At 44.2% G+C, this 207,680-nt stretch overlaps 5 protein-coding genes across 11 annotated transcripts; 2 read left to right on the top strand and 3 right to left on the bottom strand.

The window, feature by feature from the left end:
• The first annotated feature begins 13,579 nt into the window (after positions 1-13,579).
• LOC118787158 (proline-rich membrane anchor 1-like) lies at positions 13,580-52,118 on the top strand. Its single transcript, XM_036542619.1, has 4 exons — positions 13,580-13,743; positions 15,539-15,689; positions 31,717-31,843; positions 49,154-52,118. Exons 1-4 carry the CDS (start codon positions 13,651-13,653, stop codon positions 49,251-49,253), a joined length of 471 nt encoding a protein of 156 aa, XP_036398512.1. The 5' UTR covers positions 13,580-13,650; the 3' UTR covers positions 49,254-52,118.
• An 8,438-nt stretch (positions 52,119-60,556) lies between these two features.
• Positions 60,557-112,526, bottom strand: LOC118786643 (protein unc-79 homolog). Of its 7 annotated transcripts, none has more exons than XM_036541828.1 (51): positions 112,259-112,526; positions 109,864-109,984; positions 103,704-104,011; positions 102,875-103,045; positions 101,429-101,524; positions 101,199-101,254; positions 100,866-100,995; positions 100,442-100,506; positions 99,570-99,658; positions 98,475-98,515; positions 97,827-97,855; positions 94,389-94,618; positions 92,548-92,719; positions 91,677-91,907; positions 88,573-88,763; positions 87,427-87,550; positions 86,548-86,688; positions 85,921-86,136; positions 85,484-85,711; positions 84,877-85,024; positions 84,468-84,547; positions 84,215-84,363; positions 83,631-83,788; positions 81,731-81,912; positions 81,447-81,648; positions 81,003-81,182; positions 80,400-80,468; positions 79,440-79,774; positions 79,082-79,264; positions 78,451-78,613; positions 77,967-78,116; positions 75,874-77,082; positions 74,073-74,174; positions 72,123-72,239; positions 71,310-71,412; positions 70,698-70,838; positions 70,318-70,356; positions 70,095-70,207; positions 69,919-70,004; positions 68,956-69,129; positions 68,726-68,794; positions 67,663-67,773; positions 66,098-66,202; positions 65,827-65,904; positions 65,500-65,589; positions 65,004-65,179; positions 64,467-64,650; positions 63,162-63,365; positions 62,027-62,104; positions 61,742-61,783; positions 60,557-61,509 (listed from the first exon to the last, which is right to left on the bottom strand). In XM_036541828.1, exons 1-51 carry the CDS (start codon positions 112,278-112,280, stop codon positions 61,309-61,311), a joined length of 8,082 nt encoding a protein of 2,693 aa, XP_036397721.1. In that variant the 5' UTR covers positions 112,281-112,526; the 3' UTR covers positions 60,557-61,308. The 7 variants fall into 7 exon arrangements, with proteins under 7 accessions (XP_036397721.1, XP_036397722.1, XP_036397725.1 ...); XM_036541829.1 differs by having other exon boundaries at positions 79,440-79,726; XM_036541832.1 differs by having other exon boundaries at positions 84,835-85,024; positions 103,704-103,852.
• Positions 112,527-115,632: 3,106 nt separating this feature from the next.
• LOC118787500 (cytochrome c oxidase subunit 8B, mitochondrial-like) lies at positions 115,633-118,293 on the bottom strand. Its single transcript, XM_036543080.1, has 2 exons — positions 118,108-118,293; positions 115,633-116,162 (listed from the first exon to the last, which is right to left on the bottom strand). Exons 1-2 carry the CDS (start codon positions 118,225-118,227, stop codon positions 116,028-116,030), a joined length of 255 nt encoding a protein of 84 aa, XP_036398973.1. The 5' UTR covers positions 118,228-118,293; the 3' UTR covers positions 115,633-116,027.
• Positions 118,294-121,550: 3,257 nt separating this feature from the next.
• btbd7 (BTB (POZ) domain containing 7) lies at positions 121,551-190,058 on the top strand. The gene is made up of 11 exons (XM_036542521.1): positions 121,551-121,913; positions 157,136-157,357; positions 161,111-162,268; positions 177,899-178,107; positions 181,335-181,410; positions 182,154-182,314; positions 184,294-184,437; positions 184,844-185,033; positions 187,092-187,270; positions 188,152-188,556; positions 189,315-190,058. Exons 2-11 carry the CDS (start codon positions 157,276-157,278, stop codon positions 190,056-190,058), a joined length of 3,348 nt encoding a protein of 1,115 aa, XP_036398414.1. The 5' UTR covers positions 121,551-121,913; positions 157,136-157,275.
• Positions 190,059-196,357: 6,299 nt separating this feature from the next.
• On the bottom strand, positions 196,358-205,072 carry LOC118787211 (putative E3 ubiquitin-protein ligase UBR7). The gene is made up of 11 exons (XM_036542690.1): positions 204,937-205,072; positions 204,202-204,335; positions 201,071-201,131; positions 200,877-200,972; positions 200,403-200,456; positions 199,802-199,907; positions 199,433-199,587; positions 198,716-198,886; positions 198,234-198,390; positions 198,040-198,101; positions 196,358-197,393 (listed from the first exon to the last, which is right to left on the bottom strand). The coding sequence occupies exons 1-11, from the start codon at positions 205,063-205,065 to the stop codon at positions 197,301-197,303; spliced, it is 1,218 nt and encodes a 405-aa protein (XP_036398583.1). The 5' UTR covers positions 205,066-205,072; the 3' UTR covers positions 196,358-197,300.
• Between the last annotated feature and the right edge of the window lie 2,608 nt (positions 205,073-207,680).

Raw genomic sequence — 207,680 nt, 5'->3', positions numbered from 1 at the left:
ACCCACTGACAACTGCCAGAAATGCCTTTGCACCACCTGCTGGAGGTCAGAGGCCTGATAAAGAATATTTGGCTTCCCTGAGTGGCAGAACAGTGCTCAGCTTAAACGCGTGTGTGTTTTGGGGAGGAGGGGGGGGCTGGAGCAGGAGCAAAGCTGCATGTTGTTTGCCTGCCAAATAGACTTTTGATCTTGCCCGTGCAGAATGAGGAATAAGAACAGAGCAGCAGAGAAGAGTAAGTCTTCAGGCACTGGATTTGTAACCAGGGCCTTGTAGGATTCAAATGCCTGGTAGGCCATGATTGTCGTCCCCTTTGGGTAAATTTGCTACATGTCAGTTTATAAACAGGGCTCAGTCTCCCTGTGCTCATATATGTAATTCAAGTTAAGAAAATAATTACATGACTTATAAATGACAAGTTACGGTAACCACTTCATATTCTCAGCATCTGTGTCAGCCCACTGCACGTTAATTCAGACCTCAGCTCTGATAACAATCATATGACCAGCTCTACTCAGAAATGAGACAGAGCGATTCATACCTGTTTCTAACTGAAGCTTAAGTCTGAAGGCACAAAGTCAGATGTCCCATCAAGCGTCCGCACCATGCAAAACAGAACCACCCTTGTGTTAATTCTTGTGTGGACAAAGACATAAAATATAAATGACACTGACCTTTGGATGTGTGTGGGAAATATATGAAATATATTTCATAAATCTAATACGGTGAGACAGACCCATGTAGTTACAACTGAATTCAGCTGCCAGTGCTTGCTTTGCCATATTCTTTCCAGCATGTTCCAAAAGGAAGAAAACACCAAAATGCCAACTGTTTGCAGTTATTTGCTATGCCAATGCTAAGAAATGTATTTCTGACATTCTCTGCATTAATTTCCTGGATGGTTAAGAAGGTCCAGCTGCTAGTGAATCATTCAGCAGCTAAAGATGTCTGATTATAGACCATTTGGCAGTAGGGGCTGGCTTTTCATTATATAGAGTTCCATTACTTGGCCCTACAGTGAACCTTTTGTTATCTGGCTATCCTGAGTAGACAAAGCACTATATAAAATTTGGCTGATGAAGGGAGCTACTCATAAAATCTGCTTCTTGAATGTGGACCAGATTTTAAAACTTGATTTCATTTATTTTTCAGTTTTCCATGTGGTCAGAAATGGTACAGTCCTCAGACTGGGTAAGAAATTGAGAAAACATACCACCTAAAACACCATCAACACTTCCTTTTGCATTTAACTTATGTAATACAGTAAGCATCACCATCATCATTATCATCTTTATTGAATGTACGACAGAACTGTGCTTGTTTGAAGTTCAAATTGATCAAAAGTGGTTGAAACACACTAAATCCATGAGAAGGAGTTTATTGATGGCTGAGTCAGAATCTGCAGCCATAAGCAAATGTATCACTTGTTTACGTAATTGGCTATGGTGCTACCATGAATTAACCTAAATACTTTTGAAATAATTTCCACACATTTTTAATTTGGTATGTAGCTGGGAAGACATTTAATTTTAAAACAAACTTTCACTGGGGCTGAATCAGAATGGAGAAGAAGGTATGGCAAAACACAGCAAGGCAATGGAGACATTCAGCAGGATAAAGATGCATTCACCTCTGTGCAAAATGTGTTTGTTTGGGCATGCTGCTTGTAAGGATTATGATATAGAGCTTGTGTGGTCAGTTTCCTTTCACACAAAAGGAAAAGACAGCTAAGAGGATACAATCTGCTGTAGTATATTAAATAGACACTAGATGGTACTAGAGCTCTACTGGAACAATTCTGTTAGGCTCTCAAAAGGCAATGCAACAATCAAGTTAAACCAGGTTTACCATTTATTTCTGCTCATGACATTTGTACCTTGCTTAAATGAATGAATCAGATATAAAATGAACTGTTGGTCATGAAGAATATATCACAATTTGACTTAAATGTAATTACCCACAAAAAACACAAAGTGTTATCAGAACATTTAACTGTAAAACAAAAATGTTTTACAGTTAAATGGTATGAACTCCATTCATTCCATTTAAATTTGGGTTTTTTATTGTTGTTTGTTTTCAAAAATATAGTTTTTGAGCACAGATTTGAGGACCACTGGCATCCATTTTTGCTCTAGTCTGCACTCGATGCTACACGCAGCACCGAGCGTAATTTGTGATGGGGCTACATGCAAACAGTGTGATGACATGCTCTGTTAAAACTGAAATGACGCCCTGCTGGCACAAATATTGCACAGGCTTGTGGGTGTAGCTCTGCCAGTGCTGGGCCTCTGCAAATGATACAGGAGGACATCGGGGACATGTGGCTCGCCTCTCTCTCCGGCTTTGATTGATGCAGGAGGCTGAGATTCGGGGAGAAACGACAGGCCACCCTCCCGAGAGGCGATAAGGTCGCTGTCAGAGCCTGCCAAGTGCCCACACCCTGGCAGATGTCCCAGGAAATTTGGGCATTTAAAGGCAGTGTGAGCCGGGGGGATATTTGATAGCAATGGGCTTCTCTAAACCCCGGGCTACCCAGCAGAATGCTGACCAACCTCTCTGTTGGACTTTAAAACCTCAAGTGTTTACATGGAGACTGTGCAAAGCAGGGCACTGATATTGTTTTCATAGGGAGCTATACAAGCAGCAGAATTCTCTAAAGTACTGTGAAAAGTGATTTAAGATTCATGCATAGACACACACACAGACACAAACACACACACTTGTGTATAGACACACTGTGATGCAGGTAAGTTTCTCGACAGTATTGTGAAGCCATTGCAATGTGACACTGTTATTAAAACATTGCAAGAATGTACTGAGGACATTGTGTTTTGATATAGATGTATAATCCCCGATTGCCAGGGTGGGAATGAGAAGTAAAAGGTGCTGTTGCTAATTTTCTGAGAAGCCATTCAAAGAACTTTGAGTCCTTCTAATTATGTCCAGCTCAGAGGAAAGGTCCTCTTTCCCAGCATTCATTTTACCAGGACGGAAAAGGTTATAGTTGTCTGCTTTTATGTATTATTTTAAAATCACCCTCAGAAGGCTCTCTGAGGTGCACCATGTCAGTAGGGGCAGGAGGTGACACCGATCAAGCTTGAATTTCAAGGGGAAGCGTGGTAGAGGTTAGAGGAGTGGATCACAAAACTGCAGGTTTGAATCCTGACTTGAACACAGCTGCTGTACTCTTCAATAACGTGATGAATCCAAAAGGCTTTTGTAGATAACCAGTTGTGCCATGCTAATGGAGATGAGAGGTGTGTAATTTGCTTTTGATAAGGGCATCTGGAAAGCAAACATACAAGTATAAATTCCGCTGGTAGGGAGGTGACACTTTCCACAACTGACTTCTTTTAAAGAGTGGTGTTGACATCCGGCCTTGTTTACAGCGAACCAAATTCACAAGTTTCAAAAAGCAGCAAAACCAAGCCAAAAGCTTGGATGGAGAGGATAGTGTTGCAGCAGGGTGCCTTAAACACAGTGAGGGTGGAGGCACAGAGGTGCGGTCCCCGCGCATCCCACGCCGGGGCGGAGTGTCCCTCCCTGACCTCGGTCTGTGGCAGCGGTGCCACAGAGGGAGCAGAGACGCCCCGGTCGGGTGCTCCCTGTCCCCGCTGACCCTCTCCTCTCAGAAGGATGTTGTTTTTCTCTGTCTGGGTTTCCCGTGAAGCTAATGAGGCAGACAAGAGGCTGCATTTGGCGCTCTCCGCCACAAGCAACCTGGACTTGATTGTGCTATTTATCACTGAAAGGGGGAAAAGTCCCACTCTGGACACACTATAATGTCAGCTTCTGTTCGGGGAGTTCCACTTTTCCCGCTGCTCCAAATTCAGCAATTGTTAGACTTGATGAATAGTTTTTAAAACGCCAGAGGAGCACATCCATTCTATTTTGCAGGGTGTTTTTTAGTGCAGTTTATTGCTGTTTGTTTTAGAAACCTCCTGCGTTGGCACATAGAAAGTGCTGCTCAGGGGAATCATTCTACATGCCTCTCCATCATTTCTGAACTAGTTAGGGGGCCCCACAGAGCAATGTGAGGTTTCTGCTGAAACTTAAGACTGAGATTCCAGACTGACAGGGCCAGATGTCTGTTTAGTAAAGGTGTGATTCTTAGCAGCCAGGTGTGTCTTACCCACACAGTCCAAAAAATCAATATCCTTCTATATTAGACTTTATGTTAAAATAATCTCCATTCTAGCTAGCACTGGGTACATCAATAGCTGAAACTTTGGATAGTCATCACTGTCAGTGGACTGTTTGAAATGATGTTAAAATGCTGCAAAGCAGCAAAATGAAAGAGTGATCAAATGGTTTTTCAAGTCAGCTCTGACACAGGATTGGGTTTTGTTTTGTTGTTATTCTTCTATGGTCAAATACAAATGTTGTTGTGTTCCCTCATAATTTGTTTAAACTGCATACAATTTCAGACTTTCATGTGCATGTATCCAGGCAGACATCTTCAGAAGGCATAATGACTTGGCACCAGTCCTTTATTATCCATTAACAGGAGGTTTTCACGGGCAGAGGAAGACCAGTCATTAGACTCTTAATGGACATCCTCCTTTTCAGTCTACCAACAAACTAGCTGAAGGTCCCTTGGCCTGGAAGTGGGGTGAGTATGCATCACTTCGTTATAAAGGAACCAGGAGCTGTTGAGGAGTAGCTTGCAATGACTGTAAATGTCAGCTGCATGAATAAATAGATGCCCAAAGAAACAATGAAACAAAAAGAGGGGGAAAAGACAAGTCTTGCAGTACTGAGGTCTACAGACAATGAACAATCAAGGAATGAAAAAATATATCTGAAAATAGAATTGATCTTGCTTTGTTACCAAAGAGAATAAATCCAGGCTCCCCCAGTAGAGTGAATTTCTACATTACATCATTCCCTCTCAGGTCATCTTCACAGCAACTGCACAGCAAAATCGGAGTAACTGGAAAAATAGAAAGCTGTTTTTGGTTAAAGTATATTGGTTAAAGGTTGGGGAGGCTCTGTTGTCACAAGGAGGTTCAGCTTTCGAGAATTCATTAGAAACCCCCCACCACCACCCCTGTCCTAACACATGTCCTTACAACACTCTGTCCCCCCATTCTGTAAACACTTCCCAGGTCACTGGGACTATTTACTCACTTGGATCTGCAGAGTAACAGCTGGAGTAGTTAAGTGTGCTTTTGTTAAGGACATCTGACTTGTAATAACAGAGGACTGGGGCCTGGCCAAACAGTCCAGGAACATCTCGCTGGAAGGACTGAAGTGGATAGGTGATTTGCAGTTGTAATAAACTGTCTAGGGAGCTCACACATAACATCAGAATTTCATTTCATTTATGTCACGCTGATGTGGGTTAGGTATTTAGTCTAGTAGTGGTTAGCATTTAGCAATAAACAGCAACCCACAAACTTACAGATGTGATGTGATTTTAATTTAAGCAAACCTGTAACCACAAAATCTCTGGTTGAATCCCAGCCAAGGCAGTGCTGTTACAGCACCTGGCCAGGGTCTCAACCTGGTTTGCTTCAAAAAATATACAACTCTTACAAAGTTTGCATTTTACTTACTATAGAGTTAAAAAGTTGGAGACTATCTAAAATGTGAACTTTCTAATGGAAAGTGGAGGAGGGTTCAGTAGAAATAAACAATTCCAAGATGTCTAGCAGGTACAACATAAACATGTCAGTGCTGGGTCCCTCCCTCTGAAGTAGCCTCTTTAAAAAGGATATGCATAAGACATTTCTGAGGAACCCACTGCTGCTGCTAAACATTGATAACAAGTTTCCAAGTGACCCACAAAGATTGAGGTACACCCATTCCAGGAACTCTCTGTTTTTTTTTTCTTATCATGACAGACCAATGATGGTTTAATGGAACCTGGATTGACCAGGGACACTGATAGAGAGGTGCTGCTGACAGACTGTTCCTGTTCCTGGGTAAGAGGAAAAGCCCAGCTTGTTTCCATTTGTTAAGAGGGGGGCCAACCCCTCTTACACACAACTACATGAAATAAGAAAAAGAAAATGGAAAGTCTGAGTATGCGTGACCACAGCAGCCATCTGCTCCTGAGAGGGCAGGTCAGTTTGCTTGGCCTTCCTCTGCCAGCTTTATACAACTGAAGTGCACTAACTCAAGGTACAGCCAATCAGAGATGCTCTTTCCCCCACCTCTCAGCTTCAGGCTGGCTTGCTTTATTTCCTTTGCTGACTTCTATTTTAAATCTTGGAGGCAATTTGATGTAACACATCTTTGGATCTATTTTTTTTAACTGCACAGAGGAGAAAGGAAGGATAGATGTGACTGAAAATAGCTCACATCAGTGAATTTATCAACAAGAGTATTCCAGCATTGGCTAATTGAGTCTGGGTTTAGGATAAAGGAGGACTTAAATATTTATTCCACTCTGGCTGTTTCCTCTTGGGACAAGGCAACTTTTGTCAGCAAGGTTCAAGCACATCCATACTATACTGTTGATGTATGACAAGACCACAGAACTATCAATATACTTCTTTGCCTTCTGTCTGTGCACCCGCAGTATGGAGCAACTGCTGTACTGTATGTTCAAAAAAGACAGAATCCCAAAATAAAAATAGTTTTTATTTGCATATTTTTGATTGAGTACACTAACTACATGTCGAGATGTCAACTCAGAGAGATTTGTCAGTTCTCCTCTGATTGGCAGACAGCAAGGGTTTGATATTTGTAGGGAGAGGTCATGAACCCAGCCATGCGCACGTTGTTTTGGAGCTGTGGGAGGACATTTGCTGCCCCAGTGTTTATTCATTTATTTATTTATTTTGTGGTGTGCGAGTGGAGCATGTGATGGATTGTGTTGTGACAGGCGCTGTTTTCTGGTTCTGAATTTGAGCACAGTCAGCAGAACTGGCACTCTGATTTAGGAGCTCTGTCTCGTCAGTAAATCGATTCCGAGAGGGGGCTGAAGAGGAGGGCTGAGGAGGCAGGCCACCGAATGGCTCCCGCAGGACAACTTTCAGCTCCCAGAGAATATATCAGCGATATATCCCCCCCCCACAGGGTTTTATCACATGTTAAAGTGTTTATCAAACTGTTTGTGGCTCCTGTGCGATGATACTCTTGGCGCAAAGTGGACACTTGGTTTCATGTTGCAGGTTCTATGATGCAGTGAGAAAATCTGAAACTGCAACTCAAAAGGTCACATGTTCTTATAACATATGCCTTCAGAAGAGCAAGCTGTCAAAGCTAGATTCTTAATGGGAGGGTCAGGTATACACACTAATCTCTGTGATCTTACTTAACAATGCACGCTGCTTATTTTCACAGACTCCTCAAATTTAAATGCTGTTGCTGTAAATAAGAAAGGATTGCATTTTGCCAGCATAATACTTTTTGGTTGACTTTTAGCAGACTTCCTTGGCAGACAGAAAAACATGTATGCTTTTAGACCAGACTTGATCATTATAACATGGTTTAGAAATTAGAAAAGGTTAACAAAATAAAAGCATTCTTAAATGTCAGGTCTTGTGAAGCAATTTATCTCTCATGTCAAAAAAAAAATGCTGTTAGCACTGTTATTTTTTTATCATACAGCTCAGTAGAACCTAAAATGGCACTGTTCCCCTCTGGCTATCTATTAGCACAGAAGAGAAAATATCTTAAGTTTTCCATTTAAGGCCTGATCTGTCTACAGTCAGATTCAGTACACAACCTAACGTGAGGGAATTGTGCAGTCTCAGCTGAGGTGGATGTAAGGTAATGGTATTAATCAAGCACTAGATACACTGACACAGTACTTCCTTCCTAGTTATCTTCAGACAGCTTTGTTTTCTGCCCAGACATAACCACAGAAGACATGTCTTGCAAGCCACACATGCAAAGCGTGGGTCAGTAGATTGATGTGCATGGCATAGCAGTAACCTTAGAGTGACCCCAAAATATAAAGCTGGATAGTGCTGTGTGTGAAATGAATGGCAAGAAGGATCAATGGCCAGTGTACTGGCATACCTGGATTCAACATCAGTTTCATGAGATCTGCTGAAGACAGCTGTGCCTTCCTTTAACTCAGGTGATCAAAGCATCCTATGCAAATCAGTTTGTATAGAGCAGGTGCAGAGCATCGTCCAGCTCCAGCAGAAGGGAGGTCTCCATCTGGGTTCTTAGTGTACAACTGCTATGAATCAATACGCTGTTACTAACGGGCAACTAATGTTGAATACAAACTTACAATCCTTATACATACAGGTTATACCCCAGTCTCTGTGATGGACAGAACACAACCAACGATATGCACATCCAGGACACATGAAAGGGAGCATTCTTACATTTCAAACTAAGGCTGGGTGGTATCCTCCAACATTTCATTTTAAAAATTTAAATTTTAAAAACCCTCTTAATGTACACAGAACCACTGTTGAGACTGGTCCTCTGACCAGTTCATGAACTCATGTTATTGACAGGGCAGTTATAACAAGTCTTCACTGTGGGGGCAGGAAGCTCTTTAAATAATACGGCCAAACAGTTTATGGAGGGGAAATTGATGTTGACTCCTTTGATAGCTGTCCTTTGGGACAGTATCAGTTGGGGCAGTGATTGTTGAGTTCCAGCTATTCTCACCCTGGCTGCAATTGAGTATTTGTAAAATGGTGGAGGCTACCTTAGAGTGCATAGCCCAGGCTATGTAGAGAGCGAGAGAGAGAGACAGAGGCAGAGAGAGATGTGGAAAGAAGAAGGGAGAGGCTCATCTTGATTGAACAGCAGCCTAATGGCCCAGGCTCAATTGGATGAGCTATCAGTCAAATCTACCTTAATGTAGACTAGCCCATACATCATTATTTAATCAGATTACATCAGTCCTAAAGCTCAATCAGGGCTGGCTGCAGCAGGCAGAGAAATCGTCTGAGCAGCAGATCAAGCCTGCCTCAGCTACTCTCCTCCCTCACCTCCATGTTTTTAATCTCCCCTATAGTGCTTCACATCCCCTGTTTTCCTATAATTAAAAGGCATTGACTTAACCACATGGCTGCGTTTCTAATGGTATCTCTCCATTTGCTTTTGCTGTAAGAGGGTCACTGGGCTGACCTTAAAGTCACAAGGTCATATAGCCATATGACCATGTGCTATACCACCCTGGATGTTACTGCAGGATGTTATTAATGTGAACTTGGCTTCGATGAGTTTATGATTCACTTTTCTCACTTTGATCGACACAGTCATGTAGGGAGGCCATCTGTTTGTATGCAATTTGTCAGGGAATTGGATACTTCCAACAAATCTATAGTAAAGATTTGAATCCAACTGCTCTCATTGACTGACAGTTTGAACAGTGCTTTGTGCTTAGTTTGGAAATCGTGATAAATGTTTTGGCTTAAGCTCTAGTTTAATCTGGCCTGCAGTCAATTTCTCAGATGTGGAACTTGACCATGGGAAGTGCTCCCTCTTTTTCTGTGGAAAAATGATTTGGAAATTACCATCCATGATGAAAAAGCTCCATCTAAGACCCACATAATGAATCATCCAGGACCACAATCTTATTTCACCAACTGATTCAATTTAAGCATTTACACTACCACACCTCGGAGTGAATACATAAAACCCCATAAACTAAGATTCGGTTTTGACTCGGGACAATTTATAGACCAACCTCATCCATGTTAATCAGCTCACAGCAGACCCTGTCCAATTTAATTAAGAGGTGACCATTTTCAGTGCAGCATTGTTAAACATTTGTTGTCTATGTCTGATTTTACTTCTCAGGACAGAAGGGAGGAAGGTCTGGCCTAGTTGGAGAATCTCCCCAGCACAAGCCATAAATTTTACATCTGAGAGAGGGTTTGCACTTTATTCGTTTTGTGTGTTCTGTCAGTGGTGTTTATTAACATGTTTGTTGATTCATTCATCCAGTCAATATTAATAAGCAGCACTGTACCTCTGGATAAAGCTCTTGCAGTGTTCTCCTAGCCAGCCTTGAGGGGCAGCTAGGAGAGGAAGTGTGGAGGAGTTGTGGACTGGGTGTTTGCTGACAGTGTGGAGTGTTAATGAGGTCTGGGTGTGCGGAGCTCCGTGCTGCCTTTGCCCAGGCTGATTAGCTGCAGTGGGGGAAGTTGACATCTGGTGGGGAGCAGCAGAGCCGTGTGTCATGAAAAGCCACATGGCCCTGGGGACAGCCCTGGCATCGTGCGCTGGCAGCCACTGAATCGGGTGGTCTGAGTGTACACTGCAGCACACAGCCCTCTGCCGCCTGATCCCTCTTCAAATACCACTTCTCCTGGTTACACCCATCTTTCTCCTGCTCTTACCCCATCTTCCACTACGGTCACAACACTCCACCTTTACTGGTATCCTTCACCTTTTTGTTGCTGTTCTTAGTGTTCACATTTTGTAAATATTACAACAACAAATACACACAAGCTCTATCACGGCCTTATAACTCCATGTCAGGCAATGCGGTTTGAAGTGGAATTGTACAGTTTTACTGTTGTTATACTGACTAGTAGAATATTACAATGTAAAGAACCAACTCAATAATTCACAACCGGTTTACTGACCTTGCACAAACCTTCAAACCTCCCAAGGAAGATGTAATTATATCCCTACACAAGAGGCACAGTCCAGTTGATCTCTGTAATAATTACTCCAACACTGATTGAGGGGTTTCTCTTGGGGTAATAAGATGTAGACATTTCACCCCTCTTCTAGGCAGAGTACCAGCTGCCATGTGTGAGTAATCAAGAGATGCACTTCTTCGTGGTATTAAATGAGAATTATTCACTGTTGCCCTCAGGGGTTGTATGAGGGGAAAGAAAGCAACACCATGAAAAATGGAGATTTGAAATGCTCTCAGAATTTTCATAGGTTTACTCATCCCCATTTTTGTTTTTTTTGTTTGTTTATTTTTATTTTTTTTTTTGGGGGGGGGGGGGGGGGGAATCTTAATCTATGCTCTGCAACCTGAATGAGAAGAGCAGGGGGCCACTTCCATGCTTATTTTTGACACACTTGAAATGTGATTTTGTAGTGAGTGTTTGGGCAACATTTCATTATTCAAGAGCTCAGTGAGGGAAAATCCATGCCTTTCTGGTTTCATGAAGAAGTGGTAAAATACAGTTCATGCAAAGTACACTCTGATGAAAAGGTCTTTTATAGCTTAAAGGTGATAGACCCTTGACTGGTACACCTTGCACATGACCTATCATCTCAATAAAGACTGATATGAACAGGTCTGTTGTAGTCACTCATCTGCTAGACATACATCCTAATGAGGGTTCATTTGGGGAAACAGCTGAAAAATTAACCCAATGTTAACTCTAAAACTATATAATATAGTTGTATAGAATCACATTTCAAGTGTGTCAAAAATAAGCATGGAAGTGGCCCCCTGCTCTTCTCATTCAGGTTGCAGAGCATAGATTAAGATCATCATAAGCAATTTTCATTTCCAGTTTGATGCTGTCAATATATGCTTTCTGTGATACACACATGCATGTGTGTGTGTGTGTGTGCGCACATGCATGTGTGTATCACAGAAAGCATATATTGACAGCATCAAACTGGAAATGAAAATTGCTTATGATGATTCTATAGTTTTCCAGGCTTATAACTTATAATTACCCTTTGAATTAAATATGAGTTCATAACAGTTGGTATATGTGCTGCATGTATGCTGTAGTAGCAGACTTTATACTGTTGTATTTTAGTTGTTAAAATCCAGCATGTTTGTTAAATAGGGTTGTTGTGTCAAGACCATCCTAACTTCCTAAGCGTAGTGTGCCCTGAGATTGAATTCAATGTCTCCCAACTGAATCTGTGTTTTCACTCTTGCAGGGTGTGTCCAACGTGTATTCAATCTAAGACCACAACCATGCTGAAAAAGAGAGGAAAGGCTCCATGTCTGTGCAGGTTCCACAAGTAGAAACGCCCATATAATGTTATGGCACATAAAAAGTCAAGAATATACATAAATTGAGGTGGGGTGTAGTGGGATACGAGTGATTTGAGATGAACTGCTTGCTTCTCAAGCAGATCGAATCACAATTTCGTACGTTTGGGCCAGCACATTGGCACAGATTTCCTACATTTTCATTTGGAGAGAAGATCCATGAACAGATAATACAATTTTATCAATCAGCCGCCTCCTGTCAGCTATGGACCTGTGCTGAGATTCTTATGCAACTTGTCAGCGTCCCATTCTCCAATAACTATCCCAGGAGAATTCAGTACATATCACTACATATCAGCTAAAATATACTCGGCGCGCATTAACACAGGAAAACAACATGTATTTTGAAATCCGCATAAGGCATCGTGAAGATAACACATTAAAAAGGCACTGAATTGTAAAGTACGTTCTGCTATGGAAATTAATCAAGTAACGCACTAAACTGAATTAAGAACTCACTGTCTTGTTCGACAACGTGGCAATTAAATAGTTAACGGAATGTTTAACTAGAAGAAACAATGTTTGCATCCCAATCTCATTACGAGCCTAAAACCTAATGATCTGTGGTGCTGATGGACAGTGTAAAACTGGCAAATGCACGGAATTCATGCTTTACAGCCGCGTTTAGAGATGACATCGGAGAGAAAACAATTTGGTGAAATGTTACAATACTGACAATAGCTAACAAAAACAGGTCATAATCATTTTGCTCTCCTCATCGATATTCTCATTTCTGTCCGTTCATCTCCTGACTTTTTTCCTCGTACAACATGGTCTAGCTTCCCCACTTGACTCACGTCTCGCTCACTCGCCCTGTGTAGCCTACTCGCTGACGGACTGACGGCGTGACCTACCCAAACGATTCTTGCAGAAGCCCATCTTTGCAAGCACCGTGGAAACTGATACTTCGCTGCTTCGTTATTCGCCTCTCATCAATTCTTCAAAACGCACGGACCATTAGCACTTTCCCAACATCCATAATTATGTAATTCGCCTATCTTATCTTAAATTTACACTGAACGATGTGCTGAAAGGATTGCATCTTCTTTTTCCGGGGCTGCAAGTGCGAGACGCACTAATGTTGGACGCCGGGTGGACGAAGCTTTTCCTCTTGTGCTTTTAAGCAATTGGAGGGAAAGGGATGCATCTCTGTAGTTAAGCCATTATTCTTCCCGCTGGGGTTACGCATATGTGGTTATACTGTCCTCCAATTTGAATAAGCCGGGGACCGGACTGCTGCTTATCTGGGGAGAGATGTATTGGTAATATGTATTTAAGTAATACTTAATGCCAACTTTCGTGGCATTACTCTGGCATAAACACACGCTAATGAAAGAAGAGGGAAATCTAATTTAAGACAGTCGTTCGTCCCTGTATATTACTGTACATCTCATTCACTCTTATAACGAAGAACTTTGGTTTTCAACACAGTGTTTGTTAACTCTCAGAACGCCTCTTGCCATTTAACGGTTGTGATATATTTTTTAGGTCGTTCAGCCGTCCAACTTTTGAGTAATGAAATTGACAGCATCTGCCCGATCAGGGCTTATGTTTTTTCAAGCTCTCACATGCCACCAATAACAAGGATTCAAGGACAATCATGTGGCAGCAACTATTTCTGGAAACGTCTGTTACAGATTTCGTCGCCGAACTGGGAAGAGTGGATTAAGTTTTTGAAAACAGTCCAGTTCTATGCTTTGCATACTTGTTTACTTACCACGCTGGTTGTGAGAAGAGCGAAGGAGGAATGCTGGTCCGAGACATTTTGCCGCTCAGTTTAAGTTTTTGGCCTTTTCTGTTTGGTCATTGCTTTCTCACATCATTTTTACTTTTGTTTCAGGTAGGTTTGGCTTGGCTGCTTGTCTGTTTTATTCTCCCGATGAATCGTCATTCGAAGTTCTTAAAATACACTATGTATTCTGATAAACGTAACAGGATACCCGTAGGATGCCGCAACACAAGTACAGTTAACAGCTGTATGTAGCAAGAATAACAACAACGTAAAGTCTTAAGTATTGTAATAATGAAATGTTTTGCAAATGCTTACGGAAGTAATCTAAAACAGTGCACGTGTGTTAAACGCGTGCGTGTACAGACTATTTTGCTATCTGGAGTGCCTCGGGGAATATAACGAATCGAGAAGTTTGGACAGTTAAAGTGCGTGGTCATCAATCTCTTACACGGGATTATCGATAGATAATATGGAATTATATTTATTTCTAGGCTGCGGGGAATGATTCTTGATGCGTGACTGTAAGTGATCGTATGAAAGACGTGTTTACACTATGTGTACATACGGTGGCCTGTGTATAGTACATACTATCTATGTACGGGCAATTGCAGTTAGTCTAAAACTTGATGGAAACTGGAGCGTTAAGGAAGTATCTTTCTATTTGCCTTGGTTTGGGTTGGTTATCTTGTCAGTGTTTAAATGGTTTAATTCTAAACGCATGCTCTGGATCCCAGTACCCAGGAGCTTGTCATTCTTAATTAGTATTTCTAGACATATGCTTTGTCTAATTTAATTTTTCCACAATCAGAGTGAACTTAAATCATTGACGATGATAAAGAAATTCGTTAATGATCACAAATGGCCACTTACAGCACTGTATAGTAACAGTTGCCAGTTAACAAGTGCTGAAGAGAACCTCCTTGAGAGTTGGTGTTTATTAGAGGTAATGTATTTCTGTGGGATAAGCCCCCTATCACTGCTAGTCCTCAATAACCTCACTAATTTATTCATCTGAAGGGCTGTGGTTGTGTATTCATAGCTTTACCACAGCCTCACGCATGTCATTGGTTGCAGTCATTTGCAGTTTAATGGCTGATAAAAATACAGGTTAACGTTGAGGCTGTCTTATGGAAATATCTTGCCCAAGCAGAGAGCATTGAGGCAACCACGGAGTGTTGTGGTTCCCCGGCAGCAATTTTGAACCCACAATCCATCACAAGTCTAGAGCTCTGACCGCTACTCCACACTGCTGCCCACAGACGGTGTCAGCTTGCCCTCTCCGCTGTAGCTCCTGACTCAGCTACGCTGTGCTGGTGCCAGGGTTCACCTGTAATGTGATCTCCCTGTGTTCTGCCGTCCTCCCCCCTCTGACTCCTGGGAGACCTAGACTCCCACTCAGACGGTGGGCGGCCTTTCAGAGGAGCAGCTTCTGTAGTTTTCTTTTTTTTTTTTCTAAGTAGGACGAAATTCCTATTTTGCTAAAGCATCAAGGCTTCAAGGTCTTGGTTCACTTACAAGGGGTGCTGCCAGTGTCTCTTTATTTATTATTCACTCTTCACTGCGTAAAAACAGTGTTTCTGTCTCTGTGTACTGACAGGAAGTGAGAAAGAAGTGCTGAGAGACTCTGCTGTTCTCTCACTCTCCCCGCTCCCGTGCCCTGCTTGCACATTTCACATGCTAACAGAGTGTTTTTAAGGTCAATTTTGACAAACAATCTGACAACACAAACAAGCCCCTCCCCCAAATATGCACTGTTTTTGCTGAAGTTTAAGCACTGGCCGTTATCAGTTAACACAAGAAAATTGTGCTTGGAATATCCCGTTTCCCTTTGTGTGTGTTATGCTTATGGATTTCTATAGGATATGGCTGGTATTAACGCTCTCTCCCACACTCACCCGCTCAGTTTACTCAGGGGGAGCTCCAGAAGTCATGCTCGCGGACTGTAGCGGAGAAGGTGAGCGAAAGCTGCCAGCTGGTGTGCCAATGTAGACCCTACCCTCCTCTACCTCCCCCGCCTCCACCACCACCGCCCCCGAGGCTACTGGTCTCCACAGGTGAGTGTTCACACCTGCCTCATTGCAAGCCAGATCCAGGCAGATCTGTGAAAGTGGGATATGGAGATCCTCAGAGGAATGAGTGTTGAATTTTACAAACACTTTTGTTTTAAATTTTTTTTTTTTTTTAATTGCGTTTCCTGCATTTGAGTCTGACCAAGTGTGTTAGTCTAATTACACAAGGTGGGTTTTGAAGTTGGATTTTTTTTTAACTTATTTGAAGTTAGATTTTTGCAATTTTCAAGCCACAACTGAAAAACTCCATTATGACATTCCCATGGACACCAGCTTCTGTGGAGCAGTGGAGTAGTGTGGGCATTATTACATAATGGAGGAACACAGAGCTGAGGCCTCTGTGGTCATGAAATGGGAAATAACAGATGAGCCTGGTCTGCCAGTCTGAGCCATGTGTGGTTTCAGAAGTATGCTTTTCCTCTGTACTATTGAGCAAAGGGGGATAATTTATGGAGTATTTGACCTTGGGGAGTACCCAGTTGCTGGGAAAACCTGTGAAATTTTGCCTGCTGCGGTGCTAGGCTCAGTGGTCGGGTTCCCCCTTGAGGACTGCTTGATTAAAAAGCAGATGAGTTAATTAAATTAGGGTTTGAAACAGATAGGGGGCTAATGAACTGGGCCAGCACTCCCGTCTGAGTTTTGAAGTTGAGCATTCTGAAAGCTGGAAGGGTGGGGGTTTGTGTTGTGTTGCCACACAGTTTCGCCCCTATTTACTTCTGCTTAGGGGGACCTGGATTCCAACTGTCTCCCCAGGATTTCCTCAGGGCCTCACACACTTCAGTGCTCAACTGATGTGCAGTTATGCAAATTTTTTATATGGCAGTAATATTTCTTTATTTAAATCCATTTACATCTGTGGATTATTAATGCTGTGTGTATAGAAGAACCTCAGGCTGTTCAGTCCAGAGATCTGTGATGTATTCAAAACACTGTCACAAACAAGTTGCATCTAATACAGGCTTTTTAACAGTTAATGTCAGACTGGAAGTACATTTATAACACAGGCAAAAGAGGTTTCTCATTTAGAAAATACAAATAATAGCAGCACTACAGCACAAAGTCAGCACTAAGTCTCAGTTTCATTCCCTTTTTTTGTAGGAAGTTGTGAAAGACACATAAATACCATCCATATGAATCACTGCGTGCCATAGACAATATGTGTTTGGGGAAAGAGAGGTATCCGTTACCTTTGTATTTTTAAATGGGTTCTGTTGTCATTAACTTGTGGCTGTTGTGACTGGCATTGCGTTCAATCATGTTTATCACTGAGGCTTTTCACAATCCATCATTCGGGCTTTCACATATTTTCTGAGCAGGCACTTGCACAGACAACTACTTAATAAATCTTAACCAGGCAGCAGTGAAGGTGCTAGGAGCAATCTCCTTTAATGTTTTGATTATTTTAGATGGATGTTTTATTGGTATTTCGTAAGTCAGCTTGCCAACTCCTGCATTCTCTCCGCCCCGCTATCGCCTAAGTGGATCTGAATGCAGACTGGCATTTTTCTTTATAGATTGGTGTATTTCTGCAGATGACTTTTTGCCCTCAGATGCCCAAGACAGCTCGACATAGATCTCAGTTGCTGAATCATCTGTGGGCAAGCCCAGAATTCTGTTTTACTGTTTTCAGGGTTATAGCAAATAAGACATAGGGTCTGGCTGAATTTGACTACCTTGACATTTTTATTTTTGGTCAGAAATAGTATTTGTTCACACTAAAATAAAGATGATGTTTCTCTTTATAACTGAGTTTCTGGAGACCCGCAAGATCGTGTTTTGGTAATGTGCATTAAGTACTGCATGTCTTCTTGAATAATGTTAAAAACACAGAGGTGTAGTAATTCTGAGTGGGTCTTGGTGGGGATGGGACCTCTTAGTGGAAGAAACAACATTCAGATGGGTTGAAGTTCTTCTGCACAGACACAGACTAAAAGTGTCTTAATAAGGAGTCGCTCAAAGTCTTTTTAGTAGACTGTGCTTTGCCATTGGGACTGAATTGAGTGCCGAGTCTCATTCTAGTCTTAAAAGCAAGTTATGAATATGCATGGCAAACAGGGACAATGGGAGTCCATACCTATGTAGTTCAGAAGAAGGATAAAGTTTGCAGTCTGCACTCTAAAGTCAAGCTCAAGAGCCCATACAAGGAAGAGCTTTTTCCACAAGGAAAGGGATCCTTGTTCAGGCCCTATTACAGCCGTCTCACTGTTGACAAAATTGCGGATTAAAACCGAAGCTCAGAGGCAGCATATCTAGCATTCAGAGTGACTTTACTGTATGACTCGGTGGATTGGGGGGGAATGTGCCGTGTCATTTGCGTGGCCTGGCTCTGCAGAACGCGATTTATCCCCCAGAATTAGAGCGGGGACCTCGCTGGTGTCTGACTCCGCGATGATAAAGGAAACGGCGTGTCTCCGAGTGAACAGCCGCCAGGCGCGGGGCCTCGTTTTCATCCCCTCAGTGTCCTGTTAATCTGGAACTGGAACCGTGAGGCACGCGCATCGGTGGACCGCTGTGCCAGAGAGCGGCCAGAAAAAGCAGAATCATGCCAGAATGCACCCGGCCTTATTCACACATTCCCAAGGAGCAGGCCTATATTTTCTGTGGTTTTGTTGTCAGCGAAAAGGAGGAGGGATGAGTGAGGGGGGAGGGGTGGGGGGGGGGTGGCTCTTGTGTTGTCGGAGCGAAATGCTCTCCGAGGCCTAAAAAAGGGCAGGCGCGGCGGGCCGTGCGCACATGGCTGACTCCCGGGACGTGCTTACCGCCGCACGACGCCCCCAGCCCTCCTCCAGAAGCGTAACAATGGCAGCCTGGCAGTGAGGCAGCGCGGCACTGAGCGCCATTGTCCGGAGTCACACGGCCACGGGCCATAACCACACTCCTCGCCCCGGCTCCTCGAAAGGACGGGACGGAGGGAGGGAGAGCGGAGACGTGTGCACTGCCGCTGCGCAAAGCGATGGGCACAGTGAGGCTTCCTCAAGCACTTAACCATTGTTTCATTAATGATCAATTGATACGGGACAGCGGAGGCTCCTCTCCGAGGCAAACAAACCATGAAGAACTGGATTAAGGCAGGAACACTGCAAGGTTTTCGGGATACTGGGAAGTATGTATTGACCATGCTGCTCAAAGTTGCATGACATTACAGTAGTAGGGAGGTACTGAGGCAACTCTGGGCACACTAGTGCATCCACCTACCAATTATACTCATCCACTTTGACTTGGACACTCTTTTGGAGCCCCTCATTAAATAACACCTGATCTTGTGTACCTGAAATTCCCATGCATCTCCATTAGGGCCACTGTGGAAACTGTCCCTCATGTTACCCTGTTACGTGGATTTAGGGATGATAAGAACTCTTAAAAGTTATAAAATCAGGAATTTATAGCTTTCAGTAGTATTCACTTACAGATGCCACAGTATTTTTAGATCAGTATTTTTAGCTAATGCATACTTATTTCCATAATTTGTTTTTGAATAATTTATCTTACAGATTTTTTTCATCTTTTCTTTCAGGCACTTTCTTCTCAAGATGTTTCTGTGTTATCCCTTTTAAATCCACAATGTGATTCTATAAATATTGTCTGATTTATCTTCAAAGGCCATGCTAAAAGTGTGGAGTCATCCTTCATCCCATATTTATTTTTAATCTTATTCATCTCAGACTTGCCGCACAGCTCAAACCGCTGGTAGTATGAGAGAGGAAAAGTGCGTTTCTAAATAAAAGTATGACACAGAGCGCTTTGATACGACAGGTTCTGTTCTTTTGTTGTCAGCTGCTTCCCTGGGGGCCTGCCAGTTTGACTCCCCCACCTGTCACTCATGAGGTGTAGAAACATGGGGGAAGGCCAGTTTGTGTGTCAGTGTGCGCTTACACATGCCTCCATGCAAATTGCATTGTGTTGCAATACTAGACATAATCAGGCTTTTAGGCCATTTTTAAAACTGATGTCAGAAGTCAGTTCTTTCCATGAACTAAGCACCACATTCAACAGCTGAGGGAGCGAAAAAAAGTGTGTAGAATTGCTTCACTATGTCGCTAGCTGTGGGACAGGAGGACAGATTGCACCCTTAACAGCCAGCTGTTCTATCATAACAGAGTGAGGCAGCATGTAAGGTATAATTGTCGGGGTGGTGGTCATGACCCCAATTACCTAAGACTGGGTACATATTGAATAAGTGGATGAGAGAGAGCAGATGATATAGTATCAAAAAAAGACTGGCCATTTGGCAATTTTTCAGGTGCAAACCTAATGAAGGAGGAGAGTCAATTCAAGGCAATGGTGTTGCCTATCAACTTAGCAGGAAGTGAGTCTCATCAGACGGTGGGAGTGCAACAAATCTTCATTCCTGTTTATGAGTTCACTACCCTGGCCAGCGCGAATGGGGTCGGGTGGCAGCAGCCTCCTCAACATAGCAAATGAGCAGGCCAAATTGGTGCCTCTCAGATTTGTATATTATTTACAAACAAAACGTTGAAAAATAACTTTTTGAGATTCCTTGTTTCTGTTAGCTATAACAGTGACTGTATTTCACCACATGCCTCGGACCAAACCATTACCGATTTATCAGAAGCCACAGTGTACATCATGTATTGTGTCATTTATCATGAATCTGGCTTTCAGAATTCACTGCAGAGAAGATATTGCATTACAACAGACCAGAATATCTCTTATGCACTTGTCTTGAATATTTACACCTGAGTGGTCCAGACCAAGATAAAGCAAGTGCAGAGCAATCAACCAGCACTGGAGGTAATACTGGAATGGAAGGGTGCACTCTCTTGCACATGTGCAGATACATGTGCTTCCCCTCTCTCTGATAGGAGCTTAATGAGCTCTCTGGCTCTTTGCCACTGCGTTATCAGGCAGTTGATTGCTATTGTGATGGACATCTATCAGACTGGGGCCAGGGCTGTGGTCTGGGGGAGTCCAGAAGATGGGTTAAATGGATCATTATTAGCAGAGTCACAGTAATCGTGTAAGTGCTATACTATTGAATTGGGAAGTCACGACTGGGAAGTCGAGATAGGAGACACCACATCACTCTGGAGCAGCCCAGGGAAGGATGGTGTGGTTTACATGTTGATGGTTAATTTAGCTAAACTGGATGCAGATGCAGGTGACTCCGTAAATCTGGCCCCCAGATTCTTAAAATATCCAAATGCCATGCAGTGATGGCAGTAAGGTCGTGCTGTAACCATGCACTGATTAGGTGGCGATTTTTTGATGGTCTCAGTTTGTGTGCTGTGTATTTCCTGTACCACAGCCTGGTTTTCAGCATTTGTTCTGAAGTGCTTTAAAATGTTTGATTCCTATGAAGAATTAAGAAATGATCTGTAATGTTCACTTTCTGCTTTACTGTGTTGCATCACGGAATACATCATAGGATGAGCATTAAGGGCAACATGTTCAAATTTCTTTGTCAATGAATAAGTAACGTCAAAACCCTTAGGAGTATGAGTGAACTCACATTCTAACTCTCATGACCATCATTCTCCACTCCATTCTGCTCCTCACTCTTATAAAAGCTGTTCCCTCATTCTACTCAAAACTGCTTCCTCACTTACTCCAAACTGTTTCCTTTCTCTACCCCAGTGTGTTTCCTCTCTGTTGTTCCAGCATTTTCCTCATTCTACTCTAAGCTCTTTCCTCATTACAGTATGAGCTGCTTCCTCTCTGCTCCAAGCTGTTCCCTCATTCTCCTCAAAGCTGCTTCCTCAGCCTGAGGTGAAAAAAGTCCTTACATTTTTCATAATTAGTGTTCTGAATACTCAGATTTTTTTAACAAAACCTCATATATATTAGGCTAATATCCAGATATTTTGTTTGGAAGAGAATTGGACTGAAAGAAAAAAAAATTGTGATAGAATATAAAGAAACAAACACTATAACGCACCATAGGCCTAACTACAATTAGTTGTAATTTAAACAGGATATTCTTGAATGCTTGTGTAAACCATGAATACTATGCAGCTGGTAATTATTGCTGCTAACTATAGTGTGCTGTCATGGCTTGCAATTCTGATGGTTTACTCCAGTTTTATGGACACCTAAAAAATCTGAAACATAACTGGAGAGCAACTGTTGATTATAAAGTGTGTTACGTATTTAGCCGAATATGTATCAAAATTAAATGAGTAGACTCAAATAATGCAAGACACCCATTATAATGCAAGGGTTTAAACTTTGCATTTTTATTTTAGGATTCATTTGCATCATGACCGTTAGGTTAAAGAAGGCAAAAGTCTTTATACAATTATTTGCCCATTTGTGCACTTTAAATCAGATTCCTTCAAAGGTCATCCTCATTTAATTTGCTCATTTTCATTCTGGTTCCAGCTTTCTCATTTCATCATTGTGAGTACCCTTTATCAGATCTGAAATGAGAGTGCGGGGCTGTGTTTAGCTCAGGAGTTTCCAGACCCCGAATCAGACCATCTCAGTATTGCCCTTATTTGGTCCTAGCCAAGACCACAGACAAAATACCGCCCTGAATTTCCCTCCCATGCCTATGTTTTGAAACTACTCAGCCTTGATGTACTATCAGGAAAACTGCTGACCCTGGCTGTTTAAAACTATAATTCCTCACTGATTTATTGAAAATTCTAGATTTAGATATCTTTCCTTTTTCTCTATTCTTTGGTTGATGTGAATGTCCCCCCAACACACACACACACGCGCGCGCACACACACACTTAAAGCAATTGATCCCAGTTTTTTTGACTCTTCAAGACAAGGGCATGATCATGCGCTGTAGTTTAGGGGAGATGTGAGGTGCAGTGAGGCTTGAGTGGTGTCTGAGGGAGGAAGCTCATCTCAGTTTTCCACTGCTTACATTCTTACAGAGGGAGTGCCAGCATTGTGCGGTGCGCTTGCTGAGAAACTGTTGGGTCACCCGTTTCCTTCCTCTCGGTGTCTCCTTCCAATTCCCCTCAAAGGACCAACGACTCCATGTCTGCTGAGCCTCCATCCTCTTCATCTGTCTTCAGTCTCTGTCAACAGAAAGAGCACTATTATAAGCCCCACGGCTGCATCTGATAAATCATGTCCCTTATTCTGACAGAAAGTCCCCCAAAGTCTCAAGTAACCTGTGTGTAGACGAGTTACACCCTCCGTGGGGGCCATGGTCACATGACATTATGGCCTGGGCCTGAGTGGACATCTTTTTGAAGGTGGCATTTGTACAGTGCCCTAGGTAGGCCACAAGATGAAGGAGGCAGAAGCACCATGATTGTGCAATGCTGCAGAGTCATATGTACTCTCTGTGCCAGGACCTGCTGCAATAATGAAGTGCACCAGGGCTCTCTTTAACTTTAATTAAAGAGGGATTTAAGAGCTGTGGCAGGGCTTATGTTGTGTAATCTGAGCGTATCTCTCCTCCTACTGGGTCCAGTTGCATTACCTGAGACTTTTTTGGATTTTTATTTTTGACATCACTTTTTTAACCCTGTATCGGAGCAGTCGCTTTATGGTAATCGTAAAGTAACTGGCACGAAAAATCCTGAGCGTAATTCTTCAGCATGACTAACCATGTGAGGGCTGGGGGTGGCTAACAGTGCCGGAGGAATCAGGGTGATATCTGCTTTGCTGCACATTGACATACATAAGTATTGAGATTAAGCACCAACAGGATCCCACGGCATAATGGAGGCGCACCCCTCGAATGCCCTGCCGACGGAGGCCGAGCAGGGGGGTGGCGTCTCTGTGGGGGGGCTGCGAGAGCGGGGCGCGGTGATGCCCTCCCAGCCTGTGACTCTACCACTCGGCTGCAGGCCTGTCAGGCCCATGATCAGCCGCTGCAGTCAGGGCGTGGGCAGGGCAGCCGGGCATGCTGCTGGGGAAGGGAGGGGGAGCACCGAGGCACCGCCAGCGTGCCCCACAGTGGGGCCCGCGTCTGCCGCCAGAGGGGAAAGCCCCTCGGACTGCCGCCCGTGCTGCCATGGCAACCGTGCCGCCCGCTGGCCACGCCACGCCCACCCCCGATGTGGCCATGGCAACCTGGCCGCTCCCCTTGCCAAGCACTGCCGTGCTAATCCCGTTGTGTCTTGGGCTTCTCAGTCAGCGACTTAATCAAGCTTGATTTGCTTTTCCGCTCTTTGCAAAAACCCAATACTGAGCAAAGTTTTGTAACAAACTCTCGCTCAAGCATGCTGTCGGAGGGCTCAGGCCTAATGCCACACTTCCCCTCTTACTCTTGTTAATCACTAAGATTACCTTTACAATTTAGCCTAAGCAAAAAACAGCAAATGAAAAAAGGTATGGATATTCCTTCTTTAATAATTTTACACAAAGGACATGGTATTTCTGTTGCATTAGATCTTGTCCATTATTCATTGCATATGTATACATTTGTGTGTGTGTGTGTGTGTGTGTGTGTGTGTATTGTTGCTTTAGCCTGCTGTGATGACTGTTTTTATGTCCTGTGTGCTATCTGTCCTTCGTGTTTGCTATCAGTTTGGCAGAGCAATACAGGGACTAATAATTGCATTAACCTCCAGTGCAGGTATAAAAATAGCCTAATCTAATTGCCTTGTCTGATTCGGAGAAGTCATTGTTCAGGGCTAATGCAGCTTGGTGTTCTGACTTCACAGAAATTAGGCTTTTTGGCACTCATCACTCTGTCCTGGCGTGTATTTTTCCATGCAGTTTAAGCATACACACAAACCCTAGGGGATCGCCGAGCCCATAGACCCTGGCACTCAGCCTAGTCCACCTGTGGAGGCCTTTAGCTTGGACCTTTGAATGCTCTGATTTTGAGAGTATCTTGTCATTGTAAACTAATAATTTTACTCATTCCTTTTGTATAGGTATTGTACCTCTCATGCAGGTCAGTCATAATTACCTTTGTAATCAAGTAAGTGCCCTTTTCTCACAAATGAGCTTGCACTTTCAATAGAAAGGTACAGATGACTTTCAGTAATAGGCAGCTGGTACTGACTTTGCCGTAATATGATATATAATATCATAGTGCATTTTGGTCTAACTGCATATTGTAGCAAGTTGAGGTAGTTACACATATTTGGTAAAAGTGGATCAAGCCTTTTGCAACAACCTAAAGAACATTAAATTCACTTGTGAAGAGGCTTTCTTTGACCTTAAAAGGAATTAGCAGGGCCAGTAATCTCCATGAGCACTAATTAATATCAGCATATTTTCATTTGGTCACAGGATGTAGTGAAGAGGTCCTATAAACATGTCTGTTGCAGGGCCAGCAGGGGTCAAAGGTTTCTCTCCTGCTTGATTCAGTAAAGGGTTATTGGGCCATCTCTCACATTCCTTTACTCAAATAATGTTGCAACGTGTGGTTTAGCATGGCCACTTTGCCTGTGTTGTTTTTGGACTAGTATTCTTTTATTTCCATTTCATGTGTATAACTAACAAATTTAAAATCAACTGAAAATAAATATAAAAATGAGCTGTTTGAAATATGTCTGTCCATGTTCATTTGTTGCCCTGACAGTCCTCACTCTGACACATGATAGTTACATACGTATACAGTAGTATTTATTTCCCCAATGGTTTGTGTTCTTGCTCAGACAGGAAATGACATGGGGTTGTCATGACATTGGTGTTGCTGCATTTTTGAGTGCCTCAGACAGGGCATATCTTATTTGGCTTATAATTCTGTCCTCTAGCTTCACTATGCACCAATGATCGGGTTCAGTCGGGCCAGCTGCCATTCGTCCCAGAAGTGTTGTTTTACAATTGGTCATATTTTTCGGTGGCAACAGAGCATATGTGTGTGTGTGTGTGTGTGTGTGTGTATGTGTGTGTGTGTGTGTGTGTGTGTGTGTGTGTGTGTGTGGGTGGGGGGGGTGGCTGAGGGCAAGCCATTCTCCAAGGACACAGAGGGAACTTCCCATATGTTTAGGCCAGAGGGGTGTCTGCCGTTATTATTTAAGATTACTCACTTCGTTGCACACTCTTGAGGTTACATCCATGGGTAACGTATGCACAAGCCTCACTAAATAAACACGCAGTTTCTTTATATTTCTGAGTCGGGCAGACAGCTCTTTGAAACAGAAAATATCATTGGATGCAGTCCAGGGTGAAATGAGCAGAGACAGCTCCGCTTGGATGCCATGGCGACTGATCTCAGCTGGCCCATAGCCTCCTCTCTGTGCGTTTCATACATGAGAGGAAGCGCAGAACATCGATTCAGTTTGGCTCAATAACGCCGGACTGTGGAAATTTACCCACAAATGTACATGCATAGGCATATGCACTCACTCAGACACACACACATACATGTTCACACACAGTCGGGGATACAACACGACACTGACATGCACACGCACACACTCGTAAACCATGAAATAAAATTAGTGTTAGGAGTGAACAATACGTCAGAGACTGTACATTAGATTTTATGACAGAAAATGAGAAAGAAGAAACCCATGGCAAAGACATATTGAAAGGTTGATATTAAAAGGGAGGGGAATCCTGGTGCCTGTGTGTGTGTGTGTGTGTGTGTGTATGGATGCAGTACCACAGTGAAGAGAGAGTGGGGGATTTAGATGTGAAGAGAGTGACCAAAGATCAATAGCCAGACTAGGACACTGACTTTGTTAGTCTTGTTCTAGGCCTCTCTGTGATCTCAGCCATCTCCCACAGGTTTCACCTGATACATGGAATTTGAGGAGAAGAGGAATTTATTTCTAGTTCTGCAAGTGAGTGGTTTGTACTTAATGATTGTGACCAATGTCATTGTTCATGGTTGTTTTAAGAAATTTTTCTTGTTATGTAGATAAATACCTTGGTACATTTTGCCAGTTATGAGAAGTCATCGCTCATCATGGATTACATAAACCATCATTTTGTTAATTAAGAGGTTATGAAAGTTATATATTATTGAGATGATTAATAATGCTCTTTTCATTACTTAAATTCAGATGGGAAGTCCTCAAACTATATTTTACTAAAGAAAAATAAAGAATCCTATACATTGTTAGCAGCCAGAATGTTATCAGAGAGCAGTTATCAGACAATTATCAGAAATTTGCTAACTGTACCTGCTCAGATCAGAACTACAGTATTGTTGCTAAACTATTGTTCATTCTTTAAAATGGTAGTTTCAGCAACTTAACAGATCTTTACTGCACTGCTGTTTTTGAGTTTGGTACTTCGCATAGATCTACTGTAATGATTTTACTGGCAAATTCATGTTCTATAAATGGGTTTCAGAATGTTTTCCTCCATTTGGATGAAGGCACCAGTCAAATTAATGAATATTCAGCCCTGTCTGCAGTTTTCCAATTCATAGGGGCTATTTTGCCTACACTTCACAAACAGATCTGCAGTGTTTCTCTCCTAATCACTTTGCCTCGGGGTACAGTACACATTTCCTTCATGGAAATTAGCTTCACTTTCAAAGGAATATTTTCTTTGATTATGAGCAAAGTTTAGTTTGTGTTATTCAATAAAATCCAATTGCAGAAAGCAAAGCTGCCTTCCACATCAATGAATGGTATAAGAAACAAGCCACTGAGTCATTACCTGACCAAAGCTATTATCATGGCATTCAATGCTGCAGTGTTGCAGTGCCCCATAATCTTTTTTTCTAGTAGTCAGCCAAACAAAACTTAAGAATAATGTCAGTACTCCACTAGCTTTTCTAAATGTACACCACCGCCCCTAAGCGATCTCTTATAGAACTCTCATCAGCAAGCTTTTACTGGATCTGTAATATCGAACTCACAGAGTTTGACATTAGCATTCCACCATCCCTTCATGTCGATATCAGACCAACTGGGGCTTGCCAGCATTGGCCCTCCAAAACCAACCAGTCAGCAAAACAGCATCAGCAGGCCAATTGTATTGGCTTGCTTACACTGGGCCGCTGCCAGCTACTGGATGCAAAGCCTCTGACCGGAAGCTTATTTGGATTAGTTGGTGGATGCCAAATGTTTCAGCATGCCAATGGTAGCCTAGCCATACACTATTGACATTGGTCCTTTAAAGTCAACCAGTCAGCGGAACAGTATTGGCAAGCTGACAGCATTAGATTGCCCATATATGGACACTGCCAGCAAGTGGAAAGAGAGCCCCTAACAGCAAGCCAACACAGGCCAGCTGTTGGCATGCCTACCTGAAAGAAAAAAGCCAACCTTGGTTTACCATGATAAATCATGATTTAGTGCAACAAACCTTGGCTTAATGTTATGAACCTTAACAGCTACTTGTTTATAAAAAGGAGTGAGCTCAGGTTATGGCTAATAATAAATTGACCTACTGGAATAGAATCAGCCATTATAAATCACCTCTCATCATACTCTGAAAGTAATAGCATGAATTGTTAGCTTTTGTTTAGCATGATTTACCATGACAGATTACCGTATTTCATGTTAAGCTATTGGTAAACATGGCCAACAGCATAATTCATTGAATAGTGTGCATCAATGGAGTTGTTTTGATTCATGTCATATTATCTTTTACACATTTGTTTTACTTACTAATAGTAAACAAAATTGTAAAGTTTTCAAGTTTAAATATAAGGAAAGGACACTGCCAGCAGCAAAATACATTGTAATAACCTGGATGAACTGAAAACATTTGAAATTAATAGTAAGCCAGCAATTAATGTTAAAATTGATAACTTTGTTGTTTTATTGCTTTGTCACTTTGTCATATTGGGCTATGAGGAAGAATTCAAATTTGTTTTATCAGTCATTGTAACTGAAGAAGTATGCTCAAATTATTTGATTCTGAGACTTGTTGAATGAGGTCATATGAATGAATTAATTTAAGTGCATATCAAACCTGGCCTTTTTTGACATTTAAAGCTTTGTCTTTTCTTCTGTTTATAGCATATGAAGACATACCTCATAACAATAACCTGGAAGCCTGTTTTTGTGTAGCATGTAGTGTATACTTAGTTTTACAAAGGAAGTTTAATTTTTTTACAAAGACACCTTTTCAGCAGAATTTTCTTTTCTCAGGCAACAGCTCCTTACCAACCAGTTTTCTTTGGTAACTGGATAATGAATATCACTTGCAATATTTCCTTCTACTAGTTACTGTGTTCCTCATGTGTAGTGTGTGAAAAGTGAGAAGGCCCCTGTGGAAAAGACAAAAATACTATCATGCTCTAAAATATTCTAGGTTTTTTAGCCATGGGATTTTTCTTTTCTAAGAATTTTTGGAGAAAACTTGCCATCTTGAGCTGAGAACTTTTGTCTGTCTGATTTCCATCTCTGATAACCCTCATTTGTCTGTTGCTGAATCATTAAGTCATCAAATGAGTCATTTCCACTTTGTAGTTTGTCATGTGCTTGTACTATTTACCATATTAAAACACACAGATTATTGTTCCCTTGAAAAAGGTACATCAACCAAGGCCTCCTTCTCAGTGTCTGTATTCAGGCACAGGCAGACCGTGACAGCTTGGGGCCACTCAGAATGATTGTTTGACCTCAGGTCAGCTCACCCTCTCTCTACCATCACTCCATCTCTTCTAGTGGTGGTTTTGCCTGTGTTGATTTCTGCAGACGTACTTTTGGATTCTAGTTCAACTTAGTTTCCTTGGCAGCAATGAATTCACACATTATTGGCATTTGAGTACGGTTCAGTAATACATTAGTCTGAAATTTGTTTAAATTTGCACATTTGAACTCCCAAATGGCTCAGTCAACTAAGGCATTTGGTCCAAGAGCAGGCTGCACCATACAGCCCGAGTTTGATTCCAGACATGTTGACAGTGACCATGAGCCCATAGTGACGGAACAAACTAGCTTCATTCTGCCACAGTAAGGGTGTGTTTTTCGTCAGGGATTCCTCATCTCACCACCCTCAGGTACCTATGAGCTGCACAGATGGCATCACTGGAGATGTGAATATCCAGCCATTTGCCGCCCTGTGGTGCACCATGGCGGTTGTAGTGTGAAAAATAGTCACTGTAGGCACAATTGTCATTGTGAGGCAAGCCTAATACGCAACTGGTGATTCCAAACAAAAGGTGCTAAGTGGAAAAAGCATACATAAAAGTAAAAAAATAATAAAAGGAAATTGAGAATTGAATGTTAGGTAATAAGCTTACTTATAGTTTTTAACTTTAACAGTATGGTGTGCATTTATAAGAGAGGTCACTGGTGAAATTGTTGAGAAATACCAACCTGCACACTATAGTTTTTTCCATAATATTTGCTATGAATTGAGTTCATGTAAGAAGAGTGACTGATGGACGCTATGACCTCTGCTGCCACCAAATATCTCCCCACCCCATATCAAGTGTGCTTCCTGCTTCTGAAGGGTTGTGAAAGGCTCTAGACATGTACTTTGAATTGCAGATCTTGAGTCCTGTTGGATAAAAAGCCTGTCAGTCATTATGATGGCTGAAGTGTCTCTAAGCAGGGGACATTTTCTGAAATGCAGTTGTTTCCAGTTGAGTGTGAGGTTAAACGAAAAGAGGGGTAGCGTACTGAACCATGGATACAATTTGGAGTGTTTTGCCTAATTACTTTGGAAATTAAGATACAGTGGTTGCATTCTAACTATTTGGTTGCACTTTAGGAAAACAGCAGTTGGCTAGGATTGAGAGTGTGTGTATCAGTGTTGTGGATTGGTTAGTAAATAGTTGGGCAGGTTCCAGTTTAGATTTTTGTTCATTTGTAGCAATTATACTGGAGTTAATGAATCATATTTCTGTTCACTGGGTGAGAATTCACACTACGATTGCACTGTATTCAACCACACCACTTATCACTTGCTAGGTTCTGTTTACAGATCCCACAGCAACACAGCTGTAGAAAAGCTGCTTAAATCCACCTCCACCTATTCAAATTCACCCAGTTAAGGACTGCTTTACATGCTCACACAGTCAAGGTAAGGTGAATAGTTGCAGTACAAATTTAGAATGATAGAAAAAGGAGTTGTACAATCTTTCCCCTCAATTGGTAATGTTTCTTGCAGTAAAACAAAAGGCAATGGCCTTTGTCTGTGGCCCTGTTCATTTATGGGAGGTATGTGAATGGAAACAGTCTCATTCCTCATTCTGCAGTGTCAAAGTAAAGACATGCATATGTCCGATCTTGTCCTCACATGCTTTCTTCTCACTCACTTTTGAGTGCACCTGACTGTGTCAGTTGGGAAACAGCAGGCCAGTGGATTGAGTTTTTAATGGATGTACATAACCTCAGATACGCTCCAGCAGTGTCCACAGGTTAAGTGTACCTTGATCCACCATTTGTCCACCTCTGTTGTTAAAACAAGGTAACAGGAAAATACTTATGAATGTTATTAGACAATACCAAGGTCCTATACCTGGAGATAGGGTAATCACAACAGAAACACTAGCCACGTTTCAGTGCAGCCGGATCCAAGCTAGTGTAGCCAATTTTTACAGCTCCACTTTGCATTTGTATGGAAGAAGTTCAGAGAGATCCTAAAGTGAGAATAAGTATGGACCTGCAGTGCTTGTGTAATGTTCCATAATAAACAGCTCTTGGAATTTAAATGATTCAATGATTTCACTCATATCTCTCAGGGTAAATCTGTGCCCTCATTTCTGCACAACTGTAGGAAGTGAGTATCTGTGCGCTTGAAGTCGCATGTATCGTGCCACTATCATTCTCAGTGATTAGTGCTGAGAGCTGAAACAGTAATATAGTTTGATAGATTACATCAGCTCACAGCTGTGTTTTGTACCAATGCAACATTGCCTGTTCATTTCATATTTTTTTAGTATCTTGTGACCAGGTGTAGATCATGGTTTTCAATGCTTCATTACTGGTATTGACCATTAAGATTTTTGAAAATTGGATGATCCCTCACATAGTAAATTTTCAATATTTGTCATGTTATGTAAGACAATGACCAAATTACTGTTTATGTGCAGATGTATGTTTTCTCTGTTTTCTGCTTACTGTACAATCCATTTTTGGATCTTTCCATCCTGATGAAAAGACCATGGATGAACATATGTGTGTAACAAATGTATGCTTATGTATATGATTGAATGTATAAAAAAGGACACTAATTACTCCTTTCTCTTTCTGTGTGTCTCTCTCTTTCTCAGCGGCAGAAACCAATGTGCCCCAGATTAAGCCCTGGTGGAAGGAGATAGTAGTCATAGGGATTGTGGGATGTGCATCAATGGCCTTCCTCCTCCTAACTGTCATTATCTGCTACAAGGCCATAAAGAGGTAGGCCTCAACCTGTGCATGTCACTCCTGGCTGTATTATTTTGAGGTGTTTCACTCAAAGATCACAACTTAATGCAACAGAACGTAACAGCGTGAGGATGAAGTTATTTGCAGGAACCCAATAAAGATGGAGAGGTCAAGTCAATTCACCACATGACACAAGCTGGGGGTCCAGACAAAAATAGATGTCACTTTGCTGTAATCTGTGATCTGTGATTGATACTTTACACCATAATCATAAACACTACTTAGGACAAAGTGACACAGCCCTCTTTGGAGACTCCTCTGGTCTGTGTTTTCTCTGGAGGCTGGTGTCACAATCGCTCCGTATTTTGATTAGCTCTGGGAGGAGGGGAATGGCGATGTTAACACTGGCACACAAACACACGCCAGTGTTCTAATGGAGCCACCACAGGGCCATGACCCCAACATGCTCTCATCTTTTCATGCATTTTAATGAGGGCAGGAGCATCCTGATTGAGGAGCAGTGGGATGTCAGTTTCCTGTAGTGGGCTGGGGGTCATGGTGAAGGCACCACTTCATCTGAGAGCATCAGGGCTATCCCCCAAGCTACTGATTAATGCCCATCCAGCCAGTGGTGAAATTATTAGAAGCAATACTACCGGAAGCTTCATCAGAGCTTTCGTAAATAGCAATGTGACTGTTGAAATTATGGATCATGTACTGCAATGTTTTTTTTTTCTTTTAATATGGCTTATTCATTCACTCTGGCTGTACATTGTAATGACTCCCACTACTGGATTCAACACTGATGATTTAGTATGGTCTTTGCTCTTAGTCTAACTATTTTCAGGCACATTAATACACCCATCTCTCATATGACATAATGTAAATATAAATGCATTACCTCAGATATTTGACCAACGTATAAGCTGAAAGAAAAGGTTAAGGGTGTACAGAATTCCCTGATTACCCTGTCACTAACAGAGCTTTTCACTGTATCTCCCTCCTCTTCACAGCAACACAGTCAAGAGTCTTATAGAAACACATGGTGCTCACGATTTTACTGCATTACAGCTGATCCTCTATCTCCCTTTAAATATTCAGCCTGCTCTGTATATATTTTTTGCTGTACTGTGTGAAACATGCACATACACACAGCTGTGAATACACATTACACATTTGCAAGACACAGGCATGAGATGGCATAGAAGCATGTGAATGGTGGTACATATGTTGCACACTGAAAAACATTTTCCTTTTCTCAATAAAGAACGGGGCGAATGCAGGCAGCGGAAGTAATGGGTGGCTGTGTTGGGAATTCATTATGGCAATTCTCCAGTATCCTATAGCCGGAGGGGCACCTTTTTAATGCAGCGCTGGCAAGAATGTGTTGCAGTACGGGCCCATTGTAGCTCCAAACCCAAGTCATTATTTATGAATTAATTTGCGCAGTCATTCAGTAGCAGCATCTTTTATACATGCAAGCAGGTCATGTCCTGAAGCTGTGACTGCAGCGCGCCTAGTGACTGCAGACTCCGAGCTACGCCAGGTTCCAGCCCTCCTGGAGCTGCAGCGCAGATGCATCCTATCCGGCTGCTGACATCATGAACTCAGAGCACCGTGTTCCAGATGTACGGTGGCTTGACATGTTTCACGACATATAAACACAAGTCCCATATTCGGAAGCAGAAGGGAGAAACACACGTAGCGTTTAAAAAATAATGGCTGGATTTACTTATTTGAAATTCTTTTTTTATTGAAAAATTGTTTATTTTGCAGTAGTAATTTGATTGCAGGATGCATTTCAGTTTTTCGCAATATGCCATCCTCAGAGCCATCTGTGATTTAGATGGACAGAGCATTTTCATTAATGTTGCGTGAGTTAAAACAACAATGCATAACACTTACAGTACCATCATGCCTCAATAAATATGCCTGTCCCTCCTGGCCAGTGCATACAGCAGACATAAACAGACGTAAATGTCATTAGTGAAATGCTTTATCAAACTCCAGCATTATTAAAGCTCAAATGCTTTACTTTAGATAATATAGTATGCTGTGCTTAGGATCTTTAAAATGCAGTTCAGGATATCAACAGTGAAGAGGGAAGAATGGTGGAAAATATTACATCTGAGCAAAGCGATGTCATCTTTGCATATGCATGCGTTTTTCCTATTCTCTGCAAAAGGACAGAAACCATTTGCATCCTTCTGACATGGGTTAAAGTGAGATGATGACGAGGCAGGCTGCATCTTGCCATCTTGCACAGAGGAGCTCACACTTGACTGTTAGGTAACACTGGCATACTGTCGGGAGAACAGCTGAAAGGCTGCCAGAGAACTGTCCAAAGGGGAAATTGCTGGAGACGGCCAGCTAAATTCACTCATTTAAGCAGTTGCTAAAATGGAAGGACTCTCTGGGGACTGGTGAGGCTCAATGCACCAGGGGGGTAGATTATCGCTGTGTGCTGCACGGAGCATGGCCAGGGCATTCTGTTGATCAATTAATTAATTTTGGAGCCAGACGTCTTTCTCAGAAGCCCCGGCCCCAGAGAGCACAATGCTTTCTGGCTGATTTGTGTGCAGACAGTTTTTCCAGGAACCCATAGTCGCCTGTGGAGGAGCAGTAAATGCTCTTTTTCATTACAGTTTGGTCAGCTAAACTCAATCATCCTACACACTACACTCACAGCTCTTGAGGCAAGCATCTTTCTATCTCCCTTTTTCTCACTTTCACTTCCCTGCCCGCTACATCTCTCAGCTGTTTGAACTGAAATGGCAATTCTGCAGCTATGTTAAATTCACATTTTAGATGAGTTTTCATACTGATTTGTGGCCGTGGAGATAAGGTAATATCGACTTGGCTGCCATTGACGATGTAGACTTCTCTTGTATCTTTTCTATAGAGTGGCAGTGTTGAGAGTATGGATACTGCAGTATTTTTTACTTGCCCAAAAGTCCTAAAGGAAGTCATTTCCACCAAAGATCAAACAGCAAGCTGCCTTACTCACTCTACTCAGATCTGAATTGTTTATGGAAGCTTCATTATTCTTTCACAGCAGCAACAATGACGTTGCTCTTCAGCACTATGAACATGTATTGGATGCTTATATTCTTTATATTTAGGCTGTATTTTCCTTTCTAGTATTATGAAGTTGGATATTATCACCTGTAATAAGGTTGTAAATGATGCAGCTTGGCCTCACAGGGAGTGTATTTGATCTAAATGGAAGAGTTTACTTGTGCATTCAGTTATTTTTTTTACAATATGGGTGATTATGTTATTATTTTGAGTGAGGAGAAAACTCAAGTGGAGGTTTTAGGGAAGGACGATGTCAAGCATATTACACATATATCTGTTTTTTCACCACAGGTCCATTACAGACCATTGCCTTCTGTCTCTTCCCAAATACATGACTAGAACACTAGCTGGCTATGTTATAATTTAAAGTGACAAATGTATACAAAAGTGTGTAAAAAATAGTGTTTAACTCCCAGCCTCATACAACAGTGCTACCCTGGTTGTCATAGCACACTTGTCTGTGAAATGTATGAAGCTGTTTTAGGTAATGATGACGTTAAGTATTCCAATGTTTTGGCACGTTGACACCAAACACTCAACACTGAAGGAAAATCAGTGAATCAAGTGTGTGTAAGAATGTCTGCAACTGAGTGAGCTTTCAAAACTTTTAAAAGGACCACAAAGAGACAGAGCAGAGCCAAAAGTACAAAAAGTACAAAAGTAGCAGTCACATGGAATTGGAGAGACAGCCACAGAACAAGGTAAACAGAACCAGGAATACGGACCCACACATCCGAGGACACATAAGCAGAGAATTAGAGAGACAGGAACACAGACCTAGGGAATAAGATGTTCAGAACCGAAGGCAGAACTGAGGCTAGAGAAACACAGTGCCGGTTTTAGCTAATGAAAAAACAATAAAGAGTGTTGACGTGCTTTAAAAACTCACCAATCACGAAGTCCATCTTCCTCACTGCAATCCATCCATGAGAGCCAGGTTATCAATTTTAGCCTTTATGATGCATTTAAATGCCAGTGCATTCAGCATATTGAAAGATAACTGTCTATTCTGTCGACTGTCAGCAAAATACTGTATGCGGCTGCTGTGTTTGGAAAGACGTTCACTTGTTCCAGATGGGATTGCACCTTTTATCCCAAGCCCAAAGAAAAATTCACACTATTTTGAGGTTGAGATTCTCTGTCAGACAATTCCAAATAGCTAAACAACCTAGCATGTTATGGGACAGTACTGGTGTCAGTTATGTTTGTGTAGACTGGTTTCACTTTGGTATGATTATCTTTAATAGCATACAGTCAGGAGGTAGACAAAATAATGGAAACATCCAATGAAATAAAACTCACATGTTGAAGTAACTAAATCTTTGTTCAAAAGGAGTCTACATGAAGTAACTAAATCTTTGTTCAAAAGGAGTCTACAGGGCTGGGTCCCAACTGTTAAACATGGTGGTAGATCTGTTATGGTATGGGCGACCATCTCATGGGAGTCATTGGGTCTGATTATTACTCTACATGGTAGAATTACAGCCAAGGAATACAATGCCATTTTAATCAGCCAGGTGGACCCTATGGTAGGGCATAACCATCTCCCTGGGGCCCTGCAACTGGTAGTTTGCCTGACCAGGGAGACAGAAGAGAGGGCACTACCTAGAACTTATACATGGGGATTGAATTAAGTGGGGTTTGGATTTTGATTAAGAGCAGACCTGAAGAAGTTGAAGGTGCTGGTTTCACAGAGGGCAGGAGGGACTGGCACTAAGCAAGTATTTACTGCAGTAATTGTTGTAGGGCTTAGAATAATTAATCTATTCTGCAAAAGTATTCAGTGTATTTACTTTTTCAAGGCAAAAATACACAAAAACAAGTCAAGGAGTACCTTTTATCTTTTTATTAACATAAACACACCTCCAGCTAACCCTTTGTCTTCAAGGACAAAAAGCAGACAACTCTCCAGAGAGGTGAAATCTAGATCAGTTTTCATTTAACAGCTCGATCAAGCCTAATTAATTAATCGCTCAGTTGGAACAAAAACCAGCATAGATTTGCTTCAGGACCAGGGCTGAGAAGCACAAATTTAATTTGTATTCGCAATTGAATGAAAAATCACGAAAATTCAATTTTATGCTGGAGTGTGCTTTGAAAGAGTTTATCACAGTCATAATCTTGGTTTTGTTTTGGCAGTCTTGGTTTGTTTGTAAAGACTGTAGCTTGAATATACAGATAGCTGTAGTTAGTGAGTGCAGAATACCCACTGCCTATGAGCTCGTCTGGCACAGTTACAGTCAGATATTTGAAATAACTTTGCTGGTGAACTGTGGCTACATTTGAAATGCAGATTTAATTCTGTCAATCCGCATTTCGCTTTGAGTGGTTCGGTGTCAAAACAGATGAAGAAAAATATGAAACAATGTCTACATGCCAGTACTTAGACATACTGTTTATATACACAAATACAGGCACACATACAATAATATAAAACATACTAAAATATTTATTGGTTGGCAATTTTTAATTATGTGGTTAGCATGAGGATTTTAGCAGATGTTTTGTCAAATTGTGCTACAATTTGACAAAACATACAGTGGATACAGTGGAATACTGTGTGCTTTGAGTAATACCAAATAATTTAAGTAATAATTTAAATAATTCGATTTCTGAAGTCAGATGCAGTACAAAAGCCAATTTCTAACTGGCTGTTTGGAAAATGACCCTTGTAAAGTGTCTTTCTGTGCTTTGTGGGGAAAGCTGCATGCCTGTCCTTATCCGGCTTGTAGCACAATGCTGGCTTCATCAGTGTGTTGACTGGGTGTCATTCAGGATGCTGGGAATCTCATGTAGAAAGAAAAGGGTGATTATTCTGACCAAATTTGTCTTTCAGTGGTTGTCACACTTATAAAAACTCTTCATAAGGCCATGTTTTTGCTGTCTGAAACAAAATGGATGGATTTAAAGTGCAAATGCAGGCAGGTGCTTTCTCACTGAAGTCTCACTACGCAGCAGTCAGCAATCAAGAACTTCCCATGACCATTCTTCAAGGAGGTTTAGTCATCAGTCACCAAACTGCGGATGCATATTTGATGCATCTGTCTACCACATTAAAAAAATGTCTCTTGTGGCACTCCAGTCAGGTGTCTTAAACACTTTACATTTTCATAAAGCAAAGCATACATGCATCAGTACTAACAGTAGTAACAACTGTTCCAAAATAATTTCCTTTGCTGTAACTTTGAAAACCCTGATGTGGTAAGCCTTGTAGTCTGAGTATCTCTCACAGACTAAGGGATAAAGAGAGAGAGAGAGACAGAGAGTGTGTGTGAGAGAGAGAGAGTGAGAGAGAAGCCAACAAGGGAGAGTTAAGTCTCTGTCAGAGCTGGCAAGCTGTAATTGGGCATCCACGTGGATTTGCTAAGTCAATAACAATGCGCGAAAGGTTTGTCAGTGGAAAAAGCCGGAGATATATATAGCTGAGCAGCACCTCAGCGATGGGCTTTCCCAGTGAAAATAAGAAGGCCGATTGCCAGGGAGCCAGCGGGAGAGACGCCGGAGGGCCTGGCGTCCTGATAACTGTGTCTGCAGCAATTTGCCTTTTGTTTTGTCTTGTCTTTTCCGCCAGTCATTTGTCAGAGACAAGAGGCACAAAAAAAGCCCTCACTCGGTTCTTGGCAGCACATAGAAATAATACAAACACAAACTTTACATTTTAGAGGCAGCCATTGCTGAGCAGTCCAAAGCAAGGATGTTCTTGCTGTTGTGCCTGGTATAAGCCAAGTGAGGATCTTCTCCTAAAAAACAAAAGGATTTGTGTTTGTCTTATGTGATTGTCTCTCCTGTATATTTGTTTAGCATCGATTGAGGTAGCAGCGATCCAAACCCGCCTCCACTGACCACATATGCTTTTGTTCAGGCTGTAATGTCCCATAAAGGCTTAGAGGCACTCATGACATGGCCAGAAAGATAAGCATAGCTTTTAAAATCTGTTTTCTGTTTTTATAAAGATAAGCAGTTAATATTATAACACAAAAGTGCCTGAAGTTGTCAAGCTTAGTTAACCAAGTTAACTAAGATAACTCCTGATAAACATTACACATTACAACCATAATATTCCGTAGCAAGCGTCAAACAGATGTGCGCTACACAGCTTTGGCATGAAATATTAATTTGACCCACCAAGTCATTTGGTCACCTGCCAAGTGTACACTGCACTTGATCTATTATTGAAGGCCCAGGCAGAGGTGGAGATGAGGCTTACATGGTCCACTCCATATACTCACAGACAGAACCGTCCTTATGTTAGGTACCTGTCTTCAGTGTAATCACCCTTCTGGACAGCATGGAAAGATGGGTCCTACAGGGGCCCCTGGGTCTCCTCTGGCACTGTGAATGTTAATGTCTTCCCTGACCGTGTTGTTGAGCCTTTGTCAAAAACAAGCGCTTGCTTAAAACACAGTCACGATTCACAGCAGCAAAAAACATCAAAGTATAAAGGCAATTAGTCACTAAAAATGGAAACAGTGGGTTCCGCTTTAGCAGAGCCCATCTCTGTTTTTGTTATTGCAAACCAGGCTGTCCCACACGGAGCCCGCAGCATCTGCTCAGGAAGGCTGTCATCTGTGGCAGTCCACTCCCGCTCAGCCCTCGCCGGGCCACCGAGGACCCCCTGCAGGGTTGGGCTGCCTCCAGCTCACAGCTGGGACCGACACCACCGACCGGCCAACCAACCACAAGTGGGCAGAGGACAAAAAGCTGTCGTCTGCGGGGCCAGGCTTCACAAAATAATAAGAACGTGTTGACATTTGCCTTCTCGCGTAGACTTCGATGAAAATTTATGTTTTGCTAATATTCGGCTGTTGGTCAGTCAGTCAACATGTCCCCGTTGACCAGGAAAAATGGGTTATCAGAATGTAGGTTTGTTGAAATGCAATTGCTGTGTTCCAGAACTGCTGAGAGTTACTGATATTGTACCTTTACACTTCTAATTGTCTAATTTTTTCCATTTTGCATAATTAACAGATGTTTCAATTCAAATAAGGACCACACACAAGCAGATTATTATTTTGTACTTGATTGCAAGAGTACTTCGTTAACACACTAGAGTACACTGTCTTTCCCATGTTGACAGGGGGGATTGCATTCCATTTCAGAAAGGTCATCTTGGTTGGACTTGCCAGACACTCCACACATTTTCATTCTCAGCTTTCACAAACAGTCACAATGGCTGATCCAAGTAAGTTAGATAAGGAATTTGTGTTTGTGAAAAATTTATTTTATTCTATGCTATCGCTGTGTTTGCTTTTGGACTGTTTAACAGCGTGTCAGGAGTTTTTCAGTGCTCCTTTTTTCACTTGTATACTGGCAGAGTTTTGAGAAAGTAGATTGGCTGGTTCTGTTCGTTCATCATGCTTGTGGAACAGATAAATCACCCTGTTTGTGCAGCTGCTCCACCTGTGCTTGTCACATGAATGTAAACCAAAGCCAGGCCATGTAATGGAGCACTCCCACAGTCTAATGCAATGGATTCTTAACCGTTGTGCACACCACATGAATATTTAAATTCAAAGATTGATATACATCTAATACCCATCTCCAATCTCTTTCTTAAAATCAGTAATTATTTCAGTAGTCCAATCTTTGTCCTATAATTAAAATCACATGAAGCACACAAAGGTAATACCACCCAGTTAGATTCAAACAAGTTAAAAAATTAACCTGTAAAACATTAAAATCCGCCTATCTCCAAAAATTGTTCTGACTTTAAAAATGTATGTCAGTAGCAGGTTTCACATATTGACTTATTTTATTGATTGTATGAGGAATATTTATGTAACTGAATGTTTTAAGGATCCTCTATCATAAAGTCCACATTACCAGATTTACCAGTGGTTACATGTACATTATATGGGCAAAAGTATTCGGGTGCCTGACCATGACACCAACAGGGTTTGTAACGACATTGTATTCAAATACATATACTTTAATATGGAGTTGGTCCTCCTTTTGCAGCTATAACAGCTTCCACTCTTCTTGGAAGACTTTCCACAAGATTTTGGAGTGTTTCTGTGGGAATTTGTGCCCATTCATTCTGTAGAGCATTTATGAGGTCAGGCACTGATGTTGGACGAGAAGGCCTGGCTCGCAATCTCCGTTCCAGTTCATCCCAAAGGTGCTTGATGGGGTTGAGGTCAGGGCTCTGTGCGGGCCAGTCAAGTTCTTCCACACTGAACTCATCAAACCATGTCTTTATAGTCCTTGCTTTGTGCACTGGGGCACAGTCATGTTAGAATAGAAAAGGGCCTTCCCCAAATTGTTGCCACAAATTTGGAAGCATAGCATTGTCCAAAATGTCTTGGTATGCTGAAGCATTAAGATTGCCCTTCACTGGAGATTAGGGGCCTAGCCCAAACCCTGAAAAGCAGGTGTGGCCAAATACTTTTGTCCATATAGTGTATGTGATCATCATCTCAAACAGGGTGATTGTAATTTTAATTGTGTGTCTGAATGTGTGAAGGAAGCTGTGAAGGAAGCTGTTAGCTAATGAGCCTCACCTGCCTAATTAACATTAGCAACAAGTTTTTGTTTGCTCTGCCAGGGGGCTGAGTGCTTGGTTTTGTGGGTGGGACTGCTAATGCGCATTCCTCTTTAAAGGTTTATTTTTTTATGAAAATTGCTCCTTCTGTATTTATATGTGAGGTCTATTGGCCAGCACTGTAGGTGGGTGAGTGGATTTGTTAATCATGGAAATCAATAAAAAAGAAAAAACAGGCTGAGAACAGAAGTTTTAAGGTACATGGCTTAAAGGTAGTCTCCCCATTTCAATCTTGTGGGTCTCAGCATGTAGTAGAATGCTTCATTTGCATAAAGGAAGCTCCTGCTGTGTCTTGTTTAAAATTGCTGTTGTTCTGAAGGCTCCAGAGCATGGAGATCAGAGAGGGACCTGAGGCCAGAGGATGTTCATGGTGTGGACCATTCATAAGCACTGTTTGATTTTGCTCCCCTCTATGTCTGTTACTATTCCCAGTACTCGTCACTCCTTCTGGTATATTGCTCACTGCACCCCAGAGACTACTACATTCTGGGTGTCTAAAAATATCTTGAATGTTAAAAATGGCTGCAAAAAAATGAAGCCAGATATGAATTTAGTTTTTGTGTCGCTTGCTAACTCCTCATCGGTGTGAATCATTTAAGCTGACACAAGACACACGAAATTCTATAATTCAATAAGAAATGTAAATGAAAGCATTCTTTCACAAAGTAAATACTTAGAACAGATAAAATAGTCTTTAAAATAGTTATTAGGCTAATGCTCACCTTCAGTATTTCACAAGATGTTTGAATGGTTCCAGAGAGTAACAGGCATAGAACGAGCTGGTCTGTGTGACGCCCAGGGAAACACTGGAGTATCATACAGTGCCCACGCTCGGCTCAAGCGCTCCACTCGCTCCACTCCACGCTTGTGTGAAATTGGTAATGCTACTCTCCCACTCCACTCACATGCCCTGTCTGCAGCTTCAGTTGTGCTTCATCTTCTGCCCCGATTTGCTGCTCATGATGTCCTCATTTACTCACCAAAACGTTGCTGAATGCTCACCTCACTGCCCCAATGCACTAAATCACCTTTGCAGGCTCAGTGCAGCCAAAATTTCTCTCTAAATTTTCCGTTTTATTGATACCCATATCTTCTTCAGGAATGGTTTAATTGGATTGCTCGCATGGTGCTGGAAAACACAGGGCTGGAAGCAGAGCCCCGTAGCTGAAATAAAAATTTCATGGCTCGTGTGGAAAGAGAGGAAGCCAAACAAAACTGAAGAAAAAAGCCTCTACCCTCTTGATGAATATAAAACAGTTCAGTTGCTGTTTATTCAGCATTCCTCTCGGGCATAATGCTCTTACGGTGGAGCAACAGTCTGCAGAAAAATCAGTATAAAATTTTTTTGCCTCCTAAATAAATCAGTACCCAGTACAGTAGGTACAGCAGAGATATGTTCAGCATTGAGTGTTTTGTAAGAGCTGTCATCTTGATGTATCTTTGTATTAACTGCAAAGTTTGGCATTTAATGTGTTTAAACTGACCATCAAGTTCTGTTTCCATGTCACTGGTCTTAAGACAGCCTTTCCTTTTGCCATGAAAACCTGTGACATTCCGAATATCCTGTTGAGCTGTCCTTAGATTTTCTTCTTTTTTGTTAATGTTTTGAATTGTGTGGGTTTAGCCAGCAAGTAAATGCTAATGGTGGTACAGAGTGTGACCCGTAAGAAACCAGTGCTGCCAATAGCTGCTGTGGTATAGGTATGTCCTCAGGTTTTGAACAGCATCCACAGCATAGCAGGAGATACTTCGCAAGATCAGCAAGCTAAAGGCCAATGCCCAATCCAGGGAGCTACCCATACTTTTATTCTAGATTTGGGAGCCAGGGGCCTGGAGTGGCTGTTACTTTCTGAAATGGATGTTCACATACTCAGTTTTGCTTTTTACACTACACCTTGCTCCTCTGCAGTAGCTAGCAATATAGTGGCTATCAGGGTGAGGGGTGGAATTCAGTCCTCACAGTCTGTGAGCTAAGTCCATAAATATCAAATGATGTGTAGCTAGAAGAATTAGAATGGAATGAGGCTAATATTTATTAATGATATAAGTATAAATTTAGTTTTAATGAAGCAAGCAGTGTATACAAAGCAAGAAGAATGACTTGCTGACTACTGTGTTTACAGTGATGCTATGACAGATTCCACTAAGGCAGGTATAGCAGCTTGTGAGTCACCAAGATCAGCCAGAAGAAAATATAAACACACCATAGCAACCACATACTCCCATTAAATGGTACATTTATGTAGCTTTAAATCAGAAAGAACATGAGGTCATCTTAAATTAGGTACAGAAGTGTTAGTAAATCTAGAAAAGCTTCTCCTGGCCAGTCCAACAAAAGTTGTGCCGATCAGATTCCCAATGAAAAGCAGGAGAAGTACTTGTTTGGCCTATTACCTTCAGCACTGGTTGGTTGTGAGAAGCTTATTTTATAGAATCTGGTTGTCTGGCTAGTTGTAAGCAAATAGAATAACTGAAGAAATTTATGGATGGATTGGGATGAAACTTGGTGACAGGATTGCCTTTTGGGCAAGGAGGAAATGATTTGATTTTATAGGACTGCTACGGCAGCTGATAAGGGTTGGAGAAATATGCACTTCATGAAGTTCCACTCCAGTTCATCCTGAAACTGCCTCACAAAATAGTAATTTCCACAACATTAACCACTGCAGATTACAGCAGTGCAGAAGAATGAAAATCCAGACAAAGCACTTTCAAGCGTGTTTATTTGCTAGAGTGAGAAACATTGTACAGAAAGAATTATATTCTTTGGCTCTGATGGCATGAACTTTTGTTTTCTGGAATAAAGTCATCCTTTGTCATCATTAAAGTACAACAGTAGAAAGTATAAATTATAATTTAAAAATGAGTAGAAAATATCCAGCAAATACATCTTGTACATGTTTTATACATTATGTTTTTATTCCTGTTTCATCAGGGGCATGAGTAATTATGCATGGTGTTTGTGTATTTTGCTGTACATTGCTTGTCGTGGTATTGGTATGATCAGATGTAGTAGTATGTGTACTGTTTGTTTGAACTGGCAGCCTTACATAGAAAATGCTCTATAAATAGCATGACTAATGGAGTTTCCTTTAAATGACACTACAGCCTTGCTTGTTTTGTTTTTGTGGGTACTGTATGTTCTCTGTTAGCTTAATTAGTTTGGCACAAAAGTAAACTCTAGAAAACTAGTAAACTATAGAATCTATTTATGAAGAAATAGAAGTTGTGTAGTTATATGGAAGATGTACACTGCTGCTACTGTACCATACCCTGTGTTCTGCTGACAGGACCCCACAGCTTATTATGCAAGAATAGGAACAATGTAGGTATATGAACCAAGTTATAAAAACGATCATGAATTCCAAGTGTTGGCTCAATTGCATGTCATTGACTGAATCTACCTGGACATTGCTTGAATAGACATCCTGATGGTGATCAATGACACTAGTCATGTATGCAGTAGACATACTGACAGCAGAACTGAGGCCCAAATTCTGTTATTTATTGCAGTTAGTTTTAATATATGATTAATGAACACTATGGGCTGAATTAATGATCACCTTTCTTAGACAATATAGAAGGACATGCTGAATTTTAAATGTTTTCAACTCTTACATAAAGCCACTACACTTTACAAACAATTGGAGACATATACTCATAATGTTTTTGTAGAAACACATTTTTATCCCTGGTAGAAAGAAGACAATTTGTTCAGCCACTGTGGGCTCCCGATTATAGTCTGACAGCCAGGGCTGTAGAACCTTACACATCTTGCACTCCAGGTATGTGCTATAACAACTTAGCTACTCGGGAGCCCTTATTTCATTCAATTTAAATGGTGCATCGAAGGCCTTCTCCTGAATGACTGAAAAGATAAGATTAAAAGTAAATTCAAAGAAAACTCAATGTTTCCAGAATTCTGAAAGCCAAAGAAAGCCAGAGAAATCTGTTTTCCAAAGAGACCTGTTTTCCAAACATTGACATTGACAGACCATTTACAAGGTGAAGTGATTCCCCTTGTAAATCGTCTGTTTGGCTGTGAGAAACATTGTACCCCTGTCGCTCACACTGCTGTGGCAAAACCCCCCCAAAGGGCTGGCCCATGGCTTGCCATGACTAATGTTGCTGTCAGTTAGGAGCTGGAAGAGAATGGGGGAATTCTGGGCCAGCTGGAACAGGAGCAGCACAGCGACTCTGCTGAAACCTGCAGTCAGTCAGAGTCTCGCTTCAGCTCTTTTTTGGGTCCAGTAGCTCCTGATTATTTCTCTCGGCAGGACACCTGTTTGCCTCGATTGTAACTGTTCTGTGGCACGGCTGAGATGAGAGATGTTCCCTCACTCACCAGCAAAGAAGCAAAGCCCAAAGTTAGTTCAGAGATGCAGGGTTGGTATTTTAAGCGTAATGAAGTTGTCAGGTGCGATTAAGTGATATTTGGCAGAATAGCACTGAGTGCTTCCCATAACCATTAATGCAGACTGGATGAGTAGCAGCCACCACGGTGTAAATAAAGGATGGCATTTAAAATTTACAAGGGTGGCAGGGAGGGTAGAGAGAGAAAGGGATAAAAAAGGATTAGTTGGGAATCCGTGGCTGTCTGTTTGGAAGAATTGGGACTGGGGTTTTTTTATTGAAGGCTGCCATGCAGAGTTCTGAGACTGTATGGTCTAAGACATGAACACAATTAGATGTGATGAACAAAGGTGATGATGTAGTGATTTTTCTATGTGATGGTTTGCTCGCTGTCCATGTCCATGCAAGAAGATGAAGGCGTCTTTGCTCAGTGTGCAGATCCACTCCAGCTTAACCTGAAGCTTGATATCCTGGTAGTGTAAGTACAGTGAAGACTATACTGCCTCCCTCTCTCTCTCTCTCTCTCTCTCTCTGTACCTCTCTTCCCTGGGGAAATCAGGGGATGCAGGATGCTGCCGGAGTGTAAATCACGCCTGGGGACAGTTTTATTAGAGGGCCCTCCAGCCCCAGGCTGTTCCGACTGTTCCAACAGATGGCACCTCTGGAACAGAGCATTGTGTAACCCACCTCTTTGTATCACGACTTGCGAGCACAGGCATCTTTAATCATTTCCAAGAAGTCACGTGAGGATGCTGAGTGAATTTTGCTCTAGAATGGATTTTGAAATTGTTTTGATTTCCTTTGTGCCATTCTAGAGAAAGAATAATACTATATATTATCCATAACTCTTCACAATATGCCAAACCATTATATATAAACCATTTAATAAAAGGTTTTACAAAGGTGATATGTAAGCTGGAACATGAATTGGACTGCAGTACCCTCATAAGTGGATGCATCATATATACATCTACAACATAGTATACACACCATATCACTGGTTATTGGTCATCATAAAACTCTATTATTTTTATGAATGCTTTATGGTGTTGCTCTGTCGATTCCATGAATGAGCTATGTGTGTTTTATGAGGGTGCACTTAATGTTAGCTGTCATCCTCTGATCCATGGAGAGCACCACAGAATTAAATTATTTGGAATTTTATTGATTATTGTCATAATTTATTGCCTGGCGGCCGGGAGCGCTTGTCAACACAGTGCGGTTGTGTAAGGAAACCCTCCCCCCTGATTGCGATGGATGGCTTGGGTAATTGAAGCATCCCTCAACCTTCATAGACAGCACGCTTATTTTCCCCTTCCTCCCACCGAAAAAAGAACTGACTGACCTTTTCATTTTACCATCCCGAGCCCAATGCATCATTAAGCTGGCACCAGAAAGGGGCTTATCTGCACACAACAGGTTGCACGGTGGACAGTCCACACTGTTAATTGGCCACATGCTAATGGTGAAATTAGATCCTGTCCCTTGTAAGGGGCCCTGTATCAGGATGTTAGAATGACATTGTTTGGTCTTTGATTTCTTCTGTTCTCCATAGGGGTGCAGATGTAGGAAGAGGGATTTGAAAAAAAAAAACTGCTAGGTTTCAGAAAAATATGATCATATACTAGCAAATCATATAGCAGAAAACAAAGTTGTAGATTGAACAGAATAAGGTTAATCCATTTTAATGTTAAACTAATGATCTGTCTGATACCAAAGAAAGCAAATTATCTGTAGTGTTTGATAATCCTGTGGCAGCTGCCCCTTTCTCAGCCTTCTGTACCAGACTGCAGTCTGCCTCATACCTGCTTCTGTACCTGATGTTTTACTACATCATATACCACTGAACCCTTCCCACAAGAACACACACCTTCTGCAGAATCAGGACAGTTAAATTAACAATTATGTAATTAAACTCTCTACAATAACTGACATTAAAATGTCCATATATTATATTTATAGAAATCGTTGATACATACAAAACATACTTAACCACACACTCCTAAATTTCCCTTGATTCATATTTCTTGAATACATTGTAGAAAATTGTTATGTCTGGTGGTTTTATTGTACCATTGGGGCTTCATGGAAGCATGTCAAAATTTTCCCCTTAGAATGGCCCCTGAGGAACACCTGATAACCAGTGTTTAGAAAGATGAGATAGCCCTTCTTGCTCTTCCCAGAAATCATTAGTTGTGTGCAAGGTGAGCAAAATGCCATCATTGTCAAGTAGTTCTGTTGAATGTGTACTTCTGAATTGTTTGCCGTAGGTCCAAACTATGGTACATGCTATCCTTTTTGACATAAAAACTCATCCCTTTGTCTTACCAAGTTTTGAAACTTTCTTGTCTCGTGGAAAACAGGTGAATGGAAATATGTACTGAAGCAGAAACACAGCTAAACCGTTGTGGCAGTGGCTGCTTTCTCTTGGTCTGATGTTCCATATTCCAAACAGATATTTGTGTCTGTTCTGCCTTTTTGCCCAGCAGTCAGTGTCGGTCCATATACCTGACCTTGGTGGTTAATATTTCATGCTGAGGGTGCGAGAACTGGATATCACAGAGCATGAAGCTGTGTGACTAGCTGTCTGCACCGGGGAGTTAGCTCTCTCACTCTGCACATTAGACTCCAGCTGTCAGGCCCGATGAAGCCTTCGCATCTCTCAGCGCGTGCCTCAAACGCTCCTGCCATTGTCAGTCCTCTCCTCTCTGCTCTAGCCTATTGTTCAGGGCACCCATGTCGTACCAGGGTTAGTTTTATGAGGTGTGCATTTGTGGGTATCTGGGGTTACCTGTAACTGTCCTGATCTAGTTTATAAGGAGAGACCCTTTGACGTGCTGTTGTTTATCGCACTTTGTGCCTCTCCTCCATTCTCTAGATTCATTCACAGCTGAGTGGAGAGTGTCCTACTGAAGGAACAGAAGGTTATGTAAAGATGTGAGACTGGCTTTTATTTCCTCTTGAAAATTAATGGCCTGCATCTCTTCTACGCTATTAAAGTTAAAGTTAAAATGGGAGAGAGATACAGCCCATCCATACTGTAGTTCCCATGTCTCTTCCACTGTCAGAGGAGAATGAGGAGCATCATGAAATTCATCCTTGTTAGTCATTCTTGACCTCACTGTTGAAAGGTTTCTCCTCCGACATTTGTGCCAATTGGCTGTCATTTGTCCCTGTCAACTGGTTTAAGTTCAGATGACTAGATCAGCTTCAGTGTGTTGTACACAAGGTCTGAGCTAATGCATTTAACTTCACAAGGGATTGGTGTGAGTAGCCTTTGCTTTATGTTGCATGCAGAGTCAGTTCCCAAATCCTCAGATCCAAAGGTTTTAAAATCCCTGATCTGACCCCTGAAATGATGTGTGTTCCAGGAAACCACTGCGAAAAGAAGAGAACGGGACCAGCCGGGGGGAGTATGCCATGAGCTCCCGCAACAAGAAGACGGTGGACACCAACAACGCCGTGGTGTAGGATGCGCACAGACGGGAAGAGGAAGAAGCACCACGACGACTCCCACTCCCCCTCACCCTCCCTCCAGCGATCCCCTCCCTTTCAACACAACAAGGGCGGGAACCGAACTCTCATGCACCTTGCCAACCGTGCTCTTGCACATCGACTTTGCTAGGGATATAGAAATTAGAGCCAGCTGAAGCAGAGGGGGGAAAGAGACGTGCACAGCGCACGGGGTGAGACAGACTGAGCTCTGAGGCTCAGAACCTCCATTACATGCACAGCTGGACAGTGGAATGGTGAACATGATGTCTGCAGGGGAATGGCTGGCGGTTTGGAGGATGATGAACTCGTCAGTCAGCCGGACTCCAGTGAACACATCTCTGAGACGCCCCCAGTGGCAGGAGCAGTGAATTACAATAACAAGTTAAAAAAAAAAAAAAAACGCATGCAGTTTCCATGGAATGCAAAAACTTTTTAGATTCCTCTCTGTCTTAATTAGTTTGCATTTTGATTTCACCTCACTGTTTCTTTTTGTTGTACTTTTTTGTTGTTACTCAGTACTAGTGGCACAGGGGCCATGCACCAGGCTGGAAAGGGGAGCGAGGTCACCCTCCTGCCTTGAAAAATATCAAAATCACTGCTAGATCCTTAAGCCGTGTTCATATCAGTCATAAAAACCACCATGTAAAACTGAAAGTCTTGTTTTCCACTGAAAAGACACTGACAGATTGACAACACAGTGGAAGTTATAACAGCGGGAAGGCACTTATCAAATTTGAATTTATTTAAACGTTTGCCATTAGACAGTGTGGCGTTGATTATATGACAGCAGGACAGCAGTTCATTTCAAAACAAACAAAGGTTTAGTTGCTTAGCACCCAGGGAAAGCCCTTCTAAAGCCTCCTGCAGTCTTGCAAACTTGGCACTTTCATCACTAAATCAAGTGAATTTTCAGGCTCTATTAGCTTATTTTTTGATGAAAAGGCCTAACCTTTTAAACTGAATTAATTTCAAGGATACCTTTTGCAACCAGACAGCATCTGTTCCATTGATTGTTTGCACAACCAGGTGTCTTCACATGTGTGCAGCTTTGCTTGTTGCCTTTTAGTTTTATTGGATAGAAGGCAGACAGGTGTAAAAACATTGGGGTTTTTATGTTATTGCATCACAGTGTTTAACATTATTATGTACATGTATTGCGCCATGTATTATGACCCTCCCTAATGTCTCTCTGTTGGCTGCCCCTTTAGTGACACTGGGTAAAAAAAAGTTAGCAACAGATGTTGTCCAGCAATAGCATTCCACTGAGCTGCTTACAGCATAAGGGTAGCGCTAATGTGTTTTATCACTGATGTGAACATGGCTTCAGTCCATAAGCTAAAAATGAGCATCAAAACGGTGAATGCCCGCATAAGAAGGGGGGGGGGGGTTGCTTTTGTCCTCTGACTATGCAAATTGAAAAGGCTATAAGAGGCTAATCAATGGTGCCGTTCATGAAATGCTGATCGCAGTTCCAAGTGAAGAGGTCAAAAAGGTTCAATTTTTGCTGCATTTCACAGCATATTCTGCCCCTAGCACCACGACACAAATGACACACTAATGACTGACGACTGTTAATTATTACCCTGGGCCACTATTGCAACTAGCTGAAAAATGCATACAAATGTATGTTATTCAATGAATTTATTTATGTAATTGTACAAGTGTGGTTTTCCCCTGTCCTGCTCATCTGAGTGTTCTTACCGTTGTGTTGAGGTCATGGCCTCGTCTGTGTGTTTGTAAATAACTCTGATAGAGCGTCCTGATACGACACACCCAGTATACTACAGACACTTGCACATAGGACGCCGGTCTGCTTGCTTGGCTCTGCGAGAAGCCAATTCTTGATCTACAGCTTTCTGGTATGCCTTCAACCGGACCATGTTGCACCATCAGTGTAGGGATTTCTGAGTGCATCAGAGAGAGAGACAGGGTGCGTTTGTGTGTGTGTGTGTGTGTGTGTGTGTGTGTGTGTATTTGTCAAGAAGTGTATTCTGGGATTGCTCTCTGTAATCTACTTCCTTTGCTTCATCATGTTAGGTGTTGTGGTTGAAGAAGGACCCCATGATAAATGAATCAGTTTTGCCAAATGTCAGGATCCCGGAGGGTCAGAGGGATTCACAGCAGGAAGTGCTTTATCAGCTTCTTAAAATGATTATTAGTAACTGAGAGCCAAGGGCCCAGATTCTGACTGGTGGAGCTGGAGCCAGAAAAGGCTAAGGAGACAAAGACAGGGCTTCAGAGAGATCTGCAAATTTGGAGGCTGGGAAACATGGGTCATTTGCTCTATTTATTCACATTTTATTAAACTTAGTTAGGTCTTAGCATCCCCACAAATACATGAGCAGGCAGTGAAGCCATCTTTGGAGCATTGGAAAGAGCTGTGATGTGATTAACCATTCACTTTCAGAAGCAGTTTAAATATTAAGTTCTAATAGTGTGGCAGTTTCAATGAGGTAACATTACATTCTGCCTCTTGTTTAGCAATGTACATATTAACATTGACATCAAACTAAAATGACAAGCTTACTCCCTTCAATTAAGATATGATACACAGTCTAATAGCAGCATATGTTTTGTTTTCTTCTTTCCCACAGATTGCTAGTACAAGTAGTTCACCCTCAAGTAGCTGAGTTTACTCTACAATGAGTTTTGGAAGCAGTGAAAGCAGCCATATAGACAGGAACATCCCCAACTCCACTAACTCAATAAGTAAGCAGCTCCCCCAGCATGAGTGACAGTACCTTCATGTTCCCACTAGATGGCACTAATGAGAGGATCCAAGAAGCTGTAGGCCCTGAGTAGTGCCTCCTGCTCTTGTGTTAGTATCATATTTGAATGCAACCTGCAACAAATGGCTTCATATGTTTTTTTTTTTATTTCTGAATTAAGGATAACATTTAAATAATGCCCATTTTCTGCCAGTCTGAAAGTAGGCTTGAGAAGCATCATACCGCTTTCCAGCTGCTGACCTATGTAGACATTAGCATGGTACATGTGACACAGTGTTTGAGGTGTGCAGATGTCTGATTCCTGTTTTACAAGATTCAAACAAACCATTTCTTTTTATATATTCAGCATTGAACAAAATGAATTAAATGAAACATTTTAACAAGTTATAAACTTATTAAATAGAACAAGAGGTTACATTTATCTTCCACTCTGCTGTCACTAATGTGGAAAATGTTTTTAAAGATTATTGGTACACTCTTGGGTGAAACATATACACTGTAAAACACATAGCATAGCAAAGCATATAAATCCCTATATAACGTAATATTCTGTGACAACCAAGATGGGTCTCCAGTCCAAGTTATCAGTGATGGTGTCTCTAACTTAAACGCTATAAATTAGTGTGAGTGTGTGAATGTGTGTGTATATATGCGCCTGTGTTATGCATATGTGCGTGTGTTTCCCTGTTGTAAAGTGCTCTGAGTTTGCAAGCACAGACCTTGAATTGTGACATATAACTGCATATCTACAGTGTACCCAGCATCTGAACATACATCTGTATTATATTATGTACAATAGTATAATCTGAAAAATAATGCATGAATGTAAATATTAATATAAAAAACTGCCTTCTTGACTGTCTATCACATGTACAGCATAAAAGAAAACATGTTTATAGGGAAATATATAACAACAGAAGTTGTTGATATGCTACAAATCAGAATTAAATGTTGTCATGTTTCTGGAATAAGCCATTAATGTATATTTTGGTAATTAAAGGTTGTTGCACAATGTATGCATTGCATACCAAAATGTTAAACATACAGTATATATATTGTGCATTGAACTAATTTAATTGCAACATGCTGACTTTTTTTAGTTTTAAATAAAATTGTACTATTAAAAAAGATCCATTCTGAGTGTTTTTGCAAAGTTTATTTGAAGGGGGGCTGACTATGACTGATAATGAATTGGAAATACAGACAAAAGACATATAGTATATTCTTGGACTCTCTGCTATTGATTACGTTTGGGTAGAAAACGTGATTATAAGCAGACATTACACTTGTTACATTTTTCTCTGTTATAATTTTTACCACTGTCAGCCCCCGAGAGGGAGATGGGCATCTCCTGGGCTTCCTACAGTGAAGGAAATGTTCATAGTCTGTCTTGAAGTATTAATTATTAATGAGCAGCTATTATGAAATGCATTCGGTGCTCCGGTGTCCAGGAGCAAATGGGACAGCAAGTGAAACAGCATCTTTTGATGTCAGCTCTTTGTTGCAGATGTGTCCCTCTCAGCTTCGCTTTGCCTATCCTTAATTGCCTGGCTAAGACAAATTCCTAAATTCTAATGAGCCACTGTGGTGGATTGCTGACTAAACAAATTCGGTTACTAAGCAGGGGCAGATGCATGAATATTCTCCTGCTCATTATTGGATGCAGAGTTCAGTCGGGCTGGAAAACATCAGCCCAGATGGATTGCTGGGCAAACACGGGGCTCCCTTGCTCACACATTAGCATTGTAAAGGAGACTGGGTGACTTGTCACTCATCGCCTGTCCGGGGAGGTGGACTCTTTTTTAACTCACTCCTGCAGACGGTCAATTAAGAAGACGGCTGAGTGCATTTTAGTGGAGTGAGCTGAAAAAGACTGCTGGTACAGAACACTGTCTTTCCTTTCTCCCTGGTTTGGATCGAATCAGAAATTTACTGTGTAAAAACCTCACATGAGTTAGAATGTAATCAACCAAGTCAACCAAGTCTTAAACGTTAAATTGATGGCAGTTTTGTTACATCGGATCTGGGCCTGAAATATACCAGATGATAACAACTGTAATGTTTAGTGGATGGGTTGATGTTTATATTCAGTCTCAATTAGGACTTTCAAATCCAGTTCCAGTTGCGAGAAGATTCCCATACAAGTTCAGACAAGTAAACTGCTCTATTAAATTTAGCAGAAGTTTGCCAATCACAGTCAGACCAGAGGACGAACAAAGAACCTCAATAGCAGTGATACTCTTTAAAAAATCCATGTCAATCCGTGATGAGCCCCGGAGAGGGAGATGGCGCGGGAGACGGGGTGTAGCGGAATGTGAATGAATTTGAATGTGAATGATCGGGCCTGTGCGCCGTGATGCGCCCCCTCTCCTCAGATGTGCTGTTTGAGAATAATGCAATTAGACACTCGGAGCAATTTAAACATTCATGCATTGTCCAGCCGGAGAGCCCCGAACTGGGCTGCGATAAAGACGATGTGACAGGCTGAACGGGGCTGGCTGGATCCCCAGCGTTGCCGAGATGGAGGCTCCAACATTGTCACAACAAGCTGGCACTGCAGGCAGAAAGTGCTGGAGTAGCCGCGCGCGCTCCCTGGGCCGGGGAGAAAAACAAACCTGCCCAAACGCAGACCTTCGCATTTCGATCACTGAGTTACATTGGTCTCGTGATGGCCATCTCTAATGCACTGGCAGGTTTACCAGAGGCCAGGAAAGAGAGGTGCCGTCCTTCATTGTGGTGTTAGGAGAAGCAGGAGCCTTTCTCCTGCAATACTCTTGTCAGGGAGGCTTGTGTTCTTTTAGTCGGGGATGAAGGATCTCAGCTTGAATCAGAGAGTAATGATCCCTGCCTCGGGTTCATATGCTGCGGGAGGAGTAAAGATGAGAGGAGTGCCACCAGGCCCATCTGGAGTAATTAAAAGGGACTGAGACAATCAAAGTCATTTTTTAAAACAAAGCCATGTCTGAGCGCACCACCCCAGTCTAACGGGCTGCAGATGGAAGAAATGGGCTGTAAAAATGCCTGTGTGCATTTCTATTCATCACACAAAGCAAATGCAACCTGCATTAGTCCAATACCTCCCGCATTCTGTAAGACCCTATTTAACTGCTGTTTATGGAAGATCAGTACTTTCAGAAATTAATCATGTTGTGTTTGCTGTTCTTGTGTTCCAGCTGCTTGACCGAATCTGCAAAAGGTGCACGCGGCACAGTTGTACACGTCTTTGTCATCCCCGTGCAAAGAACTTCTGTTGACAGGAAGCAGAGAGACGTTTGCTATGATAACGGTGGGGTGCATAAGCGACCATGCAGATGTTTCACAGCTGAGTGTATGAATCATAGTCTGCATTGCCAGATGGCAAAGTTACGGTAAGTATATCAACAACATCAAAGCAGCCATTCTATTTAGCCCATGTGTTATCAGTGAAGGATTTACAGTTTGAATGGTTCGATTTTAAATTTCCTTAGAATGTCTACTCTTCCCCAGTTATCAAGAATTGTCAAAGCCAGTGTTGTCCTGCTAGGTGGATTTTAAAGATACCACCCTATCCCTTTGTTTTCTGGTCTTTGGGCATGTATGACCCACTAATGGTTTGAGAGTATCTAGTAAGTCGTGCATTTATCACTCTTATCTCTGCTATACAATCTGCAAGTAATTAAATAGAGTGGATATTGCATTTGATTCCAAGGAACAGCCGATAAACTTGCCTGAAATCAATTCCAACACTGTATTTAATTTCTGATACTTCAGTTAACTTCATGAAACCAAACTGGGGTGGAAGAATTATTTGTATGTACTAAATAGAAGGCTCAAAATCAAAAGGCTCAAAATCCCATTTTAAGATTCATTGAATTATGCAAAATATGAAATCTGCCATATTTCAATCAGAGCATTGATAAACCATGAGCATGAGGAGTAATTCTGCTTTGGTGTCAGTTTCCCCCTTCCAAAATGAAATGCATGAAAATATAAATACAGATGAAAGTTCTTTTTCAGTAGATTGCACACCCTAAGTCCTTGTAGCCAACAATTTTCAGACCACAAATATGATCCATCTTATTGAAAATATGCACTTTGAAAGTTTTTAAGATGCAGCTTAAGAGGTGTTTGTTAGTCTTCTGTATTTACTGCCTTATTTATCTCCCACTTGACGGGCAGTTCAGATACAGTCAGCCTGGGTCAGAAAAGGTGGCAGCTGTCCATTGGTCCGGACTCAGGAATCTGACAGTCCGCATAACAATCAAAGCTGACAGGAGCCCCACTGCTCGACCGTACACCACAGATCTTGACAGCCAGAGGTCATTAATCTATATTTATAGTCCAGTAGAAGATAAGTAGAGTGCTGGGGGCTTTTCCTTTTTTTCCCCAACACCCCGGCTCAATGAAAGTGCAGGTGCAGCGATGCTCCTTGCCGTTAACAAGTTGTCATCACATCAGTTCATTTCCACTCCGGGAGACAGACCCCATCTCCTCACTGATCCTTCTACCCAACCTATTAACTACTGAGTGGAAGCAGTGGGTGTGTGTGTGCGTGTGAGTGTGTGTGCGTGCATGTGTGTGTGTGTGTGGGAAGAAAGGTAAATGCAGGCAAAGCTGTTTAGATGACAGGTGAAAATGGCAGGATGAATTGCGTGATTGATTGGCCTTATCTCGGCTGCATAATGCATCTATTGAAGAGGATTGCAGGGTGCTGGTGAGCTTGACTCCTGAATGCTGTGCAGAGTTGTGATTCATCCGTCAGCCCGTGAAGGCTGCCCCAGTGGCTTCCAGGAGCCCTCTGTCATTACAGTAACCTTCACAATCTAGAGGTGGCCTCACGTGCAGCCCCCGGAACCCCGGGGAGGTTTGTTTTTATGTTTTTTTTTTTTGAAGAGCCCTTGGCCAGCACTAACAATCCCTGCCTCTCGAGTCTCTCCTCTCCATCGTCGAGTCAATCCGCACAGAGGAGGCAGGGCTGGAGTGCTGGGCACCTGTGGGACGTTGATTACATAAGCTCCCGTTAATGAGCAAACGGAGACTTTAAAGGGCTGCCAGTTCAAACAGGCCTGGCAGACGTCTGGCAGATGCAGGCTCAGCGCTGGGACTCCATTACACATGGCATGCCCTTTGATGAAGCCTGATGGGGTCGATGGGAAGGGGCGCGGCATTCGCTGATTGGCTGGAGGGTCGCCGCAGGAAGTGGAGAGGTGACAGGAGGCGTGCTCCTGTCAGGTCTTGCAGTGCACAGCAACAGGAGCATGCTCAGAAGCTGAAGTTACATTGCATTACATTATTGGCATTTTTGGCAGGCACTCTCATCCAGAATGACAATGTTTTACAATGTTATCCATTTATAAAGGTGGGTATATACTGAGGCAATTGTGGGTTAAGTACCTTGCTCAAGGGTACAGCAGCAGTGCCCCCGTGGGGAATCAAACCAGCAACCTTTCAGTTAAGAGTCCTGCTCCTTAACCACTATGCTACACTGCCGTTAAGGGGAATTGTCAAAACCTGATGATTACAACAGTGACCGGTGCAGTCTATTGGTTAAAAAGAAACTGATGTTGATATTTGCTAATGAAATCTGCTAAAGCCCTCCCATTTTGAATGCAGGTGTTTTGTAGGTTCTTATTTTTCTCTATTTTATGAATATAAAGCCGTTTATGAGAGTGGTCTTGTGAACGAAAATATGGACTTTCATGTCAAGGCTCTGCTTGTATGTCTCAAATGTCTTATAATTCAACATCTTGGCCCCCTGTATTGACTCGGCTTGGCCCCACTCACTCACTTACCATGCACTGATTTCCCCTTCATCCTGTCAGGAGTGCACCTGACCAGTGGGATGAGCCTCAAAAACATCCACATCAGCCCTCATCGTCCCTGACAAGCCTTTCTGTGGAAGCTATCTTCAGACGAACCGGGGGGCCCCGTGGCGATGGCTTTGGGCCTTGTGACTTTAAACTTAACCCGCCGAGTCAGCTGGGCCCCTCTCCGGGGCAGATGTGGAGTGACAGAGGGGCCGTGTGAGTGACAGCCGCGTTCGGCCCGTTCGCGGACTGACTCAGACATCACGCGAACGGCGGGAGCGCACGCAGTGACTCACCCCGCCAGGTCTCACACAGGCAGAGAGGCTACAAACTGGGATCAGGCGATTCACGCAGAACACGGATTCACGGAGCACTGCTCGTATTCTGGAACCCTCGTGAGAACATTCCGGAGTAAGGCCATTCAGGACACACGCCGCACCAGAGTGTAAGCAATTATACTCCAGAATATAATGCTAATACTCCATGATATTTCTGCATTCTAGATATAAGATGCCATGTTCAATAAAAGATCCACACTTATCACTTTCTAAAACCCTGATAGTTACAGTATATTCAATATTTACAATTATTTCATACTTTTATGGTCTATAAACAAGCTCACTACCTACACAATCCAGATAAATGCATTCCAGACTCCAGTGCAATCATGTTCTAGGATCCAAGTAATTGCCCTCCAGACCCAGAATAGATACATCCCAGACTCGAGGTAATTACATTCGAGTAACAACGTGAAGGTTTATTGGACAATGCATTGAGCTTAAATGCTGCTTTGCATTTGCCCATCTGATTTCAGCCAGATATAAACTTGTTCCAGCAAAGAATAAATTTGATTGAGAACCCCGACATGACTGTGTGAGATTTCATAGTGCTCCCAAGAAATCATATAACGTTTAAATACATTTCCATTGTTGTGTTTTACATTCATAAAGTGCAGATGTGAAAACACAAATCGTACATTCTGGTTGCAAAAACTTATATGAGGAAGTTGAAGTACCACAAAGTCAAGAGAACAGAGCTGTAGACAGTAAAGAAGGAGATAAAGCATGCATCCAACTGGACAGACCATCTAGTATGTTTTCTGCTATTCCGGGACAAGTGCCTTTTGTAATCTAAATTAAATCTTACAAGCACACTTTATCACAGAAAATAAAATTAAGTCCGATGTAATTGTATTTTGCTCATTCTGTGCTGGCCTAATTGTAGCACCATGGCTAAGGGGAGGCTTGGCAGGAGCTGATGAGATGACTTCTCATCTTGTTTACCCATTGTCTGTCCCGCTTATTACGTTACCCTCCCTCAGCTTGGTTTACGCCTGATTGATCTGAGCTCTGATGGGGAGAAGCAGCACGCCCGAATTTGCAGAGAGGGAGCTAGAAGAGGGAGAGAGAGAGAGAGTATTGTATTGGTCCAACAGTGCAATTTGATTTGCTGAAAACACATGCCATTAGTTCAGGCTCCAAAGTTTTGTAATAGACAAGTCAGAGAGAATGAAGTATGTCTTCTGCCGTAGGGGTGTGTCACACAGCGAATGGCCACTGGGCAATAGTGTGTCACACAGTGAATGGCCACTGAGCAGTAGTGTGTCACGCAGCGAATGGCCACTGGGCAGTAGTGTGTCACGCAGTGAATGGCCACTGGACAGTAGTGTGTCACGCAGTGAATGGCCACTGGACAGTAGTGTGTCACAAACCCAATGGCCACTGGGCCAAGGTGTTCTGCTTTCTTCTGTCTAACATACAGCTCTGAGAAAGTGCCAGAGCCAAAGAGGGTAAAAAAAGAACACACCCAATACTACTTCACTGTCAGGAAATTCTAATGCATTAAATAATCAAACTTCAGATACACACATTTACATCTATTTTATGTAAGACAGTATATACATTACAGTGAATTCAGAAAGGCTATACATTTATTTACCAGAATTTATGTTTTAAGCTATGGAATTTTAAAATACTTGTGCATTGACAATTTTGAGAAAGTGAATTCAGAGTGTATTGTTAATGAATATGAGTTTGCTATTGCTTTGTTGTTAGATAGTGAACAGATGTGAATTTCATAGTGTGTCTTTCCATGACATGGCATTTTCCCCCTCTTGCTGTTTACTCTGTTCATTTCTGCTTTGACAGAACAGTCCTGGCAACAAGCTATATCCCTCTCATCACTTAACTGTCCCACTTCTATGCTCTCTCTCGCTGACAAGAGACCACTTGTTAACAATCTCTCTTTAGAGATGGACAAGGTCAAAATTCAGGCTTATTTTTCCTCTCAGTGTGATGTAAAGGATTGTTAAAACAGAGAAAAACCAGGGAGATGTCTTCCAAAAAGCACAACCCAACCAGTTTTATTCTGTCATTCTGTACTAACAAGCTATATGGGTGCCTATTTTAAGGGGACGGACCCTTCATCCTTATCGTTCAGGATGGATTGTCACACTTTCCAGTAAGACGTACAGTGTTGCCAAGGAGCACAGAGTAAATGCTCTCCTTCCAAAATACAGTTGGTGTTTGGTTCATTTCTGAGTGCCTGCCCTCTAGCAAGGCTAATGAGGCAATTGTAGCCATCCTGGTTTTACCAAGGAACATTATTCAAAAGAGACAGACTTGTGGATCTTCATCTGCGCTGCATTGCAAGCTGTGCACTGTGTGAGGTGCGTGTACGACACAAACAAAAGACAACTTTTTTAGTTTCTTTTTAGTTTTTTTTTTACAAAAATCCATGTTTATTTTATTTCATTATTCTGGCTTTGAACCAACCACAACAGCAACGACAAAAGGCAAAAAATACATCAGTATCCAGGATGCATATGAATACAGAGCACTTCTCAAAGCAAACACGGCCGGGTGCATAATGTCCCTTCCTACCATTACACAGGGACTGAACTGTCCTCGTGTGCTGCGGGTGTCACTGCTGCTAGTGGTTCTGCAGATTATGGATATTTACATGTTAGAGCACTGTGGTACTGTCCAGGGCTCCTATCCAAGCCTGTTACCTTTCTGCTGATGAGATACAGTCCAGAGCGTATTATACCTTCTAAACACACAGGCAATCACTTCGGCTCTGCTTTCAAACTCAATCTCCCTGACTCCGCTAAGGGCTTATCTGAAGGGGGAGGACACCTTTAAGCTGCCACCATTTTTAACCGCAACACCAGATAAAGCAGGATTTTCTGCTGCCCGCGCCTGACCCGCACTCTGATAAGCAAGTGTTGGAGTGTGATGTCTGAGTGCTTCGATCCCTATGGCTTTGGCGTTGTCACACCATTCTATTGCTTTGACCTCGAGGCTGCCGACAGCATGCGCTGGGTGCCTCCGACACACAAGCGGATGTCTAGTTTGATTTGGGGGGGGCGGGAGGGGGCTTGTACACCGAGACACCGAAAGTCAAACGCTAGGCCGAGCGACGGCCGGAGCGGCCGGGGCGAGGGGATGTCTGGTGTTTATGCGATGGCGCAGACGGGCGTGGCTTGGCCCGCGGGCAGGGCGGGGCAGGGGCGGGTCACATGGGGTAGAACTGCGAGGCCGCCTCGGAAGACTGGATCTCCACCTGTGCCATCTTGAACTGCGTGCACTGCAGCCACTTGCGCAGGGCGGAGGGCAGGGCGCCCGGCTGGCCGCAGCCCTGCAGGCCCTGCAGGCACTGGTGGTTGACGCGGTTCTGGATGGCCTGCAGCCGCAGCTGGAGCCCCGCCGACAAATGCTGCGGGGACCAAGAAGGTTGGCATTAGCGTTAGCGTTAGCATCATGAGTCCCCAAAACACCAGTCTGTTTATGAATACAGGACATGCTAATGTCATACTCAAACGTATGAACCAATCATTGATTAAGGAAAATCTAAGTCTGGCATGTCCTTTAATATACTTGTTTTCCAGTCAAATTAGAATACTAGTTTTATTCCACAAAGTAGGGCTATGAAAGCGAGGAAAGTTTACCTTTAAGTTAGACTGAATCATGGGCAGCCACATAGGAATGAGCTGAAAGAAAAGACAATGGAAAGGATGTGGGTAGGCTTCACTTCATTTACACATGTAACAAACCATGAACAACATCTGCATATGTCCAAGTATAACAAATGCCTTGGTATGGAGCCAAAAATGGGGGGCGGGGGAGGGGGACACAGCAATAAGCCTGTTTCTTCAAAGAGCGACCTTAGGCTGCACATGACAAATGTGTCACTCCTGCTGTACAAACCCGCTGAAAAGCTTAAGCTCACCGACCTTGACAAAGATGGTTGAGTTGCATTCCTGAAGGGCCTCCATGAGGCTGATCACATGCAGACAGACCATCTCCACCATCTGGAAAAGAGAGGGAGGAGAGATCAGGAGGCTTCCTTGCAGAGATTTCCACAATATGCCAAACTCTTCATCTGAGTGATCATAGACTGGAGCCTGTGTTAAACCCAGCAGAGAAGGACTGTATGGTGCCCTAATTCCAGACTGTGACTAATATAGACTACGACAAACAAAGCTCCACTTGTTTTATATCTTATTACTGCATGTTAGACAACATTATAAAGGAATTATACATCAGACTGCAGTCAGAGGCCCAGTAATTTAGTTCCATTCCTTTCCCATGCGGACCACAGTGCTTAAATCGCTTGTGATGACTTGTATTTTTAGTATTTGTATTATTTGTAGGGCTGTTTATTTGCATGTACAGTTTCCCAGGCCAGCTGAATCAGGCTTGTGTAATGTCCTCCACCTTTTCCTTGGGGAGACAGCCTTGCTCCCTGGGTCAAAGCGCGTTCAGTGTTTGAGCAGGAGCTGGTGAGTAGAAAGGTTAACCTGCTCGGAGGGGGGTTGATCTCAGCACAAGACCAATGTGCTGAAATGTCAGGCCTGGACTGCAGCAAGTGACCTGACCATGAATAACTACACCCTGGAGAACCACTGCTCTGAGCCAACACACACACATACACACACACACTCATGCATATGCACACATGGACACATGCACAAGCAAGTGGCTGGCGCACAGCACTGTAAACTGCTCCAATGAGGGTGTGGCTGGGTTTGTTCTCTCTTCCTGATTGGGGCTCTATCACCCATTCATGCAGACACAGACATCTGCTCTGCTGCCTGCACACATCAGTGCCATCACCACAAGCTAAAACGCAAATGCAGCTTATGTTCCAGATTTTGCCCCTTGTCCAATCATCAATTTAACTTCTCAAATGATTAATGGATTCATTTAAGAAACCAATGCAAGCACATGTGTTTTAAGGCATAGCTAAGCAATGGGCCCTTGTCCTGTTCATATAAAGTGCTCAGTGTGATGAAGCACTGCTTGAACAGACCGATGTCCCTGCATGCTCTCAGACTCCGCGTTCAGCCCGGGGCGGGGGATCCTCACCACTTTGTTGTGCGCCATGAGCTGCAGGATGCTGGGCGTGACCCGGCTCCAGAACTCCAGGCCCGTGAGGATGGCGCTGGAGGAGAACTCGTTCTGGTTCTGGTTCTGCAGCGTCGGGGCGGCGGCCGCCTGCTCACAGTAGATGGTCCAGAGCTGGGCGAACATGAAGGCGTGGAACAGGGAGCACATGTGCAGCACCGACGTCTGCGGAGAGGGCAGAGAGGAACACAACACAGGCAGGAGATGAAATCGGGACAGGCAAGACCTGACAGCCCCGGTGAAGCATGGCTATCATCACGCCGCGGCTCCTGATGATATATGATGTACTGTGCGCCTCGGAAAGGAGTCCTGGGTCCAGCCCTGATGACTCACTGCTTCGAGTTCAGTCACTGAACATTAACGCTGAACACCGCTGTCTTTGAAGCGCCCATCGATTTCAATGCCTCGGAATACCGAGCCTTCACCTGAGGCTTTTGTGTCTTTCAACGCAAATTCGAAATGAAAGCGAGCATAATTAAACATTAAAACCTTCGATTCTCAGACGTTTTGATCTTCTGTGCATGAAGGGGGGGGGAAAAAAAAGCGTAAATGTCCTTCCACCGATGAGATTGATGGTAACAATGAAAAATGTGATCAAGGTCAGAATCAAAGCCGGCTATTAGTGTGTGAGAACGCAGCTTGGAAAGTTGTATTCATGAAGCCTGGTTACCTAACCACAGGTCACTGCTTTGAAATCATATGCTGCAAAAAAAAGAAAAAATGAAAGTGAATCTCTGTTCTGCTCACTGCTGTGAAGGCAGGAGACATCAAACAGTCTCTGTTTAGACAGCGTGATTATTTATATTTCTTTCCACACCTAAGATACTAGTAATCAAGGCCTGTGCGTTTGTCTGACTGTGTGTGCTACCAGTTTAATAATTCATTAATCCTGTGAATCCCTGGGCTTTGTTGTTTTGTTCACATTAATGGGAGCCATTAAACTCCTTTCTTTGGTGACAGCTGTTCTCCCTCCAGGTACAACGCTAATTCTTCCTCACAAAGCACTGTGGTCCTTTGTACCATCCGTTGCACAGCTGATCCGTGACACTCTGCATTTGCTTCTTTTAGGTGACACTGAGGCACAGGTAGCGGAAGGGAAATGAGGACTTGAGACACACCAAAATGATTATTAGCTCAACACTACCCACATGCATGAACATGAAAGTTCACTGAGCAGCTCATATTGAATATCAGCTACACAGTGTAAAGTAATTTGACTCGTCTTGATGTTGTGAGGCACTTTTGGGACAAGTTGTAATCCCACACCTTGGATTGCTCCGGAAAGCCGATCAGAATGACGATGAGGTGATCTGCGATGTGGGACCCAGCGTCCAGAGGGATGGGCATACAGGAAGTGGAGCCCTGGTGCAAAGCACAGTGGGTAAGGGAGCCCAGCAGCAGCCAGGATAGCTGGCGAATGTGTGACACGCACTCAATGAACTCCTTCGGCCTGCAGGGAAAAAATACGGTCATCTCAGAAACCCACACCGCTGCTTTTCAATACAGCAATTACTATTTCCACTCTTTCTGTTTCTGCCAAGAGAACTGCTGCATACCTCATATACAATTATGAATTTTATGTGTTACTACCAGTCATGTAGTACTGCGACTCCCATTGCTACTGTTAATCAGTATCGTTATGACGGATCAGTTTTGTCAACTTCTCTATTATTGTTTGTAACTGTTATTACCACTATTTATACTACTTCTACTGCTACTACTGTACAATCTTTACCATTCTCAGTGTTGCAACAGTAACATTAGTAACAGTGGTGTAATAATATTGGTATTAATGTTTCTCACCCTTGCTGCATGGTAGATGGAGGATGGTAGAGCCAAGGCAAGTAGCGGATCACTGCCTTGTTGTCACGGTGATTGCCCTTGCTGATCTCCATGGCAGCCACCTGTGCCAGGCCCACCTTTAGGTTCCCACCAAAGGTGTCCTCATGAAGCGGCTGACAGCAGGCCTTCATGTGGCTCTGAAGATGAGGTCACAAGACAGGTCACATGACTCTGTGTTGTACGCAGGCAGCAAGCCGAAGGGCACTGCGATTGCCGTAGCATTGAGTAGAGTATAGGAGAGCTATCGTTTTCTGCACATCCACTGAGCTAAACACACAGATGCATCAGTTTATGAAATATTTACATTGCTTAGAGGATAGCGAGTTCACACTCACTCAATACTGTTTCATGAATAATCAAACTGCAAGCATGAGATATTATCCATCATTTATACAGTGCGTACCATGTCACATCACAGTTTAGCTTTCACTTATGACAACAGTTGAGTCATACTTACTTTTAATTTGGTCAGTGTATGCATATCTGCAATGAAGTCCAGCAGCTCACTGATGTACTGCCTCATGCACTCCATTGCAGCGGTTGTGCACTGAGAGAGAGACACACACAGTATATGAACTCAGAGCAAAACAATGGTGCCTGAAGCACTGGATTGCTCTGCTGAGGCAGTGTCTTGCATCATTTCATAAGCTCATCTGGAACATGAAAAAGTGCTGCTAAAACACACTGACCAGCAGTGATCGTATAGTTAGAGTCTGCCTTATCGTGCAGCAACATATGCTCATTAGGAAAAGGACAAACCTGTGTGGGCGCACGGCTTACTCACCCCAGGAAGTGAAGAAATCATGTGTTTTTGGAGAATGGTGGATTCAGCCAGTCTTGTGCCAGCATCTGCACAAACAAACTGATACCAGCCATGTAATTTCAGTAATTATCAATGCTAAACCTAAAGTCACACTAATTTCAACATACATAGAGAACAAACTCTCCAAAGTTGTCAGAAATAACTGGGATATTGGTAAGATCATCAAGCAATCACAAATGTTCAACGGTATCCATAACAGCTGTTGGGTAAACCTCTTGACTGTGTGTCTTACCTGGACCAATAGTAGCAGGTTGATGTCAGGTAAAGGAGACTTGAACTTCAGAGCCTGCAAGAGCTCCAGCACAACAATCCTGGACATGTAGAACTTATCCCTCTCCTGGTTGGTGAACAAACAAACAAATCGTTCAACAGATTGATGATGATAAAGAAAACGATGGCAATCTCATAGATCGGTCAGTAATAAATCTGACCAACATTTCAGTTTCTTCCCCTGCAAAGCTATGGCATCTTTCCAATAGTGTGATGGAGCGCTGTGCAAGAATATAGTGTTTACTGTCCCTGGTGTCATTTATCTGCGGGGAGGCTTCAGTGGCACAGCAGCAGGCTGGTCTCTTAACACCCCGTATCTTTCTTCATTAAGGCTCTGCAGAATCACTACCACACAAGGCTACGAGGCTACTTTCTGCTGATACTTTTTCTGTTGTTGCCTGTTGTCGTAGGTGATGAATAATGAACCTCCCCTCATTTCTCTCGATATTCTCTGGGCTTTGGGCTCTGAGTGCTCGAATCCTCTAAGCCACTTTTTTTTTGGGAGAGAGGGATACGAGGGTGCTCGATGAACTGACAAGGGCTCCTCAGAGGCGATTAATTTTTTTAAAAAACACAAATCTGTTGCTGAGGAAAAAACTTGTGCACAAAGCGCAGTCATGTTATTTTCAAAACACCATCTGCAAATGAGTCAATGTTTTTTCACATAATGTCAGATAATCTCCCCTTGAACAAACATGGCTTGGTAAAACATTACTGAACCTGCTACAGCAACTGGAATAACATGCTTATGTCCAATGATAGCAAAGATATTAGTCATAAAGTGGCAGCAAAATAGTTAACTTCAGTATAAATACTCATTTTTTTCCTTTTCTGGATCATTAGGCCACAATTTTCCACCTCAATCATTATAGAACCTTATTTCAGCCCAACATGTGGCTTGGCGTTTATGCAACAATCAGTTCAATGCATTACATTATTGTCATTTAACAGACACGCTTATCCAGAGCAACTTACAATTTAATGCATATTTAATGCAATATAGCTGCTGGATCTTTACTGGGGCAATTGTGGGTTAATTGCATTCCTCAAAGGTACAAGAGCAGTGCCCCAAGAGGGAACTGAACATTTGAGTTAGGACCCCGGTTCCTTGCCACAATGCCACCCTTGTACGTAAAGTAAGGATTCGCCACTGTAAACTCTCCCGGCACATGACGTCTGATAGGTTATGATAAACATTTTCAAGCTTAATCTAATGCAGAGATGTGTGGGACAGAGCCATAAAGCTGGGGGGAATGAAGCACTCTGCAGTGACAGGAGTGGTAATGTAATGTAGAGAGCCATCCAGCTGGCTCCTCGCAGTGGGGCCACGGGCAGCCCCACTGCGCACCTCCATTACGGGTGGAGAGGCACTCTTATGTGCGGCCGTGCATCTTCCACAGCCACTCCAAAATATGCAAATCAATATGAGCTGATTGGGTACTTCATCAAGGAGACACTGCAGCCCGTTGGCAGGGTCCTGTGCAGCCGCGTTGCGCACTGAGGGATGCAACGGGGTGGGAATATTACCTTGTTGAAGGCCCTGTAGCACAAACCGCAGAGCTCCACCAGGTAGGAGAGGCTGAAGACTCCGTACTGAATCACAAAGCTCAGTAATTTGGAGAAGGGTTCCAGGAGGCTCTGTGAGTAGGAGGGGAGAGGTCAGTAATCAAGGCCCGAAGCCCCTTCAAATCAGCGCACGGCAGCCGCAGGTCACGTTTCAGCACGGCTCTGGTTGTTATGGAGCTGTACGTGGGTTGCAGCACGATTACTACACAAAACTCACAGCGTAATTCTCTCCTTCCAAAGCTTTTCATTCAAGGGCACCTACTGAGGTTATCTTCAGAACAGTTCAACCCAGGGACACCCTAAAAAAACTTCTAAAAACTTACTTTATCATTATTCCTTATTTTACCTATTTCAATAGTATTAATGTTGAAAAGGAAGTCTCACAGCACTACATCTTGCAATAAATGCCAAAACAAATTTAGTCAGCCATTAATGTTTCAGTTGACTGACCTTCACTGGACAGAGGTCAGCAGCTAGATTTAATGTGAGTTACAGTGTTGCAAGAATTCATGATAATTATATTTTTCCTCATTACACTGAAATGAAAACTACTTGTGCATGTTTTCAATGAAAACACTATTACTCTTGAAATAATAATTCATATGATTCATTTTATTTAGCACTAAGCAGTATTATTCTTATTTCTTATTATTAACAAAAAATCTTACATTAGTCCAATTTGCTGTTATTTTCAGAATAAAATATTTTCACACAAATAAAACAATTGAGAAAAATGTGTCACGCATGTCAAGATGTTTTTTCTTCAATTGAGAGCACACTTCAAAAAGTGTGTATCCTCACATTATTAAATATTAAACGTTTTTTGTTTTGTTGGACACTTCAGATCAGATCCCTTATCAATTTTTCTTGTGGACTATACACTCCATAACCTGAGAAAACCTCAAAAAAGGTTCCAGGAGTGTAGAACAAAAGAATCCCAAATAGAATCTGACAATACATCAGAAACACTTTGAAAGACTTACACACATGCACGTTTTTGAAAGAATGGGTGTTGGATGCTTACCCTTGTGGCACTTGTAGCAGGAATCTTTAATAGGCAAATAATGATTCTCAGGCTGGAGTCTAGTGGACACTGTGGTGGAGAAAAGTCATCAAAGGCTTATTGAAGTCCACTTAAGCCACAAAAATTACATTCATGTGGTTTAAAATAGTCTGTGGGCATAACAATCAAAGTCTACAGGACTATTTTCCCTCGCCATTGGAAGGGAGCACAGTAAAGGCTGAAGGAAATACCTTCAGGGGTAACACAGAGGGCAGTTTGGTCAGGAAGGTCTGGAACTGGTTGCAGATAGTGGTCCACAGATTGCTTGGAGAGTCCATTGGTAGGGCCTCCATGAAGGTTGCAATGTTGTCTAGGCAGTGCAGCATGGTGCTTCCTGCTGGAAGGCTCTTCTTGTTGTTAAGACCCTGTGAATATTATACCAGCTCTGAGGTCTGGGCTTTGTGGAGATGAGTAAGGGTGAAGCTAGGCTGAGATTAAATGGCCATGGTTGGTTCAATGTGGAATAACAATGTGTCACCGTGGACGTTGCTGGGCTTGACCTTGTAAGAAAGCTGGCATTAGAGGTGGAAAAACCTCATGACAGTTATTACATCTGATGGTCAGGAATGTATAAAATCTGTAAGGATAACTTTGGAAAAATAGGTTCTTCGACATTGGACATGCCACCACAACGGACGGGGTTCACCTACAATTTGGGGATTCAAGGAGGATTCAAATCAATTTATGTTTTTAAAGTTGGAAGGGTGATAATGCTTATTCATCTGCTCATGGAACAGAGACCAGTTTAAGCTCCCTTTGTAAATCATTGAAAGGCAAATCTTCTTGTCATTTTCACAAACAGAGATGTTTATAACTAAAGCTGCACAATGATCACAAACACGGTAAACACAGTTATGTGACAACATTTTGGAATCCTTCTTATTTTGCTTTTAAAGCAAAGCAAAAAAGTGCTGCATAAAAACAGCAGGAAACCAGAGATTTTCTTCTTTAACAATGTCTCCACCTGGTGGAAAAATATAAAAAAGCATCTTTGCATAGGAAGGCACATACTGGCAACTCAAATCTTCTAAATATACTGTACTTTTGCCAGCTCATCTGCCAACAGTTTTCTACTCAGCTCATCTGCCAACAGTTTTCTATGCACCACCCATTGAAGAGTTCCTGAAATGTGTTTTTTGCAGACAAGAGCTTACCTCTAACAGCTGGTTCAGCGCAGCCACGGAGCTCAGTTCATTAAAGTCAATGAGGGATAAAGCCAGAGTCCTCAGGAAACTTCCATCTAAGAGTGAGACACCAGTAAAAAGGGAAATCAGGTCCGTTTGTTTCAGGGCCCTCTCATCTCCCGTCTGTGCAGTGAAGGTGTGCTCACCTTTGATGTTGCTCTGGAAGAGCTGGGGCAGGATGCCGTTGGGGGCCAGCTGGTGGAAGACGCAGCGCAGGAACTGCTTGGCCACGCCGGCCGCGTTCCCCGGGATTAACATGCTGCAGAGACACAAACAGGGTGCACGTCGGACCTGCGCCTGATCCAGTCATGCATGCAGGTGTACTGTACATGAGGGGAAGGTACACAGGAACAGTGTGAAAGACCATACCTCTCAGCTTGGCCAGAGAAATTCACTGTTGAAGCCAACCTGCAGAAAATTGAAATGCCGTCTAATTAGTGGTTGCACTTCCTCTCACATTACACTGGCAAAATTTTCAGCGCAGGTACAAACAGAAACGGAAAATAGGTCAGGAACCCAGTTCATCAACAGGTACATGCATACATCACTCAAGGCAATTACTGTTGTTTCGTTTAGAGAAACAGACATTAAATCTTCTTAGCAGTGCCTAAATAACTGCATCATCACCTATGCAACGAACAGCCGTCAATGCAAATGTATAATGTACCATACACACATCTAGTGCACTCTGTAACGTAAACTTCACGCGGTGTGAGTGGAAGTGATGTCACGGAGGTTTGCATCTGTACCGGCCCACGGATTGCATGATGTCCAGGAGCAGCGGTGCAGCCAGGTCTGGGCTCAGGTGGATGAACATGGACAGCACCACCACAGCCAGCCCCAGGGTCTCCTCATCGTACTCCTCCAGCACTGCGCCGCAGTCACGGCACCTGCCAATGGCACGCCTGTCAGGTCAGCCCCACCCCGACACCACTCACCTCTCAACCTATCCCAGCGTTCCCCTCCAAACAAATAATAACTACAATAATAATGAGTAGGAGGCAGAACTATCACTCTAGGAAGCAGAACTATCAAAAATCATACTAGACATACTAGAGTGTATGGGTAAATGTTAACATGCTTCTATTAGTCCAGTGGAAGTGAAGGATTATTTAACTGTTCACAGTCAAGTATAGTGAGGAACTGGTGAGAGAACATGAAGCAGATGTGATACTTTTTCCACTATACCATTTCATAAAACTACAGCTTAACAGTCTATATGTATATATGGCTCCATATATGGAGTTTAACAGGCAAGGTCCCCAGCAAAGTCTTTGCTCTCGGAGATGACTAATAGCTGGGCTGATGCAATTGCGCTGCTTCTTTGGCCTCCGTGACGGGTCCACGAACAATCAGCTGACCTGTCAGTCATGGTGGAGGGCTGCTCGTCAGTGAACTCCTCAGGTGCGGGCACAAACATGCTGACTGTACTGGGAGCAGACAGCAGGCTGGTCTTGGTAGCACCTGCAATCCAAAACACAAATATGCACTGTCATACCTGTTATATTTCCCTCCAGGTACATTAATCATCACTGTCAAAAAAAACTGTTTAAACAGCAGGCGCACATCGGAGCATTTTGCGCATTAATTGTCCTCTTTCTCCATCCCACGCTCTGCCCGTCCGTTGAAGGCGTGCTGATTAATAAACAGGAGGTAAACCTTGACCGTGGGGAAAAATTAAGGTATTAAACATTCATGATGTTTCCGCGCCTTGAAAATGTCACAAAATAAATTGAAATGTCAGTTAAAGCAGCGCTAAGGGGGAGAAGCCAAACCTTTTAGCCGACCTGTAATCAAATGAAAAAGTTGCCGGGATGTTTCAATTAACATTTCTCTTTCACGGACGGAGGCAGGTGCCGGGCTGGCGCATTAATCTAACACCACGACGAGACGCAGGAGGCCTCCAGAACCCGTTCCCCCCGGGCCTGCATTTCGTTGTGCGGTTTCTGTGAGGACACCTCCGCTTCCACGCTGAGAGCCTCAGGATGCATGTGGCCCAGCCTACACAAAGCTGGGACCTCATGACAGAGGTGGTGATATTTGTACATGGACCTGAGAGTCTATTTGACCTTCGAGGTGATTGGGCAGACGGTGTGCAGTGTGTGAGCGTATGAGTGTATGGTGAAGTGAGTTCCGTCTTTCTGAAGAGCCAGGCCTCGGCGCTGGGCGCTCACCTGTCTCCCAGGTGCTGATGTTGTGCGGGGCGCTGGACTGGTGCTCCAGCTGCCTCTTCATCAGCTGGCTCATGGTCAGGGCCCCCAGGGAGCCGCGCTTCACCTGCCGGTACTGAGCTGGGGGCGACACACACACACCGCCCTGCTTTTGAGCTGCGGGATTCACTCACTCTCACACCACAGCCCCCAGAGCCGCCGCCAGGAAGGGGCAGCGGCTGAGGGGTGGGACAGTGGGAGGGGGCAGGGGATGGGGTGTTGGGCCACCATTGGTTTAAACAAGCCACACTCATAATGCGATTAAAGACCATTTTGGTTTTTGATCTGGTGTATCTGGTTTTTGGTGCCATTTTGAGATAAACCATTCTAGCAAATCCAGCACAGCAAATCTCAGATAACTGATCACCACATTGCTGTTTATGCCATTTAAAAGGGAAGATTTTGTTCCTTGATTATTTTTCTGTAACCTTACATTATCTGAAGCTTCCAGGGTTTAGTCCTTCATAATAATGGCTTTCCAACTTCTCTCTTAGCTGCTCTCCTCTCTGTTTTGTCTCTCTTATCTACTCTCAACAGAAAAGTGTATTTACTGTTATTTTTAAATAAATCATGTCTGTCCTCAGCTTTGGTGCTCAGATTGTTATTATGAGGACCTGATCATTGGCAGGCATCCTCACAGGTGGTGTTGGCAGTTTGCTCTGTTTAGTGTGTCCCCACCAGGGAGTCAGGTTTGACTAAGTGACCTGAGTAGAAATGTTCAGGAATGGCACACCAGCTGGTACCCATGGCTCTTCCGCAATGATGAGGCCATAATGAAGCTGTTAGGAGTCTTCAGAGAGTGATAAACCAGGACTCCAATCTGTACTCTCTCCTTCTATGCCAACAGATAGGCCACTTAGTGTAGCTGAGGGAAGCAGTTTAGCTAGGCTTTACTACCCTGGCAGACAAGCAAATATTCAAACTGCCACTTTTCAAGCATTGCCTACACAGTTACCATTAAGAAAGCAATTGTCAGTAATGGGCTACATTTTATTACCTTTAGAAAACAGTTTTAGTTCTGACCCAACTTAGCATTCAAAATGAATTCAATATAAATAAATACATTACACTGAATGGAAATAAATATGAAGGGATGAAGTAAAAGGATGTTTTGTGTTATGCCTACCTGTTATGTTATGTCTATCTGTTCTGTTATGTCTGTCATATTATGTTATGTTATGTTATGTTATGCTATGTTGTTATGTTACATTATGTTAAATTATGCTACATTATGTTATGTTAAGTTAAAACAAAGTAAAAAAAAAATACTTTGCTTTTCATTTTGTTTACCTTTGGAAATTGAATTCCCTTATCTGTGCTAAATTTGATTGCATTTCTCATTTAATTGGTATTTTATTTCATTTGCTTTAACTAATGGTATTTTTGCCAAACAAGAACATGTTGAGCTTATACTGCCTCCCTCTGACAGGCCAAAAGATATTTTGTGGGAAGGTTGTGTTTCACTAGGAACTGTTGTGGTGGTACAGGGGTTATTCAACCTCTCTGATCACCATCACATGTTTTTCTCATTGATCTCACTGATTCACATTACAGTACTAATGAAAATTAAAAGGTTTCTGTGTTCCTACAGTATCATCAGTGACCAATGGGATTTTGACAGAGCTGTGCTATCAGTAAGTCTACTTTAAAAGGCGTATATATATATATATATATTATAGTCTATCTGTGGTTGATCAGTACTTTCTCTGAATGTATGAATTGCACTGTAAAAATTAAAGGCCAAGTGCTGGGAAAACCAGTGACGGCGCAACAGCGTTGTGACTCTGGAATGGTCTGGAGAGACACAGAGGAGGGTGAGGATGAGGGAAGCCCAGGCTGTCAGTCAAAGGTCAGCACAACACCCTAGTGGTTGCTTTGTTTAGGAAATAGAAGAAAGAAGCATTCAGATCCTACTTGATATCGAAGAGCGGCTGCTCGTTTCTGGGATTGCAGCTTCGAGAGTGGGAGCCGAGGCAGATTCCCGCGGCTTTTCCAGAGCGGACAGAGCTTTGTGATCTGGAAGGCAATGTGGGTGAGTGACGCACAGCAGCAGCAGCTCCTGACCTCACTGTGGGGTTCGAGTCCTCTCATTTAGGCTAGCGTTTGCCCAGTCCTGGCCCTGGATGCCTGGAGCCCAATGAGTCTCCAGCTCTCTCAGCTGTTCCTTCTACATTCTCAGTAGGAATTAATGCCAGGACAAGGAATTAAAGTACATGCCTATTTATGCCCTTATTTATGCCATTTTACAACTAGCTGGTATTTTATTCAAATTTTATTTCTCTTGTTTTAAAATGTACCCATTTGTAACAGATTTTTTCTTTCCAGATATCTCAAGTTCTTCTTTTTAAGAAGCTGTTTAAAAAGCTAATACAGTACATAGACTCTTAAATCACGACATTTTAAATTACTTCAGAGATATTCACAAGTGTTTCAAGTGCTAGACTTCGAAGTGTTAGACTCCAAAGTTTGAAGTGTAAATGCTTTATCAAAAAGAAAAAAATATATCTCAGCTTGCTTTATTGGTAGGCATACTTGAAGAAAGCTAGTTCATTTATCGGGTACTGAGGTTACTTTGTTTTTCAAAATTTTCTTAATGTTAGTGCCTGCATTTAGCACTGGCTGGAATGGATGAGGGAAGTACATATACTGAGTAAGCACAATACATCAGACAGGTACACTAATATGTCCTCTCCCAGGATAAGCTCAGAAGAATATGCAGAACCAGAAGACAACACTTCCTCATCAGCTTATCTGAAGAGCACCACACAGAAAGTAAACGGTACAATGTGAATAAATGCAACAACACACAGCCATAAAACGGATCATTTGTATCAGACAGAATGCAGTCTATGAAGTCTGCTGTGTATGGTTCCTTTGCCATAGTGCTGAAAGATCTGTGATCAAATGGCGTGTGAAACACACACACATACATACATACATTCATACATTATATACATACATACACACATACATACATATATGTGTGCATATATACCTACATATGTACATACATACATACATGCATATACGCTACTACACACACATACACACACATGCTTCACTGAATAGATAGTAATGGAATGGATTAATGACCAGTAAGATGTTTTGAAACATAAGATTTGTGTATGAGTTATTTGGTTAGATATGTATCTGTTTAAAAGAAAACATTCTGGATAAGACATTCACCCAAGGTCCTGACTCTCTGTGGTCAGTACAGATCACATGGCTCTCCTTACAGTACTGGCCCCATTAACATCTGCCTCTGTCAATCTAATCATATAATCATCCCCCAGTTACACTGGCTACACGAATCCTTCTCTGTTCATCTCATCTGATGTGTGGTGACCATTCTGAGTGATAATGCCATGCATGACTCTGATGCATGCTACATATTAGAGGTAGCTGCATTTTGGTGAGCATCTCTCTCTGGTGTGTAGTTATATGTTAATATAATGAAAGTTGCTACTCAATTCTTGATTGTTACTCATTTCCATGGATATGACTGCTACTCATTTTCATGAATATGAGTTGCTACTCATACTCATGATTCATTTTCATCATGAAAGATCTGTCACATTGTGTCTTACCATAACAGAGCCAGGTACAACTTTTCCACGTCTAGAATTAATCATGGTGTCAGTTTCAGGAGACCTTTTTCAGACTCACTTGGCCTTCTCTTCCATCTCTGACACAGAGCGCCCCCTAGTGTGCATACCTGAGTCTGCGGGCTGGTCTGGCAGCTTGTCCAGGGTGTTAAAGGAGATGTCCAGGTACTCCCTCTGGATGGCGCTGACGGCGATCTTCCTCTGCTTCCTCTGGCGAGGCACGATCTGGATCTTGAACTCGGCCTCGTCGTTTTCGTCCTCGGGCTTGGGGTCGCTGTCCTCCTCGTCACCGAGGTCGTCATTGTTGTCCTCTTCCAGCTGGTCCAGGGCGTCCCCTACGCCCGCCTCCTCTGGGACATTCAGGTAGACAGACTTCCCTGTGGGGCTCGCACCGGGCCCTCCGCCGGCCTTGATGTCCTCGGGGTGCACGCAGGCGTCATCCAGGGACATTTCGGGGACGGCGGGGGTCTTCTTCAGGAGGTCCCTCTTCTGCTTGAGGGTCATGGGGCTTTCCTGGGACGAGTCTCTGCAGTCCTCCGGCTGCATGAGGTCCTTGTTGGTGTCGGGCAGCTCCAGGGAGGCGGTGGGCGTCACGGAGGCCCTACCCCCCACAGGCTGCAGGGGGCTGCCCATGGGGTCAGGGGCGTGGCCGTCTTTGGAGTACTCCTCCATGCTCACCTGCACCACGGGCCCCAGGCGGAGGCTGTTGCTGGTGGCTGGGGAGACAGGCAGCTTCCCGTCGGGCTTGACGCCGGCGGGGTTCTGCATCTCGAACTCCTCGTCACTCTCTACGATGCGCAGGGGTGGCAGGGGCTCGAACACCAGCGAGTCGCTGTCCGACATGGACAGGATGGAGTGCTTCTCCGGGATGGAGGTGCAGTCGGAGGAGAGGTCGATGAGGTCGGGGTCCTCCTTGGCCGGCGAGGCCCCGCCGGGGGAGTCCTGCTTGTCCTCCACCGTCTCCATGCAGCTGAGCCGCACCTCGGGGATGACCGGCCTCTTGCCGTCGGGGTGGCCGTCCCGGGAGCCGCGGCGCTCCTGTGTGTCGCTGCCGTCCGACGAGCCCTTGGCGTGCTGCTCGGCGCGCCGGGCGCTGTAGGTGGAGGAGGGCGGGCCGTGCAGGTCGCAGCGGTCGATGCAGGACTTCCTGCGGTGCTCGTCCAGGTTGTACAGGATGGAGTCGGTGTTGCCGATGTCCAGGGACTTCTGCTTGTGCATGGCCTGCAGCCGCTTCTTCTTGGTGCTCTCCTCCCTTACACAGCGCAGGATGCTGTCCTGCAGGGCGCTGGCCTCCCGGTACTCAGACAGCTCGATGTCACCTGACAGGAAGGAGCAGAAGAGGTTCCAGGTCAGGCATGGCTACAGTCACCTATTTCCAGTAAAGCATACACTGACAAGCTTATCACAGCAAAGAACTACAAAGACAAAGTACATGACCAGGGCTATTCTGCAAAGAAGGGAGGGTTATGCATTAATAGTGCTTTTGTAAAATATCTCATAGTATTGTCTTACTGTCAGGAAAAAAGCTTCTATTGGCATGAACAGAAACGGGCTACAAGGCTCTACAGGATTTGTGATTACCCTGCTATAAACATGTGGCTAAAAGTGAAATTCACACTGCCCTCCCAAAAAGGTAGCAGCTAAAGATGAGTGGAGATTTCATACAGTACATACCAAACTGAATAAAGAGTAGCCCGTAACATTGTAGACATGCTGGTGTGTAGTGTCGGAACTTGAGATTACATTTTAGAAAATGAACTAATTAGAAAGTCCACATACAGTAATGATTCATTTTTGAAGGTCACCCCATCTAAGCACAGTGTATATTAATTTTGATATGGTCCACACGTATGCTGCCCAAGGCAACCAGGAACACTTTAAAGGGGACTTCAGAGGAATTTGTAGGCTGCTTTTGCTGAGGTTTATCCAATTAGTTCAGTCTTTCATACCGCAAATCTCAAACCTTCAATTTGTGCAGCAGCAACCTTTTTATTAGATGCACAGAGCGCTGCGCAACGCCCTCGTGAAAACAGGCTGTCCTGATTCTGCCAGAAAAGCCTAACAGAACCTTTCTGACGGGGCCCACCGGGCCTGTTGTTGATGGAAAAGGGGTGTTCGAGTGTGACTGCGCCGCGCCTCGGCTCTGTGATAATGAGGAACTGGGTCCAAAATGAGGGAGCCCTCTGAGAGCTGCCGCGCCTACTTTTCTGAGCATTCAGCTCCACTGGCTGGTACTTCACAGACTTGCTGCCGCCAATCCTCTTGAGCCGGGCGAAGAAGGTCTGGGACTCTTTGTTGCACGCCCCGGTTGGGGTGTCGTGGATATCGGATTCGTCAAAGACGCTGTCCTCCTCTGTAAACAAACAAAAAAATCACCAAACCGCGATGAACTCACCCATTTTGCCTTTGTGATACAACTATTTCTCACAAACATTCTTTTACTGGAATATATTTATTATTCATAGAAATTGGGTTGTCTCAATATGTTCTTCCCTTTTGGTATAAAGGAGGTGTCCCAGTGGTATTTAATTTTCCTGCTCCCATTTTTATAACAATCACCTCTTCATTTGAACATATATCGTTTGATCAGATGAGAGACTCTGGGACCTAAATCTTAAGCCATGAGCTGTTCAGATTCCTCTCCCCCCACGCCTCCCTGGAGACGTTTGAGCCAGAGGGAACAGTACCTTTCTCCTTCTCGCTGTAGCGGCTGATGTTGGAATTGTCGCTGTACAGTGGCCCTGCGGTGGCGTGGGGCCTGCAGCTGTGGTACTGCGCGTTCAGGGTGTTGACAGTGATGTGGATCAGGTGCAGCACCACCTTGCTCACGTCCATGTCCCTGTAGGGGTACTGCGCCACAGGAGAGAAGCTCAGTCAGGAAAGATGGGGGACGGAATGCCCTGTCAATCACTATGAATTAACTAAAGAATAAATCATGTGATTTAATTACCACAGATGAAATATGTTCTTCCAGTTAGTAGTCTTAGACCTACTAAATTAACCTTAAGGGTGATGCTATAGTAAGGGGCGGCAGCATAACATGAGGGGCAGCAGTGTAGCATAATGGTAAGGAGCAGGACCCATAACCGAAAGGTTGCAGGTTCGATTCCCCACTGCTTTACCCTTGGGCAAGGTACTTAACCTAGAATTGCCTCAGTAAATATCCAGCTGTATAAATGGGTAACATGTAAAAAATGTAACCTACGTAAGTCATTCTGTGTCTAAATGTAATGCTATTTGCTATATGGGAAAAGATGCACCAATGATGACGTGTGACATTAACAGTAAGGTTCCACGGCTGTGCTCCTGTGGTGTTACCTTGTAGAGGATGACCAGCAGGGCCTTGAGCCACATCTGACGGATGTGAGGGCGGAGCGCCCACAGAGAGCAGCGGGGCGGCTGCTGGAAGTAGTGCCGCAGCTGGGGGCAGGTGCAGTACTTCAACACCTGCACCACCAGGGGGAGCAGCTGCTTCCCCAGTCCGATGTTGTAGTCCATCACCTTCAACGCACAAGTTGAGACGGCACTCTTTAATTGCCAGCAAACGCACACAGAGCCCTCCCAGTCCCCTGCCTGCAGTCTCATTTTTGGTTGCAGCCGCTGTCCTGTGTTTTTAGGCTGCTACCTGCCTGTTTGATTAGAATCGACAATGCCTTTCTTTGTTCTTTTCCCTTACCTGAGCGATGCCCGCGATGAAGGCGTTGAAGCAGGTGGAGGTGCGCATCTTCTGCGGGGCGATCATGAAGCAGCCCTCCTGCTGGTCGTAGCCTAGCAGCACATACAGGTGTCTCTTGACAGTGTTGAAGGCCTTGGCGCTGCCGATGTCCGCCTCGGCGCTGCTCTGATCCTTGGCCATGAACTTCATCAGCACCATGATCAGGTGGTGGACCGTCTGGTGGTCTATCCCTGCATCCTCCGGGAGCAGGTCCTTGATGACCGAGTCGTCCTCGGGTGCGTTCTGGCCTAGAAGAGGGGCTGAACCATCAGGGTTACAGGGCAGGAGAAACCGTGCTGCAGAGAAGGGGAGGGGGGAGTGGCACAGAGAATTCTGGGTCACCGTGTCTGGTCCTCACAATCACTCTACTACGCATTTTGAATCGAACAGCTGAGAACTGTGTATTTAACATTGTTGATGAACAACTGTAACTGTAAGCAAGTCAAAGTCAAAGATATACAACTTTAATACAAGTGAATGGGACACAAACATCGTCTAATGGAAAACGAAACGCTGTGGAGTTTATTATCACATTCCTGAGTGATGTAGAGCAGCACTACTCAACACCAGCTTTGGAGGGCCCCAGTGTCTGATTCAACTAATGTGTCTCCATTGAACCAATTTAACTGTCCTCCCCAGTTTTTAGGAGGGTTATGAAGAGTACTGGAAAACCTTCTGGTTTATGGCCCTCCATGTCAAGTGTTGAATGCCCCAGACAGAAAGTCAATTAAGCACAATTAATGAAAATACAGTACCCCCTCTCTCCCATTTTAAGGGGCATAGCTGGAAAATGAGCACAGCAACCACAGAGGGTACATTTCAGACCTCTTCCACAGGAATAAAATATGCTCTCACCGAGAGCTACAATGAAGGACATTTTGTTTCTGTTGATGGAATGAGTCGGACTTGTCTGTTATTTACCTGGCAGGACTTTCTCTATCATATCTCCCAGAGTGGGGGCAGACTGCTCTTGCCTCGTAAGCCTTAGAGCTAAAAACCACACATGGAGAACACGATTTAGGAAATGTTCCGGGGATGCCACAGGGTGTGTGTCTGAGCTTCAGAGCAACTAGGGCATTCACACTCCTCAAACCTATGCCACAGGGGTGAAAACACAGCCTCTATCAGGGCCTTCTCACTGTGCTGCTGTGTTAATTGGATGTGTTCCCCAATTCTGAGGGAACTTTCACACTCATGAATAAGAAAAACAAAGCAGCAGCAAGTGTGAGATTTGGTGATGCCTTTTTCAAATTGCATCAGGCAAAAATCAATCAAACGTGACTCTGAATGACTTGCCTGAAACTCAGACTGCACTCCGCGCCAAAAAAAAAGTAAAAGGGGGGAGGAGGTCCCCCCTCCTGCTGACAAAGGGTGCGAAATGGAGGGCAAAGTAAAGAGGAAAAAAGTGACAGACTTCTGAAACCATCTGAGAGACAAGTGAGTGGAGAGAGAGACAGTAGGAGAATGAGGCAGACGGGATCAGGGACAGACACTCACAGAGGCGGGAGGGGGACGGACACTCACGCAGTCTGTTGCTCAGCGTCTCGGGGAGGGAGAAGGCCCGTTTGGACTCGGACGGGCCCTTCACGCTGTCCCGGAGTGAGCGCACGCTCTTTTGCCGGTTCCGTGCAAAGCGGGCCCGGCGGATCTTCCACATGGCGGCATCGCTCAGGTTGGCCACGTTGGTCCGTACCGCTGTTATAGCTGTCAGAAAGGGGGACCGGCGATGGCTGTCAAAATGCGCTCTGGTGCCAGACTGAGAGTCTCGAAATCGATGCTGTGAGTATGCAGGTAGAATGCTAAACACCAAACCCGACTGTGGAAATACTGCCATCATTTTATTCAGTTCACAGACACAGACACAGACACGGCCGCACCCACAGGCGTGTACACACGCGTGCACCCACACACGCACCCACACACGCACCCACACACACACACACACACACACACACACACACAGCGTACTGGTGGGGAAGGGGAACTCCTTGTTGCAGTCCAGGTGCAGCTGAGCCTCCAAGGACAGCGTCTCGAAGCGATTGACGAAGAACTCCCAGCTGAGTGCCGGGATGTCCTGCTTGAGGAAGTGCAGCAGCAGCAGCTTGCTCAGGATGATGGGCCGGTCCCTCACCACCGTGTCGAACTGGAAGTCCAGGCACAGGCACAGGCCCTGAGGAGGGACAGAAACTCATCACAGCCACATCCAGGAGGAGGGTCAGGGCCCGGGCAGGAGAGCTCCTGCTCACACTCACCTGCAAGGCGGGCCTCTTGATGGTGTCCAGCAGCAGGCGGGCTCGGGTGGCCACGGCTGGGTTCACGTCCTCCACGGCGGCCAGGAAGCAGCAGAAGGCGTGGGCCAGAGAGTACTTCAGCATGTGGTTCTTAGACACGGAAGTGATGTCCAGGAACCGGCAGAGCACAGCCACTCTCTCCACTGGCAGTGACAGCAAGATAGGCATCGCCAAACTCAACAGCTGTTTCCATGGAGCCAGAGGCGAATATCACTGGAGATGATACAATCTACCCTCCTGGCTGGTCTGTTCAGATCTTCCATTTGATACATGGTTAAACTAAGGAGCTGTAGTGATTCAGCATCCAGGAAATTTTTAAAGTATATTGAGTCTCGTCTTGTTAGTTTTAGTGATAGAGAATCTTTGTTACTACTACATGTGACAATCCCAATGGCTGTTATGCTTGGGTTTAATTGTACAGGGTTACTGTAGATCAACTTCTAATGAGTAAACACAAGTACAAATGCATGGGTGCTGTATGCCGCCTTCTCTCTGGGTGAAGAAATCATCAGATGCTTTTAAGGTGCAATACCAGTTCTACACATTAGGTGGCATTTATAGACAATAAATTCTCATTGACTTTTCCCCACTGACTCGTTCTACACCTCGTTTTCTACAGAATCAAACTTCACTGAATACTGTGGTCAGTGGCGCAAATTATGAGGCAATACAAACATTCAAATATGGTCAGGGCAAAGAAAAATATGTACTTAAAGGCTGGGACATGGGAATACTGAACAAACAACTAAAATAGTACTGTATATGTATAGTTTTGTTCATTTTGTTATTGCTCAAGTTAAAAAATGCTAACCTAGTATAGGCAAATATACCATTAGCTAAATTCCATCATTAAAGCTGTGCATTGACAGGCTCAAGATGGCTTCCCCTTACAGTGTCACACCACTAGATGGAAGCATGGTCACAAATTGTGATCAGGGCAAGAGCTGTCTCGCCAGATTGCTTGCAGGAGTCAGTGATACACAGACGCCCAGCTGGGCTCCTTCTGGGTGATGTACAGAGATGTGTAAATGACCATCTGCTTCAGGCCAGCTAAAGTCTCTAATTTGAGGGTGTAATTAGTTAATTACAAAAAAAGACTTATTGAATGGTTAAGGTGTGTGCAAAACAATCAACGTGGGACAAGCCATCCCCTGCACTCCTCAAGATTTCTATCTTGAATAGCTGAGCGCTCAAGAGATCAAAAAAGACAAATATTTTTTCACTCTTTTTAAATTAATGATCCATGTGCATTAATCTGCTGATTGAGGGTCACATCTTGCCTTGAGTAACTCTCATATGTGTGGGCGATTCAGTGCATGACTCTGGAAACTGCGGATCTCTCTCGACTCTCCGCTGACTTTGCCACACAGACCCCGTCCTCAAGGTCGTCCTTTGCCTCAGACCAATCCCAATCACTGCCCCCTGATTAATCCCACAATCTTTCAGTACCAGGGCTGCCTCGGTAACCATGGGAACCCCTGACAAGTGCAGGGTAACGGGAGATTACTGAGGCTGGCTGAGGGGGAGTCTGCCTCCTACACACTATGGCACTTACACACTCGTACAGGCATGTGCAACTACGCAGAACTAAATGCAACAGGGACGATGCTGAACAAAGCACTTTAGCGTCCCAATATTAATAAACAGCTACAAACGAGCATTGTTGATAGATGCTTAATCTTGCGTGGTAATAACATCGAGCCATATCTTTGATCATTAGCACCCCTTGCTGTTGATGTTTGGGCTGCACCAATCAGCCGTGTGATGTAATTTTTCCAAACAAATCACAGGGTCTCCCTGCACATTTTCTCTGCCCCACTTTACCATGCAGCTCACGCCCAGCCCTGATCCCAGCCCTTACCTGCTTCAAAGCGCATCTTCCAGTCCTTGCTGTTGAAGTTGCTGTCCACGATGCCCCAGAAGATGTCGGCTCCGTGGGGCAGGGAGAGGGCGTGCAGGAGCTGGGGCACCGCCAGGGAGGCCAGCTGGCAGAACTCGGACTTCAGCATGCGCCACAGACTGGGGGGGAGGGGGACCCCATACACAAAAATAATGCCTTCAGAACACATCTTAGAAAATCATTTTTTTCAGCTCAATCACTATATTTAAAATGTAAATTATTGCCATTTTAGTATATAGCAACATATGTCTGCTTTGCATTAATATGTTTTAAATACGTCATCTGCTATATTCTTGGGCTAAACAACATATTTCACAGTTTATTACAATATATTTCATTTCCACATGGGCCAGCATCTGAAATACCTGGGCCTGCTAACTTATCCTTGGACCTGACATCTGGTTTTACACCATATCCTAATGTTATTGCAATGCCATGCAGGGACTCCATTCATCGGTTAACAAAGGGTAGATTTACAGAAGGCCAGGAATTTCTCACAGAGCCGACGGTGAGAGGAAGCACTGCGGCACTGGATTGGTGCTCACCTGGGTATCAGCATCTTCTCCTGGATGTAGGCCAGGAACTGCGGGTGGTCTTTTCGGGCGAGGTACAGGCACTCTCCATGAAGACAAAGGATTTTCAGGCAGTTCAGCATGTTAAAGAGAATGTCTGGCTCCTCAAATTTAGACATTTCCTAGAGGATGTGGATGAAAGTACAGCATTTTTTATGTGCAAATGAAAAAAAAAAATGACAGAACTGAGAAATATGACTGTTAAACGGGGACAGCTGCCACCAACCTGCAGTATGGTGTAAATAAGCTTGAGGGACACTGGCAGCTGCTGGTAGGAGAATTTCTTATCAGCATTGTTCTTCATGGCTGTGTGATGAAATAGACATGGGGGGATGAAAGAAAATCTTGAGCTGCTCACGGCTATTAGAAAGAACAGCATAGCATTCAAGTCAATATATTTGTGGCTTTGCATCAATTTCTTTTCATTTTTGTAATTTCTTGCCTTTATTGATTTAGTTTTATATTAGTGATGCCTTTAACGGACTGAAGTATTCGCATATTGCCTGTAAATTGTATGTGAAGAGTGTGACTTCTGTCCAAAATGAAACCCAAAGCAGTACTATTCGTGTTACAGCTCACAGCCAAATGCCTACGTCTGGGTGTGGCAGGTGGCTCGTGTCGCCATGGAGACGCACAGGGGTTCTCGGGGGAGTGGCTCTGGTTGCTGGGGTTGTCCGTCTGCTTGCCGGCGGGGCTGTCCCCCTCCTCGGTGCCCTGCTCCGTGCCGATGGAGAACTCTGGGCGGGGGAAGATCAGGCTGTCCTCCAGGCTCTCTGTGGGCTCCTGCGGAGGGACCAGCACAACACAGCAGCCGCGGCAGCTCATTAAACACTGTCTTACACCATGATACAGCAGGTATCAAAAGGTGCTCGAGCACTATTTCGTAAAAGCTGTAGATGGGTGTTTAACACCCAAAAGTGTTTTCCATTCAACAAATGTGCCATTGTGCCAGGATTTTGGGTCAGAAATTTATAAAGCATGTAGAGAATTCAGTCATGTTAACTCAAAAGGGAACCTTCTGGAAATAAAAGGCAAAACCTAAGCACTGATGATGTTCCCATGGTGATAGAGCCAGGATCATAATAAAGGAACAATCAGCTCCAAGTGTGTAATATTGTAAAGTAATGAGTCGGCGGGCCTATAGTGTGACATAAGCAATGGGGCAGAGATGAGAATGTACAGGGGGTGGGGTTTGTGAAAATGGGGCGGCGCTGTAAGGGTGTGCGTGCTTCAGAGCCTCACCACCAGGCGGATCTCCTCCTTGGGCGCCAGCCTCTCCAGCAGCTCGCAGCCCAGCTGGTAGCACAGGATGCTGGACTGGCACAGGCTGCACTCCAGGGCCTTCTCGTCCTTCTGGCAGGTGTGCGAGCCGCCCCACGGCGCCTGGAAGACGTTGTTGACGATGCCCATGATGTCCTTGGCCAGGCTGTTGTCCAGGCCCATGGTCACGCCGTCGTCCTGCAGCTCCATCTGTCCCGGCGGGAACGTGTCAGGTTTCATTATCAGGGTTTCATCAGCGATCGCAGCGAGTTGCAGGGCCTCTGCGCTGCGACCAGCATCGGAATTAGGCCCGTCCTTAGAGCCGGGTCCAGTTTGCGCGCTCTCAGTCAGCACTCTCCAGTGTCCTAGTCTGATGGACATACGCCCCCATGGGAGGCACCCACACTCCCAGGGCTCACCTGTTTGAGGATGAGGTCGAACATGAGGATGAAGCAGCCCAGGTTCATGTCGTCGTCCTCGCAGTCCAGGTCGAGGGCACAGTGGGCGGCGGCGTGGCCCAGGTTCTTGAAGGGGCTGCAGCGGAGGGGGCTGCGGAAGGGGCTCCGGAAAGGGCTGGGGAACGGGCTGAGGGCGCTGTGCTGCCCCCTCCGGCCCGGGTCCGAAACCACGCTCACCTGCAAGCACAAAACATGGCCGACACATGGCAGTCGAGCTCAGGTTGAGCAAAGGTCAACAAGCGAACTCTTTATCAGCTCATCTTGCAACAACAGGTCTTGGTAAGCTTTTTACGTAATGAAGTTTGTTGACAGGACATTATTTGGTCTGCAGCGGCTGCCATGGCAACACAAATCCCTCGGGAGCCAACAACAGAGCATGTATCTGTCCTCTCAGTGTGTTATCTGGCCCATTATTGCTTTGCTGGAAGAGCAGGAACATGCAGGGAAGTGGCTTCTTTAAGTAGCATAAGTCTCTGGAAGGGTCTGTGGAAAAAGCATTAGCGTGTGACTCATTGTAGGCAGGACGTGTTGGCCTGAGTGCTCCCTTTCTCCTGCCTGACTCCCTGTCACAGGCGGCTACGCTCTCACCCTCCGCGCCCCGGCGTTTCCCGACAGCTCCGCTGCTCGCGCCTTCCTCTGATTGGCCAGCTCCTTCACGGAGTTCACCCCATCAGAGAACATACTAATCAGCAGCTGCAGGGGCACCACGATATCCAGCTCCGACAACACCTGCATACACACATGCACACACACACATACACAATCACACACACACAGGTACACATGCACAAACGTACATACACACACATACACACACACGCACACACACAACCAGCACATAATGTTAGTGCAACTCTATTGGAAAATTCCACTTACATGAAAATATAACACTGCTGACCCCAGTAAACCCCGGTCTACTAGTACTGACCCCAATTAAAACATGACTCTAGAATGATAAACAGGGGGAAAGGATGACATGCATTTGGCACTACAGGTTGTGTTTGTACAGGGAACAGTGGATCAAAGGCACAATCCGTCTCACAGAGCAACATCGTTCTGAGACCGACTCATGCCAGCGGCATGACCTAGATCCATATTCAGCACAATCCAAACAGCCACGAACCACATCGGCGGTGAATCTCCACACCACGCTCTGGCCTGAATCCCCACATGACAGGGCTGAAGTGACAGCCCAACCCTTTGATAGATCTTTGAAACGCTCTCCGAATCGATACAATATGCGTGGCTAACTTGGGCTGTGGGTTAGGCTCCCAGCTGCGCTGCTTTACAACGTGGAGACAGCTCCACTTAATATAAATGCCAGGTTCCAGAGAGCGTGAACTTGGGATACAGGCATCAGCCAAATAGAAGGAGACTCCAGTCCTCCGCTCTGCCGTCCGTGCTGAAGAGGCGGTGTGAGTCAGTGAAATGACCCGCCTGTGACCACTGGGCGGGATGGGTACTCACGTGGAGCCAGAGCAGGGCCTGCTCCTGCACGGACGCTGGGTACCCCGAGAACCGGCAGCTGATGAAGCCGAACATCTCCTCCATGGAGAAGGGCAGCGGGCAGAGCTCAATGTCGAACATCTTACTGCCGAGAGAACAGGGTAACCATTGCAGTCCGGCCTACTGCCACAGGCCTTGGGTTCAGTAACAGCCACAGATTATTAAGAGACAACAAATGCTTATTAAGGAAAGGAACGCCTTACATTTATCAGTTATTAAGGAAACTAATGCTTTGCAATTATCAGTTTTCTCTTGTGTGGGGACCGAATATTACTAATGGTGGCATCAGAAGGCATACAGTGGAGATCTACCTGGAATCCCTGATACGAATGATGTTTTCTGAAGGAGATGTTGCAAAATAGGGCTCTTTTCATGCACCCTTACTCATTCACACAGGCTGAAACTTTTTTTTCCCTCTTGACGTAAATGTGCAACGGGGGGGCAGATGTGATGCTAGTGGGAACAAAGGAGTGACGAAACCTTGGAACGGCTCAGATTTGAAATGTGTCTGGTGAACAGTGGTGGCTACTGATGGGGGCTTTTTTGTATTGTGTGCCATTTGATTACAATTTATTTTAGGATGACATTGGTTGTGCATCTGGCATGTTCACGCTGGTACAGATTTTGAGGCTTTTCTGACCCCATTCTTCTTTTGTGTTTTGATATGTTTTTTTTGTCCTTTTGGTCTTATTTTTCCATTATTCACGACTTCACATGAAAATGTATTTAAACTAACTGAAGTGTGATTGGAATGCTGAGGTCATTTCTAAAAGGGTGCCACACCCCAACCCAGGCACTGGGAGAGAGCTGGCCTGGTCAGTTGAGCCAAAGTTACTCCTTCCCTTGGGTGAGTCCTCCCATTTTTCGTTCCTTTAGCACATGCCTTGTTTTGGTTTCTTTTCCCATTTATTACACTGACACACGCCTACACACTGGCTCTAATTCACGCCTTTTAAAGTTAGTCATGCATCTGCTGTTGCTTTGGGATTAGGCTGAAAATCTAACAGTAGGAGTGAGCGTGATAATAGCTTTAGCAATTAGCTATAGCTTTAGCTTCCCTGAGGGTGACAGGATTGATAGATCCTCAGAGAGGGGGCGGGGGCATACCTGAGCACCTCGCGGAACTCCTTGAGCTGGTGGTCGGGCACCTCTGTGCGAATGGCCTCCAGCCACTCAGGCATGAAGCACTCCCACAGCGGCTGGCTGATGACGTTGTACGGTATCAGGCACAGGATCCGGTTCAGACCCTCCTTCAGCTGCGTCACCGTGCTGCACGACTTGTCCCAGTACCCTCCCACCTGGGGACATGAAAAATCACTCAGGGCGCTAGACAGAATGCCCAGAGTGCCTGGAAGCATACCGACAGCGCTCAAAATTACAGACCAAAAGAATGAAAGTGGAACACCAAGAAACGCACTGAAGGTAGCAGAATGCTGGAAACTACCGGGGACAGGCGGCATTGTGGAGGTCACTGTTAAAAGATTGAAACCTAGAGATGGATGGAGCAGACAGACTGGTGAAGAGACATACAGTAGAACTCTAAAGACAGAATCCATTAAACAGAAGGGACATTAAAAAATCCTAAACTGGAGACAGCTAGAGCACTAAAGACCCTTGTTGGGGAAGCTACTTCGAAAGCATAGCTTTGCAAGCTACCAATCACTTCACACTGGAACTACATCCTACAAGCTACCCTAGGGAGAAATCTAGTTTGCTACTTAGAAAAAGTAGTTCAAACTACTTTGTTAAAAAATGATCAAATTGACAATGTACATGTGATGTAAATTTATAACAAAATATAATACAAAAAAGTCACATGCCAGCAAAAAATGCCACTCAATTGAGTTTACTGCAAAAAGTGCCTACCTGTTCACAGGTCATACATAAACCAATAAAATAAAATACCCCACTATTCATGGGAAAGTGCAAGGAATGTCAGCTTTGATTGTGTATACAATGTCCATCAGTCAGACACCTGCCTTCCAGAAACTAGAGTCCAGGTGGGGGTATTGCACCAAGCAGGATTACGCAGTTAGTCAAGTAACTTCTAAAATAGCATGCAACAACTTCTCTGAATACTTGTTAATAAATAGCAATAATCAATACTTATGACTAATTGACACCTAATATATTCAAGTTCAGTTTTATAGATTCATTCAAAACATTAAAAACTACAGCCAAATAATTTTCACAGGTGAGCTGACAATCCAGCTTCCTGGAATACCCTTGAGACCTAAACCTGTCCTTAACAAAACAATCCCATCTGGACTTTTCACAAGGACAAAATTGCAAGGAATGATATATTTTTGTTGTAAACAAATCTGGATTTGTATTATCTGACTACAACTAAAACAGTAAAAACAAAAAATTTAACTTGCACATTTTCAGAGTGTTTGACTGACTTGAGTACTGGTCTAAAAAAAAGGGCCTGTAAATTACTTGTAGTTTCAGTAGTTAACTACACAAAAAATGGCAAAAAAGTAATTTAACTACAGTACTTGAATCATTATGCAAATATGAATGTAGTTGAAGTACCAGCAAGCTACTGCTACTAAGCGTAAACTACTAGTTTAATTACATGTAGTTCACTACTCCCCAACACTGCTAAAGACATACGTAACACAGGGACAGATGAATATGAAGGAGACAGAAAGCTAACAGACACAACCACTGAATTAGGAACATATTTATTGCTTCTTTGTTATTGTTTTTTGCCTTAGTTGGTTTTACAAGTACATCTAACTGCTAGCTAGTTGGTAGTTAGGGCTTATCCCTCTCAACTAGCTGCATAAAACTACCGAACAAGGGCAATCACTTCAGGATGAATGCAGTTTGTATAGAGTGTTGCTGTTATTGCATTAAACTGTATTGTATTTTAACATTGTGTTGCTTAGCAGAAATGTAAATGTACTCACAGCTTGTACGTTCCACTGGATAAGAACGCCTGATGGATGTCAAAAAATGTAAATGCACTTACATCTTGTACGTCACTCTGGATAAGAATGTCTGCTGGATGTCAAAAAATGTAAATGTGTATGTATTCAAATCTTGTAAGTCTCCGGATAAGACAGTCTGCTAAATGTAAATGTAAATATTTAGCAAGACAGAGGGAAATTAGTGGGACTGAAAGATCATTAACGTGAAAACACATTATCATAATATAACTGCGCTCTGAGCTAAATGCCATTTTATCTCTTATGTCCTTAAACCTCAGCATTTACAAAGCGTGTTAAATGGTATGACATCACCAGGTAATCACTCAATGGTCTTTGAGACAAAGGTGCAAAGGAATCAGCAATGTGTTGTACTGTTAAGGAGCAGGGCTCATAACCAAAAGGTGGCTGGTTTGATTCCCTGCTAGGGTGCTGCTGTTGTACCCTTGGGCAAAGTATTTAACTCACAATTGCCTAAATATCCAGCTGTTTAAATGGATAAAGTTGTCACATACTGTATATAAGTTACTTTGGATAAGAGCATCTGCTAAATGACAATGATGTTATGTTTAAGTAATGTAGTTTTGGCAATGGTAATTAAGTAGTTGAGTCATAATTCATATGATTGCAGTGTATTCATAAATGTCACCAGAAATCAGCCTAATAAATGTGCAGTAAATGTGTGGTCAGCAACTGTTCACTAGGAAACGCATTGACATTAGCTAGCTGCAAGAGTAACCGTGCGGTCTGAAATGCTGTTCTCAATACTATTGTTCATCATAGCATTATTGATTTATACAGCAAATTGAAATGGATTTTAGACACACGGTTGTGGCGTTCTCTGTGGGAAGTCGATCTGAAATGAGAGGTCTGTGGCTCGTCATTCCAGACATCATTTCTCTACCTCAAAGATATAATGAGGTGTGGTTTTGAGCCGTCTCACCTCCTTGCCCGTATGAAAATTAAATATATTGTAATATACTGAGAAATATATTTTTTAGCCCAGGCATGTATTATAAATATTTCATATACAGAGAGATATAGAAATACAGTTCCATATACCAGAACAGCAATAATTTACCTATTTTTTACACATACATATCTTCAATGCACTGAAATGTTCTTCACATTATATTATCAATATATTATTTTTTGTATGTGTGACTATGGACCAGAGCATATCAAGTGTAACTCACAAAATTACAGCATTAGAGATACTGTATCTGTGGGGGTTCACCCAGAAGACATATATTTACCCTCCCTCACGCTCGTACTCACCCGGGCAAACTCCACCGGCTTGGGCAGGAGGCACATGACCATGACGTCGAAGCGGATGTCACACACCGTCTTCAGCCACTTGGTGACAAACTGCGGCTTGAGCTTCTCCACCAGGCTGCCCACCTCGTCATCCATCATGTAGGCGGTGGAGTGGAACCACTGGAACACCATGCTGACCAGGCGCGCCAGGCTCTCCGTGGGCGTGTTCTCACTCGGCGTGCACAGGCTCACCTGCGCGGCACACGGAGGCCCCGTTACACAGTGCACGGACCGCCCGCCGGGGCTAAACAGAGCGTAAAATTGGCCATTACAGCGCAATGCACGCCACAGAATCGTTTGATGTGGTGATGCGGTGTGGCAGGGCTTCAGGTGTACGTGACTCCATTGCCAATAGCAATGCTGTACTCCAGAATCAAATAAGAACTCAGCTAATCTCTTTATGTGGCACCTTGGAGCAGAGAACAGCACAGGATATTACACTACGCTATAGCACACAATTAGAACACAAAGCACGTTATCTTCTTCTTCACAAGTGGTGCATTTATGAAGAGTTTACAGAAACATTAGGGACAAACCAGCCTTGCTGATGTAATGCACAAATGGGCCAGGATGCAGCTGCCCATTATAGTGTGACTCTGAAAGTGACCTAGTTGCCAGCCTTGAGACAAAAATATAGATGCTGAGGATTCTTTGTCTCATGCAGGGACGCTGAAAGACAGTGTGAGGAATACAGCGGAAAACTCAGCCCGCTGAGGTGGCGTGTGACATCACAGCGCGACCGTGGCTACTGACAGCCAAGCGAAACCGATAGCGAGTGAGTGAGAAACGAGGAGCAGCACCGAGGCCAGGCGTTCGGGCACGTCAGCCTCACCAGGAACCAGATGCCGAACTGGCTGAGGAGCCTCTGGTCGTGCTGGTCGTCCTCCTTGTTGTCGAAGTCGATGTTGTCCAGCGAGTGGTGCGAGGCGGACAGGCCCATCTGCCGCCGCTTGTTCATCTCGAACTCCCGCAGCTCGGCGTGGATCTCCGCCTCCTTCAGCAGGCTGGGGCGAGACGGAGCCACGGGCACACAAGGGCACAGAGGGGGGACACAGCTCTCAACACTCCATTACTTTCCAAGCCCATTTTACCAGCTTGTGCTTAAGGGCTTCATCCTACATGTCCTTCAGACCTGGACCTGGGGATCAGCTGGTTTTCACTACACCTGAGATTACATTACATTACATCTCATTTAATTAGGTTTGATTGACTTTTTCACTTAATACTGACATGGATTTGACATCACTTAAGACGTATTGGCTGTTTACTCTTTGTTTTATATCTGGGTTGCCAGAAATGCATTTTTGTCCAACAAAAGGATGCACGTAAAGGTGTTTCTACCATATCTATTTGTTTATTTCTTGTCATAATATAGACAGGTGGCTATTCGTCTTCATTGATTAAAAATAATGTGTTGATCAATGCAGCCAAGAACAACAATATAAACAAATTATATTGATTAAGTCATTTTACATTGCAGTGGCACAAACACACCTCCTAGGGCATATTTGTTCCACAAAGAATGTGTAGCAAATACAGCAAAATCAGAGCTATCAGACAAAAATCAGTATTCAGTCAACAGCTCAATCAATCCTAATTAATTTAGCACTCAGCTGGAGCTAAACGAAGCAAAAATAGTGGGTCCAGAGGAACAGGTTTGAGAAACACTGCCCTAACAGGCTCTCAACAATGAATCGTTAAATTCATTTTGTTTGACTTCTCAATTGTTACTGTACCTTTGACCCAAACAACCGCCTACTTTTGTGTCATCTCTCCTCTTGCACTTCCAGCATTTATTGGATTCTAATAAATACTGGATGAAAATCTCATGCCTGACTCAAGCGATGCTGTGAATCATTTCCAGCACACTAAGGGACACCTAAGAGCCAGTCACCTTTGACTCCGCCATTTTGATTGTGAAGGGATGACCGAATAAAACAGAATAAAACTCCTACACCTATGCACCCACGCTGCACAGAAGGCCCAGGATCATGGAGGTTTGAAGCCTGAGAGCACAAAGCAAAAGGACTAAAAGGTCTTATGAACATATACATAAATGAAAATTCCCTGGCTCATTCACCAGTCTCCCCTAGGAATCTACAGCTTCTTACAGTAAGGTTCAGAACTGTATGAATTTTAACGGGATTATACCCTGGGTAACATGTATGATAAGTTTGGATGTAGAGAATGACATACTACTACCATAGATAATATATCTCTGATGTCCTAATAATAGTATGCATTACTATGAATGCCTCTTGCATTATACATCTATCTATGCACATATCTTTTCTAGTCACCCTTTAAGTACACTTAAAAACACTCAGTCTCAGTCTTGCCAGGCAGTCTATGTTTTCATCTTTTTTAGCAAGTAGAAGCTCATTCTGTACCCTTGGGTTATTGCTAATGTATGAGATGGTATTGATGTCATTAAAACCAACTCTAGCATTCACAAGGTCATGAACACAGCAATGAAAAGGGATTAAGAACTATGCCACAAAATTTGCAGGAGAAATGAGCAAAGTAGCCCCATAAATGGCTTCTTTGACTTATATTGAGATCTACCACAGTAAATGTGCCACTTCGGATGGTGTTCCTGATGCTGACAGACAGAGGGGTGGGAGGGTTCTGTTGCTTGTGCACTGGTCAGGTGACAGGGGTCTGTGTTATTACCTGACAACAGCCTCCACGGTGCACACCAGCTCCTCAGCTCCACATTCGCGCGTGTTGATGGGAGGGGGGGAGGTCTGGTAGAGGTGGGTCTCCGCAGAGGCCCCCACCTCGCTGCTGTGGTGGTTGACATGGCAACGCTTGCAGTAGCGGACTGGGCGGTTGCCATGGCGCCCACAGCAGCCGGCAGAGAAGCAGGTGACGACTGCCCTCCTGACGTGGGAGCTGCAGTTCTGTTGGAGGGGGGAGGGGAGGTGCAGGGTGGACGGAAGAAGGGAACGGTTGCAAGGAACACTTGTAATCATCTGTATTCTCAGAGCCCATCAACCAATCAATCCTTAACATTACCATTCTGATCAAGCACAATGGGCGATCATGGAATGGAATTTACATAGGACGGGCTCTTGAAAATAGATATACCCTATGATCTCTTTTCGAGGAAAGTGAAGAGAACTTTCTAAGACTGAGTGAAGGGTTAATTTAATATGCATGCTCATTTGAGGGATATGACCAACGGTCCTCGCATTATGTTGCCTTCTAGGTGTAATTAGTTTCTTTGATTTCACATGAATTATTCACGTGGAAATGCAATGTCCTAAAATGTGATCATTAACAAAGGGCAGTCCTTTCCAGTGCACATTAAACGAGGTTGCCAATAGCCAGATGGATTAGCTTTCTTTTCATCAGAAAAAGCAGAAATAAAGGAATGCCTTGACTGTATCAGAACATCAGCAGAGCAGATTTTCAGACACACGAAAAGTTCTGGTGTTCAACAGGACTTGCTGCTAGCTGGAGGTAAAGGGATAAGAAAGTGGAGCATGGTTAATAATTCCCAACGAGAGCAGTTATATGGAGAAAGACTGCTGGAAGACGGCTTTGTTGCACGAGCTGAGGTGCCGAGGGAGCCGGAGCGTTTTTCTCGAAGTGGGGAACAAACACACGTCCCCGCAGTGTCTCACTTTTCTAAAAATAAAATGGCTGGCAATAGGGACACGCTTAATCTGTTCTGTCACTAAAAGCCTGGCCTATTTCAGAGATGCATTACTGCCCATCACATTATCTGATCTTTTCCCCCCCTCTCTCTCTTGTTCGCATAGGCAACATATCGGCCTGCAGCTGAGGAGAATTATTTTCGCCCTTCCTGTATGAGAGTCCCCGCAGAGTCACTTGGGAAGTGGTGTAAGTCTCCTCGTGTGTCGGGACTAAAACGCAATTTCAGCCTTCGCTCTTCTTGATACGGATGCTTTTTGATAAGTGAATGCAGTTGGCATTCAATGAAGGGCAGAAACAGAAGACAAAGGCGATAAAAGGCAAAATGTCACATTTGTCAAAACCTGCAACTAACATATGTAACATGCCCTTGTCAGGGACAGCTATCCATGGTCCAGTCACTGCTTTGACGGTCGCCCCTGGAATCAATCAATGTGTGCCTTTACCTTTGAGTCACAAATGAGTGCGTTATTTTTTCAAACACAATTTCCTAAATTAATTTTAGTCATTGATGTATGCGACATACTGTGATGTGGAGAGTCATAAACAAGGACAAAGACTGATCCATAGGTCAGTTCCCTCATAAAAATATGGCTTTACCACACCATCCACTTTATCAAAAACAGCTAAACTGCTTTAAACAAAGCCTATTTCAAAGAGGGATGGTGGATTATAACTGCTGGATGAACTGAGATGGAGGACAGCTGTTCTGTGTGCCAAATTCGGTGGCTGCTCAGCTGATACCTGAGATTACCACCTACTGAGCTTTGTCACCGTGGAAACCTGGGGGACTGTCAGGCCTCTGGCTACTGTTCCGGAACAAACATCATGCTCCACCAGTTCCATTAAGGAGAAAGCATCCATCAAAAAAAAAAAAAACAAATACAGAGAATGCTTTTAAAAAGAGTGGGCCGATTAGGATTTTAAATAGCTGCAACCCTAACGTGAAGACAAATTTTGTATTTTTTTAGTAATATTAAAATATGTATGTGAGTGTAAAAAATGTCATGAAATCTCTAGTGTCATATTTTGTGAAATCCTTGTTTTTGTGAGGATTGACATGGGAGCTGCAAGATAACATCTTCTGTTATATTTGTAGCTGCAGTTTTGTCTACAGTGGCTGCTATGCTCTGCTCATTAAAAACAGAAATGAGCAGGTGTTCCTTGAGTGCTCACATGTTCTGCTCATTGAGAGGCTGGAATGAGGTATTAAAGAGACCACACCAACCGTGAAAAGTATATGTAATCCCTATACAGTCTAATATCTTCCTTCATTGTGTCATTTCCCCATTTCATCTCAATGCCAAATCATAGAAACCTTTTTTTCTTTTTCTCAGATTTGTGTGTAGGGGGGTTTACACCTGACACCAGGATTATTCCTGAGCTCACACATGGTCACATGGATGCTTTTTCTGGTACCTCCCGGATTTACGGCGGACCGACGCCACCTGAATATTTTATCCCCTTAATTCTAATACCAGTGAGACGGAATGTGCCACATGGTCTCCCGTTTTGCACTGACGCATTTTAACTTCTCCGTGTGAATTATTTACAGTGAGAGTTAACCACAGAGCAGATTACAAAATTAGTTGTCTGTATATTAGATGTAACCATTCATCTCTTAAATGTGATACATGCTGTCTATGAAACTCAAATACAGTTAATACTGAAACCTATATCAAACTTGATTGCGTGAATCTGTAAAACTGGCATACGTGATGAATGGCCATGGGTACTGCAGGTGATACAAGTGAGACGGCTACTGGATACTATAAAACTATACAGAATAATATACGGAGACTGTGGGTAAATATATGGCAAAATGTTTTATTACACCATGACAAAAGGGATACTATAGTGGGTAGAGATGATCTAAAACAACCACATGTACAGCACAGAGGCCCACCATCCACAGCACCACAGAAGCCAGGTGTGAGGCAGCAGGGGTGGGGTCACCGGGGGGGTGGAGCAGGAGAGACTCGCTGTAGACCATGAGCTGAGGTGATCAAACCTAACAGCTCCTCTCGTTAAAAGTCTATTTGCTGCAAAATATTGCCCACAGCCAAGAGAGAGACCAATTGCTTCTCAGTAGCACTGTAGCCAGAGGGCATTGCATTTAAGTAGGCTACACTTTTAAGATAAATGTTAACATAACAACATGTTTATCCCATATACTCCCATTGAATTTTAATACGACACATATGGTTAAAATTATTTTTCTGTTAAAAATGAAAGATATCCCATAGCGGGTGAAAGAGACCACAAATGGTGTTGACCAGTAGTTACCAGTAGTCCCCACAGCATCAACTCTATAAGCCTATCAGTCTACACTGCCCCAGTGACGTAAGACCCTACAGTGAAAATGAGCTGGTATGAAAAAACACCAATGCAAAAACACAAACACACTCACTTACAAATACATACACAAACACAACACTGCTCAGGTCTTACCTTCTTTTGACAAATAGCAGATATCTCCGCTGTAAGGGTGAAGGCACAGAGTTTTTCAGTATGACAGACATAATATAATAATCTGGGTTCACTCAGCCAAGGTGAGTATTCTCCAGACAGGAAGTGTGACTGCTCGGCACTTTGATGAGGACATAAATGGCACCATTTCATACCAGTTTTTTTTTCACTTTTAAAACTCCTCTCCATAAACTGAACTCTGAATCCAAACATTTAGGAGGAATATGAAAACCCCACTAATGAAAGCCTGGAGGTAAACACAACCCCATTTTACCTTAGCCTTAGAGAATGGTGACGTACGTTGTAAAAATGGATTCCATGTCATCATCTCTCCTGACTACCAGCTATATTTTATTCATGTGCTGTCTGGCCAGTAACATTGCATGTGTGAAAGAACTTGACGTCTGAGTCAGTGTGTGTGTGTGTGTGTGTGTGTGTGTGTGTGTGTGTGTGTGTGTGTGTGTGTGTGTGTGTGTGAGCGTGTGTGTGTGTGTGTGTGTGTGTGTGTGTGTGTGTATGTGTGTGTGCGTGCGGTAGGGAACTGTGCTGTATGTCTGAGTGTGTCTGAGTGTTCTGTTGTGCTACAGGAAAAGACTTAGGAAAATGCCCTGTGGCCCAGGTAACGCTCACCTTGAGGCAGAAGCACATCAAGCAGCCACTCCGCATGGTCCCTAGAGGGGAGGACACATAAATGCTTTAAACACATCACTGTCACATGCCGGTCTGGGCGGGAGGGTCACTCAGGCCACCGAAGGAGATCACATTTCAGTGATGAGTGGAGACAGGGTGGATGTGTCTGACAGGAAAACCACCTCTACACTGACATTTCAGAAAATCCTCAGCCTTTGGTGCTGTATGCAGTCAGAATTGTTCATAATACACAACAATGCTTGTGGAGCTTTAAACATTATTTTTTCATGTTTTCCACCATTTACTAATGCTTTTTGCTTCTCTGCTGTCATTGCAGTTTCACACACATGCCAACTTCATTTTCTGATCTGAGGAAGTTCCTGTTCTCCAAAGTAACCTAACAACAGAAAAGATGACATTTTTAGGACTGAAGTCCAGCACCCCTCTGGTCTCAGGCTGTTCTGCAGTGCCAGAGTAAGGTTATGATTGTGGCTGGCACACCAAAGCCTGTCATCTTCACATGACAGACACCAGCTGGGGCCTGGGCGCGTACACACAGACACATACACACACACACACACACACACAAATGCACACTCATACACGTACATACACACACACACACACACACACACACGCGCGCACACACACACACACAAACACACACGCATGCTCCAGGGCTCCCTCTGACAAACACAGACTGGCAGTTCCGCGTCAGACGCCTGCATCTCAGGAACCGCAGCTGAAACCGATCTCAGCATCAGTCCTCACACACACCAGACTGACTGCCTTTCTCAGTCTGTGCCAGACATTGCCTCCCTGATAACCTGTAGGTTTATTCGTAAGATCAAAAGAATCACTTCTAGGACTCATGCACTACCCAGGTCTGAGTAAAAGTAAGCAGGTGTTTGTTTCTGGGTGATGATATCATCATGACCCCTTGAGGAATTATGTTGCTATAGTGATGGTGTTCCATTGTGAGTGGAATAATCTTTTGGCTGTGGGCACATTAGAACTGTCTCCACATGAATAACAAAGCCAAATAAACGCTCATCCTCCAGACGAATGAAGGTGCGATGGTGCCTCACGACCTACCCTGCGATCCTCTGGCTGCATTCCTCACATATGTACAGAGGAGGGGGTTTGTCTCCCAGGGCAACAGAGAGGGTGGGGTCGATGCACATCTGGGAGGAGAGAGAGACAGTAACCGCTACAGACTCAGCCTCAGAAGCCCGCCCTTTACCTGCTCCCGGATCCCCCCCCCACCCCCCCACCTCCCCGGGCGTACACATATGCCGCGTGGGGTATTTATATTCCAGACATGGCTTTGTATCAGATGACAGTGTCTGGCCTGGATCTTCAGATGGTGTAATTGACAGTGCTGGCTGGCTGGCGCCCAACCTCAGGCAGTACAGGGTCATCGCTTCCAATTAAGCAGCCACGCAGTAATTGAAATCCAACCCTGGTCCTCTCTAATTGCCGGCTCCGCCGCAGCTCGGGCAGGGCTGGGGACGCGCCGAGCCCCGTGGCCATCGCCATCATTACAATGCTTATTTATTTATTCATCATGTCAGCTGCTGTTTTTGTGGAGCAGTACAAGGACAACATGCATCCTCCAATACAGGAATCAAGAGTCCTGTACAATATATATAATGCCACAAATTCCCTTTACTGTAAACTCCTCCCACTACGCACGGCACCTATCTGGATCAAGGAAATAAGCTGATATAAATCTGAACACTGCATCACATTATTATCTAGCAGACACTGTTAGGCAGGGCAACTTACACAGCTCATAATTTTATCCATTTATCCAGCTGGGCATTTATTAAGGCAATGGTGGATTAAGTACCAGCAGTGTGCCAGCAGGGAATCAAACCAGCAACCTTTTGATTACGAGTCCAGCTCTGTACCACTACACCACAGTGCTGCCCATCTCTGGTGATGTGCAGAGAAATGGTGCGTACCTTGACAGCAGGCTTGTTGATGGCATTGTGGCACTCAATGTGCTGGCAGTGAATAGGGTTCCAGGCTGTGAACAGGGGAAAAGAGGGGAGACAAAGGTGAGACCCCAATGACCCCCAGTGCACGGACACACAGACTGCTTCAGCACTTCACACCTGTACATTCAGTGATGCAAGGTGCAAGATTCTGCAGTTACCACTCACTCATCCACATGGACATCACGTGTCATTCTTAAAAGTAAGCATGAATAAAGGCAATGTGTTCATAGGAAGAAATGGCTCATAAAGTGCTGCTTCTAGAGCTTGCAGTCATCAGTCCAGTATTTGTCTATGTGTTAATCATTTACTTTGTGACCAGCTGAGTTCTAGTTTTTCCATTTGTCTCACCGCCACACAGCACCTCACAGTTTCCACTGCGGCCACTCACCTGTGTACTGCAGTCCTCTGTACTCACTGATAGCACCAGGGGGCTTCAGGTTAGGCCAATAATGGAAAAGCATCTGTACAGCTGGGGGCTTGACTTGGGATGGTCCATACGATATGACATATAACAAGTCCTACAAAACACACCAATGGAAACTGTTCTTAAAATGCTTTATTAGTTACAGCAGACATTGCAAAGACATGACTCACTCTCAGCCAACAGTACCCATAACAGGCAAAGGTTTCACTGAAATATGTTACTGACAATAAACACTGTTGCCCCATCTGTTGCTTCTATATAATTCTTATGAACAGTGTTCAGCCACAAAGCCCTTACCTTCCATACTTCCTGTTTGTGCTTCATGAGACATTCCAGCAGCTGACAGTGGTAGACTGGAAATCAGACAATGGGACTCAGACTCAAAGGTAAAAACTCCAAGATACAAAAACAGACTGCTGACAAACATATGCAATGCAAAAGTAATTGTTCCTTCACCTTGTGAACTTCCATTTTTAGGTATTAGTGTTGTGTTGATATTGTGTTGTTTTGTGCTGTTTGGAGCTTACCAGGGTTGGATGTGTACTGCATAGCAATCATCAGCATAGAGGAGGCAGACAGATTGACATAGGCTGGGACGCCCCCCTCTCTTCGGGTAGAGCCCACTAAGGAGGCGCAAAGAGAACAAAAAACTGAGGTCAAGCCAGCAGCTAAAAAAATCCTCTCATTTTTACCATCTTTCCCATGAATATAAGTCATTAAAAAAAAAACAAGAGCCACAGCAGCTCCAAAGCTTAAATCTTTTCAAATGGATTCTTATTCAGCTGTGGGAACTGAGGAGTGCTCCCTCTGGGACAGAGGCTGTTGGCTTCCCTCCTGTATTACGCTGAGAGTGCATCCTTTTAGACACCAAGGCCACCCACTCCCCCCCCCCCCCCCCCAGCCCCCACTCCCTCGCTTCCATTGTTCAGTCCCCACACTTGCAGCTCACAGAAATTATGACTATGCAACAGGGAGATATCCAGGCTAATGACCAGTCACGTACAGCCATTTATGAGTACATGGGAGAACAAGGTTCCCACATACATTTTTCACTGATGTCCCTCTGCTGCTGCCTGATTTGATGCGACATGGAATCACAGCCGGTATGGGAGACTACAAATAGGATGTACTCTCCTCAGCCCATGCCATTATGCTTAATTATGCTCTGCAGTTATGGTCTGCATCCATCATATTACCAGAGCAAACCTCATAATCAAATATTAATCTGCGCTACAAGACCAAACTATCAAACAACGCATTGTAACATGTAAGTGAAATGAATTATGAAGACTAAAACCTTTTGTACAGTATTACAAAAACAATGGTAGTCAAACATCATTTGTCAGTGAGTTGTTATGGGAAGCCTTGACAGATCATCATTACAACACAGAATCAATCAACAAATTGCTTTTAATGTTTTATGAACAACATTTCAGTTTTCAGGAACTCCTTTCATCATTTTCTGCGATATATAAACTTAATGAAACCTGTTTGAGATATGGAAATATATGTGAAAATTTCCCAGTGGAACTCAGCAGACATTCCAACAATTTTGTACATCGTAAGATCAAAGTTCCCGCATACCAAAGAAGAAATATTTCCCTTTAATTTGGCCCCTCAACATATCTACATACAGTATCTACTGCCTCCAGTTGACCAACAAGCATTAAACCTTCCCAAGATTCCCTGTGGCACCCAACCCCAACATCATATATTATCATGCCAAAGGGTGATATGCCAATAAATACCACAGATGAAAGGTAAGGATATATTAAATATTTTCTACATCTAGATATGGATTGATACTAAGATGTATTCCAAAGCATGTTCTACATGATCTACACTTGATTTATTCTTTTTGAGTGTGGCTTCATAAATTTTCTCAAGATGCACTTTGGAAAGTGCACTTCCGCACATTGTAATATATGTACATTTTCTGCATATTGTAAATTGTGTAAAAAGGGTGCACTCACATATGGCCATTGGAAGGAAGGAGGTGCTCAGGTATTCAATGATATCCTTGTGCAAAAAGGGAGGGAAAGTGGCTAGAGTGGAGATCATAGTGTAGGGCAAAGTGCTGAGAATATCATCACTGAGAAAGGGGAGGAGGCAAGTCGTAGTGTAAAATATGGACTGTCCCAGATCTGTAAAAAGGAAGGGAAAGAAGAATGAAAAAATCACTCCACTTTAATCACACGTATTTCACACCATCCTGTTCATCCCTCCAAAAATTCAGTCAACACAATACAGCCATGGAATATTGGTAGAAGCATGGAATGCACTGCATAGGGGTTGCTCACTTAAAAAGAGACCTCTTTTCTTGCTCTATCAGTAAAAATCTGTGCTGTGAGTTTGCCCTCAGAATAAAAGCAGTTGGTAGAGCATCCATCAACGGAAGCAGAGCTTTTTAAAAACATGAAATATTTATGAAGAAGCAGGACTATCCTCAGAGGACTACACCAAAACTGAGGAAAGTTCAGGATATTTATTCAGTTTTACCATGAATCAGTGTACCATGGGAACCACACGACTCATTGCACAGGAAGTACAATGCGCTGTTTATATTATCTGATTTCTGATTTCTGTTTAAACATCAAGTACATTTAGACAGCGCAGACATAACGTTCCTTGTGAACACCACAGTATACCAAAAATTGGCATGCTCCACCAAGCGGTCAGCCAATCAGCCGACGCAGCCCACAAGACTAAGCGTTACCCCAGCCCAGCTTTTCAGCCACGCAAGCCCTTCGGCAGCAAGCCGCTCCGAGGACGCAGAGACCTGTGTGCCCTGGTGTCACTCACCATGCTGACCGTGCTGTAGCAGGGGCACCAGGTCGAGCAAGGTCACCAGCGTCACATAGAGCCCCTGATAGTCCAGAGAGGGGTACTCTGAGAGCTGTGCGTCCCGACTTTGCTGCCCCCCGCGGTCAGACGGGGCATCGCGCAGAACGCTGTAAAGGAGGGAGCGAGTAACTGTAGGGTTGATGGAACTGACTTGTGGTCTTAGAGATGGGGTGAGTGGGAATGGCACAGGAAAAAGACACATGGTCATGGGCACGGCCAAATTGGAAGCTTCCTGGTTCTCCTTCCTGCCTGTACGGGATAGAATGCTGCTCCGGGGGACAAGGAAAAAAAGAGACAACAAAGACACAAAGAAACAGCACATTACATTGAAATGGCACTACAGACAGCGTAAATAGAAAAAAAACCAGATAAACCCCACATAGGATGCAGTGTCGTTACTTTTATTTTGGAAGGCATGGGTTTGCATAATCTCTGCATTCCAGCATGAAAATAGCCTTTTTTTTATTCCTTTTTCTGTTTTGTTTTAATTTTTTTCTCTTGGAGAACAAAAACAGAGATGGACGGGCAACGTCTGCAAAATTGCAATGATCACTGCATCTCATGCGTATCTGGTGACAAGGAGCAAAAATATAAAAAAATTGCATGTTTTCAGTGACAACCCCATACTTCTCCAGAGGGACACATCACCCTCTCATCCTCTTCCTTACAGAAAAGCCTGTCTTCTCCCATCACATCAAAGCAGAGACTCTTGGTCAGTGTGATTTGTTAAAAAACACAAATTGGATATACTTTGCTCAAGACACGAGGATTTGTTAGCCACTTTTTGGGGGAAGGGGTGGGAGATCTCCAATTGGACTGAGAAATATAGGGGTGACACTTTTGAAACATGCCTCAGCCAGTAATAAACATGTATGACAGGTTAGGTAAGGCCCCTGGTCACAACACATGTTTATTGTACCAAAACATAATGTCTGTATGCATACATTATGATACTGTCTCAGTATCATCTGGGGGATAATGAAATCCAACAGGCATATGGATTCAAGTTCTAAAATAAATGTAACTAATCTACGGTAGGGAGAAACTATAATGAAAAAAGGATAGGTTGCTTCAAAGGGATGACCGGTAGGATTATGTTTGTGGGCTAATGGGGATGGACATTTGCATTTTCTGTCCCCTGAGGGCTGATGTGGTTCTGTATCTTTTGGAAAACACCATCACTATTTCAATGGGTCAAACTTGGGGTAACAGAATGCCTAACTCTGTGGCTGAACATGTACAGTTGTATGCTATGACATCAGCAACATTACTATTTAATATGGCTCAGGTTATACATTTTTAAGCATTCTAGCAGCATAACGTGATCACATTTGTGAGTTTGCAGTTTTTGTGAAGGGCAATGAGTTTTAGAGGACCAACTGCTGTAGTGCCACAGTCTCCCAATATTGAAAAGCAAAACCAGGGAGAGAGCACTACATTAGAATAATCCCTTAAACTCATTGGCCTGATGCAAACATCTTTCTATATCCTTTCAGTTCTAACATGTGCTAATCGTTAGCAGTACAACATTGTGTACAATGCAGTCATTTCCACACACACTCACACACACGCACACACACACACACACACACACGCACACACGCTACATATGCTGTAAAATCTTTTACAGTCATTAAGAACATGGATGAATGTCATTTAAATTGATGTGCCAGCGACCTTATAATGCTCATGTTTCTACTTTACAAGCATCAGTGAGCCTTTGGAGTCACATTTTCTAATTACACTGACCCATACAAAGTGGGGATCAGTTCCAATCTTTCACCCATGCGCCACGACATCACCATGTTTTGTCATCAGTCATCAGACTGTATGTGCTTGATCTCCTATAGTGAAGAACCATGCATGCAAACATATACATGCATTTACACAAAAGGAGTGCCTCCAAACCCTGCTTTGAAAACCCATTGTGTATGCAGATTTTTGTTCCAACAGAGATCATTGTAAATTAGGCTTAATTGAGCTACAGTGTACATTACTGTGTTGGTCTGGATTCATCATTGCTGGCAGGTATAAATGGTATAAAAGTCCCTCGTATAAGAGTTGTATCTCTGCCAATGAAAAGGATAAATAAAGGTTATCCATTCTTACCCATGGAATATGTTAGTATTCAGCCTAATTCATATTAGTATTCAACCTAATTTATTGTACAGTTGCAACAAAAATCAACATAGCCAGTGGGTATCATTGGATAGATATAACATTTACATATTTGCAATGTGATTTCTGCATATTACAAATATATTTCAAAATATTAAGTTCCATATATTTGAATATGACACAAATACACATTCCATACAGATAATTCTAAAGGATTTAATAACACATATATTCTGAATATATGGTTCTTCCATATAAGAAATTAATACAGCCTCACGCTCATTTTCTTCTTTTCTGAAAAAGGCAAATGTAGGTTGAATCTCTGTACCAAGCAGTCAGTGTAAACAGTCGTAAAGATCAACCAAGGGTGAGAGCAAGTGTACTTCAGGGCTCACTGATGTCGGGGGCAGGATGGCTGGTGTTTTGGTGTGACATACCGGGGCACAAGTGAGGCTGACAGCAACAAAGCAGGTCATGGGTTCCTGGTAGAATCACACCAAAACAGAGCCCACCACATCTGAACACCGTTAACCTCAGACCACATTCAGGCAGGCTGAAATCTCCTCCACTGTTTTTGTTATCAAATATTAATGCCACAGCTCCATCCCCCATCTGTGATTTGGGGACCTTCCAGGAAAGCAACATGCCTTTTCCCGGTTTCTCTCAAGTGTCACTAAGCTTTTTATACCCTTTGAAACTATAAAGCAGGTGCCAATAGAAATCAAAACGATATTCAGCTCTTGTGTTCTTCTTCTGATGAGTATCCGAAGCAATCTTCAGAAAAATGAGCATATAGCTGTAATTCAATTGCAATTGATTTATTTATTAGCATGAATTCTTATAATTACCAGTTGTGCATTAGACTTGTCTTGTCACAACAACCTCTGCACTCACGTAGGTACACATGGCATACCAAATGCCATCCTTCAAAACACTGGCAGACAGCTGCAGCTATTTTTCACACTACATGTCCCACAATGTACTAGGACGCAGATGCCACATGGTGGATCTGCATATCTCCATGATGTGATCTAACTCACAGGAACCTGCACAAATCTCATGGTTCCAAGAGCTGTGTGATGAAGGAATCCCAGCTGACAAACGCACCCCTCTCCTAGCGGCATGGAGTCAAATTGTTCAGCTGTTGTGGGCTCCTGGTCCCGGTGTTGGCAGATAACACAGCCAGGTTCAAACCCAAGCTACAGCTACTCAGAAGTGCCATAACAATCTGAGCCATTTGGGGGCCACCTGTTATTCTTGACAATGATCATTTTGTAGGAGTTCAAAGACAGTGGCATTGCACTTTTTTTAGCCAGAAAGCAAACATATACTAGGCATGATTGCTCACTTGATAATTCACTCATTTGCTTTTTTAAAAATATATCACATTTTACCCTCTATTTTTGGTTTGACAAATGTTGTTTATGAAATGCTGCTATTACTTGCTATTTATTGTGTACTCATGCAAAGCCAGAGAAAATCTGGATAAGATGCAACTCAACAGATGTCTCTGCAGCCTTTATTTGGACACACAGCTACCTGCTTATTTTCTTTGGTAAGCTAAAGAAGGTTCATATTTTGATTGCATGTTAATATTTGTCTTTCCATTCTGATATTATTGTTACATTCAACATGATTAGATTTTGTAGGCATATACTTGTTGTATATTAATAACTATATACACTACATACTATGCATTACCTGTAATGTTGCATTTTTATCGCTAAAATTATTTAGAAAATATGAATTTTGCATTATTTCTGTTCAACAATCAACAACATATCAGGTATCGTATCTCTTGAACAATTTAAATAAGCTTTTTTATCTACGTTGGAGTGATATAAAAGTGTTTGCTTGAATAGTATTTGATACTGTGGAAATTAATGAGGAAAGGATCATGAAATATCTATAAATTTATCAAAATTTCAAAATGGTAAAACTTGTGAGCATCCCTTTTCCTTCCTAGAAAATGTTAACCAATATTTGCACTATCACTATGAACCAATTATGTAAACTGCACTACTCATTGAATCCTCAAATACTCCACAAACTCTGGCTATTAGCAATTAACCCCACAAATTATACCAGTTATTTGGCCATAGCAGTGTGACAATACCATCTATGTCATGGTAATAAAATATTTCCAGTTGAATTATAGAAGTTCTGGTTCTCTTAATCATATCTCCTGAATAAATACAGCTAAGTAACTGTGTTATGTCAATGACATTCACATTAAGGATCAACTCACTGCCCTTTCAATGAGCTTAGTCAGGCTGAACTACTCCAAGCACAGTGACGTGTTTCTGTTTTTCTGATACATGCAAACAGAGTCTGTCGTGTCTCGTTGAAGGCTGTCTCATGACCTGTGCTGGGACGTGCTGTTCTCTCCTCTGGTTTTCACAGCACCCTAGGGACCCTCGTCCTGACAGGGGACAGAATCTGACACTAGCAGACCCCCTTGCGAGGGGGAAGGAACGAGGGGGGCCCAGGGACTTGTGTGGCCAGCAGGGAGATGTTCTCCCAGCTCTGGGGTCAGGCAGGCCTGCTTCTCCAGCTGAGCTGCACGATACTGCTTAATCAAGGCCTCTTAGGAGACAGGGGAGGACTGCTGGAGAACCGATAGGCTACAGCGCATCTGAGGTGAGTTCACCTTCGCGTCCAAGCAAAAGGAGAGGATGCCTTTTCATTTCCTGTAACAGAAACCCACACCACAGAGTAGTGTGGTCAGGGAGAAATGGGCTGTGGTCTCACATGGGACGGCAAATAACTGTGAAAGTAGGTTTCAAACAGCGTTAATAGCTGTAGCTGACACAAGACCAGGGTTGATGCTGTCATCACCAAAGTACACAAGAATTCCATTTATACAGGTCCAAAGTTTGTATCGCCATATGCACTTCACAGCAAGAGGATGGAGCAGTGCTTCTTATGGCTTTGTGAATGTGGGACATTCAGTTACATGGTTTTCAGAGGAAACATTACACTTTCTGTAGGCCTTTTTTATCTCCCTGTTCTACACTGTTTCCCTAATTGAAAACACTGACAAATGTAACATTGAGATGGATGAAAAGTAATAAGTCATCAATCAAACATGACCTCATTTTGAAAAAAAAATGCCCATAGTTCATTATAGGCACTGACTTGCTTGGGTATCTTAGGGAAGCATTACAGAGTTTCAGAGCTGTTCAACACAATTCTAACACAATCCTCTTACCCAGGGAGGCGTAAAGAAAGATAACCTCATTTTGAGGAGGATTGTGTCAATATCATGTGATGCTCCTGCTGAAAAAAAAGGTGTCGGCCCCATTCCAGCCAAACATTGTTCTATAATTTTATTTTTCCCAAAACGTGCTCATGTTGGTTTGAATGACCTCTAGACCTTACCTAAACATCTGCTTAAATGACATCTTTCTTCTAGCAAAACATAACACTGCTTCGTCATTACATTTTTGTCCAATATACCTGTAAATAGACTGTGCTATTGAACTAACTGAATTCAAATTTCATGCAGAATATACTGTATAGTCCATGCCATGCATGCAGATTCTACAGAATGCAATTTTAATATTTCATTAATAGTTGTAATGCACTTTGATGGATGAAGGCAAATATGCAGGGGTGCAAAGCAGCTCTGATAATTAATTGAAACATTTTTGCTTGAAGAAAGACATGCAAATCTTGCCTAACAAAATGACCAACATATTTGTAACCAGAGAGATCTCATAAAATACCCTTCACAAAACCTCCACTTTTTACAACAATCACCACTGCACAATGCAGTGACACTAAAAATAAAATCTAAACCATGTGCTCAGACAGCACATCTCAGTGTAAATATTTAAAATGATCCTAAATCTCCACACTAAATCAGTCATTGTCAACACATCATTGTATTTGGCATTAAGCCACAAGAATCTTACAATTGTAACTGTAAGTAGATAATTAATCACATAAAGATCTTAGTGGGCTACTTCACCTGTGGGTTCCAGCGCGGGGTACTTACCTGAGCAGGGTTTGGGAAAAGTATTTCAGTGTGTTTGCAATGTCTGTTCCAGATGGCACAGGGTAAATATTGTGAAGCACACGGTTGTGATACTCTTGCAAGTACCGTATCTTAGAGGCAACTAAACAAATAAAGAGCAGAGTGACAAGAGCGTCAACGGGTGACAAACATCTCCAACCCAAGAAAGGTCAAATGGCAAAAGAGCGCTGGGGAGACAAAGTTTAGGAGGTGAGGTTTTATCTAAATGGGCTTCCATACAGCTTTTATATTAGGCAGCTTAAATTACATATGGTAGTCTGGGTTTACAGCATGCTTTGTGAGGTTCTCCCACTGATTTCATCTGTTAGTAGAATTTCCATGCATACTTTGGTCTTATATGGGTTTCTGCATGTGGTTTCAACATGTATCGATGTGCATGTTTATTTGGGGAGTTAAAATGCCATTTAGGGTTAAGCACAGTTGTCAGTACCTGCGCTGGTATTATGCAATATATGCACATGACACATAGATGCTCAACAGTGAATGCTGCACTATCTGGAGGAAATGCCTGCTCTTACCTTTATTTTTTATTTAACTCTACTCCAACAATGAAGTAATAGCTGTTTTAAGTAACTTAAAATATATTATTTTCAGTCTCACAGATTTATAAAGGATTTAGTCATAATCACTAAAACATATTTTGTTGTTCCAGAAGGGAATAGTCTTTTTCAGAGTACCTGGACCCAGCTAGACCACACTCTCAGCTACAGCCAATCACAGCAGCTTCCACACAGACCCAAGCAACCCAATGGCGGGATGCACGTGCCATGCTCTGTGTGTTCTGAGTCTGGCCTCAGCTCCACCATTGGGCCCACAGGGCTCAGTCACAGAAGGGTTAAACCTTAATAGCCCGGTCCTCTCATGAGCTCTGAGGACCTGTGACCTTTAGTGTCTGGGCATCTGGGTCGCATCCCACCCTGGAGTGTGGTACTTTCTGTGACTCAGAGCGTTGGAAGTGTTTAACTCCCCCTGACATGTTAATAACAAGCCCCAGGAACTTGCTCTGGGATTTGAAATCATTAGGCAGATAAACAGCACTGACAAAAAAAAAACTCTGTCCACTGGATTGCCTGCACTGATACACACTGCAAAACAATCTTGACACAAATATGCAAACATGCCAGTGTGCACAATCTGTGTCTTGGATTTTCTGTCACGTCGAGTGAGCAGCCACCAACTTAAACCTAGAAAAAAAACAGTCGCAACCTTTAACTGTCCTGACCTATTAAAACATCATGCCCCTCACCCATTCTTTTAATGTTTTATTTGGGTTGTGCATTCCATTGGTCTAATATTTCCCCTTGTGGCATCAAATCTAACAAAGACACAACTATTGTGGGTAAATTTAGACTCTGATACACAAATTGCATTAAGCAATGTTTAAAGACCAAGTGCATTCAGCTGTACATATGACGTGTACTGAACACATGGTGTAGACTCAGGTGTGATGTGCACATACTAAAAGCTAAAGCCAGCAGCATAGTACTGGAGTGCCATGACAGTCTTCAGCCTACTGCAGAAAAGTGAACACTGAAACAACAATGTCACAGGAGATGGAAATACATTCTGCTTCTGGACATATCCCTTATTTTAAACAGCTACTTCCCTCTGAAAAAATACCCTAGTACTATATATACATATATATATATACATATATATATCCAAAGTAACTACACACTTAAGTTGTGCTCCAACAACATACAACTGGCCTGCACATACTGTCTCCTCCTGAAGCAGAGTTATAACATACTATGGTATTAGACATGTAATTTAACCAATTAGTAGGAAGACTTATTCACTCTCTTGTATGGGTCATATATGCATTTTTTATATTCATTGACCTTTCCATATTTTATTGACTTATCAGCTAGATTCGATCATTCAGACTAATTTGCTGGATTAAAATTTGGTTTCCATGGATACCGAGCCCGAATGTCCATTGAAAGATGACAAAAAACGTCTCCAGACATAAGGGATGCATAAGGTGGAAGCTACCACTTTATTGACCACTTGCCTCCATATTGCGTGATTCACTCCTGAAGTGAGAATTTGTCTAATCGACCTTGAGATTCGCATATCTAGCTCCTTTCACCAACCGCATTTTTATACGTCAATTGCAAATTATTTGCGAATCGTAAGTGTTTGTTCCACTCCCTTCCGTTTTTTACCCTTTACACAAAACAGCAAATATCACTCACACACATCGCAAGCCACCCTCTGCATAGCGGGAACGTGTTGCAACCTGCCTTAGCAACCATGGTTTCATCACCAAGGACAGCTACCGTGATTTGATTTTCAATGCATTCTTACAATCACCGTTTCGCAAGCAAGGGAAAACGTATAAAACACGACTTACATTGCTCTGCCTTCGTTGACATCTTGAAAAGTCCTTACGATTGAAAGAAATACACACCAACGTTATTCACCCCTGCGGTATCTTTCCCCCAGTCCAGAAAAAGTGAATAAACCCTCTCGCGCGCCTGCTAGATTTGGTTATACCACTAAAGCCCTGGCATCGGGAAGTCGCATTGTATCTTGTGCGCGGCGTCAAGGGACGTGCTTTTAACGTGCAGCATCTTGGTCCCTTCAGATTTAATCCGTGTCATTCCTCGTCCATTCTTGGGTGAAACTGCTCTTGCGGAAAAAAACGGCAAAAAACGGCGCACACCTTTGCAACAAATGGACTGATCCAGCTCTGACAAATTGCCATTCATGAAAATGATTTTTAGCTCGCCTTTTTTTTAGTTCGTTTCTTTTTTTTTCTGGTGGTCGTTTCAAATGTACCTCTTCTAAATATAGGTGGTCAAATAAGACTAATGAAATAAATGCATTGGGACAATGTATGTATTCAGTATATATTGTTCTTATAAATGGAGAACAGTTCACGTTATAATACCACACTGAGCAACAGATGGTTTTCAAAATGATGTCAAACACAGCATATGTCTTTTTAGCATTAGTCGTTTAGCATAATCGCAGACAATTTTAGAATTTACAGTGTTCCAAAACGTTATACTTTATGGGTTCCTCTGCATACGTGTTGCTGTTAGATCATAGAACCTCACTCAGTAAGGAGTTCATTTGAAAAGCTCAGTTTTAGATCACCACACCACTTTGACGACCCTGTATTATTGAAAATGTTTTTGAAGAAATTGTAGTGTGTCCACTGTCTCCCATAATGGTCCATGACATCACACTCAGCATCACAACAGCTATAATTACTATTTCATGTCCACAAATAAAATCTAAAAGTAGTAACATTTTTAGATTTGCGTTTTTGCTATTTTAAATTTTTCAAATAACCTCAAATCTTGTTTTATTTTTTTATTTTTCTAAACATAAATAGTCTGTTTACTATGTGATTTTTGCTTCTGTGATTGAACTTATCAGTTATCTCGACTGCATTTTCTGAGAAATCTGTGGCACTAAAGCTACCATTTAAATTCATCACAAAGGAGAGATCACAGACAGGCCTCATATGATCTGATTAGAGAGAGAAAGAGGAGGAGGGGAAAACACTGTATCCGTTTCTGTTTTTCCAGCAGCCTTTTATTTCTTACTGGGAGTTTTCTAGAAAATGTTTATTTTATTGAGGGGAGAGGGTCTGGTTTCCAGGAAGTAATTGTCATTCTCAAATTCCCCAGCTGAAAAATAAACAAGCGTTTTAGTTCTGACGCAGACAACTGATGCCATGACCTTAATTGCTTGACACATGCCAAGATCTACTATTCTCATCTCCAGCTGATAGTGAAACAAGGTCTTCCAGTACTGGTCCCATGGGTATGGTGCTGACCCGACCCAACTAGTCCCTAAAATTGGCAATGTTCAAACAGTCTTCATGCAGTTTCTTTGGTTCCTCTGATGGACCTAAATGCAATTTAAAAGTTCATTATGTAAGCTTTCTGTCTTCTTGACTTGTATCAGATATGAAGATATGAAGATAAAATTAAAAGTGTAGATTTCACTGTATCCCAATCCACAAAAATGAGTTGAATAGCAGCAATACATTGTCTGAGACCGGTCTCCTTGTTTATGATGAAATTTTCAGAGCTTCAGCCAAGCATTGCGGATGTGATGATAAATCTCCATCCCAGTTTAACATTACTTCCAAGCTCCGATAAACATTGCATGCAGCAGTGCCATGAATAAATATTTATGTTTCAAATATCTGCTACAATGTTATATCGAAAAGCTTAAGTTGGACAATTTCTCATAAATTTCCCTATATTATTTAACACAGTACCTGAACCTAATATTACATTATGTTACAGCTGATAGTGTGTTTTTAAATAGCTATTGTATATCGTGGATTTTAGTTAGTGAGGCTTGTTAGGTACAGTATCAGTCAAAAGTTTGGACACGCCTACTTAGAGAAGGGGTTTTTTATTTTTAGTATTTTTGACATTTTAGAATAATAGTATAGACATCAAAACTATGAAGTGACACAAATTGATTTATGCAGCAACCAAGAAAAGTGTTAAACAAATCAAAAATATCTTCAGACTAGCCAAAAAATATTTTAAAAAAACATTTTTTGAAAGCATTAATACATAGGCATCAACTTCACTATTGTTATTTGTCTAAGAAACAAATTTAAACGTAAGTCTTTAGATCAAAATGTCTTTGAGTGCATGTTTCCCATTATCTCAATCAACTGCATCCAAACTTTTGACTGCTACTGTACAAGGCAAAGTTTGGAGTCTGCCACCCCATAGCCAAGTCATTACTCGTGGTATATCATGGCTTCATCCACCTTATCACTTTCATGAAATTGCTTTTATTATATATTCAAATATGTAATGTTTAAAAATGAAAGCCTTTTAAACATCCCAAGTTATGGTTCCTCTCAACTCTGCATTTAGCTATGGTTCAAGACCATAGTACTATTCTGGCTTTTTAATCAACCCATGCTCAGGTTCTCCCAGTCATTTTTTTCTTATGAATGACTGATGGACAGGTAGCTTTTAGGATAGTTCACTTATTTGACCTGCTATTTAGCTTATTAACATTTGTCACCTTATAAAATACAAAATGAAGAAAGAAAAAAACAAAATTTGAAATCATGTTGGCCTACTAACCAATATTAGTTAGCTAGAATCAGATGGCTAACTATGGGTGCCATGCTCTCCTCCAGAGCTTCCTGATACTTTGAAATAGTTGTTGTGACCACTGAAACAGAGCTAGTTACTTTCTTTCACCTCCAGTGGTGCATCTGTCCATTGCTTCAAAAGCACAGCAAGGCTATGATCAGCATAAATACAGTAGCTTGCTGGATAGATATTGGGTGAATGGGCTGCTTTATGAGTGCTTTATGAGTACTGTCCTGAGAACCAGTCTCAGGTTTGGTAGAAGGCAGACAGATTTAGTGGAAAAGGGGAGAGAGAGAGAGAGAGAGAGAGAGAGAAGCAGCTAGCCTCTTCTTATCAATTCACAGTAACCAAAAATATAGTTGTTTAAAGATAAAACCACGCTGGCTTTTCCAACATGTCAGTGTAGTGGCACTTTTATATACCAATGCACTGCATGACTTGCCTCTGCCATTTTGTCATGTATCTAATTGGTTTATTAATTTCACATAGACATTGGCCACACAGATTAAAAGTGAAACTCCTGTTGTAACCAATACTGTATGGTAGATTGTTCATAATAAGTAAGGTCTTAAAGTAAACACACTGTTGTCAAAGCTTACATCAATACCTGCAATAAAGTGCTGCAAACAAAAACTGTGCTAAATGTCTTTATTGATCTGGATGGGTTAGCATTCTGCAGACATATCAATGTGAATGGAATCTCTGATAACATGAATCCATGTATTCAAAATGCACCGCCTGCTGAGCCACAATATCACTGCCATTATCAATATCATTACTGATAATACCATTATCAATATCATTATTGCGCTTCTATTGTTGCGGAGGTTCTATTGTGCATCTGAGGAGAAAGAAGACTGATGAAATGTCAAAATATATATTGCAAGAATATCTCTCAGTTTTTGGGTCATATTGATCATTTGAACATTGCTCTGCTAGCTTGCTTAATATTTTTTGTCATATGAGATACATCATTACTTGGCAGAAGATTCTTCAACAGCAGTGTCTGATAAGAGGAGGGATGACAATATGAAGTCACATGATACTGTTTCTTGGGGCACCATCTGAGGGTGGGCATGGTCTCTTGCGGTATTCTGGGATGTGATGCATGATCCAGCCTGCTGGGACCAGTAGACTGATCGCAAACATCGCCATTGCAAACAGAGTTTGCTGTGGAGAAAAAGGATAAAGAAACAAGATACAAAATTGGAATCTGACAGACCTTGTACCTTGGCAGGACTTCTGATTCACTACTAGTCTGGGGAATTTCAGATATTGATAAGCACACAGATGCACAGGCAGGCTAATATCTACACAGATACATAGAGAGACATGGAATGGATTGTACTGTGCTTGTTTTGCAAGGAGGAAACTGAACAGAAGACATGCTGTGCTTATGCTGAGTCATTCTGTAATTCATCCTGTAATTCATCATTTATCTTTTTAAATTACTCAACGTTTTAAAATAGCTACTGGAGGACCTGTTAAGGAAAACACAATCAAAGGCTCCAAGTCATACCAAGCCAAGGGGTTTATCTTCTTTTATCTGTGCTTTTGCAACTGTTTAATGTTGCCCCCAGCTGTGAGGCTAGATTATTTATTTTCATGTGGATAATTTTCAAATTGAAGGTCTCTGTGGTTTCTACTTCGATGTGCTTTTTTGGTTCTGGTCATGTGCCCTAAACCAGAGACTTAGCTCCCACTGGGATGTAAACAGCTGGGAGTGCTTCCTGATTCTTCAGTGCCTTCCCTGACAGCAGTGTTCTACCATACACAAGACATGCAGGAACCTACTGAAAGGCACACAGATTTTATTACCATTGAAATGCTACCTAAATGCTATGCTGTTTGGTTCGCAAATAGCAAAGATCGACAGCGATCGGGAAAAATTTGGTTGCAGAGATGTGTAGTGGTAGTCTGCAGATTTTTTTGTTTAAAATGTTACAGTCCCAAGACAACACACTCGTAACCTCTGTAAATTAACCATACTGTCAGTTTTTCGAGAGAGCATCCAAAATTGACTGTATCTCATATATCCATGCATGACTGAATTTGCATTTTCAGGACAAATTGTTCCTGTATTCCTCCTATAGTCTTCCCCTTTCCCTTTTGATTGAGTGCTGCGAAAACCTAGTTCAGATTTCTTGGTTTACCAGACAGCCCATGTCATCAAACAGGTTAGAACAGATGCCTTCAATTCCACCGATACGGGTATCTCCAAGTCTTCCTGTGTGCTGTCAGTTCAATCTAAATATTCAGGAAGACCGCCCTGTCCTCAGATGGCCCTGCTCTCTGCCTCTCATTTCATTGCAGTATATCAGAGTTGTAGCTGCAGCCCGTGGTCCTACAGGTTTCATTACATACATCAATTTTACATAGAAACCCCTCTCAATGCCCTGAGGATATTGCAGTCTCAGAGCGCAGAACCGCACTTCTGTCATGAAGCATCGCTGCTCCCATTTCAGTGTGAAAACTTGGTAGCACTGACTTATAAATCACAAATAAATAACACATCTCTGCAGAAATTAATCTCATTTTAACTCACCACATTACAGGACATGAACCCATTTGTCATAGATGCCTTGTGTTTAAAGCTCTGGTGATACATATACACTGTATATGTAGAAATATACAGTATATTGTAGAAAAGCATATTAAGTTAGAGTGACTACCTTTATGAGCTGTTATATCTGCTAGTATGTTTTCCAAACATTGTAGAGATGTTTGCTAATTGTTTAGCAACATTGTGAGAATTTGGCTTTTTCATAAAATCTAACATAAGCTTCTTTAATTTTGCATTGCCTGCCAGGGAATGAAAGCCAACTGCCATTGAGCTATCAGCCCTCAGAACTGCAGACTTTCTATCAAGGGAACCTAACAAATACAACACCTGTTCAGACTTCACCTCTGCTTCCAGTGTTTGGACAAATCATATACCAAGCAGCCAGTATCTGATCACTCAAGCCTATATATGGAAGGTCATAGAGTCGCTCTTACTAACTGTTAGTCAATATGAGTATGGGAGTATGATTTACATTGCAATCAAATTTACTGTAGCTATGCTGATAAAGGGATTGTAAAACCCCCTGTCTCAGTGCAGTGTTGTTATACTCACCCCGGGTCCGATCTTGTCTTTGGCCGGCTTGCTGCTGATATTGGATCTATGTTCCTGCAGAACTACCTTGGCCCGGACCAGTGACACAGTTTGCATGAGCCCCCTCAGAAGTGCGCACATCCTTCTCGCACTTCCACTGAGTGGATACAAGCAGCCTAAGCTCCAGTCTCAAGAATACTTGAGGACTTCCCCTGATATCCTGTGAGATAGAGACCAGAGACCAGACGTAACCTCCCTGTTACGGGACATCACAAGGAGGAGTCCTGACACACCCTGACACTCTCTTTTCGAATACCACCCCACACAGCCCAGATATGATAATAAAGTCTGGAGGGATACAACGAATATCTCTTTAGACCCAGCTCTGAAAATGTCAAAGGTAAAGACTATTATGCTCAAATGGTTCTGTTTATCATAAAAGAATGAAACAAAGTGTACACTATTGAAGTAAAAAAGTGTGCATTTATTTTGATCAAAAATGATACTCTCCCAAGACTTACATTTATAGCTCTCTGAAACACTGTATTGTGGATTTCATCTGTTTTTAAGACATTAATAAATAGTTTTAAGACCCAAATCTGGCTGAACTGTAGTGCATTTTGTCCTTACCTTGATTGCAATGTGAATTAAATAAATACAAAATATTCAGGAATATTTGGTGACCTGTGAGGCACACATAAAAATACACATCCTAAGGGCAGTAAAGCCAAGTGCACATGACAATGGAAGCTTGTTGCTCCTTACAAAAACAGCACCTGCTGCTACTGACTGTGTCTTCTCACGGGAAGCTGAATGCTCTTCATTTACTGCACAATGGTATCTTTATCGTAAGTGATCTGTTTTTATGATTAAATTAAAAAAAGAACAACAACAACAGAAAATGAAGCCAGCTGTGCTGCTTCAGCTACCACAGACCAGCAGGAGGTCATTGGTATCACTGGAGCAGATGTTCCACAAACAAGAGCCTCTGGAAGAGCACACACACAGCCTGGATTCTGTAAACGCACTTATCTTAGGTGGATCAGGGGGGTTCAGTTTCCTCGATACCACCTGAGAGACCATACGCTTCATAATGACCTGCAAAATAAACATATGCCAGGGATATAGAATAGGTAAACGCAAAGGGAAATCACCATGCTACCTCCATATCAGATACATATTTAGATGTGTAGTTCACTTTATTTTAGATGGATTTTGACCCAGTTATAAGTCTCAGATTTGCTACTGGTGGCTTTGAGTAAGCTCTTGCCACAGAGTTGACGTGTGAGAGAAGGACGTGCAGTATTAGAGACTTTATGTAGAATAAATCCAAAGAGTGCAATGTGTGTACGAGATGATTACAGATGTATAATGGATAGCACCTTCACTATATCCATCAGAGACAGCCTACATTATTTTCACTCTTTTTCCCTTTTTGGCATGTTCCAGTTTTTACAGAATAATATAAACCCATTATTGAGACTGTGCAAATAGGATCACAAATAGAGCTTGATCACGGACTTTTGTTTGATTCTGGGCCACAAAAAATATGAACTCTGAGGGAGTCGAGGTGGCCTTCTGAGAGCTGTAAATATCCAAATGTGGAGTGCAGGTCAGACGACTTTCAACAGCGAGGAGAAATGGCTGTGCTCAGTCCTCCTCATCCTAATCATGCTCAGACATACTGTTAACCTGCTGGCCATTCAGTGATATCACGTCTCCACAGAGAAACTCACAGATCAGCACGCAACCCTACTTTCTCCCAGAATACGTCTGTGAATAACACATTTTCAGACCTTCATTTAAGAGATGATGAAAATAGGTAGACAGAAACTGGTCTTGGGAAAATATTTCTTTGTGAAATATGCAAAAAATACGCAGTGTGCATTTTTCGTATGCAGTGTGTAAATTATTTCTGTTTATCATTTATTCCTGGATGTCCTTGGTTGAACACAAGTGCATTACTCAAAATAGGTGTCACAACTGGTCTGTGATATAAATTCATGGTGGAAAAGTTTTTCATGAATATATTCTGTCTCTGAACCATGAGCAAAATGATCTGATATCTACAGAATATTTGGAACAATGTTTCAAGCTATCAGGTGAATACAAAATACAACCACGTTCTGTGTAAAGTTTATACGCAAAACATGTGCCATGTCGCCCTCCTTGGTGAGATTGCGGTACTACAAAACTTTCGGATGCAGGCAATCAAATAATGAAAGATTGGAGTTTTAACTCCGTTCCATGTTTGTTTTCCCCCCGAAGAATGAGATGACAACATATTTAAGAACTAGGATGTCAGCTTTGACGTGAGTGGTGAAGGTCAGCTCTGACAACCCAAATACAGGTCATTACCTCCACAACACGGAGAAAAGGGTCGACGGTAAGACTAACGATATTCTAAAAGGCCAGACTGTCACAAGCAGATGACTGCTGACCGAAAAACTGCTGTACACTGTGCAGCCATTCCACGGCCGGGCGGTCTGCAGGGACATTTAAGGACACAGCAACACCGTCCCTCATGTCTCCATGGAGCAGAGCCCAGATTAAGGTGCTGCACTCTGTGTGTGCCCTTCTCTGAGTGCAGTGTGTATTTGCCTTTCAAAAGTATTCTTTAAGACCTATACAGGGTGCTAGCTTGGCAAGGAATGAATGATATCATTTGCTGAGTGTCTAGCAAAAGGTCAGTAAATGCCACTTTATGAACACTTTTTTAATTTAAAAGTATGATTCAGCTGGGGACTTAAACCTGCAACCTTATAAGATGACAATAGACACTGAATATGATAAGAAGCATTATACTGTCCGCTGGCCCAAGTATTGTTCATCTGTGCTAACAGACTACTAAAATTGCAACGTGTAAAGCTGACGTTTTATTGTAGCCTATATTACTGTAGAGTATTATTTTACTATTTATTGCAGCATTTCTTTCAGTATGACACTAGTTTTTCGGGGCACTATGCAACGGATTGTCACATTTTCAGATACGATCTGTTGCTTTGCTTGTTCCGTCGTTCATGCGAGCTTATGAGTGATTGTGTGCGATGCTTTGTAAAATCTGTCTGCATAAGGCCGTCTGGCAAATGAATGCAAATCTAATTTAATGTTGATAGTAAGTGTAGACTTTTATCACTACAGTGTGCTTGCATTATTCAATAGACAATAATGATAAGATAAGGGAAACCAAATGTTCAGCATACAAAACCTTTAGTTAGATGTGAGGTAGACCTGGCCACTATTAAATGAACAGTTCAGACGGGACAAAATCCCGGCCTCTCATGATTAGTCGGGCCAGCCGATGCCTGCGTGTTTCTGCATGCGTCCCACCTATTTTGCAGTAAAGATTTTTGTCAGAAGTTTAATTCTTGCGATGCCAGCCGCTTGCAGCTAGTGGGAGCCCGCGGTTGAAATGCTTAACAAAGCAGACAGTGTCGAGTTTCGCTACTCTGTAGCGTCTTCTTGAACCAGGCAGCAAGCAGCTTCAGGATAGGCCGCACATCAGAAAGCTATGGGCTGCAGGAAAATAAAGCAGAGGAGAAAACCCCACGTCTTGAGTTTCTCTTTTCAAGAAACAGGGACTAAAATCCTCGGAAAAGTCGAGGCGAAGTGGAACTGATCCGGTGTGGGGTTTTTGAGAGTTCACCGCAGAAACGCATGCAAGGGTTTGACGCGTGTTTTACTGGCTTTATGCCGTTTTTATGTGGAAATCAAAAACTTGTCTGGCAACAGAGAGAACCAGTGAGAAAGACACAGCTTCTGTTCTGCAGGATCTGAGACTCAAAAAGCAAGGAAGAAGGCAAGGCATCGTGGAGCCATCAGACTAGGTAAGACTTAACCACGTCGAAGTATCCCATGTGATTTACAGTTTAATTAAATTTATTTTTCATACAAAAATTTACACTGGGTAGCTACCACTGTAGCTATCTACACAGCCTACTTGTTCTCGTGCTAGCTACCCAGTCGAATTAAACTGTTTGTCTCAAAGGAAAAACTGATCTAAAAGGCACACAGACGAAGATGAATAGCTGACGTTATCTGAATTAACTAACCAGCTAGCTAAATTTACTGTGAAGATATCTAGCTGACGCCAGCGAGCTAATTAATTAGCCAACCAACCACCTAGCCAGTCAGCTAGCATTTTCCTCTCGTAGTAAACTATGACTCATAAAGCTAACACGCTAGCTAGCTATCGTTAGGTCTGAGTGATGTTTAAAGCAGACTAGCCAACGGTTTCTGCACTTCGCTTTCGTGTGCCAGGGGACTTGACTTAAATGCACAGCATGCAAGTCGCTTCCTACCAACAGTCAGTTAGAAATAACAGCAAGATCAGCAAGCTTTTTTTTATTAATTGGGGTAGCTGCCTATACCCACATTTGGTTGACGGTGGATGGTTGACGTTAGCTAGCTCGTTTGCTAAATTACACCCACTTGTCCCAACACCGTTATGGACGTTGGCTAATGAGGAATGACTGGATAACCAGCGCAGAGGCAGCTAGCTAGTCAGCTAACCTAATCTGGGTAGAACTAGCTAGCTAGAAATAATAGCTCGAGATGGCTCTCTAACTGTTATATTCACCATGCATTTAGCAGTACAGCAGTTGGTTTCCGTTTGACAGATGTCACAGATCCAGAGTGATCGAGGAGAAACTAATGCAATCAAAACCGATTATATTAACAGTTAAGTTGGCTCGCTTGCTGCCTAGCTACGTTGCTAACAACAGCGGTTAATGCTACAAGTCGGACACATCTGGATCACTAGCTGTGATAGATTCCCGGACCAGCTGGGTTAATAACTGGTTAGCTTCCTTGCTGTCTGCCGTGTCAGATTCCTTTCCGGATACAGATAACTACCTGAGTGAGCAGGGTGCTGCATCTACTTTTTGAAGCTTTCGAAAAAAAAATTAAAATAAAAAATCGAGATAATTTGATTTGTAGTAGCATATAGCTAATCAAATGAGGGATTTGTCAGTAACATTGTATTGTTTGATTACCGTGGGCCGCCTGTTACCTCTTAATGAGACGCGCTCTGTTCATTATTGATGAGTTACTCAGGCGAGGTGTCGATATATATAATTTTGCTTTTCTGAAGGCATCCGTGCAAGATGTATTAAAATCTTACATAATGACATACAGTTGCTATAGTTTTCATAACTGTTACTTCAGTGTAATAAGAATCACTGTTATCTGTTCAGTGATGTGTAATCACTGTTTTGTACATTTTAATATTTCATATTTTTGTTTGTAACTAGCAATGCTCCATACACTGAGAAAGAAAATATCTTCAAGATTTTGAATGGTGATGAAGTTTATTCCCTAGTTGTACACTTTATCTGGAACAATTTCTTTTGTTTGAACAGTGACACATTTGGTGCTCGAATAGCACGGGTCTAATAATAGGAAATGGTACCCCATCTGAATGTAGAATGGATACTTAGCAGCCCTGGTAAATTTCCTAATGTGCATTTAATTCATGGAATGAATGTGCAATGAGTCCATGACACCCAAGTGTTCATTAGACAGTGTAATTTATGGAACTCCGGTGGAGTGTAAATGGGTTGAGATAGAGACCGCTGCGAGGTGGATTCATCCTCATTCTCACACTGAGGCCTAGGGTGTATCCCTCTCTTTATTAATACGCCACATCTCCTTAGCGGGCGCAACCTGTTGACTCTCCAATTCTCACTCTCACCGAGCTTATTCCTGACAGTACATGAGCAGGAATTTGGTTGAGAGGACTCTGTAATGTATGGTAATACCGCAATAATAAAAATAATGATTAATATGGGTGATAGTCCTGTCTTTGCAACATATCATCTCTAAGGGATTAGGCAAATTTGAAGTATTGGGCTTGGGCTGTCGTCGCTATAGAGTGGTGCGTCGGGGCGCTGCGCTTGACAGATAAGGCGGCGTGCATGAGCCAGATGCATGGGGTTTTCCAGCATAGCAAGTGCCGTCTGTCCTCCCTCGCCGGTCTTAAATTACAAGCTGACGCTGGTGTTAATTTCAGTGGCTGCTCCAGGCGAGGGACTTCATGTTATGACTGAGTCAATAAGACAAAGTGCATGTGTATGTTTGACTGCTACAAAGATGAAGGACATGCAGGCGGCACTTAGGGATTCATGGCCTCTGGAAAGTTTTGAGCGCCAGTCCACCGCAGCACGGGCTTTGGCTGCGTTTTACAGGGCCGCTGTTTTCTCCTCTGTACTGCTAATCCATTTAGATGCAACGCCGACGAGGTGAGGGGGGGGGGAGTTTTCCTCGATAACTCTGCTGGCAGGGCCAGGGCGCGCTGGGGCGGCGGAGCAAGCTGTGAAAAGTTGCTTTGAGTTCAGCAGGTCGGGAGCTCTGACACAGCAGCACAAAGCAGCGGTCAAGGCTGGACTTCTCTCCCGGCAAATGTGGCTTTATGCTGCAGGCTGGGTACTGTTGATGTATCCTTAGTCAGGGGTGCTTTGCTCAGTTTTTTTTCACCCAAAGTTCAGTTGTACAGATTTAAGGTCAGAACCTTTAGTTAATTCTGGGCTAAATGAATATAAATGAGTAGATTTTTTTAATGACCAAGAGGATTGGGGGTGGTTATTTTCCCTCATTGGATCCATAATTTGCCTTTTTTTTTTAAATCAAGCTTATTAGACATGGTATGTCATCCAGGGAAACACATTCACATTTCACCCCTGGGAAATATTGTGGAATTAAACCCTGCTGGTTTTATTGGTGAAATGTTTTTGACTTGTCTTCCTCCTCACTGTATTTGGGTCCTGGTGATTTACATGCACAAAATTACAAGTATTGGCTTGCATTAGAGTGCTTCGCTTAGACACCTGATTGCAGTGGTTCTAGAACACGGTCGTCCTACATTTTTAAAATATGCACCCCTTTTTAGTGGACCAAGGGATAAAAATAAACAGTAAGTGTCCTTCTCAATATTAAAGATGATGTTCTCATTTTTGGGAGCTTTAAAAATCACATACGCTTTGGAAGATGTGAAACCCATTTTAATTATTGCACCCTCAATATAATTCAGCAAAGATGTTAGACTAGAAGCCCATTAATTATCTCCTTTATGGCTGCTTGTCCTTGGAGAGCATATTGGCTTTTAGGTAGAGGTTGTTTTAAGGTCCGTAAACATATACCACAAAACAGTGGTGTCTGTTTAATAGAAAAAACTGTCACTTTAATCTTGTTTGTACAAGTATGTATTTTTGCTAAATTTAAGCAAGATGGATAGGACAACAAATAGCTGAGTTTTCATGTCCTAGGTAAAATCATTCTGTTTTCCCTTATAATAATCAGATATCGTAATAACCTTTTTAGGAGTGTACATGTATCAGCCTCTACCTCCCACTTACTAATGGGCAACAGTTCTGGAAGGAATGCTTAGAAATGAAACATTTATAACAACAATGAAAAATAATGAAAAATATGACAATAAATATTAAAATTCAGACCCACAGTCTTCCTGTCCTTTCCAGCAAATGTCCCATCAATCACGTGGGGGAAAAAATTAAGTAATAAAAGCGTGCTATCTGAAATTGAACTGTCAGGAATGTTTGAGTAGAATCGTTGTGCCGCTGATGAGGTCCTACCTATGGTTCTGTGATCTGCCCCTACCTCTCCATTTCCTGCCGAATATGGGCAGGTTTCTTAACTGCTCCTGACAGATTAATTTGTTTTCTTCTCAGCTTTCCTCATGTTTCTTGACTAGCGATGGAAAACCAGTCTGTTAACGTCAGTCAGCTCGGGTCACTGCGTGACCATGAACAAGCTGCCAGAACAAGCGGCTTGTCCAGGACACGCGTTGGTGGCTTCAGAGCTTCATTGAAGACCAGAATCGGGGGCGAGGTCACGGCAGGCCCTTACCATCACTCTTAATTTGATTATGGCCTTCACCAGACCAGGACTTTGACCAGCCCGATGATTACACATCACAGTCAAGCTCTAGACGTGAGGTTGTCATTTCATGAGTAGAAGAAAGAGCCCACTGGCAAGCGGGGAAGCTGTAATTGGGTAGAGGGTGGTAATTTCTCTTTGGTGGCCTTGTCAGTTTCCATTTGGTTAAGGCTTAACAACAGAAATCCATAATCATGTTTTTAAGGAGCCTCAGAAGTGACAGTTGGGTAGGTTTTTCATGGGTCTTCATGTTTTCACTCAAGTCTTTCATGTTATGGCTGCTGTTTTGCACCCAAAATTCGGCCTGCTGTGTTGAGTACAATACAGAACAGGGAAGTGAGGCAGGGACACATAACAGTTTTTTTTTTTTTTTTTGACCTAACAGGGGAAGCCGAAGTAATATCTTGGTCCATTCAAAGGTGTAGGCACACCCTTGGGTACGACTAGTTAGTTCATACTTCAGTGATGTCTTAGGCTTGAAATGATCAGCACTACCTCCCTGCTACTAACAGAATATCGCCTAGTTGTCTTGCATTGTACAAAAGCCGTCCATAACTGAATGGTGTTGAGATCATGTTGTACCCCCTTTTGTTCTGAGGGTCTGTGGCCCCCTCAATAGTTGCCTGGTCTTTTCCAGTAGCTGTCACAATAGAAGCAGAATCGTAGGATGACAGAATATATAGAAAATTGGTTTGCAGAGCACTCTAGAAATGCCTCTTGTAACATTGTAGTTTTTTTCCTCTCTAGATGTTTACTACTTTGTCTGAGGAAAATATATAGCTTACTGTTTGTTTATTGAAGAGTGTTTGGTGTAGAAACCTTTAGGCCTGTTGAGTCAGCAGACCTCTCTGCTAAACAAGGGGAAAAAAAAACAATCGCTGACAGAAAATAAAAAAAAAATAAAAATCTGGAGGAAGGTTGAAAGTGGTGTTTTAAGTACTGCTGTCATTATGAGAGTGTACTCTAATTGGCTCCTCGAAACTGTAGTGACGGTCTGAGGGGGGCTGGCTTTTGGGTGAGATGGAAGCAGGGAGTGTGCCCCAGCCTTTTCCTCCGTCACACTGGTGATTCATACCCTGCCCCATAAACAAGCTGTTTGTTTACTTCATTACAGACTTGCCCTTGACATGGCGGTGCCAGCTGCCGTGGTCACCATGTTAAGTGAGGTCTCTCACCGTAGCATACGAGTTAAAGGGGCTGTATCGGCTCTCTACTGCCCCCTTTGGCTGATTCCACATGGTTATGGACTTTGCAGCATGGTTTTCATGCTGGCATCCCATAATTTGGGGATCAGAGGGTGCTTATTTTATATATTAAAGTTTTAAGTATGTATACTTTCCCTGGTGTTGTATTAATAAAAATGCAATGTATTTGTTTGATTACATGTCTTGCTTTCTGATTGTAGCAGAGAATGATATCTAGTTAGTTACATAGATATTGATTTTGTTATCTCCAGCTTGTTAACTCCAGTAGCATTAATGACTTGTACCTTTCCAAGCCAAATGACTATTTAGCTAGGATATAGAGGGAGCTACATTGCTAAATAGCCACATTGCTTAGCTAGGTAAATTTCTAAGTGAGTTTCTTTTTCCTCTCTTTGCATTTAGCAAGCTAGGTACACAATATAAGGCCTCTAAAGCTGACTGTGGCCACATCTGTCTCTCTTAAGTAGCCATGGGCTCGTCTTTGGGGATCTTCCCAATTGGACAAGGCACGATAGCAAGATAACCACGCCTGTGTGACCACCCAGCTACTAATTTTAGTATGTCTAGGTGTGCTGCTGGTCATTATCTGATAATGCTGGAGTGTGTCCCAGATTTATGCTTTTATCTCTTCCTCTCACTTGCCTTCACTTGCCAGGCAAGAGGGTACTTCTGTGACAGTAGCAAAATGATGCTCAAAGCGCTCACTTGGCAGAGTGTAGAGGAGGCATTTGATTAGTATGCAGTCACAGTTTGTGTGGGGCAGTTAAAAGAGCATGCTGGGAAAACAGTAAATGGAGTACATAGTCTTTGATCAAAATCACATAATAAGTAAAGATGCCTCATATTTCTGAATTATTACACACTGCTGTTCTTTGGATGAGATGGTGCTGGACCTTCGTTGTTCCTTTCTGTCTGTCTCTCTGTCTGTTTTATTACAGTCTTATGTGCTCAGTGTGGCCACCATTTTTCATGTATGTCAGTAACCCATAACAGCACTCGCTTATTCCTTTCACATTTAGCACATTTGTCAGGCGTGCACTGTAGAGACGTGCAAACTGCTTCTCACAGCTCTGCAGCCACATTGGGCAACACCCAGCGGTCAGAGAACACCAGAATTTTGTATAACTTTTCATAGCACCGCCTGACCCAATTTGGCACATTTATTGCTCATACGGTCTAGCTGTGCTACAAATGTGTTTCTCACACAAGAGCATAACTTCTCACAGAATTCATGAGTTCTTGGCATTTGTTGCTTTTATCAGGGATTACTGGCCTTCTTTGCTCTTGGTCCCTGGCCTAGAGACAGTCACCAGCCATTTGGTTTGAAATCCTTGTTGTTTGCCAAGCAGTTATTATGTTGATTTTATTCTGTGTTATTTAGTGTAATTTGTTTCAGTATAATTCATTTCCTCCACCCCCACCCACATTGTTTTAAAGGTTAAATCCTCTTGTGAAGAGTCTTCCGGTTGTTGTTGTTTCTGTCAGAGTGAAAGAAAGGGTGAGGAGTGGGGGCTGGAATGGGAGCGGGGGCCCGTCCGTGGATTCGGTGTGTGTGGCACAGCGGTGGCGAGCGAGCCGTCTCTGTCACCGTGCCGGCTGTGATGAGCGGGTGCGGGGCCAGCTGTTAGCGTGCACGCTTCACCGTTCCCGTGTCCACTTCGGGGATTTCACCGTCTGCCTGGCGGGCTGGCAGGGCCTTGTGGGATCGCTGCCGAGACAGACGCAGGCTGACTGCGCAGGACAGGGAGACCTTTTCCCCATCCGGAAGCTTCCGTCCCTCCACTCCTGCAAAACAGTGCTGCACGCTCTGGCTAGTCTGATTCCTGTATAATATGCCATAGTGAAAATGGGGCCTCGCAGTGTATGACTGCGGCTCATTCAATTGGCTGATGTTTTTATTTAATTACTTTTATTTTCCTCCTCCATCTCTTACTGGGCTGAGTTTTGGCTGAAACCCTCATGTCTGGTTTGCAAGGGAGAAGTAGAAAGTGGTGTAATTCCCCAGTTCTCAGAGCACAGTGTAGCCCCAGGTCTGTGTCCTGCTACAGATGTTTCTCCTCCCAGAATAGACAGTACCACCTGAAAATCCCTGCATGAGAACTAATCTGAAAGGGCTCCTGCTGTACCTTTGCAGGCTACCTGCCCGGCGGACAGCATTTCACCCGCTGATGCGATTGCACCTCCCAGATATGCATCAGCTGCTGAAAGGAATTGTTTTCCTGTTTCCCTCACTGAGGGTTTTGCGTGGGCGCTGTGGCGCAGAGGCGGGTGTGTTGCAGGGGGACGGGCGGGCGGGCGGGCGGGCCACGGCTCGCAGGGCGGCAGGCTGGCCCTGGGTGCGCCTCATTAATCAGCGCAGTTGTAAAGCACAGGGCCAATGCGGCGGCGACGCAGGGGGATCCTACTTGTTATTCCCTGCGCTTCTCCTCCCTCTTCCCCTCTGAGAACACAGAGCAGTTGTTTTAAACCGCTGCTCGGAACGCGGCTCGTCTGCCTGCTCTCCTGCAGATTCCTGCGTAAGAGCAGTGTCTGCGATGGACATCACAGCGCACGGGCTCTGCTCTTCAATGCTCAGCGCTGGCCTGTGCGGTCACAGCAGCAAGAGAGCAATTCTAACAGAGCCAGAAATTGATTGTGGAATGATCGCACAAGAAATGGTTAAAAATGTGTGCGTACACACACACACTTAACTTGTATAACCTTGTCTAGCCTAACATTTCCAAAAAAAGCATTTACTTGCCTTTGAGATACAGGTGCAATGATTACAACGTTTGATTTGATTGAACCGGTCGGGTAGTAAAATTAAACAAATCCTTTGGCTTTGTTGCTGTACCTGCGATAAAAGAACAAATAGCCGAATAAAGCATCGATTCCCAGTAAAGATTTGATGGGCTGCTTAGATCAATGGACTAATATGTGCAGTAAAGTCAGGAGCAACCTCACCAGACAGACAACTCCTCACATGTTTTCTCCCGCATCCGCAGTCTCACACACACACACACACACACACACACACACACACACACACACACACACACACACACACACACACTCTTCCTGATGTCAGCATTTGGAGGAAAAGAAAGAAAGAAAAGATCTCGAGCATAAAGCCTAATGAAAGACAAATGAAATTAGTCACCATCTTGTGGTGATAGCAAGGGTATGCCGCTTATGGCCCTATTAGGTAGTGATTACCCTAACGAGCGATTAAATGCTCTTAATGAACTTGTTAGCTGAACTGTGGCATGAAGATCCAGGGGAAGGAACTCTTCAGTGCTCCCCTCCCCCCCATTTCACTCCCCACAGTACAATACTGTCTAACATGGTGTGGTAGAAACCCTATTAAATGCAGCGGCGTCTTCATCCTACCATCCTATACATATTTCCTGCTAGAAACATTAGAGTTGTCCCCCACTGCTCCTCTAATTAAGAGAAATGATATCATAGATTTGTCAAGAATGTCCCCTCAGAGAAGAATGCAGGGAGACAATGTGGCTAATCTCTTTGTTTCCAAGCGTTAGGCTAACTGCATGGGGTCTGCAGCTCCGTCAGGCTACGGTAGATTAGCGCCGTATGCATGCGAAGCCTACAGAGGCGGGGGCGGGGAGAAGAAATGTTTAGTTTGCATGCATCTTTTGGGGCTCGGTGAAAACTCAACCCCCTTCCGTCGAATCAAAGAACACCACAGCAGTAAACGCAGGCGGAGGAAAGTCGTATGAAGTCCTGATTCGCAGTACGCGCGGTTTGAATGAACTAATGTGAAAATATAAGTGCCCTGTGTTGTGTTTTTACTGGAGCCTAAAAACATGTATAAATAAAACACAGATTCGCTTTGAAGAGTGTGAGAACAGCTCAGTGAGAGTCTCAGATCAATGGCTAATGTGTGCAGTAAATATTTGAAAGCTGGAGGAACTCCGGGCTCGATTACCCTCTTGCAGCAGCAGAATCATGGGGAGGAAAAGCACATGTAAAGAATGAAGCCTGCAGTAAGGGATGGTGGTAAGGTTTGATGTCAGTGCTGGGGGGGTGGGGGTGGGGTGTCAGGTTGGTGTCGCAGAATTTTCGCCTGAGCTTGGAGGAACATGTCAATTACGCTGACTAAAAAAGAGCTTGTCCTAGTTACCACGTCAGCGCTGTGGCCTTCACCCTGAAACGCCGGGATGGGGTGCGATGGATCCTAATGCATGACTACGGAGCAGCATGACACTGAAGCTTGAGAAATACTTAATCCCACAGATTCCTTGCTTGACCTACCAGCAGAGTAATTGGAATGTGCATTTTGCTGTAGTGGTTTTATATTGGTCTTCAGCAGTTTCACGCCTATCTGTTCCAACTACATTTTAATCAGAACTTGCCAGCAGGAGAACCCTTTATACCCTGCTCTAGAGCTTAGCAGCATGGCTCCACCGGGGATTTTAGCTTCCCAGTTAGTTTTATCTTCCCCTTTCCGTTGTAGTCCAAAGTGTAAACCTATGAATGAAAGTGTTTCCATGACTTTGATGGCGTTGCCATGTCCAGGATGCTCAGTTGCCTTTGTGTGCCCCTTCTTTGACCAGAATGCTTTATCAGATTATGCCTGGATTTGCAGCCGGCATGATAGGTTGTTATTCTGTGCTTAATGAGACAAGCAAGGCAATATTAATATTCAACATGGTGCTAGCTGTGCAGTGTTATATTTATAAGCTGGGCTCTACATTTATGTACTGCATTTGTGTTCATGTAGTATATGAAAAGTTGTGAAAGGTAATTCATAATGTAATTTGTGATTTTTTGTGGCCTTGAGGTAGTTGGTATATTGTTTGAATTTTTAGTTTAATGGTATATTGTTTGAATTTTTAGTTTAAGTGCGTTAAGATGGCTGTCCGTCTGATATTCAAATGCTAATTTGTGTAATTGCAATGGAAACCCAAAAAATAAGAGTCTATCCTTCAACTGTAGCGTCATGCTTCTTGTGGCGATAGTAGTTTATTCAGGACCATACAGTGCTCTCACCCACTAATTTTTCCGTATTGAAGACGATTAAGTCATATACGTTGCTATATTCTACTTTACATTTGAGTAGAAAAGGTTAATCATCCTCAATTTAACAGGAGCGTGTGCGGTTGTCAAAAACAGTGGGCTTTGCCATGCTTTTTGTGTGGGTATTTGAAAACCAATTAAGAATCCCTAAATTAATATTCAGCCCTTTCATAGACGGACACCTGAAAAGGAAGCTCAAAAGGAAGTTATAATAAAGTTAAAGAAGAGAGGAAACGCATTAAATTTAAATTTGATACTTCCTAGTCGGCCTGTTCTTTCTCAGCTGTCTGACGAGCGTCATCATTAATGCTGTGCGTAATAGGTGCTCGGGGCCTGAAGCACTCCTGTCTTGTCCTTATCTAGACCGGGTATCAAAAGCAGCAGCGTGAGGCCGTTCCTGAGAGTGCATATTGGATGGCGCTGCACTAAGAATCAGAAAAGGCAGCCTTTTGCAGGTGCTCTCATGCTGGAGTAATCACCGTTAGGAGGCTGCAGAAAGACCCGCTGTAGTGCTGCCCTGTCTGGGAGGTCATCCTTCTCTGCCTCTCGGAGGGAGAATGTGAGGTGATGGAGAAGAGTGTGGTAATGCCCCAGAGCAGTGTTGCCGAGCGCTGGGAAGGTGGCGTTTTCCCCTCAGTCTCTTCCTGGACCGCATTCAAACCACTATTAATTCATCAGGGCTGTAAAAGGAAACATTACGCTTCAGTGTGATTTTTCCTGTGCACATTCATGCATTTATTCGGTGGGTACCTTCTTCTGAGGTGGCTAGTAGAGCTTGGAAGACATAAGTACAAAACAGGAATAATTTGTAAGGAAGTACAGCCTCTTGCATAATTCAGTTACAAGATACTGCTTAAATATTAGGGGTGAGATCACTTGTGTGGGCAGCTGAGTTCTTGAAATAGAACAATGAACAATTGCTTTAATGTATTAAATGAAGTAATGAGATAGATCAGCAAATAAAGCTTGGTTTTCTTTGAAGTATCGATTTAAATAAAAAATTCACTTTTAAAAACGGGTGTTGTACCAAGATAGACAGCATGAGGCTTGAGAGGGAGGGAGCCGCTTTGAACCTCTCACATTTTTTAATTTATTTTTTTAAATACAAGCCATCCACAGCAATGGGAAGTGGGTGGGTTTGAGGTTTTGAAAGGTCTGGGGTGTGAAACCATAGCAACGTGTTCATTCTCTGAACCGATACAGAATCGTGTCCACTGCACCATCGAGAACAAGCACCATATGGAAATGTTTTGATAAAACAGCTGAAACGGTAGTTGTGAGCAGCATTTGCAATGCAAAGCAACCGTAAAAAACCCACTCAATGCAGCACCACATGCAGTTAAAGTCTGCATACAATCCAGCTGCGGTTGTATGCAGAGCTGCATATTCAGAGAAAAACGCATATCTCTTCAGCAGAATCGTTATTATAGGCCATACTGCCACTGAGTTCCTTTGAATGTCAGGAATTTTGCAAAGTTGTGTAATTTGCCCTTACATATTTCAAATGGGTCTAATATTTGCAGGGTTAGTGTCCAGCGAGCTTCTGGCTAGATAAGTGTTCTGATCGTATCTCCTCTCATTACTTTCTCTTCTATCTGTAAAGAAGATGTCTGACACTTCTCACAAAAAAAATTACAGCAGGAGCAAAACTTCAAAAAACAATTTATTTTAAAAACCAACCAAAAAAGGAACATGTCTTGAATATAGAGCAGACTAAAGGAAAAGAGTTCTTGTTTGTAGCCACACACCTGCGTTTAATGCCTGCTGATTAGGGCAGGTGTGGACCATTAGCCAATAGCTGGTTCACATACATACACAGGCAGTGATAATTACACATTCCACACTTAACCTGTTTGCAGTGATGTTGATGAAACAAGATCTGGCTGTCATTAGGTTTGAATTGGACTGAAGACAAAGGTGGTTCTTTACTTTTAACATTGCAACAATTATTACATCAAAACAAACACAAGTAGTTTTGGGGGGGGTAAGTGAGGGCATTTCATTCATTCAGTCTATGAAACAAATGTTGCCATTCTGTATCAATATTTATATAGTAAGGCTTTGCTGTTTTATATTCTGCTAGAAAGCCAATGCCTTGCCTTATTTTAAGTTTATGATTAAGTTTGCTCTATTTAATTTCATTAATCAGTTGCTAGGAATAAGCAGGTTTTCCCCTCCTGAAAAATTTCTTCCATCACCTTGATGGAAAGGGTCAAAATGTAGCTGCAACGATCGAAATTGTTTTGGCTACAGCTAGTGGAAACAGCTGGACATGTGACTGTCCCTCACTAACTCGCTGAATGACTTGCTCTCTCTCACTAGTGTGGAAGAAGGGGAAAAGGAGAGCGAATCAGTTTCAGCTATTGTATGCTTATTTGGAAGCCTGTTTACCTGGCAGTGTAACTAGCTAAATAGTTGCTTTCTGTATCTATGTTGTCCATATATTAAGTAATTTATATGAACTTGGAGATTATTTTTGTTTCTGCTTTGTGTTGGTTTACACAAAAACAAATAAGTGAAATAATAAATATGTGAAATGCTTTTACATATATCAAAATACAGTGAAACACATACTACCATGGGCTAAAACTGTTTATGAAGTAACTGTATCTGTAAGTAAAGATGGTTTAAATATTGTCGTTTGGAATAAAAATAGTAATTCTTGGATTGTTTAGGTTTGCCACTCTCACATAGACGGCTGTGAAATGGAGGAATGAGGTCCAGTTATTGGGGAATATACATTATCTCAGCAGATAGGCAGAAACATCTGGAACTGGCATCAGACCAGGATATCGCTAAAAACAGCCTGGCAGGTGAAAGAATAAAATGCAGTTTTCACCATGACTTGGAGATGCACTCAGATGTGCATAAGTTCATGGCGAGATGTGTTGCGTTTAAACAGCAGTAGTTAAATGATGTAAATGAACAGTCCATTAAGTTTGGAACAAGCATGAGCAGTGGCGTGGGTGCACACAGACCTCTGTCAATTCCAGCCAATTTCCTCATACCGACACGCACAGCGCTGTTTACCCGCCAGCTGTGGAGATGCCGTAAATCAACTAAGCCAGAATGCCTGTATAATCGTGTGCATCAATATGGCCTCTAGTAACAAATGCAGATAGATAGCAAATGGTTTTAATTGGACCCACGCAAACAAAGACTGCTGTGCTGAACTGAGAAGAAAGTGAAGAACTTTAACTTTTGTAATTTATTATTTTTTGTGTTTATCGTTATATAATTTTTTTTTTTTGTGTTTTCAACCCCTTAACTTTTCATTGCTTTTTGAGTGTTTGCTGTTGTCATGCCAGGGGGTAGTAAGGAAATGGGTTTGCGTTTTGTCAGAGTTATCTGAGAAACCATCGGCTTGCAAGGCTCAGTGACCAGGTCTCCACCAGCCCTGACTGAACGTGCCCTTGGTAGACCCAGCTGTCTCCGAACGGAAGCCAGCAAACACAGACGAGCAAGCCGTGCCAACCTGATTTCGGCATGCGCCCCGGCTTGTAGGGACAAATCGTGCAACCATCTGAAAGGGCTGTTGCATTCAGGGTGTCGGAGAGGGTCTCTGATCGCCCCTTCAGTTCCCTCTCCACTGTCCTCTCTCACCGGGCATTTCATCCATCTCCGACTTTGGATGGGAGGGTCTTCACTACTGGGTTTGCATCCATGTTTTGCTTTTCGAAAATGGCCCCTCTGAAACCATGGCATGTCCATGGGATGCCTTGCACTGAAAGTCATCATCAGCTCTCAGCTCGTAGCAGAGGGTTATATTTAGGATTTGAGACTGTTTTTCCCCTTTGTTTCAGGCAGAGGGATTTGGGGAGTTGTTAGATTGCTCCCCTTTGCCTTGATGTTCTACAGTCTGAGCTGTGGCGTCTTCTTGTATTCTCTAATTGTATGCATGCAAAGGTTCTGGGCCTTTGTTCATTGTTGTAACTCATGAGAATGGGTTTTAAGCCTTGAAATTCATTGTCACCTAAAAGTTGCACCTCGGAGTGAGAACATAAAGGTGCTGTAAGAAACTGCAAAGATTTGGGACAAACTGTCAGACAAATAAATGGTGTTCCTGATGTTGCTGCTGTGAAAGCCGCGTGATGTTCATAAACACACATGCGGCCGTTGATTTCCAAATATGGACATAGTTCCCTTTCACTCTCACTCCTCAGCAATTAAAGTTGTGCCCGCTGGGCTGTGGGGAATAGCATACTGAAAATATCCCCCATCCTCCGTTAGTGGTGCCCAAGTCATGAGCCACATCCTAAGTTTGGATATTAACATTGTACAAATTGGGTTGTTATTATAATTCATTTCTCACATCTTGATAAGGAGATATTAAACCTGTCGTTGCTTACATGTGTGTTGAATGTCTGCAGAGGTCAAAATCAACGTAGCTGTCAGTAATTTTAGAGATAACAGCTTCAAAATATCTAGTAGACATCACTAGCGAGGTAGAAGAACATGGGTAGCTTGTTGTCCCTATGTTTCAAAAAGCAGAAAAGTATCCCTCCAACTGAGAAGGCTGACACCAGAAGGCACCGGTACATGCTGCTTGTAGCCGTCAGCCGTAATGGCTCATAGCTTAACCTCCAACTGGCGAAAAGTACCAGCCTTGCTAATTAAGCTCAACAGGTATTCAGCACATGCTGCCCTTTGGGAAAATGCATGTCTGTTTAAGGGAAGTTATGGTAGAACAGTTATCACATGACATGGGTCTGCATCTCAAAGAATCAGAGGAATAGAAAGTTCCCATTAAACAGTCAGATATTGGAAAGGAACATGTTAAAATCTTTACGTTTGTTCAAAAGGATGAGAAGGTGCATAATGATGAAATTGTCAGAACTTTGAGGTTTGGTTGCAGTGGCCCTCTCGCACAGCAGATCCCTGCAGGACCTAATTAACTCATCACTGCTGTGTGCATCGAAGACATTCAGTCTTGGACAGAAATTGAGAGCCTGTTGCATTGTCACTTATGACCTGTAGCAGAAAATGATGTTTTTTTCACTCCAGGCATTTTGACAAACACCAGCCCTTATTTCTTCCAGGATAGGTTGTCTGGAATAGAGCGTCTCTCGTATCATTCTCAGCTTTTCTTAAGAACACAGCTTTTCCCAGGGCCGGCACACAGCACCAGACTGTGCATGAGGTGCAGAATTTATTTTGACACAATACTTACCTAAACGCAGAACCCTGCAGACCTGCGATGCACCACACGTGTGCGAGGATAGGAGCGCACACACACAAACGTGCACGCACACGCCTACACACACGCATTGACATGCTGTACACCCACCTGGCGTTCGCACACTGATAATACATTTCAAGCCATTTCACAAATAGTAGGAGCTAGATGGAACTGACCGAGGGGAGATGTGAGTGGGGCATATATCCCTGGCGGTGTGTGCCTGGGAGGAGCCAAAGGATTAAAGCTGTCCCCTAAACCAGCACACAGAGGATGCTATGTAATAAATAAGCACACATCCAGTATTCCTGTTCAGTATCTCCCCTCCCCCACCTTCAAAAAACAATACCAAATTAAAAAAAAACAAAAAAAACTAAGAAAAGCTGACTTTCCAAAACCTGTAGGGAAGGCATGCACTTGCCCTTTGTAGCACGCTGACAGTTTTTGGAAGCTCTCCGCCAGGCTTTTGAAATTTTTAATTTGAGTCAGTAACACGTCAGGATGAGTTGAGACTTCAAACAGCTCAGAGATAGTACAGAAACTCCCCCTCGTGCCAGAAGTGTTTAGAGTGAGACAAGCCCCCAGAGACTGATGCGCTCGCTCTCTCATGTAATGAATTTTAAACCCCCCTAACACTTCCACTTGCATTTCCAAAAGTGCTGCGCAATGTTTCACTGCCGAAATCCTGGCGATCCTGCAGTGCTTGAAGATCTTCTGGCTTTTTGGCCCTCTTCTGTTCATCTTTATTTTATTGCATTACAATTAGACAAGTTAAACATTGATTGTATTTATGGAAATAACATTGTACAAGCCAAAATCTCAGCAAAAATTTTCATTTTAAATATGTGGTGGTTTTGCTGCTTGTGGAGTCTGTATGAGATCTCTGCCAGGACCTTTCCACATCTTCCATTAATGCAGAGACGTAGTTAACTTGACTTTATGTAAATCACAGTTGACCCCTGCTGATTGTGTTGCAAGTTTACCCACCTTTTGTGAAGAGGGCCTCTCTGTAAAATAGATCTGTAGTGAAGTGATACAGTGGGAAGGCTGAAATCATGGTGTTTAAAGGCTGAAGTGCTAGTAAATGGTCTTGAATGATATTTATGCAATTTATGCACTTGTGGCTCTGGTGTCTTTTCCTGTCAAAGGTAACTTGTGACATGGGTTTAATTTCGTGCACCATGAAAGCAGTTGTTTTTTTCTTTTTATTTTCGTCCCCTCCTTACTGTATTAAGCCTTGTGTAAATCAGCTGCCTTCAATGGGTGTTTCTAAAAGAAACCTTTGTGACCTCAGCTCTAATAATGCTGTCGCAGGAAGAGCAATCCATTAGCTACTTCTGTGATCACAATGGGTGGAAAGGGACACTCTCCGACTAATGAAAACAAACTCTACAGCTGTTTTTGTTAATGACACTGGCATGCAAGTTGATTGCTTTTACATAACAATGAAGACCTATATTTTTTTGGGCTTGTGGCGCCATTGAAAGATACAGTAATATGCAAATATTTTTGCATACATTTCACACATCTCTTTAGTTGTTCACCAAGGACACTCCTGTTACCCTTGTAGTTTGCCTTGGGGTGCATACCTTACCACTTTTTTTGAAGGGCTTGAACTTGAATGTACATTAAAAGAGCACGGATAATTGCTTTTAAGAGCAAGGATAATGGCTGAACTTTGCAAATTACACACCTAAGTGATTGATTCAATAAGGAAGTCTTTGCTGGAGGTAGAATTGACCTGTCCAAGATCAAACTTTACGAACACTGATACCTCCCTGCCAACATCGAAGTGTACTTTCCTGTGTCTGATCCAAGCTGTTAAAACGGTCTTTTGCATTTTTGTTGAATGTCTACAGATATCCTGCTGAGTTTCTGCTAATAGAAATTTTTATCTGTTCAAATGGCCATAAGGATTTAAAATTGTCCATTTACTGAATTGTATCCATCACTGTCATGCAAGACTACTGTAGGATGGCAATTTGGCTTAGATGATTAGCTTAATGTAGGCTATTTACTATACTGTGCATGACATTTAAAATGACCTCCTTGAAGATTCATGTTTAAACATGGTTGAATATTTGTGAAATTTCTGGATGTAGATGATCCCCAAATTACATAAGGGTTGTATCCTTGTATCCTTTGGAAATATTCTTAAATCAGATTACCTTGGTAAATAATAAATGAGTAACATGTAAAAATTATAAACTACCTCAGTCGCTCTGGGTAAGAGCTTCTGCTAAGCAAATATAATGTAATCCTCACTGTGACCCTGAAGTCAACCCTGTCCCTACCAGCAAGGCCTCTGTGCCTGAACACCCTAGTTATCTTGCGAGTGATGGTTGATTTAAACGTCATATTTGCTAAGCCTTGTACCTCTCAAAGAAGGCTGCAGAGTGCTTTGGCAATATTCTTTGGTTTAATGGTGTTTACATGGGTCTTAGGACAGTTTCTGTTAACAGGCCACACAGCAATATATATTTTTTTTTTTACAGCGCAGTCCGCCTTTTTCTGGAGATACTGCATCTGTCGGCCAGTGTGTTGCATAACTGCTGACATCCAGATGTAGGCCAGTTGATCCATTTATTCCTGGGATTTATTTCCTGCTGGTCTAATTCAGCTTTTAAAAAGTGAATGGGATACAAGATTCCACAGAGAACAATAGCTCTCTCCCTCTTCCTGTTATTCCACCTGGTTTAAAGCGTTTAGTCATATCCCAGCACTGCTTCTGTGGCTAGCTTTATATATCACAGAAATTCAAAGACAGATGTGCAGGCCAGTTGTATCATTGTGCGATTCGTGATGTTTTGAATGCCTCAGTCCCACGGGAGGGTGAATTGGTATGCCAGCACTTAGTGGTTGTGTTTTGTGTGGGTGCTGAGCTTGGCAATGCGGAGCTGAACCGGAAGCTAAAACTGCAGTGTCAATTTGCTGCTCTGTGGTTTGTGCTGAGATTGCACAAGTGGATACCAGCGCTAGAAAAACACGATCAGATCTGCATCTGCATAATTGACGACATACTTGTGCCTTTTTGACATTTGTGAAAATGTTGGTCATTTTTTTAAAATGTCACCACATTCAATATGGTATCGAAAGATTGAGTGAAATTGTGTGGTTCAGGGAGTGTTATCCTCGTACAACTTCCTGTCTGTGCCGCCTCTGTGTGACCCTCGCTATAACAGACAAAACCATGTAAACAGTGCCCCATCAGCTGCTCCTTACCGTGCGAGCACTTACCGATGTAAAGAATGGAATGTGAACTCTTGTCCTTGCGCACTCTTTATGCTGCAAGTTGCAGAAACAGTCATGCAGTGTTAAAAGCCTACTCCGTTCTGCACAGCGACAGCTCCAGACTGTTCCCCCCTCCCTCAGATACCTGGGCTCTGTGTATAAAACAGCAAGAGCCAGAAGTGTTTACCGCTGCATTCAGTCTTGGGTGCAGCTGTCTGTTCTCAGGGCTTGCACAGTCTCCAGTCTTGTGTAATCTCATTGAAGAGCTGGAGCGTCTTCTAATGTTATGAGGGTTGAGGTCTGATAAATCAAACATTCGTAATTACAGAGTGCAACAAGAAATGGAAGCTAATTGTAATTCAGCTAGTCAGTTTTCTTTGCTCCTCTCTAGATTTGGAATTTAATTTGTTCAGTTAAGACAAAAAAGTGGGCATGTTGCTAGCTTTTAAGGTCAGTATTGCACTTGTAATTTTGGTTGTACAGAAAAATGGTGCTACCTGAAGGCTATTACATCGCTCAGGATGTTTTATGGATGGGGTGGGACTAGTAGAAGTTTGTTATTCTTCATTAATTCTGCATTAAATACATGGCAACAAAGAAAAAAGACATATAAAATGTACTTGTAGCTGGTATAAAATGAATGTGTAAACAGCTGTCCTCGTACTTGTCCATAGAACGCAGCCAGCCATGCTTCTCCCTCCTACAGATGAGAATGGTAGTTGTGTGTTGACCAGACAATGTCAAAAGTTAAAGGATGTTTGGTGCTAACTGCAGTGGAGGAAAAACCTTACCTGCTCTGTAGGCTAGATAAACACTTTGGACACACAGGTCAAACCCTCAGTGTTCCGACAGCAAATGTAATACTGTAATCATAATCCCTGTCTACAAAAACATGTATTTTTTATTTTTTTTTAACACTTACGCGCTTAGAAATGATAATAGGGCTGGGTGATATGGCCAAAAATGTTATCTCGATAAAAATTTTCATATCAGTCGATATTGATAATTATCATGATAAAAGTCAAATCATCATTTCTTTCAAGTTTAAAGGCTGATTTTTTGCTCCTGAGTGAAAGTTGAAGAAACCAGACAGTTAATTGTGGTTTTAAACTATTCTTTATGGTCAGAACATGACAAACACTTGCCAAACAGCGGAACATTTCACAAATCTGAGGTAGAACATTCAAAACAATTATAATTATATTATAAAATCTTAATCTTCTTTTCGACATCAAAATATGCATGAGTAAAATTAAGTAAATTCATTTTTCAGTCGTTTTTCCTCAACAAAATAAATATCTTAATAGAAAAATTAAGTGCTACAGTGTGATACAGCACACATGTAAGACAGCTCAGACTGCAAAGTTTAAAAGTGTTTTAAAGGATAATTTCAATAAATAAAATGATAAATAACAACAAAAAAATCCTAATTCTGTTCAGCATTCAAAACCCTTTGTACAGTCAAGGACTCTGATAAGCTTCTTGAATCCCTCATTTTCGACAGTGCTAATGGGAAGCATGTCTTTTGCATGTCACTGGGTACTGGCCTGGTGCTTGTCGAGGGTCCACTAACAACACTCGTTTGGGACTGTAATTTCTTACTTTCTGCGTGTTCTAATGGGTGATATTGTTTCAAATGATGAAATAGGTTTGTGGTGTTGCCTGTCTTTGATGGACCGTTTCTTCGGCACAGTTTGCGGTGCACACTGCTTTTTTTTTTTTTTTTTTTTTACTTTTTTTTTGTTGGATTGTAAATAGCCAAAATATCTCCAAACTACTGAAGTTGAATGACCTTTCTTGTCGATGATGTCTTCGTTCTTCGAACTGGTCATGCTTTTTCTTCGGTGTCATTCATTTCACTTATTTTGCTTATTCCGCTCCAACTACAAGCCTGTCAGCCACTGTGTCTGTAAACAATATGACGTGCTGTCCTGAATTTATACCTCTCACCGTGCAACCTAACTTGCACAATGCATACCTCTATTCCTGCGACATGATTGGCAGTTCGTGATTCATTTCTGTGCATGCTATCTAAGCATGGAAATGAATTATATTGAACATTTATCAAACATTTGTTATATTTCTATCGAGGAAAATTATATCGCGATAATTATTGTTATCGTTTTATCGACCAGCCCTAAATGATAATATAAAAACGATTAAAAAAAATTTGGTGGTGTCACGGAAATCTCAACGCCTCCATTGAGCCTGCTTCACAGACCCATGCCTACTGCAACAGTTCTGCTTGTCTGTTAAGTTTTTATTGTGACTCAGTCCATTGTGGATTTGGTTATCCACCAACTTTTCTTTCAGTGTTTTGGGTTTAGAAGCCAATTTCAGTGGCTTCATACCATCATTACTTAAAACTGTTTGAAATTGTTATGCAGCAAAACCACTTTTTTTTTTTCCTAAACTATGCTTATTCATAAAACAGCATTCATAAATCACCCTAACCCAGAGGGCTAACTAAAAGCTGCTACTTGCCTTAAGCAAGTGGGCAGCTGGAACTCCCGTCCTTGTTTTGTGGCTTTTGCATGTCATTCAGAAATGCGTTTTTATTGTTTTGCAGCAACATCAGAGTAATAAACAAATATTTTAAAGATTACATTGGCCTCTGGTCTATATATAAATGCATGTAATGTAATGTATATATCTACTCCTATTAGTCAGATAAAATACTGCCATATCTGGCCTCTGCTGGTTAGTTTTTACTTGTCAGAGACCTGCAAGAAATGCGCATGCACAGTGTCAGTCATTCCGCGATGATTTCTCTGCTTTACATGTCTTTGTGTGGCAGTCTCGAGCGGCGATTTTAACAAGGCAGTTGTGTTTAATTACACATTTTATTAAACTAGGAACATTTCTGTGTCAGCTAGTGATTTATAAATGACACCTCAGGTTGGCGGGGTGCTGATGATGGTTGATTACCGTAATTAAATAAAGCGTTAACCATGCATTGTGTCCTGTATTCTGTATTTTAGTGTCCTTTTTAAACCTCATGTCTTTTCACCTAAACAGATTCAAGGGTTCAAACACATAGAGCTAGCAGAGTTTTCCATTAGACCAAACAGTATAGAGCCTGTAGTAGAAATGTGTGTTTGCTGGCAAGCAAGCAGCTGGCTTCTATATGTTTAACAAATTCATTAACACCAAGTTGGATGATGTTGATTCCTAGGAAAAAAAGGAAAAAAGGTGAGAGTTCTTTAGAGCTGGTAAACACCCTGCTACTAATTTGCACAATGTGGCAGAAAATTGTTCACTTGCTCTAAACGCAGCCTGTCAAATAATATGAAGAGCTGTAAGTGGTATCGTTCCATTTGTTTTAGTATTGGTTTTAAAAAATAATGAACAGGCTCTGAATAAACTAGGGAAAACGGAAAAAGTAAACATTGAAGTAAAGTCAAAATAAACATCGATGGCTAGGGAAAACTCATAGCTAATGTTACGTTTCAGTCTTGCTAAAATATTGTGCTTACAATTCATTATCCTGCATCTGTGGAAAGATAACAGCAGCACCGTTGTAAAATGTAGGCAGTAGTTTTTGAAAGCCAGTTCTGTGTTTTGTCAGTCCTACAGCTACGCTAACAGCTGATAACAAACGTTATGATGTTTTATAATTTAAGTTAAAGTACTGCTACTTTCCAAATTTTTCAGCTGCCTTCAGCTAATTCCACCTATCTCTGGTCAAACCTGTCAGACTGTTCTATAGCTGAGTCACTGTCTGATATCATTAGAGAGAACCAAAGCTGCACATGGTGCTGGGGGCAGCACCATTTATGCATGAAGCAGTAGTATTATTTTCCCACTACAGGCCAATGCAGATAACGTGAGAAGGTCATATTGTCACCTTATATACTGGTTGACCAGCTGACTTCTTTGACCTTTCCTTTGCTTGTTCTGCCATAACCTCTGTGAGCTGCACACCATGGACACACCCTGATATAGACTGCAGTTTGAAAACACGTTTGATTGCTTTCTTCTATTCCAAATCATTTGATGATCAAATATTCTTTGGCTTCTAAGATCGAACACTGAATTATGAAACCCTGCTTTTTCCTTAAGCACGGCATGGAAATCCATTTCTTACTGAAAATATAATGACACGACGCAGAGATCAACATTCACTGGTGTTTTCAAAATTCATATCAGTCAATTTATACAGGTTTGTGAAGATCGCCTTTATTACTAGTGACTTTTTTGCCAATAAACAAGCATTAAGGCAGTTGGTCATATGTTCGAATGTACAAATTATGCATTCTGTCTCATCCCTGTGTCTGACAGTGTAAACCACACATTTCTGTGGTGATTTCATTATGTAGCGATAACCCGTGATTCGGAAATGGATGATTAGTAAACAGAATACAGATGAGATTATTGAAGCTTCATTGGTAGCAATTTATTCCCCTCTTCGAAATGCTAAGTTTTAATTAAGCAGCCTTCCGGTAGTGCGGCCCCTTACAGCTTCTCAGATGCAGACAATCTCTCCAAATCTCTTAGCATCTGTGGGGTTGGTGTGCGGGGCTCTGTGCCCCTTAATCAGCGATCCTGATGGAAGAACGCTCGCTCATCACGGGGCGAGGTGCTGAATTAACCGCTCCCTCCTCACGCGTCGCGCCGCTCCACCGACGAAAGGCCATTTGAAGATATTCTCCTGTCGAGCGAGGTCTCCGCTGACGAAGCTGAAGAAGGTGAATATTCAGAACGGTCATGGCTCGGTTCGTAGGAGCGTTCCTCTCCAGGCTGCTGAACCACCTAGCAGAAACTAACGGCTCTTCTCTGGTCCAGATACAGTGTAGTCTTTCCAACTGGGCCACATGAAAATGAAGTCAGGGTCAGAAATAGCTGAAGAGACCCCCCCCCCTCCTCAAGCCAGCACCCCCATCCATTCTGCACCCCAAATCCCCCCACCCCAAATTCCATGTGGGGGCTGGAGACTCTGTAGGTTTTCATATGACAACAACAAAAAAGAGGTTTTGATAGATTGTAACCTGGTTTAATGGGCTGTGGTGACAGGCACTTTATTTTTAAAACCGTGGGGACTAAGGAGTGTGTGTGTGTGTGTGTGTGTGTGTGTGTGTGTGTGTGTGTGTGTGTGTGTGCACGCTGGGGGGGGACTTGGTGTAAACCAAATGGCAGACGATGGTATTGATCCCCAGCCCTTGCGGGCTCAGGCGTTTTTTTAAGGCGGAATGAATACGCTATCTCGTCCCTGCACCTTTTTTATGGGCCTGTTTCTCCAGCCTGCAACCGCAAGATCCCAGCCTCAGATTGGAGTCGTTCATCATTCCTAAAGGGAGAGGGGGGAAAATTGTGCTGTTCAAATCCCCAGTTATTCATAAAAAAAGCAATATGGGAAATAGAATGGCTTGCGAAATAAGTGCACTGTCTCCCTCGTGTGCAAGTTAAGATTTACAGATGCCAGAATCAACGACTTAGCAATCAATCGAAGCGTGCATGATTACGAGTCTGTATTAATATCTTTCAATAACTCTTATCATTAGATAGCTACGTTTCTTGCTACATTAGATAGCTTGCATGAATTGTGCTGATTTCAGTGATATTGTGCTGTGTAGCTGGGCGGCAGGTCTCATGTTTTAATACATTACGCTCTGGACTATGAACTGATAAGAAAAACTGAAGAAAAATTTCAGATTTGTATCCGCTGTGACGTGTTATTACACGCTAGTATTGCTGTGTCTCTGTACCCGTGCAACTCCCGCTATATTGTTTGATTCTCCACCTGTCCGGGTGAACGCCTGCCCCAAACACAGTGACGGCAGAGCCGTGTCCCACGCAGCCCGGGTGACAGACAGCGAGGGTCCCTGTCATGGGACACGGCAGATAAATCCGTGACAGTGACGAGCAAGCGGCCGCTTTGCTCTCTCTCTGCTCTCTCTCTGCAGAGACGGAGCGGCGTCGCCACATCGGAGCCGCGCGCGGAATACAAAGCACACGGTGGAGATGTTAAAATGTTCGAGGGGGTAATCTGCCAAGGCTTTCAGTGTCCTAACATTTAGTGGCCAGTCCTGTCATTGAGAAGTCTGATGTTTGACTGCTGATAAGAAGCTGTAATTTGCCACTGTTAGCCTTCTGCTTAAGGTGTTTGCTTTTAACTTAGAAAGACGGGAAATTATTAATGTGGAAAACGTTACATTTTCGCTTAATCTGGACAGTATATTGGAGGTGAAAGGGTTGTAGCAGCCTCTGCTGCCTGAATGTGGGGCTTTTAAAATGTGTTGAATTGCACTCTGAGGCTTCGTAGACCTCTTTATCTGATGTGCTAGACGTAATGCATTTAGAATTGGGAGAAATAAATTGTTCTTTAAAATCTCAAACAAGCTTGAGGGAATTTTCAAATAGACATGAAATTTCTCTGCACTTTGAGGCAAGAAAAGCAATTAAACAGACTTCATTTCGCGTATAAGAATGACTTTCATTGTAACTCCTTTCCCGAGCTGCGAACACTGGTAGACTATCTACACTGTGTTGCAGGCATAGTGCCATTCTGTATCTGTTTGGTCTGCATTGTGCTTCTTAAACAACCTTTCACAACTGCCATCCCAGCTGTTGCAGGATTTTAACAGGGCAAACCCAAAGGTCTGTGCGCACGTGCACGTGCACACCTGCGAGCGTGCACGTCTGCCCACAAGCCAGGCAGAGAATGCGAGCGGTATGAGATTACTTTTCCCTCGCCCTGTAGTTATCACAGGACACTAAATGGGCTAATATGACAAGGCAGAGCAGGGGCCGCGGGTCGCGATGGTATCGGCGAGCACTGAGCGCAAAGCCCTCCCCGCTCCCCCGACTCCCACCCGGCCGCTATCTCCCACCCCCCCCGGCAGATCAGCGGTGATATCGCAGAGGTCCTGTCCACACCTTATCGCCAAGCCAGAGATGAGCTCCCCTGGTCTGCGGCACTCGTTAGCGCTGGAGAATCGGCACGTCGTTAACCTCCTGCAGTCAGACGGACCCCGTCCATATCTGGGGTTGAACCCCACTCTAGTCCAAGTGTATATATTTCAGTGCCCATCAGTGTAAGGGCTGCTGTCCCAGCTCTTTGGCAAGAGCTGTGTGTAGAAAGAAAAAATAAAACGGCAGCTGGCCTGTGTGATTGGAGGTGCTGATTCGTTTAAGCGCCGCTTAAGAGGATGGCTTTGATTGCTGTTTTAATTATGTTTGCATTATGTATCATTTGTTGTGCACTCGTTGTCCCGGGGGATGATTGCTAGTTTTGCTAGCTGGAAAGGCTAGTTTTCATTTGACATTTAAGGCTCTGTAAACAGTGCTGCTATTATATTCGCAGAGTCCACCATAACCTGGCAAAGGGTATTTACAGTCCGCACACATTTTCACGAAAGTAGCTTTTGGGGAATACAGTGTAGTGTAGTTTCTGGTTTCATAGGGTAAAATCAGACCGAAAAGGCCCACACAGCCAATTATAACGATTTAGATGCTTCTGAATATGACTGAATGTCGGGGCCCCTTACAGTTCCAGCCCCCCCCAGAATTGAAACTTTGGTGGCAGAGTTTTCAGGGCCTGTGAATGTGAGTGACTGTTGACCTTTAGCAGCCCAGAGAGGACTGTAATCTCTGCTCTGTGCAGCTGTATTCTCTCCTGTTAAACTTTAATTACGGGTGCTTTGTTTGGCCCTGGCTGGCTCCGAGAGCCTTACAGTCAGTGACCACAAAGCATAGCAAAGAAACACTGCTGGGTTTCACGCCCGCAACAGTGGAGGAGTGATATCAATGTGCTCCTTTCCCCCCCCATCCCTCCCGACTTGGTGAAATGGTGTTTTTAAGCATGGCAAGGAGAGCGCCCTCGGTGTCCTTCCACTTCTCTTCCTTTTCTGGCTCTCATTAATCGTCCCACTCATCACCTCACCTCAGAGTTTTCTGAAATCCTGCCAGCTCGCTGATGGCATACGTTTTTTCTTTCTTATTCTCTTCCCCCATAAAAGTCTGAATGATTCATCATTTATTGGTCTGCTTGGAGACCGTCGATGGCTTCATTAAAATGGGTAAAGTGTTCTGGGGAGGGTGTCAGACCAGCCCTAAAGTGACCAGTGGCTTTTGCCGTCTGTATTTGACTTGGAAAAAAAATGTTCCCTTTGCTTAAATGTTTGCTCTCGATCAAATCAGAGGAGCTTCTCTGTACTCCTCTGTTATCCTCTGCTGTCATGAGGGGCCTTACCACTGTTGGAGCCAGAGGCAAGGGAATCTAGAGCCACAAACTCAGAAATATCCACCAGAGAGCTGGTATCATTCCAGTTTGTGGTTCCGTTTCATTTCTTTTCACAGAGCCATTCTCACCCACCATGCACAGCCAGTCGGGAGAGGTTAAGAAGTCAGGTTTACTTAGATAGACATTTGTCTATGCAACTTGTTAGCTAGCTGTAAAATTACTGTATTATAACGTAATACCTATGTTGTAATACCTAACTAGCTAAGTCTCTGTGTGCAAACAGAATTGTCTCCATGAATAATGTACATTTCAAGATCGCATATTATACGAAAAATTAAGATTGACACTTGTACAAAAGTGATTTGTAGGTTTGTGTTGGCCAATACTACAGAAGTGAGCAGTGTCTTTAAAAAAAGAAAACAACCATCTTACTCTCACCTGATTGGCTTTGCCTGGCCCCCAGCACAATGGCTCCTCCCATGGTTCCTCTTAGTTTGCCGCATCTTTGTGGGGCTGGGGTAGCAGATTTCCATGTTCTCTTCAAGGACCCAAAGAGAAGACATTAGAAAAGTAGGCACCATATGGGATTTAACCACACAGTTTCATCCGTAGAATATGATGTATTGCAATTAATAATGTCTGCTCCTTCGAGCATGACATCAGCACCATCTTGTCATTCATAGAAAATGAGATACTGCGGATGAATAACACACCAGTGTCTGTTGCCCTCATTAAACAGTTAGCTAGCAATTTATTATGTAATGTTCCAATAAAATATCAACATTTTATTTTAGGCTTCGTAAGAACTGGATTCTTCAAGCTAGCTATCTAATGTTACATTCTGTAGCCAGTCTTGTTAGTCAGTGAGCTGCCTTACATGATGTCCAGATGAATTTTGGATTGAAGTGATCCACACATGCACATTTCTTTTCCTCTTTCTAATACCTGTGAACTACACATATGTTATTGGTTTTGTTTATATCCAAATTAATTGCAGTTGGGTCAATTGGGATGCTAAGATCTTTTAAATATTAAACCTTATTATGCCTGTGTCATTTGTGCTCAACAGCTATTTGTTTGACAGCACAGAAAGGAAGCCTGTTGCACTGCGATGATCAAGGTCTACAGCGCATCTTCCCCCATTCACATATGCTAATGTTTCTGTTGTTGTGTAATTTTCATTTTTAGGTGAGGTAATCCACTGAGACCACATTTTGGTTCAAAAACCCCCCTGGCAGCAGGCGGAGCCACATTTCCACTGTTCTATTCCTCGGTTCCTGGTTCTAGCTCTGACAATGGAGAAGCACCACAAAAGTGTTTTTGTGGTATATTATTGTGCTGAATGTGCAGCAGGGAAAAGGAGCCATAAAAATCTGAATTGTGAAACATTCCCCATGGTGTGTGTATGAGGTGACTGCACTGCCAGCTGATGGGAAGCCGGACTGCCTCGGTGTTTGCAGGAAGGGGGACAGTGGAAATTCTCCCCTCTAGGCATGCAGAAGCCTGAAGCCTGGCAGAAAATTAATCTTGGAATGGAGGTGGGAGGCTGAGTAATAAGAACCCAACAGTAAGCAGGCATGAAGAAGTGGCCATTTGGGACAGGAAATCAAGGGGCACCTACATTAAAGCAGGTTAGGCCAGTGCTGAGGCTTGCCTTCATTACCCCTGATGTGGCATGGAGGAGTGATCTTGATCTGCTGAATCTGCTGGTGGTATGATTAAACACATTGAAATCTATTGTGCTTAAGTCATTGCAAGTCTATATTCAGTTGTGGCACCTGTACCATTGTGTATTTCGTTCTGGGCAGTGGTGAAAAATGATTTATGGTGACACGGGATCAGACAATTTTTGGATCGGGGAGAGAGAGAGTTTCCAAAAACATGCCCCTGGCCATACTGGGTATCTCTGTTCAAAAGACATCCCTGAGCTCGGATCTGTTCAAGACGTGACTCAGTAAAATCCAGTGGTTGTCACAGAAAGGCTGGGCTGCGTCATTTCATACTAAACTTTAGATTAAAGGCGTCATGTACATGACTGAGTGATTGTTTTTTGACAATGCATTGGTATGTTGCTCTGTGTTCATGCACTTCTCTCTGTCTGAGTCTAATAAATTCATGTTTGATCTCTAACCAGCAGATTAAAATCAGACTTCAGATTAAAATTACTGCACTGCGGTTACGGTCTTTATTGGCTTGCATAACAGCATGAAAATCCCAGCCCAGTCGGGCAAAGGAATGCGTAGCAAAACAGCATTAAATTGACTCAGTCTTTAAACATTAGCAAGCAAACGTATTGTTTTCAGATCTGAATGTTTGCCCTTTTAGCAAACATTAACTATGTATAAATACCTAAATCAATAAATGGTATACAGGAATGAAACAGCCACACTGCGTTTAGTTATTAGCTTGTCAATCCAAGAACTAAATAATGTCAACTAGCTGTAAATCTAACTGTGACAGTAATGTTGGCATTGCCCTCAGCTTTGAGGCATGTTGTCTTGCGGTCTTGTCATTTTGACTGACTTCTGCCTTTCCCTGAAAAAAAGTGTTGACCTTATGATGCTGGATGAGAATGTGCCCAGTGTCAACACAGTGCAGATTTTGATAAGCCTCTGAACTTTGTAATACCTTGTTTCTTCTCCGTCAACAGAGACAGCATAAAATATTTTAAAATGTCACTCCTGTGCAAAGGTAAGGATGTGTAAAAGCTGCACATCCTTACCTTTTATTCTAGAGGTGAAAGATGAGCTGAAGAAAGGGCTTGGTACCTTTGGAAAATGCAGAAGGTATCAAATTGGTATGACTGAGTAGAAATTAGAGCTCAAATGGCTTTGTACTGTCCAGATTGTTATTAGATAATAACAGGCAAAGAAACCTGGCACTGGACCTGAATCAGTTCAGTTTGCAGGATCTTGTTTATTAAAGGTGGAGATTTGCGTGTACAGTGGCATGTGCATGTTTGAGGGGCAAGATGTATTTATACATGCTGAATATCCTTTTGGGAATTGCTGAAAAAGTGAATGAAGCTTCTCTGTGTTAAAGCAGCCTGGTATCATGAATGCTACAGTTGTGCAAGGCCCTAATAAATACAAATACATGTGTTGGACTACTCCTACTTTTTTCTGTTTCTATCATTTTTAATTTGTTTAATTTGGAAATGCATTGAGCTGTTGTCTGATCTGGAACAGTATTTCTCTTCCTATGATACTGAACAAAACTGAAAAGCCGTAATGCAGATGAATGCGTAAATGCATAGCGCCAGGTTGTGACGGCCTTAAGATTTAGGTAGCTTTTGTCCGGTCATGTTCGGTCACATTCTGTTGGGACGGTCCCACGGCCCGGGGCCTGTTGGGTGGGGTGCAGGAATGTGAAGGGGCCATTTCTGGGAGGGATCCGACAGCTAGCAGCTGGCTTGGTGTGGCCTGGACCTGTCACCTCTCATTAGTGCCACATAATCCAGCCTGCCGTGGCCTTCAGGAAGCTGTCACACAGCACCCGGCGCTCAGACCCCCCTCTCCCCCCCATGGCGGATTGTGGCAGAACCGGGAAAGGGTAGAACAGTGGGCCCTTTATGGGCAGATCATTAAATGGACATTGCTTTTGCTTAGTGCTCTGGGACATTGTTGTCCCCCAAACACAATTAACTTTCTCACACACACACACACACCCCACTTCATCTCCTGCCACTCCAAAATAAAATATTTTTGGAGATTTATTTTGAGAGTGGAAAGGGTTTATTTGCTTTTATATTGTACACCACCAGTAGGTGTAGGCTCTAGCTCTGCCTTTTTTACATAAAGCTTAATTATATTAAGTATAATTTGCCAAGCCTCTCCCCTGCAGACAGTGTTGTGAGTGCAGTAGGCCTTTCCCACTGACAGAACTGTGCCAGGCCGAGCCCTTCCTGAATGTAGGCACATCAGCACCTCCTTAGACGCCAAAACCGGAGGAGAAAAAATGAATCTTTAAAGCTTTCATTTCACAAACAATGTAAGACCTAGCTTACGGGCTGCTGTTAGCTTTGTTTTATTTCCTTGTTAGTAGTGTGATTTACTGTTGTAAGTATGGAAGGGAGAGCACACCTAAAACTAAAACGCCTAACATTTTTGAAATTATTTCTTGGATGTGGTGCAGTGATTATTACCGCAAAGATTACATGGGGATGGGGTTTATTTCACTCATATTATATGTTATGATTTTAGTGTAAATAATTCATGTTTTTGCTCAGCTCAACAAAAAAACCTGATTATAAAGCCGGTGGAGCAATATTTAGATTAGCCTGGTTCTGTAATGACAGTGGAAACTGGGTAAGTGTGTGGATGTTTGTCTGTGGGCAGAGTCCATTTCAGGGAAAAGGAGGTTGTTTTAGACCAGTTAACTTTGTCACAGTCCTCTTTCTCTGTTTCGCTTTGTGTTCTTGTGCTTTTGGATAGGTTGAATGTAGACATTGACCCACCTCACTAAGGACACACTGCCTGACCCAGCCCAGTCCAACAGCCCATTAGCTCTGGGTTTTCTCTGCTCTGTCAGTTAGCCTGTTTAACACAGTATCTGTTCAGGATGATTCAGGTACACTAGTTTTGCAACCAAGTAGTAAAACAGTGATTGTGAATGAATGATTATGGTTAGTCTGGTGATGGGACATCGACGCAAAGCTAAATTTGTATGTGGTAGCAGCAGCCTACGTTATTCCAGACTGCCTTGGAAGCTATATGTACCGCTCCGGTCTGTATAAGCAGGCAGAGTGATTTATTATCGCAGTAGAAGAGAAGCCTGAGATTAAGCAGACTGAAACTCTACGCGGGCCTCCCAGAAGGCCATGGATTGGTCGTGGGGCGGAGAATGGGGTCTGTTGAAACTAGGAGCTTGTTATCGCTGCCGCAGTTACCTGACCAGCCCCTCTCTGCATAATTAAGAAGGTGGTCTGCACTGTGGGTTTTCAGCAGTGGCCAGGTATTTGTCAAAGCTGGATATCGTTTCGTAGACTTCAGCAAAATTTGTTGTTTTATGCATCAGTGCATCTAAGGAGGGTATTGTTTACTGTACTGAGGCATTCCATCTCACTCATGGATCTGTTTGCACTATTTGTCTTTGTGTGGTTTATTGATGTAGTCGGCTTGTTCTCTTCCATTTTCTTTCACTGTGTCACTTTCCTGGAAAAGGGAGACTATTCTGGTTCTCTGTTGACGTGCGTGAAAGGGGTTTCTGCGTAGGGTGGAAAATTGGACCACACCGAGAGAACCTGAGTGAAACTGGCAGCTCAGCGAGTTGCCGGGCGATCCCAGCGCCTCGGCCGAGCCGCGCGGCCGCGTCTGAGAGACAGGCGGGGGAAGGAGGAGGAGCGGCGAGCGCATACGTCTCTGTCATATCTGCCGGCGCGGGGAGAGAGACGCTGACCTCACAGCACCTCTGCGGTCCGAGGGGAGCGTTGCGCTCGGGGGCGCGTTCGTTAACAGCGCCCTCGCAGGGCTTCCCCCGCCCCCCGCGGGCATGGGGAGACGCGTCTCCGCCGAACCAGACGCATCGGCTCCCGGCTTTAATACCGTGAGGCCGTTGATGGAACTGGGCTGAAAGGCGGGTTAAGTTCGGCGGCGGACAGCCCTGAGGGGGGGAGGAGGAAAAAATAAGTCCCGTTGGGAGAACGGACAGAGAAGCCCGCCGTCCTCTGAACTCAGATTAGCCGGAACAAAAGGAGTCTCTCCAGAAGAGCCCTCTGTCTTGTCCTACAAAGCCCCCCCCCCCTCACCATGGCATTTCATTTCATTATCTTTTTTCCCCCCTCAAATTGCAGTGGACTCCCGCTGCTCCGGAGGTTGTGTCTCTCTCCACGTTAATCTGCGCTGGCCTGTCATAAGACCACTCTCCCCCCACCCCCCCCTCAGGGGCTCTGTATCGACACCCTGAGCAAGTTAAGAGCTTTTTCCACTCTTTCAGCATCCTTTCCCTTAACCCCGCATCTCAGTCAATTACCGCCGCGGCAGACTCGCCTCCAGAGCGCGCCCCTGTTTATTTATTTATTTCCCCGCTCTAATTGTCACTCACGTTGACGGACAGGCCTCCTATCAGGTGCTGAAATTAGGCTGTCTCACTGATGTGTGAACCCTTTAACGGGCGCGGGCTCTCCCCCGGCTGCGAGAGGCGGGTCATTTTTTATCGGCGGATTGAAGGCTGCGGCATTGGCGTAATTTTTGCCGCTTTTAATAAAACCGTTGCGGAGGGTTAGCATATACCTGCCTTTTGTTTGGAAGCGGTTCATGGAGGGGAATGGCAGGCAATAATGGCTTTTTCAATTTCTCACAGCTCTTTTTTATTATTGGATGTTCTGTAAATGTAATTTGATTGGAAAGGTTCTGTTTGTTGCTTTACTCTGAGCTACACAAATTAATAAGGTTGAGAACCTGGGTGAAGACGAATGGGTTAGCGGCTGTTTAATCGCTGGAACGTATATAATTATGACATTTTTGTCATTCCAGTGCATTGGTTAGGTTATGAAATGAATCACTTTTAAAGCTTCATCGCAGTAATTGTTTGAATACATTTTATTGCATCTCCCTCCTCTTAAGGATAATGGAGCGTTGCGAGAGGAAGATTCTCTGCACAGTTTGGGTTTCATGAATATTATTTTATTGGGACTGTGGCTGCTGGCGTTCAGAGCAATTTTAAGTGAGATTTATATTTCCTCCTAACAGAAATTACTGAATGGAGTGCGCCAATCGCGCCCAGTGAGTCAGCACAGGGGACTGACCTGTTTAACTTTGAGTTCCTCACACTCCATGAGCAGAATATCTCGGGGCATTTAAGAGGTGTCCGTAAATTAAGAAGAGCCTCAGCTTCGTCCCTCAAGCCATAGAGGTGGCCTCTCAGAAACAAAAGGCAAGTGTTAGTTTATCCTTACGGATCTCTTTCTTCACAGTGAACGTGGTGACCTGAAAGAGGTTCATTCTTTAAAGGTGGCTCGGCTTGAAACACTAAGGTCTGATCCAGCTTTGGGGGTTGGATTTCCTTTCTACTTTTTTTGTGTTCATTAATCTTTTAATTGATCCTAATTGGGGGAATTCCAGTTATTATTCAAGGATTAGCATACAGCTAATGAGAATCCTTTGACAGTTTGACAGTAACACTAATCTGTGTGAAGCTCACAAGATTTTGCCTGTTGTAGAATTTTAAGTTCTGCACATCTTGCTGCTTTATATGCCGCCAGTGTCATTCTGACATCTTCGCAGGGTACACGGCGTGCGACAGTTGGAAGAAGACACAAGCAAATCGAAATCGGAGCGCGGACGGATGATGCGTACAATAGCGTTAGCGATGTTGCTGAAACTCAAATCCACCTCTGTGTTTTGTGTCTCTTCCACCCGCTCGCCGCGAGGTAACCCAAGCTGGCTGCAGCCGCGCGTCCTCAGGGGCTTCAGCGAACACAATGATTCAGTGAGGCTGGAGACGACGGGGGGGGGCGGCGTGCTGAGGTGTGCGCAGGGGTCCCCAGACATCTGCTTGAAATTTATCGGTGCCCGCCAGCCAGCGTTTCCTGAGGGCCAGAATGAGAAAATGCATATGTCTTCGTTAGCGCAAACTTTACAAACATGGCGGCCTGCAGTAAGGAGCAGGAAAGTTCTCGCCGGCCGCGCCAGCGATGGGGAGGCCGTAGCGAGCCGCCCCTGAGCGTTTTTGGCAGCGAGAGATTGAACGATAAAACCGAACATAAAAGTCAGGATGTAGGAATAGCATCTCTTTAAAGGTTTTTAGGTCTCTTTCAGTCAGAGCTCAGCTCCCCTGCGGGGCCCTTCCCCGGCTAAGAGAATGAACAACCAACAGAAAGTTAATCATTGGTTCCGTTAAGAGGAATTTCTGGTATTTGGAGGGGCAGAAAGACTGAATGCCCCCCACGCTGTGTCTCTCACCCTGGGTTCACCGGTCCACTGTTTTCTTTTCGCTTCATTTAAGCTGTGCTGTGTCTCCACGTAATAACGCAGGGCTTGATTGACTCCTGCAGACGAATCACGGGGCAGACAAAACAAGGAAATAAAATAAACAAGCCTCCACCACAGCCTGCACATGTGATGCTGATAATGCAGGAAAAATCAGCTGATGGAGTTGAACTTAATAAAGCTGGCTGCAGTGAGGAGGAAGTGTGGGTACACGGAATCCCCCCCTGGCGGAAAGTCTCGCGGACCCGGCCTGTCACTCTTTCTGGCCGGTGATGAGCTGTGGCACAGGCCCTTGAGGCCGGCTGCGGACATTGTGTAGTCGGAACCCAGAGGTTGACCCCAACTCAGCCCGCACAGTCAGTCAATTGTTGGCTCACATAGTCCTGTGTTTTGTGTGTTTGTGTGTGTGTGTTAGGAATGGCAGGCGTGGCCCCGGCGTGTGTGAGGCGCGAGCACCGGGCCCCGAGGAGCGCGGCGCACAGCTGAAGACCGGGTGCTGGCCCGGGGCAGAATGACGCAGCGGGAGCGGCCCTAGCGGACCACGCGACGCTGAAGATGGGAGTCAATGCCTCCAGCTACCCTCACTCGTGCTCCCCTCGCATCGGGGGAAACTCGCAGGCGCAGCAGACCTTCATCGGTGAGTGCTCCGCCCTGACCTCCTCACCTCTGCACAGGGCTGGGAGGGGGTGTCAGCTGTAGGTCATGGGCCCATTTCTTTCCTTTTTGACTGGTTAATCTAAGTTTTCCTCACGTAATATGGCAATTCTGTATCGTACCATCCTTTGAGGAAGTTCATTCCACCTCAGCATTTATCCACTTAAAATAATGATATTAAAACCTGATGGGACCAATGACACTTGGATTGTTAATATGCTAAATATAGTAGACAGGACAGCATGCATGACTGAAGAACCACAGGAGCAAGTTCTAAACCGGCAACGTTATGGTATGGACCGTAGGTACATGAGCAGAATTTAGCTGGCAAACGGAGGTTACTTCTGTAGCGCTCACGTTAATGAAGGGAAGTTGTTACTCCTCTGTCATGTATTAAAATCCACTGACAGGCCAGCTGTGCTGGAAACGTTCTAGCCATCTCCATTATTATATTTTTCTGTCTTGTACAGAACAACTCAATTATTCATCACCCATGTGTTAAGTCCCATTTTCTGACTCAAAGCCCTGATCCATCATTCACAGTCACTCACAGGAGGGGGAGAAAGAAAGTGTTATTGATGACTGTTGTTTATGAGGCTGAAGCCGTTTTTCTCTTTCAGGCGGTAAAGAGTTCCGTGGATATGGCGATTTCCGCGTACCCTCAGCCAGCCTAGGTACTCTACTGGAATCAGCGCAGATTTAACCTTTTTTTTTTTTTTTGCTTTGAGGGCTAGAGAGCACTTGCCAGATGGCTGTATTTTTTTTTCTGCAAGTGGTTTCTACACAACTGCAGAGTGCTGCTAGCTCTACGTTTCAAACGAAATGCCCTGCTTGTAGTTATCGTGCATGCTCAGTCAAGTTTTCTCAGCGGGACTCTGCTTGGCTGTGCAGATTTTTTGCCCTTTCCATCGTGGGTGACTGGCTCCTGCCATATGCTGATTTTTTTTATTTTTTTTATTTTTAGTTTTTTTTTGCAGATTGTAGATTGCTCATATCATTTTCTTGTATTGTTTTCCTACCATATCTGAAACAGCTGATAGTGATTACTCATAGGTAGCTATGCTAACTACTAAACAACACATCTTACAGGTTGAGCTGCAAGCATCTGTCAACTTCACAAAGAATCAGCTTTAGTAAGGATCGGTGAGATGTGGTCAGCACAAAGTATCGCAATATAAGATTAGAGAAAGATAATATAGCACCTTTGGCAATGCAACACAGTGGTGCTACATTTATTATGGGCCCATCTTTTGCAATAGCACTCCAACATTAAATATTCAATATTTGTACAAGTGAGTGTTTCTGTCTGAAATAATATGTTCATTTCTGTGTTGCAAGAGGTAGGTGCTGCCGTGCATTCCTAAGCTAAGACAGATATACAAAATTACAGTCTCCTTATCTGACCTTGTGACCATACTTTTGAGACTTAATCTGAACTTTGAGGACCCTTCCTACCTCCAGAAATATTTCAGTCTCCAGAAATATCCAATTTCAGAATGCTGCCTCTATTTTGACAACAGTCTTTTCGTGTAAAGACTGTGTGGAAAATTTCCATTTTTATCTGGAAAATTTCAGTGGTTTATTCCTGCTCTAATGGAGCCAGGAACCACTGTTCATTGGTTTTAGTGTAATATTATTCAATGTTTTCCTCTGCTGTAAAAGCATGGAGGTTATTGGGAGCTAGGTCTGGGCTGGGTTTATTCAGATGGAAAATAACTAGAGGTATGATTACAGTATGGCACAAGATGATGCATCGAAATCGGGAATATAACACCGCACTCCCGTGTCTGACACTTTCTCTTTACACTTTCTCTTTCTGTGTCTCTCCTTCTGTCTCTCCCTTGTTTTCTTTCTCTCTCAAGCCACACTTCACCGCTCTTACTCCCTGCAGATGGGATGTGCGGGTGAACGAGCGAATGCAGAATCTGTGCCAGTGTATACATTAACACCTACTTAAATAAACAAATAAACAAGGGAAGCTACCACACAAGGGAGGCCGTCATTCATCATTTACCGATCTTAATATGGACCCTGATTCAGTTAGTGTTCTCATCCAGGGAAGACTCGGAAACATTTAACTGCAGCCAGACATTCAGACCCTCTTAATGTTGTTTTAAATGCCACAAATTAGCTGGAAACATATTGATGGGTTGAACTCCCACAAGCTCAGATTTTGTGTGGCTTTTATACCAGTACTCCAAATGAGTTTTAACACAGTAAGGTGCTCCTAATGTTATTAAAAAAGAAACCTTTGAGGTGAATGGGGTTTAGAGGTAAATTGTAGTTGTTATTCATGGCTTTAGCCTGCATCTCCCTTTTCCTCCAAACAAACAAATATGTTTTCCATAAAATTTACCCTCCCCTCAACAACTGTCTTAATCAAAGACAAACACGTTAATTGGATCCCTAGCAGTGTATTGGTAATTAACCCCAGTGACATCGGTCAGAATTTTAATAATGATATCTAATTCATGCTTCAAAAGTGAAGTTCAATTACCAGTGAAATGAGAGCAGGAGCCTTTGATTAAGAGACTGCCACAAGTGCCATTAGGGAGATATAAGTGGGTAATGTATGTCAGCTGCCTTAATGGTCTTGCTGGGATGATGGAGATTGGTTTCCAGACCTGAGGTTCTACACATGAGCAGGTGAAAGTCAGTTGGCGGGGAAAGTCACTTTCTTTTGATGCTTTTTTACCCAGGACTTTGAAGGTCCACTTATTTCAAAGCAAAACCAAAAAATAATTAGAATAACTAGGCCTAATTCCAAAGCTGTTTCTAAAAATGAATCACTTGTTTTTGTAGGCCTCTTAAAGTTTAATTTTTAACCAACTATTTTATCTTTTTCAAGCTGCTTCTTTTGTAAATACAGTGAACATTTTTTTTGCCCAGATGAGTGTGGGATGAATCTGCCTAAATCCCTGCTCCAAGTTGCATGTGCTAGATGCCAGGGTGATCTTTCCCTTGAAAGAGCTGTGATCTGCATTGGGGACCTGCTAAGTAGCTGTTTGCAGTGGCTTTAATCCCTCAATGAGTTCCGTAACTGCATGTTGTTTAAAATCATCTGTTTGGAAAATGTGATTAATTTGGATTTCCTCAATTTCTGTCTCATCATAAAAAATTCTCAGGCATCAGATTGACAGTCTTGATAATCGAGAGTGGCAAAGCAGCTCCAGAATTTTGATTAGACAATTTAATTGCCATTTGCTGGAAATGATGCATTTTTAAAAGCCAAAGAAGCGCTTCTCCTCCTTTTTCACCCTCCCCAGATTTCTAAGTGTGTGATGGAATGTTAATTTCAAGGCAATTTAGATTCAAATGTCTTGGTTGTTGATCTCATCTTGTGGGAAACAATCTTAAATAAACATTTTCAGGACACTGATTCTCAGGGTGATTTGAAAGGAAGCCTGCTCTGGGTTTTTTTTTATCAAGACTGAATCATGCAGGCTTTCCTCTCCTGTCCAATTTGAAAAATTTTAGTGCCCTGCGAATGAAGCTCCAGCCACAGCTTTTCAAATGATAGGTGTCGTCTAGCAGTGTAGTATATTGAAACACCCTCTGCAAGCCAGAACATTGCATGTATGTGAAGGCTACCATTTTCATTGCTTGTTAGTTCAATGTGGAAAAAACATTCCTCAGCTCATTGAATGTTTGTGCGAATGTGAATATGCTTGAATGTTTCTGTTCCCTGGTTTATTGACTTGCCTTGGCAGGTAAACCTGTGTTTGCTTCCATGCAGGGACGTCCTCGTACTCCCAGCAGGGCTACGGCTGCGAGTCCAAGCTCTACAGCCTGGAGCACGGCCACGACAAGCCCCAGGACAAGAAGAAGAAGAGCTCGGGCCTGGCCACGCTCAAGAGGAAGTTCATCAAGCGGCGCAAGTCCAGCCGCTCGGCCGACCACGCCAAGCAGATGCGGGAGCTGCTGTCGGGCTGGGACGTGCGCGACGTCAACGCCCTGGTGGAGGAGTACGAGGGCACGGCCGCCCTCAAGGAGCTCAACTTCCAGGCCAGCCTGGCGCGGCCCGAGGCGCAGACGCTGCAGCGCGACCTGGCCGCGCTCTACGAGTACAAGTACTGCACGGACGTGGACCTGATCTTCCAGGACACCTGCTTCCCCGTGCACCGCGCCATCCTGGCGGCCCGCTGCCCCTTCTTCAAGACTCTGCTGTCGTCCTCGCCGGAGTACGGCGCCGAGATCCTCATGGACATCAACACGGCCGGCATCGACATGCCCATGTTCTCGGCGCTGCTGCACTACCTGTACACGGGCGAGTTCGGCGCCGAGGACTCGCGCTTCCAGAACGTGGACATCCTGGTGCAGCTGAGCGAGGAGTTCGGCACGCCCAACTCGCTGGACGCGGACATGCGCGGCCTCTTCGACTACATGTGCTACTACGACTCGCTGCTCAGCTTCTCGTCCGACGCCGAGCTGGTGGAGGCCTTCGGGGCGGGCGTCGGGGGCGGGGCCGGGGCTGCGGCCGGGCCCGGGGGCGGGGCCTGCGGTGTTGCCGCCGCCGCCGCCGCGGGGCAGGGCTGCCCGGAGGAGGAGCTGCGGGCCCACAAGGCCGTGCTGTCGGCCCGCTCGCCCTTCTTCCGCAACCTGCTGCAGCGGCGCATCCGCACGGGGGAGGAGATCACGGACCGCACGCTGCAGACCCCCACGCGCATCATCCTGGACGAGTCCATCATCCCGCGGAAGTACGCCCGCGTCATCCTGCACTGCATGTACACGGACGCCGTGGACCTGTCCTACGTGCTGCACGGCAGCCCCTCGGTGGGCAGCCTGAGCGAGGTGCAGGCGCTAGTGGCCGGCAAGGGCAGCATGAGCCGCGCCGAGGAGGCCATGGAGCTCTACCACATCGCCCTCTTCCTGGAGTTCAACATGCTCGCCCAAGGTACGGCACACGCTCCCCCCACACCGTATGTCTGCTTCCTCGTTTGTTTAGCACCCAATCCGCACGCAGACCACCAGGTGTTTGTGTGTGTGTGCCTTTGAATTTGCTTGAATGTGTGTGTGTGTGTATGCATGTGTTTTTGTTTATGTATGTATGTGTATACGTGTGTGTGTGTGTTTGCATGTTCGTGTGCGTGCATTTGTGTTTGCTTGAATGTGTGTGTGTGTACATACATGTGTGTGATTTGGGATAGTTGTGGCAGGGGAGCTAAAAATTGCTCTTAAGTAGTGCAGCATCTCTGTTCCCTGATGTCTCCCTCATTCTTTGATTTTTAGTTTCAGTGTTTCGCTTTTGCTTTTTGATAATAGCACAGGATTTTATACATCCCAATTTACAGAGATGTTTTGCATCAATAGGCATATCTCTAGTGATTGCTTCTCTGCTGTTTTGACTGCCTGAGTTTGCTGTTAAGTCTGGGACAGTTTCAGCAATTATTCACTGGGGATGAAAAAGCCTCTCTGTGCGGCACATAAAACACAATGACATAAGAATACAAGGGCACAAAATATTTCATATTTCACGAGTGTATTGCCCAAGAGAAAATTGATATTCCAGTGATAGGCTCTGGTAGAAGCACAATTTCCCTTTAAAAAGAAAAAAAGACATTTGTTTGAAGTCAGTTATTTTTGCATATATTTGTATTTTTCAATATGTATTCATTTAATGCTTTGGTTATTTTTGGGCTGTGCTTGTTCAACTAAAGCCGCATGAAATACTTTTGTAATAAGGAACACACCCACTTCCTGATTACCCGCTGAAAGGGAGGTGGGTGTAACTGTAATGGAATATAAAGAGGGAAGATTTCGGAACTGTCCTTGCGTTCAACACAGCCGGGCCTAACACAGTGTAAGCATGAAGGATATACCCTTGGAGAGCCTATTATTGGGTTATCTTCCCTCCGTCCAATTTTACTCAACACTTTGTCCACGGCAAATTATAATGGCTGGCTTTGAATTTTTTTATGTCTTGATATATTGGCTTTATGTCACGCATTACTGCCTAGATTTGTCCTGATGTGTTACTGCAGGTAGCATGCAGGTCTGGAGTGCAGTCAGTGTTTTTGCATGGTTGCCTGTATCTTTAGGCTCCGTCAATGCGACAAAGAGGCACAGGCTGCTTAAAACAGTGCCGGATAGAGAAGAGGCCAGCAACCTCAGTTAACAATCTGTCATTTGTCTGTTAATTATTAAAGGTGCAAAGCACAACAATGAATGCCTGATCAGCACTCAGAATAGATGGATAAATGGATAGGCAATTACTTTCTCTGCGCTGAGTGGCGCACGGCAGCATTTTCCAGCCCTCTCTCATCCTCAGGCAGCCGTGAATATGCATGCCGCACATCAGCCCGTGAGGGGCCGACGCTGTGACTGACAGATACGGCGTGGAACAGATAATCAGGGCTGTGATAGACAGGCAGATACGCAGACGTAATGAAATACGCGTGTTGACATAGAGCAGGGCAGAGCTATAAAGATAGGAACATGATATGGGGAGTATAAAGCCCCATTCTGCGTGACGCAGAGATTACAGGTAGCCTGGATATGAGGTTATTTTCTTATCTGCATGGCCCTTCCTTTGTTCTCCATCAACATACGCATTTCATTATGTCTGTATATATCATACAGCGTATTTTTTGATGTGTGTATTTTACACTGTATATGCTCTCTGGTACCTCTCGCTGCTGTAGTCTACCTGTAGTACCTCTATAGGCTAGCTATCAATCATCGACCTTTAAACAGTTAATAAAGAGACTGCTCATATATTTATGCTTTGTGCTGTTTAATAACACAAAGGCACAAATGTCCGAGTTTTCCCCAAGGCTGTCTGTCTCCTGTCTGTACAGTATGACGAGTATTTATAGCATTGTCCCAGACTGGGTCGTGTGTTGGAATGGGCGACACCATTTTCCCTTTGTCCATTGTGTGTGCAGCTGGCTTGGAAAGGTCCGCTTTGTATTATGTGCAGAAACACAGAGAGGTGACTGTTGAAAAGGCAGCCTGTGTGTTGTTGAGGGACTTGGATAGAACTCGAAATGCAGCTTCGGGGGGTTGCACTGTGCCCGGGATTACACAACGGACTAGTTAGCATCGCGGCGGTTTTGCAGGAGGAAAGTTTCTTTTCGCACCGAGGAGCGCACAGATTTTCTGCAGCCTCCCGTTGATTGATGTGCGTGATTTAGAGATGCATATGCTGAAGGATGCATGTCGAAAGCGAAGAACATTCTACTCTGCTCCTCTCATCGCAGGCGAGTTTCCGCAGGGATCGTGGCTGTGGCCACACTCAGGTAGGTGGTCAATGTCAGGCAGTCACGTGGGGGCCAGTGGTTAATGACTAGCTTGCAATGTGCCAAGGAGCAAAGAGAGGGGATTTAGAACCAAGTGAAAGGCCTTCCCCAGCCTGCTTCTTTATGTCTCTCTCTCTCTCCCTTTTCCTCTCCCCCTCTCTCTCCATCTCTCCCTGTCTCATTCTGTGTGCTCCCTGGGACTGTTTTCAATTACGAGTCCGGCTACACTGGACTGCCCAAGCTGATCAGCCAGTCGCAGTGCAGAATCTGACTCCTCTGAGCAGCTGTAAGCAGCCTCATACCATGAAGCCTCTAGCTGTACCATAGCCCCTCTCTCCCTCTGTCCTCCTGTACGATAGCATCTTGTTGTAGGGGCAGTGTAGGAGGACACATGAGGTTTTATCCGCATTAGGCCTGGGCAGGTGGTGAAAATTTCACTGTCAGGGTCTGTATACAATAACTGGTTTTCTTGCACATGCACAGTGCCGATAACACATTTAATTTTTACTAAATTTTCTCTCTCAGAATTGTTGCCTGGATCAAGTACATGGAGCAGGTCATTTGAAATGGGTGTAATTCCAGTGATCACACACATTTTAATTGAGCTCTGTTGTTTCTGACCAGCAGTGAGGTCTGACAGGATGGGTATGGCACAGTATATTTGGACCACCAGCTAGTGGTAGCAGTAGAGTCACCGTGCAAATTATTTGGATAGCTAGCTAGCACATGAGCTAATGAAAATACTGGAACTGTGAAGCTAGTGAACTAGTTTGCTAAGGTGGAACACAAAGACTGAACCAGTGCAGTTCTGCACTCAGATACATTTAAGAATGGATCCCAGGAGTAAGTGCTGCTTTTAAACTTAGCATTCACAAGTTTTCCATTAATGTGAGCATTAACTAATTAGCCGAGGTTGCAACCCAAACACGATTCTGCCTTACTTTTACAGATGAAACCACTGTCACTTCATCTGGTGGCTATTATGGTCTCAGTTGTAACAGGCCCAAAAAGTGGTCTCTTTCATAGGGTAATTTTTGAAAACTGCAGGCTTTTACAGTGCAAGTCCAATTGAAATGTTCTAGGTGCCCTGTCGAATATAACGGATGCCACCACTGGTCTGAAAGCAGTATGACAAATAGTGGTCTCTTCCACATGATAACATTTGAAAACCACAGGCTTTTACAGTGAAAGACAAATTAAAATGTTCTATGTTCCCTATTGAATATAATGGATGCCACTACTGGTCTGAAAGTGCAAAAAGTAGCAAACCCGACATCCCCCTGCCCCCCTGACATGCCTCTCCCTGAGTGGCCATTAGACAGACAGCTCCCTGTATAGTTAGAGGAAGCTGTCCCTCAAGAACAGAAAATGGTCATGTAACATGACCAGGAAATGGACTGGTGTTTTAAAAGCTGTACCTTTAATTGCAATGCCCAAATCAGTCTGTATAAAAATGAGCACGGCCACAGCCAACTAGGTTAGGTGTGCCGCTAGCTTGCTAGCTGCCATGGACAAAATAGGTGGTGTGACATGAATTCCCAGCAACAGGTTAGATAACTGACTAATGTAGCTAGCTACTTTGGAAGCCCAATGTTGACATACCCAACCTTCTTACCCTCTGCATATCCATCTTGTTCACAATAGAATAGGGATACTGGGAGTGACATTTAAACTTGGTAATGTAATTTTTTTTGTCTGATTTTAATTCACCAGATGGTGATGTAATGAATGTAATTACTAACAATGTAGCAGCCATATTAAAGAAGATATTTTATTTGACAAGCCTATAGTGAATTCTGTGGCCATGATGTTGGCCTTACTGGCCATACCTATGGTGGGGGCCATGTATTCAGTGGCAAGAGAACTGTATTTCAGTGAGTAAATGTTAAATTGCTTAGTTTCATTCCCCTGTTTATAGGGAATTTTGTTGGTTGACATTTTGAGCGCAGCTTCTTAAATCGTAAAATTGATAGTTGATGTTAGCTGGCTTGCTAGGTATCTGGCTAGCCAAAACTGTCTATCTTGCTACCAAGCCAACAATGTTGTGTCTCAAGTGATAGCTACATGTCCACATTATATGCCTGACCAAATCAGAGACTAAAGCACTTCTCTTCCTCCACCAGTGTACATACAGTATGATAAATTAGAGACTCGGATTGGCTTATTGTCGATTGTGGAAAAACTTGCATAGTTATGATTAGAATTTTTATCATTATAACCTTGTCCTAAATCAAAGCTAAAGACTATCATGTGTACATTATCTTTGAGAGGGAGCCTAGAACATTATCATTTGACTGTTTCTTTCATTGTAAAAGCTTGCAATTTTCCAGTTATTGCTTATGGATGAGACCGCTTTTGGGGACCACAACACCATATTAGAGTGGCCTCAGTCCAGGAGCCCAGTCGCCAGGATACTATAGAAAATACTGCTCAAAGATGGTATCCTTGTGAATGATGTTATTCAAAGGAATTTTGAATTATGTCTTTTCAAAGAAGTGGCTTACTGAGGTTTTTTGAAAGGCTTACAGGCTAGTTTAATTTGAACTGTGAGTTAGTATAAACACCAGTAAGTGTATTGAAGCTAAAGGAGTGTACAGTTACACTGCACGTCGACCTAAGCTTTACTCTCATGGGAGGAAGGCTAGCAGACAAGTTTTCTCTGTTTACCTCCCTTTCCCCATCTCCTTTCTTTCCAATAACCAAGCCCTGTCTGGGTTTCAAATTCCATTTTAAGGCCGAGCAATACCCGGTAAATGCAGCGTCGAAGGCGCGAAAGCCATTGTTTGACTGCGGATCAGAGCTGGTGAGCACGCAAGGCAAGGGCTGCAGTCGATGTCTGTTTCCCAGAGAGAGTGTATCCGCTTTGGGAATAAGTCTCTGTCACAGCCAGCTCTGTAATCAATCCACCGTCAGAGCGCAGATAAACTGGAAAGCCCCCGCAGCGAGAGACGGGAGAGCGGCACTGCTTTCAGACCCGTCGGCCGGGGCAAGGTGGATAAATTACCTCAGTCACCAACCTAAAAGTCAATCTGCCATTCCCGAGCGTTATTTAATGGCATCAACAAGCTTCTCAAGTTCTGTGATATTCTCCTTGCCCCCCGTGACAGCCTGACTTTCACGGAAGGGCTAAAGGTCGATGGGTGTCCTCAGAGGACTCCCGTCTTTATATTTTAATGCCTCGCAGCTGAGCAGGCTGGAAATTTGCCCCGCTCCAGGGCTCGAGGAGAGGATGAACCGAGCCGCCGAGCGAAGCGAGGCCCGACAGAGGCGTCTTAACTCCAGTAAAGCTGCACACCTTCTCCCTTACAGCCTCTTTAGCCCATGTGACAGTGAATTTCCGCAAAGCGCTGTCATCGCAATGCAGCCTGCTATTAATATTGTCATCTCTGGTAATTGCCCCTAAAGACGAGAAATACTCCCCTGGAGTTCTTTGCCGTAGATCATTTGGACAGTCGTTATCTCACGGCAACCTCCAGCAGCAGCACCGGGTTCCTGCTTGTCATACGCCTGGAAGGTGGCGGGATGGCATTATTGCTGCTATTCGTCTTCTTATTATGCTTGCTGCTGGCATCACTGACGTCATTAACGTTGTCACTGTATAACGCCCCCCTCCCTGTTTCACACCCCCCCCCCCCACAAAAAAAAAAAAAACTGATTGATGTGTCGGCTAGTTACAGTTGTTTTCTGCTCGCTGCCCTGAGAGCTGTCAGCGCGGGGAGCAATTTTAGCACCTGTGTGCTGAAAACACTCTCCTCAGTGGGAGCAGAGCGACCCCGCCGAATGGAAGCGGCCTGGACTAGTTAACATGCGCGACGCGGCCCACGCACTAACAGGTAGATAGGCAGGGATTATTAACGTCTTCGCTGACAGACTTATTGATACACAGGGCTGCAGAGCTGAAATTCACTTCGCCTGTCAGGGCTTTATTATTCCATTTATTTATTACAAGACGCCGAAATGTCAGCCTCTCCTTTTTTTAAGGCGGCTGCCACTTTGAGAGGCGGAAATGACCCCGTGGTAAATAAAGGTCAACTGGCACCGGGAGCGGAGCTGCCGGTTGATAACTGCTGACTCCAGGCGGCACGCCCGTTTATCTGCCTCAGTGAGCACACACCGCAGCCCCTCCCACTCGGCTGATGGAAATAGATCACGCCCTGAGAAGATTGCATTCTTCATGTCCAGCTACATCGGTTAGCCAGGTTCACTGGCATTGCATCGGTGCATCACGCCGCTCCTGCTAGGAGAATTTGCTCAGCCTGCACCTCTGCTGGCCGGAGCCTCCAGTCGGCAACAGTGACAGGACCGAAAATGGAGAGAAAGGAGGGAGGGGGGGAGCGGAGCGCGTGCAGGTGGCCCGGAAGATGAGTAACAGGAGCGGGAGAGAAAATAAAATAAATAAGCGAGAGGTCCTCCCTGGCGCTGGTGCGCCGCCTCTCCGCCTGCATCATCTGCATGAGAATAATCCTAACTGACACTCCTCACAGGGCGAGCGTGCCGCTCAGATGTGCAAATGAGCCGGGGTGGCGGCTAGCGCCGAGCTGTCACATTTCCGCGGAGGGCGAGGGGAGGAAACGTGGGACTTTTTCTGTCTGCACCTCCTTTAAAAATACATTACACACCGCGGTGGGAGGGGAGGGGGAGGGAGCGGGGCCCCTTATGCAGATGACAGCGGCAGACAGGTATTCCTCAGACATTTTAACATTTTAGATTACTTTTTAATGCACCCTGTTTTTTTTCTGCGTAGCCTCTAGGGTTTCTCTTTTCTTATTTAGCAACTGCTCACAGTTTTCACATGAGGCACATGGGGTAGAGGAAATGTAGAAGCTGCTGCATTTAATAAGCAGGGAACCTCCTTACCGAGAGCGCCTTGTGTTGGACAGACTGAGGAAAAATGTCCTGAATCAGTCTGGCGGCTCGCAGTGTTCTGTATGCTTTTCACCACCTGTGTTTCGCTTGCTCTCTACTCCTGTTTTCATGCAGTTTTAACCTCAGGGAAGAGTCAAGTTAATCCTGCCCTCCCCACCCCCGCCGCCAACAGAGATTAGGGTCAGGGGGACTGTCTGTTAATGTCACACGAGTGTCACCCTCTGCGCTGCATGTCACAGCCAGGAGGAGAGACTGTAATAAGCAGGTGACACGGATCATAAAGCTCGGCTGTCAGCCGTCAGTCAGGTCTGATCCCCCGCCCACCCCCACCACCCCGCACGGGTGTCTCAGTCTCTTCTCTCCTAGAGGGCGGTGTCAGCATAAAGAGTTCGCGTGGAGCCCTTATTTGAGGTAACTGTCTGTGACCTTTATGCGCCTGTGTGTCCTTGTGTTTTTTCCATCCGTCACCCTCTGCCTCCTCCCCCAAGCTCCGTCTCCCAGTTCATCCCTCCCTCTCCCCTCTGTCCTTATGCCCTTCTCTCTCTCTCTCACACTCAGTTTCTCCCCCTCCTCTCTTTGTGGGTCTCCTTCATTTCCCTCCTTCGCTCTTGACTCCTTTCCACCCCTTCATGTCTCCTGCTCCATGGATGGGGTATTGAATCAGCGGAGGACACCAGTTCAGGGCAGGAGTGCGCAGTGGTGGTTGGGACTCTCCTCTCCCTCCACCTTGACAGCCCCTCCTTTGCTCTTCACTATACTCCTCTCAAAGCATAAAGTTACTCAAGTGTAAAATTAGCCAGGAGCATCCGTGCTGTATTTTACATGTGATGACCTTGGTGCTGTGAGTTGAGGTGACCTCAGTGTAGAGACAGGCTTCAGAGTGGGCACAGACAGCAGTTTTAGATGATGAAAGGCTCTCTCCTACAGTTCTTTCCCAGAAACTGTCACATCTACATTTTTTGATAATTGTTTTTTTATAATGATATAAAATTTGATTGGGAAAACCTGGTACAGAATTCATTTGTTATAGACATTTTGAAATCTCTGTTTACACATATTCACCTGCACACACACACACACAAACCTAAGCACCAAAAACCCCCACACACACACACACACACACACACAAAATCAGTGCTCATGCTGCTGTGTCCTGGCCCACATCAGCAGATGGGAGAGATTTGCAGATAGAGACCCAGTTCTGTGTTCAGGAAGGCCCTGAGCCGGGCTCTCTCCCTCCTGGAGACGGCCCCGCTCCCCCTCTCTTTGATGGGGTATTGGTTTCCCACTCAGGGGAGGGGACTGATCTGATGGCGTTCTGGCTGGGGTAATGGCAGGGCTTCCAGAGAGCACAGGACAGCTCCTCAGAGATTGTTAGCGCTCACAGCATTGTTAGCGCTCACGCTTGTGTTTTATCATGTGGACCTGGTAGTGAATCTTTAGAAAAATGTTAGAACTGTATAACCTGTGCTTTGTCTCGTACAGGAGAGAAGGGAAGCTTAAATACTGGCTCAGCCTGTGTGGAAAGGACTGGAGACGGAGATTTAGCTGCAGCAGGAGGGCTCTTGTCACCAGATCTGTCTGAGCAGAGCCAGCACCTGGCTCAGACAGAGTGGACACAGACATTGTAGGGAAGGTGCTACGCTGGGACCAGTGATCTGTGTAGAGCAAGGTGCTGCGAGAGCTAAAACAGAAATGTAATAGGTTCTGTGAGTAGGATTATGCCAAACTGAAAACGAAAGCTTTGCAACCTACATATCAACTGGGCTCTCCTATAGAGTCTCACCCTTTAACAGACAGACCAGAATCATTGTCATGCCTGCTCCAGTCCCAGCGGTGGATATTGCTCATTTTATGACCACAGCAGCAAGCTACGTGCAAAAGGCGCAAGCTTATACGGCTACCAAATCCATATTATGACCCCAGATATGTGGGGTCAGTTCACTGTGCTGCATAAACAAGCAAGCTGTACAAGTCCGCGGAGAGAAGCATGTGCATGGCTGACTAAATGAAATGAATATCAGACTGCTGGAGTCATGTAGCGTAAACCAATACCAGCACAACTAGAAATAGCCCTAGCTAGCTGCACTGACTAGTTTAGCTGTCTGCATCATCGTTACTGAACTCTGTCACTCCCTCCTATTATGTAAAAGAAGACATTTGTTTTTTTGGAGGCTTCTATATAAAAATGAAAGAAAGCAAATATCAGTATGCTTTGCTATAGTTCATAAACCATGTGGGCAGTACAACCAGTGTGTCACAGGTATATGTATTACTAATCTTCTCTGAGACCTAGAATCCTTTCTCCTAAGTGTAAATGCAGTGTGAAAACAAGTGGGTCACAATAGGTTCTGCCTTTCAGACCTTTTTTTTTTTTCTTACCCTGCTCTGAACTGGTTCAAAGCCAGATCTGATTGTTGCGGCATACCAATCGAGGTTTGTTGTGTCAGACAAGGTGCCATGTTTCAGCAAGGTGTGGTCTGCAGTCGTTGGGAGAAATTTATCAAGCTTCAGCCCCTCACCAATTCAGAGGGTAGTGGGACTGTGAGAAACCCCACTTTGATTCAATTGCAGGATGATTAGTAACGTAGAAATAGTGATTAACAGCAACAACGGTATTCAAAACTAGCTGTTCCTATAGGATACCATTTCTCAAATTGGCCATGGAGCTGTTTCTTTTTGTTGGTGTCACAGGTAACCCATTGTGCGATAGCAAAGTCAGTGTGTGTTAATTCATACAGAGCCGTTTGTTTTGTCTACAGACTTGCACAGAGTAGGAATATTTAAATTTACATGCGCTACCTAGAGTTTCACATGACTTTAATTTCATCCTCTTGTGATTTATCTACAGCTGACAAGTCTTTTTGCCTTGTTCCAAGTCTCAGGATTTTAGCTCACTTGAGTGTGAATAAGACTTGATACAGAGGATTGTGGCGGCCTCAAGTGTGAATAAGAGCTGATACAGAGGAGAAGGGGGAAGGATAGCTCTCCTCGCCAGAGTGAGAACGACGGCAGGTACTGAGACAATGAAATAAGAGACTGATGGCAGGGCTGAGCTCATCACCAGCTAATCAGTCTGCAGCGCCCGGCCAGAGGATCCCACACAGCAGCCATTATTAAAAGCCTTATTAATTTTTAAATCACACCAGAGAGGGGAAAGATAACGAATTGCTGGAGCAGCAAGTTAACCCAAATGAAAGAGCGCTTTTTTTTCCCAGCTCCCCCTGCTTCCTGTAGTGAGTCAGTCAGAGAGAGAGCAGCCCCTTGCCGTGCGTGTGCGTCAGGCTCAGATGCAGATGAGCTGAGCTTGCTGCTAGCTTTTTCAGCTAAGTCTCTGAAATACCCTACGTTGGCGGTTTGTTCGTCTGTTCGCAGGTTAGCCTGTAACCCCTCCTCTCCAACCCCAAACACACACACGCGCGCGCGCACACACACACCCCTCCTCTGCCCCCAGAGGACACTCGAGCAGTTCGTTAATATTCCACCTCTCCCTGTGTTGGCAATAAAGCCCACTGTACCTGCTCTGCTCGTAGGAGGTGTTCGATCAGTGGCTCAGCTACAGTACGCTTAAGGGGAACGTTAGCCAGGAAGGGCAGACAAGTCAGATAGTCTGGGGGAAGAAACAAGATAAATATAAAAAAGCAAAATCAATTATTCAGTTGCGGGATGCCGGTGAAGTCTTTGGAGTGGGGATAATGTGATTAAAATCATGCTCAATCGTGCGTCCAAGGGGCCCCCCTGGCATTGCTCTTTGTCAGACTAATGGTCTCGCCTTATCATCCGCTTTTTATCTTCACCTTGATTCAATTAGTGGAACTAATCAATTTTCAGGGTTTTTTTCTGAAGGCACTCTGGTGTCCTGACATCTTGAAGACGTCAAACGTTTCATTTTTAATGTGAGTAAAGCTGCCTGAGCTGCCGTAAGCTGTGCTGCGGCTCGCTAGACAGTTTCCGGACATTTCTCTAGAAGGCCTTACGAGAGGCCTGCCCTCTTCCTCATCCCAGAGCGGCTTAACACTCCGCCTGGAAACAACACATGTTCATGGCCTTGTGAGAAGCCTGTTCTCTTTGATTTATTTGTTTGTTATTTGCTCTTGTTTGGTTTAAATTAGACTCCCAGCGGTGCGTGTTAAAAATAAGGTGTAAGTATTGGTTCCTGAAGCCATCAGGCGTGGTTGGAGTCCAAAGCACTGTCTACAGGAATACTGATATTTCAAGGGAAATGAAAGCAGCAAAGACTATAAATAGTTGTGACCAAAGTACCCATAAAACAAAAGAGGGGCCATACGTCTTCGGCTCTGGTGGGTGCCGCCTTTGCGCCCTAACATAAGCTGTTATTCCTGCACGTCATGAATGCCAGATAGCCTGCAATTAATATAGACTTTCACCAGACTGAAAGAGAGGGCAAAAGTCCCTGGGTTTTAAATTCGGCACCGATTATGATCGCACTTATGACAACGCGGCACTCTGAGAAGGCTCAGGAATCGTAATTAGCTAATAGGAACCAGCTCCCTCCTCTTTCATCTGCCATCGGTCCGGCGTTAGCCCGCGGATGAGGCGGAGGCCTTCGGAGCGAGCCGCAGAATCCATTCACTCCCCCCTCAGCCTGTTTACAGGAGATAAAACCGCTAACGACGCTCCCCTTCGCTTCAATCCGTCAGAAGCCTCTTCCGGTTGCGTCTTTAATGGCAGGGATTGCCATTGTGCATTTAAGACACCGCGAGGTACGTTTGCTTAACTTTGATCAGCCAGGAAGTGAGGGGGGGAAAAGAAAAGGAAGCCAAAACAAAGCGCACCTTTCAAAGAGGGGGAGAAAGGGAGGGGAAAAAGAGACCCAACGTATAGAGTGTTTGATTTCAAGAGCGTGTGTTCAAAGGCGTGCTGAAAGGATTATGAGGAGAGCAGAGATATAATATGGGCAGATAAGGATCCCTGGAAAGTGTTGATAGCGGAGCCAGAGCTGCGGTCCGGGCCAGCTCCGCGCCAGCCACAAAGAGCTGTTTTCAGACCCGGCACCGTCGTAAGCAGATTTGACATTTAAATAGCGGCACAGTACGTCTGTGCTGGGGTAGACGGGCTCAGACATCTGCACCTTTTCTTTCCAGCCCGCTCTTAAAGCTCCCCTTTCTGCAGGGGTGTGATTGCCGAGAGCCGTTCGATTGTTAGCGAGCGCACGTAGACCTCGTCGCGAGTTGTTTGAAAGACTCATTTGAACGGGCTCCCATCATTCAATACTTCACATGCGTTGAATGTGTCAAATTCAGAGAGAAGTAATGAATGTTATTTATCTTCCCTCATAGTCGATACACTAAAGGCCCTGATAACTGACCTGCGTGACCTTTGCCCTCTATTGGTTGCCACTTGCTACCTTCTACCAGAGAGAGACTGAAATCTCAGGGCTGCCAAAGGCAGTCTGCGTCACAGGCCAGGCAGGGGAGAGAGCAGAGTCAGGCAGAGAGGGGGGATGGATAGAGATTCATATGAAACGGGGGGGGGGGTGTTGAGGGATGTGGAGGACCAATCCAGGAGCACAAAACCTCAATTCCAGTCCTCCACTGCATAGCGCTTCCAGAGGAGGCTACATAATTAGGTGTATAATTTGTCAGTGCCCACTGTGACATTTAATTATCCTCAGATTAATGCATTTCTCGTCTTCCACCATGTGCGTGCATTTCTCCGCTCCGTGGATACTGTGTTTTCAGGGAGCAGCGGAGAGGAGACGGGGGCCCAAGACGTCACAGGCGTTTTTTGTGGGTGGAGCAGAGCTAAACCGTAGCCTGCCGCTTTGGAATGCGGCGTGGCGGGGGTGGTAGGGGGGGTGGGGGGTAGGTGGTGGCGGGGCAAGTGAGGGCAGCCGGTTCTCGAGACCGTCGTCCTGGCGGCGGGACTGCGAGCACGCCGGGCTCCGTGGCGACTCCGCCCGTGATTGGCGTCCGGGATGATATTTGCCGCTGAAGGTCATCCATCACGGCGCAGGCAGCGGCGCTCTTTATCAATCAGCCGTGGCACTTTTATGTACCTGCACTCTGCGCTCGCGCTGGAACCGCTCCGGAATTGGATGATTCATGGGCTCTGCTCGGCCTAATAAGACACCTGAGCGCGTTGCGATTAGGCAGTGAGCACGTGCTTCTGGTGCTGTTGGCCCTGCCATGAACGTGCGCTGTAAGGAAAAGGGGCCACTCGGCTCCTGTACATTACATTATATTACATTACATTTCATTACATTACATTACATTGCATTCATTTAGCAGACCCTCTTATCCAGAGCGACTTCCAGCACAAAAGAACTGAAGTGCACCCGTTCAGTTTAAACGAGCAACACTGCCAGACCAGGCTGACAACACTCCCAGACCAGTGAGTGTGAGCATAACACCATTCAAGCCCTACCACAAGTTAACTTGTGCAGTCTGACTAAGTATACTACCTTCCATCAGTCACTAGATCACAGAATCCAAAACAAATTGTGAAACTACACATAAAATATACAGCAAGTACTACAGGTGGCACACGGGTCTGTTTTTACGGAGACTGATACTTACTTACTGTGGTTCATACTTAAAGGTAATTTTTCCCTTCCCCCTCAGACACCAGTATTTGCACTAAATGGGCTGCTCACAGAGAGGGTAAACATCCCTCCTACTGCTGCTGCTGTTACCTGCTTCACTTTCTGTGTATGGAGAAGGAGTGCTTCTGTATGAGGTGTTTCATTTCTCCCCAGTGTATTTGAACTATGAGAGCATCTGCAGGAGCTCTCGTGGAGCGCGGAACGTGCCAAGCGCGGTATATCCTGGTAAAAAAGGTTGGTAACGAAGCCGCACTGCCGTCCCCGCAGCCGCTCCGGGTCCCCGTCCTCTCCGTTGAGGAGATGAATCTCCCTGTGTATGCTGATAGCATTAGGGGATAGGGACTCTGGGCTTGGGAGCAGCGCAGCTTTGGAAGTGGGATTCTGTGTCAGAGGGTGAGGATTGCCGGCTAATGAGGTCCAGCTCCGACAGCCAGAGAGCGGGTCACCTGGAGCCAGACGCTTCCTGCGGTGCGGGCTTCATTAGATCACTGAGAACACTGAGGAGGGGGTGGGGAGGGGGTCATACCTGGGAACGAGGCGCGGGGCAGGGTCGCAGTCCTCAGCAGGGTGGGCAAGGAGCCAGGGAACGGTTTGGAAACATCCGGCCCTTTCCTGTGGTGGTGAGGCGCCCCTGCCCCCATCGGAATGCCTCCTGTTAGCAGGTCGCGGGGGTGACTGCTGAGGCGGGGACAGGCCCTGGGAGCAGGCCTGCAGTGTAATCAGGTGTTTCGGGAGTAATTGTGGGATTTTTGGGGGTACTGGGAAGAGGAAACACGCTGCGAAATGACAGAACCATGTGGTAAATTGATTTGCTGTGTAATCCTCTTACTTGTTCGTTTGACAGGTGTTAACTGACTTTTTAAAGGGGAACTCATGATAAATACGGTGTTTTGCCAAAGCGTAGGCCCATTTGATGTGCATTCTCATGGCTCGGAATAATTATTTTTCCTTTTAGGGATAAAGTCCCTTTGCAGTCAAAGCAAATTCTCAGATTTTTCATTTATTATGCCACATTTTTATTCCAAATGCATTCAGATGGTATTAGAAATATATATATAGTGTGTGTGTGTGTGTGTGTGTTTGTGTGTGTCTCAAAACCAAATAGCACATTCTGTATTTTACTATACTTGATGAGCTCAGTGCAGAAATCCAGTTTGGTAAAATTCATCCTCAACCACTAGAAGCTTTCGCTTTGAATTTGGAACCACCACTTTGTGCACATAATTTACTAACATGGTGAGAAACAGTACAACACCCACAGCTAGTGAACATGAGCCCTCTGATCTGATGACAGCTGGACAGCTGTCGTGTTTGTGTAAGTGTAATAAATCAATTTTATTTTGTGCCTTTTGCATAGTGAGGTTTATTTTTCAATGTCATCAGTCTTCTTCTGTAGCTGCACCCCATGCGTGTTAACACAGTCCAGAAGAACATTTTTGTGGTTATTGAAATCCCCTCCATCTCCTTAATGTACACTCCCTGTATGCACTGGCCTGTGAAGTATTTGTAATGTTGGATTCATACTATAAGTTTTATGCATATTTAAAGAGGCCATGGCTTGGGTAGAACTTGATACTGCTTCACTGTTGCCTTCTGAGCTTGTTTGAGTTTTGTTTTTGACAGATTCAGATAGATTTCCTTCTGGGTTTCAGTATTCCCTGCAGGAGTAAAACAGCACCTGCATGACACAGGCGAAAAACAAGGATGCAGCGACTTGCTAGGGAATTGTTCATAATCATTTCGGCATCAAAGCTCTGGCCGTTGTTCCCGCCGTGTAGCTACAGGGTGTAAACTGATGTTCTGCTGCACTGAAGAAGCATGTGCTCAAACGCGCCGTGTCCTCTCCGTCCCGCAGGCTGCGAGGACATCGTGGTGGAGAGCATCTCGCTGGACTCCATCATCACCATCCTGAAGTGGAGCTCGCAGCCCTACGGCTCCAAGTGGGTCCACCGGCAGGCCATCCACTTCCTGTGCGAGGAGTTCAGCCACATCGTGACCTCCGACGTGCTGTACGAGCTGAGCAAGGACCACCTGCTGACCGCCATCCAGTCCGACTACCTGCAGGTGAGACGCGCTTGGTGGCCGTCGCAGTACGGCAAGGCACAGGGCAAGAAACTTATGGTCTTATGGCTTGGTGATCGTGGGATTAAAGTCTTAAATAATTACTCACATCCTAAAAGCGTATCTTTTGTTACAGCAAATGAATGTAGCGTTCTGAATGAATGGACGAAATTTACTTTTGGCATTAAATGTCCTTAGCTAAATGTTTGAGACATGAAACAAAACATAATTGAATGTGTCTCGCCTCATTCCCTTATTAATTAAAGTGAAAATAACACAGAGTAACATTAATGCTTTCAATGTCACCGTGCAAATTGCCAGTGCTGCTCGGTCTGCGCTGTGGTTTGGTGTCTAACTGAATTCAAAAGTAATTATTCGGCACAAGTTAATTTCAGTCTCTGTGAAGATTGGTGCTATACAGAGGTGACTTTCTGGTTCATGTTAGTTTCTCTTCACCCTTCAGAGTGATGGTCTTTTTGTTCTCAGTGTAGATTGTGGAGTGCACAGTCTCACAGCTGTGTCTCTTTGGTAAGACTCATTTCTGTTGTAAAAACTGAAGAAGCCAGTGTCGTGGAGAGCATCTTCCTTTTTCTCGCTCTGTCAACTGACATCCAGGCACTTAGCTAGACGCAACAGGCACTTAGCTAAAAATATCCAGGCGTTTGTATAGTGATTCTAAACGGCTTTTTTACTCACGCTCCATTGAACTCGAGTTGAGTATCATATTGCATGTGAGCGAGCCCAAAATGATTCTCATAAGTGGACTGCCTCATTCTTGTAGGCAAAGTATTTCAACAACGTTTAAAGGATAGGACTGGTGTCTGGTGTGACTGGTGGTGACCACTGAATGCGGTTGATTCTTCTGTTAATGTTTCTTATAAACAGACCACATTGTGCTTAGGTTATTCTTAAGTCTCAAAGTTGGAACAAATAATTGTTCTTAAGTCCCAAAGTTGGTCTCAAAGCTCTCAAGTAATGGGAAGATTGACTGTTTGAATGGTATTGTTCTGATTGACTGTTTGAATGGTAGTGTTCTAAAGTGATGTATGTGTGCCTGTATAGAGTTATTCAACCCTCCACAAAAACACTGAAAGCACAGAGAACGACTTTAAAAAATGCAACTGTTTACTCTGTGCAGGTTTTCAATTTAGGCAAGATGATATTGCTTTCCAGAAAAACTATAAAGTCTGAGAGGCAGGGAAAGAAACCACCAAAGTCACTCATCTTACTTGGTTGGGAAGGTGATTGTACAAAATAACAGTATTGGAAAACTAGCTCGGTGGGAGTTTGGTAGTTATATTGGATAGCATATTTTTCCCATAAATACGGTATCTCCCTCTAACAGATTTCATTTCCTCCAAAATGAAAAGGTCACCATGCGCTTAGACCTGCGTCACTGTCGTCTTTTGGCTGGAGAAGGAAAAAAAAAACGCCCCTGCAACAGCTTCAGTAATCTGCCATGGAAACCTGGATCCTCCAGGATTATTCGTCTGGGAGAATTAAATGTGCTTCAGTGAGAGATATCTGCCTGCTCATTAGACATAGCTGATGCATTTAAAGGACACAGCTATCAGGGGAAATCTCAGATTATCTCATGTCCTGCCCAGGCAAAGCCCTCCTGTCCAAGATGCAGGAAGGGAGGGGGGGGGATGTGTGGAGGGGAGAGGAACTTCAGGCGAGCTGTCTGAGCAATAACTCTGCAGTTAATAATGATGAAAAGGGAAATTGTGGTCAGAGTAGTCTTCCTTTCTGAATCATAAGGGATTTATTTTTCTGCATTTCATTGCAATTTTCTGCTTGAATAACGCAGAATTGTAGATTAATGAGACCGCCGAATTACAGAACGGCTCCCTACTCCGGGGTCGATGGTTTCATTTCTGTACTCTGGCCACATAATGGTAATTGTGTCATACCCACACTGACAAATACCACTTTGTCATGTTATCTGTATGTATTTATGTATCTGCAGAAACTTCCAATTATGTGTGTAAACCCAGGCAGTGGAAACAAGAAGCTGCAGATGACATCTCATACCGAAGTACATCTGAAAGCAGTTGGCCGAGCAGCACATTGCTTTGAGAGAGAAGTGCTGTTAACTGGCGTTGTATGTTGTTGGTAGTTCATGTCATGCTTTTGAGAAAGTATTTGTTTTGGGCGAGAGCAGAACGTGGGATTGGTATCCCTGGCTCTCTGCGTTGCAGTGCCTCTGAGTTTCCACAACAGATACCCAAGGAACCTGGCGCTGCGCTCAGCCTCCAGAGGTTTCCTTAAACCGTTTGCCAGATGTTCGGGGCCACGGCGAGGGATGCCGGCGGCTGGATCGGAACCGCGTAGCCATTGGGTGGTGCTACCGCTACGCGCTACGCTAATCCTTTTTCCATTATACAGTTTTCTAGCGCTCCATTGTGTAGTATACATTTTGAACTGTAATAATCCGGGTAATTACTCAGTAATTTCACATGGATCGCTTCTGTGGTTTTCAAAAGAAGCTACTGGGTAATGAGGCTGCCTGAACTGTTGAAATGGTTTAATGCCGACGCGAGTGACTAAGCGAAATGTTAGCGCCGGGGCAGCGGGGGAAGCCGAAACAAAGGCAGATTGTTCCGGGCGCAGAGACGTCAGTGTTTGGTCCCTTTCCTCTGCTGGGGTCCCACCAAGTCGCCCCGGAGAGCAGGGGCTACGTCATCCCCTCGTGCTGCCCGGGGCCGCCTCGCGTGGGGGAAAAGAATGCAGGGAGCCGGTCCAAATCCGGGGCCTTCCTTTGTGCAGAACCCCGCAGCCCCTGCCAATCTGGAGAGATTAAGCCACTCCATTCCATGGGATTTGCAGTATAAAGATACAGTACTATTTAAAGACTCTTCCTAAATCCTTTTTTTTGACACTTGGATCCGCACGCGCACCAGGCCGGTGGTGTGATTGGCCGGACCCGGTGTGCGGCGTGCGGGGGGGTGGGGGGTGTTTGCAGCGTGGTCCCAGGTGGACGGGCTCTAATTGAAGATGAGCGCTCGCGCGGAGCCGTCAGGACGGCGAGGTGAAACACACTAATCGAGGCTGACGCACGGGGCCCGGACCTGCGCGGCGGCGCGTCAGGAAGCGAAGGGTGTTTATTTATCCTATTGATCGCTCCGTTTATTCATATCTCACTCCACTCCCGTCCTTCACGAAGATGCAGGAAAACCTGAACCCTCGCGCTCCAATCGTAATAACCTCCCACCCCCTCTCTTTCACAGGCCAGCGAGCAGGATATTCTCAAGTACGTCGTCAAGTGGGGCGAGCATCAGCTTATTAAGAGAATGGCAGACCGAGGTAAGACCCTGTCCAAACAGCAGTACCCCCCCTCCCCCCACCTCCCTCAGAGGAAACCCAGAAAACACTCAATGCCAATGATTTATTCACTAACCCTCCCATAATACAGTAATGAGCCCTTGGTGCACATAAGAACCACAGCGTTTTAAAAGCACAACATGAGTGGAAAGGGTCTCTGCTGAATATGAATGCCAACTCGGAGAGCAAGTACTTTTCAATCAGTGGTTTTGGCAGATTCGTTACTGGGCCTTGGATTCGGTCCTGATGTTTAAGTACAGATGATGAGCTCTGTGCAGCAGTACTGGGTGGTGTGATCTGAGGCATGTCTGCACAGGTTCTGTGTGCCAGTGCTCTTTAGTGATGTGTTCTGTGTGTCCTAGCCTCCCAGGTTCTGAGTGATGTGCTCTGTATACCCGTTATGAGTGGGTGTGGGTTCTGTGTCCATAATGGGCTGGTACAAATTGGTGATTGTGTGTCAGTGCTGAGTAGTGATGAGTTGTGTGTCGGTGGTGATTGGGGTGATGCGGTGTGTGTTGGCGCTGATTTGGGTGATGCGGTGTGTGTCGGTGCTGATTTGGGTGATGCGGTGTGTGTCGGCGCTGATTTGGGTGATGCGGTGTGTGTTGGCGCTGATTTGGGTGATGCGGTGTGTGTCGGCGCTGATTTGGGTGATGCGGTGTGTGTCGGCGCTGATTTGGGTGATGTGTGTCAGTGCTGATTGGGGTGTATCATCTGTGCCATAGAGCCCAACCTGCTGAGCGGCACAGCCCACAGTGTGAACAAGCGCGGAGTGAAGAGGAGAGACCTGGACATCGAGGAGCTGAAGGAGATCCTGTCCCCTCTGCTGCCCTACATCCGCACTGAACACATCCTGCCCACCAACAGTGAGGTCCTCTCTGACGCGGTGAGTGTGGCTGTGTGTGTGAGTGTGGCTGTGTGTGTGAGTGTGGCTGTGTGTGTGAGTGTGGCTGTGTGTGTGTGTGTGTGTGTGTGTGTGTGTGTGTGTGTGTGTGTGTGTGTGTGTGTGTGTGTGTGTGTGTGTGTGAATGTAGGCCAGGGAACAGTTTGGAAACATCCTGTGTGTGTGTGTGTGTGTGTGTGTGTGTGTGTGTGTGTGTGTGTGTGTGTGTAAATGTAATGTGCTTTTTCAAGTGCCTGAGCTTGGCATTTTCATACAGTGCTTTTACTTAAAGCAACTATGAGGGGTATTATGAAAAAAAAAAAACTTGATAACCCTCATAACCTGGTATTTTAGTTAACCCCTGTTTCAAGGACAGAGTTGTGGAGTAGCAGTGAAACATAGTGGTAAGGAACAGGAGTTTTAACCGAAGGGTTGCTGGTTCAGTTCTCCGCTGGGCCGCTGATGTTGTACCCTCGGGCAAGGTACTTAACCCAGAATTGCCTCAGCTATCCAGCTGTATAAAATTGTAACCTGTGTAAGTCGCTCTGGATAAGAGCGGCTGCTAAATGCCAATAATGTAATGTAATGTAGGATCCAGCCTTTCTCTCATGAACAAAAACCTTCATTTGCCAGAAAGCCTTCTCTGTGTGGGTCAGTGCTTTTTCCAGGACAGCCCCCTCGCGCAGAGAACTGGATCCAGTTGTTATGTAAGCTGTGGTCCGCAGCCCCCCTCTGCCTCCCTGCAGCCCGAGGCCTGGCCTCTCGCCGCACAGAACCGTGTGAATGGAGAGGGATCAGACGTAGCGATGTGAGGAGAGGGGTCTGACAGCCCCCGCTCCGAAACGCTGCAGCCCACCCGGGCCACCCGCTCTGGGAAGGAGCGGGGCGGTGGAGCGGGGCCGACCGCGGATCCCTCCAAATTTATTCAATTCTCCTCCGCTACCTGACTGCCCGAGGAAGCTGTCTGCCCTGTCAGAAGCCATTTCTCTCCCCGTCCGAAACCAAATCAATCGCCTCCAGCCACAGAGCTTCTAATAAATCCCCGACACGGCAGCTGTCATATACCCCATTGTGGTGCTTCCTTTATATCCAGCTTTTATCCCGGGCCTAAGCGGAAAAAATTGTTGCGTGGCAACATAGGCGTTGAGGCCGTTTCGAACCTTGTGTCCAAACGTCCACTGTTTAGCGTTTTCAAACGGGATGGACCTCTTTCCGGCGTAGGTTTTATATGTTAATGTGAGGAGAGGGGATTCCTGGGTGTCACAGATGAGGTTTACCTCCAGTGTGGGGAGCTCCTTATACATTTCGGTATTCGGTATTTATGGGGGAGGGGTGCAAAAACACCAAGGTTATTCATTCTGAAAGTGGGGAAAGCCTAGCAGTCATAAATCTAGTCTGTTCTAATTCTGTTTCGACCGCCCCCCCCCCACCATCCCCCACCCCTGTGTCGCTGACTCCTTCCCTGTGTACAGTACACATGTTAACTACATTAATAAACCTGATTGTACCCTGTGATTCCTGTTTGCTTTCGCCCACAAGCCTTTTGCTGTAGCTTTTAGCGCGAGTTTGTTCTGTTCAGGGCTGCGTGGCTGCAGTGATGTTCTGAGCCATGCCTCTGTCTCCGCTAATGCACACAGCTCCATCATCCGGTCCTGTTCGGAGGCCTGTGCGTATCGTATCGGAATAGAAAATGAGCACCCACGGCCTCCCGGATCCACTCAATTAATTACCCATTCACAGGAATAAATTAACAGCCAATTATCACAGAGGTGGCATTTGAAGGCTGCGTCTCCATTTTTCACCGTGACTCCAAAGAACACTTTTTTTTCCCCCATTCCCTAACATTAGCCTGTAACACCGCGCTGCATTTTTCCCCGATCCCTGGGAGCGGGCTCCTCATATTAATATGTGGCACAGCAAACCTCCCGTCTATCTGCTGATTGTGCTATGCGACTGATGGGACCTCTATGTCCCCCCCACAGATGAAGAGGGGCCTGATCAGCACCCCACCCTCTGACATGCTGCCCACGGCGGAGGGGGGCAAGGCCAACGCCTGGCTGCGGCAGAAGAACGCGGGCATCTACGTGCGCCCCCGCCTCTTCTCCCCCTACGTGGAGGAGGCCAAGGTAGGCAGCGAGGGGCCCTCCAACCCCTGCAGCAGGAGCAGGAGCCAGTGACGTGGAGACAGTTGCATTCTTAATGTTTGGCAGTCTTAATGAAGCATTGCACACTGGTAAACAGGAATGCTTAGATGGAGAAACAAACAGACTGCAGTGACAGTAGGAAAGAATCCGACTTGTGCATGAATTCATTTAATGCTGCAGAGTTTCTCAGAGTGTTCTGCTATTCATTATAGATGAATTGTTGAAGTCATGCTGTAATATTCAGGGACATCTGTGACTGTGCAGAGAAAGTATTGTCTACAGAGCTGTGGAAGTGGAGGGATTGGGATGTGTGTAACCCTCTGACCCTGTGTGTGTGTGTGTGTGTGTGTGTGCGTGTGTGTGTTTGTTATTGCTCCCTGTCTATCAGTCTGTCCTGGATGAGATGATGGTGGAGCAGACTGACCTGGTCCGTCTGCGCATGGTGCGCATGTCCAACGTGCCAGACACCCTCTACATGGTCAACAACGCGGTCCCACAGTGCTGTCACATGATCAACCATCAGCAAATCACTGGCAGCCAGGCGGCTCCTCCGTCTGTGGTGGCCAATGAAATACCAGGTAAGACAAATGGGTACAGCTCTAACATTCAAAGTGTGGGACATAGAAAGTTCAGAACAGAAAGTAGGATGTGCCCTGGGCCGAATACAGAATCCTGGGTGTTACGGTTGAAGGGAGGGATTATGTTCCCTGCTTTTGTCTGGAGGAGTTGTGCGGCACTGCTGATATTTCCCCTCAACGGCGTAGAATCTCTTTATAAATTAGTATTCCTCTCGCGTTGTGTAGGAGAGTGCTCCACTCCTCCACTCCAGAGTGCGTGTGTAAGCCCAGAGGGAGGGACCTCTTTTTTCCTTTTGACCTTGTGTGTACTGCCTGAGGCAGGGAAGGCTTTGTCAGAGCAGTGCGTTACATCACACCTGTTGCTCATACTGTGAGCTTCGAATTACACCCCTTTTCATCACAGACAACTCCAGCCCCGTGTCACACCTCTCTCATCAACAGAATTTGTAACAACTGACAAGTGTCGCCGTCGTAGCCCTCCGTGACTGGGAAATTATTTTTCAGATTCATCCCAGAATTCGTTCGGACGTTCCACTGCCGCTTTCTTCCGATTAGTTTGTGTTCGCATCACGCCGTTAGATTGACATCAAAACTGGGAAGGTTTCCACATCCAAATGGAAAAATTTGTTTGGGCTCAGAAACTTAACAGCCTGAAGTGGCAGTTGACTAAAAGAGTGACATGTTGACTAAAAACATGTTTTCATCTTCGATTGATTGCGGTTGTAAGACATTGTGAGCCCTTCAGCAACCTTGTTGAATGTTTTAACGCACTGGCGGTTTATTGTTCTGTTGTTTATTGTTGTCTCGCACAGTGCATTTGCCATGCCAGTGTTCAATAAAATAATTGACAACATGTCTTTATTATTGGTGTCACAAATTCTGACATCACAACTCTCTAACAACCGGATCATATCAATCAGTCTCTTGCCATTTACTGCAATTAGGGAGAGCTGTCTTTCCAAGCCTTAAGGGTCCTTCAACAATGTCTTGAGCTCTGTCAACACAACTGTTGGGTGTAATATTCATCTTGATGTTTACAAATCTTGGATAAAAACAGATGTATATTGAGTGGTTCTCCGCAGCAGAACACCAAGTGCTCCATCTTGTTTTACATGGCTCTGGGCGCAGTTTTATTGGCAGAGAATAATCCTACTGTGTAATTGTGACTCTCAGATGTTCTGTATAGTGTATTTTCCTGCTTGGACAGTGTTTAAAAACCTTTTTTTGACAGCGGCAACAGGCTTATCTTGGGGGAAATTATTTGCCTGTATTTTATTCAGAAATGCCACTGTGCAGGTCTGTCATGTCAAGCGCACTGAATCTGGCAACAAGCCTCGAAGGATGTCATTATAAGGCTTGATCATGTAGCTTGCATTGTCCAGCACAAGCAGTTTTTTTAAACCCAGCGTGAAATTCACATAAAGATGACTGCCATCTGTCACTGAGGAGTAATTAACGTAGTGTAGACATACTGTATCAGCCAACTCAAATCAGCCATATTGATTGTCCTCAAAACAAATTATGTGAAACATAATGGTCTTTTCACATCTGTTGATTTGCCAGTGACGAGAGATACACAGCCGGATGTTTTTATCAGTTGTTTGATGTTGACTTTGTGCCAGTAGTCTGCACCAGGTATTCCTTGCAAAGTTGACTTGCTGATGGAGCTGGATGCTTGTTTAAAAATGCATGTAGTTTCGGATGATTCACCTTTTCAAGTGGAGCGTGTGCGCAAACAGACGTACCCAGGATTTCTTTCCCCCTGCACTTTTTGACAGAGGATTCCCCCTACTTGCGTCAGTATTAAAATCTGGTCTATTGGAGTGCCTACGGGGACACCTGGAGGATAACCATTTAAATACAGGTCAAAAGCCCCGCAGGTCACATGGTTAAGGAAGAACCTGGCCCTGTTGACATTGCTCTGCCCTGGGCCTGCAACAAGACATTTAAGCAGTGGAAATGCTTAACTAGACAGCCATTGGTCACCTGAGCTGAGGCGAGCGTGCTGATAGGCTGTAGCGTGTGTCCCTGAGAGCGTGAATCTGCTCTGTCCCCCAGTGCCCAAGCTGTCGGTGGTGAAGGAGATGATCCGGCGCCTGCAGGAGCTGCGGCACACGGACCAGGTGCAGCGGGCGTACGCCCTCAACTGCGGCGAGGGCGCCACCGTCAGCTACGAGATCCAGATCCGCGTGCTGCGGGAGTTCGGCCTGCCGGACGGTGCCGCCGAGCTGCTGCAGGTGAGCCGCCGAAACGGTACACCGCCCCGGCACACAGAGTCAGATCCCTGCCCAGGGAGTTTGAGAGTCAATGGTCGAGATAATGGGCAAAAAAGTGATTGGCGGCTGTAGAGGTGATAGATGGAAAGTTCAATCGGTAAGTTCAGAACGGCACGTTTGGCAATCACGCCAAGCATGCTGCCCGCTCCTGGAAAAGGGCATCTCACAGCAACACGGAACAAAGCCCGCGTCAAAAAGCGGAAGGCTTGTTCATGGAGCGGCGTGCAGAAAAGGTCACCATTTATCGATCGAGGAACACAATTTAGTATCTCCCTCTTAACAAACTATGCAATGATGGAGGGCAAAGTGGAGCTTTACGGCGGCTCTCACAGGGGTCGTTTAACTAACGGTGTCAAAGAGATGCAACAAATGCCCGCCTCGCGTAACATTAATAACACTTTACAAACAGCTCTGCTCGCCCTCAAAACCAGCAGCTCTGCCCAGCCCGAATAGTGCGGTCTGCAGGCCTCAATGAAGGATGAAGTGTCAGACTCCATGCAAGTAATATGTGCTCATCTGTGGGTTTTTTTGTCATTGACATTAATCCTCAGACATCCGCTGTCGTCGTCTTCCCCCACTCCTAGAGCAGGGTTTCGAGATTTTGGCTGCTAGCCTTCGGTCTCAGTTGTCGCTAATCCTCTGAGCAGTGAGTCAGCCAAGGTTGACTCAGACTTTCATCATTTTGTTCCTCCTCTGCTCTAATAACGCAGCTGCTGTTCAGTGTCCTATAATAGACCAGACAGCCGAATATGAGATTGTGGCATTGGAATGATCCTTCACAATGGCTTCATTAAATTATTTAGTGTTAAACTGTTGTTGTTGTTGTTGTTCTCCGCTCCCAGAACCCGCACAAGTTCTTTCCAGAGGAGCGCTTTGGAGATGAGAGCCCGGTTCTGGCCCTGCGACAGGCGGGTCGGTGCCGGGTCAACAGCACGCCGGCGGTGGAGAGCATGTTCACCGACATGGAGGCGCTGGCCAATTTCCACCCGCCCCTGCCCCCGCCCCCGCCCCCCTACCACCCGCCCACCACGCCCAGCCACGCCCAGCTGAAGGCGGGATGGAGGCCCCGGGCCCCCAGTCAGCCGCCGTCACGCTCCTTCTCCTACCCCTGCAACCACACCCTCCTCCAGCGCCGGCCCTCCTCCAAGCACGGCAGCCCCGCCTACCCGCCGGGGGCTAAGGCCCTCCCGCCCGACTGCACAAACCCGCAGGGCCTGGGCCGCACCCTGCACCCCGACAAGCAGGGGGTGAGTGGCTGGGGGTGGGGGGCTTATGACTCTCTTGTGTGTAGATACGATGTAGAATTCTGTCAGAAAATCTAGAAAGGATATCTGAGAGGGCTCCTGAGTGGCTCAGCCAGTTAAAAGGGTCCCTTGGAGTGCCGGCTAAGCTGAACAGCATGGATTCAGTATTGGCTATGTTGTGTGCTGACAGTAACCAGGAGACCACAGTGGCAGAAAGAATTGGTGGTGTGCATGTAACACCCTGTACTTCTGCATAGAGCTTTCCAACATGAGATACAGGACCAGTCAAAAGTTTGGACACAACTGATTAAGATAATGGGAAACATGCATTCAAAGACATTTTGATCTAAAGACTTATGCTTAAATGCTTGAAATTTGTCTCTTAGACAAATATAAATAGTGAAGTTGATGCCTATGTGTGAATTTCTTTAAATTTTTTATTTTTAAAAAATATTTTTTGATTTGTGTAGCACTTTTTTGGTCACTGCATAATTCCATTTTGTGTTATTTCATAGTTGATGTCTTCACTATTGTTAAAAAATATTAAAATTTTAAATTTAATATTAAATTATTAAAAATAAATAAAAAGTGAGTCCAAACTTTTGACTGGTACTGTAGGATGAATGTACAATTTCTGCTTCCAGCAGGAGGAGAAATCAGACTGGAGGAAAAATGGAATATGATTGCAGCTGAATCAGTAAAAATGTACAGTATTTTGAAATATTATTAGGGGCAGCTCTAACGGTGTGTGTTCTTTTCAGAACATGGAGCCGGTGATAAACGAGTTCATGCCAGACATCGCCATGGGAGTGTCAGCCATGAACCTGAAGGAGCGGCGGATACCGGAGGCCATGAGCGAGGGGGAGGGTCGCGAGCCTCACTCGCACGTCTCCACGGTGCCCCCCGCGCCCCACTACCCCCCCGGGCCCTGCCCCTCCGGCCGGCACGGCCACGCCTCCTGTAAGAAGCACGCGGGCGAGCCTAAGCCTGACGGCCGGCCCGAGTTCCCGGACCTGTACGACTTCCCCTGCCGGCCGGCCACCCCGGGCTCCAGCCACCACACGCCGCCCCCGCTGCAGGGCCCCTACATGGGCCCGGACCTGTACAGCCACAGCCGGCCAGCCGCCGGCCCCCACCCCCCGTCCTACATGCCCCCCGCCGACGCCCTGCGGCTGGACATGCTGGAGCAGCCCCCGCAGCGGCTGGACCTGGCCCTGGCCACGCAGGGCGGCCCGCAGGCGGGGGGCGGCCACGTCCCAAGGGGGCGGTCCCGCAACGAGACGGACCTGACGTGCGGGCTGGGGCCCTCACGCTCCCCCAGCGCCGGCCTGGACGCCTATGAGGACCGGCCCCGCAGGTCCACCCCCGAGGGGATGGGGGGCAGCGGCGAGTCCCCGGGGGGCCTGCTGCCCCACAGGAACAGTGCCAGTGAGGAGGCCATCGCCGGCAGAGACCGACGGTCGCCCAACAAGCCCGAGTACCCTTACAAGAAATCTGCACTTTAATCCGAGAGGGGGGCGGAGAAGCTAAAAAGGGAACGTGGAAAGACTGACCCTTTCCTCCGTGGACAGTGGAGCGTGGGGGGGGGGTGCGTTCTCCCCCTGCTGTACTCTCGCACAGTCCAGCGGCCTCCAGCTGGAAGGCGCTAAGCACAGGGCGACCCGCCGAGGCTGCTCCATAGGGTCCAGTGCCAAGTCCCACTCCTCCGGCCGCTGCACCGCGAAAGGGTTGGTTTGGTTGAGAGCTGCCTGAAAGCAACTGCTGTATTTATGAATCTTTATCCTGGAGGAAACTCCACAAGTTCACGGCTCACTCTCACCCTAAAAGGCCCGGAGGCAGCTCGCCCACTCCAGGCCCAAACACAGCACCAGAGCCCCGGGAGTGGGCCCAGCAGCAGACTGCACTTTAACCAGAAAGTAGCAGCTTTTCTGTCTTAATTAGCTTCTCCCTCCAGCTCCTTAGTCCGCAGAGCAAGGTGCTGATGACCCTCCCCGTCATCTGATTGGCTTATTGATTCTCTCTTTGCCCCGGGCCTTATCTCCCTTCCCATGATTCTCCCTCCCACAGCCCTCACTCCCCTTCATTACTTTCCTTTCATCCAGGAGCGTAATTGCGGCCCCGGCGAACAATTGAATAATGTAAAGATAACGAAGGCCCACGCTTTCAACAATGTGCAGCCGCCACTTAATTTTTCATTACATTTATTTCCTGAAACTGAGGATGATGCGATGATAATAGGCACCCGTATTTATATTTGGCCACGTTTTTCCTAAACTCGCCAGTGAATAGAATTTGCAAGTCATTGTCCCGGTAATTTTTTTTTTTTTTTGTCTAAATGCATGTGGGCTGGAACGAATTGGCCTCCCCCCTTTTTTTAGGCGGTAATCTCGTCTGGAGCTCGCCAGGCTTCCATTTACGGACGGCCGAAAGGTTTGAAAAGGGAATGCGGAGAGCCTGAAATACAAAAAGAAAAAACAAATTAATTCCCCCTTCACCGGTTTCACCATATTGTGGTCATTGCCGAGGGAAGGGGAATAATGGGATCATGGGTTTGTGAAAGGGAGAATGTGGCTGGCTGTGGATGTGGTGGTGGCTCTGGCGGAATCCGGCTGCTGTCACTCACGCTTCCCGGGTTCCTCCTCAGCGGGACTCCTGAGTCCCGGGCGCAGCGAAAACCTGCCTCTGATCTCACCCAGAGACACCACTGGCAGCCAGAGGCCTTTGTATGCACGTCGTTTCGAAGCCCAGCAAGCCCTGAGGCTGTGTTTTTCACTGTCACGGTACGCCTTGCACCTACCTGTAGGCGAGTCGTGACACTGCTTAACATTGGCCGTCCTCTGCACACACACAAACCCTCTACCAAACACCTGGGGCATCGGCCCCTTGAGGAGGATATACACCTTCAAACTCTGATTGGATGAAAACAAAGCAGTTCGGGTTTGAGCAATCTCAGCCAAGCCAACCCTGGCCGTGCAGCATCCGAACGTCTCCCAGCCACGGGATTGGTGGCACTCCACCTCGTAGCCACGCGTTCAGGGGAAGCGCTAACAATTATAATGATGTCAGACGGAGCCTGTTAACGAGGGAAGGGCTAATCACTCTTCCGGGGGAGCTCTGCAGCCTCCGGTCGTTTTCGGCTGTCGCAGCTGGAGAAAAAGAGATGCAAAGGGTTCCATTACAAACCAGCACACCCGCGTCACGGCCGCCGCGGTCGTAACGGACGAGCGGAAACTGAACGGACTTGCTCCTCCCACCACCTTCTCTCCCCTCCCCCCTCCACCTGCAGCACTTATAATGGCTCACGTAATTCATCAGATTCTGTCTTTTCTACTGCTTTTGTATCTCTTCTGCTGTGTGTCGCGGGGTCACGCCAATCGGACGTGTCCGTGTAACGGTCCCCCCCCCCCCCCCAAAGGTAATTCGGGCTTGACGTTTGACGCGCAGCCTTCACAGCGAAGCCTGAGGGGAGTGTCTTGTCTTGTTTCCGTCTCGTCACAAAAGCGTGTTCCCGCTGTGACAGAAAGCAGCGGGGAAAGGCGCGAACCTGCCTGGAGCACACTGTGAGGGGGGGGGGGCGGGTAGGGTACGCACGCTGCACAGGAACGGTTAGCATGGAGGTGACTCTGCATGAGATGTGTACGTCCAGGGTGTGTGCGAGTATGTGTCTGTGTGTGTGAGACAGTTGTTGTCATTGTGGTTGATTATAAACGGTCCCTTAAGGAGACATTCAGTAAGTATCCAATGTACTCTGTTTGAATCAGGTCTGTAACTGCACATCATAGGCAAAACTGCAGAACAGCCATCATTTAATTAACAGGCCATCAAGCTGTATGTCATCAGAAGCTGCAGCCAATGGTTCATGTAGGCGGTAGAGAGATGCCTATTTTTTTATTTCTTTCAGTGGCAGCGAACATGAGAAGCCTTAACATGTCGACATGTAACTTCTTTTGCACTCCGGGGTAACGGCCAGATGTTGCGGCCGTTGCCGCGGCGGCTGTCCGCCACACCGGTCCTCTGTGCGACACGATACTTGAACACAGCGCTCACTCCCGCAACCCGAATTCTCCCCTGCCCCTCCCACCAGCTCCAATCACATAACCTCTACAGCACCACCTTCTGGGCTCATCCTGGAAGTGCAGGCTCTTTGCGTTTCCTCTCTCCTGCACGACAGTTTTCTACCTCTGTCCAACAACGTAACCTTCCCTGTACTCCTGTGACTAACGCAAGGGGTTAATTGTTCTCGTCGTAATTATCACATTATCATATTTCATAGTTGCTGACGTAACTGCATTCTCTTACATGCAGTCCTTTAGCATTTACAGTATGTTCACAAAGTGATCTTTTAACGAGGTCCCTGCTGGCTTCGTCATCACCATCATCGCCATCATCGCCATCATTAGTGGCAGTTAACTGACATTTAAACTTGGCTGGCACCTTAAATATGAAAAGCTGTTTGCCACTCTGTGCAGGTGTTTAGGGAGTCCTGTTGGCCCCTTAAAAGTCCTTCAGGGACTTTAAACAGTGGCTGCATGCGTTAGCTGTAATCACCCCCCCCCCCCCCCCCCCCCCCCCCCCCCACCATTCCACCATCACGGACATCTACCACTCCTGTGTCCAAATGGTGGATGTTGGAGCGCAAGAGGCGAACTCGGGACACTTGGCCCTCGCTTTTGGGCTCTGCCGAGCTCTCAGGTTGCAGTGCTGGGGGGAAGGGCGGGGCAGGCTTGGCCAATGGCATCAGGTATTGTGCCATTTCAGGGTGCGCTGGCTCTTAATGGGAAGTGCCACAGGCGGAGGAACCAGCTGCATGACCGCTTCATCTGTCATTCTGCTGGGTGCAGCTGAGGTACAGCCTTCAAACCCAGTACACAAACACATCACATAACCTCAGGAGACGGTCATTGGAAATGGGGGATGGAAGGATGTTGTAGAAATGATATCAGCTACTCTGTAATTGGCTATTATGCCGTTATGCTGGGACGGAGGACTATTTGTCATACACGTCAGTATATACATTGTTTTCCATTGAAAATTATATTTTTAATTTAGTTAACTTTTCCACAGGTTCATAGTGTTGTCTTTTTGTTTTGTTGCCTTGGTTTTAGGGAATTTGTGACAATCCTTATGCTTTGACAATCTCCCGTGCCCTAGCCCTCCAATCTCAGAGCAGAGAACGGCTCCTGAAGGCGTTCCGTACCCCAAATGGCCAAGTCACAAAACCCACTGCCTGACCCCACGCCGAAATGTCACGGCCCTGCTCGGCCAAGTGAGGGTGAACGGGACCGAAATAGCACCCCGTCCAAGCCACAGCTCATCCTGGCCCTCCCCTCACAGTGGGGGTCACGGTGGAGAAGCGATTGCTTAGAGCAGAGAGAGAGCAGAGAGATCAGCTGCACATTTATTTCATAACACTTTCATAGGTCACGTATACAGTTGCACCTCTCCCCCCATTTGAGTGACAGCATCCAAGATTCAATCTAAGCGGTCAAGCACCTGCATTAATAACAAGAAACAGGTTCACACTGACACAGGGTTTGTGCTAGTGGTTGCTATTTTTTTCCCTCCAGCAGAGGTGTACCATCTTAATGTTTTAAACATTTGTGATTAGCAGGAGTGTCGGATGGGTTGGTGACTTGGCATTAGGAGTGATTTTAGTTATAATGCCCCTTTCAGTCATGTTCCCAGAGCATGTTCCTTTACTCTGAGCATCAGTGCTAGACTACAGCTTTTCCCACAGTTCACTTCATTTGTTCACAGTGCACATATACAGGTTGACCCTTTGTTGACCACAAAGTCAGAGAAATATTTTAATCTCTGAACAATTACTGTTGTTGTGCAATGTCCCACGGGTGTCTCGAGAACCGGTGTCATAGATTTGGATAACCTAGACCCTCCTTGCTCCGGAAGAAAAGGGAAACTTTGTAATTTACTGTCAGATGTTCAAATTGACGGTTCACCCTATTTTCGGAAAACAGGCATTAAGAAGATTCAGACGTGAACCCTTTAATCTAATGATACTAGAGCCAGTATGAGTGACTCAAACAGAAACTTCCTCTTGACCTAGTTCCTTAGAGAGGCGAAGGAGATATAAGCTATTTCTTTTCCTTTTTGCGTTTCGCCTTTTCTTTCTCTGAGGTATAGAGAGACGCTGCAAACTGGCTTATCTCTGCACCTCCAGCACACCTCGAGGCTGACCTTCAGGCAACCTCTGCTCAGTCCAGGGACTGCTCTTTACAATCGGGCGTATTTGCATAAAGCCAAGGTAACTGCAGAGTAGGCTGGAGTGTGATATGTATGCACTGTGTGTTGCGTGGTGAGACTGATTGCTTGTGTCGGTGTTTTGCCTTTCCATTGTGCTATATTGAATTCGCTCACTAGCTCTCCAGTGATTTGAGGTCATACGTCCTTTTTTTTTGTTGTTGTTGTGTAACATGTCCTGCATGATAAAATGTTTATTGTTTGCAATATCAGTCCTCAAAGGTAACAAGTTTGGTGTTCCTGCACCTCGAAACCTTTGACCCAGCCGTGTTGATTTGATGGCTTATTGTGAATGCCCTGTGTTGCTGTTAGTAGTTATTTTGCACTCACAGCTTACAAAAGACACACCGCTGCACTGTGGTGGTTGTCAGAACTTTTGGTTCTCGGTCAGCAGTTCATATGAGTTTGTGCTATAACTGCATTCTCACCCATGCATAATTCTCCCATATCCCACATGAGCACTACTCTTGCTCCTTACACCTTTAGCAGTGCAGTGTTTCTGAGTGTAGCATGTACTCAGTATTGTCAGACCTAGAAATATGTGGAACATTTCATTCACAGTCTCAACGGTTTCCAATTAAATCCACGTAGAGTATCGTGCTTTTTTTCTTTTTTGGCTTTGAAATAGCGATACAGTGATTTGATCTTGCTTTATATTACATGGAGTGTCTGAAGTCCCCGAGACTTTAAAGTAGCACAAGTACTTGAGAAGGTCAACAGAAACATGTTTTACATTTATTCTCCATGCGAGGTTTGCTGCAGTTGAAGAAGCTGCTGAGCAAAACCAGCTTTTTCCATTTTCCATCCTGTTTGCTTCATGGGGAAAAAATGCAGACTGTGGCGTTTCTTCCTTCTGTTTTTTTATGGTTTGCTTGGTTTTCCAGGATGATTTTCTGCCATCTTTTTTTTCCCCTCTTCTTTTGAGATCTTCCTTTTCGTTTTCCTTTGTATAGAGACAAGTTAGTGCCTTCCCTGCCAGAGGCTGGGCATTTTCTTGAAAAGTAAACTTTTGTCCTATGCAAGTGTTTTCTACAAACCTGCATAAACCAGTTCTTTGTAAAACTCTAGTAATGCTTCATGTATATAGTGTTTTTGAGAAATAGTATTTTTTAATTTTTAGGTACCTTTGAACAGAAACCTCTGGAAATTTGTGGTTTGGTAAATATGAATTTTTATATATATAAAACAAATGTTGGTTTATTTGTTGTATATATATAAAGACAAAAAACTTTCTTGTAGATTCCCGTAACAAGTTGTATAAAGTTTCACTGGTTCTATTTTTCTACTGCTATCTCAGAGGGGGTGCGTAACAGTGATAAACTTAAATTTGCAACTAGGTGGCATCTTCAAAATAAACTGCTTCGATAGAACTTTTGGTCTGTGTCCTTTCTTTCTTCACCACTAAATGATAACCATCATTATTTCCCAAAGGCAGACCTCAAAGCAGTAAAATGAGGCAAAGTTGAGGTTTAATTCATTTTTTTATGGTATTTAATTTCAGTGTTTTAAAAGAAACATTAATAAGCAAATGTATAACACTGCCATACTGAGTATCCCTAAACCACTGGGGTCTCATTTTACAAAACTTTTGGATGGTTCACAGTCACTCTTGAAATTCCACGCACCCACATCATTCAGCTCTATTTGTCAAAAATGTCCAAATGAAAAAGGATCTCAAACTACGAACATGAAAACCGGGGGAAATATTTAAAAAGGAATTACTAGCCTGTCTGGCCTCTACTGGCAGGACTGTAGTAACATAATGTGAAATGACAGAAGGGGACACAGGAAAGATGGAGGCAGGGGAACCAAGGACCGCAGGAACTTAATGAACACAGGAACTCGGGGGAAGAAAAACACCATCGCCATTTAAGACATGAGCCGAGTTCCGAGAGGAGGGAAATAACCCAGTGCCAAACAGTCTCCTTTTCCTCCTTCAGCACATTCAGAAAGGTCATACTATAGTGACAAACCAAGCACAAGGTCTCCAATGGGGGATCATCAGTCTGTGTCTCAGAATCCTCCCCTACTAAAGCAGTATAGCTCCTTTCCTCTTGCCAGGTTTGACCCCTCATCACCCCGATCAGAATTTCACTGGAGAGATGAGTCCGTAGCAGATGGATTCAAACAGTCCATGGCCGAAGCCTGCACACACCGGGGTGAGTAAGGCAGGGGTTTGAAAGCACAGCCAGAGAACTAATAATTTTTACAACCAGCAAACAGCCTGGCTCGCTGGTAAAACTGCTCCATCACAGCTGCTTAGTCATTCACAAGACACTGACTGCATCACAATGCTAATGCACTAAAAGACCTTTGAGAAACAGAAGCCCGGCAGTACAGCCTTAGATGCGTCATTACAATTAAATTCAAGAGCACTGACTCCAGAGGGGTGGACTGTAAACCTGCCGAAATCCTTAGACTAGAAACGAAAACGGCTGTGATGTTAAAACGGAGAGCAGCACAGGAGTGGACCGGGCACTACAGACAGCTCATCTGCAGTAGTACTGGCCCACAGTGGTCCGCTGTCTTTTTCGCGTCTGCAGCTCTTCAAAGAAACGCTGGATGTCCTCGGAGGTCACAACCTGGTGGAGGGAAGAGGCCAGTCACATAGGGGGCTAACTACCCATGAAGCAATGCTGAACTGCAGTTTATATTACAGGCATGATCCATACTACAGGGTTCTCACTCAGATCGTATTCATATTTTCATGTCAACTTGTAAGGATCCACATAAAACGTAAGTATAAGTATTTTTATGGCTGCAATTCCCATTTATTTGAAGTTGTCCTACTTTAAAGAATGGGTTTTGAGAGAGACCTTACTTTCAAAAGTACTTTGTGTCAACCTGGACACACTTACAGTATTCTTGGCAATACATACCAGACACCAGTGACCTTTGGCAGTAGGCTTAATGTATGTGCCATTTTTAGCAATATCAGCATACTAACAGTATCACACCTGATAGTGAATGACATCAAGCTGAGTTCGCAAGAGAGGAGCATATTCTTGCCGTCAATGGAAAAAATAAGAACTTTTGGGGGGATTTAGGTCATTTTAAATGGCTTTTCTAGGACAGTTTAATATTTGACCATTCTTTACAACGGGCCAGGCCGAAAATATTTTAAAGGACTGTGGGGACCATGCGCTACCACAGCAAGTCTTCTTCGGGTTCAGTGATTATCTGAATGTGTGCCTCAGACTTTTTCTCAGAAAAGTGGCAGTTCCTTACCTTTCCTTCTGCTGCAAATCCCTGCAGGTAATCCTTCAATTCAGTCTTCATGTCATTATACTCTGGAGGGGGGAAAGCAGCAGGTGAGCACACACATCGCTTGAAAAGGCTTTCGCGTTTGCCCTGGCAGAAATGCAGTTTGCACCACTGGAGTCTACATTTAATTAGCCTTCCCTCTCCCGTTCCCCGCTAACCATAGATGATCTCCAGCTGCTGCACGCGGTCCAGCTTGTTCAGTACTGATATGAGGGGGTCAGACCCCCCGTGCTCCGCCCTCCCCCTGTTCTCGTGGGCCAGGACCGTGTCCGACTCGTCCAGCAGGAAGGGCACCCCGGCTTCCACGTAGGCTCTCTGGGTGAAAGAGGAGGGCTTGTGTTCAACAGGGAAGGAGCCAGACCTTCTGGCTCCCTTTTGAGAATCACGCCATTTACACAGATAAAACGAACAACCTCCTAAAAACCCGGCCGTCGGCTATGACACACGAGAGTCTCCACTGATCCTGTGTGAATTTAAGGTACACAAACTGCATTTTCAATACTGTACCATCTTTATGGGGTCAAGGGTCAGGATATGCACACCGCAGCTGGGGAAGGAATAAGGGATTTGGCAGCCTGGCTGTGTGACCATTTTGCATCTGCAGGGGCAGCACGGTAGATGAGACAGCGTCTGACTGTACCTTGCAGCTGATGCAGGTGCAGAGCTTGCTGCGCCAGTCGTAGGGCCAGAACACGGCCCCCTCCCTGGCCCTCTGCAGCCCCTTCTCCTTCAGCTCCTTCAGCTTGCACTCCGGAGCGGAGCCCTCCATCTCCTGGTGCGTCCGCTTGCTCCCCGCTCCGATTGCAGTCGCCTTCAAAGCAGAGGGGGGAGAGAGGCGGGTGATTCCCGATTACATTTTTTATTTCCCTCCCGTTTAAACGCTTGCTGCCGTTCCTTACGAGACAACTTCACGGCACTGCGCCCTGGAAAAAAACAGAGGCTATGTTTAGCTGTATTTGCTTTCACACTGGAATCAACATGGTTTTGTAGCACATCTGAAGGTTGACTAACAAAATCATTCTTGTTTACTGTAAGCAGCACTGTGAAGGCCTGCCAAGCTGGTCCCCGGAGCTGAGGAATCTGTATTTCACATGGATCATTTATCCACTAATTACCCACAGGAAAGAGCAGCGTAGCAGCAGCCGAGATGGGTTCGTCTGCGGACGCAAAATAATTGCAGCCCAGCGCCACCTGCTGGCGGAGAGCTGCAGCACATCCCTGCTTGGTTTCCTGCAGGTGTGAGAGGGAGAGTTCCACCCCCTGCTGCCTCCGCAGGTGAGCATGTACACAATCCTGTGTGTGCGCGTGTCTGTGAGTGTGTGTACTTGAACGTTATAATGATTGAATGTTCCAGTACCTTCTCTTCCTCTTCAGAGCAGACTTCCTCTTCAGGGGTGGTAGACGGTGCTTCATCCCCCTTCTCCTCCTCCTCCTCCTTCTTCACTGCATCATCTTCCTCCACATTCACCTCCACCTCTCCCTTACAGAGGCTGACTCTGGTCACTGGGGGGACTGGAAAAAAACGCATTCATGTTCACTCCTGACACCCAGAGTTTGAGATCTAAATACAGAAATCCCAAACGCAATACCCCCACACAGCAACAGTATGTAAAGGAATCTGCCAAGCACACAGCTACCCTTGTGTTACTGCTGAAGCCCATATCCCACCTCTATACAATCCCATGTCTATGCGAGTGCGTTCTCGCTGCCAGTGAGGAAAGTTTACCTGCCAGATGGGTGGCGTAGGTCCACAGGAAGGGGGCCTTGTTCATGCACGACTCGCACACCATCTCCTGCAGCTCCACGCATTCTGCCAATTCACAGCCCAAGTGCTGCCAAACAAGAGCAGAGAAGTTTGGCTAATGCCTCAGCACCTCAGGTCTACAGAGCGCTTTTATCACCTTTGCAAACTAACACCGACAGTGCGTTTAAAGTAAAGAGCTTTTTATCCCCATCAACACGTTTTAAACAGGAGACCGAATCAACAGAAACTGGAAAAGAAAAGTGAATGCGTTTACATATATCATTTTTATATTTTGTACTTTGTCTTTCCAATACCGCCTGTTGTCTCATTTTGGCCAGTGTTGCAGAATCCCTGCCGTTAAAGGCAAGCCCTTTGGAAAATCTGATGGCTCGTGACAGCTGGGGAAGTAGAAGCAACTGATGCAACTAACTGTGCGCTTCATCAACAGATCTGCCGTCTGGGTCACCTTGGAAAAGACGTTCCCACAGTAAACAGCAGTAAATCTGCCAGTCGCTAATATGCTACCCGCCTCCCCTTCCAGCGCGCTTCAATCCAAGTCTCCCCATCTGCTGCTGATGCTCACCCTGGAATGGAACCAGTCCTCGCAGACAATGCACTGGATCATCTCATCGGAAACCTAGGAAGAAAACAGCGGATCAGGAAGTGCATTCAAAAACCGCGTTACCCACAAGCACTTGCCACACTACCCAGAAAACACAGGGCAACCACTGGAGCGAGTTCCACTGAGAGCATTTTTTTCCCGCTGCCAGAGAGTAAATGCTTGCAAGCCTTTGTTGCTTTACTGTAATTATGTCCTTTTTTAACACCTTCTTCTAAGGCCAAAATGGCCACTCTCTTTTATTCTGGTTTTCTCCTTGGAGACATTCCATCTAACAGACTTGACTATGCTCACTAACACTGAGCCTCTGTGCAACACTCCAATATTTCAGTTAAAAGAACAGTCACCTCCAAGCTGAATAACATATTCTTTCAATGCAACGAATGTAGGGAGAAAATAACTCTGGCACATAGAGGACATTTAACCAGAACTCCTTACCTGGTCCTCGGGGTCAGGATACGGTCTGTCGCAGGTGCAATACAAACCAGAGAAGTTGTGGTCATATTTGTTGCGGGTGTTCACTTTGTCTTTATCCTGGAGCAACAAAGCCAAAAGAGGTAACAGTGAGACACTTCAGTTATCTGTGTATTCAGATATAAAACGAATGTAAGAGGAAAATAGTGGCGACGTACAGGATATAACTGGCACTTGAACTCCTCAAATTTGCCGTTTCCACAATCACAGCGGAAATTCCTGCAAAAGAAACGCGATATTAGCAATGCTGTGAGCAGTGGTGCAGCCTTCTTTATAATGCCTTACAACAAACAGCAGGGGGGTTGCTGTGTGCTGCGCCAAACCTTTACCTTATACTTGCTCAAATCCTTAAGTCTTAATTAATGAAAAGTACTATGCACTCTACTCTCAACACCACCAAAATTAATTCAATGTTACATCTCTACAAAAAAATTATATGTATATTGACTTCCTATAGACAAGCACTAGTACAAGTATATTTTGGGAAAAAAGATATATTAACTAAAAAGAAGAAATAAAGGTAGTTGCTATGGGCAGTATTTAATTATTACACAATATCTCTAAATATATATATAGGGAGGCTTTCTGTCATGAGCCTGCCTGTACCTAAATGAACTTCTGACTGAACATTAACGGGTCTCTAGGCTGGCTAATGGGGCTTGTAACTTTGCCTGGATGTGGCAAGGTGATTAGCGTGAGATATATCTGTCTGCATGTGGGGGCTAGAGGGAAGCAAGTGCCTGTTCATGCCTGCAGGTAATGACGGCTCCTTCCCATGACATGCTCAAGTGCCACTGAGGTTTTGTAGATCTTCACAAATCTTAAAACATACTGCCGAAAAAGAGAACAGTAACCATTCATTAAGTACCTTGAGGAACCATGAGAGGAGTGACAGCTCCCTCTAGTGGATGGAGTATGAAAGTGTAAGTGTGGTGTCCATATTAGCTGGCTAAACTTTCCACTTGACTACACAGAACATCTCTATTTCCGTATAGAAAAAAAACCTCAATATTTTTTTTTTTTTTTTAATTTCTGCAAGTTTGTTTTTCCTACACATTTTGTATGCCTTTATCACTTTTCTTCTCTTTACAATAAATACAAACTAACCAACATAGTTCTCTAATAAACACAGCTTAAGAGCTATATGACTTGTATACTTCTGCAACCTCCACTCTTAGTGGAAATATGAAATAATCCTGAAAATAACAGTCACTGAAATCAGGTAATCAGCATTCCTGTGTCTCCTCTAAACCCTGGACTGTCTGCCATAACACTACCTTTTCCTGCAAATCGGTGATGAACAGTCAGATTGTAAGACTGAAAGATTCGATCTACACAGACATTAATTAGTCATCTTACATTTAAGAAAAGTAAGAGGACTGCGAACAGTGTAAACCACCACATCCCCTATACGAATGGACACAAACAGACAGCCAATAGGTGTGCTGAGACTTTTCATTATCGAACTGTTGAATAACACTGCTGGTGCCAATTCCACATTCCACTGGCTTATCAACCATGGAGGCATTAGTCTGCAACAGCACAGCCCACACTCCAATATCACAGGCACCCACTGCCAACTTAAAAGGCAATGGAGAATCAGGAGCGCTTGCCACAGGCTGACGGAAAAGAATGGTCCTCGCTTGTTCAAAGGCACCATGACACTCCTCTGTGCAGCGGAACTTGACACTCCTTCGCAACACATTAGTCAAGGACTCTGTCAAAGCTACAAAATTTGGCATAAATTTGCGATAAAGTCCATGCGCGCCTGGAACTCTCATCAGCTGCGTTCTGCTCTGAGGGACCGGTAAATCCAATATAGCTTGGAGCTTAGCTGACCATAGCCTCGCAATATCTTGCCCTACATTATGACCTAATTAGGTAACCTGTGCTTTCACAGTCTTTGCACTTTTTTGCAGGTTCACCACCAACCCAGCAGTTTCTAACATTTAAAAAACTGATCTAAATGGATCATGGGTTCAGGCCAAGAATCATAGTACACCACCACATCCTAAATGTAAGGGATAACATTCAGCAGCCCAGTGGTAAACGGTGTTCATCAATTCCACATGGGAGAACTTAGCACCTGAGCAAAGCCTCAGGGATAACAAAAATGCAGACTTCTTTTGTTCTGTCAAGGGTCTTTGTACATGAATACGCAATTCACACTGAAAATCCAGTAAGTAATACCGCCAAATTATGGTAAACTAGTTCAAAATATACTTACTATTACACAGAAAATTACCATAATGTTGCCAATCTATTGTTATCCAGCTAACATGAAAGCAGGACCAATCTAGCTAGCCAGCTGATCAGCTTGCTATTTAACCACAAACACTAAACACTACCTAGCATTGTCCCAGACACAATCTGTGTTATCTATATGTTCAGCTCTGAGCCAGCTAGCCTTGCTAGTAACAAGCTACAGAAACACAACAAACTCTTCCTCCTGCTACATACAAACAAGACTGAATCCTGGACAGCTTTTATGAAACCCCCTATAGCTAGCTAACAAATAGACTACTGGCTCAACATCTAGGGGTCTAGGCTGGAAAATAGGGGTTTGTAACGTGAATTGGATGTGGGAGTGTATGTGGAAAGTCAGCTTGAGACATATTTTTCTGTATATGGGAACTAGAGGGAAGCAAGCCACTCCAACCTGTGGGTAGCAATGACTCCTTCCCGTAGCATGCACAGGCACGTCACCCTCCTGCCTCGTTCAGCGCAAGGTGTGTGTACATGTTCAGGTTTCGTTAAAGTGTGATGGAAAGTGAGGAAAGTGAAACAAAAACTAAAGAAGCATTCCAAAATGATGAACAGGTCCCAGCCTAGTGAAACCGATGAGCCCAACAACCAACACAGCGTATAGATTTCCTGAATACAAAAGCTATGTGGCTACACCCTTAGAGAATCTGCTCTTATCCGACACTACTTCTCAAAACTTTTGGCTAAAAACCAATAACCATTTATTCGTCCCTTGGTGTAAGGGTTGTCGTGGGATGTGGTGCTTTTAAGCACTAAGGGAACCATGACTGGAGAGCAACTGCCCCCTCTTGTGGATGGAGTGTGAAAGTGTAAGTGTGGTGCCAGTCTGGTGTAACTTTGTAATAAACTGGCTAAGCTGTCCACCTAACCACATGTAACACCTATGGATTTCATTTACCCCGTAATATTCACTTCATATGCGCTGGGAACCAAATGTGGTTACTCTTGTTGAATGAGAGCTATAACATGATCCCCTCATACTGAGACTAAATGGAAGCAGTCCCCGCGTAGCTGCATCGAATACCTTTTGGTGTAGAGCTCGAAGAGGTCGTGTCCCTCATGGCATTTGTAGGAGCACGCAAGACAGACCCCGGCCGGCTCAACGCCCGTCGGTGTACAGGTACTGCACGCATAGAGCGCCTGCCTCTTCACGTATCCCTGTTGAAAAATAAAACCACAGCCTTTAGGCAGGTACTGCAGTAAGCCAACTGTTAGTTACCAAGGGAGTGCACTGGGAATATTTAGTCCAGTGTAATCACACGAAGATTCCGTTCATGAATCGCACTCACAGAGCACTGTCCATCACCAACTTTCTATCAACGTGGCGTGTTAGCTCACACAGCTCAATCACTGTCGACTGATTTGCTACCAGTAGGATTGCTTCATGCTGGTTGTGTAAGTTATCGTTAGGTACAGCATGGTGTATGGTAATAAAGCACACTGACTTACCTTACCTTAATATCAAATGTAGTCTAGCAAAGATTCTCAGATTTGTGTTTCGAAGGATTGCTGCCTAGGTAAATACGTTATTATTTAACTGCCACCAAATTACTACGATTACTCGTCGGCTATTGTGGTGACAAGAACAACAAATGACTTTGAAAACGTTTACCTCAGAATGAGCAAACACTGATCTTAAGAGACGGCTGCTGCGTCGCCAGTTAGTGAGCATTGCCTGATGTCTAGATAGATCGCCGGGTGGCTGGTATGGAAACATTTTATCTAGCAAGCAGCATGAATTATCTACATGTGTCCATACCTGGGGATAAGAACATTTCTCAGGATCACTGCTTCCCAAAACAGCAAAGACTTCATTTTCCAATTCTTCGTCTTCCTCCAAAACATCTACCAAAGACACAACTGGCTCGTCTCTTTCGTTTACCGCCATCGCTACAAAAACAAAACCGAACGAACCCAGAGAGCACTTCCTCTTTCAGGGGAAATTCAGCCTGTTTCGCGCTCTTGGTCCTTTCAGCCCTTGGGAGCAGATCTAAGATCAGTTCACCCGTCTCGAATCATTATCCCAAATGTCTTGTGTGAATGTTTTTATTCTGATCCAGGATCAGCGACGCAGAGCAGAAAGTGCCCACACCGATGTGGAGTATCACAGATTCACGTATATCAATTGTGCGCGGCATCTGCGCAGATTTCTTTGCAGCTGGCAGAAGCTAAACGGGAAAATACGAGCTAAGTCAATCGACCCGATTCTTGTGCAGAATTGATATTCGTGTAGTTTGTATGTAAACAAAGCAACATTAGCACACGTTCTCTGCGGAATTTGTTTCTTGATCCTACCAGTTTGTAATCATTAATTGAATGGGATAAAATTCCCATAGACATCATATTATAACAATTTTATAGGCTTCTTGGAAACTACCATAAACGATAGCAAGAGGAAAACGTACCCAAAGATTCTCTTTGAGAAAGGCTTTACGCATTTCCGGATCAAGTTAGCTTTGGCGGGAAATTATAAATATTGCCTTCATAAAAACAGATTCTCACTGAACAATTAATTGTATCTCACATCTCACTGCACCAGTTTGTGAGCGTCATTAAAACCATTCTTGGCGTCATTTTATAACGATAGGTAGATAACTGTTTGATAGGTAATTTAAACGCTAGTCGAAGGCGTTTTTAAAAAGCAACATTATCATAAACTCGGTGGAGTTGGTTAACAATGTTTCACCTTTCGGTAAGAATATGCTTATTTTAATGCGAAGCAGCATAAAAGAACGCAGCCTTGGAGAAATTGTGGTGGAAAATTTTTGATAGAAAGTGTATACCCCATATGTAAATTATGAGTATTGCCACTTTCACCCTCCCCCCAGAGAAAAGCGGAGCTTGACGTGGTACGATTAAGCTTTTTACATGGTGGAAATAAGTTATTGCCAGCAAACATCATAAGCATTGCCAACAGATGTTAGCTTTTGATTTTAACCACAGTTATTGACATATTAACTGAAGTTATTGATATATTACATTAGATATTTATTTTATCTTTACTGTACATGTGGAGGTCTGGAAGTGTATAAGGAAACCAGACAATCTAATATGTTAGCCTTAAATAATATGTATTCTATTATACTTCGTATGGTGGAAAATATTGTTTGCATTAAGCACTACTACTGAAAAGTAATATGATGTGATTCTATGCCTAAATAATGCTGGGGGTTACCCTAGGTCATAAACATTGCATGTAGGCCATTGTAAGACACCGCTAGGGGGGTAATCTTGGGGTTATTACAGGACAGTGGGTGACCTTGGAGAAGGAACACTGGCTTCAGCATTGGCCCTCCCTGGAAGTCACCCCAGAACCTTCGTGCACTATGTTGCTGTTCTATAGTCATGCCAACTTCTGTTGGTTCATGGTCTACGCTTATTGTATCTTTTTTGCCTTCACTTCTCCTATTGGTTCATAATCTACGCTTATTGTATCTTCTCTCCCTTCACTTCTCCTATTGGTTTACGGTCTACGCTTATTGTATCTTTTTCCTCTGACTCATAGTCATGCCACCTTCACTTATTGTATCTTCTCCCCCTGACATGCCCCTACAGCGTGTCAGCATGTTTTTGCCTCCTTTTAACATATGCATCCCATATTAGTTTTATATTTTCTTTTAGGAGTCATACAGCTAGAAAATAAGAGCTGATTGCCTGTTTTGGCCTAGCTGACATCTACTGGCAAATGCTTGCCAACTGTATGTGGATTTACTGCTGTTTGTCATAGTTGCCCATCATAGTAGTGCTGAGCCAACGGCCCCCCTTTGCAGGGTTTAGTTCTTCTGGCCCATCTCCTGGGCCATGTCCAGACGGGGCCTAGTTCTTACATTAACCCTTTGTTTTAAGGCCTAACCTTGTAGCTTATGGCACATAGATATCTGTGTGCCTTCTTACAGTCTGCAGCACCGTGGTCTGGCTAACTGAGTTACTTAACCTTTTTTATTATTTAAATGTGGGCCTGGAAATAATGGTAATATTCCAGGCATATATGCTGTGTATTATTTAATTATGTTTAAAAATCATATAAGTGTGGAGTGGAAATAATGGGAAATTTCAGAAGTGTTATGTTTAAAAATAATACACAATTAATGAGTATGGAGTTTATGGGACTTTCCAGGCGGGATAAATGTAACAGCTTAAAAATTAAATAATGGTGTATTAAAATGGAAAATGGGATGATCTTGAAGGAGGAGCCTGGGAGGAGTTGGAAGTTGTGGTCTGGGATAGGAGGAGTGAGAAAAGGCATAAAGGATGGATGTAGGCTGAGGGGAAGGCGGAGTGATTGGGGAGTGTTTGTGAATGTATACACACGCATATACACCTGTTGCTCCGCGGACCAACCCGGTTTACTGTATGTGATTGATCACCATATGCAATAAACCAAACAACCATGATTACATCAGACTCTGTGAGGACTTATTATTTTCCGGAAGGCATCAAAATGTGGAGGAAGACCCTCGGTCCATTTGGCCCAGACCAGGGGGCTATCCACCACAAAATGTT

Source organism: Megalops cyprinoides, chromosome 12 (assembly GCF_013368585.1).
Source record: "Megalops cyprinoides isolate fMegCyp1 chromosome 12, fMegCyp1.pri, whole genome shotgun sequence".
In the NCBI taxonomy this organism is placed as follows: domain Eukaryota; kingdom Metazoa; phylum Chordata; class Actinopteri; order Elopiformes; family Megalopidae; genus Megalops; species Megalops cyprinoides.
Note: the sequence above shows the minus strand (reverse complement) of the source record. Positions and strands in the feature narration are given on the sequence as shown.

What these genes read in the sequence shown, in the direction of transcription:
- LOC118787211 (XM_036542690.1), bottom strand. Translation starts at nt 205,065, where the DNA reads ATGGCGGTAAACGAAAGAGACGAGCCAGTTGTGTCTTTGGTAGATGTT. An exon ending in TCAAGTGCCAGTTATATCCT is followed by an intron (nt 200,973 to 201,070) that starts GTACGTCGCCAC and finishes TTGTTGCTCCAG; the next exon opens with GATAAAGACAAAGTGAACAC. An exon ending in GCACCTGCATCAGCTGCAAG is followed by an intron (nt 198,391 to 198,715) that starts GTACAGTCAGAC and finishes TCTTTCACCCAG; the next exon opens with AGAGCCTACGTGGAAGCCGG.
- LOC118786643 (XM_036541828.1), bottom strand. Translation starts at nt 112,280, where the DNA reads ATGTCAACGAAGGCAGAGCAAT. An exon ending in GATAGAGAAAGTCCTGCCAG is followed by an intron (nt 79,775 to 80,399) that starts GTAAATAACAGA and finishes CCTTCTCTGCAG; the next exon opens with CACGGTTTCTCCTGCCCTGT. An exon ending in CATCAGCACCTGGGAGACAG is followed by an intron (nt 71,413 to 72,122) that starts GTGAGCGCCCAG and finishes TTTGGATTGCAG; the next exon opens with GTGCTACCAAGACCAGCCTG.
- LOC118787158 (XM_036542619.1), top strand. Translation starts at nt 13,651, where the DNA reads ATGCTGGTCCGAGACATTTTGCCGCTCAGTTTAAGTTTTTGGCCTTTT. An exon ending in GAGGCTACTGGTCTCCACAG is followed by an intron (nt 15,690 to 31,716) that starts GTGAGTGTTCAC and finishes TCTCTTTCTCAG; the next exon opens with CGGCAGAAACCAATGTGCCC. An exon ending in TGCTACAAGGCCATAAAGAG is followed by an intron (nt 31,844 to 49,153) that starts GTAGGCCTCAAC and finishes TGTGTGTTCCAG; the next exon opens with GAAACCACTGCGAAAAGAAG.
- btbd7 (XM_036542521.1), top strand. Translation starts at nt 157,276, where the DNA reads ATGGGAGTCAATGCCTCCAGCTACCCTCACTCGTGCTCCCCTCGCATC. An exon ending in GTGAGGTCCTCTCTGACGCG is followed by an intron (nt 182,315 to 184,293) that starts GTGAGTGTGGCT and finishes TCCCCCCCACAG; the next exon opens with ATGAAGAGGGGCCTGATCAG. An exon ending in GTGCCGCCGAGCTGCTGCAG is followed by an intron (nt 187,271 to 188,151) that starts GTGAGCCGCCGA and finishes CTCCGCTCCCAG; the next exon opens with AACCCGCACAAGTTCTTTCC.
- LOC118787500 (XM_036543080.1), bottom strand. Translation starts at nt 118,227, where the DNA reads ATGTGCGCACTTCTGAGGGGGCTCATGCAAACTGTGTCACTGGTCCGG. An exon ending in AAGACAAGATCGGACCCGGG is followed by an intron (nt 116,163 to 118,107) that starts GTGAGTATAACA and finishes TTTTCTCCACAG; the next exon opens with CAAACTCTGTTTGCAATGGC.